The 284044-nt window shown below is 32.3% G+C and overlaps 28 protein-coding genes across 69 annotated transcripts in view; 14 read left to right on the top strand and 14 right to left on the bottom strand.

Moving 5' to 3' along the window:
- Positions 1 to 5267, top strand: part of LOC133701503 (phosphoinositide phosphatase SAC2-like) — a 9780-nt gene extending 4513 nt beyond the window's left edge. For all 6 annotated transcript variants that reach the window (XM_062125440.1, XM_062125437.1, XM_062125438.1 and 3 more), the window contains 11 exons: positions 1 to 97; positions 175 to 272; positions 477 to 610; positions 695 to 820; positions 1261 to 1612; positions 2374 to 2495; positions 2653 to 2763; positions 3421 to 3597; positions 4012 to 4188; positions 4271 to 4361; positions 4854 to 5267. The exon at positions 1 to 97 is cut by the window's left edge and continues 91 nt beyond it. In XM_062125440.1, the coding sequence (XP_061981424.1) occupies positions 1 to 97; positions 175 to 272; positions 477 to 610; positions 695 to 820; positions 1261 to 1612; positions 2374 to 2495; positions 2653 to 2763; positions 3421 to 3597; positions 4012 to 4188; positions 4271 to 4361; positions 4854 to 4949 (1581 nt within the window). In that variant the 3' untranslated portion in view covers positions 4950 to 5267. The remainder of the gene's footprint in view (positions 98 to 174; positions 273 to 476; positions 611 to 694; positions 821 to 1260; positions 1613 to 2373; positions 2496 to 2652; positions 2764 to 3420; positions 3598 to 4011; positions 4189 to 4270; positions 4362 to 4853) is intronic.
- Positions 5268 to 5695: 428 nt separating this feature from the next.
- Positions 5696 to 8022, bottom strand: LOC133701505 (small ribosomal subunit protein uS2y-like). Its single transcript, XM_062125442.1, has 5 exons — positions 7763 to 8022; positions 6978 to 7240; positions 6675 to 6872; positions 6154 to 6355; positions 5696 to 6054 (listed from the first exon to the last, which is right to left on the bottom strand). The coding sequence occupies exons 1-5, from the start codon at positions 7917 to 7919 to the stop codon at positions 5912 to 5914; spliced, it is 963 nt and encodes a 320-aa protein (XP_061981426.1). The 5' UTR covers positions 7920 to 8022; the 3' UTR covers positions 5696 to 5911.
- Positions 8023 to 14307: 6285 nt separating this feature from the next.
- LOC133702367 (17.4 kDa class III heat shock protein) lies at positions 14308 to 15238 on the bottom strand. The gene is made up of 2 exons (XM_062126704.1): positions 14850 to 15238; positions 14308 to 14772 (listed from the first exon to the last, which is right to left on the bottom strand). The coding sequence occupies exons 1-2, from the start codon at positions 15060 to 15062 to the stop codon at positions 14515 to 14517; spliced, it is 471 nt and encodes a 156-aa protein (XP_061982688.1). The 5' UTR covers positions 15063 to 15238; the 3' UTR covers positions 14308 to 14514.
- Positions 15239 to 25653: 10415 nt separating this feature from the next.
- LOC133702329 (auxin-responsive protein SAUR78-like) lies at positions 25654 to 26427 on the top strand. The gene has a single exon (XM_062126653.1). It carries the CDS (start codon positions 25794 to 25796, stop codon positions 26175 to 26177), a length of 384 nt encoding a protein of 127 aa, XP_061982637.1. The 5' UTR covers positions 25654 to 25793; the 3' UTR covers positions 26178 to 26427.
- Positions 26428 to 30689: 4262 nt separating this feature from the next.
- On the bottom strand, positions 30690 to 31294 carry LOC133700466 (auxin-responsive protein SAUR71-like). The gene has a single exon (XM_062124004.1). It carries the CDS (start codon positions 31239 to 31241, stop codon positions 30921 to 30923), a length of 321 nt encoding a protein of 106 aa, XP_061979988.1. The 5' UTR covers positions 31242 to 31294; the 3' UTR covers positions 30690 to 30920.
- Positions 31295 to 36550: 5256 nt separating this feature from the next.
- LOC133700692 (uncharacterized) lies at positions 36551 to 37319 on the top strand. The gene has a single exon (XM_062124315.1). The coding sequence runs from the start codon at positions 36649 to 36651 to the stop codon at positions 37087 to 37089; it is 441 nt and encodes a 146-aa protein (XP_061980299.1). The 5' UTR covers positions 36551 to 36648; the 3' UTR covers positions 37090 to 37319.
- A 17151-nt stretch (positions 37320 to 54470) lies between these two features.
- Positions 54471 to 58286, top strand: LOC133700645 (uncharacterized). 3 transcript variants are annotated; one of them, XM_062124232.1, is made up of 6 exons: positions 54471 to 54981; positions 55391 to 55484; positions 55616 to 55683; positions 56012 to 56080; positions 57102 to 57341; positions 57745 to 58286. In XM_062124232.1, exons 1-6 carry the CDS (start codon positions 54868 to 54870, stop codon positions 57895 to 57897), a joined length of 738 nt encoding a protein of 245 aa, XP_061980216.1. In that variant the 5' UTR covers positions 54471 to 54867; the 3' UTR covers positions 57898 to 58286. The 3 variants fall into 3 exon arrangements, with proteins under 3 accessions (XP_061980216.1, XP_061980218.1, XP_061980217.1); XM_062124234.1 differs by having other exon boundaries at positions 57741 to 58286; XM_062124233.1 differs by having other exon boundaries at positions 54475 to 54981; positions 56024 to 56080.
- A 5719-nt stretch (positions 58287 to 64005) lies between these two features.
- Positions 64006 to 66195, top strand: LOC133701329 (dormancy-associated protein homolog 4). 3 transcript variants are annotated; one of them, XM_062125205.1, is made up of 3 exons: positions 64019 to 64699; positions 65542 to 65631; positions 65742 to 65881. In XM_062125205.1, exons 1-3 carry the CDS (start codon positions 64426 to 64428, stop codon positions 65744 to 65746), a joined length of 369 nt encoding a protein of 122 aa, XP_061981189.1. In that variant the 5' UTR covers positions 64019 to 64425; the 3' UTR covers positions 65747 to 65881. The 3 variants fall into 3 exon arrangements, with proteins under 3 accessions (XP_061981187.1, XP_061981189.1, XP_061981188.1); XM_062125204.1 differs by having other exon boundaries at positions 64021 to 64699; positions 65542 to 65650; positions 65742 to 66195; XM_062125203.1 differs by having other exon boundaries at positions 64006 to 64699; positions 65542 to 66195.
- Positions 66196 to 82314: 16119 nt separating this feature from the next.
- Positions 82315 to 95823, top strand: LOC133700514 (COP1-interacting protein 7-like). 13 transcript variants are annotated; one of them, XM_062124076.1, is made up of 12 exons: positions 82316 to 82709; positions 83319 to 83430; positions 83515 to 83718; positions 83805 to 83904; positions 83979 to 84024; positions 86926 to 86968; positions 87648 to 87800; positions 89913 to 92088; positions 92207 to 93047; positions 93156 to 93635; positions 94407 to 94490; positions 94638 to 95400. In XM_062124076.1, exons 2-12 carry the CDS (start codon positions 83372 to 83374, stop codon positions 94715 to 94717), a joined length of 4266 nt encoding a protein of 1421 aa, XP_061980060.1. In that variant the 5' UTR covers positions 82316 to 82709; positions 83319 to 83371; the 3' UTR covers positions 94718 to 95400. The 13 variants fall into 13 exon arrangements, with proteins under 13 accessions (XP_061980057.1, XP_061980062.1, XP_061980060.1 ...); XM_062124073.1 differs by having other exon boundaries at positions 82315 to 82709; positions 92207 to 93614; XM_062124079.1 differs by lacking the exon at positions 94638 to 95400 and adding an exon at positions 95454 to 95823 and having other exon boundaries at positions 83536 to 83718; positions 92207 to 93635.
- Positions 95824 to 106450: 10627 nt separating this feature from the next.
- Positions 106451 to 109937, top strand: LOC133700934 (uncharacterized). Of its 2 annotated transcripts, none has more exons than XM_062124668.1 (5): positions 106451 to 106600; positions 107037 to 107988; positions 108389 to 108625; positions 108902 to 108993; positions 109089 to 109937. In XM_062124668.1, the coding sequence occupies exons 2-5, from the start codon at positions 107344 to 107346 to the stop codon at positions 109714 to 109716; spliced, it is 1602 nt and encodes a 533-aa protein (XP_061980652.1). In that variant the 5' UTR covers positions 106451 to 106600; positions 107037 to 107343; the 3' UTR covers positions 109717 to 109937. The 2 variants fall into 2 exon arrangements, with proteins under 2 accessions (XP_061980652.1, XP_061980651.1); XM_062124667.1 differs by having other exon boundaries at positions 106463 to 106600; positions 107276 to 107988.
- A 1182-nt stretch (positions 109938 to 111119) lies between these two features.
- On the bottom strand, positions 111120 to 113968 carry LOC133700381 (uncharacterized). Its single transcript, XM_062123890.1, has 4 exons — positions 113624 to 113968; positions 112529 to 113236; positions 111821 to 112165; positions 111120 to 111644 (listed from the first exon to the last, which is right to left on the bottom strand). The coding sequence occupies exons 1-4, from the start codon at positions 113768 to 113770 to the stop codon at positions 111369 to 111371; spliced, it is 1476 nt and encodes a 491-aa protein (XP_061979874.1). The 5' UTR covers positions 113771 to 113968; the 3' UTR covers positions 111120 to 111368.
- A 4675-nt stretch (positions 113969 to 118643) lies between these two features.
- On the bottom strand, positions 118644 to 120250 carry LOC133701248 (protein MLN51 homolog). The gene is made up of 2 exons (XM_062125095.1): positions 119865 to 120250; positions 118644 to 119474 (listed from the first exon to the last, which is right to left on the bottom strand). The coding sequence occupies exons 1-2, from the start codon at positions 120051 to 120053 to the stop codon at positions 118815 to 118817; spliced, it is 849 nt and encodes a 282-aa protein (XP_061981079.1). The 5' UTR covers positions 120054 to 120250; the 3' UTR covers positions 118644 to 118814.
- A 5694-nt stretch (positions 120251 to 125944) lies between these two features.
- On the top strand, positions 125945 to 130074 carry LOC133702388 (25.3 kDa vesicle transport protein SEC22-1). 3 transcript variants are annotated; one of them, XM_062126725.1, is made up of 6 exons: positions 125945 to 126051; positions 126662 to 126888; positions 127592 to 127752; positions 127882 to 128028; positions 128796 to 128872; positions 129578 to 130074. In XM_062126725.1, the coding sequence occupies exons 2-6, from the start codon at positions 126701 to 126703 to the stop codon at positions 129659 to 129661; spliced, it is 657 nt and encodes a 218-aa protein (XP_061982709.1). In that variant the 5' UTR covers positions 125945 to 126051; positions 126662 to 126700; the 3' UTR covers positions 129662 to 130074. The 3 variants fall into 3 exon arrangements, with proteins under 3 accessions (XP_061982709.1, XP_061982708.1, XP_061982710.1); XM_062126724.1 differs by having other exon boundaries at positions 125961 to 126166; XM_062126726.1 differs by having other exon boundaries at positions 125969 to 126012.
- A 1068-nt stretch (positions 130075 to 131142) lies between these two features.
- On the bottom strand, positions 131143 to 133623 carry LOC133701932 (3-oxoacyl-[acyl-carrier-protein] synthase II, chloroplastic-like). The gene is made up of 8 exons (XM_062126131.1): positions 133362 to 133623; positions 133027 to 133235; positions 132841 to 132942; positions 132607 to 132681; positions 132317 to 132372; positions 131775 to 131860; positions 131348 to 131502; positions 131143 to 131274 (listed from the first exon to the last, which is right to left on the bottom strand). Exons 1-8 carry the CDS (start codon positions 133621 to 133623, stop codon positions 131143 to 131145), a joined length of 1077 nt encoding a protein of 358 aa, XP_061982115.1.
- Positions 133624 to 133969: 346 nt separating this feature from the next.
- On the top strand, positions 133970 to 137248 carry LOC133701023 (zinc finger CCCH domain-containing protein 62-like). The gene is made up of 9 exons (XM_062124774.1): positions 133970 to 134331; positions 134424 to 134533; positions 134675 to 134789; positions 134873 to 134934; positions 135196 to 135247; positions 135374 to 135485; positions 135989 to 136087; positions 136194 to 136321; positions 136449 to 137248. Exons 1-9 carry the CDS (start codon positions 134153 to 134155, stop codon positions 137053 to 137055), a joined length of 1464 nt encoding a protein of 487 aa, XP_061980758.1. The 5' UTR covers positions 133970 to 134152; the 3' UTR covers positions 137056 to 137248.
- An 838-nt stretch (positions 137249 to 138086) lies between these two features.
- On the top strand, positions 138087 to 140153 carry LOC133701202 (peroxisomal (S)-2-hydroxyacid oxidase GLO4-like). 3 transcript variants are annotated; one of them, XM_062125038.1, is made up of 6 exons: positions 138087 to 138401; positions 138573 to 138635; positions 138822 to 138987; positions 139098 to 139272; positions 139361 to 139465; positions 139840 to 140153. In XM_062125038.1, exons 3-6 carry the CDS (start codon positions 138926 to 138928, stop codon positions 140017 to 140019), a joined length of 522 nt encoding a protein of 173 aa, XP_061981022.1. In that variant the 5' UTR covers positions 138087 to 138401; positions 138573 to 138635; positions 138822 to 138925; the 3' UTR covers positions 140020 to 140153. The 3 variants fall into 3 exon arrangements, with proteins under 3 accessions (XP_061981022.1, XP_061981021.1, XP_061981020.1); XM_062125037.1 differs by having other exon boundaries at positions 138089 to 138401; positions 138918 to 138987; XM_062125036.1 differs by having other exon boundaries at positions 138100 to 138401; positions 138918 to 138987; positions 139172 to 139272.
- A 9736-nt stretch (positions 140154 to 149889) lies between these two features.
- On the top strand, positions 149890 to 165792 carry LOC133702093 (peroxisomal (S)-2-hydroxyacid oxidase GLO4-like). Of its 2 annotated transcripts, none has more exons than XM_062126297.1 (12): positions 149890 to 150028; positions 160488 to 160635; positions 160709 to 160833; positions 160916 to 160962; positions 161044 to 161121; positions 161376 to 161500; positions 161765 to 161822; positions 161994 to 162056; positions 162338 to 162407; positions 162600 to 162700; positions 162789 to 162893; positions 165322 to 165792. In XM_062126297.1, exons 2-12 carry the CDS (start codon positions 160493 to 160495, stop codon positions 165499 to 165501), a joined length of 1095 nt encoding a protein of 364 aa, XP_061982281.1. In that variant the 5' UTR covers positions 149890 to 150028; positions 160488 to 160492; the 3' UTR covers positions 165502 to 165792. The 2 variants fall into 2 exon arrangements, with proteins under 2 accessions (XP_061982281.1, XP_061982280.1); XM_062126296.1 differs by lacking the exon at positions 149890 to 150028 and adding an exon at positions 159907 to 160012.
- On the top strand, positions 149902 to 153498 carry LOC133702091 (peroxisomal (S)-2-hydroxyacid oxidase GLO4-like). Of its 3 annotated transcripts, XM_062126293.1 has the most exons (12): positions 149902 to 150028; positions 150433 to 150580; positions 150654 to 150778; positions 150860 to 150906; positions 150988 to 151065; positions 151329 to 151453; positions 151692 to 151749; positions 151872 to 151934; positions 152217 to 152286; positions 152472 to 152572; positions 152661 to 152765; positions 153140 to 153498. In XM_062126293.1, the coding sequence occupies exons 2-12, from the start codon at positions 150438 to 150440 to the stop codon at positions 153317 to 153319; spliced, it is 1095 nt and encodes a 364-aa protein (XP_061982277.1). In that variant the 5' UTR covers positions 149902 to 150028; positions 150433 to 150437; the 3' UTR covers positions 153320 to 153498. The 3 variants fall into 3 exon arrangements, with proteins under 3 accessions (XP_061982277.1, XP_061982278.1, XP_061982279.1); XM_062126294.1 differs by lacking the exons at positions 150433 to 150580; positions 150654 to 150778 and having other exon boundaries at positions 149936 to 150028; positions 150842 to 150906; XM_062126295.1 differs by lacking the exons at positions 149902 to 150028; positions 150433 to 150580 and having other exon boundaries at positions 150740 to 150762.
- A 10364-nt stretch (positions 165793 to 176156) lies between the features above and the next one.
- On the bottom strand, positions 176157 to 184479 carry LOC133702413 (protein PHYTOCHROME-DEPENDENT LATE-FLOWERING-like). Of its 2 annotated transcripts, XM_062126763.1 has the most exons (12): positions 183690 to 184479; positions 182808 to 182865; positions 182640 to 182704; positions 182434 to 182517; positions 181899 to 181979; positions 181515 to 181676; positions 181334 to 181432; positions 179873 to 181248; positions 179104 to 179330; positions 178876 to 179024; positions 178286 to 178324; positions 176157 to 178193 (listed from the first exon to the last, which is right to left on the bottom strand). In XM_062126763.1, exons 1-12 carry the CDS (start codon positions 183840 to 183842, stop codon positions 176631 to 176633), a joined length of 4056 nt encoding a protein of 1351 aa, XP_061982747.1. In that variant the 5' UTR covers positions 183843 to 184479; the 3' UTR covers positions 176157 to 176630. The 2 variants fall into 2 exon arrangements, with proteins under 2 accessions (XP_061982747.1, XP_061982748.1); XM_062126764.1 differs by lacking the exon at positions 183690 to 184479 and having other exon boundaries at positions 181899 to 181989; positions 182808 to 182880.
- Positions 184480 to 185387: 908 nt separating this feature from the next.
- LOC133701676 (oligouridylate-binding protein 1B-like) lies at positions 185388 to 190788 on the bottom strand. Its single transcript, XM_062125693.1, has 12 exons — positions 190457 to 190788; positions 189034 to 189095; positions 188572 to 188674; positions 188332 to 188408; positions 188169 to 188230; positions 187996 to 188083; positions 187729 to 187804; positions 187622 to 187652; positions 186888 to 187007; positions 186514 to 186599; positions 186142 to 186318; positions 185388 to 186008 (listed from the first exon to the last, which is right to left on the bottom strand). Exons 1-12 carry the CDS (start codon positions 190556 to 190558, stop codon positions 185727 to 185729), a joined length of 1266 nt encoding a protein of 421 aa, XP_061981677.1. The 5' UTR covers positions 190559 to 190788; the 3' UTR covers positions 185388 to 185726.
- Positions 190789 to 197472: 6684 nt separating this feature from the next.
- Positions 197473 to 199148, bottom strand: LOC133701269 (protein TIFY 10b-like). Its single transcript, XM_062125131.1, has 5 exons — positions 198812 to 199148; positions 198466 to 198664; positions 198108 to 198367; positions 197934 to 197991; positions 197473 to 197795 (listed from the first exon to the last, which is right to left on the bottom strand). Exons 1-5 carry the CDS (start codon positions 198957 to 198959, stop codon positions 197657 to 197659), a joined length of 804 nt encoding a protein of 267 aa, XP_061981115.1. The 5' UTR covers positions 198960 to 199148; the 3' UTR covers positions 197473 to 197656.
- Positions 199149 to 216568: 17420 nt separating this feature from the next.
- Positions 216569 to 218648, top strand: LOC133701603 (pollen receptor-like kinase 3). Its single transcript, XM_062125576.1, has 2 exons — positions 216569 to 217913; positions 218014 to 218648. The coding sequence occupies exons 1-2, from the start codon at positions 216569 to 216571 to the stop codon at positions 218646 to 218648; spliced, it is 1980 nt and encodes a 659-aa protein (XP_061981560.1).
- Positions 218649 to 226349: 7701 nt separating this feature from the next.
- Positions 226350 to 229238, top strand: LOC133701810 (exocyst complex component EXO70A1-like). The gene has a single exon (XM_062125915.1). The coding sequence runs from the start codon at positions 226980 to 226982 to the stop codon at positions 228867 to 228869; it is 1890 nt and encodes a 629-aa protein (XP_061981899.1). The 5' UTR covers positions 226350 to 226979; the 3' UTR covers positions 228870 to 229238.
- Positions 229239 to 231843: 2605 nt separating this feature from the next.
- LOC133701904 (uncharacterized) lies at positions 231844 to 236642 on the bottom strand. Of its 4 annotated transcripts, none has more exons than XM_062126081.1 (6): positions 236241 to 236642; positions 234770 to 235688; positions 234280 to 234375; positions 233648 to 233784; positions 232810 to 233011; positions 231844 to 232187 (listed from the first exon to the last, which is right to left on the bottom strand). In XM_062126081.1, exons 1-5 carry the CDS (start codon positions 236450 to 236452, stop codon positions 232837 to 232839), a joined length of 1539 nt encoding a protein of 512 aa, XP_061982065.1. In that variant the 5' UTR covers positions 236453 to 236642; the 3' UTR covers positions 231844 to 232187; positions 232810 to 232836. The 4 variants fall into 4 exon arrangements, with proteins under 4 accessions (XP_061982065.1, XP_061982064.1, XP_061982066.1 ...); XM_062126080.1 differs by having other exon boundaries at positions 231844 to 232168; XM_062126082.1 differs by having other exon boundaries at positions 231844 to 232089.
- A 1639-nt stretch (positions 236643 to 238281) lies between these two features.
- Positions 238282 to 241670, bottom strand: LOC133702287 (sm-like protein LSM1B). The gene is made up of 5 exons (XM_062126601.1): positions 240963 to 241670; positions 239702 to 239770; positions 239496 to 239611; positions 239339 to 239401; positions 238282 to 238521 (listed from the first exon to the last, which is right to left on the bottom strand). The coding sequence occupies exons 1-5, from the start codon at positions 241021 to 241023 to the stop codon at positions 238444 to 238446; spliced, it is 387 nt and encodes a 128-aa protein (XP_061982585.1). The 5' UTR covers positions 241024 to 241670; the 3' UTR covers positions 238282 to 238443.
- A 5569-nt stretch (positions 241671 to 247239) lies between these two features.
- Positions 247240 to 249973, bottom strand: LOC133702407 (protein DEEPER ROOTING 1). Its single transcript, XM_062126752.1, has 6 exons — positions 249668 to 249973; positions 249434 to 249512; positions 248385 to 248911; positions 248011 to 248179; positions 247840 to 247892; positions 247240 to 247624 (listed from the first exon to the last, which is right to left on the bottom strand). Exons 1-5 carry the CDS (start codon positions 249671 to 249673, stop codon positions 247873 to 247875), a joined length of 801 nt encoding a protein of 266 aa, XP_061982736.1. The 5' UTR covers positions 249674 to 249973; the 3' UTR covers positions 247240 to 247624; positions 247840 to 247872.
- Positions 249974 to 259592: 9619 nt separating this feature from the next.
- On the bottom strand, positions 259593 to 264569 carry LOC133701375 (probable nucleoside diphosphate kinase 5). 6 transcript variants are annotated; one of them, XM_062125274.1, is made up of 7 exons: positions 264422 to 264569; positions 264212 to 264302; positions 263590 to 263805; positions 263125 to 263232; positions 262886 to 262995; positions 262270 to 262307; positions 259593 to 259944 (listed from the first exon to the last, which is right to left on the bottom strand). In XM_062125274.1, exons 2-6 carry the CDS (start codon positions 264271 to 264273, stop codon positions 262276 to 262278), a joined length of 528 nt encoding a protein of 175 aa, XP_061981258.1. In that variant the 5' UTR covers positions 264274 to 264302; positions 264422 to 264569; the 3' UTR covers positions 259593 to 259944; positions 262270 to 262275. The 6 variants fall into 6 exon arrangements, with proteins under 6 accessions (XP_061981258.1, XP_061981259.1, XP_061981257.1 ...); XM_062125275.1 differs by lacking the exon at positions 259593 to 259944 and adding an exon at positions 260042 to 260272; XM_062125273.1 differs by lacking the exon at positions 259593 to 259944 and adding an exon at positions 260280 to 260468.
- A 471-nt stretch (positions 264570 to 265040) lies between these two features.
- LOC133701374 (uncharacterized) lies at positions 265041 to 271619 on the bottom strand. Of its 4 annotated transcripts, none has more exons than XM_062125268.1 (13): positions 271019 to 271614; positions 270108 to 270260; positions 269791 to 270003; positions 269616 to 269705; positions 269349 to 269465; positions 268629 to 268898; positions 268122 to 268278; positions 267443 to 267520; positions 267209 to 267309; positions 266874 to 267047; positions 266139 to 266213; positions 265863 to 265970; positions 265041 to 265529 (listed from the first exon to the last, which is right to left on the bottom strand). In XM_062125268.1, the coding sequence occupies exons 1-13, from the start codon at positions 271424 to 271426 to the stop codon at positions 265197 to 265199; spliced, it is 2277 nt and encodes a 758-aa protein (XP_061981252.1). In that variant the 5' UTR covers positions 271427 to 271614; the 3' UTR covers positions 265041 to 265196. The 4 variants fall into 4 exon arrangements, 3 of the variants coding, with proteins under 3 accessions (XP_061981252.1, XP_061981253.1, XP_061981254.1); XM_062125269.1 differs by having other exon boundaries at positions 266874 to 267044; positions 271019 to 271612; XR_009843559.1 differs by having other exon boundaries at positions 265499 to 265529; positions 265863 to 266059; positions 271019 to 271619.
- Positions 271620 to 284044: the final 12425 nt, after the last annotated feature.

The raw sequence follows: 284044 nt of genomic DNA, 5'->3' as shown, positions 1-284044 counted from the left end.
CCAGTGCAAATAAGTTCTGTTGTTCAGAATCGGGGTTCAATCCCGCTTTTCTGGTCTCAAGAAACTTCACGATTGAATATCAAACCTGACATTATGTGTATGACTTCGATACTGTGAACCGTGTTATTCTGAGTGGTAACTTTCACAAGTTATTTATTTATTATTATTTTGCAGTGTCAAGGAAGGACCAAAATTTTGAGGCAACAAAACTTCATTTTGAAAATCTTGTGAAGAGATATGGAAGTCCGATAATTATTTTGAATTTAATAAAGGTAGGTTGCTGCGACTACCAAGAGACTGATTGCTCCAGATGCCTGTGCTCATGTGATCTTTTAAGTTTTAAGCTTCTTGTGTATGAAAATGGATTCATGATGTGGTTTTTTTATTATTATTGCTGTCATTAGTTTTCAGCATTTTTTTTTGGGATTGAGGCGTGGCTGTTGTCTGTTTCTAACAATAATGTTGATGATTGGCAGTCGCGTGAAAAGAAGCCTCGGGAAACCATACTTCGTGCTGAGTTTGCAAATGCCATCAGATTTATCAATAAAAGTTTACCCGAGGAGAATCGCCTAAAGTTTCTGCACTGGGATTTGCATAAACACTCTAGAAAGTACTTTGCTAGCCCACCCCATACTTTTCTCTCGCATTAATTTTGTGATGACTGAAGTTAATAGCATTTGTTTGCTTTCAACAGGGCTACAAATGTCTTGGCACTTCTAGGAAGAGTTGCAAGCTATGCATTGAATCTAACTGGGATCTTTTATTGTCAAGTCATGCCAAGTTCAAGTTCCAAGGGATTGTTAAATGGGTCCTGCTTTGAGTAAGTTAATGAAAAGGCTTCCAACTCTTTTTACATGGTATTTTTCTTTTGTCTTATCCACTCAGGGAAATGTTTGCTCTGAGAATCCGTTGTCTTGCTAGATTTCACGCAATAATCACACAATTGCTATCTGGGCCCCTTTAAATTTATAGTAAATTCAAACTGAAGTGGATTTTTTGCTTTGTAGAATTTCAAATGATTTGAGGAAATATATTGATTCAAAACTCAAAACTTGCATATGCGCAGCTTGTGTAATGTGTCCTTTTGCATACATTGTAATCAATAAAAAAAAGGTGGGAAAAACAGAAAATGCAATATTATGGATAATGATAGTTTTCTAGAAACTAACAATTTTAGGGTACACTGCCATGATTTTTTCCTTTGTTTCTGTCTAATTCTTGTAAGTGACTTACAATGCTGGCGATGCAAATTTGGTGCAGGGAACGTGATGGTGACTATTCTCTTGAAAATCCTTCTAGTGACAATGTCAGCAAGTTGGATTCAGAAATTGCCAAAGCTGAATGTGATGCAAATCAAAATCAGAGTATCAACGTTCCAATGTTCCAAAGTGGTGTTTTAAGGACCAATTGCATAGACTGTTTAGATCGCACAAATGTAGCACAATATGCCTATGGATTGGTGGCTCTAGGGCATCAGCTGCATGCACTAGGATATATGGAATCCCCAAGTATTGATCTAGATAATCCTTTAGCTGAAGATTTAATGAGGATTTATGAGACGATGGGTGACACACTTGCACTGCAGTATGGTGGGTCCGCTGCTCACAACAAGGTAATCCTTGTGGGTTTGGGGAGGCCTACAGTTTAATGATTAAATATGATTGAACATAATTTTGTGGATCAAATACATTTTCGGGCACAGTTAGCTGTTTTCCTTGGAATTTTTTTTAGTTGAAAAGGTAAAAAAAATAAAAATCAAGGATTTTCTCACTTAAGTTTATGTAGTTCATATGGGCGTGATTATTTTTCTTTGGTCACCTTGAAAACTGCAGTAGGTGGGTCTGCTGCTCAATGAGCTGACTTGATTTGTAGGATTTTGGAAATCAGAAAGAAACATTTGCAAGCTTGTTGATGCTTTTAATCTTGGATGCATGTGTTTTAGGATGGTGCGGATAATGCAAAACATTATACCAAACTTGTATTGTAGTTTTGTTCAATCTTCCAGTGTGTGTAAACTAAACTATTTGAGCAAGTTGGCTCTGTCATGTTTGTGTTTTATTAAGAAATTAAATTTTGCATGTCATCGCCTCTTTGATTGTGATGCCAAGGAACTAAGTTGATCACGTTGGGTATCCTTGCCTGCATGGGAAGAAAGTAAGGATTCTCAGGAGTTAAAAGAGCAATGGATGTACTTATTGTTGAAATTGTTAGTTCATTACTTAAAAAGCAAACCCTTGTTTCTGAAATACTCATATTCATTCCATTTGTCCACTTGTTTTTGAAAATTCTACTTTTGGAACTCTGCATAAAACTATCTATTTTAAGTTTAGCACTGCCAATGCATCACTGTGTTGCAATGATGATGTTAAATAGATATTTTCTGAGAGAAGAGGTCAGTGGAAAGCAGCAACTCAGTCCCAGGAATTCTTTAGAACTCTACAACGTTATTACAGCAATGCCTACATGGATGCTGAGAAACAAGATGCTATTAATGTGTAAGTATAAGAGGTTCTGCGCTTCAATGCCATCATTACTTTTCTCTGGAAAGAACTTCCCAGATCAGGGATTTTAAAATGTATGTTTTGATGGTAGGTTCATTGCAGGGGATAGATTATGCATTTGATGTGATATTTGCCTTAACTTTTTGGTCAGGTTCTTGGGTCATTTCCAGCCACAGCAGGGAAAGCCAGCACTGTGGGAATTGGATTCGGACCAGCATTGCGATGTTGGAAGGCGTGGTCCTGATTTAGTTGAGAATGCTAGGTAATATGCCCTCATAACACGCCATATCTCAATAATTTTTGTATGCTTACCTCATTCCCTCAGTGCCATAACTTGTTTAGGTAACCACTTTGTTTGGGTATGGCTGGTGGTAACATTATATTGTTCTAAGGGTATGAAAATAGGTAATTGGTGACAATGCAAAAACATGTACCAGAGCTAAAAAAGGGTCAATGTGGGACTATGATTCTCAATGACTGGAAGGAGAATTGTGGTTATAATTTCAGTTTCTGCTTTTGACAAGTTTTACACTTCATATCTAGGGACTTTTTTTGAATAAGAACTATCTTGGGACCTTTTTGTGGATAGGAAAACTGTGTATCGCAGTAAGTTATGTTGGTCAAGGACCTCGCTTTAAAAAAAATGCATGTTTCTGTTATCATTGTTGTATTGCAAATAAATCATTAGCTTTAACACATCCAGCAAATGCAATTCTTCTGTAATTATTCAAATGATGCATACAACTTGGATATTGGAAGCGCTTTTCTCAAATTAATTATGTGTTTAAACATGCTTGCGTGTGAGCATAAGTTAATGTGAGATTTACTTTGACCATATAATGTTTAGAACATACAATATGATGAAACTAGAGTTTCATTTGTAAGGAAACCTTTATGCTAATATTTTTGTCATCTGTAGGTCATTCATTAAAAGGTCACTGTCAGATGGCAATCTTCGGTGTGAAAATGAGTCACCTGTAGCTGCCAATATTGGATACAGTAAGCCTATGTCTGAAAAGGAGGGAGGAGTTAATAATGGTCTTTCAGATTCAAATCCAGAGATATCAACTTGTGAAAGTGACATATCATATTCCAGGTCTGCTTAAATTGTTCAATGCTTGTCACAGCTTGTTACGTTTTATCTCCCTATTTGGTAAGCCCATGGTTTATCCGATTTGTATTCACTCCTCATAGAGGTGCATAGTTAATGACTAATTGAAATGCCAAATAGATTCTCTTTTCAGCAGGTTATATTTCTTTAGCCATTAGGAGATAAGTTGTCATTCCTCTGCAATTGTAGCCATTATGTTAAGGCTTGGGAATGGATAAGTGAGGTTTATTTATAAATGCTGTGGCTAAAATCTGGCTGTTATCGTCCCTCAATTTCAGCATGTAATTCAATTGGAAATGGAAATGGAAATGCTTGGATGCATTCCTTAACCCTTTTATATCATGCGGTTGTTGCATTTGATGTGCTCACGTGGCTGATTAATGTTGGGGGTCTTTTTAGGTACACTCCCTCAATGCCTTGCAGGAAGCTTTTCAAAGATGTGGAGGAATACCAATGTTTTGAAAGTAATCATATTTGTTATGACGAACATGGGGACGCTTGCAGCTGCTCAAATTTCCTTGATATGGACAGGCTTTCTACATCTGGGAATTCATGTGAAGAAGATCTGTGTGATAGGTAGTTTTTATACTTCCAATTAAGTGCTTCAGCTCAGGAACCGAAGGCAAGTAGTACTCGACAATTATTTTAATGGCTGCAGGTCTAGTGCTGGCCTATCATCTGAGAATCTTGGGAACGATGTGAAAATAGAAACAACCATATCTGCTGGTGAGTCTGGATCTAGCTTGAAGGTTAGTATTTTTTTTTTCTTCTGGTGTTTGCATTTGCAGTTTGTTTAAAGAGTACAAGTTTCTGGTGTATGACCCTCTATAGCAACTATGTTATTTATCAACTTTTTACTCAATTGACATCATGTGTTAGTAAATTGGTTAAAACTACTTGATCATCTCTCATATGTTTAAGCATCAATTTCACTTTTTGTTTATGCCTGTTCTATCTCTCTAAGGGAGAATCTAACACATGGTAGAATGATTATGGCTGGCTCAAGTTGGCATCCAATTTTATGCATTTCTTTCCAGTCTGACACTGCGTTAACTATGGTCAGCTATGTGCTCAAGTTTATATTGTTATGCTATGTGCTCAAGTTTCTCGCATTATTCAGCCGACATTTATCAGCTTTCTGTTATTTGTATTTGAGTAATGTTTTGCTGTTTGATCGTTCATCACTTGCATTCCTGATTTGCGTTGGTCAGAATGTTAATCTGATACTTCCTTTGGTTCAGGGAAGAAGTCAAACTGGATCTTCTGATGACCTCGCTGGTGGATTCCCAGACCGCTTTGTCCAGTGGGTAATGAGTGAGGAGATGCTGTTCCATTGAAGTTCACCTCCAATTTTTCAATACATAATTCATTAGCCATAAATCTGTTTAATCCCATCCGAAGGATGCGGATTTCCTGTCTGAAAATAAATAGCCAGAGATCAACCTAAAGATACAATGCCGCCATTTTGTTCGATTGTAAGCCTTCATGAACGAGAATGAGTAAACACAAGGGTAAATAGCATAGCTAAATTCATTTGGAGCTCTCGAGGCCTCCATTACCCTTAGGATATTAAAGATTATTTTTGAAACCCTGTATATATTTACATACATCTTGCCAAAAGAAAGAGCAGTTGCAACTGTTGGATTCATATGTTACATCTCACATGTTCATCCGATACTCGTGCCCTCCGCTAAAACAAAGGCTTTGAAATTTGATCTTGATTCATATTAAATTTAAAAAATGAAATAATAAAGTCAATTATTTTCATTTCTATAAATAATTAAATCTTTGTTAAATTAACCATGGAGCCGTTGTCACAAGCCAAGTTAAATAAGGCTGCTTTATATAATTGGGATGACGCTTGCACTGGTAGGAAGCATCATCCCCAAATCTTCATGCTCGCCTGTTCATCACAACCCCAGATTAAACATCTCGGAGCCACCATGTATGGGGGAACAGTAACGTCTACAGTACAAAAAAGAGATTTCTGTCGTAAGCAAACCCCGAATCATTTGAATCAGGCCGGATAAAATACAGTGCCACATGGAATATTACACCTTAAACAGAAGCTTAAAAAACGACGTAACAAAACACAGCATTACTATTAAATACCAAAATCGGTGTAAATCTTATATAAAAAAAAAGTTAACCGTCTAGAACTGCACCGAGCCCAAAAATGTAAAAAAAGAAAAACAGTCCGTTCCCCACAAAACTAACTCATGATTCTCCACTGAGTGCAAAACATGGTAATTGTAAACAAGAATGATGGTAGTTGTAAACATGAGCATTCTTGCTGAATTTAAACGTCCCAGCCAGTAGCAGCAGCAGCAGGAGGAGGTACACCAAGTTCAGCACCTGGGAGCTGTTCAGCAGCAGGAGCTGGAGCTGGAGCCGGAGCTGGAGCCGGAGCCGGAGCTGCACCCCATTCACCAGAAAGAACACCTAAATTTTGAATAAAAAGGTGGGATGAATCCAAAGACAGAAGTTTCACTGCAGAAAACAAATGCAAAGATTATAGGAGTCTCAACAAATTGTGGTTACCTTGTTCTGGGAAGAAATTGGCGGCAGGAATGGGTTGTTGGGCAACATCAGTAGTCCATTGACTATCAGCTATAGTGCTACCCCATTCACCTGCAGAAATCCCATAATCAGGAGGAGGGAGAGCATAATCAGCAGCTGGTAGTGCATCCTCCTCTTCCTGTTGCTTGGCTTCTTCAGGTTCCCTATAAAAGAACAAGTCCACCTGTCCAGAAAAATGCCAAAGGAAGCGTTTCATAACCAATCCATGTAACGTATTCAAGCACAGTTACCGTGAATGTACAAAACAATCCCAAGCAGTAAAATATGACATTAAAATACTGATGAAGGAAACAGACGCATAATGAATGTTTGCATCTGCTGCAGGCTAAACTAAAACATTGGGATTTTGCTATAGTAAGATAGAGTGCAGGGCATCAATTCATTCTACTTGCAATTTAAAAAGCAAATGGATAAAAACAGAAAGCTCAGAGAAGAGGGGCGGGGCTAGAGACTGTAAAACAATTTTGCAATAAACATGTTACCATAATATCCCATTTGTGCCCTTGCGGAATAGTTCCACGCATCTGCAGAACCATTCTTGCCAACAGCCAAAACAGGCATCCGATGCTGTGCTTGCCTTTGTTATTAGCAGGAATGCCAATATCCACAAAGTTCATGGGAGAGTCAGTGTCACAGAAAGCAATGGTTGGAATGTTTCCAAGAGCTGCTTCCTTGATAGGCTGTATGATATGATTGATGATGATTAAAATTTGACGACAGAAAAAAGAGCGCAAAAAGACCAACAGGCATGATAAGCTTAATGCTATTCACAAGTTTGGGTTCACCTGGTGATCAGTCCTTGGATCAGTGAGGATCAAGAGACGAGGTTCACTGAATGAAGTCTGCATCTGGTTAGTGAAGGTACCAGGGGTATGCCTTCCAGCAATTGCATGAGCACCTGTGTACTGGGCAAACTTGAGGACAGCTCTTTGACCATAGGGCCTTGCAGATTGAACAATCATATCCTGGGGGTTCTCAATTGCAACAATAACTCTGGCAGCCAGTAAAAGCTTTTCCCATGTTTTTCCAAGGTTGATAATATAAATTCCTGAGCAATAAACACAAATCAATAAGACAGACAAGTTAGAACTAAAACCATTTGCCCATCAAAGCAATGAACAGCCACAATAAGCATACTGTACAAATATTCAGAAAAATAAAGTCAAATTGACAAATAAAACAAACAAATTTAAAATTATAACTCCCTTGCATCTCAAACAGATAACACGTTGAATCTTAATCGAAAGCCTCATTTTCATAAGATTATTCGAAGCCTTAATAACAAATGACATAAAACATACAAATTACATCTACTCTGTTCCACCAATGATCTCAACATAGACAATTCATCCAAAAAAAGATCTCCAAACCATTTCAAGTTCATGAACACAAAAGAAAAGTAAAACACACAACACGTAACAGAAATCATGCTCAAAGACTCAACCTTTAATAGATCAGCAACAGCAACAGACCACAAAACAAAAAACGTAGTACTTATTTCCTAAAAGTATAACGATCAACACATCTAAAACAGATGGGTATGTACAAAGAAAGAGTACAGCTAATATACCATCATTGCGGCGCTTGAAAACATAACGTTCCATTTGGAAGTCACAATTTTTGGTGCCAAGATGAACCTCAGCAGCCAACATCATCTGAATGTCTAGCTCTTTCTGCGACAGTGCCCTTGTTGGTGCAGCCGCAGCTGCTCCGGTTGCTGTCGCCATGATTTACTGCTTGAGTGTGTGTGAGAGGCACAGAGGGAGAAGGAGGGGTTAGGGGCTAGGGTTTTTTGGTTTTAAGAGAGTGAGTGAGCGATAAGAGAGCTTCTGTTGCCACCTCAAGGGTTTTTTAAGGCCCAGACAAATACATTATGGGCCTGTGCCTACTCAAACCACACGTCGTCGTATCATGAGCGGTCTTTTGCTTTTTTGATAATCGAAATCTTCTTGATTTTAAAAATATTAAAATTTTGAATGATTTAATTGTTTGGTTTTTAATGGATTTATTAGTATACCGCTAGATAGTATTAGTGCTGCGCTTTGAGGGGCATTATTTTTTTTAATGCAAAAAAAAAATTAGATATGATTAAATTTTTTTAATAAAAAAAATTAAATTATATGAAGATGAACTAATATGATATAATTGATATGGTATGTTGAAAAGCAGATTTAGATAACCAATTAAAATATAGTTTGATCAAAAAGCAAAATTGAAACAATTATTTTTTAAATTAAAATGACAGCATATTAGATCTATTCAAATCAACTCGTGTTAGCCTACCAAATCAGTTATCTAGGTCATAATATCCTGATAACCCTATAAAAAAATTTAAAAAATATTAAACTTAATTCTCAATCAATCCAATGTTTAAGGATGAAATTGAAAAAAAATCAATTAAAAAAATGATCTGAGTGTCCGGGTTAACCTATCAAACCTCGGTTATAAGACCAAGATATCTAAATTAAAACGTAAATTGAAACAAATTATAAATTTTAATTCTCAATCAATCAAATGTTGAAGGATGAAATTAAAAAAAAAAGATGCAAAAAATAACTGGAGTTAACCAACTAAATTCGTAACCGCGATCTAAGACCAGGATAACATCATATAATGTAAACCGAAACAAATTAAGAATCATAATCCCCAATCAACCCAATATTTAAGGATGAAATTAAAAAAATAAACTAAAAAAAAGAGGAGTCAATCAAAATTGACCCTCGATCCAAGTTATAAGATCATGATAACCTCATAAAAAGAAAATAAAAAATAATTATGAAGTTCAATTCTCAATCAACCTAAAGTTGAAGGTTTAAATTAAAAAAATCACAAAAAATAACATAAGTCAACTCGGATTAACCTACTAAGCTCGAGCTAGAAGACTGAGATGATTCCATAGAAAGCAAATTTAAAAAATATAAAGTTCAATCACAATAAATTCAATGTTGAATGATGAAATTGAAACAAAATATTCAATTAAAAAAAAACAAAAAACCTAAGTCGACCTTGCTAACTCGCATAATTTACAACTCAAGTCATAAGACTATGATAACCTTATAAAAAGCACATAAAACAATTATGAAGCTCAATGCTCAATCAACCCAATGTTAAGAGATAAAATTGAGAACAAAATTAATTAATAAAAAGGACAAAGAAAAAATAGCATAAGTCAACACCGCTAACCTGCAAAAATCTTGACTCAAGTCACGAGACTAAGACAACTCCATATAGAGCAAATTGAAATAAATTATGAAGTCTAATACCTAGTAAACTCAAAGATGGATGATGAAATTGAAAAAAATAATACTAAATTTGATTTTTTTTAAAAAAAAGGTTATTGAAAAATTGAAGGACCAAAGTGAAAACTAACTTGGCATTTCATTGTTCATTATTGTAGTTAAATGCCAATTCCTTTTAGTATATGATAAATAGTCTTATATAAAGCAAATCAAGACAAATTATGAAACTCAATTATTAATTAAAATTTAAAAAAATCAATTAAAAATGACACAAAAAACCATCTGAGTCAATCAACCAAACTGATGATCTAAGTCATGAAACCGAGATAACCTTATAGAAAACAAACTGAAATAAAGTATGAAGCCTACTCCCTAATCAATCCATTATTGAATGATAATTTGTTTTTTATTAAATCAACTAAATTGAATAAAAAAAAACTCAAATCAACTTGCTTAATCCACAACCCGGTTCATAAGACTTTGATAACCCTGTAGAAAGAAAAATAAAAAAAATATTATGAAGCTCAATTCATAATAAACTCAATGTTGAAGATTTAAATTGAAAATAAAATAAATAAATAAATAATAACCTAAGCCAACCCAGGTTAATCTACCAAATCTAGGTTAGGAGACCGGGATAAATCCAGAAAAAGAAAATAAAAAAAATTATAAATTTCATTTCCAATAGGATAAAATTGAAAAAAAAATATTTAATAATAATAAAAAAAAACAAGTCAACCTGATTAACTTGCAAAACTTACGATCTAGGTCATGAAAAAGTAATAACCCCATAGAAAAAAATCAAAAAATAATTAGGAAATTCAATTCTCAATCAACTCAATATTGAAGGATGAAATTGAGAACAAAATTAATTAAAAAATAACCGGGGTCAACATGGTTACCCCACAAAACTCACAACTCGGGTTATGAGATTAGGATAATTACATGCAAAGCAAATCAAAACAAATTATGAAGTTCAATACCCAATAAATCCAGTTTGAGGATGATAATTTTTTAATAAAAAATACTAAGTTTAATTTTTTTAAAAAAAAAAAGTCTTAAAAGATCTTGAGAACCAAAGCGATAAGGACCTTAGCATTTCATTATTCATTATTATAATGAAAATGTCAATGCCTTTTAGTATATGTTAATAACCCTATACAAATTAAAAAAAAATATGAAACTCAATTCTTAATCAACTCAATATTGAATGATGAAATTTTTTTAAAAAAAAGACATTAAAAACCACCATTGTCAACCGACCAAACTCATGACCTGATTTATGATACTGAGATAATCTCATAGAATACAAACCGAGACAAGTTATGAAGCATACTTTTCAATCAACTCAATATTGAATGATGAAATTATAAAACATTCAACTAAAAAAATGATTAAAAAAAAACTAAGTCAACTAGCTTAACTCGTGATCTAGCAATAAGGCTATGATATCCTCATAAAAATAAATAAAAAATATCATTAAGCTCAATTATCAACCAACCAATTAAAGATTTAAATTGAAAATAAATCAAATAAAAAAAGGATAAAAAATTAACTCAGGACTTATATGCCAAACCTGGGTTTGGAGACCAAGATAACTTTATAGAAAGCAAATAAAATAAAAATTATAAAGTCCAATTCATAATCAACCTAGTGTTGAATGAATAAATTAAAAAAAAATCAATAAAAAAGCACAAAAAACCTGAATCAACCTGCCTAGCCTACAAAACTAGTGACTCGGGTTATGCGACTATGATAACAACATATAAAAGAAATAAAACAAAATTATAAAGCCTAATTTTCAATTAATCCAATATTGAAGGATGAAGTTGAGAATAAAATTAAGTCAAAAAAATAACAAAAAAAACAACTCCGATAAACATGGCTAGTACGTAAAACTTAGACCTTGGTCATGAGACCAGAATAATTGCAATGAAAGAAAGTTAAAACAAATTATAAAATTCAATACCCAGTGAATCCAATATTGGTGGATGAAGTTAAAAAAAGACTTGTAATATTTATTGCTCATTGCCAAGTGATCTTCCTAAAAAACCTTTTTTCTTTTCTCTCGAAATCTTTTTAGATCTACAATACAATACCGTATTTTCCCAAAGGATGACAAGATGTCTACTGGCTAATTGTCACCCTCAACATCTCTTAAGCCTTTAAATATTAGATTACGCATTAAAGGCTTGGGGAGGGAGGAATTGATGAGTTAAGTTTTTCTTATAAATAAAAATCTTCTTAAATCAAATAGGTTTGACAAACATGCCAGACTCAAGGTACTTGAATTTGACAGTCAGTCAAGTTTAAGATGATGTATGTCTGACAAATATGCTAGACCCAATATATAGAGACTTGATAGTGAAATATGTCAGACCCAAGACAGTTTGTCAAGTTCAAGAGAATGTGAGTCTGGCTAATCCGCCAGATGTAAGACACTTGGACGTGACACTCAACCATTGTCCAAGGTAACATGGGTCTTGCTAATATACCAGACTTAAGGCACTTGGACGTGGCTGTTTGCTAAGTCCAAGGTAACGTGAGTCTTGCCAACATGTCAAATTCAAGGCATTTGGACATGACAGTCTGCCAAGTCCAATGTAACGTGGGTCTAACAAACATGTCAGATCCAAGGTATTTGGACTTCGTAGTTCACCAAGTCCAAGTTAACGTGAATTTGACAAACATGTTAGACCCAAAGAACTTAGACACTACCAAATTCTAAAGATTTATGTTTGATCCTAAACAATCTTCTATAATATAAGTGTTAAAGATATAATAAGCCGTCATGCCTCTCCATATAGAATTATTTCCTTATACTTATAGGTTTATATAAAATCTCTTAAGTGACCTACCATATCTACTATCTCATTAATGATATGTAATAGATATTTGCATCTCATTAATATCATTGAAACCAGAGGACTTTCCAGACCTTTCTTTTTATGAAAATGACAAGGTTCAGATAGTACAAATACCTCATGAACCGTCTAGGTAAATGGTTTACAACTTCTTATCTCTTAAAACAAAAAATACTTAGATTTCAAAGTATCAACAAAATTAAAACTCAAGAACAAACATCTTTGTTCCTTGAATTTAAATCTCTTTTAAGTTATTCAATACCTTTTCCATAAAGATGTTAACTTTATTATCGGAGGGTCTTTGAGTCCCATAATTATGATTATTTTTACAGGTACTCAAAACTTATATTGTAAGCCTAGAGTGTTTTAGATTAAAAAGAAGAAGTAAAAGTACGTGAACATATTAATTAACTACTATTTTAAATATTAAATAATCTTTTATGTATATATCTTGAATTTTGATGCATGCAAATATTAAGATGTTGGTAGTTTCATAGAGGTCTAAACTAATGCTAATAAAGTTCATGCCTTCTCTATGCTTATTGGGGATAATATTGTTGCAAATTCAAGGTCGTTTAATGTATTTTTAGATATTTTATTGAAAATTTTATATTGTTTTTGTGTTTTTTATTTTATTTCTTTCCTTAAAAACATAATATAAAAATTATTTTACTTTTAAAAACAAAATTTATTGAGAGATTGATCTTACATTTTTATATATAATGTTAAGACTTTCCTGTCCTTGAAACAAAAAAAAAAAACTTGCAACCAAATATTAATAAAAGAAAAATTGCTAGCACAAGCTAATGAGTGGACAATACTTAAACCCTTTAGACAACATATGCAACATCACTTTATGTTTAAACACTACCTTTTGAGGTGATAGTAAAAGCAACTTATAATGTTTTTTGTAGTAATGTCGCGCAATTAAGCTTCAAAGATTTTTCTTGTCCAAAAAAATATGTTGTATCATTTTTTTTCCAATTAATATCTTAATTTTTTATTGATATTTTTTTTAATTATTTTTTTAATATCGTCTTTCATCATTTAATTTTATTTATTTAGCTATATTTTTATTTTATTTATTTTTCTAATTAAATTTTATTAAATTATTTTATATCAATAAAATAATTTATAATTTTATGTTTTTTTAAGAGTTTTTTTTATTAAATTTTATATCTTAATATTTTATTTTAAATTATTTTTATATTATATTTAATCCACTTTTTTATTGCTATTTTTTTATAATTTATAATTTTAGTTCATTATTTTTTAAAATTTACCTTCACTATAATTCTTTTATGTTGTTTTTTAAGATTTTTTTAATTTAATTTTATAACTTTTCTTATTGTTATCCCAAACCTATCTAGATAGGAAAGAACACAAGTACATTTCAAAGTAATTTGGTTTTGAATTAAGGTCTCATTTGTTTAATAAAAAGTGATTTCTTGTAAAAAAAAATTTAAATTTTTTTATATTTGTTTATTATTAAAACAATTGATCAATTAAAAATACTTTTCAGTCAAAGAAAAATTTGATTTGATTTTTAGAAAATTATTTTTCTTTTATTTTAGATAAAAACACTTTTCACAAGTTGTAAAAAATTAAAAATATTAAATTATTTACTAATTATATCAAATTAATCTGCAAACTTTTAATTGCTATATATATTTTATTTTCAATATTTGTTTGTTAATTTCATCTCTTAAAATTGAATTTTTATATTAACTTTAACTATCATTTTCAATAAAATTGTTATTTTTTTATTTAATATTTATTATTTTAATTATTACTTATTTTATTTGAAATAATTTATAAAATAATAATTATTATGATTTAATTTTTTTATCATTCAATTTTATTTATTTATTTATTTTGTTTGAAATAATTTATAAAATTATATTTTTTTCAATTATATTTTCTTTTAATTTTTCAATTTAATTTTTATCATTTTAATAAATTTATATTATTTTCCAGTTTATTTTTTATAAAATAAACAAACACTAAAAATATTATTTAATTTATGATTCATTAAACTATCAAAATAAATTTATTTTCCAAACAAAAATTACTTTCCATAAAGCCTAAGAAACTATACTATTTCCTGGCATCTTCCTCATTTACAAAATCATCTGCTTCATCAATTCAACAACACAAGCGGAGCAGAGCCCTTAGTGCTCGTTAACCAAACTCATCATATTTCAGTCTCCTTAATTCTTTCAGGAGATGGTAACTTCAACTGTCTTAGGTTTGGGTGGTGGAGGATGCTTCCCAACAACCACGGTTAAAACCCCATTTTCGCATTTAGCAGTGATGGCAGACACATTGGCATTTTCAGGCAACCGGAACTTCCTAATCAGCTTCTGAGGTGCCTTCCTTTCAAGCCTGATGTACTTGCAGCCTTCCTCATCACCATCTTCGCGTTTCCTCTTCCCTCCGCTTTTGATCACCAGAGTATTCTCATCTTCAACAGTAACCTGTAATTAATAAAATTGATCAGCAACCAAAATTTCAATTTAAAAACAAGGCAAATCAGAATATTGATTAAACGTACCTGGATATCAGACTTGGACAAGCCAGGGACATCCATGTAGAAAACATAATCTTTGGGAGCATCCAAAATGTCGACGGGAATACTATTGCTCCTGATTTGATTGGTTGTATGATCACTCGACCGCGGATGAAACATCAACTTCTCTAAGTTTTCAGGGAAGCTAAACAAATGGTTCACTGCATCAAACACATCTGAATCTACTACTCGGTTCATCTTCCCAGCAAATTCTTCTTGCTTTGTAGTAAGCTAGTTTGTTTGCTGGGAAAGTTGGGCAATAAAAAGAGAGAATGACTGACAGCAGGTTACGAGATGGCTTGACTTGACTGTTTGGTTGCTGAGAAAATAGTGGGATAAACATCATATTTAAAAGGAGAGGGGAAAGTTCGAGATCGAAAAGTGAAGAGCCTGGAAAAATCCCAAGTTGTTTCGAAAGATCATTGGTTCCCACGTGGACCTTCAGGGATAGTGTGGAATGTTCTTGTCCACGAATAGCATTGACCTGGCAGCATTTGAGGGAGCCACGACTGTATGTCATAGGAATGTATTGTTGTGTGAGCATCATTATATTTGGTTAAATTTATTATTTCAAAGTTCTTGCAAATTATTACTCAAAATTCCTTAATGTGTATAATGAACTACATGATTTTGCAATTAATATTTTTTAGATAAATTATATATAATTAAATGTTTTAAAACATATTAACAAAAGCTAATTGGAAAGATATTTTTATAGTAGCTTGTAAGTAAAATCATTGTTTACTATAACAATAATTTTATGGTTTTGTTTCTCCATTCAAAAAAATTAACATCAACAATTAGGGGTATTTTAGTTTTTTTAGAAGATTCATTAGTTATTATCAAATTAATTAGAGGTAAAGAATTTTTTTTTACTTGCACATTGAAAAGACTGAAACACCCTTGAAATAAAAATAAATAAAACTAGAGTCATTAGACACTTTTGTATTTTCACAATGATTTTTACATAATTATTATGTCAGATGAGGGAAACTTTGGTATTTCACTAGGTGTAGAAAATAATTAAAAAAATATATGGTGAAATGACCAAAATATCATTGAAAGTCAAAAAATATTAACTAGCATCAAGAAGAATTTTCATCTTTTTGTCAGGTTTTTTTTGGTTATTACATTGAGTTTTTTTTTGTTATTAAAATAAGGGACAATTGATTTTCTAAACAAAGAAAGTGATAAAAAAAAAGTTAGTGACATGTGTGGTAAACGTTCGTTCTTTCATATGGCATCTAAAAGTACCATTCCACTATATTGTTAGAAGTGCCTCCATGTTCTCTATCTATTGGTGCAACACATGTCACCAATGATGGTTCGGTTTGTTACCAATTAACCTTTTTTTTTCTCTTTTTTTTTCTCCCCTGAAAATTACAGCTTGGACATTTTGGTTGTTGGTATTTCAACTTCAGTCTTTATTCTTTTTATTTCTAATCTTTAGTTTTGACTATTTTATAGAAGTTTTATTTGTTTTCAATTTTATCATTCAATCTTAATTTACCAAATATTATATTCTCCAATTTGGTTCTCATTCTTTTAGTTTCTATTTTTTTTCCTTTGCCTTTTTATAAAAAAATTATTTTTTTCCACTTTGGTCCTCATTGTTTTGATTTCTAATTTTTTTTTCTTAGCCCTTTGTAAAAGTTATTATTCTTTTTAATTTCACTCTATGATCAAAACATTGTTTTTAGTTTTTACGCCAATTTTGATCCCTATTCTTTTTATTTTTATTGGTCCTTTTACTAAATGAATTTTTCTTTTCAATTGCAACCTTCGATCAAATATATAATTTATTTTTTTTTTCAATTTTGATTCTCATTATCAGGGTTACATATTTTTCATGTTAACTTGGGTTGACCATGATCGATTTTTATGTCTTTTTTTACCTCGTTTTGTTCTTCCGTGTTTAATGGAATGAAAATTGAGATACATTGTTTGTTCTATTTTGAAAAAAAATATTCCCTCCAGGTTATTCTAATCACTTTTCTTTTTAAATTTGATCTATTTACCATCATTTATTTTTTATCTAATTACAATAAAATCAACTTATTCGACTAAGTTGAGTCTATGACTCAATTCACACATTTTTTTTTCTTTTTTAAAACATATTTGCAGCAACTAAATATCATTTTTTACACAAAATAAATTGTTTAGTCTCGTCGTGAAGTGTGAGTATCAAGGCTAGTACTATGCTATACTATATTGAAAGCAAAAAATGTATAGTAAAACAACTAAAATACCATTAGAAGCAAAACATTTAAAGATGATGTCAATGGATAATTTAGTATTTTCACAATGATTTTTTGTTATTATTAATTCAACTAAGGGGAAATCTAATATTTGACAAAACATAAAATATAAATAAAAAAAAAATACACAATGAAACAACCGAACTATTCTTATAAGTAAAAAAATTTTAACTAGTGTTAAGGGGTTTTTTTTTTTTATCTTTTTCACAATGGTGTTTTTTTTTTTTGTTATTATTAGGTCAACTTAAAGGCAGTTTGATATTTGACAAAATAAAAGAAAATAAAAAAATAGTTAAGACGCGTGTGGCACACTCTCCAATGCGTGAGATTCGCCTGTACCCTTCGGATGAAAGGTGGGTGCCTCTAGGGTCCAAAAATACCCTTTCTTTGTGTTGTTAAAAGCGTCGCCACATTCTTTTCCTGGTGGTGAAACACTTATAGGCGGTGGTAGTTTAGTTTGTTGTTAGTAGACCTATTTTTCTCTCTTTTTTTCTCTTCCCTCCGCCCGAAAATTATAGTTTGATCCTCTTTGTTGTTGGTATTTCAATTATTTTTTATTTTTATTATTGGCTATTTTGTAGAAATTTTATTTGTTTTCAATTTCATCATCCAATCCCAATTTTCTAAATATTTGTTTTTCCAATTTGATCCTTATTATTTTGATTGTTTTTTTTTGTCTTTTGTTAAATTGATATTTCTTTTTGATTTTACACTTCAATCAAAAATTAGTTTTTATTTTTTTATTTCAATTTTGATCCTCATTATTTTGATTGTGTTTCTGGTCCTTTTGTTCACTTATTTTTTTTCAATTTCACTCTTTAATAAAAAAAAATTATTTTGTGTTTCAGTTTTGATCTCCATTCTATTAATTATCATTTTATGTTTTGGATCCTTTTGTCTAATTGATATTCTTTTCCAGGTTAATCTTTCAATATTTAATTAATTGAGAATTGGACTTCCTAGTTTTTCAACTTCAAGTCACGAGTTTGAAAACTTAACACGAGTTGAAATCATTTTATTTCTTACTTATTTTCTTTTTAGCTTTGTAATTTTTTATGTTGTGTTTTCTACTGGATTATCCCGATTTCATAACTTAGATTGCGAGTTTAGCGAGCTAACCTGAGCTAGCTCACCCTTTATTCCTCTAAATTACAGGTTTCTCATGTTAACTCGAAATAGCTTGAGCCAATTTCTTTTATTGTTTTTTTATATCCAATTTCATTCTTTTGTATCTAATGAGATGAGAATTGAGCTATATTATTTGTCCTCTTTTACAAAAGTTTCTTTCCCCAGGTTATCCTTTAAAGTTAAAATTCTTATAGCTTTGGTCCAGGGGACTTTATGTCTTTTGAATTTAGTATTTTTGTTTGTTTGTTATAATGTGGTTGTTAAAAGGACTGTTCAGTAATTGACTTTGTATATATATATATATATATATATATATATATATATATATATATAAAGATGGCTTGAGCAACACACTCTAGTGTGTGAAATGTCCCCGCGCCTTTTGAGCAGCACATGGGATGTCATTTCAGTGGTCATACGAGAGCTTCAAGAGTAGTGTTAGATTCATCTTGGCTTCCCTTTCATCCAGGTGCAATGTGCATTACAAACGAACAACCGATTTGGCGTATGCGACCCTTTTTTTCCTTCCCCTCTCTCCTCCTTGTTCTCTACACTGACCTTATAAAAAATAAAAGCATCCCTTCACTTTGTTGTTTCTTAACATTTGATCCATGTTCTTTTGATTACTATTTGTTTGGTTAAGATGATTCATGAGCTTGGGTTTTTTTTTCCTTTCATATTTGGTCCCCACCATTTTAATTGATATTTTTTTATTTGATATGATTTTTAAAAGTTTCTTTTAAATTTTTTTTATCATTTTAAATTTTTTTTTCGACCAATTTGATCCTTGTTATTTTAATTGATATTTCTTTTTCTTGGTGATTTTTTTAGATTGATCTTGTTTTTTAATTTCATACTCCAATATTTAGTTTGCTGGAAATTAAGCTTCTTAATTTAGCTCTAATCTAGGATTTCACAGGCTACAAGTTTGAAAAATTAACTTAAGTTTAGAAAATTCCTTCAGGCTTACTTGTTTTTTCCTTCCTTCTTTTTTTTAAGCTCATTTTAGTTTTATCTCTTAACATTTATTTAATTCAATACTGGACTTTATTATATTTTTTCTTTTCAAAATATTTTTCACTAATTTTGATAATGATCTAAGTTTTCTCAGATCTTTTTATTTATTGTTTGCTATTCAATTTACCTTTTTTCTAAGATTATATTCTTAGATTAATTAATTTTTTTAAAAAATACATTTTTAGAATGAAATCTAGCAATTCTTAGAATTATCGGCTATCAGAATCTTGTTGGCAAAAAATACACGTTGTTTGATACCTATGTTATTTTTAAGAGGCTCGTCTTGAAACCTCATCAAGCCCAACGCTTAAGCCAGACCCACCTCTTATCTTGACTCATTGTTTTTTTTTTGTGTGCGCGTGTGTATATATATGTATAGGCTTAAAAGAATTTGAAAAATTCAGTCTTTAAAAATAAATAATTATGATCAGGATATAAATTTTAAATATATGAAAAATATAAAAATCATACATAGACATTGTTTCTATACATCAAATATTTTGTTATTATCAATTTAAAATGTAATGAGTGTTATGTCGAATATATTTTTGCTCACTGATAATTATAAAAAATCTGAATAAATAATATTAAGGTGATTGGCAATATACATCCATGTCGTTGCTTCATAGAAAAGTCTTGCAAAATTAAAATATTTAGTTTTGAGTTTATTTTGTGTCCATTGAATATCACGTATAAAATATTTCATTTTTTAGGAATAAAATTACATTAAACATCTAATTTTATGTTTGTACGTTTTTAGTTATCCACTTAATTTATTAAACTAATGATCCATAATCTATATATGTATTGGTTTATTGATTTTTTTTTAATTTTATCCATGCTAAATAATTTTTTTTAATTAACATGGATGTCCGGACCAACTTGTGTATACTTTGACTAATTTCATGAACTCTGAAATTAACAATCATACCAAATGATTTTAATTAATCATAAACAAGTAAAAATACTAGATCACTTTTCATCCCAAATGTTGATGGAATAGTATTAAAACTTTACTTCTTGACAACATCCATGCATATTAAGTTCCTTGAGCTTACAAAAACCTCTATTTCAATAAACTCTATGTTTCAAAAACATACTTCAAGATAATAAATTAAATAACTGATTTTCTTAAACAAACACAACATCTCACACGCAAATAAAGCTTTCATATCGAAGTTTGGGCATGTTTAGAACATGTTTGGGATGGTAAAAAAAATATTTTTTTAAAAAATATTTTTAATATCTATATATAAAAACAATGATTGAAATTAAATGTGATTAGGTGCAGAATGGACCCCTGCTAGGAATGCTGCGACCTATTCAATTATCGGGCTACAACACACAAGTCAAATTGTTTAGGCTTGAGTCTTGTTTGGGCCTGCCTAATTATGTTCCTTCTACTTGACTGGTCCTCCTCCTGTCTGGCAAGGTGTCTTCTTGCTTTCGCCCTATGATCCTTTTTTCTTCTTTCTTTTCCTTCTTCTTCCCAAGAAAATGAAGGGAAAACGCATTTTATCTCCAGCAATCCATCTCTACAGTATACATGAATGCCCTCTTCAAACCCATGATAATCTTACAAAACGGATTTGACCTCATGATTCCCCACAGGCACAGCACAGTATCGATGTTCCTCAGTCTATGCAACAGTACTGGGATCATGGAGCAACTACGTGTTCCTCAGTACGTGCAACACTGGAATCATGGAGCATGCATGTGTTTGATACCATGTCTGCTTTAAAGGTCTCAAACGGCATATATATATGCTCTTCGTTCTTTGTTCTTTTATACGAGTGTACTCATGATGATCTTGTTAAGCATGATCTGACAGTGATATTTAGCTGCTGAAGATGATGATAATCCCGAGCCTCTACAATGATCGCACATGCTTCTTCTAAGGCACATGATCCTTACGCCCCCAAATGTTGTTTAAATCCCATAAATCCTGCATGAGATAGTACTGTAGGGTTAACCGTGACCGATCGAGCATTAATTAAATCTATTACTGTGCATTGCCCTTTCAACAGCAATTTTTGTTTATATATTATAAATGTAGTTCGCAAAGTATAAAAACTGTGTATTTGATAGCTTTCCTTATGAAACATGATTCAAATCTTAATAATTGCAATTCTATGGTACAATTATGATAGAGGAGAGCTACGCACCCCATGTGTAGTTCAAGATATATTAGGTCTCCCAGTAGTACATCTTAGATTATCTAAGGGGGCAAATCTAGGACTGCTCGAAAGCTATGTAGCTACTTGGAAATAGCATTAGGGTTCACACACGTCACAATTTGATTGGGTTAGCAGTCTCACCACAAGAATAGGCTTTAGAGGTGCTATTGCCCCTCCAGTAGTTGTAATGAGTTTTTAACTAATGTAGCTCTACAGTAATCATGATCTTATTGGACCACACAAAGATATTCATTTGAAGCTTCATTTCATCCGTTTCTTTTTATTTTTCTGGTTTTTTGGTTTTAAAAACGATTTTAAAAATTTTAATTTTTAATATTTTTATATTATTTTAATGTACTAATATAAAAAAAATATTATTTTAATATATTTTTAAATAAAAAAATATTTTAAAAAATAACCACAGCTAATGGTAACTTTTGTTAGAATTTCACCCTTTGCAATGATAAGTTACTTTTAAGTAAAATCTTCAATAAAAAACTAAGAAATGTGATATAATGAAGACAAAGATTGAGACAAGAACTTCATTAATTGGTTCTAATTAAGTACCGAATAATTATTCAGTTTCATTTTTAATTCTCTGATTTCCACCAACAAGCATGTAAAGCCAATCCAAAGAGCTCCGTTCGGTAGCAAAAGGCCAACAAAACGTGTCGGTGTGGAGACAAAGCAAAAGGCCAAGAAGATGCCTGAAACTTGCTCGGTGGCTTGCTACCCTTGAAAAAGAAACGGTTGGTGCTGCCGACGGAGTCGGTGGCTGCTTACCAACAAACAGCTCTCTTGCTGCCGCGAACGATACAAACATGACAAATTAAAACAAAGAACCAACACCCCACCACTGATTTTTTGCAGTTTAATTAATAGCACTCACCAGACAAAAGGAGCAATGATTATATGCATCCAAAGTATGTCAATTTCACACTCGACAAAATCATGGAAATATAAAAATAAGACTTCTTCTTCCTTTTCTTTTGTTGTGTTGAGCACGGGACATCTGGGCTGAGCCAGCAAATTAAGGGTAAAAATAAAAATATGGTACAAATTAAATCAATAAATTCTCAATTAAATCCATAAAACGAAAATACATATCAATAAGTCATTTAATTATTATACATTCCTTAACTTGAGTCCTTTCATTTATAATGTTTTTCCCTCATTCATTTCTTGAAAAGAGCTTATATTTTCTATAAAACAGTTATGAGAGTTTCAGATTGAAGGAGTCAATTGATAAATATAGATTGACAAAATTAATTTCTTTACGATGAAATTATGAATCTTGTAACATGGAAAAAAAACGAGATTAATAAATAGTTGTGTGTCTGCTATAATAATTCTTTGGTTGTTCCTACCTTTTTTATTTCTTTATTAGATTGCAAATATTATAAAATATGATACGAGTTGTTTTTTAAAATATTTTTATTTTTAAAATGTTTTTTTATTTTTTAAAATTTATTTTTGATAGTAATGTATAAAAACAATTTAAAAATCATAAAAAAATTAATTTTAAAAAATAAAAATTATTTTTTAAATACAAAAACAACAAAGTCGGTAATTGATGGTACGTGCGATTGTCTTCGTATGATTGAGAATTAGGCAGGAGCCTACTGTGTTATCCATATCCAAAAATGAATGAACTAGTCAATTTTTTTTGATATCGTCACTGATTTTATTTTTGGAGAAAGCTTGGTTGAATATTAAAATCTTCATTTTAAAAAGATTGACAATTAACATTATTATTAACAATAAATTAAAACATTTTGGGAAAAGTACAATAACAATAAATAGTAATTACTCTACATGTTTTGGTGTGGCTCTAAAAAAATCATGTCTTTTGTTTTTTTTTTTAATTAAATATTTTAAATTTTAAATTTAATTTTTATTAGGTTATCTCACTTTTATGATATAGATCGCTATTTAATCCGGTTAGCTAAAGTTTTTTTCTTTCTTATTTAACTTTTTTTTCTTCAATTTCATCTTTTAATATGGGGTTAATTGGAAATTAGACTTTATAATTTGTTTTATTTGCTTTCTATTAGGTTAATACGGTTTCATGACCCAAGAATAATGCTCAACAGGTTAACTTGAGTTGCGTCGAGTTGTTTTTATGTTTTTTTAATTGATTTTTTTTAATTTTATCATTCAATATTAGGTCCATTGAAAATTGAACTTCATAATTTATTTTGATTTATTTTCTATGGGGATATTTTGATCTCATGATCAGAGTCGCAGATTTTGGTATTTTAACCCCAATTAAATCTTGCCATGTTAATTTTTTTAATTTTCTTTCTAAGAAGTTATCTTGATCTCATGCCCTTTAACATTGGATTTGCTTTTTATTCGATTGTTTTTGTTTCATGACCCGGGTTGTGAGTTTGGTAAGTTAATTTAGTTGATTTAATTTTTTTAATTGATTTTTTTTTCAATTTCATCATTTAATACCGTGTTTGATTAAGAATTAGGCTTCATAATTTATTTTGACTTGATTTTTATGAGTTTATCTCGGTTTCATGACCCGAGAATAGTGCTTAACGAGTTACCCCATATTGAATTGACTTAATTTTTATGTCATTTTTTAATTATTGTTTTTTATAAATTTCATCATTCAACATCAGATCCGACATGATTGATTGAAAATTGAGCTTTATTTTTTTTTCATTTGCTCTTTATGGGGGTTATCTTAGTCTCATTACAGAGTTATGAACATGACAAGTTAATCCAGGTTAAATCATATTTTTTTTTATTTTCTTTCTATGAAGTTTTTTGTTTTGTTTCATGACTCATGTCATAAGTTTGAGGAATTGATTTGGGTTGTTTTTTTATTTTTTTTAATTAATTTTTTTAGTCTCATCTTTTAATATTGGACTGATCGGGAATTGAACTTCGTAATTTGTTTTAATTTCTTTCTATGTGGTTATCTCGATCTTATAACCCGAGTCACGAGTTTGAAATGTTAACTCAGTTCACTTATTTAATTGATTTTTTTTTCAATTTCATCCTTCAACATTGGATTGATTGGAAATTAGGTTTTATAATTAGTTTTTATTTGTTTTCTATGAGGTTATCATAATCTCATAACCTGAGTTATGAATTTGACATGTTGACATGAGTTGATCCAAGTCAATCCAATACATGGTTATCTTAATATTAAAAAAAAATTATGATCTTAAAATTTTTTTTGAGTCAAACTTTTTTTTTACGAGTTATCTGGGTTATTTTTGAACTTGCAAAGGAACCCCCACGGGATTTAAATTTTTTTTCAAAAAAAAAAATTAGCAATATCTGAAAAAAAAATTATTTTAAAAAAATATTTAACCCAATGCACAACATAGTGTAGGTCAATTAGAGTATTTTCTATTTCTTCTGAGGTGCTAATTAAGTATACCTCTGTTTATGTTTTTAAATAAAAACCATAAAAATGGAGACAAAACGATAAAGGAAACTATCATATTATCATACAAATCTGGTTAGTTTGGTGTTCTAATCTAAGTAATTACAGGCCAGATCTCTTCTTATAGTCCACTAATGATTTCTGATTCCCACCCTCATAGAAGAAGAAGATTATCCACCAAACTCACATTTGCAGAACCCATCAGAGTAGTTGGAATTGAACCAGAAAAGTAGTTCCCACATAATATATAATAGCCTCTCCAACGAGGACGAGTTGCTCCTAGGAACAACCCACTTTCAAAGCATACTGGGTTGGTATCATTCTTGTAAACTTGTCAATATTCTCTTGAGAAAAAGCTGAAAACTACGATTTCGAACAGATATAGAACACGAATAAATTCACTAATTTTCCTTTACTCGAAACAGAGCAGATGAAGTAAATTCCAGTCAGTACAGAATTGATAATCTTGATTGAAATTGAGAACGTGGTTAAGAAACAATCTAATTCATCTACTCAAAAAATTTCAAAGAAAAGAGAAGAAGCATGCACTAAGAGTATTTTATATATATATATATATATATATATATATATATATATATATATATATATATAATGTGATCGAAAAGGAAAGGAAAACAAAGATAATTTCTCAACCAAAAGCACCCACCAAAGGCCAAAACAAAGCAGCAAGTGGTTTTGCAACTTACAAATATTTCTCTTTCTTAGCTGGTATGTATCAAACAGTGGGCCATGCACGTCTATGCCCGCTCCTCTTCTCCCTCCTCCAGCCCACTTCTCTTATATAGGAGGAACCTTCCCTTCTCTTTCTCCTCGCCAATTCCTCCTTTTTTTTAAAAAAAAAAACACCCTGCATTTTTTCTCTCCAAAATTCTCTGCCTTTCTATTTCTTCACACACGAAGAAAAGCAAAGACACAAATATAAATGGCAAAGACTTCCAAGTTGACAAAGCTCAAGTCTGCCATAAAGAGGTTGCCATCTTTCACCAAGATAGTCCGCACAAATAGCTCCATTGCTGCTGCTGACAACGATCACATCGATGGCAAGATTTCAAAGGAACTTCATGCCGTTTATGTTGGAAAGTCAAGGAGGAGATATCTTTTAAGCTCCGATGTCATTTGTCATCCTCTTTTTCAAGGGCTAATAGACAGGTCAGGCGCTGGTTTTGGTGATGATGAGGATAATCAAGCAGTTGTTGTTGCTTGTGAGGTTGTCTTGTTTGAGCACTTGCTGTGGATGATTGAGAGTGGTGGCTCTGATCAGTTGGGGTCCATGGAGGAGCTTGCTGAATTCTATTACACTTGCTGATGGTGATGGTAAAAGTTTTCTGTAGCTAGTAAATGATATTAGAGGCAGGCAAACGAAAATAATGAAGTACTGTACTAGTTTAACTTCATTGCGAGGATTAACCAATTTGTTTAATGCTGAATTATGTTGTTAAACAAGTTGATTAGCTAGGGTTTTTTATTTTTTTCCTATTATAAGTAACTTGTTAGGATTGTTTACTTATTATCATTATGTTCAATCAAAATTGTCTTGTATATGCACATTTTCCTAATTGCATCTGTTGATGAGCTGTGTGTGTGTGTGTGTGTGTGTGTGTGTAGAAAGGTCTTAATTAGGTCATGAATTCAAGTGCTCATCTCCTTGTGCTTCGATAAGGCCCGAATCAAATCCCTCTCTAATACTTTTATTTTTATGATTGAATGCATCATAATATCATTGTTTAAAAATGTGATTGAAATTATATTTTTTTAAAATTTATTTTTTTATATTTTTAAATTATTTTGATGTATATATTAATATCAAAAATAATTTTTAAAAAATAAAAAAATATTATTTTAATATATTTCTGATAAAAACCACTTTAAACCACAACAAATACTATACTATCAAATACACTCATACAAATTAAAATTAATATTAAAGACATGACTTAAATTAAACATTTTCTTTAATTAAGAAACTAAATGAGTTCTTAAGAAATGATTTTTTTCTTTGAAAAACACACAAATATCATAGAAAAACATGAGTGAAAAAGAAACAATAACCAAAACATTTGTCATCCGATGACATCTCAGTGATATGATTATGTAAAATTAAAAAAAAATCTCCATCTAATTTTATGTTTATTAAAAATCTTAATTGGTTTTAAGAGATTGAGTAGAGGGTTGATTATACTAAAGACAAGAAAAAAATCACCTTAAAATATCTTATCTAAAATAAATTGTATTATTATTTAATTTTAATGATATAAATACATATTCTACATATATACTAATATTTTAATTTTAATGATATAAATACATATTCTACATACATACTAATATTTTACCTAAACTAAATATATGTATGTTTATTAGAGGTAAAATTTCCTGGGATGGTGATTTAGGATTTTGGCTTAACAACAAAACATACTCTCCTCACCTTTTGGATCATGGATCATGGGAGCAAGATTCAAAATAATAATTAAAAAAGACTCAAGTTATAATTTTTTTAATTATCTCGCTATAAATTAATATTTTACCAAGAATAACTACCATAAATAACCACAAATATTTCAACCAATTAATATAAAAAAACATAAACAAACACAAAAGAAAATCATGAATACATAAGAATTCATTCAAAACAACATCAACATAAACATACAATATTTGCCATGTGAAATTTAACAAAAAAACAAAATCAAAAACATTATTTGAACAATAAATAGATCATATATGGGATTAAAATTGAACTTTATAGGTCATCAGAGTCGGTTAGAATGGGAAGAAAATTGCTGGAAAAAAAATTAAAACAACCCCGACTCGTTGTCACGTGCACACTAACATTGTACTTTCGACACATGGTTCCATGCACCATCACCCCAAGGAGGCAAGTAAACCATGCAGCCATCTCCCTTGTTTTTTTTTTCCTCTTGTTATTTCACTTTCTAAAATCTTTTTTTTCTTTTTTATTATCATTAAAATAAAAATTAAATTGGATCTAAAAACTAATTTTGAAAAACACATAACAAAATTAAGGATAAGAAACGGGTTGTGAAAACATTGTATAGTTTTTTTAAAATAAATAGAACTGCTAAATAATTTAATTAAGATCTATGCAGGTTGAGAGCTAAAATGGTTACAATAAAATAAGAAAATAATTGAGGTTAGTTATCTTTTAATATATTTAATATTATTAAATATGTAATTAAATGTTTGGAATTTTGGATGGATGGATTTGGAATTTTTAAGTTATAATTGAAAATATATTTTTTTTTGTATAAATAACTTAAGATAGAATTAATTTAAGTTAAAAGTATATAAAGTTTTTCAAAGTGGACGGGTTTCTTTCCAATGCTTGTACAGAAAAACAAGAACAAATTAATGAATGTTCTTAGTCACATCTGTGATTCCCCGGTGAAAGGTTATAATAATTATTCAAAATATTTTAAAAAATAATTGCTATTATATTTTACATGCAGGTGGACGAAATGTACTAAAATGTGAATAAGTTTGTTGAGTGTATGGCGAGCTTCATCAAGAGTTAATAAAGAAGGTTATAATATAAATTAATGAAATGATTGGGTATATAGTTAGAGATATACTTCTTGTAGCATTCACTAGCAGCTTGATTATTATTAATATACTATGATGAAAAAATATATTACCTTACCATGTTGATTAAATGTATGTTCAAAGCTTATTTGAGAATGTAATAATGGTTATTTTTTAAAGTGATTTTTATATTAATATATTAAAAAATTAAAAAGAAATTTAAATTTTTTTTTAAATTTTTGAAAAATTTGATTTTAAACATGTTCCTGTTTGTGTCTATATATATATATATTAACTTGTATATCCTTTAATTACTTTTTTTTTATGTTGGAGATGTATCTCACTAGATAAAGCACTATATCAATAATTAATTTTGAAAAATCTTGAAATAAAATTAAAAAAACATGAGAAATAAATGAAAATTTTGAAAAAGCCGGGCTATTGCAAAAGTTGTATTACCGACATAGAAACTCATTTTGTTTCATTTGTCATTGTGTTGTGCACGTGTTTTTGTTTCTTTTTTCTCTTTTTTTCTGGATTTTATAATATGTTTTCTATTTTTTTCATCTATTTTTTCTAAATTATTTTTTCATTTCTGTAGGTTTTTCATATTGTTTTTTATGTTTTGAGAAGTATTCTCATCATTATATGTGAAAAAGAAATTACTACAAAGTGCGTTTCTATACTTTTAATTAATTGATTTTTTTAACTGAGAAGCATATGAGATAATATCATCAAAATATATAAAGTTCATTATAAAATTATACTCATTAAAACAATTAGATTTTACTGTATGAATTTGTTTCAAGTGGGAGTGGTAAGGAATCCAGCTTCCCTTTATTTTAATCAAGTTTTCTTTCGGATATCTACCACTTATTTTAAGAAAAAACATCCAACATAAATCTTAAGTTGTGATTCAAGTTTTTTATTTATTTTTTAAAAATTATTAATTTGAGTTTTATAAATTTTAAAGTTATTAAATTTTATATAATTATTAACTTTAAAATTTTAAAAAATTAATTAAAATTCAGACAAGCTAACCCACAGTTACCAGCGGTGTTAGGAAAAGATAACAAATTGTCAAACACCTTCGCTGGCAATAAAAAGACAGTGGCTTAATTTGGGTAAAGTTTAATATTAAACAAGCTAAAAAAATAATTCAAAAGAAAAAACATTAAAAAACGATGTCATTTTGTCTCCTTCATTGCAAACAAAATAAAGTAGGTTGAATTGCTGATTCAAGTTAAATTTATTTTTAATATTACTGTATTAAAATGATTTAAAATTAAAAAAATGATTAATTTAATTTTCTTAAAAACTACAAAATGACAAACACTGAAACTTTGAAATTGTGCACGATTTCCAATAAATGACCTGAATATTATTGGATCCATTTTTACTGTGTAGTCGCAAAAAAGGTGAAAAAGACGCCTTGTATGCATGAAAGCGGAAAGACAAAGCTTAGGAGACAGGGGCTGATGTTGTCTCATGTCCAGCTGGTAAGAAGAGGATGATGTAAATTAATAAGGGGCTCGAACCACCAGGAGGAGCTGGCGGTCGATAATCAGTGTGCTCAATAGCATGTTTACCGCTGGCCTAGCCCACAGGGTTCACCTTTTGCCACCTAGTTCGCAACAAAACTCGGGACAGAGTTGTGTGAATTGTCATGCCTCTTGGATTGTAATGTATCTCTGTGCACAATTTTTATGTTCATGAACTTGTTGCTCTTCGAAATGACAGCTAGTGGTCTGCCAGCTGCAATCTTTGGTAAGCTGTCAAGGACTAGTGTTGATTGTTCATACTTGTTTGATGTTTTTGCGTGTGATATTGGTTTTATTTTTTATTTGAAAATATATTCAAATAATTTTTTTTAATTTTTAAAATTTATTTTATATATATATATATATATATATATATATATTATGACTTCCCTTTTGGGCTAATAGATTGATCAAAATTATAAACACCTAGCCCTTCTGCTTACAAAGAAAATAAACTATTCATAAATTATGCATTGGTAATTAAAAAGGAACAACAACACCATTCTTTTTTGTTTTTTTAAAGACCCACAAATTATCCTCACCGAATTCAGGGCCAAGATTTTGCTCTTTGCTAGCCAGTATCTAGTCATCCAGGATATATAGTGATTAGCACCAAATTACCTAACTCTGCTGTATTAGGTAGGCAAATGATCGTCAAATCACCTAAAAACCTAAACCTGGGGACGACAGCAAGTTACCAATTCTTGTCCAGCTCCTTGCTCAAAATTGCTCTCATGTGACGGTTAATTCTATCAATATAACCAAAAGTCAAAATAAAAGCAAGACCAAAAATCCTACAATGATAATGCTTGAAAATTAGTAAATGCATACATGAACACAGAAGGAATCTATGTACACAATCTCAGAGCAGTTCTTCCCTAGCTGAAGAAGCCATCGAGGCATTTACAGCCCATAATAACACCATTCATCTATCCCCAACGAACAGAATAGTTGCCGGCGGCGATATATTAGACGGATTTAACCGGAACAGCCTTTCCCTTAGCCCTAGTGATCATCCACTCCTCGAAATCCCTTGCTTCATATGCAATCCTCAGAATTCCTTCATTATGGAAACCATATTCTTCAGCTGATCTATACAGAAGCTGCAAGAACTCTGCCTCGCCAAATGCTTTTGTATGAACAATGAATCGCCTGGTATCATTGTTAAACCCTACGCAAATGGGAACATAACCTTTAGGTGGCAATGGAGTAGTGGTACCTCCTAGTCTCTTGACCCCTCGAGCTCCGATTAATTTGCTCAGCTTCTTCGCTATCACTCCCACTCCCATTGCCAAATGTTGATTAGTTTCCAATTCTTGTAATTAGATATAAAGACATGCATTCTTATGTTAAGTATACTTGCCGAATGTTGATTAATTAGTGATATTTTCGCCATCGAAGTGAAAGAGACAACATTAATAATTCATTTATAAAAGCTACATGCCGTGGCCACAAAGTTGCCGCCATGAATCAATTATTTTTGAACCTCCAACCACTTATTTATAGCACTATTTTATGATGAAACTTTGTACTCGTCCCGATCAAAGCTACTAGAGATTATCGACCAATGAGATGATAAAAATTGAGAGAACTTTTAGCTAGCTAGATTTGGATGTTCAGGCGACATGGTTTGGTTTATGCTTGTTCATACGGAGACTAGTACTCATTTCGTGGTTCAAAATGTAAGCTAGTAATCAAAACTAAGGCTGGCTGGGGTGTACAAATTACGTACTCATCTTGTACAACCAAATGGAAGAAAGGGTCCATGGCAATTTTTTATTTGTGTGGATGTCTATGATGTCTCACCTTCTTTTGTTTCTTTCTACAACAAAAAATCATTTTTAAATAAATTAAAATAATAATAGTCATGAAGTACCAAAAGGGTAAAAAGCCCATAGATACGATGCAGCCTTGGAATACAGGGTACTAAATCCTGCCCCAAAGCTCAAATCCACCACTAGAAGGAGATAAGCTCAGATCCACCACCAGAAGGAGATCTTTGAAGAACTGTTTGGGAGATCTTGAAGAACTGTTTGATATTATTTTCATTTTTTATTTTGCATTCTTATCTTTTGTTTTTATTTTCAATTAAAAAAACTATTTGGTTAGGTATTTTTTATTTTAGTTTTCAAAAATGCATTTAGTCTAAATTAGATATTCAGAATTAGTGGGATTGATGTTTATGTTATTCAAAGTTACAAAATGTGGTCTTATTCTTTGTTCAGACTCGATGTAATCCTCAATCACACTGGTCTTGATCTGGGACACCTTGAACCTAGCCTTTGCTCAACTCAAGCATCCTGCACTTAACCTTGAGTGCATTGTTAAGGCATATGCCCTGTAGCTAGGAGTGTTTTAAAAAACCATCAAATCGATTAAACAATAAAAATTTAAAAACGATGAACTGAAAAAACAAAAAAAAATGATCAAGCCAATTTAAAAATCATAAAACTAACTCAATCCAGTTTGGTTTTGGTTTTAGAAATTGAAACTGGGTAATCAAACCGGATCCAATGTAAATTGTAAACCCACTTAAAAAGTATATAAATAGAAAACTAATTGACCTAATTTTACTAACCCTAAAAATTCCCCCTTTTCCCGTTGAAAATAATTGCCAAATGTTTATCTCTCTTATTCCATCTCTCTCCTTCATTATCTCCCTTGTTAAAACTTGAGAGGTTGTTACAAATAACCTCATCTCCCCTGCTTTGGTTTTTTTTTTTACTATGTTGCCTCTATTTGTTGGTTATTGGCCTTGGTTAAAGCTTCTTCTTTTTTTTTTTTAATTCAAATGTGTTGTTTTCTTCTCAACTTTTCTAGATTATTCAAATTCTCATTTTGTGTTTCTTAACTGTTTAGAAAATGAAAGGCCTTTAATGCATGCCTACCGTTCTGTTTTGGCAGGTTTGTTCTTGTTGTAATTAAGTTGGGATCGTCATTTATTTTGATCACCAAAACCCCTTGAGTCCGTGATTGCAAATTTCAATGAAAATTTGCTATTATGACTTTATGTTTTCACTTCTTTTTTTTGTTGGTCGTTGTTTCTTAATGTGATGCTCACTTTTTTTTTTTTTTGAAAATACAGAACATCTAGACAAGTAACTAACATCTTGTTTAGTAATACAGTAAAAAATGACTAAGAGATTAGATTTTCCAGTTACAAAAAAAAAAACCGAGCCATACTAGTTCTCAATATCTTTAATATTAATCAAATATTTGATTAATGAATCTATAGTATAAATAAAGTCTCTGGGACAAAATTTTTTTGCAAAAAAAATTATAAAGTTATTATAATTATGAGATTTATATCAAAACATTATTCTTAAATGTACTTGGTCAATGCTCTATTTTGAATAAATATTAATTAGAATTGTTAAGACTGATACATATTATGTTATTTCCTTTATGAAATGAAACAATTGTTCTTATAAGTTGAGTTATGAGGGATACCTAGAACTAATATGTAGGTGCTTGTCAAATGATAAATACATTGAACTGATTAGCATGAAAATTTCATATGGAGACATCACATATGTTTATGGAAAAGCTCATGTGATAATTGTGTAAATGATCTTTACACTTGAGATCATTAAGTTATCTTATATAGAGAGTGGTATACTTTGATTATTACTGCACGTTGTCATAAACAAGGGTAACAAACAAGCATATATTGGGTATAATATAAACTATTTGAAGATATTTGAGTAATTAAGAGAGGATCCATCACCCTAAGTAAATTAGGCAAAACACTTTATCTATTCTTAAATAATATTGATTTTAAATCCTTACTTAAGGTGGAATGGGATTTGAAAAAAGTCTCAAATCTTTTTCAAAAAATCAATCACTATGATGTTAAGAATAAACATGATTTGAAAGAGTAAACACATTTCATGTTATAATGTCTAAATTGAAATATTTTTTTATGAAAGGACAATAATTACATTGAGAAACTGGTCATTAAAAGATTAAGTCAAACCACCTATAACTTTTCTAATATTTTAGGGACCATGACATGTTGCTAGAAATTGTACTTGATCTTCAAATATAAATCAATCAAATATTGAATTGATAATATATTAATTTGTTTAATTTATTTAATCATATTTTAAATATGATTGTGATTTATATTTGGGTCAACTTATTAAGGAATCTAATGGGTCACATGCCTAAGAATCATTGGTTAGAAATAAAAATGAGATGGTTAATCAAGTGTAACTTAATTGTAAATAAATTTTAGAAATTAAAGAGTAGAATGTAATTTATAAAAGGAATTGTGTAATTTATAAAAGGAATTACAATTATACACCTAAAACAAATCAAGTAAAGGACTTGATTGAATAAACTTATACTTGAAATAATATATGTGATATTATTCATGGGAAAATTGATATTTTATCATTTACAAAGTTTTCAGGTTTTCTTATAAATAAAATGTCATGCTTTTTATTTTCAGTAAAAACAAGTAGTGCACAATAAAATATAGAACACCTAAAAAACATAAAACAAAAGAGCTAGAACTCAAAGACATAACAATCCATCTCTCTTAAAAGGGTTTAAATTTTTTTTTCACTTGTAGTTCATATAGATTAACGTTAGTGATGAACCACTTGGACGACTTGTGGTTTGTGATAACCTAATCTTGAAGCAATTATTCAAAGTTGAAAAGAACATATGATCTTTAGGTAATCTTTATCTAAACACTAAACAACTCTACACACATCTAACATGATTCTTGGGACTCTCAGAAAAATTTTAAATTTGTTATTTTCACTGCATATATGTATTTTGAGAAACCTAACATGCACTGGACCTAACTCCATCCCTTGTCCTAGACACATTGAACCTCATATTTGTCCAATTCCAAACTTCCCGGTTGAAACTCTAGGGACCCATACTAGTCCTGGCTCAACCCCAAAGCCCCAAATTCAATCCCAGCCTAACTCCAAACACCTGTATCCAATCCTAGCTTAGCCTTGATCACTCGAACTCAGTTTCATCTATATCATGACCTAACTTTAAATTAGACACCAACAATGTAAAAAACTAGTTTTGAGAATTTTTTAAACCATTTTTTAGGTTGTTTGGTATTGTTTATGTTTTTAAAAAATAAAAAAATATGAAAACTTGTTTTTTTTTTTTCAATAAATAAGAAATTTTAAAAACAAAAAAAGAACTATTTTTAAAAATTATTTTTTACATTGTTAATTTATGATTTAGGATTTAGGTCATGATCGGGTAAAGACGAAGTTCAAGCTGTCCAAGGTTCAGTTTGCGATCATACTAGAAGGCATTAAAAAGTTGAGGGATGGAATCCTAGTTGCTTGGAGGTTAGGCTAAAACAAATCTCAAGCTCTGATATGTCAGGCTTAAATTTGGTTTAAAACATTTGAGGATTTGGTAAGGACTAGTCTTGGGCATGAGGATATAGGTCAGGACCAGGTTTGACCTTCGGGTGCTTGAGATTTAGGGCCAAGTTCAAGAAAACAAGGGTCAGATAAAAATGGGATTCAGGGGGCTAGAGGATTGGGTCAGAACTGGATCCATGATGCTCAAAGATTTATAAGAGTTTCCATAAATCTCTTATAAATTTTTTTAAAAGTTGGATTAGGTGTTTCGATATGAGATGTTGACAACAATTATGAGATTTTTTTAAAAAAATATAAAGGGATTTTTGGTATCATTTTTATTTCTTATTTTTGTTTTTAAAAAAACTTAAAATAAGATATGCACACTTGTTTATTTTTGTTCTCTGAAACAACAAAAACTAGCAGCAAGTTTTCAAACTTTTGAAAATCGAGGGATAATTTGGTATTATTTTTGCTTTTTGTTTGTATTTTATATATTTTTCATTTAAAAAAACAAAAAACTTGTTTGGTTAAGAAGTTATTTTATTTTATTTTTCAATTAATGGAACCAATGCTTATGTTAAAATAATTAAAATCTCATGTCATAAGGTCTAGTTAAATTATTTTTATATGACGTAAAAGAAAAAAAGATAAGAAAACAATCTATTAGTATGATAACATAAAAGTTTAATTATGTATTATCAGAACCCTTATTTTTTTTTAATCAAGACATTTGAATTAATAAAATTATAAAATCAAATAATACAGTATTATTTTTTTAAGAATAAAAAATTAAGAGTAATTAAGAATTTAAATTTAACATGCATCAAGAAAATATAATATATCATATTCTTTTAAAATTTGCATTACCCTTTATTTATTTTATTTTTTGTAAAAGATTAAAAACTGATACAAGTTGGAAAACAAATTATATACAATCCGGATCAAGCATTTTTCATGGTTATGATATATGTTGCAATTACTATTTAAACATAATGAAAACAATAATAATAATAAAAAAAAAACCTATTAGACAAATGATATTACAATAATATATCCAAATAACCAAAGGTGTACAAATGTGAAGTATAAAACTGCATAATGTCAAATGTTAGGGACATAATTGAATTTTACATTATAATTGGGGGACGTGTTTTCTATAGTCCTCCCTTGTGTATCTATTTTGATTTTCTTAACAAACTTTACCAGTGCCGCGCACCACCCCACGGTTTCTTAGCAGTTTTCCGGTTATACAGAGAAATAAATACACGTCCTTATCTTTCCATTCTCATCAATCTTCACGTATCAATATAGCTTCTTGGAGAGTCACCACAGCCGCCGTTAACTATAAATGGCAAGGCCAGTGATCAATGAATGCGACTCTCCAACTTCTCTGAAAGCCAAGCTAAAATCCTCCTTTTGTTGCTTCCCCAACATGGAGATGATCAACCAGCGTGAGATGCTTCATCAAGATCATGACCAAGAAGGGAGCAACCGCATGAAGCTTCAGCCGCAGACACCAAGATCACCCTATGCTTGGCTGAAATCGACAGCCCATGATTTGGAATTTAAGTATAATTATCGTTGTTTTATTGGAAAGAGAGGAAAGAACAGAAAACGATACTGTTCGGAGGAATTTAGGTATGATCCTGAAAGTTATTCTCTTAACTTTGAGGATGACGTTCACAAAGAAGATGAGTTGCCACTCAAGTCTAGATTGCCTGCCACTCCGGAGAGATTGGTGGCGCCGCCGCCTCCGGTAAGGAGGACAGAGCTTCAGATGCGGAGCTGATATTTTAGGATTAAGAATGTTTGTTGGAAGTTTATTTGTTGTGATTCTAGTCTCCATTCTTGAATCCTTAATTTTTATTTTCTATGTACAGGGCTATAGATCCTCATTTTGAGAAGCAAAAATTGGAAAAAAAAAAAGGAAGAAGAATTAAGATGTGATTTAATTGTTATATATATTATTTACTGGATGAATTAGATTAAATTAATTGCAGTTATACAAGGTGTTTAGTTTTTGTAATGTTGAATGATTCCCATCGATTGCATTGCACTAGCATGTTGATTAGGGCGTATATATTGGGGATTAGCAATTTAAGATTCTTGACAAGTTTAACTTGGGAGTGCAAGAAATTTTACTCCAAGATTAGACATTGCCTTTTGAAGGAGCTTGACCTACCTGGGAAAAAGAAACCCAAATCTTGAATTTAGTCAAGCAAGTCTTGTGGAATACTGTCCAATCATTTTAGTCATTCCATGGTGAAACCAGTTTTGCATCATCTTATTTTATTGCATTAGCAGACCACAGAGTTAGCATTGTTTGACACATTCAACTTGGTTTTGTAAGAATTTTTGCTGAAAGATTTGACATCTGATCAATCTGATGTGTGAAGGAGCATTACCACCTCCATGAAAGAAGCTTGATTTGTGAAACGAGTCCAAATGGGTTCTTGAATCTCTTTTCAATTAGGCAAAAAAGAAAACTCAAGTGTTATGATCAGTCAAAATGCCCTCATGGTCTCATGGCTTCATAGATGTTTTGAAACTATTGATTGGTGCTTTTGTGGGGACTGGTACTATACTGGGGATATGAACTAAAAATCAAATAGACAAAAGAAAGAAGACAGAAATTAGGACAAGGAAGGAACCGGGTGCGATTCTATTTCTTAGGAAGATCCATGTTAAACTATGTAAATCAATTCTCAGTCCATACGGAAGGACAAAAATTGGGTAAACAAAGAATAAAGAAAAAGTTTCAGTAATCAACGTTAACATAATAAATCCTATAACTTAGGAAATAAAAAGCAAGTCAATTTAGGTTAATCCATCAAATTTATTACCCAGATCATGAGATCAAAATAATCTAATAGAAAAAAAAACACAAAAAATCATAAAGCTGGAAAGAAAGTAAGTAAAAAAAAAAACAATATCGATCCGTATTAGCTTTTTAAATCTATGATACAAAACATTAGACCGAAAATACACTATCTGAAAAAATCATGAAGCTCAATTCATAACTAATTAAATATTAAAGGATTAATTTGAAAAAGAGTATCAATTACATATATGGATCTAAAATAAATAAAAAAAATTAAAAGAATATGGATCGAAATTGAAATACAAAATAAATTTTATTTTTGATTGAGTGGTGAAATTGAAAGCAGAAATTAATTGAACAAAAGGACCAAAAAATCAATAAAAAGAATGAGGATAAAAAGTATAAAAGAAAAGAAAAACAAATTATTGATTGAAGGTGAAATTGAAAAAAAAAATCAATCCAACAAGAGATCCAAAAAAATATTCCAAAGAATGAGAACCAAATTGGAAACAATAATATATAGTAAATTAGGATGGAATGATGAAATTAAAAAAAATATAAAACTTCCACAAAAAAAAGTCAAGAACAAAAATTAAAAATCAAAATAATAAGGATTGAAGTTGAAATATCAACAAAAAAAAAGTAAATTGTGATTTCCCATGGACGAGAGAGAAAAAAAACCTACCGATGATAGACTAAACTGTTGCCACCAACAAATTATGCGCCACCATAGAAAGGATGCGGCGTCGTTTCTAACGACATGATGAAAACACTTCTTTTTTTTTTATGTTAGGAGGTGCTACACGTGTCGCCTTAAAGGTGTGGGCACCTCCCATGCATCGGAGAGTCCACCACACACAACTATACCTTTTTGTTTTGTTATATATATATATATATATGGTTCAAATACCAACTCTTCTTAAGATGACTTAATAATAATAAAAAAAAAACTATTGTCAAAAGACAAAAAAAAAACTAATTGATTCCAGTTTTAAAATTATTGCTTTTAAGAGCATTTTAGTTTTTTTGCTATGTTTTTTTATTCTATTTTTATATTTGGTCAAATGCCAAATTCCCCTAATCTAACCTGGTAATAACAAAAAAATCATTGTGAAATATTGAAAATACAAAATGACCCTTGATGCTAGTTTTAATCTTTTTGCTTCCCATAGTATTTTGGTCGTTTCACTATACAATTGAAATAGAAAACTATTTATTTGGCCCTGGTCAATTTGAAATGACTAATGCGTCTTATGAAAAGATTTTAATACCCCCATATCTATTGTTATTTATTTATTTTTGTGAGGGGCAAAACCAAGAAAACAATGTTCTAGTAAACAATGTTTTCACTCACATGCTATAGTATTGTTCATACCCAATTTAACTTTTACTAGATAGGTGGTATAATGCGCTATACTGTAGACTGACCTAATTGTTTTTCCTAACGTAAAAGAAGTTACAAGGGTGATGCAAACATTCTGAAAAAACAAAAGAAAAATCTTAGACTCGGTTGATTGACTCAATTGAGTTTAATAAGCTTGATTAATTACATTATATGAATAAAAAATACAACGACAGTAAATAAAGAGAGAAAAAAACTGACAACAAAAATAGGATAAAAAAACTAACCTAAGCCCATTCAGGTTAGGACACAAACATAAGACTTGGATATGACACCGAGATAACCTTTTTAGAAGCAAATTAAAATAAAATCATGAAATTCAATTACCAAACAATACAATGCCATGATAATGGGTATAAGATTGGGGTAACCCAATATAAGAGAAAAAAAAAAGCATAAAGATTAATTCTCAATCAACTAAATTTTTAAGGATGAAATTAAAATAAAAAAATTATTTTTTTGAAAAATCAAATGTTAAATGATCTTATCTAGTAATGAAAAAAAAAATAAGAATGTGATAACCTTATAGAAAATAAAATGAAAAATAATTTGAAGTTTAATTCCTAACAAATAAAATATTGAAAAGAAAAATATAAAAAAAAACAAAAAAAAACCTAACTCGAGTTCACTCAAGTCATCATGCAAAATATGTGATCCGGTTGTAATATTAGAATAATCCTGTAAAAAACAAACTAAATAAAACAAAATTTAATATTAAATGATAAGATAATCTGGATCATTTTAAAATCACTGAGAAATTCAATACAAAGAAAAGAAAAAAATAGACCTCAACCTTATATTAAATAAATATTAAAAAGTAAATTTAAAAAAATATAAAATTAAAAGGAAAAACAAAAAAACCAAGTAAACCTTTACAACCCATGAAATCATTAATAGGTTTGGGCTTAAACGAGAAACTCAATTGAGATCACGGACGAGGGAAATGGACCAAAAGGTATCGGCCTCTACCTGTTATTGCATTACATGTTACCTTACGATTTTCGTGAAAGTGATGGACTCTGAGGCTTGCCAGCTCATCTGCAGGGCTTATTCATCTGCTTATTACTTTGGAATTTATTTAATATTGCAACAGAGGGTGAAAATCTACAAACGCAATGCCTGTTTTCTTTTGAGTTTGAAAAGAATTTTTTAATTTTTTTTAATTAATATATTTTTTAATATTTTTAGATATTTTAATACACTCTTAAACAGCGCAAATGTTGTTTGACCCACTTCTAAATACTTAAATCAATTACTGACAAAGAAATTTAGATTCAGAATTCCCAGCCCTTCGCAACATCACATACAAGGTTCATCCTCTTCTAGAGCTGGGATTCATGTGTCAAATGTTTTTTAACAAGTGTACCCCTTCATTGTCTTCATTCCTGATGGACCCAAAACTCTTTTCGCATTTCCGTTGATTTTCATGTCCAGTGATGGTTCTTATCTGACAGCTATAAGGGAATCACTTCATCTTCCAAATTAGCTTTGGCGGGCTATTGTTGATGTAATTTATATTGATGCAACTAGCGAGGATGTCATAAATAGAAACATCTATGTTTCTCTGTCGAACTTCGCATTTTTTTGGTTCAGATTTTGGTCCATCCTTTCCTTTCCTTTTTCTTTTTTTCTTTTAATTGCTAGGATAATCAAGTGGGAAGTTTTTTTAGTTGTTTGATGTACCAGTTTGCCTGTAGGGGCAGAGTTAATTAGGATTATATATGTGCAGGTCACCAATCACAAATAGACTAAAGCTCTTTAACTTAGGATCGCCTCCCTTCATTCTTAATGTTGTTTACTGCTGTTTCTTCTCTTGAGAAAGATCATACTCTGTGTGAGATTTAAATCTCTTGTTAACTCTACGTCAAAGGAGATCGCTGCTTTCAGATTTCTTCCCACTGTGATCATTTCATTGCCTTACACATCACATATTTGATTTATAACTACAGATCAGTTCAGAGTTACTCTATTAGATCATGAGGCTTCTTTTTATGATAACTTGGTTTTTCTTGTGGTTGGCTATCTTATGCAGTTGAATTTATTTTTTTTTGTTATTGGCCGTATAGTACACATACTAAATGAGAACTGATACTTTCTGTTATTGTAGTTTCCTTTTGTTGTGATAAGCACTTTTTTGAGTAACAGAGGTGTCTTTCCCCCCCCTTAATGAACACTCAATTGTAGTTCTCTAACATCTGGACTGTCGTAATGCTTCAAATTAAGAATGGAATAAATTAACTTGTGTGGTATCTTCATCTGCATCCTTCCCAATATCCTTTTGTTCTCTTAAGATCACATTAGACACTTGTACAACATATATACCTTGTCTGTTTAATCATTTGCAGTTTGATGGCTTCATTGATCTAGACGCATATGATACAATTGCAACTTTTTATGATGGAGTTACCATTCTTGTGCTCAAAGAAATTATCGGGTGGTGGCCTAGCGTCTAGTGATCTCTCTGATTATGTCAAATAGATTAATTAATTCTCTTGGACATGATGGAATCCCATCAGAAGAATATTGTAAACTTGCTCAATTTGCTTTATCTCGGTTTCTCTACTTGTAAATCAAGAACTCAGTGCTACTATTATGCTATCTATACACACAAGAGCATGTTGCTTGTGCACATGTAGAGGTTCATGCGGAGTAAATACTTCAGCATTCTGGTTTGCACTTTATTTTCGTGATATTTTCAGATACCTATCGCTCGATATTTGCCAACATGGAGAGGAAACGCTATAGATCATGCACAGATGGAAACGAATCAATCTCGTATTCTGGGCTTGTCTTTGTCTGTCAATGCAGAAGGTGGGATGCATGGTGCTTGAACTGGACCAGGTGATTTCAAAGTTGAACTGGATTGGATAAAAGCCTTTAGGACACATTGACTTGTTGTCAACAGTTTGAGAATTTTGGAAAATGGCTGTTTCAAAGCATATTATTTTGTTTTGGTCTAAAAATAGTAACATTTTTCCATTTTTTTTTAAATGTTACTATTTTGTCAACAATGCAGTTCCTCCCTGTTTATGCTGCATGCATGCCAAATTAACAATGGAATTTAGCCTCGTCAATTTTCTTGTTTCGATGATCAATCATCTGCTGCATGACAAAGAGTCTAGCTAGGGCACCAGCCGATAGAGCTGTGGTAATACAACGACAGTTTTCTGTGGGCCTGTGAAAAGTCCAACCCTTTTATCATTCCATGCGCAAACTATTCTTCCCGTTAAATCACTCCATTTACGAATTAAAGGAGTGATGGGCGTGTTATCATAATTCATATCTTGTTTGGCTATCTAGTTATTTTGTCATCTTCGTAAACATCGTCTGATGCCAATATTCACGTTGCTAGATAATTATGACGTGAAAGATATGAGGACATATCAGCAAGTGACAGATTCAACAAGCCTTTGGCCCCATCATTATGCACCATTTACAGCATGTTATGTTTGTTATGATTGCAAAGGCCTAGTAACAGTCTCCCTCCTCTCTTTTACAACGAGGGTTCCTGTTCTTGGTGTTAATTGGGGTGTAAGCTCTTTGATGCTTACTAGTTGCTTTTGCCGTTCAAGATCATGTTTACCTAGTAAAGATTGCTTGTATGATCATGTATCTGTTTTTATTTGGTGCGCATCAACCACATAAATAATGCAAATAGCATCTGGGATTGTACAAGTCCAATGCAGAGCTAAGATTTTCACCAAAGAGACAGCCATGGCCGGAAGCAAGTTAAAGGCTTGGGTAGGCTGTAGCCCAAGTCAAGATGTTATCAATATTTTTAAATTTATTTTATTTTAAAAAAATTATAATTCTTGATTGAATTATTAAAAATTCTGAAAAAATTTACGTAAAACCTTCTAATATAATGTTTTAACTGAGTTAAAATTTTAGAATTTTTGGAGAAATTCAAAAATTTGATGAAAAATCACAATTTGATCAATTTTATGTTATCGGACGTAATTTTCAATCCGACCATCAGATTGAGCTGAAATTTTATGAGGGATCTTAAAATATATTGAATAAAATCTTTTTAAAATTTTAGGATGAATGGAGCTTGGCAGTGCTAACAAAAAAAAATCATCAAACAAAAGCAAAACGACTCATTAAGAGTAAAATAGTTATTTGTCATTAAAAAATAAAACAAATCAACTCTTCCTTCTTTTTATATGTTGCAGACTAGGCAGAAGCAGAATAGAAAAAGAAAGAAAAGAAAAGACGAGAGAGAAAGAAAGAAAAGTAAGGGAAAAACATTAAAAAAAATCCTATGAAAAAAATAAAAAAAGTGAGAGAATAACCTTGTAAACTTACAAAGTCTTACTTATAAAATACTAATCTAAGGAAGAATTAAGTAAAGGAATGAGGAATTGAGAGAGGAAAAAAATTTAATTACTTTGTTTTTCAGTTGACATAAGATTGTTATTTTATCACGGATGAGGGGTTGTTACAATATCAATTCAGATTCAATTATAGATAAATTATATTTCACAAAATATCGAATGATGTAACTTTAATAGTGTGTTTATTTTTATTTTCATTTCAATTTTATATACTTTAAAATTTATTTTTTAATATTTTAAATAATATATTTGAATTAAAATTTTATTGTTAATTTTAAAAATTCATTAATAATTAATTTTAAAAAAAATTATATATTTATTTAATACCTCAGGGTAGGAAAAATTGGTGGCTCTCGTTCTTAGAGACAACAATACTGACTTAGATTCGAATCGAGTGAGGAATAATCATTGGCAACTAAATTCGAATAGAGAGAGGAATAATCATTGGCGTGGTTGAAAATTATGACTTTCGGGCACTGTAAAGACTGTCTAGAATTGTAATATAAGATGTTTTCAAAATAATTTTTTATTTAAAAATATATTAAAATAAAATTTTTTTATACCAACACGTTATAAAATCATGAAAAAAATAATAAAAATAGTATCAATTTAATATTTTTAAACTCAAATGCACTCTTAAAAAGCATCTAAATAAAAAAATAAAAGTTCCTCCGAAGACCCCAGAAAGACTGTTGATTCTTGATGTATGCTTATGAAATATGATGCATGATTTATGAGATTTTTGTTAGAAGGGCTGGGAGTACTTTTCAAAACTGTGCAGTTAACCAATCAAAAGCTTCCTTTATCAACCTTCTCTTTGTTTACAACCACAAATATTGGACAGTGAAGCCATCAAATATTGCCAGTTGCCATTAGCTATGGATATCACCCGTGCCCTCCTCCCTCCTCCATTATTTTTCTACCTTCCTTGCTATATACGAGTCAAAATCTTGTTACAAAATGTGTTCTGCAGGACCCCAGCTATAGCTGGATGATTGGACCCTATCAGCATATTTCACTCGACCGTACAAAGTTGATTGGAATCCACACACCAGATAATATTGTCATGCAAATGTCCTTTCACCTACAATGGAGCAAAGCTAGATTTTTGTTTCGTTTTCTTAAAGAATATTGAAACACAGCTGGTGAGTGTTCTACTTTGCTCTCGTGCTGTTGCTCCTTTTGCTTACTAAAAATTGGAAATGTGGAGCGCAAGTTGGGCCCTTTTGTGGCCTCTGGGGCGTTTCAAGAAATGGAAAAACAATAAATTGAATGCAAGATTATTAAAGAAAGGCAACGAACCTTGAATAACGAACAAAAAACAAGCATCAAATTGCCTCCAGCACTTTACTACTTGTAGCAGCAAGTTGCAAGATTGTGCTCCATGAATTTACCAGCAGCAGTAGCACTAATAAGAAGAGGCGATCCAGTCAACATGGATGAATGGGCAGTCCATAAAATATGCCAAAAAAAAACACCTCCTCGCAGCTCTCGTGAAGATCGATGAAAAAGTTGAGAAAAAGAAGAAGCTGGTGTCTGGTGACGTTATATTGCTTTCGTTGCTTGATGGACCCTCTAGCTAGCTAGTTGCTACCTGCATGTTCACAGGGTGAGTGAAGGTGGGCCACGGAGAATGAATCTGGACCCACAACTTTTTAGTTCGGGAAATTGATGGCTGACGTGGACAAATAGTTTCCAAACACGGTTTTTTATTTTATTTTTTCTTAAAAAATAATATATTTTCTTCTTTTTCTCTCACTCCAAGCTTGATGTGCACAGGTTGCAAATGCCGACCAAGACCAAATAACACCAACAGTGCTCTTTCTAGAGTTCCATCCATGTTCTGTTCGCTCAAAGTCAAGTGGTTTGTTGATGGCTTTGGCTTTCTACGATGCCTCCGTCCTTATCTGCATTTATTTCTCCTTTTCTTTTTCAACTTTTATTCGATTATTTCCATCGGAAAAAAGAAGAAGGTTAAGGGTTTACGTCAGAGTGCGGTCCAATAGTTTTGCTTTAGATTAAATATTTATTATTTTAAAATTATTTTAATATATTAATGTGAAAAATAAATTTTAAAAAATAAAAAATATATATTATTTTAATATATTTTGAAGCGAAAATCACTTTTAAACCTTATCTCTATTCATTCTCAAACAGGTTCTAAATATAATTTTAAAATGTTTTTTTCTAGAAAATATATCAAAATAATATATTTTTAGAATTTATTTTTCATATTAATACATCAAAATGATCTAAAAATATTAAAAATAAATAATTTAAAACAATTTTTATTTATGAAACTACTGTCTAAATGGGCTCTAAACTTGCATGGTTTGCCTGTGAATTGCAACAGCTTATGGGATGCCCTTTGCTATTGCTGTGATCTCTTATCTTCTAGATTTTTTCTTGACTTATAATTAAGGAATAAAAATATATTTTAAAAAAATGGAGCGAAATTAAAGATTTTTTCCTGAAAACAAAAAATCAGAATACATTAATGATACAAAAGAGGCGAACAGTGCTTAATGTGTGTGTGTGTTTTTCATATTTGCTATGGAGTCCAATCCTCCACGGCAAAAATTGCAATACTGCTTTTGCTTTTTATGTTTTTAGTAGTGGACTCTAGCACTAAAAACAAACCAAGCAGCAAAAACAACCATACACGAATGACTTTGAGAAATTTGGACGTCTGCATAGGGTGGACTAGTAACAGGAAGCCATCGAACAGCCCCATGTCTTTTGCTGGCCATCTTTCTTTCTTTCCCTTCCTTTTAAAGTGATGTCTCAGTTTCGTTAGAGTTTTGCTCTGTGTGTGTGTGTGTGTGTAGGCCTCCTAGTCGCCTTGGGCAAGAAAACGTCCTCGGCAGGGTGGAGCTAAAATCATTTTGTAGGGGGCCAAATCTTAATGCATCAAGACCTTTTTTTTTTTTAATGTATCATGTAAAGAAGACTGTATGGTTTAGTTTTGTTCAAATAACTTACTATAAATATAAAATGATATTTGCTCTGTGTAAGAGGCTAAGAGCGACACCATATTGAATTAAAACTATGAAATTAATTTCATTTTTATAATGCTTTCACCACTTTAATTTTGTTGGTCTCGTATAAGAAATATTAACTAAAACGAAGCATTATTTATGTTTGGTAAATTTCTCAAAATAAAGTAAAAATAATAATAATATAAAAAGATTCTTACATATTTATTTTAATTGTGTTCGTCGTTCTTTCATGAAATTGAAATCATTGATTATCAAGACTATTGTGAATCTTTTAGCGATTTCTTTTTCTATATAAACAAACAAATAATCTACAAGAAAATTATCTTTTATCTGATTGCAAAATCTTATTTTTATAATTTTCATTGCTGAGAAAACTCGTTCAGTAGTTATTGTTGAAAGAAGAAAATAAAAAAAGTCAAAATAAGTCGAATCAATCTGTCAATTAGTGGATAAATTATTGATTTTCTAGTTTATACCAATCTTTGGCGTAAATCAACAATTGATGATAGATTCTTTAACTCTAGAAGATTGGGTATGTCATAATGCTGCAACTGAAATCTCAAGTGAATTTTCTATTGGTCAGAAAAATTTTCAAGATAGAACTTATCAACAAACCTACATATATCTTCAACACTAAATAATTTATAGGTATTTTTAGAATCCAAAGTTGCGCTCAACATAAAAAGCTCGATTGTCTGCTCACTAGATATATTATTTAGCTCTTGTAGTTGTTGATCAATGATAACCGTAAATTTATCAACCTGATAGTGATGCTTAATTGTTATTAAATTTTTATTATGGCAAGATCGTCTCATATTAGAAGAACAAGCATCCATATTAGAAGAACATGAAATACTTTTCTAGTTGCAGCAATAAGAGCCAATGGTAATTGATGGGCTAAGTAATGCACGTAATATGCATAAAGGCAATCTTTAATGAATAAAGCTTGCAAACCATTCCACTCTCCACACATATTACTAGAAATGTGATACCTTTGACCTCTAATATTTCGAATATCAAGATTATGGTGAGATAAAATAGAAAAAATATTTTCCTTAAGAGTTAAAGCAACTTTGTCTTTGACATGCACTATATCTAAAAAAATATGTTCTCGTATAAATCCATTTCTATCAACAAATCTAATAACAAGGGTCATTTATTGTCTTTTGGATTCATCTCGAGCTTCATCAATAATTTCAAATAAAGTGTCATGTCACCAATCTCACAACAAATTGAAGACTGTGTATTTCTAAGAAAGACATTCAAAATTTCTTTTTGAATTCAATGTGATGTGTATTTAGGATCTTGTGGAGTATTACTCAAAACAAGAACACCTACTTGTTTATTGTATGATGCTAAAAGTTTCACTATTTAAAGAAAATTACCCTTTTTTATTATTATTATGATCATTCATCTTGTCCTCTAAAAATACATGCATGAAATGCATCAAGATTGTGCATATATAAACAACATTTTTTTTAACAACTTATGCAACACATCATGAATTAGGGACATTTTTTTTAACATCTTGTCATCTTGTATTTTCTGACCCAAATAAGGGGAGAGATATATGTAAAAAAAACAAGTCCAATTACACCTATTCCTAATCCTAAATGGAATGTAGAGAAAGGGGGATCTATACGTAAACATAGTCTTTATTTAAATACACTCGAATGACCTTGTCTCATAATGAGAATGTATATGAGCCTATTTTGGTCTAGTCCGGTATGAAATGAACTTATAATCATGGAATCGACTCGATTATAGATTATAAGTTCATAACCCTAGCCTATTTCTATTTTGGGCAGAACAGATCTACTAATTCTTTGATTCCAGCTAGCAAAAGGGATCTTGAACTAAGAAATAAATTCTAGAAGCTAAAAAAGGATATCTTGAGCAATTTTAATAATCGGGCTCATTGATATTCCCGATATAGCAAATGCTATCACATATATAATCATACTCAATTCGATGGAATTGTTTGATTTTAAAAGGGATCCTCTATAATTTCTCCTGTAAGGGGTTATTTCTTGGCAAATTTCTTTTAATTGAGAAAAAATAAAATTTCAACAAAGAGTTTCTATAGAAGAATAAGGACAATTTGGTAAGTAAAACTCAAGGGCAAGCTAAGATTTGGAGTTCCCTCCTGTCGGGTTGGACCCCAGTCTTTCCCTTCATTTATCTCCTTCGCTCTTGTTGGGTTCTCTCTTTCTTTCTTTACTTAGTTATAAATGCCACCTTTGTTCATTTTATTCTTGCTTTCCTTTTATTGTTTCAAAATGAATACAAATTACAATCACATCAATTGTAACTGTAAATCTCCAGGCATTTAATTTTTTTTAATTTTTTTCAATGTAGATCCAACAGATCCCTCCAATAAGCTTCTGTGATAGGATTTCTTAGCATCATATACTCAAACCTCATGCATCTGATCCACATCAGAGCAATCAAAATACTGAGATTTGTTCATCTGGCCTACTCAGCTTAAAGCCAATAATCTAGTATAGCTCCAGAAAAACCTCTCAACACCAATATCACATAATCATCAACCAAAAAAAAAAAGTGTTGTTACTCATTTTTTTGAGCTATACGTGCTAATGGAGATGGTGTGTATCCTCTTGAAATTGAAGGCAGGAGTCTAGTTCAAGGTATTGAAGGCAGGAGTCTAGTTCAAGGTTGTTAGGAGATTGACAAAAACAAAGGAGAAGGAAATGTTTTTTGGACCATGTTTCAGCTGGCATCTGCTCTCCTCATCCTTCCCCTTTGATGTCGAAATTGTCGGGATTCTTAGGCTAATTAGGAGTCTTTAAAATGCTAAATTCGTTCATTTGTTATCTGGTCTCTAAGGTTGGATAAATCCCTCAGAAGTTGCATTAAAAAAAACTGGTTCTGCTGTTGTCACAATTTTTTGTTCCAACTTAGGCTTTGATTCTGATCTGGTTTCGTGCAATATCCGACCATCCCGGCTATATTCTATTACTCATGACATGTTAAAGAATTTACCTACACCTTTATTGGATCCTAAGGCTCACTATTCTTATGGCAGACTCTCAGTTAAAGTAGGATGTTTGGCATCGTCAATTTCCTGAATTAGATTAGGAGATCCTTTTTGACCAACCAGGTTGCAGCCAGTTTCTGTACTTCAAAATGAATTTATCTCATTCTTAATCTTTCATGAAAGTTGTAGTCCTATACACGTAGATGAATTTTGGTTTTTGAATCGCTTGATTTCGATATCAGAAGCTCAAGATATCCCCGTTTGAATATCTCAACATGAAAATAGCAGGATTCTGACATGAATTTTGCACTAAAGGCTCTGCTTCCATCATGATTGTGCTGGTCTTTATTCTTAGGTTATACTCTCAGTCATATCGGGATGTTTGGCATTTGTTGGTTTTTGAATCAGATCAGAAGACCCCTTTTTACCAACCAGAGTGCTGTCAGATTCTATTCTTCGAAACGATTTTATCTCACCATGAATCCTTCATGAAAGTTGTAGTCCTACACGTGTAGATGAATTTTGATTTTTGAATCGCTTGATTTCGATATCAAAAACTCAAAATATTCATGTTTGAATATCTAATCAAGAAGTGAAAATTCTGCCGCAAGAAGGATTTTGCCCCCCAAGTTTGCAGGACTGAATTGAGAAAACTAAAATAAAGGAGTTAATTGCAGATAAAAATTAAAAGAAACCTGGCTGGGTTTTGGAAGAAATAGAAAAACAGGGATAAGATTAGAAAATGGCAGAAAGGCTGCCACGATGAGTTACATTTCTGCTACCTTTCTAAACGACATCGTCTCTGTCTTTTTACATTAATTCACTTTTTTAGCTAGATGGTGCCGTATGAGAACAACCCCATCCTGAAAATATAATTAGCATGGTACTGTACCCTATCTGCATTCCCTTCCCTCATCTGTAACATTTTGCTGCTGTTTTTTTGAAATCCTTTATCCTTGCATCCTACAACTTGGTACACAGGACAACCCCCCTTTTCACACCAAATGTGCAACTGCAATGCAAGAGCTCCAGTCCAAGGGGAATGTTTTTGCGCCTCCTCTGTGCCAGCTATGGAAAAGGACACGGAGAGGAGCCTCACACCATCTAAGGGCTGAGATTTTATCCCTAATAGAGACGACTGGGATGGGGGGCATGAAAGAGGTCTCCAGTTTTTTGCTTGGCTATATAAGCAAGCTGTTAGGTATATGTGAAAAAAGAAAAAAAAAAGAGGAGAGGAGGCGGAGAGAAAGGTAAAGAACAGAAAGAGCTAGCATAGAAAAAAAAAACAAAGAGAACGAGAGGGAAAATCATCTCCAGTCTATCCTACATTGTCAAAAAGAGTTCACCAAACCTACAGGTTTTCTAGAAACTCTTAACGGCAAAAAGAGAAAGGCTTTCTTTAGTTTTCCAAGGCAAAAAAGCAAAAGTTTTCACCCCTGTCTGCATCTCATCTTCTACATTCGAACCAGTAGCATCCACAGGTATGGTTTCTAGTTTTTTTCTTCTTTGCTATATTTAAGCTTGGCATCTTTTGTGTGGTTCTTTTTTTTCCAAAACCTGTTTCTTGCTTCTACTCTTGATGTTCAGTTTTTTGTTTAAACAAAAGGTTTGTGCTTGCCCACTGTTACTTCCATGATTTTTAGTTTGGATCATTTATTTACGTTAAAGCTGTGTTTTTTTAAACAAAGCTTTTGGCTAGTGAAGAAAGTATATAACGTGAGGGAAGTTTTGAGAGGAGAAAGTAAAAAGGGCATGAGGGAAGTTTCCTTTTCAGGAGGGCTTGTTTTTCTTTAGACTCTCAGATAACGTTCTCTGTTTTTAAAACAAGATAGCTGGCCATTGGTTTCTAATACATAGGATAAAAGTATGCCCCTCAAGTTTCTTTCCTTTCACGAGCAGGACAGTGTTCAAAATTAAGAATAACAGAGGATGGGTCGTGGGGACACCAACACTAGCGTAGGATTTTGAGTTTAAAATATTACTTTCAGAACTTTAGCCCTCACGTGACAAGTTTATTCTTATGATGGTTTAATAACCTTAACTGTGATGCTTGTGTTTAATTGTTGCGATTAACCGTTGTTTTGAGTTCAATCAGGACTTTGGTCCCTCCATGTGACGAACTTATTCTTCTGATGTTTTGCTAGCTTCAATTGTGATGTTTGCATTTAATAGTTGTGATAAATAGTGTTTTTAATCAAAATATAAAAAATATTTTTGTGTGTTACATACGACCAATACCCTAATATATTTTGAATTTCTTCGTTTTTTTTTTAAAAACAAATATTCGAGGTTTCAAAAAATGTGTTTTAGCATGGACTTCTTAAACACAAAAAAATATTATTTTCTTGCATCTTGGATTTTACAACATGTTTGTAAATTCCAAAGGGTGTTGGCCAATATTCCAAAAATATAAAAATCTTATTTTTAAGAATTCGTTTTTATTCACTATTAATGTTTGGATAAAGAAATCCCAAAGAGGTAAATATCCAAAATGTTATTAGGAATAATTTGTTATTATTATTTAGTAATGTTTGGATAAAGAAATCCCAAATGGATTAATATCCAAAATATTATTAGGAATAATTTGTTATTATTTATTACAAATGTTTGGATAAAGAAACCCCAAAGGGGTTAATATTCAAAATATTATTGGGAATAATTCGTCATTGTTCACTATTAATATTTGGATAAATAAACCCCAAGTGGTAAATATCAAAAATATTTTTCTAGGAATAACAAGTCATTATCCCTTAATAATATAAGGACAGATAAATCTATGAAAGATAATTGTCCAAAATATTGTTAATAAGAATACAAATTGTCTATTTTTAACATAAAAGCATATTTATGCCTAAAATTTTATTTCGAATAATTTAATTGCACATTCTTGAAAGAAGTCTCAATTATAATTCGGGACATTTCAAATTTTGATTCAACAGTTTATGAGTCATGAAAATATGAAATACTAAGGCAAAAATGGGCTTCTAAAGCACCTTGAATTTCCTTAGATTTCTAACTTGTTTTTTTTTTGTTTCTTTTCCTTGCGATTTACGAGTCGCGAACACTTGAAATACTAAGGGAAAAATGAGCTCTTAAGCACATTGAATGTCCTTAGATTTCTACCTTGGCTGTCTCTAAATTTAAAAATTCTAAATTTATTTCAAATCAAACATAGACTTCAAGAGACCTAGACCGTTTTTCTTTGGCACTTTATAGACATATCTAAAGGTATGATCCATATTGGCCAAGGGTTCTTTCTCTTAAACTTTGAACCCAAGTTCGTACATCATAGCAGACTTATCCTAGGGAACTGATGGGATTAGAGAACATCAACCCCATAGCAATTATAGGCAAACCAAACACCAAGCAGCTTACCTTAGGTAAGGCGTACTAGGGGTGTTAAAACTTTCCATTTACGCAATCAGTCCCTTACCTTAGAATCTCTGAAAGACCAGTTAGGTTTTCTAGTAACCATAATACTAAATGACGACTCCTTTTTTCACAAAACAAAGACCCCAACATCAATTCCAGCTCCGATAAGGGTCGCCGCAACATCGCGCTCTCATTAAGATACGACACAAATAATCTTCTGTCATATCTTGAAGTTTGAACAATAGATAAATCTTAAACTAAACCTATTTGTATACCTTATTTTTAAAGCAAATAAAAAATATTTTTATTTTTATTTTTGTCTCCATAGAGATGCCAAACTATATCCGTTGTCAATTTTATAAAAAACACTAACATGTTATATTTCTTTTATTGGTCAGCGCTTGTCTATAAAATAAAAGGGAAGAAAAAAGGGTCGGGAGGGCCTTCGTGGATTATTTTTCTCTCACTTAATGTTTTTTAAATGTGTTTAAAATAAATTTTTAAATATTCTTAATATGTAAATCAATCAGAAAAAAATCAGAAAATATATTAAATATGATATTTTAAAAAAATTTGAAAGTATTTAGACTACAAAAAATAAAATTACTTGGGCAGTGTTTGGGAACGCGGCTGCGGCTGCGTTCCCAAAAAATTTGAAATTTTTTTTTTGCTAAAATTTAATATGGTTTGTACGTTTTGGATTGTTTTGATGTGCTGATGTCAAAAATAATTTTTAAAAAATGAAAAAACATCATTGACATGCATTTTGGCACGAAAAGTTATTTAAAAAGCACCTGCAACCACACTGTCAAACACACTCTTAAGAGGTAGAGTAAGACACCGCTTATATGTGTGGTTTAATTATACTTTTTAGTTTTAAATTAATTTTTTTATTTTTAAATTATTTTAATATAATAATATCAAAAATATTTTTAAAAATATTATTTTAATATATTTTAAAAAAACAACTTAAAAAAATACAAAATACAAGATCGAAAGTCTTAAGATAACAGTTGAGTTTGGTGGGACCATTTGTAAGAAATGTGCCGTCAAAAGGGACCAATCACAGTAAGAGCAGAAGCTTCTGGACAAACAAATATCTACCACTCTTATTGAATCTGCACCGTCGATCTGCCCAAACCTTATCTCACACCACAGCACATTATACATCAATTCTTTCTTAAACACATTAGACACATTTAACTTTATTATATTAAAAAAGAAAGGCCCAAGTGGTAATTAACTATATAAATAGCTGGTTTCTGGAGGGTTCTTCCTTGAACCTTAGCAGGGAAAGGACTTGGGAGAGGGTGGGGGATGCTTCTATTTTTTATTTTTTTATTTTCTGCTTTCCAAATTCGATCGATCCTTGCCTTCACGGAAATCAATGCTAAGGTTCCGTGTTTTTGTTCATACACAATTATAACTTAGGCATATACCTAAGATTTTTCGGCCTCTTTCTTTCTTTTTTCTTCTTTGAGATACAGCCTTTTGGTTTTGTTTGGTTTCGTCAATTTGTCGACAAGAAAGAATCGTGGGGTGGTCTCGGTTTTAGGTTGGTGGTGCTTGTGTGTGGTTTTAAGGTTGTTCTGTTTGTGGGATTCTTAAGCGTTTTGTTTTTGTTGCGTTTTCTCAACAATGGCAAACGGAGGAGAAGAGAAATGGAAAAGCAATGACTTATATCAAGTCTTGGGGTTGAATAAGGAATGCACTGATACAGAGCTCAGGAGTGCTTATAAGAAACTTGCACTGGTTAGACCTTAACCACAAACCTCTTCTCTTTTAATGGATCTTCTACATAACTGCAAAACAAGCTGATCATGATCAATCTTTTTATTTTTTTGTTCTGTTATTGGGTTATCAGGACAATGGAATCAATTCCTGGCTGGGTTCTTGCCATGCAGGAATCTGACCATTCCGTTTTTGGTTTCTCATATTTAAACAAATGGGTCACCAAGTTTTAATCTTTCTGGTGTGAAACAAACAAATTCAAAGTTATTCTAGACTCTTGCCTTTTATTTTCAAAAGGGACCGATTACTTATCTTCTCCAGGAGATAGTTGGTTCAGCAATTTTTACTTCTTTCCTGGAGCTGGTTTTTCTAGGAGAGTAGAAATATTTTCCAGGAAAATAAGAAAAAGGTGTGTTTTTGTTTGGGACAGAGATGGCATCCAGATCGATGTTCAGCTTCAGGAAATTCTAAGTTCGTTGAAGAAGCCAAAAAGAAGTTTCAGGCAATTCAACAGGCCTACTCTGGTAATTTACTCACACCATTTATCTATATTTTTTAAAAAAAAGTTGGTCGTCAAATTGCCAAATTGCAATTATAAGAAAAGGAAGGGAATCTTTTTTTTTATATATAATGATATATATCCTTTGTGTAACAGTTCTTTCTGACACCAACAAGAGGTTTCTTTACGACGTAGGTGTTTATGACAGTGATGACGACGAAAATGTATGCTTCCTTTTTGGATTTCTTTTTATGATTCTCTCCTGTTCATATATATACATATGTGTTTATTTTAATTTAATTCTTGTGTAATCTATTCATTGAGAAAACATGTTAAGCATGGTCTCTCCACTGGTATATTTTAATGCTGGCGGGCCCTCCCACCCAATTTGGGTTCCATGGAAAAACCAAAAAAAATCTCTTACAGCTTTTGACGAATTTTATATTGCTTTGCTGATAATTGCAAGTTGCTAGTTTGAGCATGTGGTGAAATATCTCTTAGAGATTTATTGTTTATTTCTCTTGTTTGGATTCAAATATGATGTTGAATTAGGGTTGTGTGCAGGGAATGGGTGATTTTCTGAATGAAATGGCTGTCATGATGAGCCACACGAAGCCTAGTGTATGTCTCCTTTTGTTCCATCCTTCTTAATTCCTTTCTTTTTCATGTTTGACAATTCAAATGTGCCCGTCAAAAGGTCAAGAGTCCAATTAGTACGAAAATGCTGAATATATTTCAAACAATCGCAGCGTTGCCCACTTGTTTATTTGGTGCATGTGGATCCTAATCGTAATTGACGTCTTCTCTGTTTTATATAGTTTTAGTAAAATTGATTTAAGTTATTTTTAAATTGTCTTTTTAGCTAAAAAACTATCATAATATTAAGTTAAAATCTTACTTCTATCAAAAGTTTAAAGCTTAAACCTTTGACTTGTTCTACATCCAAAAACTTGCTTTGAATCATATCCCATGAATAACGTTATTGGCCCCATCAATGACCGTTCAGTTCAAAGGGCTGAGACCTGAAGGAAGGTGCTGGCTAATGAGCCTGATGAACAAATTCGGTAGACCCAGAGCAAAATAGGCGAGATTATTCCTGCCTGTGGGCTACATGTGTCCTAGCATCATAGTAAATGTGATGTTAATTCTTGTGTGGTAAGATGTAACTGGCTTTGCAGAATTACTGCAGTTGTTTGGTGTACGTTTGGATGATTTGTGTGCTTCATTTTCTGTTAAATACTATCGAATACGATGCAGTTTTGTCCTAGTCACAGACATTATAATTTGATTTTTTAATTAGTACTCTTGATCTTTTATGTTAGGCAAGTTTTCTAGCTTTTTGAAAAAAAGTTGAAAGTTTGTTCTAAATCCAAACCTGCAGTCTGATATCTAGAAAATGAGACATTTAAAGATAACTAGGATTGAATAAATTTGCATTTTGCTTTTATGCAAGAATGCTTTCAATTTGAGTTAATCAGCGGAAATGGCCTTTGTGAAGGTTTTCACAATTGGTTGCGCTGAAAACCTTGATGACAGCGACTCTAGGCGTTAAAGTTTTGACTTAGTTTTTTGATGAAATGACCGTAATTATATATATATATATATATATATATTGATAGCCAGTTGTAATGTGAATTATCAGGAAAACGTGGAGGAGAGCCTAGAGGAACTGCAAGAATTATTTGACGAGATGTTCCAAGAGGATCTGCATTCGTTTGGGATTGACAGTCAGGCTGCTCCTTCATGTCCTCCTTCTTATGTATCCTACAGCGAAAGTTCCAACTCAAATAACAAACGTGTTTCTGCTGATATGAACTTGGGGAAGACTAAAGTGGATGATTCTTCTAGCTTCAAGTCTCACTTTGAGAAATTCTGTATAGGGGTAAGTAGTCTACGATCTCTTGTATACAATGTTTAAGTGATTGCCATCTCTATTATATATTGTTTTGCTGTCCAGTTATAACCAGGCTGTGAGATAGTGGACTTAGGGGAAGCCTCTATCAAATCCAGTATAACAATCATATCCCAAAAACATCCTTGAAAACAAGGCTTAATTAATTTTGACAGGGTTGATGATATAAGCAGAAATCCCACTATTTGGTAGCTTGGAGAATTCAAGATATTTAAATTGAATTAGTATTACAATGGCCCCCAGTTAACTTGGTGTTTGTGGCAAGATTCCGAGATGTTAATCTTTAAACCTTATCGATATGCCATTTACATAAATTTTATTGTCTTTGATCTCCTTGTTGATGCGTTACTTCTGTTTGGTGTTATGAAGACAGGTGGAACAGCAGCAACCTTTCAAGAAGGTGAAGGAGGGAGTAAGAGGAGGAATTCAAGGAGGAGCCAGCGGCAGACGAAGGCAAGACAAGAAACAAAGAGTTTCTTCGGGTTATGATGTCTCCTCCCATGGCTACGGTATATCTGCTTCATGAATCATGCTGCAGTCAAATGGTTGATGCTCTCCAACCTTCAAGATTCTGGTCAACTCACGCCTGTTGACTTGGCTGTCTCAGAGATGAAGGTGCATTTACCAGACAAATCGAACTAATTGGGAAAGATTTATTCACCTCGAAGGGTTTAGTAGAAGCAAACGACATCATTGTCGCTGGCGATTAAACCAAACACGAATTAATTAGTTTGGTTTTTGGAGAATGGCAACGGTCATAATGAAACTGTCTGTGATCATGTTGTCTTGCTATAGGCTTGGTGGCAATGTGCCTCTGTTTTCAGTTGTTTTCAGTTTTATTGCTCCTCCTTCATTTTGATGTGTCCATACCTTTGATTACCAAGTAATTAAATTCTTATGTTGGTCCTAACACAATGAATGGCATGATCATACTTGGCTGGAGATTGGAATGGTGCACACAAGGATTGCTTGAATAGGCACCACGGGAGGGAACACGATGAAATTCTCTGTGCACGCTCGATATTTGTAAAGAAACGCTGGATCCACTGATGAGGATGCTATAATGGCAAAATTTCTGTTCAATGGGACGTCCATTTTTGGACACGATGGCCCTACAACAGTGGGGTATAGGACCCTACTATCCTGTGTTTCCAAGCACGATGGACGAGAGCATTATAGAGTGATTACGAGAGCATTTACAGTGATTGGCCCACCAGTCCCAATAAAATCCTGATTAACCCTTTTGCTTTGATGAAGGCAACAAACACTGGGCCTCGACTTCCGAGCAAGTTGCTGAAGGTTGATTGGATCATGCGGTGGCCAAAAACTGGTCGTCCTTTTTCCACAGTTTCACACTCCAGGACCAACTTGGGCTCTACTTGCATGAATTTTTCCCGTGGTTATCGCAAATTATAATATGGAATATGCAAGCTAGCAGGTATTGTCGTTAGCATTTTTGGTGTCCGAGTTATTGAGCTTCAAAGCACTGCTGCAAAATTGATGAGATTGAAATGAAGTATGAAACAGGGGTTTGCATTTAGGGAAGTTTGTTGGCTATAAAGTATTAAATTTTAAAAAAGTGAATTATTTTTTAATATTTGATAGTGTAATAAAAAATAAGTTGGAAAATACTTTCTAGTGTTTGGTTATGTCATGAAAAATAAGCTGTAAAATAAATTATTAATGTTTTATTTCTTTCAAATTTATTAAAATAATGAGGAATAAATTTTACAAATTAAAAAGTTGAATGAGAATGAAATTGAAAAAAATATATAATTTCATAAATTATCTCAAATAAAATAAATAATAATCAAAATAATAGAGATCAAATCTAAAAAATAAAAAAATTGAAAGATGAAGAAATTAAAATAATAATAATTAACATTTCATAAATTATTTCAAATAAAATAAGTAACAATCAAAAGAATGAGGACCAAATTTAATAGATAAAAATATTTCAATTAAAAAATAATAAGGGAAAAACAAATAATAATTATAAAAATAAGGATCAAAATTAATATAAAAATTAAATTCTAAGGGATGAAATTGAAAAAATATATTCAAAACAATATAATATATAGCAATCAAAAGTTTGAGGACTAAATTTGATATAATCAATAAATAATATGACATTTCTAAATTTTTCACAACTTCCGAAAAGTGTTTTTCGCCAAAAATAAAAAAAAAACAATTTTCTGAAAACCAAATTAATTTTTTCTTTGACCGAAAAATGTTTTTCATTGATCAATTTTTCTAATAAAAAACAAACACAACCTAGATACTGTAAAACTTACTCGCAAGGAGGCGGGGATAATACCTGAGGACTGAGGAGTAAAACTAAGACCAAATGCTAAATGAATTTCGGGAACAAATTTCTCGAATTGGCAAAGCCAAGATTAGTTGATTTATTAAGATGAGATTAGTTATGGAATTTAATTCGGTTGGAAATTTTTTTTAATTAAATAAATTATGAATAAATAAAAAAGTAATCTCAAATAATCATTGGTTTGGTTTTTTTATATTTAATTCATCATTTATGGTAGCTAATTAAAGGTTAATTAATAATGATGAGAATTAATTCTTAGCCTTTAATTTTCAAAATTTACTATAAAAATGGAGAAGAAGAAAGAGTTTCAAACCTGAATTTTTTTAAATTTTAAACACTCTTCTTCACCCCATTTATAGTGTTTTTCTTCTTCTTTTTATGCTTTGATTTTCCTCCTAAATCTAAAGCTTAAGTTTATTTTTATTTTAGAGATATTTGAGTTACATAATCTTTGATTCAAATACCCTATTTAGAAGTGCATCTAAATCAAGGTGGTGGTGTTGGAATCTTGGGAGGCATATTGCAAATATCTTAGTTTCACAAGTGTAGAGCAATAAAGCCTTAAAGATAAATGATTTATTCTTTACAACAAAAAATTCATTATTTTAAAGTACTTTAACAAGTAAATATCATTCTTGTTTTAATTTAAACATGGTTAATTTTATTATTAGTATATATTATAGGTTTTTTGATTTTATATCAATTACATATTCGAATATATGCTTAGCATGCATGCTAGTATTTTATTATTATTTTATGTTGAAAACATATTTTTCATTAGTTATGCTTTTGCATGCTTATAAATTTAAACTTGTATAAACTCTAGGTTTTTCTTGAAAACTTTCTTATGTTAAACATGCTTTGTTATGATAAACTAAACATCATTGCTAATTAGTTTAATACATACACGAGATTTGGTTTTACTAATTCACATTTAATGGCTTCAATATTAAGGGAAGTCTGTCCCTATTTTTCTTGAAATGGTAAAATAACTCCTAATCTTGAGATTTATATAAACAAACTAATCAACTATTTTTTTTTAAATGGGTGACTTTTATATTTGAAAATGTATTATTTGAAACTATACACAAGCTTTATTTACTTTACATTTGAGTCAATAAAATTTGAAAGGAGAGAGAAAGTCATTATAAATGAGGGAGGAGAGAAAAATGGCCGATAATAAAAAAAAGATTGATTTTGGTGCTGATAGGTTCCTTTTAACAAAAGAAGTCTCTGAGGTGTTTTTGAAATTTCATATCATTAAAAAAATAAATTAGGCCCAAGGAAGAATTTTCTTATTAGGTTAGATTTTATGTTTTCTAAACCAATTTAGGGGTGTTCTTCTAGGCGATATTTTAAAAAATATATATATTAAGATGACAACATGTTAGATCAACTTGTTAAATCCAAAAAATAGGTCATAAGACTGTGATACTTCATAAAAAATAAATTAAAACAAATTATGAATCCCAATTTCCATTCAATTTAATAATGGAGGATGAAATTTTAAAAAATATTAATTAAAAAAACATAAAAAAAATTGTCTTGAGTAAACTTAGGTTAACCTCTCAAATATGTAAACTAAGTCATGACACCATGATAATCTCATAGAAAGCAAATTAAAATAAATTATGAAGTCTAATTCTCAATCAATCCAATAATGTAGGATGAAATTGAAAAAAAATAATTGAAAAAAATAACAAAACAATTACCCAAGTCAACCGAGTTAACTCATCAAACTTATAACTTGGGTCATAAACCCGAAATAACCTTATAAAATCTAAAATAAATTATGAAGTGCAATTCTTAACTAATTCAATGTTGAAGTATGAAACTAGAAAAAAAAAATTAAATTAAAGAAAATTCAAGTTAAACATGTTAACCCACCAAACACGTGAACCAGGTCATGATATTGGAATAATAATATATGATGAAATTGAAGAAAAAAAACTAAATTAAAAAAAAATCAAAGGAAAGAAAGAAAAGAAACAAATCACTATTCTAGTAAATAATAATTTGTGAGGAGGGGATATTGAATTTCCCTTCTGAATTAGTGTTTATTATAATTATAATATGCAACTAAAGAATTAAATAATTCTCATAATAGCTATAAAATATTTTGATATCATAAGCAGTAAATTAACCATCGACTAAGTTTGATTATATATTCACACATTTTTTATGAAAACAATGAAATCTATCAGTTTCCAAACACACTCTAAAAATGAAGTCTTGAAAACTTTAGGATTGGGTTACGCTTTCTATAACTGCATTTTGGGCTGAAATATATGAGTTTGAATATAGGCTTTACCTTTAAACTTAGTTGTTTCTAGAAAACAAGTTCTATGTTAAAATATAAGACTCTTCGATGTTTAAATTAGTAAATGTAGGAGAAGAAAATAATGCATAAAGAAAAACAAAGAAGTGTGTTTGTTGAATGAACGTGTGTGAAGCCTTTAAATGAGCTTGAATTGAATTGTTTGAATACAATGATCATAGATATTTATAAATCTTGATCATGTTAATTTATCTTATGAAGAGTGATATTGTAGATATTTTGTGATAGATGAAGTTACATATGTCTTGTGATGAGTAAAGTTGTGAGTGATTCGTAGTAAGTAGAGCAATGATGAATAATGATGGAAAATGATGGAAAGCAACTTGTGATAAGTGGAGAAAATAAATACCTTTAGTTGAGAGATTGATGTTTGTCGTTGATTTATGATAATCATAATGCATTAATGGAGATGTTGGTAATTTAGCTCTATATAAAAAATTTGTGTGCATAGATATACTTGTGGCACCGCTCTAATTTCTCAAGAAATGAAAAAAATACATTGAAGAGTGTCTGGCCATTCAAGGCTGAAATGTCTTACTGTTTTGGGCTCACCTGGATGACCATCACGTCTAGTGGTTGGGCTTGGCCTAAATGGCAACGACGTCTACGTGTCCAAACAACTAGGAATATTAAAAAAAAAAACAATTTGTGCACTATCATGATCAAACCACAAAAGCTTAAATATGTGTTCCCGATAAAAGGCATTTCCTTTCCTTTTCTTTTTCTTCTTGTTTTTTTTTTCTGTTCTTGAACTGCAGGCTGAAATCTTGTAAAAATGAGTGATATATATATATATATATATATTAATATTTTTTTGGGTAACTATGAGTATTTAGATCAGTTTACGCGCACCTTGATTAATGCCTCAAGACCCTAAAATTAACAACCATGTAAGCCTCTAGTGATCTTAAAGTTTGCAACACTCGAACTAGTGACCTCCAGTGAGCAAACTCAAGGTCTGACCAGTTGAGCTACATCTTTCAGGGTTATCATTTTACTACTTTTTTTTTTTATTAAAATGAGTGTCCAGACCAGTTTGCAGCACTTTGACTAATCCCACGTGCCTTGAAGTTAACAATCATGTAAGCCTCTAGTGACCCTAAAAAAACTCAAACTCGTAATCATTGAAGAACAAATCCAAAAACTTACTAGTTAAGCAACCCCTTAGAATTTATCATTTTACTACTTTGGTCACAAGAGTGGGTGACATGGAGGAAATGTAGCAAGGTCCAGTATTAACCCCCTCTTGTAACTTCGTCCCCCGAGAAAAAGAGGGAAAAAAGAAAGAAGTCAATCCATGGCATTAAGACAAATGACATTCCAGAAGCAGAAACAAACTATTAAATTAAATGTATTAATTAATCTTTCACTATCATTACCTAATAACCAAATTGAAAAATCTGTTAGAAACAGCGATCAAGTGTAAGGCCAGAGTCTCTTGTACAAGCCCATGACCTGGTAAGAGCATTTCTTGATCATGCGAAGCTGGAGGGGACCGTAACGACTTTTATGTGTCAATGTCGTCATCCAATAGAAGACTTTAAGCCAACTATGAGAGCACACGTCTCTTGTTCGAAGCTTCGTTGAGTTCAACAACACTTTCAAGTTTCAACATCCAGCTCTGGTAGATCTAGATTTACCCACATCCTTATCCAGTTGACGTGTAAGGATGGACACATGCATGTCTAGCCCATTACTTCACCTTGTCATCGATTCTAGGAAGATTCTCTACCGATTTGTTTTTATATTTTTAAAATATTTAAAATAATAATAATAATAATTTTTTATATTTAGATAAATATAAAAAATATTTTAATATATTTTTAAATTAAAAATATTTTAAAAAATAATTATTATCATACAAACGCTAGTAGATGTTTTCGGTATAGACTCTTTTTTATCTCAACCTATTCGTGCTCATCATAGTATACTTCCTCCATTTTTTTTCTTTGGCTATAAAAAAAATTCAATTTACTTTCCTGTTTTAGTTGTTATGCATAGATGATTCTATATTTATCAGGCTTATGAATGGCTAGCTAGGTATGGCAATTAGATGATCTAAAATATTTACCAAATAAATTTGATGGCTGCTAACAAAGCCATATTAGCCGTTGCATCAGTATAACCATCAATATCCACCCCCTATCCTCTCTCTGATCTTTTCTCTCAACTTTCCTCTATAAAGAACCCTAAACCACCATTTCTTCACGGAAAAAAAAAATTAAACTTTCCTCTTATCTTCTCCCTGCGTTTCGCTCCCCTTTCCCTCTCTTAGTAACAGTCGTACGTTTTCAGGTCTAACAGAACGAAAAAGCCAAGAAGAAAATTGTTTTGATTTTAGGCCTCTCTCGGTTGTTACACAAGAGAAAGTCTGATTTTTGTCATATATAATGGGATTTCTCCATAAGCTATGGGACGAAACGCTTGCTGGCCCCATGCCGGACAGTGGGCTTGGCAAACTTCGAAAGTATGATTCATTCTCTGTACGATCATCACCTCCTGTTGATGCCGCTGCAGCTAATAGCATTGAGGGCATGAACATAACTCGGAGCATTACTATTGTTAGGACAAACAGTTCCAAATATTTGAGGAACATTTCTGTTGATCCTTGTTCATCTCCTGTGTCGCCTGCTACCCCTAGCTCTCCTACGACACCTCTGACACGTAAGCTTACTATTTTGTGTGGTTTTGCATGAGTGAAATTAACATTTAGGATATGTCAACAATAAATTATTGTGAATGATTGTTTTTCTTTTCCTTTTGCTCTCTTTGTTTATCTCTACTGTGGTACTTTCTACTGTGATGTTCTCAAATTCGGTTGCTGAGATGAGGTTAGAAAAGAAATCAAAATTGGAACCTGAAGTTGGTTTCATTTCAAATAAATCTTGAAATTAAGAATTTATAGAATTAATTATGGATATATCAAACAATCATATCAATTTAAAAATTTAAGTTGTTATGTAAGGTCTCAAAATATAATTTATATTATTTTCTAACACACCCCTTTAAGTAAAAAAATTTTGAATTTGAAACTTGCACCGATTTATATTATTTTATGTTTAATTTTTATCAAATAAATAAAAGATGATGAGATTCAAACTTATAATCACTTAGTTATCAAAACTTTAATATATCAAAAAACTATTTTAATTTAAAAATTTAAACAGTTAGATAAAATTTTAACACATGATTTAACAGAATAATAGGAGGGAGCTAAGAAATAGTAGGGAAAGAAAAGAAAAAAGAGATATCCATAGTCATGAATTTAATAGTAATAAATATAGTGGAAGGGCACGGAATTTCAACTTTTCATCAATTTCTTTCATGTTTGTTTCATCACAACCATGCATGAATTATTCCAGAGAAGACCAAGACTTGAAATCTTTACACTAGTTGGTGTATTGCGTGTAGGATTTCAAGTTTCTTCTTTCCTTCTTTCAGTTTAAAGCTTTAGTTGGCGTTTATGTATGTTAATGTCGACCTTCGGTTATGATGCATGCATGCAGCTGGGATCACAGGGACACCACGCGGGGATTTCAGGAGACTAAAGGCGAGAAAATCGTCAGATGAAGCATTAGAAAGCGGCGAGCCTAGAAGTCTGACTATTTATGATTGGTTCTCTCTCTGTTTTATTTTTGCTGTAATCACATTTATTTTCCTTGTTTATGGACGGTCCCTCATGCTTCTCAATATGTTTGTTTTGCAGGATAGTGATAAATGCTTTGGATCGTTGAGAGAGGAAGTGACCGTTTTTCTCGAGGTCAATCGGCACCATATTAAGCCTTTGTGCGTAAAGAAACCTTCATGGTATATATGTGTGTGTGTGTGTGTGTGTGTATAACCCAATCTGGAAAGAAAATAATTACTGTAAATAAGAAGGTTCTCAATAATCACAGAAGGAACCACCACTGCTTCGATCTTGGAGTTTCCTGGAGAGGATGGAGTCCGAAAACAGGATATCTGATGATTTAAGACCTGGTTTCACCACAACCTTGCTCATGTCAGAATGTTCATTAGTTTTCCCTTTTCTTCCATGGTTTTGTATTCTGGTTTTGTCCTTTGTATATTTGAATTCTGTATATTGGCCTCTGATACAAAACCGAAACTTATTGAAGCACTGACAAATAATGTCAGAAAATATGTGCCGTTTCATTCCTTAACTCAAACTGTATGTGGTGTGATGTTTTTTATTTCCACTATATTATTGTATTAATTTGAGAAAACTGTGATTATTGAGCCCCACGCTTTACTTCATTCACCTTACATTATTATAAAAAAAACAAAAAAAAACTGTGGTCATATCATTAAGGTGTTTAAAACTGTGGTCATATTATTAAAACTTTAAGGTGTTTAAAAAATTTAATTTTTTTTGTTTTAAATTTTTTTTTATGTTTTTATATCATTTTGAATTATAAATAAATTTTAAAAATAAAAAAAAATATTATTTTAATATATTTTTTAAATAAAATATATTTTAAAAAATAACCACTTACAGTATCTAAATATTATTTTATTTAAAGAAGTTCTCCATATGTTGTTATTTGTTATTAGCTTAATTATTCTCTTTATCTCTTTTTTTTTTTTTTTGCTTTAAATAGATAATATATAAGAACTAAGCGACTTCCCCGATTAAAACCTTTTGATTTTATTAATTTCTTATTACATAAAAACAAAATGCTTCGGGTTGCAATGATTTTCCTATGATTTCTTCATGTATCCACATAATCTCTAACAATCCATACTTGTGTAATTGACAGTATCCTCAAGAGATAAATGGTAGTGATGCTAGGAATTTTTAAATTTTGGTTAATATTGATTATGTATTTTATGTTTTATAAACATTGATTGATTGTATGGTTTAGAGAAAATATTTAGCTTCGAAAGTAATATAAAATTATTCATTTCAATTATTAATTAATTAATTAAGCTTTTAAATTGATATAGGTTTTTGTCACAATATCAAAGCCTTAGGATTTATTTGTTTGTTAGAAATATGTTTTTTTACAAAGTGAGTTTCATGGAAAGTGAATTCCAGAAAAATAAATTATTTTCTGATATTTGATAGTGTCATGTAAAATAAGTTATAAAATATTTTCTATTATTTGGTTATGTCATGGAAAATGAGTTGAAAAATAACTTTTTAATTTTTTTTTCAAGTTTATTAAAAGAATGAGAACCAAATCTTATAAAAAAAATTGGAGGATAAAATTGAAAAAATTCTAATTTCATAAATTATTTCAAATAAAACAAATAACAATAAAAAAAAATAAAGACCAAATCTAATAGATAAAAAAAGTTGGAAGAAGATGAAATTAAAAAAAATACAATTTTATAAATTATTTCAAATAAAATAATAGTAATCAAAAGAATAAGATCCAAATCTGATAGATAAAAAAAATTTTAATTAAAAAAAAATAAGCGAGAAAACTAAATAACAATTAAAAGAATGAGACCAAAAGTTGATATAAAAATCAAATTCTAAGAAATAAAATTGAAAGAAAAAGAATTCAAAACAAAATATAAAAGTATTAAAAAGATTAAGAATCAAATTTTATATAATCAACAAATAACTATGCATTTCTGATTTTTTTCACAACTTTTAAAAGGTGTTTTCCACCTAAAATAAAAAGAAAACACTTTTTTAAAAATAAAGCCAAATTTTTATTTGACTAAAAAGTATTTCTCGTTAATAAAGTTTTCTAATAGTAAACAAATATAAAAAAGTTTGAACAAATGATTTCCAATAAACCATTTACTATGAAACGAACGAGGTCTTAATGAGTAGCCAATTAAAAGTTAGAATTCCATCATTCTTATTTTTTTTATTAAATTAATAAAAATTAAATACAAGATAACGATGATTTTGTGCAAGTTTCAAATTAAAAAAACTTTCACTTAAAAACATCTCTTAAAAAATAATATAAAACTATTTAGTAAACCTCTTCTACTAACTTTAATTTTATTTTTTAATAAGATGAGTAATCCTGCTAACATATACATATTTGTAGATAATAACTTTGAGATCCAAGAAAATAATTTCATTGATAGTGTAATTAGCAGAAATTATTTGATATTCCATCGAATTAATTATGTTAGTATGGTTTTCATTTGGAGTCGGCCACTTTAATTTCATAGAAAATTCATGGAAGTTTTAATGGAAAATTATTATAATTATTTGATAAATGAGGAATAAACAAAATTAATATTTAGGTTATGTTCTGTTAGTGTCTCGTGATAAAAAAAAATAAATATAAAAATAATAAAAACATGTTTAATTAGATAGACAAAAATAAAAACATAAAATAAATCTTTTTATAACAGCTTTGAAATAATTATTTTATACTTTCAAAAAAAAAATATATCCTCTTTATATCCATTATTTTCTTCAATTGCATTTCTATCTCGAGATAAAACTAAAGCAATATCAGGATGGTCATTGATTTTGCGAGATATTGTTCAGATCCTTCATTTTTCTAAGGATTAAGGGTAGAGGGACTACAATTCAAGAATGAAAAAACATTGAAATCCAGAAAGAAGAATATCACAAGTCAGCCATGAAAAAAAAAAAGAAAAAAGAGAAGAATATTGAAGGAAAGAAAAATGGATTGCAGGGGCCCCATTGGGCCTCCTTATGAAACTCATGTCACCTTATGAAAAAGAAAAGGTTGCGAGGGTTCCAAAGGCATCAAACATGACATCGATTGGAGCATGAAGGATCGCTCACACGCCACCCAAGGCTGCGATCCTTCCTCACACCCAGGTACATGATACCCATGCACCAAGTAATTTTTTTTTCCTTTAAATTTAGTCCTTCAATTTTTAAAACCTCTTTGATTCAATCTCAGAATTTTTTAATTGACTTTTTTGATTTCATCCTTTAATATGGATTTATTAAAAATTATATTTCATAATTTGTTTCATTTTGATTTCTATAAAGTTAACACGGTGTCAAAAAAATATTCCGACATTGGGTTAATGCTCAATTTTGTGATCGTTTATATTTTTAACATGTAGTTAGATAGAAAAAAAATAGTTTAAGAAAAAACCAAATTATTAAACTTTGTGGAGTCCATAACTCGGTTTGCCAGTTTGGCAAGTTAACGCAAGTTGCCTCGGTTTGTGGATATTGTAGGGTAACTCTTTTTTCTTGAACTCGGTTTTGTGATCGTCTATTTTTTTTATCAAGTAATTAAGAAAATGGTTTTAGAAAAAACCATATTATTCAACTTTATGGAATACATTAATCAGTTCGCAAGTTTAGCAAATTGACTTGTCTGTGGATTTGGATGGTTTAACTTTTCTTTTCTTTCTTTTTTTCTAGTTTTTTTTCAATATTATCCTTCAACATTGGGTTGATTGAGAGCTTTACTTCATAATATTTCTGTTAGCTTTCTAAAGGGTTATCACGATCTTTGACAAACATTCTAATATTGGGTTGATACTCGATTTTGTGATTATTTATTTTTGTGATTATATAGTAAAATAAAGAATAGTTTTAGGAAAAAACCAAGTTATTGATAACAGAGGAGTCTATGATCTAGTTTGCGGGTTTACCAACCAAACCTTATGTGCCTTTGTCTTTTTCTTTTTTTGTCCTTTCTTTTTTTAATCTGTTTTTTTTTCGAGCTCATTGAAAAATATGCCTCATAATTTATTTTGGACTGCTTTCTATATAGTTATCATGGTTTCAAACAAAATTCTAGCATTGGGTTGGTGCTTAATTTTGGAAGCATTTATTTTTTATCATATAATTAAATAAAAAATAGTTAAAAAAAAGCTATGGAACCAGTAGAGTCCATGAGCTAGGTTGTTAAGTGACCGATGTCAATTTTATCGTCCCAATATTTTAAAAAATAAGTTTGCATCTTGAAAAAAAATTTAAAAGTTAAATCATATTTTTATGAATCGTCTGAATTATCTTTAAACTTATAAAGTCAATTAATTCATGTCAAAATAATTCCAACATGATTTAATTTAAAACTTAAACTAGTAAAAAAATTAGATTGAAAACTGTTTGGTCGGATATACTTACACCATCAAAAAATTCCCACGACTTTAACCTTTGTTTTTTACATTTAAAAAAAATTGATTCGCCAGTGACGATTTGTCAGTAAATAGACTAGTCAAGAATACACATGAGGTTTTCGTCGTCTTTCTCTTTAGAGTTTATGTCTAAAAGTCATTTGCAAGGATCCAAAATGGTGAATAAAGAGCAATGCCACTTGTTAGCGACAATTTCCAATTATGAGAAAATTAACGCAGCAAGAACTAAAAGGCCAACCCGTCTCGAGTAAATTACATTTACAGCAGAAATATATATATATATATATATATATATATATATATATATATATATATATATATATAATTGGTTAGAGGAAGAGAGCATATTATGATTGTTAGATGCACATCAAGAAAAATGGTCTGCTTGAGCTCCCATAATAAGTGTGTGGCCGGTGCAAGTGCAAACTGTTCCATTGACCATAAACATCAAATTTTGCAGGAATGGATGCACATCAAGAAAAATGTCAAGAACATAAGCTCCATGATGGTCCTACCATGTGAAGTAAGCGAGAAATGTGTTCTTGGCATGCATGAGGGCGTACTTCCTTTTTTTGTTGTCAAAAAAAGAGTTTTGTGGTCATAGAATTCCGGTCATTTTACCATCAACTACCGGTGGGTGCAAAGAATCGAATGGTTGAGATCCACTTGGAAATTCCATGCCTCCTCATCGTGATTTAGATGGGAAGGACTTTCTTGCCTGGATGTCTCTCCCTCCAATTCATCATAATTAATTTCAAAACGAACATAGTATTTCAGGAATAGGAAAAACAAAACATGGAGTTGTTGTTGTTGTTATTTTCTTCTTGGAACAAAATAGGGTAAATTTATAAATTAATTGGTGTTACAATATTTTTTTTATCATGATTATTGTTTCCTTGTATATTATCTTATTTTTCAACATATTCTTCTATTAAATTTTTCCATTTGAATTGATGAAATTTTATTTTTTTTATTCAAGACGTGACATCGTGTCACATTTGAAAGTAAAAATAATTATCCACACATTGTTAACGTATTTTCTAAGAGAGAGAAAAAAAATAATTGTGCGGGGATTGACCCTATATGACCCGATCTTGTAAAAAAATTAGTTTAACTAAAAATAATTTAAGATGATATTTTTTTGTAAATATTAAAAAGATAACATATTGGATTGATTCGGATCAACCTGAGTTAACTTGTTAAGTTCATGTTTTAGGTCATGAGACTGTGATAATCCTATAGAAGCATATATAAAAAAATAAAGTCAAAATCTTAATCAACTCATAGTTGAAAGATGAAATTGAAAATAAAATTAAAAAAAAATAAAATTAACACAAGTCAACTCGGTTTAATTTGTCAAGTCTGGATTATGAAATATATAAAAAAATCAAAACAAATCATAGAAAAAAAATAAATTCTCAATCAATCTAATATTGAAGGATACAATTGAAAAAAAATCAATTAAAAAAATGAGTCAATCGAACTAACCTACGATCCAGGTCATGAGACCATGATAATCCTATAAAAAGCAAGTTAAAAAACAATTATGAATCTCAATTTCCAATCAATCCAACGTTGAAGGATAAAATTAAAAAATAATCAATTAAAAATAGAAAAAAACGACTTGAGTTAACCTTCCAAACTCGTGTCATAAAATTGAGATAATTTCATTAAAAAATTAAAATAAATTATAAAACTAAATTCCAATTAACCAAATTTTGAAGGATGAAATTGAAAAAATATTTAATTAAAAAAAAATAAAAAAACCCAAGTCAACTGGATAAACTTATAAAACCCTTGACCCGGGTCATAAGAATCAGATAATCCATAGAAAATAAATTGAAATAAATAATGAAGTTCAATATCTAGTAAATCTAATGTTGAAAGATTAAATTAAAATTAAAATTAATTGAAAAAAAATATTATTCTAATAAAATGAATAGTAATATGTGAGGAGGAAAATAGTCAATTCCCTTACTTTATGTTAATAAATTGTAAAATTACCCAAAGAAATATTTTTTTTCTTTCAAAAATTGAACTTATATTCTTGTATAGCTCAATAGCATTTTTGGAATGAAAAAAAGTAGTTAGATGAAAAACTTGACAAAACGACATATTGAAGAATCAAATATTGTATAAAAACATAATGACACGTTAAAAACTTATCTAATCAAATCATAAATGGATTGGTTGGGTCATTTACTCCAATAAAATGATGACTTGAGAAAGTATAATAATAGAGTTTATTTATTGGGATAATGATATTTGAAGTGCTTGTATTTTTTTTTCTTCTCATCTAAGTAGTTGTATTTATAAAATTTGATCAATCAAGAATTATTTTAGTTTTCATTATAAACATATTGATGTGAGCCCATATATCATAAATTAAAAGAAATAATTGGCTTTATGAAGTACCTATATTTCATGATTTTCTCTATTTGAGTGCGTTATTAAATTGTTTTTCTATTATAGCACTTGTATTTATAAAAACATTATCAATCAAGTGCTTCCATTAGCTTTATTACACATCAACCAATGCAACGGTTATATTCATGGCAAGTGGACTATATGTCGAAACATAGAAATAATCATGATTCTACCTTTTTTAGCATTTTTATTTCCTCATTAAGAAATTTAAAAAGAAAAAGAAAATAACTTAGGATGAAAAACTACTAAAACTAATTAATAAGATGGGTTTATTTTATCTTACTAATCAATTAGGGTTTAATTTTAGATAAAGACGAAAGCTTTAAAAACCTATGGATAGCATAAATATAAACTAACCTAATCAATCAATTAAAGAATTAGTTTTCTTAGCCTTATTTTGTTTTTTTTTTATTTCAAATTCTTCATAAAAGATTAGAAATATGGTCTAACTATATAGGTGGTTCGCTCTATGTCACGGGTCAAGTTAAATTTTTACTAATGTAAAACAAATATATTCAGGCTATGATAACTCAAGACAAATTAGGTTAATTTGACTAATACTCGACCTAGAAGAACTTTGTAGAAAAAAAATAAAAAAATCACAAAGTTCAAGGTCCAAAAACCTAATGTCAAAGGATAAAACTGGAAAAAAATTATTTTTTTTTAAAAATAAAGTCAAAGAAAAAACCCCAAATAAACACGAGCTAACCTGACTAACCCACAACCAATGATATAAGATCAGGTTAAAAAACTTAGATTAAAAACTAGACTTAGAAAAAAAGACATAAGTTAAATACAAAAACACTAAAAAAAATTGAGTTAACTCAGGTTACCTTGACTAACTCGCACTCAAAATAACTCAACAAAAAGAAAAAAAAAGGAGGAAATTACAAAGCTTGAGGGTAAATAATTTAATGTCAAATGATGAAACTGAAAAAAAATCAATTTCATTAAAAAAGGTTGAGAAAAAAATCAAAGTAAACTTGAGTTAACTCGACTAACTCACCACCCATGATATGAGATCAAAATAAACTCATAAAAAAAGACAAGTGAAAAAAATAACGAAACTCAAGGTCTAATAATCAAATGTCGAATGATGAAATTGAAAATAAAATAATAAAAGAAAAAAAAACTAAGCTTAAATCGGGCTAATATGCTAAACCAATTATCTGGGTCATGAGACCGTGATTACTTGGTAAAAAGAAGATATAAAGAAATAAGATGTAAGATTTCCAATCATAAAAAAAATTAAAAAACAAAACAAATAGCTATTAAAACAATAATGACCAAATCTGGTATAATAAATAAATAATTAGGACTAAATAAAATAAATAAATCAAGAAAAAGATAAGAAAATAGGAATCAAAAGAATGAGGATCAAAATTAGATAAAAAATAAATGAAATAAAATTTTGATGGACAAAATTAAAAAAAAATCAAGAAAATGGTAAAAAAAAAAATTCAAGATTGAAATAAGAAATTAAAAGAATGAGGACTGAAACTATAAAAGGAATATGAACAAAATCAGAAATTAAAAGAATGAAGATTAAAATAAAAATTAAATCATACGAAAAGGTGTAATTGAAGGACTAAATTGCAAAATAAAAAAATATATATAAAAAATAAGAACAAAATAATAAATTAAAATAATGAGGACTGAAATTGAAAAACAAAAAACAAAGAGAATAAATGTATACTTTATTTGTCAGGAAAGAGAAAAGAAGGGCTAAAAAAACAAACGACTGTTGGTGACAATCTGACCACCATAAGCCGACACACATCTTTCTCATGTGGAAGAGGGTATGGTTGCGCATCTAGGGAGACAACAAAAGACAAGATTTGGTCATCGAGTGGTGTCACAAGCGCCGCATGAATGGTGTGTACGCCACCCACTTGCTGACGCATGATCAACATGTACCAATAATTTTTTGATTTAAATATTCAAAAGTAAACATGAAATTACTAAAACATCCTTATTACCCTATTAATTACACAAAATACTCGTGTGAAAGTATAAAAATACTCTCAAATGCAAAGTTTATTTTTTTGTCTAATTCAAGGTCAATTTCATACTTGTACATGGACAATGAAAAAACTGGAAAGACCATTGTCTGGTAGCCTAACAATTTTTTGTTCCTTGGAGCAAAGATGTATTTTTATTGTTAAGAAATTTATAAAAAATCAAGAAAGCAATAGTTTTAAATTTTGTTGACTTTGGGGTAAAATAATAATTTTGTTGTTTAATAAAAAAAATATATATATATATATATATATATATATATATATATATATATATCCTCAAATAATTTTTTAATAATCAATGGAACAATGAAAAAGATAAAAAAAAAAAACCCCAGCCTCAAAGCCTAGTTTCTTCCCATTAAAAAATAAATAAGTAATTTCACTAATAAATTGTATCAATTGTTACAGTGAAAAGACCATGTAATTTAGAGAGTTGTTAAAAAAACCTCAGCCTCAAGGCTTAATTTTTTCCCACTAAAAAATAAATAAATAATTTCAGTAGTAAATTGTATCAATTGTTACCGTGAAAAAGACCACGTATTTAAGAGAGTTGTTAAATATAAGACTACCAGTCTTTAAATATCATTATATCTAGTTTACTATTTACGTATTTCTCGACATAGAAATAATTAGAAAAATGGAAATGATAAAATAATAAAAGAATTCACATGGATTTCTTTTCTATATGATAAATTTCAATGGGATATTATGATAAGAATTATTGGTACGACAAAGACTCAATTTTCAAGTGTGCCGACTAAAATGGGTATAACAGGTGTCCATTGATTTTGGAGGTTATTTTTTTAAATGCTTTTTATACTAAAATGTATTAAAATAATATTTTTTTTTATTTTTAAGATTAGCACATCAAAACAATTCAAAACACACAAAAAAATTTAATTTTTAACAAAAAAATTTAATTTTTTTAGAAACACAGATATAATCGTATTTCCAAATGCTCACTAAGGATGTGTTTGAGATGGTGAAATGATAAAAGTTTTTTTAAAAATATTTTTTTATTTAAAATAATATATTTTTTTATTTTTTAAAATTTATTTTTTATGTAATATATTAAAATAATTAAAAATTATTAAAAAATTAATTTAAAACAAAAACAATTAAGATTTTTAAAAAAACACTGCTGCCAATCACCCTTAACGGATTATGGTGAAATTCATAACAACGATTTTTTAAAAGAGAAAAAAAAAGCTCAAAACTTGAATTGCACGGCATACCTGCATTTCACTTTCAAACTTTCTTTTTTAAAAGAACCGTTAAGTAATTGACCTCACCTTGATTGTGCGTTGAGAGTGCTAAAATGACCACTATACCCTTCTTTCATCACGATAAAGCTGGAAGTTGATGAACCAAGATGAAAGGAAGAAAGAAGAATAAAGAGGCATGGAGTTTAAGGTTTTAGTTTCACCTAAAAACGGTTCTTTACTCCTTTTTTTAATTGAAACTTTTAATCAAAGATTACGGAATAGGATAAAAGTCTAGGCACTTATAGTACCATAATTAACAAAATAGGAATCATAGTTCATCCTAAATATTATTTTTATAAAGTTAATATAATTGATGTTGTTTTAGCAACAAAAAAAAAGGTGCATGGAGTTTTTTTTAATATAAAATAGAAAGCAAATAAAAAAAATCACGGATACAAAAAAAAAACAGAGAGAAGTTCCAAATATATAGATGATGGCTTAAAAAAAGCCATAAAATCATCGAACTTTTTTTTTTGAAAAATATACAATTAGACTTATATGTATTTGAAAGCATCACACCTTTACATTCATATGTATTTGAAAAAAATCATATAGTATATACATTGATATTAAAACTCAAAACACCTTTAATAGAGTTTTATATTTACTATGATATTACTTGAATCAACAATATGATATGACTTAGACTTCCTCAATCAACTAATGAGGGCATTATATATGATTTTATTTTAATATAAGTGAGAAGACTTTTTTAAAAACTAATTATATAATTCAAAATTTATCACTTTATGTGAGAGAATTGATGGGAAAGTATTTTGAAAATATTTGTGTTTTTTGTACAATGTTTCATGTAGCATACGTAGCAATTTATATTAATGTAATTATAACTTATTTTCCTACTTTTATGTTTGAATAATTTAAACTTTTAGAGCTATACAATTTCAGTTGCTTATGGTCGTATCTTCTTATTATTATCCTTCTGATTTACTACTACAACCTTGACACTCATGTGGCTTGTATATTTTTTAATAATTAAGGATCTTTATTTTTCTGATCTTCAACCTTTATTTCCGCTATAATTACTTGATTTTTTACATACTTACTCAATCTAGAAGGTAGATCATGAACATTTTAATTGTTTTGTGCTAGTTTGAATTTTATTGGTGGTAATGGTTTGGTAAAAGTATCGGCCAATTGATCTTTATTGGAAATGTATTGAACCATCAATTATTTATTGAAAACTTGATCTCTAACAAAGTCAAATCAAAATCGATTTTGATTTATTATGTTTTTGCATGAAACACAAGATTGGAGGTAAGGTAATTGCTTCAATAATGGTACACTATAGGATTAAAGCTTGTTTTAGAGAAAAACCAAACTCAGATAAAACTGATTTGATCCATGTAATTTTGTTAGTTGTGTTTGTTTTGAGCTACCATAGAGTACTATTGCAACTTCACAAGATAAGTTGGATATCATATGTCTGCAATAACTATTCATTGATCATCGATCATCCCTATCATCTGCCCAATTTGAGTCAGAATATGTTTGTAATATGAAATCCATAGCTTTAGTGATAAGTAAACCTGTAGAAACTAAATGTTTAAGATAACACAATATTTGTTTGACTACAAACCAGTAGGAATTAAGAGGCCCATACATGAATTTTCTAACTTTATGTATAGCAAATGCTAAATCAGGCATTGTAAATGCAAGATATTATATATTATCGACAATACTTTGATAAAGACTTGTGTCCTTAAAAGGTTTCCCATCTATAGAATTAAGGTGACAATTAAGATGACAATGCTCAAGGTAGTGGATACCGAATACAACCATCACTTAGTTGTCGAGGTTTATAAATGTTATTCTTTGATATTATTGTCACAAAGTGAAAGTTTGTTACTTGGCTTAGAGAGACATGTATCAACTGTGAAGTAGATAATGTGTTAACAGGTTAGACTGGAATAATAGTAGGTTGAAGAGCATATAATTTTTTTAAAAATACAATATCTGTTTACTTAGGTAGAAATACAACCAATGTTTTTTTTTTCAAAAGAAAATTAAAGTTGTCTCGACTTAGCCAACTAAGCAATGCCATCAATAACTTTAACTTTCACATTTGGTTAAAGGCTTCATGTTGTTAACCAAAAAAAAATTCAAATGAAAGCTAATAAAAAATAAAATTAAGTTTTAAGTTCAATAACCTGACTTCATAAGCAAAACTAACACAACATGTTTAATTTGACTAATTAATTATTTAAAGAAAAACTCCAAATTAAACTAATATTTTAATCTATGTCTAGTTTTTAGGCAAAGATTTTTTTTAATGAGACAAAGTATTCTTGCATACTGCAACATGAATTAACCATGAAAAAAAAAAGGAAATTAAAACCACAATGCTGATGGGAATTAAGAGAAAAAAATAAAAACAGACAAAATTAAAAAGCAAACAGTTAGTGGGAAATGCCATTGTTCGTGTGCCGGGAAAAAAAAAAGCTAAAAAGAGAGACAAAGAGTAGAGTATAAGAAAGTAAAAGTTGAAAAAACAAACTAAAACTTCTAATGATCATTAAAAAAAAGAAATTATAGACCACAAAACAACTAAGTAAACAATGCAAAGCTATTAAGAAAGTTTCCAACCAAAAGCAATATACACAAAACAATAAAGAAAGATAACTCACCTACAAACCCAAACTATAAAAAGAAGTAGCTATCCAAAGAATGAGAAACTTAGTAGGGCGCGACAAAGCTATATGAAAAAAGAGGCACAATACAAATCATGGTCAAAATACAATGAACGAAAAACAAAGAACACATACCTAGAAATAAAAACTATAAGGGTAACATAAGGAGCCCAAGCCAGGATAAAACATTAGGAAAGAAAATAGCACTGCGTGAAAATAACTTGAAAACAAACCCCCTCGTAAAAAAAGCATTACATACCCCCCAAAATGATGTGAAAAATTAAATAAAAACAAGGAGCATGTTGAATAAGAAAAAGGAGAAAAAAAACACCACAAAGGGCATCATAAAATGACAATAGAAGTACATAATCCTCCATTATTAATCTAGGAAAAAGAGTTGCAAAGAAAAAAGACAGGAAAAAAGCCAAATCCGGTTATATTAAGATAAAAATAAAAGTTAAGTAAGAGATGCAAATGAACTAGGCAGGTTGTTAGTCTTAAAAACAAAAGGTGACAATCCCAACAAAAAACTATATCCCCTTTCCAATCTTGAAGAAAGAACTAATATAAGTGTAAGGGATATGCATTAAATGCCTAATGATGGTGATGCTTCTAACAACGAAGCAAAAGATCGGAAAAAAGCTTCGCAAACCTCAGCAAAAGCAACAAGCTAAAAACAATAAAAGCCAATGGCATATGTAGAACACCCAAAGCTGAGAGGACCTAAAGAAAGCAAAGAAAAAAAATGAAACTTCAAGAGAATAACAATTGAAAAAGATGACAAAAGAGGTAAGAACACGTAAAAAAAAAACACTAACTGAAGGTATAACAATAGATAGCTTAAGAGCAAGGAAAACCCGTGAAAATAACATAAAGAGAAAAACAAAAAAGAAACCTCATAACTCAAACCCGTAAAAAAACATGTTACAAAGGCCCTAAAAAACTAATATGTGACCACGCAAGAAACCAAAGATAGAAAATACTGAAAACACCTCTTGAAAAGGCCCATAACATGCATGATGAAGTGACAAACAAAGTAAGAAAAAAAGACTTTTTCCAAACCAAACAAAATTAAAAAGAAAAGGAAAAAAAGATTTATGGTCACACTAAAACAAGAACAAATCCTGATGTAGAATCATAAGAAATGTCAAAAGTGCAACTCTTTATCTTAAACAAAGTAGATGTTATTCCCCAAATAAATGACAACAGTTCTTCCAATGCTAGAGAGAGACCTAAGATGATGGTAAACAAGTGTTCATAATGATGTTACTGTCATATTCATTTAATGAATAATGATTTTCCATCTACAAAAGAACTCGAGTCATAAACAAAAAGTAGCTTTTCCCATGCCTCAATAAACTGCAAGAAACAACTGAAGAAAGACCACAAAGGCTAGTCAAGCCAGCCCCTGCACATGACAGAAACAACATCAGAAAAGCTAAGCCAATCTCCATCAAGGTCAGGAAACAACAATGGTTAATTGACCCAACAAAAGGTGTAAATCACTATAACATAAAAAAGGCATATCTTATGATAAAAAAACAAACTAAACAACACCAAATGATAAAGAATTGAAGTCCTAAAGGAAAAAAAATAAAATCTAAAATTCAATAAAACACAATCTAGACATACAAATTAAAGAAAATCGATGAAGGAGCTTATGAAAGAACAAACTCAGCCATGTCCCATGATGAAGAACAAAATCATGCAACACCCTATGATGAAGAAAACAAGTCCTAATGCTTAATTAACCCACCTAGCCATGCAACGTAGAAGAAATCCTGTGTTGAAAAGAAAGAATGCTTAAGGGATTGTTCAATTCCACAGTCGCATGAAAACCTAATCATATCCCATAATGAGAAACCAAAGAAAGTTAACCAAGTGACATTCCACTTAAAACCCAAATTATGCCAATCAAGCCACATTCCATAATCATAAAATGAAAGCCAACACTGAAGCAACCCACCTAGATGTGCAAAGTATAAGAAATATTGTGCCAACCCAGCCACACCCTACAATTAAAACCTAAATCAAGCTATACTAAAGCCTAAATCAAGCCAATCATGCAACATCCCATGATGATAAAACAAAACCTAAGGCTGTAACAACCGACCCAGCCATGTGAAATTGAAGAAATCTTGCGCCTAAAAGAAAGAACACTTAAAGGGACTATTCCAATCTATAATCGCATAAGTAGGGTTTTTGTTACATGTTCTAGCTTTTCTTTACTAGTTATGTGACCCATACTCCGCCGCAGGTTAGATATTTTTGTTTCCTATAAAAAATTATATATGCAGGTTTTTTCAAAAGCATTTCTATAGTTTAAAAAATCTAAGTTCAAATAATTTTTTTATGTATACATATAATCAAATAAATCAAGAACTATGTGTATGAATAATTAAATAAAAAACTCATTAACGAAACATAAAAATAAAACTTGAAAAATCAAGAGACAGACGTAGATTAAGATATTTAATCTCGAAAGATAGGATATTCACCCAATTGTGTTTGCTAAATTTGTTTATTAAAATAATTTTTTTATTTAAACAAACAATAATAAAAATAGAGATACAAATTAAATTGATCAAATAAAATAAAAGGAGAAAAAATCATGTAAGGCTGCACATATTAAAAATATTATATGAAAATAAATTTTTTTATTTTCAAAAATAAAATTCATCCATACAAAAGATAAAAAAATTAATTATAGATGAATAAGAAAAACTCTTCAAATCTTATTGTATAACTAAAAAAATAATTATCATTTAAAATAGGCTCTCCAAACAATATATAAAAGAAAAGGGGTACTAATTTAAATATAAATTAAAAAAATTTAGAGAAATGCCATAAAAAAGAATCATTAAATTTAAAAAGAATTATAAAAAATAATTTAGAAAAAAAAAGCAAAGGCCAGGCGCTACTGGGACTGGCAAGCCAAGCTAGTTTGCTTGACCCATTTTGTTATGATCCACGAGCGGGCCTGCCCTGCAAGGCTCGTGTGATCAGGACTTTATTTCTTTTTGTGTTGCAACTATAGTGGTTGTAAAATTAGAGTTTTTTTTTACCAAAAAGCTTGTTTTTCAACCCACTTTTTACCCAAAAAACCTATAAAACATCGTAGGAACCATGAACTTATTTATAGCCTCTAAAAATATAAAAAACCACCCCAAAACCCGAATCAATCCAAATTCAAAATTCAACCCGAACTTAGATATGTTTTTTCACGAACTTCAAAGGTAAAAAACACATAATATGAACTCCCCTCATCAAATGGAACAATTTGACATAAATATCGTTCGTTTTGGTGGCCTAAATCTGTGTTAATGATCTTTTTTCTCTAATTGTTAGAATTCAAAAACTTTTCTCTTTTTTCTCTTAACCAGGGACTAAAAAATAATAAAAATAAATTTTTTACCAAAATTAAATTGAAAAATATTGAGGTATTGAAATTATATAATTTGTATGATTTTTAAAGTTTAAGGATCAAAGTATATCTTTTGCGAGACTTATGGCATGCTATCCATGCTTAATGCTTTTTTCATTTTGGTCTCTCTTATTTCAATTCTACCTTTCTATAAAAAATCAAAATCAATTAATTTTTAATTAGTACTAATCATTGAAAAAAAAATGAAAAATCAAATTAAAAAAATATAAAATTTTATATATTTCATCCCATGAAAGGAAGAGTAATGGATACACAATGAAAAATCTATACCTAGAGTAATTCTTTAATAATAAGTATTAAGAACCCTTTTCGTGGACAGTATAGTAATTAAACTTCCACTTCTCTCAAGTCTATTTCTGTAAATTCAAACACTGACACAGTGAGTCTTCGTCTTTCAAAATACTTGTAGTTAAAATGTTCTTTCCAACTAACAAACAAAAAGTCTATGTCTGAAAACATAACAAAGGACACACACATAGACTAGCACTAGCTCTCTCTCTCTCTCTTCCTGTACAGACTACAGAGAGAGTGTGTACAGAGAGAAAGCAAGCAGAGCCAAAAGAAAAGATTGGCATTTGAGAAATGAGGAAGGCAAGAACCTCTTGTCATTGTTAGGGTTTTCTTAGAACTGAAAAATATTGAACATATATGTATATGTATATGTATATGTATATATAAATGAAAGAAGCCCAGAAACCCTGAAAAAACTAATATCTTTAAAGAAAATAACACAAATAAAAAAGAGTTAGCATCCAAATGCAGGTACCCAATTTGAAATATAGGATCCGATTTACCCATTTAAGATCTCACTGATTAGTCTTTCAGGTATGGTTTGACCCACATTTCTCTTAATCTTCCTTCTCTCTCTCTCTCTCTCTGTTTTTTTTTTTTTTTTTTTTTGGGGGGGGGGGAGGTTTAAAAGGTTGGATTCGTTACATGCAAAGTTGGTACATTTTTGTGTTAGATGAGTATTTATGTTAATGAGTTTTGTTTTGTTTGGCATTTGAATTTGGTTAAGTTTTGGGTGAGGCATTTGGGGTTGGGTTTTTATAGAATCAGATCTGGGTTTTGTTTGATTGTTCTATGTGAAGTGATGGTTTCTGTTTTTGAGTTATGGCTAATTGTAGGTTGGTTTTTCGTGGTTCATTTTTTGGCTTAGCAATTAATAATTTTAAGTTTTAACCACTGGATAGTTACTTTATGTTTTGTTCCATTTGGATTTGCAATGTGGATATCAAATTACCGGTTTCCTTGTTTGATATGGATATGTGGAGTTTTAACTTGGTTCTTAATCAGCTTGAACTGTCAAAATTGGCAATCCATTTATTGGTTTTGTTTTTACTTTTAGAATTTGCGTTGTGTGTTGGCGTATTTTTTTGGACTGAAGTTCTGCTTTTGCTGAGACTTTATTAATCAAGACTTGACAACATTCAGTTAAATGAGGAAGTTGGAGCATAGAGAACTATTTTAAATATATTGGCGAGAAAATGAAATCCAATGCACTTCTCGACAATGCTGTATTTGAACTGTCACAAAATCTGACGAGGTGAGTTTATTGATCCATAAAGTTTTATGTGCTAGTTGTGTGTGTGCGCGTGCGTGCGTGTGTGTATTTATTTTGATACATTAGTTCATTTTTCCTTATTGTCAGATGTGATCTGTTTGTTTCGAGCAATGGCAACACAGAGAAGCTAGCGTCCGGGTCAGTAAAGCCATTTATATCTCATTTGAAGTTTTCAGAAGAACAAGCTTCACAGGCAGTTCAGTCAATTAAACTAGAGTTTGACGGATGTAGAAATGCTGAGACTTGGTTCACGAAAGGAACACTTGAGAGGTTGCATACAGTGTCAACTGAACAATTTTTTGCTGTAGAAAGAATGTTGGTTCATCTTTTGACATGATAGTACTTCTTGTTTTCAGGTTTGTGCATTTTGTCAGTGCACCTGAGGTTTTAGAGATGGTCAATACATTTGATGCAGAGATGTCTCAGTTAGAAGCAGCACGGAAAATATATTCTCAGGTAATGATTGCCATTTTATCAAGTAGAGAATATTTATAATGATTATTGGGAAAGCAGTTCTCATTGACTTGTAGGATCCTTTGACTCAGGGTTCTAGAGATCAACTTTCGGGTGCTTTAGGTGTGTATGTTTCTCTCTCATTTTTGCAATTTCTTATGAATACAACACTGCTAAAAAGATAGTATCTTCCATCAAAATACAACTTGCTAGTTAACTGATTTTATTTTCCATCAACATGGGGAACTATAAATTATACCTAGAATCCTAGTTCGCACACATTCTTATTAACCTCTTAGTTCATGAATTTTGAATTGTTGTTTCATGAACTAATTCTCTTGAAAAGAAAACGCATTCTCATTACTGTTTTTTAAGATAAAATAAGAATTTTATTGTGAATAAATTGAATTAGAGGATAAACCAGGAGACAAATGTATCCTCATGTTAACAAAGTGTGGGCGGAACAAAAATCAGAACAGTAGAGCACTCCAATGCCGCTGAATATCAACCAGGAAAGTACCTTTAAAAGCATCCAGCATTGCACCACAAAGATGTATGAAATCAATTCTGTTGAAAACAGTTGGTTTGATGAGAAATGGTCCTTGAAAATTTTCACATTATTCCCCATCAAAATACTTCAAATGCCCTCTCTCAGAACATATCTCCATAAAATCAATCTCCATGAAATCTTGTAGTTCTTGTTGCTTCCAAAGATCACAAGGGAACCAGCGGCGAGTATACCACCATATTGGAATCATGAAGGCTCAACCCCAAAAGCAGATAAACACCACGGATCCCACTCTGGTGGGAAACTAAATAATAGATGGCTTTGTTTCCCTTGTTTGGCGGCACACATATAAATTTAAGATCAGAGTTGATATTGTCTAATGGAAATTAAACATTTATAGCATACAATCAAATTACTGGTCAGAGGCAACTCAAATAAGATTCTTTAATGAAGTGCTTATTTATCAGTAGGAAACCAATACCAGCTACAGTCAAAATAATTTAGTATGATAATAACATAGTTATGCACATCTTCCTCGGTCTCTTCCTCCAGTTACCCTTATTATTAATCAGAATCAGCAGTGACTCTGTCACTTTTGGTCCATTGATGTTGTGTCAATTACCTCTATATGTTGTTAGATGTATTGTGCATTGATGTCTAAAGTCCTGGTAATTAACACATGCTTACATGCGAAAAACATGTTTCCAGGAACTCCATTTACAAGCAGTCATGAAAAGATTTGTTTAGATCTTGATTCCTTAAGATTTTCCTTAAGCTCTACCATTATTATTATTGGAATATGACACCTGACATGCCATAAATTATGCAAAAGTGGAAATAACCGGAAATGATAACATGACCAACTGGAAGTTCAGAAATTGTTCATGAGGCGAGTGCCTTCCACTTAGAATTCTTTCACAAAGATCTAGTTTTTATTGTAGTAATTAAGGCTATGACACACTATAGACAGTCATATCAACATGTTATGCTTTCTATTGCAAATCAAGCTTCATCTCATGCTTTTCCGTTTGACAATTGTAATATCATCTGCTACCACTCTTTCAGGGACTTTCTTGACTAATGGCCTTGAATTGACACAAGGAATAAGGATGACTGATATTAATCTTGATCAGTCATTCTGATATGTATTGCTGGTGTATAATGGAATTAGCTAAGTATTTTTCAGGTACAATTTGAAATAGATACTGAGCAGTGCTAGTTGTGTGCTAATTTCATTTACAAAGCCATGCAAAGGCTTGATAGAGTTGTATTACAGTCAATGTCAAAGAACATAACTTCTACTTGTTGATTGAGCATTTAGATGTTAGTGGAGTAGCATAGTAGAGAACAAGTTGGCAGTTAGAAGATGTTACAGATTCTGTAAAGGTTGAATTTGCTCAAGATAGTAGCCTAAAAGCAAAAGCTGCTTTCTCAAATGGGATGAAATGCAGTTTCATCTCCTATTGGGATTAGCAGGTGATACCCTATTTATTGATGATAACTTTGAATAATATTGCTGAGTGATTGCATGCTCAGTGAGTTCACGAAGTATGAGAACTTTTCTCATGATAAATTAAGGTTCAAGATTGCTTTCATTTAATAGATGAAAAGGCTGTAGTCAAGCAATAGAGGGTAATAGTGGAATGCCTTGTGGAATCTGAAGAGATGGAAACATAAGGTTTCAATTAGAAGTGCCAAGGTTCCTGGATCTGTTTCCTGGAGGATATTACACTGAAGGGGTTGGTTGTAGGATAGGGATGGTTCTGTCTTGGCCTTTGAACATTCACTGGATTGATTCTAGACTTAATTAATGTGGGTTTGAGCATGGTCTAAGAACATTGTGGTTCTTGGTATATTAATTGCCAGTGAATATTGAAATATGTATGCTGGTTACCTAAATGATGGATCTGCTGTGTCATCTCCTGCTTAAGTCAAGAAGAAGTTTGGCCAACAATTTAAAGAAGTTAACTTGGCATATATATCCTGCATTGGTTCAAAAGGTTGGAGTTAATGACAAATATTTAAATTGGCAAGTTCACAACAAGCACACAATTGAACCTTTTGGAGCAAGCACTTCATTGGTGGCCTTATTTGAAACACAATCAGTGTGTAGAAAATCATCATGTGGATTGTTCTTTCTGCTCTTAATATTTTTTAGTTTCTTCAACAGAACTAAAGTTGTAAAAAATGTCAAAAGGTACAGATGGGGAAAGTGTTGTATCACCAAGTTGTTAGGTGATGTGAGAAAGAACTGATTTCTTGAGGACAAGCTTTGTGAAAATGTTGATTATGCTGGTTTTAATTACTACTGTGCTAACTGCATGGTATTGCAGCTATATTTGACATGTGGTGAAAAAAAATTCTGAAACTATCTGTTCTTCGTCTCTGAAGATTTTGAACTTCTCCTTTATTAATGAACATATGAAATTTCATACAATATTCTAAATTAGATTAATTTTCTTACTTAACCTCGATGTTGAGTAACATATTTATTGTTCTTATGCAATGTTCTCCAGGTGGGGATGGAACAGGAACCACAGCAGGAGCTGATGCAACAAAGTAAAGACCTTTGGTTTGATATTCTATGTATTATTATTATTATATATATATATATATTTTTTTTTTGATCATGTTTGATTAATACTCAAGTGGTTTTCAAACTTTGTGCCTGTTCAAGCTGTTAATTTCATCTTCTGTTCAAAATTTTGAATTTAGAGTCTGCAGAGTTTTATGTGATTTCCAGTCATTTACTGCTCTAAGGGGACATAATTGAAGAGGGATCTCTACTATGATTGTACCATCCTAATTATTGTGAGGAATGAGACATTGAACATGCAATATCATAATTGAATTACATTGGACATGCAATATCCTAGTAATGTTCTAGGTTACTTTAGGAAAAAGACCTGCAGTCCTCTGCCTTGCCACTCAGCCATGTTGTCAAGGCCATATAAAATAGCAAAAAATCTCAGGATCCTATAACTATGATGTCTTGCTGCCTAAGGCATGAGCATGAGCATGAGCATAAGCTAGAACATCTTCAGCTGCCTATTGAAGCAGCAGTTGCAATGCAATGTTGTTAAAAAGGTTAACCTGTGCATGGTAACATTAAAGTTTTTAAAAAATTGGACATGCATTCGCTGCAAGTTACAACCAGATATTGCACTTAAATGGGTGCTTGCATGCTTAATCTCTATAAATATTGCTTTTTAATTTTGTTTATTGTTGTATTATGCAGGAAGGAGCTTTTAAGAGCGATTGATGTGAGGCTAGCTGCTGTTAGGGAGGATTTAGCCACAGCCTATGCTCGTGCATCAGCTACTGGATTCAACCTTGACACTGTTCGAGACCTCCAGCACTTTGCAGATCGCTTTGGTGCTCGTCGCTTGAAGTAAGCAGTCTCGGAACTCCATTATGCATAGTAGCTCTGTTCACTTCCTCTCCCTCTGCTTTTGTTTGTCTGTTTTGTGTGCCTTCTAACCCTGTTTTTGTGATTGCTTAGTGCTGCTGCTGCTTTTTTTTTGGGAAGGTGTGTGTGGAATAATTGATTCTTCAGTTTGGTTAGGAGGCAAACTATGAGGGATTAAGAATGAATAGGAAGAGGAAAATCTGACAAAACTGGAGAATGCAATTTCAATTTAGGCTTAACAGGAAGTTTTTTTTTTTGTATTATGGCTTGTCTATGGGACTAGTTTAAGTTTGGAATGGGGCAGCCTACAAGCCAGTTCTCAGCATGGACTAGAAGATGATAACATGGAAGCACTGTTTCAAGCTTTCTACCAATTTTGAACACTTCTCGCTCAACCTGGGTTCTATATAAAGATTCTTAAGCTTTTGATCTTCTATTCCTTTTCCAACCCAGTTCTACATGCTGTGTGAATCTCATGAAATGCACTATTTACTGTGGTGCGACGCCAGAATCTTTCAAATTTTTTTAAACCAAAAAGGCATATTGAGGTTCTGAACCAAGAGTTTAAATTAATAGTCATCTTTCTATAGTTGTGTTGATAGGTGATTCAAAATCTCAAAAATGGTTCTTTATCCTTGATCACTTTTTAGGGCATCGGCAGTGCCTATATCAAATTTTTTTTTTTATAAAAAAAAGAAATCTCGAAATCATAATGTCAATTAGTTGTGCACTAGAACCATGTTCTGCTTTGAATGAAATTTATTGCTGTGAGATCTTGAAATTGAAAGATGTCATTTCTATGTGGTTCTTAGTTGCTCTTGTTGAGGCTCCTCTGCCTAAGAAACTGATTTGACTTAACAAAGCTGTTTTAGCTGTAGCAATGCTGATACAGTGCAGCTAGGGTCCACTCCACAATTATGCCTGAAGTATTGCAATATTGTGCATCATCTGTGCTTAGCTATTTAGAAAATGAAGCATCACCATGGACATTAAGAACATGTAAGGTTTAATTTAAAATTTAGAAGCATTGGCAAGACAAAGAAGAGGGATCTATTGTCTGGTGATTAAGATTTTGACTGGGAAAATAGGGAAGCTTCAGGCAATTCCATGCTGTGTCTAGATACAGTTGATGCTGCATTATAGTTTTTATTGATGTATGACAGTCATTGCATGCAAGTGATCATATATTGGTGAAAGAAAAGGAGCGACAAATTTCTGGATGGTTGCAAATGCTAGTGTTTCTCTTCCTTATCACTTCACTGATGTAACATGGTTCATCACTGAGTGGATTGATGTATTGCCTGCATGATGTCTTATTCAAGTAGGTCTTCTGATGATTCATTGGGATTATGAAGGTGTATAGTTGCATGATTTTTTCTCTTAAGCTCAAATTGTGAGTTTTACAAATTTATTTATTGAGTGCATACCAGAATTGGGGAGTATTTTTCTCCATAGGCATTAGAATTCCTTGGGACTGACTTCAGATTATTTTCTAATCTTAGTGCTTTGTGTTGGAACATTGGGATTCCTTCAAGTGGACCACATAGGTTACTGGCTTGAAGTATCAAGGACACTTGAGGAAATAGATTGTTCATGATTGTGTTAAGTGTTGTCCTTGGTGAACCTTAGGGCCGGTCATTATGAATAATTTCTATTGGGAAAATGTTTAAAATGTTTCAACTTGAGATATCCACATGCTTCCGAAATTTGGTCTTGGAACATACATTTGTTTTTTATGCCCTGCTGGTCCCATCATTTAGGACAAAGCAGGTGGCCTTCTACAGCAAAATTAGCTAGGAAAATATTTTAAACTTCTCAGCATTTGGGATCTTATTATCAAGACAGAGCAAGTTGACATCAGATCTCAATTAATTTATTATGCATTAAAAAAGGACAAATGTTCCAACCTTCTTAACCTTACCTGTCACAACATGGCAGGTTTAGCTGTTGCAGGGTTGTTTTCTGTTTTAAAAGTTCCCTCTTCCTTGTACTTCCCACCTTTTCTCTTTAGTCTTAGTCACATTTTCCCCACAAACTTCAGTTAAATTTTTACTGTTATGACAATTTAACTGAGTTCATAAATATTTTGTGCAGTGAGGCTTGTACCAAATTTATGCTACTGTGCCTGAGAAGACCAGACCTGATCAATCCATGGAAACCAAGTGTGAAGGATCAAGTGGTCCGATCCTCGTGGGGATCTGACATGTCAATTGATGACCCCACTGAAGATGAAAGTGGGTCCTACATGAACAGGCCCCACCAAAACCCATTCCAAAATAAACACCAACAGCAGCAAGCTGGAAAAGAAATACAACAGCTAGATAAGACACAAACCCAACACCCTGATCAATCCAAGCTCACCACTTGTCAACAGCCCGATTCCTCTCTGGCTGCACAGCAACAAACTTTTCAAAACGAGAAAAAGGAAGAAGAAAATAAGAAAAAGGAGGCTGTGAATGAGTCATCAACAAGTCAACCAAGCCAGCCTTCTAGGAGACTCAGTGTTCAGGACAGAATCAACCTATTTGAGAATAAGCAGAAGGAGAGCTCAGGTGAAAAACCTGTAGCTGTGGGGAAATCTGCAGAGCTGAGGAGACTATCATCTGACGTGTCGTCAGCATCTGCAATTGAAAAGGCTGTATGGAAGAGATGGAGTGGTGCAAGTGATATGAGCATTGACTTGGGCAATGATAAGAAGGACGATGGCAATATAGACAGCCCCTTGTGTACACCCTCTTCATCCTTTGTATCTGGAACCAAAAGTAATGTGTTTCCTCTCTCATCAGACGATGATAAGGACCAGAAGGGGTTTAATGATACAGCAAGTGCAGCAAATCTAGTAAAGTTGGAAACTAGGAGTGTTTCTAGGTTGAAAGATCAGGGTGAGTTGCAAACTCATGGTGGTGGGCTTCTGGGGAAGGATGAGGAGGTGAATTTGAAGGGGAATTTGAAAGATCAAGTAGTGTCTCTGTCCCAGTTAAGGTCATCTGCAGGTAGAGGAGAGGAGACTGGGGTGGGTGATCAGGTGGTTAGGGAGGATAAGTTGATGGGTACTTCGGACAGGGAAGAGAAGACTGGTGGAGTTGAAGCTCAACTGAGTTTTCAGGAGAAGTCGTTTCCAAATACGGTGAAGACTGTTGCAGATAAAAACCAGGCTAGTCTGCGGACCCAGATTGGAAATTTTGCAGGCAGGGTTGGGGATGTGAAATTTGGGAACAGAATTGATGACATTGAAGTAAGGGATCCTCCACTATGTCAGTCAAGGGCTAGGATTTCTCAGACACATACTCTATCTCTTTCAGGACAGTTTGAAGGTGGTTCTGGAGTAAAGGGTAAGGAATTGCCAACTAAAGTGACTGACTTTGATCTGTCAGCTTCTCAGATAGAGTGGAAATTGTGTAAGGGTGAAGTTGATCATGCAAGGAAGGAGAATACTGAACAGATAAAAGAGGAAGATCTTGAAGTTTCAAGAATGAAGGTTCACAAACAACCTTCTTCTGGTACAGAACAATTTAAGAAGCTTCAGGGTAGGAGGGATGGGAGTAGGGATGAGAGTGGGTCTATTCATGGAATTAACAAGCTGAGTTTTCCTGGTAATAAGTTTTCTAAGAGTCAAGAGAGCGTTGTAACTCTGCAAGTACCATCAGCAGGTCAGGCTCAGAGGGTACGGCAGTCCAAGGGGAATCAAGAGCTGAATGATGAGCTGAAGATGAAGGCAAATGAGCTTGAAAAGCTATTTGCTGAACACAAACTTCGGGTTCCTGGTGATCAATCCAGTTCTGTTCGGAGAAGCAAGCCTGCTGAGGTGCAAGCTGAACAGGCAGAAAGTTTGCAGTACCGAAAACCAGTGGCAGTAGAGATATCTCTTGTTGAGTTTCAGGAAAAGAAGACTGTGCTTGAACCAGCTGGGAGTTCTAGTGATCTTGTAAAGTTTATCACTCCACCAAGGAAGATAGTAGATCATCAGGACCATGGCAGTTCTCCCAGGCAGAGTTTCTCTGAGCGTAGTTTTTCAGACAATTCTAGAGGAAAATTCTATGAGAGGTACATGCAGAAAAGAGATGCAAAACTGAGGGAGGAGTCGGGTACAAAAAGAGTGGAGAAGGAAGCCAAGTTGAAGGCTATGCAGGAAAGCCTTGAACAGAGTAGAGCTGAGATGAAGGCAAGATTTTCTAGCTCTGTGGACAGACAAAATTCATTGTCTAGTACTCGCCGACGTGCAGAAAAGCTCAGATCATTCAATTTTCATTCAAGTGGGAAGAGAGAACAGGTATTCCATCTTTCAACTGTCTATGGAAAATAAATGCTGAAGCTCATGAGTTTCAGCATTTGATTTTTTTGTTAGATTTTGTAATTTTTTTTCTCTTTCCCTTATTGGAATTTCATAGCGTCCTTGTAAGATTCTCTTTAAACCACAGCCAGTAGAGTCCATTCAGAGTGAGGCGGATGGGGATCTTTCTGAATTTCCAGAACAGAATTATTATGGAGAAGACAGGTCATTCAGTGAGGTATCTGATGGGGACATTGCTTCTAGAAGATCTCAAAACAAGCTCTTCCTAAACAGATATTTGTCTTCTCCCAGCCCTCACGCCACATTAGCACCAGTTCCACGGTCAGTGTCCAAAATTTCCAATCCAAGTTCTGGGAGGCGTAGAGTGCAATCAGAAAATCCTCTTGTACAATCTGTTCCGAACTTCTCTGATTTCAGAAAGGAGAATACAAAACCCTTTTCTGGAGTTAGCAAAGCAGCAAATCGCTCACAGGTGAGAACCTATGCCTGCAGCAAGAGTTCCAGTGAAGAGATACCTCTTGTCAAGGAAGAAAAGAATCGGCGGTCTCAGTCCTTGCGGAAAAGCTCTGCTGATCCTATTGAGTTTAATGATTTTCCCCCATTGAACTCAGATGGTGTTGTGTTAGCACCATTGAAATTTGATCAGCCTGAGCTGATGCCATATGACAAATTCTCAAAGAATGTGGACACAAAGCCTTTCCTCAGGCAGTGTAATGGAATAGGTCCTGGTTCTGGAGCCACTGTTGCTACACTGAAAGCTATGGTGGCACCTGAGTCTTTGAAAAATGAAGAATTTGAAGAATCACCCTTTGAGGCAGAAGAATCAGTCAATGAGGCAAAGGAAGGAGAAGACGAGGAGCTTGAAACAACAGAGGTTGAAGATTGTGCTAATATGGACAATGGCAAACCAAGACTAAGCCAGGATTCGGACAAGATAGGTATGTCTGGATCTGAGAATGGTGATTCTCTGAGATCTATTTCTCAAATTGATCCTTCTTCAGTTTTTGAATTGGCTGCATCCGTGCCTTCAACATTCCATGCTTTAGGGTCTCTACAGGACTCACCTGGGGAAAGCCCTGTGTCATGGAACTCGCACATGCATCATCCATTTTCATATCCACATGAGACCTCAGATATCGATGCTTATGTGGACTCTCCAATTGGGAGTCCTGCATCGTGGAATTCTCACTCCCTGATCCAAAGAGAGACGGATGCAGCTCGAACGAGGAAGAAGTGGGGAAGTGCTCAGAAACCTATTCTTGTTGCCAATTCATTCAATAATCAGTCTCGTAAGGATGTAACAAAAGGGTTCAAACGGTTGTTAAAGTTTGGAAGGAAAAGTCGTGGGGCAGAGAGTTTGGTTGACTGGATTTCTGCTACAACTTCTGAAGGAGATGATGATACAGAAGATGGGCGAGATCCTGCTGATCGGTCATCAGAAGATTTGAGGAAATCAAGAATGGGATTCTCACAGGGTCATCCTTCAGATGATGGCTTATACGAAAGTGAGTTGTTCAATGAGCAGGGTAAGATATAATTGCTTTTCCTGATTGGTTAATTAATCTTTTTGCTTAGAATATCAATCTATTATGTACCTGCTTAATGCTCATATGATAAATTAAACATAGTATGTGTTTGCAACTACTTCTTTTAAATGAAAATTTCTCTTGATAGAAAGGTTGTCAAATTTACTTCAGTGTTCTAGTGACCATAGCTTTATGGATTGGCAATAATGGCTGGCTTGCTCCCTTAACTGTTGGATTCATGAGGTGATTTATAGTCAGATCTGAATCTCGAATCTATTTGAATGTCAAGGAATTGCAGCAGCTAAATGTTGCTTGTAGTTTAGAGTAACCTCTACTTTTGATATTCTCCCTGCACTGTTTTTTCAAGAGTTTCAATGACTGTCACGACCTCTATCATCGCCTGGAGTGTTTTGCATAAAAAAGTACTGCCTGATCTTTGATGCATGGATTGCCAATTTTTTCTGTGCTTATATGTTGAAAATTTGCACATGGCCTGTGTGAATTTTTTATTTAGACATGTGCCAGAAGTAGTTAAACTGACATGATTTGGACATACTTATCTATTAAGGGAGCATGGTTCTGCTCTAGATCTTTTCATCTGAAACTCGTATATTTATGAATAAATTGTCCTTTATGCAACACCTTCAGATGAGCAGAGATTTGGCAGGTGTTTTTAAAAAGTGCACGGATTACTCCAAACAGCAGAACTTTTCCTTTTGGTTTTCTTGATTGGGTTATGATAGTTGTCTTGACCCTTCTCATTTCATGCAGTTCAAACTTTAAATAGCTCCATACCAGCACCTCCAGCAAACTTAAAATTGAGGGATGATCTTATGTCCGGAAGCTCAATTAAAGGTAAATTTTTTCTTCTTGTTAATATTCTACGCACTCAATTCTTAAATTTCTTCACAACAAATTGATTGACATGTTAGGCTGTTGGAATATTCTGTTAAGTCATATTTAGGGGAGGCATCCGCGCTCCATGTTTTCTTGTTGATGTAGGATTCAGGAACATGAAACTTCCACTCTTGGTAATGCTTTATTCAAAATCTTCATACAGAATTGAGTGCGAGCCCTTTTGAAGGTGTTTTGAGTGGTAGGTTTGTTTATATGAGCATGGTCTCTAGGTCCAGTACATGTATGCTCATGTTAAAGCCTGCATGTGATCCATGACCTGTGCTCTGCCTAGAAATCAACAAAAGAGTCGTAGTTTGTGTGAGTGTGTATGTTTGTAATGTTGTGCCAAAAAAATAAGAATCATTTACAAGTGTCTCAGATTGTATGCATGATTAGTGTCATGCATTGCATGGCATGGCTAGTTTCCATTAAGTTTGAGTCTGTCTAAGTGGCACATGAGTGGTTCAAGTCCTCCACAGACCCATTGTTAACGTGTGTTCAAGACAGTTTATGTTCAATCTAGCTACCTGACAGAAAACAAGAAATAAAGAACACTTGATTGGTTCGACTCTTGCCAGGTGCAAACAATTCCATGGGGCCATCAGACTTGGGTAAAGCCCATGAATTAATCGTGGTGCACTTGCAGGAAACTCCTTGCCAAGGGCCTGGGCATCCCCAGGATTAGTCAGGCCTTGGCCTGGATACCTGGTGCTAATTCAAAAAAAAAAGAAAACAGAACACTTGATTGTTCATGATGGAATATTTACAATGTGTTTTCAGTATATTTTTCGTCCAGTGACTAACAACCTTTTAAGTAAAGAGTCGCCTACACAAGGCACGGAGGAATGAAGGAAAGCCTTAAAGTTTCTGTTTGAGATTTGATTATTTATGATGATTTGCTTACAACCTTAAATTTTACAGCACCACGGTCATTCTTCTCACTGACATCGTTCAGAAGCAAGGGTAGTGACTCAAAGCTTAGATAATCACTTCAAGAGAAAAGCTTGGAGCTACTCTTGGAATCATCATTCAAGTGACAGTGTAAAGGGATTATATATAGAATATGAACGCTTCTTGAATATGTTATATATTGTATTGAACAAAAATTGCCTATTGGCATTCTTGGGATTTTGGTAGTCTAGGAGCATATTTTTCTTCTTCCTCGTTCTCCAGCCTTGTGTGATGTATATATGAGAAATAGAACTCTTGCTAGAATCCTAGTTTTTGACGCCTCAAGGAGAGATGTGATTATGCAGAGCAATAGCTTGTATACAATGACTACATTATTTTACCTTTCTTCTCCACTTCATTCATTTCATGCGTTTTGTTTTTAGTTGCAAATGTCTGTACTTGTTAAAGAAGTCAATACTGTTATGGACACCAGGCTGCTTTTGCACACGTTGGTGTCATCAAGGAAAGCTGTGTTCCATTGATGCTGGCCCTTAGGCTCATAGGAAGGTAGTGGATATTCTTCAAGACAGACTGCAGAAACCAACTCAGTTTTATGTCTCGTCTCTGCCAGGATGATAGGCTAAAGGATTTGCATCCCTCTTAATATTGTCAACTCAAAATAGATTGGTCGAAGTTATATTAAATCCAAATACAGTAACACAGTACTATGTATTTATGTGAACAGCAAAACAATTGCTCATTAAATTTTCTCACTGGGGATATCTGCGCGACACTTTGTGGCATATTCAATGGCCAGCTTTACTGACCTTAGATGCTGTCCGCCTGTCATCCTTTTGGTGAGGAGCCATCCATTTGTTGCATTAGCCGCAGTTCTTCTCATGTGCCTACTCTGCTTTCACGTATTTGATATAGCTTATGCCATCAGTTCGAGCAAGAAAACTTGGTCAAATTAAACTTTAAAATTAATCTTAGCCTACTCAAAACTGCAAGGCGGCAAAGAGAACTCGGAAACTAATATGCTATTATTAATTTATTACTGCTAGCAGGCAATATAGTGGACCAGAGAGGACTAGAAAACAACAAAACTGAGGACATGGATCCATTTTTTTATGACTTTGATTGATTCCATTAAGTATTTTGATTATAGTAGCCCAAAAAAAAAAAAAAAAAAGCCAGCATGATCAAAGTTTATTTACTCAACCAGCTCGTTATAATCAACCAGCCTAAACACAAAGTTTGTGTAAGAACCTTGTTTTCTTCAATGGCCTGTTTGCCTCTCTTCTCCGAATTCTAACCTTCTTTCTCTAACACTTTGCTCACATTTCGAATGCCATCACTTTGCTCACTATCATTCTGGCCACTCACGAAACTATCATCAGCGTGCGCAACGCGTTCACCCCAGCAATCCTGTTAATTCACATCACAGTGTGATTCACGTTCATTTACACAATTCGGCTTTACACGACTCCAAATAGGCTCTGCCAAACTCCTCCCCCCACTCCTTTTGCCATGGTTATTGATACGTCATGGCAAGGTGAGCTTTCTCGGCAGTTTCAGCTCTCAGGGTGGAAGGATACCCGCAGCTTGGGAGCAGCTCTTAGGCTATGGGCAGCTAGCACACCATCAAACAGTCATATTTTTAAAAGATCAGCAAATGAATACTTTCACGTACACATGGTGGGTTTAGAAGCTTTACAAATCCATATTTTGATCAATCTAGCTATAGTGCTGTACCTGCTGCTAGGCTTGAGCTACAAAGCTACGTTGTTGCTTCCAGTAAATCCCATCATGGTGTTCAGGGGCTATTAAGGGAGGAGTGTTAGGAAATTGCCATTATTGTGGCAAATGCCCCACCCACCACTATGTTTAGTGAAATACTTAATGGTAGCTCCATTCATGCCACAATTGGTGGCATGTTTTAAGGCATTATTGGCCCCTCTATGTTGATCATGAAATGCCTATAAAAGAGCAATGAGAGAGTGAGGGATAATGTGAGAGAGTGAAGAGAAGAGAAGAAGAGAGAAAAGAGGAGCTGTTGCCATGGGCAGCAGCCCTGCTGCCATATACAGCAGAGTGTGTGAGCTGGGAGTTGAGTGATCCTCCTCCTCCATGTATTTATTGTATCATTTCTCTATCTCTAAATAAAATGAACCTCTCCCGTGGATGTAGGCGATTTGCCGAACCATGTAAAATATTGTCTCAGTGTGCTTACCCTCCGATAAGCAACTATTAGAACACCACTGGTCCGCGCATGGGGAGCTGGAATCCCCAACAATTGGTATCAGAGCATTTGGTTTAAAGTGGTGTTTGATTTTTGCTAAAAAATAAAAGTTGTCAAAATTGTGTTTTGACCATACCACTGTGTAGAGGAGGAAGAAACGAAGCCACTGGTGAAAACGGCGTCAAATTCGGACATCGGACATGGCCGCACGCGCCATCACGCTCCGGCAGGGCATCTGCCCACGCGCGCAAACGCGCCCCACGTGTCTTCTTCGCCCGGATGGGCTGACCCGACCCGAATACCAGTTGACCTGACCCATGTGGCTGACCCAGATAAGGATGATGTCAGTATGACGTAATTATGACGTCATCAGCCGCGAGCCGAGCCGAGCCGAGCCGAGCCGAACCGCGAGCCGAGGGTAAGATTCTGTGCAGCGGAGTCTACGTGCAACCGGATATGAGATTAAATCTGGGTCGTTCATCAGGCCAGAATTATTTTGATCAAAAGTTAGCCGTCTGAAATGCGATTTGAACGATTTTAGACTTGTTTCCAGCTAATTTGATCGTTCCGGATGCAATGGTACGGTTCGATCATTGAGATTTGAGACCGGAAGTGGTGGTGGTGAATTAACAAAAGAGAATGCCCGATTAGGAGGCATCCGATGGTCTTCATGGTGGTCAATAAAGATGAAGAAGAACATGTCACATATGTTTGCCCAATTACATGTGCTGAACTGCTAAGTGGAGAAATTTTTAGTTGCCTTGAAAGAAGGCAAAATTGGGAAACTCTGGACACCCGATCAAGTGGACAATTTGAGGTGAAGAGTGGAAATTGACGAAGACCAATCTTGACGAATCTAAGAAGTGGTAATCTCGCCAGATGTTGAGAAATCATGTATTAGACCAGTATATTCCAGATCACTTGTAAAGGAAAGCCGCAACAAAGCTAGCAAATGGTTGTATATACAGAAAGATAGTACGATGGATAGATATAGCCTAAGAAGTTCTGTCCAGGAGATTGGGTTTTAAGCGGGACCGTTGTGACCCCTCCAATCTTTCCTAGGAACTTGCTTAGTGGAAGGATTATCCATACGGTACTATTTTCGTATATATAGCAGTTTGTAATGAAACGGTTGAAGACTAGCAGGATGACGGCACAAGGAAACAGTTGGGTTCCGTATGATCAAGGATCTGATGAAGTGGTGATTTCTCTAAAGAAGTTAGATTCGGTGACTGTGATTTCTCGAGGGAAGAATTGATGAAGACCCTGATAATGGAAGAGGAATACAGTAAGGGGATAAAGATTGGCACCCTATTTTGACTTGGACAGGTGTTGTGACAGGATGAGCTGCTGTCAAACATAAGCAAGGAATAGGGAGAAATCTGAAAAACAGAAATTGCACGAGGGCACACGGAGATTGTGCAGGAGTACCCGTAGGATCCATCGAGGTACTGTAATGAGACAACAGGTGCAAGGAGAAGAAGTGTTCCCAGATGAAGCTCAGAGCAAAGACTGTTAAAGTTTGTACAACAGGAAGTCTCTTATGCTCTTGATGAAGACAACAGGCGAAGACCTTTCCAATGCATGTAAGAATGGAAAAAGAGCTGTTGTAAAAGCACCTAATTGAGGAGGTGCAAACGCCTGTGATAAAAGGCGACCGCCTATGATGAAAGGCGAAGACACCAAAGAAAGTTGGTGTAGGTGGAGCTATCAAGCAGAAAGGCATAGCAGCTCCAAACATAGAAATCGAGGTGGAGGATTGCGAGGAGTATACCACAACTTTCTCTTTCTATGTAGTTAGTGGCAGTAATCTCTCTCATAGTGCACATGGCGGTAGAGAATTGTTTAGAGCCACTTTGAAGCATCCCAGCTAAAGGAGGATACGACCGTCTATGAAAGGCAAAGACACCTTAGAGAGAAGGTGTGAGGGCTATGATAGGAGCCCCAGTTCAGACCGTCTTATGACAACAGGCGAAGACACCTTAGAGAAGGTTTGAAGGCCATGATAGGAGCCCCAATTCAGACCGCCGCATGACGACGAGCGGAGACACCTAAGGAGAAGATATGTGGGCCATGATATGAGCCCAGTTCAGAACAACCCCAGAGCCAATGTGATGGCTGGATATGAGTGGACATGTGTATAGCCAATGAAGTGGCTATGATGAGTATGGAGACAAATGCAAGATTGACTTTCGTGGATATTGCCCCCATGCTAAAGATCAATGAGCTAGAAGACATTTGCTTTGGACAATAAGTGGATCACTTGTGGAGCATTAAGATGTGGCTGCTATGAAGGAGCAGAGGGCATGCGCAGGTTCCGGGAACGAGTTGACTCTTGTCAAGGTGGTGAGCTTGGTAATGACATTGTAATACCCAGAGTATGAAAACAAATATGGATCAACCTTTAATGGGCTGCCCCCATGGTTAAAGGTGGAGAGCTACCTGGACTCTTACAACTAAGAGCGAGAGACTCACGAAGAAGTAAGGCGTGGTTCCTAAGGTGGAATAGAGGGCAGACGCAACTCCTGGATGAGTAGACTCTTGAAAGAGTGGTGAGCTTGTGATCACATTGAAATACTGAATGACTGTCGCACTTGGGAATATTCGTTTGAGGGGGTGTTGTAAGCCTTGGTGTAAGGCTTGAAAAATCATTTCGGACCGAGCATGGTTGATACGCTCGAAGGGGAATGTTGTGTTGAAGACGCTCTCAGAATGGAAGCTTGGAAGAGCTGCAGAATGCAAGCTTGTGCTGAAGAAGTAAAAGGACAATTGCCCACATAAATGGCAAAGGAGGTGATTGTTAGGAAATTGCCATTATTGTGGCAAATGCCCCACCCACCACTATGCTTAGTGGAATACTTAGTGGTAGCTCCATTCATGCCACAATTGGTGGCATGCTTTAAGGCATTATTGGCCCCTCCATGTTGACCATGAAATGCCTATAAAAGAGGTAGCTCCATTCATGCCACAATTGGTGGCATGCTTTAAGGCATTATTGGCCCCTCCATGTTGACCATGAAATGCCTATAAAAGAGGAAATTATTTAAGAGCAATGAGAGAGTGAGGGATAACGTGAGAGATTGAAGAGAAGAGAAGAATAGAGAAAAGAGGAGCTGTTGCCATGGGCAGCAGCCCTGCTGCCATATACAGCAGAGTGTGTGAGCTGGGAGTTGAGTGATCTTGCTCCTCCATGTATTTATTGTATCCTTTCTCTATCTCTAAATAAAATGAACCTCTCCCGTGGATGTAGGCGATTTGCCGAACCACGTAAAATATTGTCTCAGTGTGCTTACCCTCCGATGAGCAACTATTAGAACACCACTGGTCCGCGCATGGGGAGCCGGAATCCCCAACAAGGAGCTCGTGGAAATGCCAGTCCTTTAGCTAATCATGATGAGCTTAGTGTGATTGCTTATGACAGCGAGAATGTTGAGGAACAGAAAGAGGTATTGCAAACTAATTTTTGAGTACCGGCGGGAAGATGACTGACGTGTAGTACAGGTTGAGATTTATCATAAGGTGTTTTTGACTTTTTATCTGAGCCGTGATGAATTAAATGGTTTTGAAAAGGGGTTTTTCGGGTAGCTCTTTTCAGGTTTAGAGAAAAAAGACAAATAACATTGATAGACAACATATTGTTTAGGTTTAATTTAAGTTTTTAAATTTTTCATTTAATTTCAGCACTTAATCTTTTAATTTATTTAATTGGGTTCTTAATTGAATTTTGATTTTCAGAATAAATTCAATTTCATTCCTGCAAGTTTTAAAATGACCCCTTGATTTTAATTTATTTTTTAACTTGGTCTTTAGTTTTGAATATTTTTCAATTTCATCCCTAATTGACCTTCAAACTTTTAATTTCTTCAATTTCACATTGTTTTTAATTGAATTAGGCCCTCAGATTCACATGCCTATTGCAAAAAGGTCTTTAGTTTTGAATTTCTTTAATTTAATCCTTAATCGACCACCAAACTTTGATTTTTTTGTAATTTTATTCATATTTCACCCGATTGAGTTTGTAAAAGTTAAATTTGATCCTCTAAAATTTCAATCTTCTTAATTAAGCTCAAATTAGGCTTGCAAACTTAATTTGTTTTACCAATTAAACCCATAATAAAATTAATTTGACCCATTAAAAATATAATTAAATTCTTACACTTAATTAATTCTTTTAATTTGACCCAAATTAATTCTTAAACTTAACTAAACCTTTAGTTGGGCCTATGATTAAATAAAATTGGCATATTAAAAGTCTAATTAAGTCTTTAGACTTATTTTTTATTTAATAATCATTTAATTTAACTCTGAATCTTCATTGTCTTTGAATCTTGAGTACAATTAGGTTTTCAATTTTGTCTAAAATCTCAGTTTGATTTCTCCATGTGCTTAAAACCCATCTCAACCTTTTTTTTTTGCCAAGTTACAAGTCCTTTTTAATTTTTGCTTTTTTTGTTGTTGTTTTTTTAATTTTTTAATTTTTTATATATTTTGAAAGAAAAAGGCAAATTTGGGGAAAATCCAAAATTGGATTGTGACAATATCTAATGGAATATTTCATCTTATACTCATTAATTGTTCTACATTTTCACTAACATACTTGTTTTCTTATATAAGATTTTCTATTTGTCTAAAAGTTTAGTTTTATAATACTTGTTTTCTTATATAAGATTTTCTATTTGTCGAAAAGTTGTATAATTTTATTTCATATCATTCCAATCAATGATAGAAGATTTACCTCTTCCCTCCAAATAACCCATAACACTTTTTCAATAAAGTTAGATCCATGTCATGGCACCTCTAAGTTTCATCTTAACAAATCTAACTTTTTTATTTCATACAAGTTGACCTAATTAAAGAAATGATCCATGTCATGAATCCACCTATTGAAAATCCAAGGTTCATGACAATTATAAAAAATAAAGGCCTTTTTAAGTTACTTCTCATGACTCACTCATCAGGGTTATCATGATTGAGATAACCCATGTTGTAGTTATAGTGGTGGTGTCTATAGTAAACATATCTACAATGATTATTATTATTACATGTTTTACCAGTCTTAGGGTGCTTAGGAAATCTCTAGGGGTTCAACCCTCTTAGATATGTTGGTCATCAAGGCTTGCATGAGCCATAATTGATCTTGAATGGCTCTAAAGGTATTGTTAATGGTTATGTCCATGGTAGATTTAGACTCAAGATTGGACACTAAATGATTATTACACAAATATATGTAATATTAGCTTAGAGATATAATTGATATCACAAAAAATTTTGCAAGTAAAAACACTATACATAAATAAAGTTATTTCTATGTGTAGATTAACTAAGACTAGAACACATCAAGAAAATTATATGTATGCAATGCTATATCTTTAAGTTTAAATGGTTAATTAGATAAAAGTTATAACTTTTCACAAGTTTAGATAAGCTTTACAATTAATAAAGAGGACTAGATGCCAAATATAAATGATAAAATTGGTTGATAAATAAAAAGATTGAGTGATTTACCAACCAAGATACTGAACGAGGTTATTATATCACTTGTATTATTGGTATAGTAGTGTTGATATGTTATTGTGCCAGCAAACTTTTCTTTTGTTGTTGTCATTTTTTTTTATACTTTTTTTACTATTTATTTTAAACCATAGCTCTTGAAATTAAAAACTATTGTAGTTATCACCAATAACCTGCATAGACTTTACAACATGGACTCGAACTAACAAAGTATTTACTTGTTTTAGATAAACCGTTTAGTTAAAATTAGTTAAATATAATGCCATGAACATCACTTGTTTGCTGTTGCTACGAGGAACCACTTATGGTGGTTAGATTGTTCAGTAATGATGGAGGTGGTTTCTTGTGCTGAATGTCTTAATGAAGAAGGTTATTGGATTGTGATTGGTTATGGCTAAAACTGGTTTTCCGGCTGTGGGTGGTGGGTTTCTCAAATTCAGTGTGAAAAGGGGCTGTAGTGGATGAGCTATATGTAGGTGCTGTGGTTGGTGGTTATGTGGCTTTCTCTAGTATTTGGTAGGGATGAATCCGAGTTAAGTGATGAGAAGGGAAGAGGGATCTTGTCCTGCTGATAATTATCGGTTGTGTGGATGGGTGGCTCGATCAGTGTTTGATTATAAACGATGTTTGTATCTTCGTCATGGTTGAAGATTGTCTAATTTCTTGATGAGTTGCTTAGTCTTTTTCCTTTTTCTATTGTTTATCTTCATTAAAGATTGTTAGATTTTAAGAATTTATTTTTTAGTCTCATTTTGCTTTCTTGATAGCATAGGAATTTGGGATTATTGTGGAAATATTGAAAGGGGTTGGAATTTTGGAAGAAATTGCTACCACTTCTTTAAGGGTTTATATATATATATATATAGAACAACTAAAATCTGAAGCTCTAATACTAAAACTTATTAGGGATGAGAAAAGCTCTTGGAAAATAGAGGAAAATTATAGGAAGAAAACAAAATAAAGCAACTTTGTTTAATCAATCAAAATTCTCTATGATATTAAAAAACAATTATATATATATATATAGTAAAAACCCAATAAAAACTAACAATTAAACTTATAGTCCACTAAATAAAATTTTCTAAAAAAATTATATAAATTAAGTCTAAAAATAAACCCAAATAAAAATTCAATAGAATGAGTTTGAAAGTGTTCAATCTTTCAATCAAAGAATGATGAGTTGGGTTATTCTTTATACCTCACATACATGTAATCTGTGGCATATGTTTGGTGTCCCTACCAGATTGAGTTTGAAGGCATTATCTTTGCCTATCCATTAACTCTCCTCTTTTTCTCAATCTAGTTATTTCATTTGCAGACTTTTGTATTGGTTGGTTATAGTGGATGTGGGAGGTCAATAATCACTTTCATGTTTTTTAGATTTACTAATGTAATTTTCTGTTGATGTATATACTTATAATCATTAGCATGATCAATTTTCTTGACAGCTCATGGACGGAAATTATCTGTTGAAAAAACTCTCATCAATGATTTGTGGTCTGTCGACATCGGTGAATCTGTCAGTAATAATTTTACCGATGGATTATTAATAGAGAAGCGCATAAAAAAAATTACTCACTTTATTCTGTTAATATTTCCATCAATAAATATAATATATCACCAATAAAAAAAACTAGTATATGATGGCTTTAGTTGGGGGTAGTAGATCAGGAAAATCAACTGTTTTATGACTGATACAAAGGTTTTATGATCCAAATCAAGGGAAGGTGATAATGGGAGGAGTGGGTTTAAGGGAGTTTTATATGAAGTGGTTAAGAAGTCAAACAGCTTTGGTTGGTCAAGAGCCTGCATTGTTTGCTGGTAGTTTAAGAGAAATATTGCATTTGAAAATCCAAATGCTTCATGGGCTATGATTGAAGAGGCTGTAAGTGAGACTTACATTCACAAGTTCATCAGTAGTCTCCCTCAAGGCTATCAAACTCAGGTCTAGTCTAAAACTTTTAAAGTTGCAAGGATCAACAACTATTATATATAGTGGCCCACAGGCTTTCTACCATTAGAGAAGCTAATATGATTGCTGTAGTGAAAGACGGTGGAGTGGTGGGGTATGGCAGTCATGATGCACTCTTGAATTCCCGTCTTAATGGTGTGTATGCTAGCATGGTTCGTGCAGAAACTGAAAGTAATGCATTTGCATGAGCTAGTCATTAACGCAAATGGACCCATAAATGCTTGCCTCTAGCTCGAACCCTCTTTTCCATCAGGGATCTTGGCGGCTAATAACTAAGAAAATATGTTTTTTTCCGGTTGACTTGGATTCAAGTCTGAAACTAGCATCCAAAAAACTAAAAGATGATGATATCTTACTGTAGTGTTATTGTAGCATCCAAAAAAGTTTAAGTGACTTCTTGCAAACATGTAACAGTCGAGGCATGTATGGATTCATCCCAGAACTTCATCTTTCTGAAAAATAATCCCTAGATGTAAAGGGAGAAGATAAAAGCGGGGAGAGACGAGGGAGAAGATGGAAAGGATAGGAGAAAGATATCTTCGACAATAAAAGATTGATTAACATATATGCATGTATATTATATAGAGATTACATCATTATCTTTATCAACAAATCATCTGTAAAGGTGTACTGACAATCTTTAGTGGCATCGCGATATATGAATGCTTAAATGATTATTTCTTTCAAATTATAAAATTATTTATTAGTACTCTACGTTGTTAAATAATTTATTATATATCATACTTCACTTGCAAATTTTAGACAAGTGTTGAGATTGGAATCCCACAGTTTCTCAGAATTGTTTTTTTCTAGCCACACGAGGTTTTGAGGCAAACCCAACTCCTAGACTTTTGGGCCTTCGTCAAGTAAATCAAATCATAAAAAAGAATTCTTACACTGGAAGTAATAATTGAGGATTCAGTGGACTGGAAATGATGGAAAAAATAGAGTAAAATTTACTTAATCATCACATCTGACAGCACTCGTATGTTTATCGAAAGAGAGAGTGGTTTTGGTCAAAAATAGAGTGATTTATGGCATGCAAGGATAGAACATCAAGATATTCCCACCTTCCTTAAAAACTCCATACCCTCTAATCTCAAAAGGGAAATGCTACCACATTTCAGACAAACAACCTATGGACCAAAATACCCACTAAATACATCAACAATGCTTACAGCACAGTGCTCTCATATGAGGTTACAAATTGTCATTTCATATCAAAATTGGGGCACTAACTTCTCATCAGTTATGAACACGTCACTTGGCTTCCAAGCCAAGAGAGATTGATAGTTACTTGTCTTGCATGCAAAGCTATGGAGGTTTTGAGGTTTGCCAATGGTTTCTACTATCTAAACAAATTGGTTTCCTTGGATTGGAGGCGTCTTGTGATCATTTCTATATGCAAAAAACCTCCATCTCTTTAAAGTAGAACCCACTTGATCATCTCAGGTATTATCCTTTTGTTTCTATCAATCTTGTGTGAAATGATATATTTACCTCTGGATATGCTTCAGATTGGTTTGGATTCATTGATGTCATCTATGATTTAGCTCCTTTTTTCTAATTTTTTTCCAGAAACTTTTGTTCCATGTCAAAGTTACTCACAAGCCATACTTTTGGATTCATTTTGCTATTATCTATTAGAAATTTGAAGAAACTTCTGTAGCTCATTCCAGTAAATTCATTTTTATGGAGTCTAAATGGTTCAAGGATGTTCATGTTGTAGTATTGCATAAGATATAATTGTTTAGAGATTAATAGCTACATATATACTGCTAGGAGTTGAAAAATATTGCAAACAAAAAGGGTTGAATTAGCCTACGGGTTTAGGCTAGTGAAAAGATTTCAGCCTGTGATGCACGCTGACTATAGGCGCATGTCACAGGTTTGAATTAAATGCTAGCCGAAGAAACCTGAGTTTACCTGGTGTAAAGGCATCAGGGCATGGGCTTATTCACATCTCCGTAGGTTACCTGAAACTGAAAAGGCTTACAGATCAACAAAAAAAGGGAGAACGGATCGATAGATTCTTAAAACCATATATGGTACCTGAAAATTATGCCGTAGTTCTTCAGCATAATTAGTAGTACTTGATCTGACACCAAAATTTGGCGCATTATTCAGCTTTGCAAATTTGGATGAAGAAAAGTAATTGGTAGAGGTCCATAGTCTGAAATAGAGAAGGAAAAGGTATGGCATCTCTTACACCAGGAGTGCTGCTTAAGCTTCTTCGGAGTATAAACTCGAATGTACGGGTTCGAGGAGAATATCGATCTGTTCTCCTGCAAGTTATCAGCATCGTTCCAGCCCTGTCAGGCTCAGAACTATGGCCTAATCAAGGCTTCTTCATAAAAGTATCCGATTCCTCACATTCTACCTATGTCTCATTGTCGAAGGAAGACAATGAGCTAATTTTGAATAACAAGTTACAACTTGGGCAGTTTTTCTATGTTGATAGAGTGGAAGCTGGGACCCCAGTTCCGACTTTAAGTGGTGTTAGGCCAGTGGCAGGGAGAAATCCTTTCATTGGGAATCCGAAAGATCTGATGCAAATGTTGGTTCCATCTGAGGGTCCAGTGCCAGTTAATGACGGAGTTAATAGTTCAAAACCGAGGGAGTTATCAGAAGTGAAAGGGGAGAATGCAAGGCAGAAAATTGTTATCAAAGAGGAAAAGGCTGGAGTTGCATCTAGGTATATGCAGGGTGTTTTGACAGGAAGTCTTAAAGTTGGTGAAGTGGATTCAAGTGGAATTAGGAAGAGCAATGAGAGTGATAATAGTGGACCAGGTAAGAAGGTTGGATTAATGAATGGCAAGCAGCAAGAAAATAAAGGTCAGGTACGATTTTCCATTTTGGTTCTGCAGAGACATAAATAACTTGTTCTAATAGTTGCTTTTCTTTAAATTCTGCCTCTTTTTTCCTTTACTGGTTTAGGCTCCAAGTAAATTACAGGCGGAAAGACTATAATATGGAAATTATAAAAATGCACTAGTAGCACATGATGTTCTTCCAATGAACTGTCTGTGATGCATCAATTTCCTTGTCCAGCATAAAAAAATGGTAGAGAAATTACTTTATGAACATTTCCAAGATATCCAGTGTCCTATTTTGATTGATACAACTAAGAAACTAAGGTTCCTTAATCCTCACAATGACATGTTTCGTTTGGTGCATGCACTCTGCTGCATGGAATGTACAGTGTACATTATGTAACAGTTATTGGTGTAAGCATTGCAGGCACGCCCAGCCACTCCTTACCAAAATCAACCTGATGCGCTTTCATCAAAGCCAGAGGTCGCCGTATCCAGCAACAAAGAATTTCCAGCGTCTTCCAAGAGAACTTCTGCAAAACGGTTATCAAATAAACAAAACGATACAAACTTCAATTCTTTGTCAAGTAATAACAATAAAATCCCTTTTCCTGAAGCAACAGCATGGATCTCTTTGCCTTCAAACCTCATGAAGCCTGGAAAGGTAAGTTTTTCCTGTTTTCCTCACTTTCACCCTTTTTTTACGTTGAGGAAGCTTTAGGATGGTAGGTCTCGAGAAAAAAATTTCATTCTTGTGCGTTATGCTAACCACATGGAAGATTTTTTATCTTATTGATCCAAATAAATGACATTGCCTTCAAGAACGAGTCTTTAACCCACAAAATGAAGCACCAGATATACAAGAAAACTATGAAAACTCTTTCATCAATCTCAGCATCATAATGCAGCTCTCTTTTCTCATTGTTTATTGTGTTCTAAGGGAATGCTTCGAAGGAGATATTTAGCTACCTTGGTTGCAGCTGAGGCTCAAAAGGAGGCATCCACTGCTGCATCTCTAATCAAGTGCCTCAAGTAAGTACATAAATAACAGGCCAAAATATAGTTTGATTCAAGACAATATAAGCCGTTTCTCTATATCCCTCTAACTTTCATCCTTTCTCTTTCAGTATGTTTGCTGAGCTCTGCGCCTCTGCCTCATCAGAGAACCCCCACCTCACTCTCACCAAGTTCTTTACACTCCAACAACTCATCGACCAACCAAATGTAACAGCTCCATTGAAGGATAAGTCGCTTCAGTCATTTACTCACTTTTCTTCTCCAGAGACCCAAAAAACAAGCAAAAAGACTAGTCTAAGTAAGGCCAAAGCTACATTGAAGTCTCCAAAGCCTTCAATGGAGTTAAGTGCAACTGAGAAGCAGGAGTGGGCTAAAGGAGACGGTAAACAAGAGATCAAAGAACTCCAACAGACTCTTTTGAATGAAACAAGGGCTTGGTTTTTGAGATTCTTGGAGGGAGCATTGGATGCTGGGTTTCATGTTGCAGCCCAGGAGAAGAAAGGTAAGGACTTCGCCACACAACGAATGGAACCGGAGAACAACCATATTGCTGTTGCATTGTCACAGCTTAAGCATGCTAATGAGTGGTTAGATATACTAAGAAGCAAATTGAGCTCTGAAGACAATAATGAATTAGTTGAGACTGTTGATCGGTTGAAGCAAAAGATTTATGCTTGTCTGCTTGCTCATGTGGATTCAGCTGCATCAGCTCTAGAGAATCGATCTAATCGTGGTTGATTCAGAAAACAAAGGGGGGGGATTGTTGGATTTAGAATTTTACATCTCCTCTCTTGTAAACAAAATAACTTATATATCTAGGTAATGTTGATTATCAAGCAAAGATCATTTGTGCCAAACCATGTTATATGAATTTGACCTGATGTATTTATTATGCAAGTTATACATGATGTGATAATCTTTATACATAATAAGACCGATGAAGGTAAACTTTGATATGAGACTGAAATATACTAAAGCTTTCTTGATTGATTCTCTACCTCTATTGACAAAGATACGCTGCAATGACGAGGCAAGAAACACGTAATGCAGGTGATGTTGATAGTCAAGTAAGTTCCCCGAAAATTAGTTAGGATTTTTACCTTTATGACAGAGCTAAATCCTGCTCTACTTTCTGAACCCTTTTAGTCATAAGAGGGAGGGTCCAAGCTGGAGAGATAGAGCACATGCAAAACTATCATACTTTCAAGCTGATAGATTTAGCATGTGCCCTGCTTCTCCAGCATGGCTCACCCTCTCCAGCTCTCCCGATGTTCCGATTCCAAGAGGTCAACTTTCTGATCAAACACGGCTAAATGCTTCACAATTAGGATGATATGAACTAGCAGATTGGGATTAATAAACTCTGGAAGCAAGGTTTGTAAATGGGAACATTGTAAATAATGGGTTATACATGATAGAAATTACATGGGATTATATACATGGTAAATTGCAATTTGAGTGGCCATCATGGAAGCTGTTGGAAGCAAAAAAGCTTACTTAGATCCAACAAATTAATGAGCTTGACAATATGTTGGTGAGAAGGTAGTTGATCCTGTGGCTTTCCTTGTTACATAAGCATTTATATTTAAGCAAATCTCAAAGGCATTCTTAACCAAACAATCGAGCGACTGTTGGAAGTTTGGCTGCCAAAAGGGGTAGCCCATTTGAAGTGGCGAATCACAAGAGCACTAGCCATGTCAGGAAATATGAAGGTCTACCAGATGTCAACTGAAAGTGGCCTTCCCCATGGCATGGCAGCCCACCCACCATCGCCTAGTAGGAGATCTAATTAATCTATAAGAGAACCCTCTTGCCTGAAAGGCTTCGAAGGATAATCATCCTAGCAAGTTCATCCTCCTTGCGTGCATGCTTCTGTGTGCGAGTTCGCGTCCCTATCTTATTTTTAAAAAGGGCAACCTATTATTGGATGTTACTGTCACGTTTTTAAGAATTTGGGTTAATGGAGACCATATCAATCTACCCATCATTTTCTTGTATGGATTATTTTTCATAGCAGGATAAAAATTTAAGTGCTTTCTCAGAACAAATCATCAGTATTTTAAAGGAGCACCTGGTTCTGCATAATAATCCCAAAAATTCACAAAATAAGCTGAAAAACCGTGGCCTCGTAAGAGATCAGATAAAACTAAACAAAAACCAATAGTGTATTAAATTTTAAATAACATTGTAGTTAAGAGCTTACAAACAGCCCAACTAATCTCCACACGTATGGGATGCTTTCGTATGCCCTAGTCAGCAGATTAAAAAAAGTAGTTTTTTAGATTGTATCCACGAGTATTAATGGCTTCGCAACAAAACTAAGCGGGGGGACACAACAGAACTGTCATGTGTACAATCACTAGAAACAACTCATAGTATATTTATGGTCTTCAATACTCACGGAAAGTGAGATTTAGACGACCTGGACGGAGATTTGTTTCATCAAGCAGGGCCGCCGGGGCAGTCTTTGGTTGAACAGAACTTACACCATGAAAAATATGTCGAGACATCCCGCCAAAGATCAGTACATCCCCGGATTCCAACTTAACCTTTCCTGCCTTCTCAACATCCCTCTGATCACCATATAGGAATTCTCCTATATCTCCTATGGAAAAGGAAACCACAGGTAATCCTGTGCGCAGACTCTCTGGACTTTCATCTTTATCCTGCATGGAGAAAAAGTATTCTAAGCGTACTAAGAGGCGGTCAGGAAAAGCCGAAGGGATCTTTATGAAACCTCATAAAATGCAAAATCATTTTTTTAATACAGAACAATGCACAAGGCAACATAAAAGGTGTACGAGAAAACTGCAACTAGTATAAGAAAGTTGACACTGCAAACCTGATGAAGACCAAGCCGCCCACTTTCTGAGTAAAAGTTTACGACACAGATGTTAGGTGACAATGATGGTAGAATGTCTTCAGCAGCTGTAGATTTACAATTTATTTCTATAAGAGCATGGGAATCTTTGATTGCTCTCTCAACCAGCGGATGGAAGTCACTAGGAAAAATGGGTGCCTTAGCACCATCAACTGGCCGATGTTCTAAATACTTACCTGTATCAGGGTCCCAACTTCTACCAAGGGACATCATTTTCAAATGCATTCTTCCACCATCACGGTAAACTGGTTGGTAGAAACCTCCAGGACCCAGACCAATATCTCGGCATAGCTTTATTATTTTTATCTAGTAACAAGTCAAAGCAAACAATAAATTAATACCTGTTAAATCATAAGGTAAATAATAAATCAATGAAAATGGAAGTTCACAGACTGCACCGTTAATTTCTCTCAGACTCATAATACAAGTCATCAATAGACTAGTTGTTAAGACACCAGAAGCCATTTTTTTAGTAAGGTTTATTAATTACCAATTGTCTTACTATATTTCATAGTCCTGTAGATTTAGGTCGAGCTCACTGTATGAAATATGAACTCAATAACATTCTGCATCAATGAATGAAAGCCAAGAGTAGCACATGTAACTTTTAAAGAGGCAAAGACGAATTAACTCGATAAGGGAAAAGAATGAGCATAAAGCAAGCAGCACCTGATCATGCAGGGATAAGTAATTCTTTAGTAAAACCATCCCAGATCTTAGTATCTGTCCATTCACCCCATCTGCAGCTCGCCTGACATCATTCCTCTTTTCTCTATTCTTCACAAGCAAAGAAGGTTTTAGCTTAAGAATAGTTCCAGTCTTGGGCAGGCAAATATCAAAAGGCTCAACCACTGCCTGTTGCTCTGAATACCCTGAATCCCCAGCAGATACCACAATATTGGGATCCTTTTCTTGTGAAAGCTGGTCATTAGCACCAGCTTGAAATGACAGGTGAGACTCATTCTGATTTTGCAATGGGACAGTACTATTCAATTTGAGAGAGAAATCAGGGTGCATTGCACCATCCTTCGCTCCCTTTTCCAAGGGAGCGCTAACAATATCAGACTTCATATCCCCAGAACCTGAAATAGCTGGCATCAATGCAGAATCGCCCTTGTTAACTGAATTTGAAGCCACAGAACAATCTGACTGATTTGACCCAATACTGCTGCAACTGGGAGCACTTGGGTCGTGCAGGATCCTTCCCGTACTGGACATGCTATCTTCTAATAACTTATTTTCTAATGGTTCCTTCTGGCAAAAATTGTTACCCGCACTGTTGGGATTACTTGGAAACCACCCTAGTGAATTCGGCTGCGAGTTTCTTCCTCTGTTGCTAAAAGGTTTCTCATCAGAAGAAGACTCATCTGCTCCAACCTACGCCGTTTCCAAATTACATGACATTAGCAAACTTTCCCATCAATGCTAACCTCCGCATACCCATTTATTAATAAAATAAACAAAATATGCAATAACTATCAGGATTAATTATCAAAAAATAAAAGGAAAGAAATAAACCCACCAAAATGGGTCCTAAAAAAACAATTAAATAATATGCATGCAAAAAAATAGATAAAATAAGTTTAAATTAATTTAAAATGATGTATCCATGATGATTATCACAATCAATTTACACCAAACAAGAAATATATTGCTATGATATAAAAAGCCCACGAATCACAAAACTTGAAGATTCCAACATCCATCAATCAATAAAAGAAGAACACCAGGAATGAAATAAAAGAAGAGGGACGATGAAGTTACAGAGTAGGTACTGTGGAAAGAAGGATCCGAAGATCTCCCCTTGGGAACCCAATGCTCGCCTCCTCCGGGACTGCGCCATTGACCTCGACCTCGACCTAGATCTCGTCCTCGTCCTCGACCGCGACCTCGACCAGGATCACGATTCATGGTTGGATTAAGTTTGGCGGGAAATAAATCGAGCTTCTTTATGATAATAAATCAGTGATTGGAGGGATCGATGTCGTAATTTGCAGAGACCGTTAGCTTACTTACAAAGCAGGTGACAGGAATATATAAATAAATAGATAGAAAAAGAAAGGGAAGGAAGTCAAAGAGTATGCAGTTATGAGTCTTTCTTTCGGTACACTGTTTTTAAGGTTTTATTGATGATGAAATCACGACGCTTTACTTTCATAGCAGTTTTTCTTTCGGTTGAAAAGTAATTTTATAAAATTTAATTTTTTATATTTTTAAATAATTTTAATATATAAATATTAAAAATAAAAAAAATATTATTTCAATAAATTTTCAACTTATTAGGTTGAAATAATGTATTAAATTTACGAATGATAATTGAATAGGACAACAAGAGAATACCTTTCTTCTTCTTGTTTTTATTTATTATTGGAGAAAATTACACTTAACCTTATAATTTGATTATTTTTTATTTTAAAAAATTATAATTTATATCTTAAATTATATTCATGCAATAAAACTTAACATTCTAAAAAAACTTAATAAAAAATATCTAAGATTATTTTTTATATGATAGTTTAATAATTATATTAAATATTACAACTTTATCATAAAAAAAACCATCAAATTCAATATTCTCTCCTCCCTTTTTTAAATCTTGAACCCAACTCCAAAATTATTTTATGAAAATTCAACCCAATATCTCAAAAAAAAAATACCCATTAGATTCCCACAATAACTCGCAATGGAGCCTCAAAGCAACTGCCACGCTTTCTTCTCAATCTTAAACACCTTTGTGTCAACAACCTTGATTCATCGAATTTAAGATACCACGACCCTGCACTATCTGCTAGATAGTCCAAGTTCCAAGCTTGGAAATTGATGGTTAAAGCCACTAAACATTGAGTAAAAACTCATTAAGCCCGTGTAAATATTGGGAAACTTATTCCCATTCAACCCATAATTTGATAGAATATTAGAGTTCTCGTTTCTAAAATTTAATGTTGAATGACCAAAATTAGGAACAAACTTTGATCCAATTCTGCCAACAGAGGGCCAAATCCCACTTGCCGTAGACATTGTTTGGGAACACAGTGCAAATCACGTTCTTTAAAAATTTATTTATTTTTATTAAAAATTATTTTTTTTGTGCGTTTTGGATCGTTTTGCACTGATCTCAAAAATAATTTTAAAAAAATAAAAAAATTATTTTGATACATTTCGACATGAAAAGCACTTTGAAAAGCAATCACAATCACACTCCCAAACAAACTTTTTCTTCTTGAATTATTGGTGTTTAAAAGTGTGATATCAATTGCTTTTCAAAGTGTATTTTTTCTTAGAAATGTATTAAAATAAAAAAAATTTATTTAAATTTTTTTTTGACATCGGCACATCAAAAAGATCTGAAAACACAAAAACGTTAATTTGAAGTAAAGAAAGAAATAAACAATTTTTAATTTTTTTAAAAAAACTTTGAAACACAAAAATAAATGGCTATTAATATTTATCATGGTCCAAATAGTTCTATCTTTGGACCCAATAACACCGGGTCGTAACCCTACCATTCTTTCATGCAATCTCAGTTGCAATGATAATCCCTTTACCAGTTGCAATGATAATCGATAGATATGCTTGTTGCAACAACCACTAAATTATTTCTCCATCAAATTTATGCCCTAGTTCTCTCGTTAGTTGAAAAATCCTAGCCGCATAAAGAGTTGACATCTTTATCCCCCTTCTTCTGCCATCTATTTTTTTGTTCTTGTCTTTGCTTGAGAACTCTACAGTACTAATTGCTTCTTGTTATCAACTTTATTTACAAAAAAAAAATCTCTGTCAAATTTGTTTGCCTCTCATTCGTGAGGATGGTTGGAGATGTGAAGGCTTTTTAATGGTGGTAGATCGATGAGAGATTAGAGAATGGGAAAGAGAGAGAATAGAGTGAGGGTAGTTTGGTCTTTTCATTAATTTTAAGAAATTGTATGATATAAATTGTGATTTTTTAAAACATGGAGGTAAAGTGAAAACAAAATCAGATGTTATGAGCAATTTTATTTGATATTGAATAATAAATAGTATTTAATTAATGGATATTCAAAATTGATGATAATATATGAAAATGAGTATAAATATACAAGAAATTCTATTTATAAATACCTAGTATTGGCTATGCATAGACCTTGATAGTATATAGCTATATATATAGTTATATAAAACAAAACTTAATGAAAATAAAGAAGTAGACATGTAAAAGACAAGGCTCGTCTCAAAGGTTATTCTCAATAACATAGGTTAGATTTTATAAAGGTATTTGCACTTATGGCATAGTTGGATTCGATCTGTCTAATAATAGCACTTGCAGCTAAAAATCAATAAACAATTTACCAACTGGACGTGAAATTAACATTTATGCAAGAGGAGTTAAATGAAGAAGTGTTTGTTGAGCAGTGTCATAAGAACACCCTACCTATGCTATACTTCTGAATATATATATCATAAAATAAATTATATAAAATTCATAATGTTTCATAAACTTTCAAAATATTTCATCATCAGAATAAAACAAAACAAGAGTTCATAATACTTATTATATGAAATAAAATCCAAACGTTAAATAAAACAGTGTAATAGCGGAGCATCTAAGACATTAAATAAAAAAAACTTAAAGAAAAGCCTTGTGGAGCAAGCAAAATATACCGACCAAAACTAAAAAAGTTGGAACACTCAACAAAGTCCATATGCTAACAAAAACTAAGAACCTAAATTAATTTTAAAAATGAGGGGTGAGTTCAATCAACTCAGTGAGAGAATAACATTTAACACACATCTTAGATATTAATAGTTTGTAAGTTGATATATCTTAATATAAATATACATAATAAGCATATTAACATAAGGTAGTGGAATACATGTCAAATATCAGATGACACTCGAAAGTGACCACTGTGAGAGGACCAATCACCATAGGTCGGCATCTCTCTCACTAGCTAGGTATACAAAATACTATGTGCATATAGACTAATAACTCTCTGTTAGCAAAGAGTTAATGACAAGTATATCGATATCAAGACATAATAGATATTCACATAATTATCAAAGCAATGTCAAATAAAATTTAGTTCAACAGAATACAGGTGCAAGTTCAAGAATGGATGAGTGCTCGAAAAATAAAGCAACATATATAAATATTCAAGAAATTAACTAGTTGTACTCATCATATAATCAACATACATATATTATTTATATTACATGCATATTAAAGATTATTCCACTCATTCAGAAAATGAAAGCAAAAAAACAAACGAATGCAGAACCGGAGGTTGCTGAAGATCATTAGGAGGAATTTCAGCAAAATCTATAACAGATACAGAAAACACTAAAAAACAACTCAAAGCAAAGTATCATAAAAAAGATTAAAAACTCTAAACTTAGAGACCAAAACATAAATATAAGGTCGAACTGTTTCACCCGATTGATCCTAAACATAACCCAAATTGATTAAACATAACAAACCTGATAAAACTCTATTGTTGGGTCAACTAGTCGACCATAATAACCAATTGGTTGGTCAATTTAGACTATGATTGACCGACAATAAATAACCAACCGATTGGTTGATTTAAAATAATTGGTTGATTGACAACAAATAATTAACCAATCGGCCGGGTCAACAAACTAGTCGACTAGTTGATCAAGATTTATAGAATCTCGATCTGCTAGTCTTCCAAACTGTAGATTACACAAAAACACAATATGATCTTCAATAACCCATGATTCCAATCATTCAACAACCCATGATTCCAATCATCAAATCAGATCATTTTATGCAAACTAACACTCTAATGCTTCAATTAAATTCCTTAAATAATCCAATCATCAATTCAAAGCAAAATTCTAAACACTTTTTAAGTCTTTTCATAATCAAAATAATAAAAGGGGGAATCACTTATTTATTTCTTTAACCTTTTTTTACTTAAAACTTAAGCTAAAACCGAAATCCTTGGTATATATAGGAGAAAGTTACAATGGAGAGAAGAAAAGATGAAAAAAGAAAAAAATTAACAATTCCTTAGTAACCTTTCTTTAAATACTTAGGTTAGTTAGGTCGGGTTTTGGGCTAAACTTTTAGCTAGATTTGTTGGGCCAAAACATGAATCTTACAAGTAGCCTCAAGTTTATGTGCATAAGATTAAGGAACATTATGTTAATAGGCTTAAAAAGTCTTTATATGAATTTAAACAAGCTCCACGAGCTTGGTATAGTCGTATAGACGTTTATTTCATGAAGAAAGGCTTTGAAAAGTATCTTTATAAACATACCTTATTCATAAAGACAATAAATGAAGGTAAAATTCTAATTGTAAGCTTGTATGTTGATGATCTCATTTTTACTAGAAAATGATGAATCTATATTTGCTAAATTTAAGAGTTAAATGATGTTTGAGTTTGATATGACTGATATTGGAAAGATAAGATATTTCTTGGTATAAAAATTACATAAAGATTTTATGGGATATTCATTAGCAAAAAAAAATATACTTTGAATGTCTTGGAGAGATTTAGAATGAGTAAAAGCAATTCGGTTTTTAATCCCATTGTCTCAAGTTGCAAACTATTAAGAGATGAAGATAGAGTTAAAGTGGACAATACTTTGTACAAACAGGTTGTAAGAAGTCTCATGTACTTGATTACTACTCGACCATATTTAATATTTATGGTAAGTTTTATTAGTAGATACATGAGTAGCCCTACTAAGCTTCATATTCAGGCAGCAAAAAGAATCTTAAAATACCTAAAAAAAACAATTAATTTTTGGGGTGTTTTACAAAAAAAAAAAAAAAAAAAAAGAGGGAAGAGCAACTTATTGGTTTACACGAACAATGATTATACAGGAGACGAAAATAACAAAAAAAATTTCAGGTTATGTTTTCTTATTAAATCCAGGGCCAGTATCATGATCATTAAAGAAGCAGCTGATTGTAACTATATACCTACCACGGAGGCAAACTTCATTGTTACAGCCTCTTATGCATTGTCAGGTGAGACTCATTCTGATTTTGCAATGGGACAGTACTATTCAGTTTGAGAGAGAAATCAAGGTGCACTGCACCATCCTGTGCTCCCTTCTCCAAGGGAGCGCTAACAATATCAGACTTCATATCCCTAGAACCTGAAATAGCTGGCATCAATGCAGAGTCGCCCTTGTTAACTGAATTTGAAGCCACAGAACAATCTAACTGATTTGACCCAATACTGCTGCAACTGGGAGCACTTGGGTCGTGCAGGATCCTTCCCGTACTGGACATGCTATCTTCTAATGACTTATTTTCTAATGGTTCCCTCTGGCAAAAAATGTTACCCGCACTGTTTGGATAACTTGGAAACCACCCTCGTGAATTCGGCTGCGAGTTTCTTCCTCTGTTGCTAAAAGGTTTCTTATCAGAAGAAGGCCAAAAAATGTTACCCGCACTGTTGGGATAACTTGGAAACCACCCTCGTGAATTCGGCTGCGAGTTTCTTCCTCTGTTGCTAAAAGGTTGCTCATCAGAAGAAGGCCAAAAAATGTTACCCGCACTGTTGGGATAACTTGGAAACCACCCTCGTGAATTCGGCTGCGAGTTTCTTCCTCTGTTGCTAAAAGGTTTCTCGTCGGAAGAAGACTCATCTGCTCCAACCTACGCCGTTTCAAAATTACATGCCATTAGCAAACTTTCCCATCAATGCTAACCTCCTCATACCCATTTATTAATAAAATAAACAAAATATGCAATAACTATCAGGATTAATTATCAAAAAAAAAAAAGAGGAAAGAAATAAACCCACCAAAATGGGTCCTAAAAATCAAATTAAATAATATGCATGCAAAAAAATAGATAAAATAAGTATAAATTAATTTAAAATGATGTATCCATGATGATTATCACAATTAATTTACACCAAGCAAGAAATATATTGCTATGATATAAAAAGCCCACGAATCACAAAACTTGAAGATTCCAACATCCATCAATCAATAAAAGAAGAACACCAGGAATGAAATAAAAGAAGAGGGACGATGAAGTTACAGAGTAGGTACTGTGGAAAGAAGGATCCGAAGATCTCCCCTTGGGAACCCAATGCTCGCCTCCTACAGGACTGGGCCATTGACCTCGACCTCGATCTCGTTCTCGACCTCGACCTAGATCTCGTCCTCGTCCTCGTCCTCGACCTCGACCTCGACCTCGACCTCGACCTCGACCAGGATCACGATTCATGGTTGGATTAAGTTTGGCGGGAAATAAATCGAGCTTCTTTGTGATAATAAATCAGTGATTGGAGGGATCGATGTTGTAATTTGCAGAGACCGTTAGCTTACTTACAAAGCAGGTGACAGGAATATATAAATAGATAGATAGAAAAAGAAAGGGAAGGAAGTCAAAGAGTCTGCAGTTATGAGTCTTTCTTTCGGTACACTGTTTTTAAGGTTTTATCGATGATGACATCACTACGAATACTTCTGTCTTATCGATTTCTACGCTTTACTTTCATAGCAGTTTTTCTTTCGGTTGAAAAGTAATTTTATACAATTTAATTTCTTTTTAATTTATTTTTATATATATTTTTAAATCATTTTAATATATAACTATGAAAAATAAAAAAATATTAATTCGATAAATTTCAAAATAAAACATGCTGTTGAAATAATGTGTTAAATTTACAAATGATAATTGGATAGCAGAATAAGAGAATACCTTTCTTCTTCTTATTTTTATTTATTATTGGAGAAAATTACACTTTATTATTTGATTATTTTATTTTTTTATTTTAAAAAATTATAATTGACATCTTCAATTTTATTCATGCAATAAAACTTAACATTCTAAAAAAAATAATAAAAAATATCTCACATTATTTTTTATATCATAGTTAAAGAATCCTTATACTAAATATTACAACTTTATCATTAAAAAAATACCCATCACATTCAAAATTTTCTCCTCCCTTTTCTAAATCTTTAACCCAGCTCCAAAATTATTTTATGAAAATTCAACCAATTGAATTCAACCCAATATTCCAAAACAAAATAAATACAAATACCCATTAGATTCCTACACTCATTCATAATGGAGCCTCAAAGCAACTGTCACGCTTTCTTTTCAATCTTAAACACATATCTCTCAACAACCTTGATTTATCAGATTTAAGATAAACACCTCTCTCTTAACAACCTTGATTCATCAGATTTAAGACACCACGGCCCTGCATTATCTGCTAGATAGTCCAAGTTCCAAGCTTGGAAATTGATGGTTAGAGCCACTAAACATGGAGTAAAAACTCATTAAGCCCACGTAAATATTGAAAAACTTATTCCCATTGAACCCATAGTTTGATAGAATATTAGAGTTCTCATTTCCAAAATTTAATGTTGACTGACCAAAATTAGGAACAAATTTTGATCCAATTCTGCTAACAGAGAGCTAAATCTCACTTGCCACTTTAGATCTTCTTGAATTATGGGCATTTAAAAATGTAATAACAGTTGCTTTTTAAAGTGTATTTTTTTTTTCAGAAATGCATTAAAATAATTTTTTGTTTAAAAAATTATTTTTGATATCAGCACATCAAAAAGATCTGAAAACACAAAAAATATTAATTTGAAGTAGAAAAAGAAATAAACAATTTTTAATTTAAAAAAAACATTTTGAAATACAAAAATAAACGAGCTCTTAATATTCATCATCGTCCAGATAGTTCTATCTTTGGACCTAATAACATCGGTTCTTAACCCTACCATTCTTTAATGCAATCCCAGTACCATAGGGCAGGAATAATCCTTTTACCAATTGTAATAATAATCGATAGTTATGCTTGTTGCAACAACCATTAAATTATTTCTTTATCAGATTTATGCCCTTGTTCTCTCAATAGTTGAAAAATCCTAGCCGTACAAAGAGCTGACATCCTTATCCCTCTTCTTCTGCCATCCCTTTTTTTGTTCTTGTCTTTGTTTGAGAACTCTATAGTACTAATTGCTTCTTGTTATCATCTTTATTTACAATAAAAAAAATCTCTATCAAATTTGTTTGCTTCTCATTGGTGAGGATGGTCGGAGATGTGGAGGCTTTTTAATGGTGGTAGATCAATGAGAGATTAGAGAATGGGCAAGAGAGAGAATAAGAGTGAGGGTAGTTTGGTATTTTCATTAATTTTAAGAAAATGTGTTGACCTATGATATAAATTGTGATTTTTTTAAATCATGGAGGTAAAGTGAAAAAAAAGAAGCAAATGTTATGAGCAATTTTATTTGATATTGAATAATAAATAGTATTTAATTAATGGATATTCAAAATTGATGATAGTATATGAAAATGAGTATAAATATACAAGAAATTCCATTCATAAATACCTAGTATTGGCTCATTCATAGACCTTCATAGTATATAGCTATATATATAGTTATACAAAACAAAACTTAATGAAAATAAAGAAGTAGACAAGTAAAAGACAAGGCTCGTCGCAAAAGGCTATTCTCAATAACTTAGGTTAAATTTTACAAAGGTATTTGCACTTATGGCATAGTTGGGTTCGATCCGTCTAATAATAGCACTTACAACTGAAAAACAATAGACAATTTACCAACTAGATGTGAAATTAGCATTTCTGCAAGAGGAGTTAAATGAAGAAGTGTTTGTTGAGCAGTGTCATAAGAACACCCTACCTACGCTATACTTCTGAATATACATATCATAAAATAAATTATATAAAATCCACAATGTTTCGTGAACTTTCAAAATATTTCATCATCAAAATAAAACAAAACAAGAGTTCATAATACTTATTACATTAAATAAAATCCAAACGTTAAATAAAACAGTGTAATAGCGAAGTATCTAAGACATCAAATTAAAAAAACTTAAAGAAAAGCCTCGCGGAACAAGCAAAATATATACCGACCAAAACTGGAAAAGTTGGAACACTCAACAAAGTCCATATGCATGTAGTCATCATATAACAACATACATATATTATTTATATTACATGCATGTTAAAGATTATCTCACTCACTTGCAAAATGAAAGCAAAAAAAACAAACGAATACAGAACCGGAGGTTGCTGAAGATTGTTAGGAGGAATATCAGCAGAACCTATAATAGATACAGAAAGCACTAAAAAACAACTTAAAGCAAAGTATCATAAAAAGATTAAAAACTCTAAAATTAGAGACCAAAACATAAATATAAGGTCGAACTGTTTCACCCTATTGATCCTAAACATAACCCAAACTGATCGAACATAACAAACCCGATAAAACTCTATTGTTGGGTCAACTGGTCGACCATAATGACCAATCGGTTGGTCGGTTTAGACTATGATTGACCGATAATAAATAACCAACTGGTTGGTTGATTTAAAATAATTGGTTGATTGACAGCAAACAATTAACCAGTCGACCCGTTCAACCAACTAGTCGACTAGTTGATCGGGTTTTATAGAATCTCGATCTACTAGTCTTCCAAACTGCAGATTACACAAAAACACAATATGATCTTCAACAACCCATGATTCCAATCATTCAACAACCCATGATTTCAATCATTAAATCAGATTATTTTATGCCAACTAACACCCTAAAGCTTCAATTAATTTCCTTAAATAATCCAATCATCAATTCAAAGCAAAATCCTAAACACTTCTTAAGTCTTTTCATAATCAATTTTCTAATAAAAAATAATAAAAGAGGGAATCACTTATTTATTTCTTTAACCTTTTTTGACTTAAAACTTGAGTTAAAACTGAAATTCGTGGTATATATAGGAGAGAGTTATAGTGGATAGAAGAAAAGATAAAAAAAGAAAAAAACAATTCCCTAGTAACCTTTCTTTAAATACTTAGGTTAGTTAGGTCGGGTTTTGGGCTAAACTTTTAGCTGGGTTTGTTGGGCCAAAACATGGGTCTTACAAGTAGCCTCAAGTTTACGTGTATAAGGTTAAGGAACAATAGGTTAATAGGCTTAAAAAGTCTTTATACGAATTTAAGCAAGCTCCATGAGCTTGGTATAGTCGTATAAACGCTTATTTCATGAAGGACGACTTTGAAAAATGTTTTTATAAACACACATTGTTCATAAAGACAGTAAATGAAGGTAAAATTCTAATTGTAAGTCTGTATGTTGACGATCTTATTTTTAATAAAAAATGATGAATCTATGTTTGCTAAATTTAAGAGTTGAATGATGTTTGAGTTTGACATGACTGATATTGAAAAAATGAGATATTTTCTTGGTATAAAAATTACGCAAAGATCTTATGGGATATTCATTAGCCAAAGAAAATATGCTTTAGAGGTCCTGGAGAGATTTGGAATGAGTAAAAGCAATTCAGTTCTTAATCCCATTGTCTTGAGTTGCAAACTGTTAAAAGATGAAGACAGAGTCAAAGTGGACAACACTTTGTACAAACAAGTTGTAGGAAGTCCCATGTACTTGATTATTACTCGACCATACTTGATGTTTATGGTAAGTCTTATTAGCAGGTATATGAGTAGTTCTACTGAGCTTCTAGGCATCAAAGAGAGTCCTAAGATATCTAAAAGGAACAATCAATTTTGGGATGTTTTACGAAAAGAGAGGAAATAGAGACTTATTAGTTTACATAAATAATGATTATACAGGAGACCAAGATAAAAAAAAAAAACATTTCGGGTTATGTTTTCTTATTAAGTTCAGGGGCAATATCATGATCATTAAAGAAGCAGCTGATTGTAACTATGTCCACCGCAGAGGCAGATTTCATTGTTACAACCTCTTATGCATGTCAGGTAATATGGTTGAAAAGGATTCTGAACATACTTAGTAAAAAGCAAAATATACCTACAATTGCTCATTATGATAATAACTTAGCCATTAAACTTGCGAAGAATCCCGTAATGTTTGGATGCAACAAGCATTTAAGCGTTCATTTTCATTTTTTTTTGTGAGCTTACAAAGGCAGGAACCGTGGATACGAGGCATTGCAACAATCAAAACCAGTTGTTGCAGATGTGATGACAAAACCCTCAAGTTATTCACGAAGAAGGATTAAGTCATGGGAGTTGCCTATACCATACAAAGCTCAACCAGAGCCAATACCTTTTCTTAAGATTTTCTTCTTGCACAATTACCTGACATTAAGAGAGGGAATGCCATTTTATCTTCATCACATATTATTTTATTTTATTTATAAAAATAAATATTCTATCATATTTATTCATTTGGTTTCATAAATATAATATATGAAAAACATAAAAATACTAAAAGAGTGAATGATATTCCCAAATTTAGGAAAATGAATATGATAGTTTGGAAAAAAAAACATTATATCAATTTTATCCCTCGAGGCAAACACAAGTTTTCCTTAGGGTGGTGAGGCAAAAACTTTTGACGTAGGGCAAAGAAAAAATCTCTTCTCATTAAAAAATATTTAACTGATATATAAATATAAGATAAAATCATATGGAGACATTAAAAAATCTAATCTAATTAATTATGAATGTATAAATAAATCTTAATTATGATGTTTGATGGGTTGTTTAAAACTACTCCGAAAAATAACTTAGTGCATATATATAAGGTAATGTATTGGAATATATATCTCCTATATTTATTTTTTATTTTGAAAGTATATATATTTATTTTAAAAATCTATTTATTTTATATATTTTTTTTTAATAAGAAACCTTTTAAATTGAATTCTATTAAAAGATTTTAATAAAATCTAATGTTTGGAAAAAAAATTCAGTGTTAAGAATTGAATTTAAAATATAATTGAATCTTTAAAAATAATATAAAAGTAAATTTATATGGTCAAAATCTCTAATTTACTACACCAAAAAAATATATTCATGTTAAAATTAGATGTTTTAAAATATCTATTTAATCATTATTTTTTGAAAGATTTTTAAAGTAAATGTGATAGTGATAGTATAAAAAAAAATAAATTCAATTTTATCTTTTTTAAATAAATAAGTTGAATTTCAATTAAATATTATGATTAAATTCAATTATAAAAAAATTAATTCCAAACAAAAAATGTGTGTGTGTGTTTTTCATGTTGATACAGTAACCAAAATCAAATTGGAGAATAAAACATAAGCCCAATAACATTAGAGTGGGTCAAGTCTAAAAGTATAAAGAGCTTATCTTATTTACTTTGTGTTTTGAAATTACTTGCAGACAGACAGGCAGCATACAAATAGATAGGAATTGCAGCTTACCTTAAGATCTCCGTTATTTTGGTGTGCGGTTTTTTTTCCTTTCAATTTTATTACACATAGATTTTTACTACCATCGTATCTCTTCTTCCTCAAATCCCTTAGTCCAAAACCAAATATTCACTCGCTATATAATCAGGTAATTCTTTTTTTTTTTTTTGCATGTTTAGTTGATTATTGAATGATGGTTTTTTTTATTGGTTCTATAATCTTGTGATTGCATTGTTTAATGGGGTCTTAATTGGATTTTTTGTTTGATTCGTGACGATGGATCGCAGGGATCTTGTTTACTTTATGTTGATGAATTATAAAAGAAAGATTGGAGGTTTTGTTTCTGTTATGATTTCTTTTCTAATAATGGCTTATCAATTGTTTGTATTTTGTTAATCCGTAGACAATTACAGAAACTGAATGATGGGTTTTGTTTTTTGTTTAACATATTGTAGTGGGTACGATTCCATTCTTAGATTTCTGATAAATTACATCCTGATCCTTTGATGCCAAATTTAGCTTGAGGAATGTTTTTTTTTTTCGATTTTGTTAATTAAACATTGGTTTTGTAGACTGAATTTTGAACAAATTTGCTGCTTTGGCCTCTCATGGATTTGGGTTTTCTATTCTTAACGTAATGCAGTTACTTTGCATATCTGAGGAAGTAAAAAGGTAAGTAAAGATGGTGAAGCTGACAATGATTGCTCGTGTTACGGATGGTCTTCCGCTAGCAGAGGGACTGGATGATGGTCGTGATGTGAAAGATGCTGAAATGTACAAACAGCAGGTCAAGGCACTTTTCAAGAACCTTGCATCTGGCCACAATGATGCTTCGAGGATGTCAATTGAAACTGGCCCTTATATTTTCCAGTATCCTGCTTTTTTTTTTTTTTTCTGGATCTGATCATTTCATAACCTTTGGAAGTTTGTTCTTGATAGCCTGACACTCATGTACACTGCTCCTTAAACATTTAGTTAGACTTGCTTAGCATGTCTACACTTGTCTTTAACATTTCTATTTTTAGATTATCTCCCTCCAACACTTTAAAGATCCTGCACCTACTGCAGATTCAGAATCAAGCAAACCCTTATTAGTTATTCTCATAAGTTTTATATGTTGCTGGATATTTGTTAACAGTTTAATGGCACTGCAGAGAACTCATAGAAAAATTTGTTTTTCTTACTGATTATACATCCGCGTAAGTGTATTTTTCTGGTTGTGAAAGCAGCTGCACCTGCATAACTGTATCCGTTTTCCTGTTTGTTGGTGGTTTTCATTGAACTTTATGGGGTCATTTGGCCCATCTGTTTTAATTAAAGTGAAAATTAACTTTAATACATGCGATGAGCTTGCTTGTGCATTTTATTTATGTTTCCCTAATTACCTAATTTATGCTCATTTGATGCTACTTGGTAATATCAATTCACATTGTCAATTCCTCTTTTTGAATTTCAAACTGTGACATTTATTTATTTATTGTATTTTGTAAAATTCATTCCATAATTTCTGTTGTCTTATTATTCTCTCTTAAAGTCAACCATACTAGATGTTTTCCTTCACTTGAGATTGTAGTTATATTATTGAAGGACGTATTTGTTACCTCACTATGTGCGACCGTTCTTATCCTAAGAAGCTTGCCTTTCAATACCTAGAAGACCTTAAGAATGAATTTGAGCGTGTCAATGGGCCTCAAATTGAAACTGCTGCTAGACCATATGCCTTCATTAAATTTGGTAGGTTTTTTTTAATTTATTTTATCCTGAATGAATTAGAATTGTTCTTATAGATACTTGATGTTCTCTTACATTCTCTTTGGAACTTCTTCTAGGCTTGATTTTGTTTTTCCTGTTTATGTTCTTAAGATACTTTTATACAGAAAACAAAAAAATTGTACCAGGACACCCGCACCCAACGGAATATTGCTAAGTTGAATGATGAGCTGTATGAAGTCCACCAAATAATGACTCGCAATGTGCAGGAAGTTCTGGGTGTTGGTGAAAAGCTGGACCGTAAGATATCCAATTTTAGTTCTCACAAATACTTATGTTCTCTATCATGTTTATTTTCTTTTATTGCAAGAGTTTACAAAGAATGATCGATTGATTTTTTTGATGATTATGGTGCAAGTTAAACGTGATCTATGTCTGTACTTGAAATATAGGTTTTAATATATGTTTAGATGTTGTAGTATTGATTAGATTAAGTGATTGTTATTTAAGTATGATCAACTCGGATATGCTAACAAGTCATTGTTGCTTTTAGCAAGCATGAGTTATATATGCTAGGATAAATGTATGCTTTTTCCTTGGTCAATGAAGTTGGTCTTTTGATTATTATGAAGCTGACAAGCACTAGTAACTTATTGATTTAGGGCAGTCCCCGTCACCTATTCTCCTTGTTCATGTATCTCCTCATAGAAATGGTACACTAACCATATTTTCCAGGGCTGCCATTATTCTGCAAGTATATAACACCAAATTTATGAACTCCCATGGGGAATCATATTCATCCCTTTCAAAGAGGTGTTTTTTTTTTCCTACTAATAAATTAAGCTGAACTAAATCATGTATCTTGCATATTACTTGATTTTGGTCAAATTACCCATGTTCCTTGTTTTTTGCATGCAAGTGACATACTACACATCTATTTTTTGCTTCATCATTTGTTTTTAATCACTCCTTTCTTCTTCTTGGATAAAAGATGCTGCATTCTTACCTTTCTTCTCCCTCTACATATGTTCACAAAATTCTCTCTTGCATATCTGGTGACAATGCAGAGGTCAGTCAAATGTCAAGCCGGTTAACATCAGAATCCCGTGTATATGCTGACAAGGCAAGAGATTTGAATCGACAGGTTAGTGCCATTTGATAGTTAACATACAGTTTTAATCCAACCGACACTTTAGCAACTTGCTCTCTATTTATATGCTTTTTATCCAATGTGCTCTTTCCCTGCTGGCTTTGTTCCTGTGGAGGTTTTTAGGGCTAAGTCTTGTTGAAGGCCTCTGGACATGAGATCTATGTGGTATATTATTGTTAAACAAAGAATCATTCTTATGTCCTTTCAGAGGAATATCTATTGTGCATTCAAGTGTTTTATACTTGTTTCGCTAGACTAGCCCCCTTGATATTTTTCATTTGCCATTACCCATGGTAAACTACAGGATTGTGACTGAAAAGAAAAAAGAAGAATAAGTTGATGTGCCTCACATGCTTAAAATTTAATTGGGTGCTCCACAATTGCTATGAGACTATGAACTGTGCTTACCACTGCTTGTAGTTTCCTTTTTTAAGATATACTTTTTTTTGGCAAATTCTCTCAGAGAGAATATGGATTTCAGGATTGTTTCCTGCTGGCTTTAACCATAGTTCTAGCTGGAATTTTAAAATTTTCTCCATGCTTGTTTTAAGATATTTTTCTTTATTTATATATATGTTTTATGATAGATGTTGGCATTGGCTATTGCTAAAGTTCTTGACAAATGCTGAAACCATAAGCCTGTGTAGTAAATACACTTGGAAATTTACTTATGATCTGCTCTACACTATTTGAGTGCAGGCCTTAATTCGAAAGTGGGCCCCTGTCGCCATTGTGCTAGGAGTTGTCTTCCTCCTCTTTTGGATTAAAACAAAGCTCTGGTGATCCAATGGCCTTTTGTGGTTTCTGAGAAATGTTGCATGTTTTCCTGGGTTTCTCTTGCATTGTAGTTGTTCACCTGTGTTCGTGATATAAGTTCAAACTTCAGATTGGAGACTGGACACACATGAAGGCTTCATCATGTTTCAAAGTGGACTCCAGTTTTGGTTCATGGCAGGCATTAGTTAACACATGAAGGCTTCATCATGTTTCAAAGTGGACTCTAGTTTTTGTTCATGGCAGGCATTAGTTAAAAGGACTGGTTCTTTATGTACGTCCAAACTACATATGGAAATGTGAAAGAGAAACCCCTGATGTTACAGTTAGGCAAGGATCAAATATATATTGGTACAGTATGAGGATTTTCCGAATTCTCAACACTCTATATAGGCCTTATATAAATATCTATAATTCATCAATGTCCAATAATGCTCTAGATTACGTTGATATACAGCCTGCAATTCATAATTCACCTTCGTGATTCATGTGTGCACCCCTCTCGTTTATTTACCACAAAATTTTTGGTAAAGCATTATAACCATACAGTTTGCTGGAAGTTTTCAGGTGCCATATGCCATGATACGCCGTAGTCCACTTGGTGAATTTGGCTAATATTTTTGACAGCTTGGACAGCGCTTGGTGATTCTATGGCTTGTTGATGATTGAGTATCTGAGTAAACTTTAAATTTCCGTGTGCTGCAGCCCATGATACAAAGAGGTAAATCTGTGAGATTCACTTGCAGCCCATGACTTTCTCCGGGGAAAGAATGTGACATTTCTTGTAGTTGCCCTGTTAATTTATATAAACCCTGGTTTCTGTTCGTCTAATCCTTTTGCACCGATTAGTGGCGCCACGCAATAGCCTCCAGCCATAGGGATATGATTAAAAGGAATCTTCGGGCAGATGGGATTGGCACCAAGAAACCAACTCTCTCTATTTCTGGATCACAGAACAGAGTATTTATTTGAGGAGTGGAAAAGAAATTGAAGTAAAGGATGAATTGCGTGAATGCTAACGATGGAAAGTAGGCTAACCTTGCCGTTGTTTGGCCTGTGAGTAGGGGAACCGGGAATAGTGAACGAAAGATGAAATAAATAAGAGCCATGAAGTAGATGTAGCATGAGAGAGAGTCCATTCGACTTGTGCTTCTCAATCTGTCCAGCTTGCCAGAACTGAAAAGTCTGAAATTCCAAGGGATTTTCTTTTGCGGCTATGATACGTAATCTATTCCATCCCTCCCTTTCTTGTCATCTTCCCTTCTCCTTTTTACCCTGGCAAATTCTTCAATGCCTTGGTTGGAACACAAAGTCATTCCGTATCTGCAGTTTATTTTTACGTTTTAAAAATATTTTTGGAAAACTTGATTTTTTTTACTTCTAATTAAAATTTTTAAATGTTTTTAAATCTTTTTGAAAAAAAAAAATAAGAGAAAAGGAAATAGTTCAGAATCAACGATAAAACATGAAACTCCCTTTTCATGTAAAGTTTATTCGTGACTGACATCACCTATATGCGTGGAAGAAGTAGAGCTGCTTACCTTAATTGTTGCCGGAGCTTCTACAGCACCTGCAGCTCCTTGCAGGTTACCAATCATGGATTTGGTAGAGTTCACTCTTAACTGATAATTTGGAGTAAAACTAATCATGTTGAAGATGGATTATGAAGATTTAATACAAAATGAATTATTTTACCTCAGGATTTTTGCCGAAACAACGAACTAGAGCTTGATATTCAGCTAGATCGCCAGTTGGCGTAGATGTTGCATGAGCGCTTATGTAATTTACATCTTCTCTATCTACACCAGATCGATCTAAGGCCTGTTCTATGCAGAGAGAAATACCCTTTCCTGATTTCAGAAATAAAAATAGGAGCATTAATTCATATCCTCATATAGGTAACTGGAACTTTGCCTCTGAGGTGCTTGAATATCTTCTCTCCATCAGAATGAAAGAAACACACACTTACAGTTCATCCCCTCAAAACTTTTTGCTATTCGAATTTTAGAAGAGAACATGGAGAACAAAGGAGAAGGAACATAATTATTATTATTATTTTTATTTTAATGTTTTCGTAAAATGTCAAATTAGTATTTTGTTTTTCAATAGACTTGTTTCTCACCATCAGGATGAGGTTCGGTTATGCGATAAGCATCACAAGTGCAGCTTCCACCAAGGAACTCCGCATAGATATTTTGCTCCTCTTTTCTGTCATACGAAAATGGAATTTAAATGGAGAAAACCTTATACGAGAGCACGTGCGTTCAGAAAGCGCTTTTAAAAAAATTTAAAAATTCTTTTTCTTTAAATTAATATGTTTTTGATATTTTCAAATCATTTTCATGTACTGATCTCAAAAATAATTTTTAAAAAATCAAAAAATATTATTGACATACTTTTCTGAGTGAAAAATACTTTGAAAAACAACCACAACCATACTCCCAAACAAGTTACATGTAAAAGGGAAAATCCAAACAGACTGCATAAGGGGTGATCTGCTGCAAGTGTTCCTTAGCATGCCCCAGTTCTTCTAGCAGCAAAACACCAGCTCCTTATACCAGAACAAGTCCATCGCGACCCCGCTCAAATACAGAACTCGCAACTTGGCTTAAGACTCTGACTGAGAACAAATGAACCTTTTGACTGAAAATGCAGTTTACACACATGTTTACCAAATTTGGAATAATGGGTGCTTCGGAGCCGCCACAAAGCTTCAAGTCCTGCAAATATTCCAAGATGAGGATGACTGTCGGAGAAAAATAATGACTAAATATTTTTTTACATAACCATGAGCACTTCTACCAAGAAATTATGTTTAATAAAGAAAGATTAGATGCATTCCTGAAACAAGAGTGGATCTAGCAGCAGCATTGTAAATACTATCTCAATGGCACAAGTGAGAGGCTAACAGTTTCACCTCTGATGATATGATTTGCAGAATTAAGTATACAAACGTTGCTAAATGAACAAGAGGAGGATGCCGAGTAGTTAGGGCCCATCCATCCCTGAAACTGGCCAAAGGTAAATTTCTGGAATGTTGCAACAGCAATTAATTTTACACTAGGGCACTAGTTCATCCGACTGTTTTTAAGCTAACCAAATCCATGCATTTTACTCTCTGGTTGCTGTTTTGAACCTTCTAAGAGTCTTGAATTTATAAGATGATGCAACTTCACTTACCTTCAGACCTCCAAATGAAGCATATAAAGCATAAACTTATCTGCCCTCTTCGAAAGCTTCGGCGAGACCCATCCATATGGTGAGAAAGACTTGATTTTTCCAGCAATTTTCTGTTACAACTAATACTGAGACTGGGAGTAATAAAGTTGATGTAACCATTTATTGCAATAGTTTTTGAGCCAAAGAAAACATACAGTTAGAAATTCTGCACAGTCAAAGCACTCAATTCTACTTATCCCGCTAACACCGTCGGGAAGATTGGTGTAGAATACATCTAAATCATGACCAATTGAGGTTACAGCACCCATTCCAGTAACAACAACACGCCGTTGCTCTTTAGTAGGCCTTCTTCTCTTCATGATCAGATCGCTTTCAGTGTGAACAGCCATAGCAATAATGAATCCTAAAAGCATGGCAGAATCAATACTTTCTAAGAAATTTTATTAACCTCTACAGGCTTTCAATTTTAACCGAAGCACTAGATTCATTGGTGCTGCTTTTTATCAAATAAGTGAGAAGACATGGTCGCCCAAGATGGCTGGAGACAAAGACAACCTCTTTACACTGTGGAACTCCTCAGAGGGCTCAAAAGATTGGAAAGAACTCATTGATATTTGGATGCCAGAACCATAGAACGATGAAACTGAGTTACATGAACGCTTGTCAGCACCACCAATATCGATGCTGCATTTGGACACCAGCTTCCCTGGTCTGTTCCTTTTGCTCATTGTTTTTGGATATTCAGACATAGGAAACCTTAGAGGCTGATCTTTCTCACAAGCCAGAGACATATAAAGACGCGGGAAGAAACCAATTACATAAAGGAGAGGTCATTGAAGTAGCAGCCACATTGATAAAGCAAAGAGTTGACACAGAAAGAAGCCAAACAAGAGCGACGAATGTAGACGCTTGCCGTTTCTAATATATTGTTAAGAAAGTTGCTATGCCATATGTTTTTTAAAATAGTATTTGTTTTTTTTTTTAATATATTAAAATATAATATTTTAAAATCAACAGTTCAAAACTTTAGAAAACATTAAAAAAAATATTAATTTAATATTTTTTAAATCAAAAACATTTTTAAAATACATCCAAAAATAAAAGTAGAGTGCAAGTTCTCTCAATTCTCAAATATATTCTCGATAGCTTGACATTGTAATTTAAAAATCCTTATATCAACCCTAATTCCCGCTTAGCAGCAGCGGAAACATTATTTTTGAAAAATATCATTATTTTTGTTTCCATCAACGCTTCCCTTATATAAACCCTTTTGATTTTAAAGAACAAAAACCCAAATCAGAGCAGTCAGCGCACTTAACAATGGTAACCTATAAACAAAAAAAACCCCAAGATGAACAACAACAAGAAGAAGTTTATGGTACTGAAAGTGGAGGGTCCGACCCTGATTATGATTCTGATACTGATCCAAGCTACAGCATTATTGAAGAGACTCGAAGCAATCTCTCAAGATTGTCTATCAAGAAGAAATCAAAGTCACGGTTAGTGTAATTAAATCTCGAAAATCCTGAACTGTTTGCTGTTAAGAAAATAACATTGCAATGTAGTTGTCTGGTTGAATATTTTGGTGTAGCGTTGCAAAGGATCTGGACCTGAGCTTTGATAAAGACCCGGGAGAAAAAGAGACGAAATTGGCAGAAGTAGATGAGAAAAGTTATGAGGAAGTTCAAAAGATCATACAAGGTTAGTAATACAGTGTCTCATATACACGCAAGTAAACACTAGTTTTATATTAGAGCATGGAGGGCAAGATAGTGATAACTTACATGGGCTTAGATTCTTTGAGATTGGATTTTGATTTCTTGCTTTGTGTCGTGATGGAAGCTGGGAAGTTAGAGGGGCTCAAAGTGGAACAATGTAAGGTCTATTTGAGGAAGAACAAATTGAGACTGACCGGCAAAAAGGACACACTCATCCAGCGCATAAAGGAGCATCAAGAGTAATTTTGCATCTTCTTTGAAGCTACTGATTTTTTTTTTTCTTTTTGCCTGTCGTTTTGATTTTTTGTTTATCTTGATGTAGGATTTTGAGTGGCGGAGGGGAGAAAAAGTACCCCATATCTAGCTTTGTTTTGGACTGTAAAGGTAAACCACATTAACTTATTATTGATTGATTGATTTTAATGCTTGAATGCATAACCAGCCTATAAGACAAGAATAAGGGATAGCTTTTAGTAGAATGGGTGATGGATGCTCTATCGATCAATTTCCATGATGCATAAAACCATTCATAAATGATTTTGGTCATTTTGTTCTTTCATGTGTCATCAGCTTGCACTGTTCTAGCTTAGTTTTCTTCAATTTCCTTCAAGTTTATACCTGAGACATGTTATTGCTTTTATGCAGGGGATGCATGCAGAGGTGACATTGTCATGTTTGACCAGAATGTTTACGATAAGTATGTCTTTGGAATAATATCTTTGATCTACAAGACGATGCAAAGGATACATATGTTGCGATTAGTCTAGTGAAATTTCTCTAATCCTGTATTGTTTTTGCTTGATTTATATCTGTTTCTGATCAGGTATAATATAGCATCACGAAGTGCCATGGGTCCTCCTATCGGAACAAGGATGGTTGCAGGTAAAATTGTGCAGGAAAGCTATGGTGCTGCCAAGCAACAGCATACATTTACAGTGAGTTAAAAGCCACATGTGATTTGGTTTATCGGATTAAATGTAAGACGATGGACATACGCATGCCAAACTCTGAATCTTGCACTAATATGTCTTGACAATGCGTTCAACCTTTTTGTAAGTTATTGAAGAGCCAAAATTAGAGAAGAAATTGAAGTTATTTTAACCTGTATTTTTTCTGTCTTATCTGTACCTTTATAATTTTTAGAAGATGAATACTTGTATGTTGATTTTCTTGTGCAATGGAGGAGTAAGTCTTCTGTGAAGTAGAATTTTGATAAAACTCCATTTCAGTTTCTAGAATTGTTCTGTTTATTGAAGGAAGTGAGTGGCTAGCGCCGTAGATTGAAGTGGCAATTGTGAGTCTGTTTTTACTGTACATTCGATGCATCACCTTTGAATTGCACATCCAATTTCAATAAAATATAACTCTGGTTATCTAACAAAGTGAGAGGATCAATATCAGATAGCAAATAAAATGGTTTTGATATTTATGTGACCAGATAGAAGTCCTTTGGAGCAAAGGGGAGAATCCACTCCCTCCACTTCATCCCCTCCTAATAAAGGGTCGGAACCTGTATCGAATGAAGACCTTAAGACAGGTTTATGCTGTGTAGATATGATTTTTCTTAAGACAAGTAATGTTCATTTATTTGAAAAGAAAAAAAAAATCTCCCCTCAAAGGCAAATTGATTTTTATCATTGCAGAGATGGGAAGATGAAGGAGAAAGGCGTAAGATTCTTCTCGAAAAGCACTTAAGAGGTTCTCTCGCCAGGTCTAACAGAGAAACCAGGATCCAGGAGAAGGAAGGGAGGAAAATGCTCAGGGTGGAAAGGTACTTTGATTTATTGTCATGTTGGAATATTGTTGAAAATGATAGGCAAGCCAGTGAATCAAAAGTTAACTGTTATCTGGTAGACTTGTTCAGCTATGTTAACATGCTAGAGTTTTCTGTACTTTAGGGCCTTGAAAAAGGAAGAGACAAACAAGAGTAGCTCTCAGTTAAATCCCCGCACAAGTTTAAACAATGGGTTGTCAAGGATGGATCAGAGACAACCCTTGAAATGTGCTGACCGCAATCGTCCAATGGGATCACCACACAGACAAGGCTGCGAACAACCTAAACTTCATGCAAACCGAGGGGAAAATGATTACCGTGGCCAAGTTCCGGGAAACTCAGTCGAGTACAGTGACATCCAGGATGATTTTTGTTCAAGGTCTCCCAACTTCTGTAGAAAGCCACTGGCAAGCATTCATAACTCTAGTCCAATTAGATCACCACATAGACAAGGCGGCGACCAACAGATACAGCTATGCAGATACTTTGCTCAAGGAAGATGTCATTACGGTCACAATTGCAAATTTGTGCATGAATCAAGGGAGGGACAGCTATGCAGATACTTTGCTCAAGGAAGATGTCATTACGGTCACAGTTGCAAATTTGTGCATGAATCAAGGGAGGGACGCGAGCAGAGGAGAGAGGAGAGAGGTGGTGGGCCTTGTAGCCCAAGGAGAGAGGAGTGGCCTCCCAACCCAAGAAGGCTGGAACGAAGACCATACTTGTTCTGAAACTTTCCACTACTCTGTAAGGGTTCAATATTTTGATATTTTCCACTTCTGTGGCTCAATAGATCGAGCTTTGTCAAGATGTTTTCTCTCATAAGGACAGGTTTCTGTGGAACTTTGTTTATTTTGAATAGTGGGTTCGGTTGATATATATAGCTCTCGAGAATTCATCAATGATATGCTCAAATTTTCTTCATGGTACAATAGTTGGATCAAATTCTTACATTTATAAATACAAGTCTATTCTTCATGGAACATGGGCTTACATTTATAAATTCAAGAATGACCTTAAAGTTTGATGATTTTAGAATTTCAACAATAAAATCAAATATTTTTTTTTATAGCCATCTTTGAACTACCTAGTGCATCGACTAAGACTAGTTTTTTAAAAGGAAAGGAGACAACCCTGCTGTTTCCGCCTGGCTGTCTCAGCCCCTCCTTTTGGGCTAGACCTCGTCAAAACCAAACAAACATGGCAGGGCAGAAGAGTCTATGGCGTACGAGGGAAGGAGAAATGAATAAAAACATGGTAAGGAGAGAAAAAATAAAGAAAAAGAAAGAAAGAAAGAAATGATGGGATGCCTAGGATACGGAGCTCCAATTAACATACGGAAGTCTTTATCAAAACGAATTCGTCGACACCAAGGACGCTATGGTGGCTTGTCCACATGCTGGCATGTGTATTATATGCGCAAACAATTTCATGTCAATCACCTGTAATTTTCAGCTTACCTGTAAAGCAAAACAATTATTTTTCATGATTACTCCCACTGCAACTTCATAATACACACGGTAATTTTACATAATTGAGATGTATAAATACTTCGGTTAGCATAGATATTTCGGATCATGACACAGTCTCGGAAGCCAAAATCTAATATATGAAGTTTCTCATCATATTCTTTTCAAAAGATTTTAAAAGCGAAGCTTTCATATTGGTGTATTCGGGTAGATTAACAAAGAAGGCTATTCCTTATGACTTCTGCAACCCAATCCGCAGCTCCATTAGCCCTCCTCTTAGCTTTACATCCCTTGAATTGCTGCGAGGAATAAGTAGATATCATTTCTTCCTCTCTCATTCTGTAAAAACATTATAGGGATTTAAGAGCTATTACAGCTTGTTTTAAATGTTCTAAACCACTTCATTTGGTGGTGGAATGTGACGTTAATTTAGTTTAATGTTGATTGTAACTACTATTCTATCTTAGTTTCCACACAAAACAAAAATGCATGTATTTAAAGATAAATGCATTTGCATCCCAAAATGAATTCATCTGTCGTGCTTCTGCAGACTGATTGTGCCCCAGCTGAAGAATTTGGAAGGTCTAATGTCAACTGAAGTTGTCTCTGTAAGTAAATTATTGAAATGGGCATCAAGCTTGTGTTCATTTAAAGGAATCTTTCATATGAAACCCAAGCATTGATTCACATAGCTTTTAATTTTTGGCCTTTCGATGTGGAGTGGTTGTTTCCGTTTTTGTCTTCTTCCTTTTAAGACTCCCAGATCTGAACTCTTGCAGGATAAGGGTTCGAACTTGGAAGCTTACGCCAACGAAACCATGGACCCTTCTTTGTGTTGGAGGGTAAAAACCAGTAAACTCCTATTTAATTACCTTGCGATTTATTTATCATACCCTTATTTTCAGGCTGTTCTTTACACCTGCATGAGATGCCCACTCAATAGAAGAGTTGAGTACAGAGCCAGTTGTCATAACCAATTCTGAAAGCAATGCGGTTTAGTTGGCTGACTCATGGACTTTATTTTGCAGCCTTATTGATTATAACCCTGGCTAAGCAGCATTCATACATAACATAAACCATTACAAAAATTCCAATATTTAACCAGTGCTTCGTTACACCGGCAGGATATAGCATGGCTGAAATCCACTACAAACTTGCCTATTCTGATCAAGGGAATACTCACTCGAGAGGATGGTAAGATCAAAGTCTTATCTGATGATGTTTGTATCACTCCGTTTTCTATCTTTCTTCTGGGTCTTGAACAAAACATTTGAACACTCTTGTACTCTCTTTGAAATTATCAGTCATTTCTCAGCCAACATAATGGTATCTGGAATATGTAAGCTAGATCCTTTACACACTGGAGGTTATTTTGCAGCCATTAAGGCCATGGAAGTAGGTGCTGCTGGGATTATCGTCTCCAATCATGGAGCTCGTCAGCTTGATTATACTCCAGCCACAATCTCAGTTCTGGAAGAGGTAGAATCATTTCACCGAATGCAGACAGTCTAAATTATACTCCTTGTCTAGACAATTCAATTGACACGGAAATGTACTTTTTTTGCAGGTGGTTCAAGCTGTAGGAAGGAGAGTTCCTGTTCTCCTTGATGGAGGAGTACGGCGAGGAACAGATGTTTTCAAGGCGCTGGCCCTTGGTGCACAAGCAGTTCTTGTAAGTTAAAACAAATAAATATGATCTTCCACTAATTATGTCTTTGACAATTGATGAGCAGTGCTGCCTAAATCTCATAGCCATGTTTATTCCAAATAAATGCCTTTCAACGAGCTGCAATCTGTTCTATACGAACATATAACAAAAGAAGTAACCTGGTGCTCTGCCCCTTCTAGTTCAATATTTTCCTTCAATTTATTTACTCATCCAACATTGCAACCTTAAGCAAAGTATTAAGTGCTCATATTTGAAGTGAACGAGGATTGGTCATTGCAGAACTAAACAGCTACTGATCTTCTATTATTGGCTGCAAAATGATAAATGTCTTTGCTACTGCTTCGGACCGCAATTGATACATGTATATATCAATGCAGGTTGGGAGGCCAGTTATTTATGGGCTAGCAGCAAAGGGAGAAGCAGGGGTGAGAAAGGTGATGCAAATGCTGAAGGACGAGCTTGAGCTCACCATGGCCCTCGCAGGCTGCCCTGGTGTGGAAGACATTAGCAGGAGCCATGTAAGGACTGACCGCGACAGGCTCCAATCAATGCTCTAAAATTGTCTTAAAATAACAAGCAATTATGTATGGGTGATTCCCATCTTTCTCAGGAACTGGATGGATTTTTGTAATCCTTATTTCTAACTAAGATATTTATCAAATAACATGAATTAGTACTCTTAATTACTAAACTTGTACATCTCTAAAAACAAAATAAAGTAGAGTCAGCATCATCTCAATTTAAATCCTTGAACAATCTCAGGTTTTTTCTAACCAAATACTGGTCGAGTTGTACCTGTTATGTCGATACCATACTGTTCCATATTCATATTGTTGCATGGGCATCTGTGAGATTTTCCAAGTTAATATAATAAATACGTAATTTCCATACATGGCACTATAATATTAAGACCATTACTTTTATGTAAAATGACATTGATAATGCTTGATTTATTTATTTTGGTTTTTTTTGTATTAAAATTGTTAAATAATATTTATTTAGTTTTATTTATTAAGAGTAGAATAGTATTGTCACGACATGAAACCCAGATCCATGACCGACACATAAGCAAGGTTCCCCTCCAAGGTTCCATACCTATGCAAACCCAAACTTACATACAAATTTCTCCTAACTCAATCAGGGTTCAACGCAGCATTTATAACAAAATTAACTTCATAATATAATTGAATTGTTTGAATACAGGAGTTCATATAATTTCATAGTTTTGGAGTACTAACTAGACAAAAAGGAAGGTACAAATTACAACCAAAAGAGCAGGTTCTGAAGGTCCAACAAAAGGGACCTGCTATTAAGCTATAAGTCTGAAAAGGATAAATAATGAGATGGTGAGCTCAACAACTCAGTGAGTAGATAACATTCAATATACACACACGAGGTAATACAACAATGAGAAATATATATACAAGTATGGCTCTAGGTTCTTATAGGAAGGTTTCTCAAATAGGTCATAACAAGAATATTAAAAGGTAAAGCTCGTCAGAAAATCAAAATGCAATGAGCATGAGGCTCCATACTGTGGGATGATCAGTCCACACAGGTTGGTGACTCACCCGACCAACTAGGGTTCAGATACGATGTGCACAAAGACTAACACTACCCTATTAGCATGGGTATTCTGACTGACATACTATAGGTTCATAATCATAATCAAACAGACATATTCAAATCTCAAGGCTCAACTCATGACATCAATCAAATGAGGAGTTATCAATTCAGAAGTCAATTCAAAATATATACTGGTTCATATCAAGAATTCAGATTCAACAATTGATCATGCTTTATTATAACAAGGAATATAATCAACATATATATTATCAAGAAGCATGATCCAATTCATATTAACAAATCAAATATTTATAATATTTCTCATGCATATCAAAAATTATCCACTCACCTGACTCGAAAGCAAACAGAAGTCAAAAGCAGATATCGAAGGAAATCCTAATGGTGTCCCGCCGATAGAATATCAGGATTATTTGAATACAAATGAGACATATTCAAGAATAACTCAAAATAACATATAACTTATTTAATATACTTATCTAAGAGTATATTCCATAACCCTATATGTTTTTGAACTAAATTAGTTATTTTCCCAAAAACCCAAAATTAACGGTTTTCTCAAAATCTAATCCATAATAAAATAAATAATAAAATTGGTAATAATTAACTAAATAACCCTCAATTATTCAACAAACCAATCTACAAAAGATAATATTACAGCTAGGGACCAATCTGTAATTTATCATATTTTTAAGGGTCAAATTGTAACTTTGTCAAATTGGAGCACCAAACTAAAATTGTCATAAATCCATGACTATACTGAAATTATGACCATAATTAATCCTCATTTCTGTCCAGAATATCTCATTATGCTCCAGGGACCATTCTGGAAGTTTACCAAATTTTTAGGGTCAAATGGTAATTTTTATCAAATTGAAGGACTAAATTGAAAGTGTTAAAATTTCATAACTATACAGGAATTCTGCCCATAATTCATCTTTTGTTCTGTTCAAAATCTCGGAATAGGCTCCAGGGACCAATCTGCAAATTTTCCAAAGTTTGGGGACTAAACTGTAATTTTCACAAATTGAGGGACCAAACCGAAATTTTGTCATCTTCAACCTCCAACCCAGAATTTCAACAGAAAACCTACTGTTCTTTCCAAATTTCTAACACAAATTCACCATTCAACAAAATCACAACTCAAAATCATCATCTTTCAATTCAATCTCTCAAAATCAACTAAATAATCAAATACCCACAACAATTAACCCTATAACATTCAAATTAACTCATCAATCAAATCCAAAAAATAAATTTTCAAAACCCTAACATTCATTAAAACTAAAATTAAATTTAAAGAAAACATACTATACACATTAAAGCATAATCTTACCCTTTTTACTTATTTCCTCCAACTCCTTTCCATTTCCCTTCTAATTTCCCTCTTTTCTCTTCTTCTTCTTCTTCCTCCCTTTCTCTCCTGCCGGTTTGCTCTCTTAATTTTAGATCTCTCTCTCTCTCTCTCTCTCTCTCTCTCTTTTACTTCCTATTTATATTTATCAAGTTTTGTTGAATTACCACTATACCCCTTATTCATTTATTCCAACTTTTAAGCCTTCAAAGGCTTTATTGCATTTTCCAACTCATTAATTCAAAACGTTACAAGTTTTTTCAGTTTAACCTATATATAATTAATTTGTATTTAGGTTAACTCTAAACATTCATAATAAACAGATTATTGAGAATCCTAGCCTCTTTTTATGTTTGATCTTAGTTATTTTAACATTGTATCAGAGCTAGTTTTATGGAACGAGGCTTAATTTTAAACACAGATTTCGTGGATCCAACTACTTGTTTGAGATTTTTGGTATCCACAGGAGCTTTAGAAAATTTGAAAACTTGTGATATTTTTTATTGTAGTGGATGTAAACTGGCAAATTTTCTGCTTTACCTTTTAATCTAAGTATTTATGTTTCTTCTTCACCATTGACTTGATTCATTCTAATGTATGGGTACCTTCTCCTGTTGCCACAAAAGGAGGGTATCGATATTATTTATCTTTTATTGATGATCATACTCGTTATTGTTGGGTTTATTTAATGAAACATTGTACTGAATTCTTTGAGATATATGCAGCTTTTCAAGCTCTTATCAAAACTCAACATTCTGCTGTGATCAAATGCTTTAAGTGTGATTTGGGTGGGGAATACACCTCTAATAAAATTTTTCAATTGCTCGCCTTAGATAGAACCATCTACCAAACTTCATGTATATATACTCTTGAGCAAAATGATGCCGAAAGAAAACATAACCACATTGTCGAAACTGCTTGTTCTCTCTTATTGTCTACTTTTGTTCCTAATGAGTTTTAGGAAGAAGCTGCCTTACTGCTGTAAGTTTGATTAATACAATTTCATCTTCTCATAATTTGGGTATATCTTCTTTTTAAAAGTTATATAGGTATATTCCTGATTATTCTTCATTTAGAGTTTTTGGTTGTACTTGTTTTGTTCTTCGTCCTCAAGTATTATTGTTTTCAATTTGATTCTTATTTTTTTTAATTTATTTCTCTGGCTCTTTTGTTAAAGTTTTGTCGTTTTCAAATTCATCTTTAAATAAAAATTTATGTTATTTTTTTTTCAATTTAACCCTCATTCTATTGATTTATTTTTCCTTTTGTTAAAGTTTTTTATTTTCAATTTAAAACTTTAATGTTAGTTTTTTTAATGCCCTTTAGTTTTTTTTTTAGTTTTTTTTATTCTCAACCTTATTCTTTTGATTATAATTTTTTATGTTATAGATTTTTCCCCACTTTTATCCTTCGACAATTGATTTGTTGGGGATGGAGCTTTGTGGTTTTTTCATTTGTCGTGCATCCGATCTAATGACATGGGTCATGATTTTTAAGAGTTGATATACTTAGGGATTCATTTTTATTCTCGTTTTCTTTTACGATTTCATTATTCTGCAATATGTTTTAAACAAATATTAGTTTTGTGGTTATCTTTAATTTTCTTTCTATCATTTTATCCTGGTCTCATGGTCTAAACAACAAGATTTACAAGCCCTCTTTTTAATAGAGTTTTTTTAAAAAAAAAATTAATGTTTTGTTTTGTGTTTAATTTTTGAATGCTTTTTTTAATACATATAAGATTTATTTTATAAAAAAATATTTATTTTGAAATAATATTTATAATATGTCCAGTCTTGCATTATATTTTTTTTTATTTTACTCACTGAGTTTTATGTGTTTTTATTTTTATTATCTTTTAATGATTTTAATAAACAGATTTGGTTGGAACAAACAAGAAATATCTTATTTTGCAAGATTAAATATGTTACTCTACATTTATCTCTCATTTTTTCTTGTTACTCTTTTAATTATTGTTAACAAATTTTTTTTGTTTATTTCCATTGATGATTATCGATTTATTTCATTAGATACTTTGATAAACTTTTCGATTTATACTCTTAATTTTTTATGTAAAAAAGTGTATTGAAATAACCCATCTAACCAAGTTTTGTTCTTAAAAAAATGTTACCGCCAACAGTAAAACACAAGTCATATATATATATATATTTGTTGGTGTGCTTTGATGGTACCTAGTTAGATACTTTACTTCTCAACCATTTCGAAAATTACCATGGAGAATCCCTAGATGTAACAATTCTCCTGAGCAAAAGATTGTCTCTTGTCTTCTTCAAAATTTTCCCGGTAAATGCTTATTTATTGTTTATTATGACTTCAATAAATGGTGTTCAATATTGCAGGAAATTCCTCCTTAGGACTAACAAATTTGAGTAAATGACTTAATATCCTCTTCATGAGGCTCTTTTCTATTAAATAAGAGTTGTTGTACAATTTATTTTGGTAAGAAAATAAAAATAGCTAATACACCAACTGCTGATATTCTAATATAGGTAAGGATATATATACAACTTAATACGCTAATTATGGTAGAATAAATCTCATAATTGCAGCCATAATTTCTATGATTCTGGTCCATCATGTCTACCACTGATATCCCCTCTCAAATTGATGTTGGATGATCAAGAAGCATCGATTTGTCAACAAGAAAGCTATGCCGATGCTTGGAGAGAGCCTTAGTGAACACATCGGCAGTCTAGAGAGTAGTGGAGATATGTGGGAGAGAGATAACACGAGCATTATATGCTTCAAGAATAGAATGACAATCCATTTCAATGTGCTTAGTACGCTCATGAAATACTGGGTTAGCAGCAATCTGAATGACACTAGTATTATCTGCATGAAGTGGAGTAGGCTCAACTTGAGGAAATCCAAGCTCACCTAAGAGTCCCCAAAGCCAAATAATTTCAAAACAAGTAGAGGACATAGCACGATATTCAGACTCAATGGAGGACTTAGACACTCGATCTTGCTTCTTACTTTTCCAAGAAACAAGAGAGTTACCAAGAAACATGCACCACCCAATAATTGAATGTCAAGTGTCAAAACAACCAGCTAATCAACATCACTATATGCAACCAACCAAATAGGAGAATCCACAGGGAAGAAAAGTCCTCGAGCAGAAGTGCCATGTAAGTAGTGAACAATGCGACGAACAACAACCATATGAAGGTGTGTAGGTGCTTGCATAAATTGGCTAACTTGTTGAACAATAAAAGAAATATAAAACCGAGTGATAGTGAGATAGTTTAGACTCCCTACCAGTTACCTATATAAAGAGGGATTAGATAGAAAATCACCCTCATCACGACAATATTTAACATTCACTTTCAAGGCAATATCAACTGAACGACCTTCTTGAAGACCAACTAAAGCAATTAACTCTTGGATGTATTTATGCTGATTTAGAAAAATACCAGTAGTAGTAAAATGCACCTCAAGGCCTAAAAAATACCGTAGGGGACCTAAGTCCTTCATATGAAAAGTAGATTGAAGACGTTCTTGAAGCTGAAGAATTAATGCATTGTCAGTCCCTGTAATAACGATCATCAACATACATCAAGAGCAAGACGATTCCTTTAGTAGTCTTGCAAAGGAACAAAGAGGAATCATACTGACTCTGGACAAAGGAGAAGCCAAGAAGCGTGAAGCGGAACTTATTAAACCAAGCACGTGGGGCTTGTTTCAAACCATAAAGAGATCATTTTAACTTGTAAACATCAGCAGATGTTGTAGAAAGAACCCTGGTAATGGAGTCATATATCTCTTCTTGAAGATCTCCATGCAAAAAAGCATTCTTAACATCCATCTGTCGTAATGACCAGCCCTTAGAAGCATCAATGGCTATAATAAGTCGCACAGTTGTCATCTTTGCCACAGGTGCAAAGGTTTCCTCATAATTTATACCATACTCTTGACGGTTACCAAGTGCCACCAACCTTGTTTTATATCTGTCAAGTGAACCATCGGACCGCAACTTAATGGAATATACTCATTTACAACCAATAGGCTTGACACTAGTAGGACATGGAACAATATCCCAAGTATGATTCTCCTCATGAGCCTGGAGTTTTTCTTGCATAGCTTTTTTCCAACATGCATGTTTAGTTGCCTGAGAATAAGAGGTAGGAACTGTAGTATCATTTAAAATAGCAGAGTAACTATACCGATCAGGAGGACAACAAATACAGGAAGATTGTCGAAGAGCAACTAAGGTAGGATTTGGATCAGTGTTGGGAAGGATTTATGATGTCGGGGGCTATCTTCGTGAATAAACAAAACCGGGTTGATACCGCAGAACTGGTGGTGAGATATCATCAAAGGTAGGAAGTATAACACCATTGGAACAAGATACATGTTGCTGAAAATAGTACTCATGTTCAAAGAAAATCACATTTCTGGACATACTCAAACAATTAGTAACAACATCATAACATAAAAAACCTTTTTGACCAGCGTTATAACCCATAAAAGCACACCTTACTGACTGAGCTGTAAGCTTGTGACGCTCATGAGAAGGCAAGTGAACAAAGCAAACACAACCAAATGTATGTAAATTGTGGTAGTCAGGATGCATATCCCAATTATTATCCACCATTTGTCCAACAAAAATTAAATTAGTAGACAGCTTAGGAGAAACAAATACATAAGGAAAAGAAGGTTTAATATCATCAATAGCTATAATCAGGAGATTACTGCCATTAGCAATCTAAATATTTTGTGTGCCACTATACTCCCGGAGATTACATAAGAAATCAGATGAGCCAGTCATATGATTGATGCTCCAAAAGCAACAATCCAAGAAGAAGAGACAATATTACCTTGACCTTGAAGTCCAAGCATGGAGAATACAGTGATAATCATTTGCTGTACCATTTCTGGAGTGACAGTGGTCGTGGAAGTAGAGCCAGCAATCTGATGGTTTACAACAGCAGCTTGAAAAGCTTGCGCTCTCTGATTTCTGGACGTGTAAGGCATTCTTAATAATGTGTCTATTCCGTTTACAGTAACTGCAAAATTTCTTGCCACAATTACGGGCAATATGCCCATACTCCTTACAGCTATAACACTGTATAGTTCCTTTGTTTCGATTCTTTCCTTGAGCAGCATAAGCAACATTGACGACCTCAGATGTCTCTTTGGATTCACCTATTACAAATTGTGTAGCCATTCTTTGTTCTTCACGCAATAATTCACCTAGACATATATCCAAAGAAGGAACTGGATCTCTATTCAACAATCCAGCCCGGGCGCAATCTCAAATTCTGGTCTTAGTTTCATCAAAAACTAATCTCGCTTAATAACTTCATGAAGTGCTTGAAGACTAGGTAAGGCCTCTTTAAACACCTTAGAATAGATAATACCAGAATATTCGCTCCATAGATTAACAAGACCTGAATAATATTGCTCAATTGAGAGATTAGCTTGACTGAAATTATTGATGTCGAATTCAAGTTGAAAACGTCTTGCAGTATTATCTTGATGATATATACGCTTTAGGTAATCCCACATCTCTCTAGCTGTACCAAAGGAACGTAAATTGTTCACCATATGACCTTCAATAGATGCTAAAATCCAAGAAATAATTCGAGCATCCTTTGTCTCCCATTGAGTAAATTCTGCATCATTTGCAGGAGCAGGAGAAGTCCCATCAATATGCCTTCAAAGCTCTGTCCCTTTCAAAAACATCCTGAACTGAAATTCCCATGTCATATAATTCTTACCTGTAAATTTGATACTCAAAGTTTTTGTACACATTCTTAAAAAATCAAAACTAGAAATTTTAAAGCAAGACTGTCAACCAAAAGTAAAATGAAGTTGTTCATTAAAAAATCAACACAATAAAAGATAGATTAGAAGCTTACAAAACCTTGCTCTGATACCATAACAAATTTAAGTAAATGATTGAATATCCTATTCATAAGGCTCCTTTCTATTAAATAAAGTCATGTTTGTTTCCCGAAAAGTAGTTTCAATGAAACCACTTTCCAAACTTTCCTGTGTTTGTTTGCCATTAGAAAAGGTGGTCAACCAAAAACACTTTCCGGTCAACGGAAAACACTTTCCAGTTAAAGAAAAATTTTACTTGGTTTCAAGGAAAATGTTTTCTCTTTTGGCTGTGTTTGTTTTCCGGAAAGTGGTTTCTGGGAAACTATTTTCCAAACTTTCAGGTGTTTGTTTGCCATTAAGAAAGTTAGTCAACGAAAAACACTTTCCAGTCAAAGAAAAATTTGGCTTGGTTTTCAGGAAAGTGTTTTCCTGAAAAATTTGGGCAGAAAACACTTTCCGGAAGTTGTGAAAATTTATAAATGTCATTATTTGCTAATTATATCAAATTTGATCCTTAAACTTTTGATTGTTATATATATTTTGTTTTGAATATTTATTTTTTAATTTCATCTCTTTAAATTTAATTTTTTTATTAACTTTGGTCCTTATTTTTATAATTGCTATTTGCTTTTTCCTTATTATTTTTTTATTGAAATTTTTTATCTATCAAATTTGGTCCTCATTCTTACTTATTTTATTTGAAATAATTTATAAAATGTTAATTATTATTATTATTATTATTATTATTATTATTATTTTCATCTTTCAATTATTTTATTTTTTAATTTATTGTATATGAGATAATTTATGAAATTATATTTTTTTTTAATTTCATTCTCATTCAAATTTTTATTTGTAATATTTATTCATCATTATTTGAATAAACTTGAAAAAAATAAAATATTAATAAGTTATTTTCTAGCTCATTTTTCATAACATAACCAAACACTAGAAAGTGTTTTTTAACTTATTTTTCATTACACTACCAAATATCGGAAAATACTTTCCCGAAATTTATTTTCCCTGAAATTTATTTTCTAAAAAGAAACTATTTTTCAGCAAACAAACGAGGCCTAAGAGCTGCTGTACAATCTATTTTGGTAAAATCTATTTTGGTAAGAAAATAAAAAGAGCTAATACACCAACTGCTAATATTTTAATATAGGGAAGAATATATATACAACTTAATATGCTAATTATGGTAGAATAAATCTCATAATTGCAGCAGCCATATATATACAACTTAATCTCATAATTGCAGCAGCCATAAGGACTATTTTAGAGGATAGATGGAAAGTGACCCTGTTAACATGGATGAGTTTTAGAAATTGGCTACGCAAGTCCTTCCAAAAATGTATTATGAGTTCCAAAAATGTACAACTCGAAATACATATATATATTTTTAAAAAAAGAATATAGTTGCTGCACCTAATATTATTTTTTACATGAAAAAAAGAAAGTTTACAAAGCATGGGCACCGTTCCAGTATCACTCGTGTAATACCATAATGAATAGAAATGACAAACCAGGTGCTGGCAGACAAAGACACGATGAGAGAAGACAAAAAATGACAAACTATTTGCTGGCAGCCAATGACATGATGCCACCTTCAGTCTCTATTTGCTGCCTAACATTTCATTTATGTACGTCCCATCTCTAATTCACACTCTGTTTCTCTTTTTCTTTTCTTTTTTTAATCTTTTTTCACTCTTCTTGATACCTCGATTGGCAATTCCTGTTTCAATCCTTCTCTTTTTCCCTGGAGCTTTCTACTACCGTAGGTATGTTTTTCTTATAGTTTTCTTTGTTTTTTTAGGTGGGGCATCAGCCCAACCTGTTCTTCTTGCAGTTAAGCTTCTTGATTATCCTGTGATCTTGAATGGAAACAATTTGTCATTTTCGTGTCGGTCTCGCATGGCTCAATGTTTCAAATAGTATTTGTAATTTTGCATAGTACAACGTTGTAACTACATAAGCTAAATTTACAGTTTATGTATACCCTGTGTTAGGAAAAATATAATTGCTTTGAGATAGTTCCACTCGATCTTTCACATCTAAACTCATTTACATGGTTGGGGAGTCATTTGGGTTGTGCATATAGAGGGATTAGTTAATGATGATATACACAATGAATTCAAAGGTGAAAGGAAAAGCTAGAACATTTGACTGTTATCCAAGTTTCCAGGTTAAATGGCAGATGAAATAGTTAATGTGAACGAGTTCCAAGAATTGGCTAGGCAAGCCCTTCCAAAAATGTACTATGACTTCTATGCTGGAGGAGCAGAGGATGAGCACACATTAAAGAAGAATGTGCAAGAATTTCAGAGAATCATGTAATGCCTTGAAACTATTTCCTGATGCGTGTATAGTAGAGGTCATGAAATTTAACCTACCGCTTTTACTCAGATTGCTGCCTAGAGTTCTTGTGGATGTGAGCAAAATAGCTTTGTCTACTAATATATTGGGCTACACTATCTCGGCGCCGATTATGATAGCCCCAACTTCTATGCATAAGTTAGCACATCCTGAAGGTCTTATCCTCTGACTGAAGAGTTATTAGTTTGTACATTCATTCTTCATCCTGCTTTTACCAGCTTTTCCGTCTATCCCAGGAGAGCTTGCCACTGCCAGAGCAGCAGCTGCATGTAACACTATAATGGTACAAATGAGGAGCATTCAGCCTTGATATTTTTTCCATTTTGCTTTACACGCTTGGATAATGGGATTTATTTCTTTCCAGACTTTATCCTTCGGAGCTTCCTGCAGCGTGGAGGAGGTTGCTGCCAGCTGCGATGCCGTTCGATTCTTTCAATTATATGTAATTAGACCTCCATATGCTCCTTTTTTTTAGTAGTCTCTCTTTTAATTTTAAAAGTGACAAAAGTATTCTCTCAACTCTCTTTTGTAATGCAACAGAAACAACTTTTAGCAGGATTCTTTCACATTTTCTATGACACTTATAAGTGCCATTAGAAAGGGTTTATTTCAATTTCTTCAACTGAGGCAACTCTGCTGTGGTGCTAACATGAATAGGAATATGTGAACTAAACTGTAAGCATGTACTCTTCTGCATGTGATTAGGTATACAAAAGACGAGATATAGCTGTTAACCTTGTGCAGAGAGCTGAAAAGAGTGGATTTAAGGCTATCGTCCTAACAGCTGACGCTCCAAGACTTGGTCGAAGGGAGGCAGACGTAAAGAATAAGTAGATATCATTTTTTCCTCTCTCATTCTGTATAAACATTATAGGGATTTAAGAGCTATTACAGCTTGTTTTAAATGTTCTAAACCACTTCATTTGGTGGTGGAATGTGACATTAATTTAGTTTAATGTTGATTGTAACCGCTATTCTGTCTTAGTTTCCACACAAAACAAAAATGCATGTATTCAAAGATATATGCATTTGCATCCCAAAATGAATTCATCTCTCGTACTTCTGCAGAATGATTGTGCCCCAGCTGAAGAATTTGGAAGGTCTAATGTCAACTGAAGTTGTCTCTGTGAGTAAATTATTGAAATGGGCATCAAGCTTGTGTTCATTTAAAGGAATCTTTCATATGAAACCCAAGCATTGATGCACCTAGCTTTTAATTTTTGGACTTACAGATGTGAACTCTTGCAGGTTAAGGGTTCGAACTTCGAAGCTTACGCCAATGAAACTATTGATTCTTCTTTGTGTTGGAGGGTAAAAACCAGTAAACTCCTATTTAATTACCTTGCGATTTATTTATCATACCCTTATTTTCAGGCTGTTCTTTACACCTGCATGAGATGCCCACTCAATAGAAGAGTTGAGTACAGAGCCAGTTGTCATAACCAATTCTGAAAGCAATGCGGTTTAGTTGGCTGACTCATGGACTTTATTTTGCAGCCTTATTGATTATAACCCTGGCTAAGCAGCATTCATACATAACATAAACCATTACAAAAATTCCTATATTTAACCAGTGCTTCGTTACACCGGCAGGATATAGCATGGCTGAAATCCACAACAAACTTGCCTATTCTGATCAAGGGAATACTCACTCGAGAGGATGGTAAGATCAAAGTCTTATCTGATGATGTTTGTATCACTCCGTTTTCTATCTTTCTTCTGGGTCTTGAACAAAACATTTGAACACTCTTATACTCTCTTCGAAATTATCAGTCATTGCTCAGCCAATCATAACGGAATCTGGAATATGTAAGCTAGGTCTCTTACACACTGGAGGTTATTTTGCAGCCATTAAGGCCATGGAAGTAGGTGCTGCTGGGATTATCGTCTCCAATCATGGAGCTCGTCAGCTTGATTATACTCCAGCCACAATCTCAGTTCTGGAAGAGGTAGAATCATTTCACCGAATGCAGACAGTCTAAATTATACTCCTTGTCTAGACAATTCAATTGACACGGAAATGTACTTTTTTTGCAGGTGGTTCAAGCTGTAGGAAGGAGAGTTCCTGTTCTCCTTGATGGAGGAGTACGGCGAGGAACAGATGTTTTCAAGGCGCTGGCCCTTGGTGCACAAGCAGTTCTTGTAAGTTAAAACAAATAAATATGATCTTCCACTAATTATGTCTTTGACAATTGATGAGCAGTGCTGCCTAAATCTCATAGCCATGTTTATTCCAAATAAATGCCTTTCAACGAGCTGCAATCTGTTCTATACGAACATATAACAAAAGAAGTAACCTGGTGCTCTGCCCCTTCTAGTTCAATATTTTCCTTCAATTTATTTACTCATCCAACATTGCAACCTTAAGCAAAGTATTAAGTGCTCATATTTGAAGTGAACGAGGATTGGTCATTGCAGAACTAAACAGCTACTGATCTTCTATTATTGGCTGCAAAATGATAAATGTCTTTGCTACTGCTTCGGACCGCAATTGATACATGTATATATCAATGCAGGTTGGGAGGCCAGTTATTTATGGGCTAGCAGCAAAGGGAGAAGCAGGGGTGAGAAAGGTGATGCACATGCTGAAGGACGAGCTTGAGCTCACCATGGCCCTCGCAGGCTGCCCTAGTGTGAAAGACATTAGCAGGAGCCATGTAAGGACTGACCGCGACAGGCTCCAATCAATGCTCTAAAATCCATGTAAGGACTGACCGCGACAGGCTCCAAACAATGCTCTAAAATTGTCTTAAAATCACAAGCAATATGTATGGGTGATTCCCATCTTTCTCAGGAACTTGATGGATTTTTGTAATCCTTATTTCTAACTAAGATATTTATCAAATAACATGAATTAGTACTCTTAATTACTGAACTTGTACATCTCTAAGAACAAAATAAAGTAGAGTCAGCATCATCTCAATTTAAATCCTTGATCAATCTCAGGTTTTTTCTAACCAAATACTGGTCGAGTTGTACCTGTCTTGTCGATACCATAGTGTTCCATATTCATATTGTTGCATGGGCATCTCTGATATTTTCCAAGTTAATATAATAAATACCTAATTTCCATACATAACACTCTATATAGTAAGACCATTACTTTTATGTGAAATGACAAAAATAATGCTTGATTTATTTATTTTGGTTTTTTTTTGTATTAAAACTCATTATTTTTAGATCTTTATCATTTTTTTTATGTTGTTGTACTATTGTATTTTTTAAGCCAATAATTGATGATGTTACGTTATATGCCATACAAACCAATCAGGACACGCTATTTTACACACAAGAGGACAACTTGTCATCACTTCAAACTTTTTTTTTATAACCGTGTGTATCCAGATCAGTTTACGTGTATCTCGACTAATCTTATGAGACCCTAAAGTTAACGACTAAGTAAGCTTCTAGTAGTCCTGAGATTTGTGGCACTCGAACTAGTGATTTCTAGAGAGCAAACTCAAGACCTGACCAATTGAGCTACACCTCTCCGGCTTGTCATCACTTCAAACTTCGTATGTCATAAACTAGCACTTGTAGCTTTGAGCACTATGATCCTATTTACAAATTCAATGTTGTACATTGGTTATTTTACAATTACACTTACACTCTTACGTTTCTGGGTTTTTTTATTCTTTTTTGGTTGCTGATAAAGTTCAAAAATTCAATATGTTCAAGAATAGTGTTTGAATATTTGGATAGTGGATGATCACATGTTTATGTCAATATTCTATTCCTATGAACCTGAAAAGCAGAGGATTGGTGGTTAAAGTCTTAGTTCCTACAAAACAATATTCTTTTATGAGATTTTGAAACTTTCCAATTATTAAGTCAGTAACTTTATATAATAAATGAATAAATAAGTATGAAACTCTAAAAACAAGAATGTATATCCTTTGTTTTATGTGTGATAAATTTTTTTAGAATATATGATAAGAAAATAAAGTTTCTAAATTCATATTATCTATGTGGTTCGGTGGGCATTTATAGCATTTGTATTATGAAACTTGTTGTTTTTGTTTAAGAGGCCAAAAGTCTTTTTCTTTTGAATATCTTAGTAAATAAGAAATGTCTTACATCAGCATTAATATTGATGAAAATATCTTCTTACACATCATTAATGTTGATGAGAATGATATTTTTCACATTATTAGTGTTAATTGACTAATAGTAGAGCTATACAAGACTTTTATACTTTATTTCATACACGACATTAATGTTAATTAGAATAATCTTTTCGTAGCATAAATGTTGATCCAAATATAACCAGCTCTTTTAGAACTTTTATACACCTAGAGATGTAGGGAAATGACTACCCTAAGCTCTTAGTATCCCGAGTTAAGGGTCTTAAGGATTGTCTTGCGACCCAACATGAGGCTCATAAAGACCATCAACTATATGTTTAGATCTGAAATGATTCGAAACTCAATGATGTTGGGCTTGATATCTTTCCAGACCCAAATATGCTTACGCTTAGCATATAGTTAAGTTCAAGAAAGTTAGGTATAGCATCTTACCAGTCTCACAGACGCTTGGGCTCAACATAAAGCCAAGCCCAAGAAGGTTAGGTCTGGCATCTTGTCAAACACACAAGTGTTTGGTCTTAACACGTAGTCGAGCTCAAGAGAGTTGAGTCTGACATCTTACTAAAACCATAAGCATTTGGGTTTAGCACGTAGTTGAGCTTAGAGGTGTTGGGTCTAGCATCTTCCTAGACTCACAACTGCTTGGGTTCACCGCATTACAAGTCTAAGAGAGTTGAGTTTGGTATATTGCTAGACCCACAAGCATTTAGACTCAACACGTAGCTCAGTTCAAGGGTGTTAGGTCTGATATTTTGCTAGACCCACATACGTTTGAGTTTAGCACGTGGCTGAGTCCAAGGATGTTGTGTCCTCACCCTACCTTTGACCCTTATATTAATGGTCTTTCAAGCAAGTGAGTTGTGTATAAAATATATTTATCCATTAGTTGTTGTTGTCACATTATAGTTATACTTTTGGCAATGGCCAACTTGCTTTCTTTTTTATCTTTTGTTGACTTGGGAAATTTTAATACACATACATACACTAACAAAAATATAAAACACGTTGTTATTTTACTGGGCCTTTCAATGTAAATATAGAGATATTACATTGTAGATTATAATAGTATAATATCGATTTTGTCCTCTAAAGAGAATTTTGGTTGATGCGGTTCTGAGTGTAATTTTGTCTTTTCCAAATTTACAAATTTGTCATTAAAGGATTGCTAAGGGTTACTAACATCTTTTAATTTTTTTTTAAAAAAAAAGTATAACTACTTATTTTCCCCTAAGCTAAAAAAAAATTGAACTGCTCGCAAAGGGTATTTATGTCTTTTCATTTTTTTTCAAGATTATGAAAAGACCTTTCTGCCCTTACAATAAAAAAAATAAGGAAAGAGTCCAAGGGTATTTTCATCTTTTCATGTGGGTTTCTTGGTTAAATGTAGGGATAACGAGGGGTGTTTTGGATATTTTTGCTCTGATTAATTGATTTTTAAATCAAAGAGCACATGACACGTGATGCTCAAACATTAGCGCGTGGGGTATGTCAGCATCCTATGGACGACACATACGGTGTATCTTCGTGGCCAAATATGTTGTTCCATTGTGTCATCGAAAACGGCGCCTTAGCCTTTTCCTTATGGTGTAAAGCGTGGTGGTACTTCGTGGATGATTTATCGTCAGTGGTTGTTTCTTTGTTTTTCTTCCTGCTTCTCTCTTTCTCCTAGCAAAAGTGCGCATCAAACCTATTTTCGTTTTGTTGCTTGATTTTAGTTATTATGTTTTTTATTGTTTATTTTAGTCCTTGGCCCTTTTGAAAAAGTTTTTGATGTTTTAAATTTCATCCTTGGATTACAATTTGTCAAGTATTATTGTTTTCGATTTGGTCCTTATTCTTTTGATTTTTGATTTATTTCCATGGTTCTTTTGTTAAAGTTTTGTTGTTTTCAATTTCATCCTTAAATCAAAGTTTATGTATTTTGTTTTTTTTTTCAATCTAACCCTCATTCTATTGATTTATTTTTCCTTTTGTTAAAAATTTTTCTTTTCAATTTAGCACTCTAATGTTTGTTTTTATTATTATTTCTCATTTTTTTTTAATTTTATTCTCAACCTCATTCCTTTAATTACAATTTTTTGTGTTATAAATTTTTCTCCACTTTCATCATTCGGCATTTAATTTGTTGGGGATTAAGCTTTGTGATTTTTTTCAATTATCATGCATCTGATTTAATGACACAAGTCATGAGTTTTAAGAGTTGATACAGTTAGGGATTCCTTTTTTTTCATTTTCTTTTACGATTTCATTATTCAACATTAATTTTTAAACAAATATTGGTTTTGTGGTTATCTTCAATTTTTTTCTATCAGATTATCTCGGTCTCATGACTTAGACAACAAGATTTTCAAGACTTTTTTTAATAAATTTTTTTTATAAAAAAAATAATGCTTTGTTTTGTGTTTAATTTTTGAATGCCTTTTTTTATACATATACGATTTATTTTATAAAAAACATTATTTTAAAAAATTATTTATAATATGTCCAGCTTTGCATAATATTTGTTTTTCTTTTATTTTATTCACTTAGTTTTATATGTGTTTCTATTTCTATTTCTATTTCTATTATCTTTTAATGATTTTAATACACAAATTTGGTTGGAACAAACGAGAAATGCTTCATTTTACAAGATTAAATATATTACTCTACATTCATCTTTTACTCTTTTAATTATTGTTAAAAAATATATTTATTTACATTGATGATTATTGATTTATTTCATTAGATGCTTTGATAAGCTTTTCAATATATATTCTGAACTTTTTTATGTAAAAAAAATATCAAAATAACTTGTCTAACCAGGTTTTGTTCTTAAAAAAATGTTACGGCCCGCAGTAAAACACGGTTCATATATATACATACAAGGGCGAAAGCAAAGGGGACAAGCAGGGGCCAGGGGCCAGGGGCCCGAGCCCCCCCCTCAAGACTTTTTTTTTTCTTTATTATAGTGATTTTACTTTTGATTTCTAATTTACTCTCTTATTACAGTGACTTTACATTTGATTTTCAATTTACTTCTATATTATAGTAACTTTACTTTTGATTTCCAATTTACTCTTTGACATACGTAGAAATAAAAAAAATATAAAGATATTACTTTATGAAATAAAAAACAGAACCACATAGCCATCAATTTACCCTAAGATAAATCTCACAGCCGATCAAACAGAGAAATAAAAACACAAATTGCAAGCAAAAATTTTCTATAAAAAAATTGAAGCAAAGCCATCAATTAATTTATCTTTCATCAAACAAAACAAGGTAATTTAAATTTAAAATCTATTTTTGTTTTGTTTTTATATGTTTGTTAATAATTTGATGAGGTTTTTTTTATAATTCTACCATTTTTGCTCCTTTTTTTCTCAGATCTACTAGTTCTACCAATTGTTTTTTGAATTCTTGTTATAGTGATTTTTTTTCTAATTAATTAGATATATTTTATTGGTTTGTTTTGATTATGTTTGGATTTTTTTTATGTTTTATTTTTAGCAGAGCCATCAAAATTATCAATTTTTTCTTACGATATATGTTTTGATTTTAGGTTGAACCATGAATAAAATAATAAAAATTGATTCTTTTTTAAAATAAAAAGAAAAAATATTGATAACTCACAGCCTTGTGAACCAACTCTAATGTGAAATGTTGAAGTTATGGTTAAGCAGCCTCAATGTGCTTCAATTTACAAAGAATCTATGTTGATTAGTGAGCAACCTCTTACTAGAATCAACATTGCTCATTTAATTAGAGATCCAAGTAATCATTCTCAAATTTGAGAATACCCGGTTAATCAATAAGATAAAATTCGAAAGACATACATTAATCTGAGGACATATCAACTTTTGATATCTGAATTTTTATCTGCCAACTGGTAAAAAACATCCTCATTGATTTCAGTCTTATTGGTTCAAAAGTTATCTGTGGTTTGAATATTCAGATAAAGAAATATTATATTTTATTATATTAATTTTGGCTCCCTCTAGCAAATAATCCTAGCTCCATCACTATATATATATATATATATATATATATATATATATATATATATATATATATATATATATATATATATATATAAAACAATTTAGAAAATTAATATGGAGATCTCCTCTTGTCTTCTTCAAAATCTTTCTAGTAAATGCTTATTTATTGTTTATCGCAACTTCAATAAATGGTGTTCAATATTGCAGGAAATTCCTCCTAGGACTATTTTAAAGGATAGATGGAAGGCGACCCGGTGAACGTGAATGAGTTTCAGAAATTGTCTACGCAAGTCCTTCCACAAATATATTTATGAGTTTCAATAAATCTTTTTGGCCTTTTGCTAAATTATTTTTCTTTACAATTTTACCCTAGAAAGCATATATAAAATTTATTCTATTTTTTTAATTTTTAATTTTTTGTATAATTAATTTTTTTTTAATTTCATCATTTAATATTTAATTTATTACAATGAAACTTCATAATTTTTTAAAATAAAATATTTCAAGTCTAATAACATGAGTCACAAATTTAAAAATTAATACAACTTTAACTTTTTTTTTATAGAAAAAACATGTTTTATAATTCTTTTTTTATACAGTGTTATTTTGATCTTATGATTTGAACAACTAATTTTGTAGGATTTAACTGTTGACTTTAACTGATTACTAAGTTTATATGTTTTTTATAATAATTAGGGTTAATCAAAGCTATTTTTTTTAATTTTTTTAATCTCATATTACCTTTCTGTGTTTAATGAGCTGTGAATTAGTTATATTGTTTGATTTATTAAAAAAATTCAAGTTTAATCTGATTGTTATTATTTTTTTTAATTTGACCAATCTATTATTTTTTAATGTAATTAAAATAAAATCAATTTATTTTATAAACTCAACTTATTCAATTCATTCGTGTATAACTCGAAATACATATATATATATATATATATATATATACACACACACACACACACACGCGCACACACACACACTTGCTGCACCTAATATTATTTTTTACATGAAAAAAAGAAAGTTTACAAAGCATGGGCACCGTTCCAGTATCAGTCGTGTAATACCATAATGAATAGAAATGACAAACCAGGTGCTGGCAGACAAAGACACGATGAGAGAAGACAAAAAATGACAAACCATTTGCAGGCAGCCAATGACATGAGGCCAACTTCAGTCTCTATTTGCTGCCTAACATTTCATTTATGTACGTGTACGTCCCATCTCTAATTCACACTCTGTTTCTCTTCTTTTTTTCACTCTTCTTGATATCTGTTTCAATCCTTCTCTTTTTCCCTGGAGCTTTCTACTACCGTGGGTATGTTTTTCTTGCAGTTTTCTTTGTCTTTTTGGGAATCAGCACAACCTGTTTTTCTTGCAGTTAAGCTTCTTGATTATCCTGTGATGTTGAATGAAAACAATTTGTTATTTTCGTGTCAGTCTCGCATGTTTTAGCGTTTCAAATAGTACAATGTTGTAACTACAAGTGCTAAATTTACAGTTTATACCCCGTGTAAATTGAGGTTCACTCGAACTTGCAAGTATATATACCTTCTGCTTTACACAACCTATCTAATTCGGAGGCTAGTTTAGGGTTTGCTGTGGCAAAAATAATGTGCATTGATTGTCGATTACAAGACATAAAAAATTTCGACGCACAAAATTAGAGCAGTACCTTTCATTGCAAATTTTGATAATTAATGTGTTCCCTAGTCTTTTTATGATTTTTACTGGAGCTTAGGCTTCTAAAAGTGCTGTAAAGCAAGACATTTGACTGTAATCCAAGTTTCCAGGTTCAATGGCTGATGAAATAGTTAATGTGAATGAGTTCGAAGTATTGGCTAGGCAAGCCCTTCCAAAAATGTACTATGACTTCTATGCTGGAGGAGCAGAGGACGAGCACACATTAAAGAAGAATGTGCAAGAATTTCAGAGAATCATGTAATGCCTCGAAACTATTTCCTGATACGTGTATAGTAGAGGGCATGAAATTTAACCTACCGCTTTTACTCAGATTGCTGCCTAGAGTTCTTGTGGATGTGAGCAACATAGCTTTGTCTACTAATATATTGGGCTACACTATCTCGGCGCCGATTATGATAGCCCCAACTTCTATGCATAAGCTAGCACATCCTGAAGGTCTTAACCTCTGACTGAAGAGTTACTAGTTTGTACATTCATTCTTCATCCTGCTCTAACCAGCTTTTCCGACTATCCCCAGGAGAGCTTGCCACTGCCAGAGCAGCAGCTGCATGTAATACTATAATGGTACATTTGAGGATCATTCGGCCTTGATATTCTTTCCATTTTGCTTTACATTCATGGATAATGGGATTTATTTCTTTCCAGACCTTATCCTTCTCAGCTTCCTGCAGCGTGGAGGAGGTTGCTGCCAGCTGCGATGCTGTTCGATTCTTTCAATTATATGTAATTAGACCTCCATAAGCTCCCTTTTTTAATATATTAGTGTCTTTTAAAAAAAAAACAAAAAAGTGACAAAAGTCTTCTCTCAACTCTCTTTCGTAGTGCAACAGAAACAACTTTTAGCAGGATTCTTTCACATTTTCTATGACACTTATAAGTTCCATTAGAATTCAATTGAGGCAACTCTGCTGTGTTACCAACATGCATATGAATTTGGGAACTAAACTGTAAGCATTCACACTTCTGCATGTGATTAGGTATGCAAAAGACGAGATATAGCAGTTAACCTTGTGCAGAGAGCTGAAAAGAGTGGATATAAGGCTATCGTCCTAACAGCTGATCGTCCAAGACGTGGTCGAAAGGAGGCAGACATAAAGAATAAGTAGATATCATTACTTCTTCTCTCATTATATTGCACATTATAGGGATTTAAGAGTTATTAAAGCTTGTTTCGAACCACTTCTTAAAGAAAACAAAACAAAAAACAAAAACCTGTTCTAAACCACTTCATTTGTTGGTGGAATGTGACTTAAATGTTGATTCTAACCACTATTCTGTCTTAGTTTCCACACAAAACAAAAATGCATGTATTTAAAGATACATGCATTTGCATCCCAAAATGAAATCATCTGCCATACTTCTGCAGGATGATTTTGCCCCAGATGAAGAATTTGGAAGGTCTACTGTCAATTGAAGTGTTCTCTGTGAGTGAATTATTGAAATGGGCATTATGCTTGTGTTCATTTAGAAGAATTAATCTTTCATATAAAACTCCAGCATTGATTCACATAGCTTGTAATTTTTGGCCTTTCGATGTGAAGCGGTTGTATCCAAATTTTTTTCCTCGACTTACAGATATATATGAACTCTTGCAGGATAAAGGTTCGAACATAAAACCTAACACCAATGAAATCTTCGATCCTTCTTTGTGTTGGAAGGTAAAAACCACAAAACTCCTATTTAATTACCTTTCGATTTATTTATCATACCCTTAATTTCAGGCTGTACTTTTCACTTGCATGAGATGCCCACTCAATAGAAGAGTTGAGTATAGAGCCATTTGTCGTAACCAATTCTGAAAGCAATGCGGTTTAGTTGGCCGATTCATGGACTTTATTATGCAGCCTTCTTGATTATAATCCTGGCTAAGCAGCATTCATGCATAACAGAAACCATTACAAAAATTCCTATATTTAACCATTGCTTCCTTACACCGCAGGATATAGCATGGCTAAAATCCATTACAAACTTGCCTATTCTGATCAAGGGAATACTCACTCGCGAGGATGGTAATATCAAAGTCTCATCTGATGATGTTTGCGTCACTCCGTTTTCTATCTTTCTTCTTGGTCTTGAACAAAACACTTGAACACATAACACTCTTATACTCTCTTCGAAATTATCAGTCATTGCTCAGCCAATCATAACGGAATCTGGAATATGTAAGCTAGGTCTCTTACACACTGGAGATTATTTTGCAGCCATTAAGGCCATGGAAGTAGGTGCTGCTGGGATTATCGTCTCCAATCATGGAGCTCGTCAGCTTGATTATACTCCAGCCACAATCTCAGTTCTGGAAGAGGTAGACTCATTTTAAAGAATGCAGACAGTCTAAATTATACTCCTTATTCAGACAATTCAATTGACATGAAAATGTACTTTTTTTATAGGTGGTTCAAGCTGTAGGAAGGAGAGTTCCTGTTCTCCTTGATGGAGGAGTACGGCGAGGAACAGATGTTTTCAAGGCGCTGTCCCTTGGTGCACAAGCAGTTCTTGTAAGTTAAAACAAATAAATATGATCTTCCACTAATTATCTCTTGGAAAATTCATAAACAATGATCGATGAAAATGATTTTTTTAAAAAAATGTATTAAAATAATGATTTTATTTTTTATTTTTTAAAATTTATTTTGATATTAATACATTAAAATAATTAAAAAACATTAAAAAATAAATTAAAAATAGCAAAAAGATAGTTCAACCGCAATGTTAAACATATCATTTTGATACAAATATCTGTAAAGGTGGTTTTGTTTGATTACTAAAATATAATGATCTATATTAATAATACGGCATTTATTGTTATGCATTTATTTTCATGTGCAGTTCTATAATAATGATATGTGCATTGATTTCCATGTATGCATTAATTTCGTGTATAATTGATGTCTGTTAACACATAATTAAATGTCATGTGATATATATTTGTAAAGTTGTTCATATTATTGAGATAATAGATTATTGAAACTAGTGTAATTAATAACATTAATGCATCGATTACTCGGTAATTCCAGTAGTGTAATTTATTTATTTTTATAACAATGTTTAATGTGGGATTGTAAATTTTTTGAATTCTTACAACGTATTTTATTTTAAGTATATGATCCTTACATAATTTATTATGATAATAATAATTACACATTAAGATCTTAGATGATGATTATAAACATAATTGAAGAAGAATTAGAACAAGAAATATGGAAAAACATATAAGTTCCGTCAAGATAAATCGAGAACACGAAGTGTGTGGATTTATAAAGTCAATTTATGGTCTAAAACAATCTTCAAAACAATGATATATTCAGTTTAATAATGTTATTGATGCCTAATTACATAAGTTGAAGGATCTAATACATGTTTGTGTTTACGACTACTTAAAAATAAAAAATGAGAAGTATGTCAGATAGATAAAAAATTAGCTTTCTCACATAGATAATTGTCTTTATTATATTTGTGATGAATAAAGATGAGAAGATTTTGAGCTTGTAATCTGAGTAATAAGAAAGCACTCAAGCTTAATATATGAAGTTTCTCCTCAATAGAAAATATAGAGAGAGGTAATTGGAATATGTGTTATAGCTTTGATCTTAAGTAATTATTTAAAATTATTATTATATCTGTTTTATCGCCAGATGTGGGTTCTAATGAATAAAAAATGAATGAGTAAAAAAGTGAAGTAAAAGTTAGATATTAGTTATATATGAAATATCATCTATATGGTTTTATGTATAAAAATATATACTTCGAAAGATGATATCATACCATGTGTAATATGAAAAATAAAAGTAATACAGATCTGAGATTTTAATTTAATATTGTATAAGACCTTAAAGATTATAAATAACATTTACTTGTGCTCTCATGACTCTCGTCTGTTTCTCAAAACTTAGATTTGATGTTTACTATTTTAGTATGTTGCCAAAAGATTATGAATGATTCGATCTACATGAACATTACTAGAAAGATAAATGATCTAGGGTATTGTATATTATATCTACTTCATGTCCCATTATTAGATAAGCTATATATTCCTAACAGATTTATAACAACTAAGCTCTTAAAGTATATCTGATCGGATGATATATTTGTTAAGTGTGAGTTTTGTAAAATTAATGAGAGAGTTGATCCCATCATATGTAAGTGGGAGATGAGGCAAAAAAAAAAAAAGATTTGGGTCACCCGCTATACATTAACCTAATCTATATTAATATTATTTATATTAATAAAGTAATATAAAGAAAAAGAATGAAGAGCTAGTTACATCTCTCACGATAATTGTAAGGGTTATAACTCTTCACTCTTATTAAAAAAAAAAAAAAGAATATGTCTATCAAACAAACAAGTAAGAAACAAGTAAGAAAAAACATATTAAAAAGAAAAGAACGTTGAACATAATAGAGAAGAGACTCTAAAAAGAAAAAAAAAATCTTCCCCGTTTCTCATAAGAATTGTGTCCACAAATAGGTATGATAAAAAAAAAAAAACATCATGATATTTTATTATTTAATTTAATATGATTATGCTTGGAGTAATGATACAAGTTTTTAAAAATAAAATACAATAAAAGGATTATTTTTTATTATTTAATGTGATTATATTTAAACTAGTGGTATAAGTTATATGATACATGGTTCATCTTTGTTTTCTCCCTCTTCATTATCTTTTTTCCAACAGTACTATAAAACACATAACAAAAGAAGTAATCTGGTGCTCTGCCCCTTCTAGTTCAATATTTTCCTTCAATTTATTTACTCATCCAACATTGCAACCTTAAGCAAAGTATTAAGTGCTCATATTTGAAGTGAACGAGGATTGGTCATTGCAGAACTAAACAGCTACTGATCTTCTATTATTGGCTGCAAAATGATAAATGTCTTTGCTACTGCTTCGGACCGCAATTGATACATGTATATATCAATGCAGGTTGGGAGGCCAGTTATTTATGGGCTAGCAGCAAAGGGAGAAGCAGGGGTGAGAAAGGTGATGCAAATGCTGAAGGACGAGCTTGAGCTCACCATGGCCCTCGCAGGCTGCCCTAGTGTGAAAGACATTAGCAGGAGCCATGTAAGGACTGACCGCGACAGGCTCCAATCAATGCTCTAAAATTGTCTTAGAATCACTAGCTAATTAATGTCCTAGATGTATGGGTGACTCCCATCTTTCTCAGGAACTGGAGATGGATTACTCTAATCCTTAAATATGTATCAAATCAAATGAATTAGTACTCTTAAACAAGGGGTACTACTGATTTGTCGGAACTTCAGATCAGAAACATGGGTGCCCATTTGCCCGTAAAAACACCAAGTTTTAGGCTCAGATGTGCTGGAAACTAGGCCGTCCTAATAAATCTTTCCAGTATATGCTTATATATTGTGACTTCCTAATTGTGACAAATTACTTGCTTGGGAACTCCATTTCTAGCGTCAGTATTATTTGAGGCTGTTTATTGATAAATCCAAGGGATTTTTCAAATTAATTTGCCATAGAGCGTTTAAGAAATTGTGTGCAATATTGCAGGAAATTCCTCCTAGTTATTATTAATTGATGTTAATCCTATCTATCTTTGACTATTTTAAAAGATTCCCAGTCTATTTATTTTTTCATTTAAAAATATTTAATTGTATTTTAAAATTATGTTTGGTTTGAAAAACTATCATGGTAATATAATTTTTAATATATTTTTATAATTTTGATATATTGGTATTAAAAATAATTTTAAATAAAAAATATTTTTTTAAATAAACCTTCCAACACCAAACCAATTACCAACGTGAATGTGAAAGAGTTTTAGGAATTGGCTAGGCGAGTCCTTCCAAAAATGAATTATGACTTTTATGCTGGAGGAGCTGAGGACTAGCATGGTTTGAAGGATGACGTGGAAGCATTTCGCAGGATCACGTTATGCATGGAGCCCACAAATGGCTGGAGGCAACAAACTGCTGTCTATGACATTATTGATTTCTTTCTATCCCTTCCCAGGTTTCGGCCATGAATTCTTGAAGATGGGAGAATAATTGACAAGTCAATATTGGGGTACAGAATCTCAGCACCAATAATGATTGTTCCTACTGCTATGCATATGTTGCTGGTGATTTTTTTAAATAACATGAGAATATTTGAGGATAAATTAAAAGTGATGTGTATTTATTTTTAGAATTAAGGTTTTATTAGAATTTAATTTCTAATATACGCTCTTTAAGATAAAAAATTAGCGTGATTTAAATAAGTTATGGGTGAATGAAAAATTAATTTTAAATAATTTTTAGTTGGTATGTTTTAATAAAACTCAAAACACTCTAAAGAATTTTATTGCATATTAAAAAAAAAACAAAAAACTTTCCTAGTGTTTATAAAATAGATAGTTGAAAAGTTAAAATTAGGCTTAAAGAGCATCTAAGTTTTCAAAGGAGAGAGGTCCTATACAAAATAGACTTTGAACTTAAACTCACATACAGTTTTGGACCTGTTGTGAAATAATATTTTTTGTTACAAGAAATTATTTTTTTTACCTTCTAAAATTTAGACTTGGATCTGATTTATGATAAAATATTTCTTCCAGCCTATGGTTTGTCCAGTCCAGCTTATGAATTTTAATAGTTTCTTCAAAAGCATTTTTAGCAAATCTAAAAAGTTTTTTTTAGTTGAAAAAATTCAAATTTATAGCCACTACGTTTAGATTTAATTTTGTTTTATGGTGACTAATCAAAGGTTGAATGATGAGAATTAATTCTTTAACCTTTTAGCTTCCAAAATTCACTATAAAAAAAAAAGAGTGGATGAAGAGTTTAAGATATTTTTTTTTCTTTAGACATAATTTTTAGTTGTTTTCTTCTCTTTTTTCATGCATTGATTTCCCCCAAAAAAATCTAGAGCTTAGATTCTTTTTATTAAAAGATAATTGAGTTCTTTTACTTTATTGACCTTAGTTTAAAAGTGAATCTCAACCAAGGTAGCGATGTTAAAACTTTGAAAAGCATATTGCAAATATTCTAACTGTATGAATGAGGAACATTAAAGCTTTAAGGATACAAGATTCATTATTGATTACAATAAAAGATTTATTACTTTAGAGTGCTTCGACAAGTAAGTACATTTTTTTGTTTTAATTTAACAATAGATATTTTTTATTATTAACATGCATGCCTGAACTTTGAATTAATATCAATTGTAAGTTTTGATACATGCACATGTTAGAATTCTATTATTATATTTGTGTTGAAAATATATTTATCATAGTTATAAACTTTGAATTTAAATATGTTAGTGCACCCTGAAGGTTTGAGACATCCTAAAACAATTGTGATTTCTGTAACTCAGCAATTTTTACTAAACGTTTTGATTATGTGTTTTCCAGGTGAGGTCACCAGAACCAGAGTTGCAGTTGTATTTAACTTGATTATGGTACTTGAATAACAAATTGATATTCATTTGCTTGCTTTGTGGGTGTAAATACTAAGCTATTTTTCACTGTAGATTTTATCTTGTATGTCTACTTGCATGGTAGAAGAGGTTGCTTCCAGCTGCAATGTTGTTCGGTTCTTTCAATTTTATACTCCTCCCCTTCAACAGTTCTTTCATTTTTCTTCGATGATTCCTTTATCATCTTCCAACATATTATCTATTTTTATGCAACATGTATACAAGAATCAAGATATATCAGCTTTTTCTAGCATAGAGACCCGAAAGAATAGGATATAAGGTTATTGTCCTAACTATGGATGCTCCCAGACTTGGTCGAAGAGAAGCTAACATTAAAAAACAAGTGAAGATATCTATCTTTTTTATTTACACTCATTTTTCTTTCAGAATCTATGTCCTCTACTGTATATAGCTGGGAACAGCTGCTTGAAAGAAAAAAGGATGTTTTTGTCTACATATTGATTCAAGTGGCCTTCTCTCATACATCTCAATGTAAGTAATTTGACTTCTACATAATGGTTGCACCTCAGTTAAAGAATTTTGAAGGTCTTATTGTCAGAAATTTATTTTAAATAAGTAAATTATAGATGAATGAAAAATTAATCTAAAAAAAATCTTGGTTTTTCCACTCAAAGAACAATTTCTTTTCTAGATTTAATTGTTGATTTATGGTTGCTAACAATGGTTAATAATGATGGGAGTTAATTCTTATTAATTCTTCAATCTTTTAGCTTCTCAAATTCACTATAAAAAGAGGGGTGAAGAAAGAATTTCTAACTTGAATTTTTTAGATCTTACACACTCGTCATCACCTTATTTTTAGTGTTTTCCTTTTTATTTCTTCTTTTTTTTTCTTTGATTTTTCTCTCAAATCTAGAACTTAGGTTCATTTTGTTGAGAGATATTTGAAAGTTATGAACCAAAAAGTAAACAAAGTTTCAGATGGTTAGATTTAAACCTTTTTTAACCCTAGCCTCTTGACTTAGCTCATTTAACTCATTTTGGACCAACTTCATTTTACGCCTTGGAATAGACCCAATGGACATTCTTAATGGATCCTTTGATATCATGACTAGGATCGAATCATCCTCTCTCTCATCAAAAGGATTTAACCTTGAATCATGGCCTATATCAAATAAAAAAAGATTAAAAAAAAAAACTATAAATATAGCACTAACATTATACTCACCTTGTAGATTCACTTTGTAGGCATTAACTCCTTTAAAGAATCTGAATGAACCATCTCCTCTAAGCATCAATTTGTATTTCCTATGTCTATGAAATCTCACTTTACACAAATGCATCCAAACCCAATCTCCTGGTTCAAAGACAACCCTTTTTCATCCTTTGTTTGCTGGAAATGCATACTTCTCATTCTTTTTCTCAACATGTTGGCGTACCTTCTTAAGCAATGCTTTCATCATTTGTGTTTTTCTATTGCCATCAAATCTAATCTTTTCATCAATAAGTAAAAAAAAAAAAATCAAATCTAGTAGAGTGAAACCACAAACTAATTTAAATGGTGAATAATTTTTCTAATTTGATAGATTAACACATAATAATTTCTTTTGTAGTATATTAAACAAAAATCATAAATGCTTAAAATGTTCACCTAAATTCTTATTATGAATATCAACAATGTAATCAACAACAAAGTTGTCTATAAATATAAGCAATTTATGATTCATCAATCTCATTAAATTATTATGTGCAATAGTAAAACTAACAACATAAATAACTATTCAAACCATCCAAATTTAGTCTTAAAGTTCTTTTTCCCTTCATCCCCTTCTTTCATCTGAAATTAATGATAAACAATTTTTAAATCAATCTTACTAAATATACAAGATTCATACAACTCATTAAGAATATAATCAAATCTAGAGATAGGATGTCTATACTATATCATACTATTGTTTATTTCACCCTTTATCAATGGTAAACCATTATAGATCTCATCAGGAAATACATAGCAAAATCTAGACATTAACTTCAATCATTTATCAGAAAGTCTTACCAAGCTTTAATCGTTTTTAAATTTTAACCCAAGTTAAAAAAAAATCTCTAACAGGTTTGAAAAGTTTCAACTTAATCCAACGGTCGAATTAAAAATTATACTTGTTGAAATAAAGTTGCATAATAGAACAAATTAAGCTCAAATTTGAATTTGACTATCCTATATCATCCTCAAAACTTGTAAAAAAAAGGATATAACAACACTATGAATAAAAGAATTGAGATTGTTAGTGTTAAAATATGTCTCTTTATACATAAATAAAATCATAAGTATGTCAAAAAAATTAGCATTCTTGATTTCGCTCTATTTTATATAGAAACTCAAGTGTTTACCTATATTTTCTACACTCTCTTCTTTTCTCATCCTTATATTTTTCTCTCCACTCTCGACTTCATTTGACTATTTTTCTTCATTAGTCGGATCTAATTCTTTTCTCTCTTCTTTTATTCTTTTCTTAATGCTCACTTTATTTTCACTCTTTAAATTCTCAACCTCACATAATTTATTTGTCTCATTTGTTTTGCTTTCTCTTTTCAGCTTTAATAGGTCTTGTTTAAGCCTTCAAAGTTCTTTTTTACCAATTTTTACCTCCAACAATATTGTATGAAAATAGTAGTTGATAATAATTTCAGATATGCATGCTTTACTAACCACTTTTATACATATTTTTGCATAATAACCATGGCCTCACATTGTTTCATTACCATTTCAGCTTCACTTTTCTTTTTCAATTTCAATTGGTCTTCATAAACTTGTCTATGTGACAATGATGCAAGTGTGTATGTCTTTCTATCCTTCTTAAATGAATTTATATTTTTAAAGTTATCATGTTTAGCCTTCCTATCAAATTGTTAAGGTCTCCCTAATAAGATGTGACTTGCATGCATTGAAACTACATCACATAGAACCTTGCCTCATGCTTCCCAATCAACAACGGAGCCAAGACTTGCTTAGTCACTTTTACCTCACCATAATCATTCAATAATTTCAACCTATAAGGTTTATTTTGCTTAATCATACACAAGTTCAATTTACTAACAAGGATAGTACTAGCTACATTAGCACAACTTTCACTATATATAATCAAACTACACATTTTGTTCGGTATATGGCAATGTATATGGAAGATGTTCTCTTTCTGGCTAAAAGTTTTATCCTGACCAAAACTAATATTTTTTCAGCTTTGGTTTTGCCCAAATCGATCTCTAATACCCACGTATACAAAGACATAATCATCATTATCTTTGTAAATCTCGGGACAAATTGAAAATAATCAAAATTATGGTATAATAAGATAAAATAAGAAAAAGAAAAGAAAAGAAAATGAGGTAAAAATATAAAAGAAAAAAGGTTTACGGTCGAAAAATGTAATTTTTTCCAATAGCAAAACTAGTCTAGCCATTTTAAGAAACATCTAAACCAATTTAATGAATTGGTGAGACCTTTTCTAAAAACAGTTAGATCATTTTGGCTATTTTTTTTAGAATTGACGGGGGCAGCTAAAGGAGAGAAGATAGCCTTTTCATTTGTTATTCCTTCCTTTCATTTTAAAGGGCTAAAAAGTGATTGTTAGGAGTGAAAAGAGAGGATTTTGAGAGAGAGAAACACTTTCGCATTAAAAATCAAAGAGGAAAGATTGAATGAGAGAGAGGAAGTGAAGAAAGCAAGGGCAAAGAGAGAAGTTTTGGGGAAGTCTTTCTGGGTCGACTTTCAAATTTCATTTGACAACTGGGTAAAGAGTTCAAAACTTTTTTGTATCAATTTGAACAAGATTTTAGTTATTTTAAGCTAAATTGACAAAGGAATTAAATTAGGATTCTTAAGATGAAATTTGAGGAAATTAAGATATCTTGGAAATTAAGTTTCTAAGACCTTTATAGGTTATTGAGGGAGTGAAATCATGAAAGAAAAATGAAGAAAAATGATAAATAGGAAGTCTATGGAGGTCGTCCATATAGAGAATTAAATAGGAAGTTATGTATTCATAATATTGTCCTTTAATTGTGCAATAAATGTGTGTGTGATTATGTGAATAATGATTTTGATTGAGTTGAAGTAATGAAATGATAAAATATTGAGTAATTAAATAGTTAGGCCTAAAAGAGTGACATTGCAAATTTTTCGAGAATTGTAAATTTCATGGAATTATGTAAAGTTGATAAGAGTTAAAAGAATCGTAAAATTGTTTGTAATTAAGTTGATTTTTTTTGTGTAGTAAATGATTTGAAAATTTGGATGAAAAACCTGAATAGAACTATAATGAATTTTAAGATGAATAAGGAGTATGTTGTTATGTGATGATAATTAATGGAAAAACCTGTCGATGTAGGATAAACTATTAGGGTGATTCAACTTATTAGTGGAGCTGCTCATACTCAGGCTGCAGGTAGGTACTCAGTACCATGTAGAAACTCTTCTTTAAGAGCTTCATTACTTTTATTGTGTAAATTAGTTGATTTATAAAAGCATGAAAGAGATTGTTTGGGAAATAAGTGAGTAAATAAAATGAGAAAATTATATGATTATAAGAGTAGATTAAAGTATCGTTTAGATGAAAATTATTAATGTTCTAATAATCTAGAACTTGAGACTTAAATAGTGTTATTAATTTTTATTACATTTTTGGAGATTTACAAGTTTGTGAAGAGATGATAGTTGTTATTTTGGTAGATTTAGAAAACATGGATTCAAATAATGTATAATCTATCTTTTTAGGTTGTAATTATAGATATTTTATTTTGTTATGTAATTAGTTTTCTGAAATTTGTAAAATGAAAGTTGTAAATGTATATTATACATGATACTGCATTTTGTGTAGAGACAATGTAACTAGTTTATTTTATATACCATTAATATAGACTTTATTATATTATAATCATCATGTGTTATATTAATAATTATTGATAATGTGATATTAATAGTTCTTAATGATATTGTGAATTGATGAGATATAAGGGAAGGAATGATAAATAATGAGATTGAGATCCAGGATGATTAGATCAGAAATAGAGGATGTGTTTTGCATGAACACTTGGTTTAGAAGTGTCATTGATTTTTCTTGATTATACACTAGGTCATCTAAAATACAAAGAAAACTCTAGTGAGATTTTGGTAGAAATAATGTTAAATTGTTGTGATACCAAAAAGATAGAAATTGATCAAGTCTTAAAAGTAAGGTCTTGGTATAAACCCGTCAACCATATTGTTGATCAATTAAAAAAATGTATTTTTTATGTATTTATTATAGAGGATTTGTACCAAAAAGGTAGGGATGTTACAATCTACATTTGTGTTTTCATCCAAAAAATCAACAAATTTAGTTTTAACATTTTGTACAGCCTTTCAAATAGTGTTTCCTCCCCGATCAGCCCTTATTCTCAATCCATTTGTCCTGCGATTTTTTGTATTGCTAAATCCATCTCATCTTTCAGATCCTTCGTCACCCTAGTCAGAAGCTCATGTTGTTGGACGAAAGCTTGCATCTAAAAGGTGTTATCCACTTTTGGTGTTGTGAACTCGTGATTTTCAGACATCTTTGAATCTACAAAAATTTATTACAAGAAAGAAAAATATATCCTCACAACTCTTGTGTTTCACACAATTCAAGTCTTTTCACCTAGTTGTTCTCACTATGCCTTTTACCTTCCGGATCACCTTCTTGTGATTCTTTCAGAACTGAAAATCAATGAACCAAAGTCAATGGTTATCACGATGCAGTCCAAATATATATAAAATGACTCAAGAATTAATAAGATACTAAAAAAAAACAAAATGAAACTACGATTATGATTTCGCAAGCAGCAAAGCAAATTCGCACAAAATATGGACAATACGAAGACTCGAAATAAAAAAAAAAAGTAATTAATGAAAACACTTATTTGACTCTTAAATAACCCAAATATAACATAAATAAAGTATATATGTTGAAACAAATGGTAGTAAACATGTTTTTATAACTTGACGCAAATTTGACACGTTATGCAATTTTAAGCCCCAAAATTGAATCTCATACCAAACAATATTAGAGCAACCTCAAATTTGGTATGTAGTTCCCTTGTACCCAATAAATAACATATCTCATTTTATAGATCATTCTCTTATGCCTAGGTATCGAGAACCCGTATACGATCAGTTTGCGGCATAATTTAACTCATAATCGAAACCCCAATCAAAAGATATAAAAAGATCTAAAATTTTATATATAGTGTGATTTCACCTCAAATAACCAATATATAAATTTTAAAGTGCTTTTAAGATGGTTTGATTTGGTTTCTCTGTTGTTTGTGTTTTCCCGACAGAATTGAAACGAGCTTGAATAACATTTATTCTTCCTTTTTCTTTTACTTTTTTGTTACTGATATGTTTAGAGATAGTAATAAAATGAAACAACAATTTTTTTCATACTAAGACACCAAAAACACAAAGAGAATAAGAAGACAAAAAGCACAACTAAACTTATAGATTACAAAGAAAATGAAATTTTCAAAAAGATATGACCTGATTTGGGAGCCTAACTCTGATACCAAACTAATACGGAATATCAGTATTTTAGTTGTGAAGTTTGAAGAAAATTTTGAAAATTTAGATTTCTAATTTGAAGTTTGAAGAAAATTTTGCAACTTGACCCAACAAGAACCTTTCCTTGAAGAACTAAAGTTATATTTAATTGATCACCCTCACCCTACACCTAAATTGAGACACGAACAAGTATAAATCACAACAAAGTTAATCAATCCTTTAAAGAGTTTGCAAGTTCAATCCATAAACTGTGTATCACCCTCATCCTACACCTATATCAAGACACGAACAGCAAGTATAAATCACAACAAAATTGATCAATCCTTCGAAGAGTTTGCAAGTTCAATCAACAAACTATGAATGATAGTTGCTACCATAAATGTCTCCTTATTTGACATGGAATCATTGTAAAATAAGCAGGTCAAAGACTGTCACATAAGTTTTCAATAGCATTAATGACTTTTGTAGCGAATGGAATCCATAACTTTCAAGAAAACAAGGTATTTTATGTTTTCATTCTTTGTTGGCGGATTCTAGGTCCAATTTTAAACTTGTTTTTCTCTCTCTTCTAGATGAATTAGCAAGGCTACCATATATTGTTAGAAAAGTACATATGACTCGAAAAGTAGGCCAAAGGCTACCATATATTGTCTAGTTTCCAACCCAATATGAACCGCATTCAAAATTCTTTTGTAGCTTCAGATATGACTCCAAAACTAGACAAAGATCTAAACTGATAGATTTGAATATTTTTAATCCAAACCTCTTGACTTAGCTCATTAAAAAAAAATTACCTACTTTATTTTAGGTTTTAAAATAGATCTGATAGACACTTTAATAGATTATTTGATATCGTATATTCAGTATCACATCATTATATTTAAAACAAAGTCTATAACCATGCTTATCTTTTATCCGAGTTGGTGTCAAACTTTGGAGTTGGTAGAGCAATGGATGGTGTGAATATGGTGTTTGTTGGCCTTGTATGGTAGGGATGGTGAACAAATTTGCCTCCTGCAATCTATGCCAATGCATAAGCCTAATGTAATGATTGTGGATTAAGCATGCGAATTGCAATGTAGATTTTCTTTTGTAATCCTTCAAAAAAACAATTGTTCGGTGTCCATCAAGCAAACCTCTAACTCTGATAAAAATCAATTTGAACTAGGATTTGTAAGAGTCGACATTTCAGCCTAAAGAATTTGAGTCAAAGCTTTCATTAGGATACCTCTAGTTTCTAAAACCATGGATTTTGAAATTGCCTTCCTCAATTGATTACAAACCCTTCCATGGTCTTCCAAGCAACATCAGGAGCTCTAGGGTTTTGAAATTGCCTTCCTCAATTGTTGCCGATCATGTTGACGTGTCATGTCCAATCCCTCTTCCTATTCGTTCACACCATACAGCTGATGGAGATCATGGGCTATTACAGAAATCCCTCTCGTCAAAGAATGGCTTCCGCCCAGAGGGAGAAGCTCTCTTCTACGGTTCAACCTTAGCATGAGCTGTATGCGTTGCATTCCAGCAACCAAGTAATAAAACTATTCCATGTTCTACTTATCAATTAGGAATTTTCTTGTTTAAAATTGAAATCATATTTTCCAACCTTCATGGCTTTAAACAAGCTGTATTTTTTATTTTATTTTTGATAAAAAAAAAAAACTTTAAATAATAAATCATTTATAATATCTTTTTGCTGGCTGAGTTCACACATTCCTAGTTATATCATGTAAAATTACATTATTAACAATAATATATAAAATGTAATTTTTTAAATATACGAGAGTGCAGACTAAAACAAACCTTGAGAAATTTGAAGTAATTTTCCCTTGCTATTATCTTCTGTCACAGAATATATAGCTTTGGATTTTACGACTGATCAGGCTAGACTATGCCCCATTTTTTTACCCCCTATGTCCGCAAAATCCTATACCATGGAAATTTTACGCCGGCGAGGTTCCTTTATGCATACTTATTACATGGTTCGTTGTTGCAAAATTGCAAATCAACAACTTGGTTGCATATAAAATATGCCACAAGAACACAAATAGCAAATCAGCTGACACTTAGCAGCTCGAGTGTTAGATTACTAAAGTAACTACACATGATGAGAATTTTCTCCTTCCAGCTTGCTCCAATGCTATGGAATTCAGTCCATTTATCTGACTTCAATATCAGCTTTCTATTTCTGCACAGAAATACCGAGAGTTCTCATGCTCTAAATGGGAGGAAATAGAGCCATAACTCAAGAAGCAAGACCAAAAAATGTTGAACTTGATTATGCATTGCTATCAGGGTTGCTTTTGTTCACAGTTTGGAGCTCCATTGAAGAATTTGTGATGCTTCCAACAGAACCAAGGGTTTGAGAGCTCAACTGTGGACTAGCGGGGCAAGCCTCCGGATTACCAGCACTGAGGGCATGGATTGCTCCTGAACTCAACTGTGGGCTCATTGGGGTTCGTTGGCTCATTTGCTGTGGGCTGGGCTGTTGCTGGGGTTGCTGTTTTTGGGTTTGATGGTTCAGTTGTGGAATTCCCATGGTTGACGGTGACCCTATTGAAACAACAGACTGTAGCGATGAAGAAGTTGAAGTTGTTTCTTGCTGCAGCTGCTGCTGCTGCTGCTGCAGTAGCAGCTGTTGATGTTGATGTTGATGTTGCTGCTGCTGCTGCTGAAATTGCTGCTGCTTCTGAAACTGTTGTTGCTGCTGCTGCTGCTGCTGTAGCTGCTGCTGCTGCTGCTGATGTAATTCCAGTTGCTGCTGCTGGTTCATGTAGGGATTCATCCCAGTCATCAATTTTGGTGGACCCATAGGGCCCATTGGACTTCGTTGCATTAGATTCATGTTGGCTTGACCCAGCATGGAAAAACCAGCAGAGCCCGAGTGCATCTGTCTGGCTCCCGACATCCCCGCTATACCAGACTGAGGGCCCCCTATCATGCTTGCTCGGCTCATTCTTTGTTTTATCATCAGAGCAGCTGCATGCTGACTTATTGCGTTGATATTTGCAGTCTGACCCAGATTCATCGGAGTCTGGCCAGCATTACTCATGCCAGTTATAGGAGCCATAGGTCCAGAGATTCCTGGTCCCATTCCCCTTGCACCTCCAATGCCCGCAGCATTGCTTAGACCTCCTACACCAACCATGTTATTCACCATGTTTCCCATACCCATAGCTCTTCCAGGTCCCATCATCATTTTCCTCTGCTGCATCTGTGGCTGCTGCTGCTGCTGCTGTTGTTGTGGCTGCAGCAGCTGTGACTGCTGCTGCTGCTGCTGCTGCTGCTGCTGCTGTGACTGCTGCTGCTGCTGCTGCCGTTGATGCTGCTGTTGTAACAGCTGGAGCTGAAGGGAAGACTTGTTTACCAAGTGACCACCCAACTGCATGTTTGAATTCGGTCCAATTGCACGTAAATGAGAGAGTGAATTTGATGGAAGCACCATTTGTGACCTCTGAAATTGTGAATTTTGTTGATGCATTAAAGCATGTTGATTTTGCTGCTGCTGCTGCTGCTGCTGCAGAAGAGAGTGCTGTGGGTCTGGCTGTTGTGGTCTTGCAGGCACTGAAACTCCAGACACAAGACTCTGAGGATTTCCAGGAGGTAGCATCCTTGTATTCGCTAGTAGATTGTGGGAAGAATTAATGGATGCATTACCGCCAAGAGTTGGCTTTAGATCATTGCATGGCTGAACTGGAACCGCTTCATTGTATTGCTTCACCTCAATTGGTGAATTATTAGGAGGGCCTCCAGAAACATTTGGTTGATTACTTGAAGCAATATTAGTGCAGATAGGTCTCGATTGAATATGATCTTCCACAATATATCCTTCACGCATCATCTGGTAAAGCCAATTGCATTACTAAAATTCAATTGCATAGAGAAGAGATAATCTGAGTTTCTGAGCAAGAAATCATGTCCTTCAAAACGTACCAGTGAAAACAATTGTGTTGCAAGCAAATCCGCAAAATGCTGTAACATATATCAATCAGATATGTAAATCAGACAAATAATCATGCTTGTCAGAATAAGCAAATATTGATGTGACAAGCAAAATTGTACAATACTATGAAAACTGAAGAATTTTCAGCCCACGCATCAACTATTAACTCAAACTGCCCCAGCAAATCTTTCTGATTGATGAAGCCATGCTCACAAGGATGGTCAAATGAAGTCCAATACTTATTACTAAAGTTTGTGAGAAAGGGCAAACTCAAGAATATAAGGAAATCCAGAGAGTAGCAACAATGATACTCAATGAAGCAGCAGCAAATGAAAGGGTCAAAAAGAATCCTAGCTTAATTAACAGTGGATGAGGTACAAATAAGTATGGCAAATGGCAATGCAACTGAAGATACTTATATGAGAATATAAAAGCTGAAATATCCATAATCCATAACCCAGTGTTTACTGGATGTGAAAATTAGGAAGATGCAGTGTCCACTCAAATTATAAGCAAGACCTTATTAGAATAGACCTCCATTATATCCAAATCCAACAAATGAAATTTGTACACCACTTACAGTATTGGGCAACGTAGGAAGATAATCTTCTGCAGATAGAACATCAAACTCATCTGCTTCTCCATAATGCATCACCACAGTACCATCATTTGGCTTTTCTGACATGATCATTCTATTCCGTACCCTTTGAACATAAGAAACAACATTCCCTGCAGAAGCAACACAAAAGGGATACATAAATATTGTCAAAGGCAATAGACTATATTTTTCATCAATAACACAACAAACCTTGAAGTGCTCGTTCTGTCATTATGAAATCCATAAATCTTGTCTTGCAGATATTCATATTTCCACCTACAAGAGACTTCGATAACTGCCTTGCATTAGTATCATCTTTGAACTCCTCATTACTGGTTGAATTGGAGAGATGACCAGACAGATTTTGAAGTGAATAGGTCTTTGGTTTCCTGATAGGGTAATCATCAACTTTATTCTTTTTGCAGTTGAGTTGATGCCTGGAACAGAAGCAATTGGAAAATGAATAACAAGAAAAAGATATAACAATGTCATTGGACTTCTAAGAGAAACACAAATCAAGATGTTCTCACCCAAATAGATATCAAGCTGACAGAATGGGAAAACGTTTTGCTTTTTGATACCGTTAAATTGCATAAAAAATGAGGGTGCTGCCCCCCGGCTCACTCTTCCCACCCCCAACATAACAATAAAGAGAAATGTAGTGTGCGTGCGTGTGCACATGCGCGCGCACGTGTGTGTATGTGTGTGTGTGTGTGAGAGAGAGAGAGAGAGAGAGAGGTTAAAAAATAAGAACTATGAAATGATGGATCAAATATGGATTTTCCTAGCATGAAGTAGAATTGATTGATGCTTAGTAAAAGGAAAGAAAATCTGATTAACCAAGACTCTGTGGAATGACATTTAAGCTTTAAACAGTCTGAAGGTAGGATTACAGTAACTAAGAATCAAATCTATATATTAAAGGAAAGAGTGACACATAAAACAATAATGGAATGGTAAATTAGTAAACCTTTTATACCTCATAGTCACCATCTCAATCTTTGCAAATCTTTCAAGCATGCTTTGATCAGCCATAGGTGGGGTCCCAATTGAAGGACTATTTGCATTTAACAGAATGCTTGTATTGCTGACACTTGCAGGAGACCCCACACTGCTCATTACCAGGGTTTTAGGAAGGGAATTCAATCTCCGTTTTGCAGCAACTTGAACCTGGTGCTGCCTTTGCAAGGAATCATTAGCACTGGAAGTCAAAGATGGGGTTCCACCAACAGCAGTAACCACTGACTTCTCCTTTTGTGATGACCCAAGTGTAGCAGTTGCTGCAGCTGCTCCAAAATGGGGTCCAGCTGAACCACTAGACAGTTCCCCGGATTTTGATGATAGAGGTGATTGAGCTAAACCCCCAGTAGATAACCGAGGACTTTGTGCTGGTTTCCTTTTCTGGGGCTGTTCCTCCTTCCTACAATCTTGGCTGAGATTGTTCCATCCAGCCTGAGGGAAATTAGATCTCATGACAGGTTGTTGTAATCTTTGCTGTAACCATGGTTGTTGTGTTTCCAAATGGCCTGTTTCTGTTTCCATCATCTGCATATCATTTTTACCCTGACTAAGCACTGAACCATCCAGTTTTTCAGTCTCGAACTGTTCTTCCTTGAGACCAAGTCTCATACCTGGATGTCCTGCAGAAAATGAATTTGCTGCAGCATTTTGATGTACAACCCCTTCTAACATCTGGTGTGGGTACTTCTGAATGCCTGCATTGGCATACTGAATTCCTCTTGTCATTGCTTGCTGCTGTAGTAGTGAATTCTTCCGGTTCATTTCTGATTCATGGAGGCCATCCATATGCAGACCCCTTTGCTGCTGTTGAATTACATCAGGACCTGCTGGTGTAAGCCTTGGTCTCTTACTAAAACTAGATAAAGGTGACATTTGTGCATCTTGGTTCTCCCTTTTCCCAAGAAGAGCGGCAGAATTCATGGTGCAGTGAGCAACCATCTTGTCCTGCCCGAAGGCGGCAGCTCCGGAAATGGAAATGTTGGCAGGAGACCCTGACCCTTGATCCTGCATACTTCTTGGGGAAATCCTCATTTGATATCTCTGTTGTTGGGATACCATAGGTAGTGCTGGAACATTGCCATCTGGAGCAAAGCTTCTTGCACTTAAGGCTAACATGCTGCTAGGGCCAAGGTTTTGAGTTGTCCGATTCTCCTGGACATGCTGTGGCATCACATTGCCTGAAATGATTCCTGAATCTCCAAGCCTACTGTTAGAGCTTTCAGGCACTCGGTTGATGCAAGTATTCGTTCCATGGATTCTGTTCTTAGATGTGACAGTAACTTCAGGTGTCTGCCTTAATCTGTTTCTGCGAAAATTTCTCAGATCTAAATTGAGCTGCAAATGACATTCAGCAGGATTGAGAAATATATAACTAATTCCTTCAGCCATAGAACATTATTTAACTCTCTAAATATAGCACCTTGGTCGAAATTGAATTATTACAGAGCCTGTCCAATTTGGGAGTAGGATCTAGACAAAGCTGTGGTTGCAATGCTTTCAAAATCCGAGATTCTACTTCCTGCAGCAAAAAGTGAAAGAAAAAATGCGGTTCAATTGATTTTCTAAATTTATTTTCTGATGAATGAGTTCAACACACTTACCATCAAATCACCATATGTCCAAGAATTATCAGAGATCAATGGGATATCCTTCACTACATTCTCCAATGACATCCTAAGGCATACTTTATTTACAATAGGGAGCCCATCCATAAATGGAACGCTAGACCCCTGCTTGGAAGCGCATTTCCGATAATCACGCACCTGGAAGAGTTTAGAGATTAGCAAACTCTGAAACCTCCAAATGCATGAGCTTCAATAACTTCTTGCTCTCCACACAAGCGCATGCACACTCACATGAAATGCTCAAATGAATTTAAGTGATTACTCAAAGCATTCATAATCATTATTCCAGTTTATAAATATAAAAAGCACCAAGCATAACATCAATTAGTAAAGATAAGTGACTATATTTGAATTACTCACCTCGCATACAAGTGTTCCATTTACATATTTACATGGAATATCATCCAGAATATCTCCAGGCAACCGGCCAGACTCAATTGCCTCAAAATACATGCACACATAAACGGCAGTAAAGTCAGTTTCAGAAAGTTTACAGTGAAGTTGAAATCCAAAGAGCAATTACAAAGCAGGCAACATGATTTGTTAGGTAAATAGGAAAACTGCCTCATCAATGGATTTTAGAAACTTAAAGGTAGTTATGATGACGAAGAAGTTCCCTGAGCTGACCATGTAATCTGAATAGTCTGTGTAGAATTAATCAAGCTGAGCAGTAAATGAATCTACATAATGCATCTTACTTGCAACAAATAGGTTAATTAAAAGAGCAATGGATAAGTTCCAAAACATGTCATATAATATATGCATTACTGCATCAAAATGTCTGATCTAGGTGCTCCGTGCATAAAATTTTCAATTTGAAAATAAAACAGCCTTTTAGAACTTATCAAAATAAAATCCCTCACAGATGAGAAGAAAAGTATAAGTTGATATTTACTGAAAAGAGCGTTTCAGAAGTCTTATCATATGGATGCAACAACTTCTGACCATCTTGAAGTGGAGCCTGATGAGCAGCCTCTATCTGAAAACACATGAACTACTTGGACTTACACTTTAACATAAAGATGGTATGGAAATAGATTTTTTTTCCTTGAAGTCACTTTCTTAAAATTATTGAGCAGAATTAACACTTTTCAGACTAACCTCTGAGGGTTTTCCTATAGAATATCCATCTGGATAGAGATTCAATGTGAATGAAACTTCATGTCCTGGAAGAACAAGAGACAACCAAAAGAACTCAGAATGTAAACTTCATAGAATATACTTGAACAATTGAATCAATCCAACATGCAGATATGCTAAGTGCTTTACCAGAGAAGGATAAACTTGAGACAGCTAATGCATCCTCAGCATCCTCAACGATGCCAGCCTACTCCACAGAACACTATAGATTATGGTATAGAAAAAACAGAGCAAGGGATAAAATATAACATCCATACCACCCCTTAATTCACACCCAGTAATTTAAGAGCTTTCAATCAACAAGGCAGCTTCACCATTGCTATAAATTGAAAAGTGAGAAAGATAATTAAGGAAGCAAAAAACGATCAACCCATCTAATCTAATAACACTGATATTCACAGAAAACAAATTGTTTTAACTTTCCATTACCATCTCTTACTGTCTGTTTGGAACCAAATCACATGTTAAATTGAAGAGGAAAAAAAAAAAGAATGGTGTCATGCACTACATATCATTTAGCAACATAACTTTCTTTTAAGCCCATCGGGAATTACCAGAAATTGAGGTTTATCACATCAACAGCCACTTCAATTCATTAGATTACAATACATATATTGTTGAAAAGTTTCTCAGAGTGCTAGGCATGTAAGAAGCTCGATAAAAGACAGAGGACAGTATCAAGGGTCAATGCTTTACTTCCTATGACATCATACTGAAAAGATCTGATAAGCAAATAATTATCCACCTTCCCTACAAACGGAAAAAATCCAAACAATGATAACCAAAACAAAGCATATAATTAATCTTCAAATCAGTTGCAATGAGAATGCCATAAAACAAAAGAAATTAAGATTTTAGAATCTGAAAAATTACCCTCCTGAAAAGTAACCAGTTTCTTTTATTTAACTAAGCAAAATTGAGATTTGAATGGCAATTTTGAACTTTTTATTTTAATTCTCACTCGATGTTTTGCTCCTCGATCGAGAAGAGTAATCAAGTTGCCAAAATTACCTCGCCCTTTCTCGTAGATGATTCGTTCTTTGAGCCAATCACCGAGCTCTCTTTGGAATTTTCTGAGACCTCATCAAGAACAGTATCTGATTGAACAAAAGGTTTTGAGCGGAACCTGGTACCAGTTTTTGAGACCTTAAAAGAGAACACCATCTAGAATTTTAACTCTTCTTAGTGTTAAGATCATGAGAAGAGTGAAGGAAAATCTGGGAAAGTATTTTAGATTTTTCAAGAGAAACCCGTTCTGAATTCCTAGAGAATTCAAATTCTTTTATGGCGATGTTTGGATTAAAAGAAAGTCAAGAAAAAACACGGAAGGAGTGAGGAAAGGAAGAGACTTTGAATGCAAGTTAAAGTCTTTTGAGAGCTGAAAAAAAATATCCAAGTTGAGTTCTTTGAGATTTTAAGTGCATAATTTAAATACCCGGATTTTGTTTTCTTCCCTCACTTTGTGGGAAAACTGAGGTTTTAAGGTGGTGTTTGGATGCTGAGAGAGAAAGTGAAGGAAAATGTAAGAAGGTGGTGTTACTCCTGAGAGGTTTTCTCCAGAAAATCGAGAAGGTGTTGTTTGGATGCTGAGAAAGTGAGGGATTTTAAGAAAGCAAATAAGGTTGCAAGAGAGAGGGGGGGCGGGGGGGCGGGTTCTTACTGCTACTGATCAGAGCAATTCTTGTAAGAAAGAAGCTAAATAGAGAGAGTTTGGGCTGGAAACAAGAAATGATATGCTGATCCGGATTTATGGTTCTGTTCGGCAGCGGAGCCAACCAAGCATTAAGCTTTTTAAGGATTACAGTAATGCTGGCAACGGTAGGTAATCTTAGTTCCAAGGCCCGGTTTGGTTCGTAAGCTCATATGGTAACCTGCTGATTTAAAACCTGATCCCGATCAGGATTAAAAAAAAACTCCGCATCGATCTTGTTTCTAGTTGGGTTTACTCAGAATTACACCATTGGACTTAAATTTACTGAGTTCTAATAAATCCTTTCCATTATTTATTTAAAATCAATTATTTAAAGAGTGTCTAGTTGTTCTCACCTTTTAATTTCTGGGGATGAAAGTTGACGAACTAGAGAGTTTGTTCCTTGCAAAGAAAACTAGGGTTAAACCTCTCTGGAAGAGGACGGTGAGGTGAATTCAACTTGGCATGGACTCAGGCTAATAACTGAGTCCAAGTATCCAGAGGATCTGTTCCAAGATGGATTCAACTTGGCATGGGCATAATCAAGCACTGATCCCAAATACAAAGAGGACTAGGAACCAAATACAAAGAGGACTAGGAACGTTTAATCCTTATTAATATTATAATAAAAATATATTCCTTTTACTTTATAGACAGGGTTTAGAAATTCTATTCTTAAAAGACAAATAATTCACCTCGTCTGAATGATATAAATATTATTTAGACTGTTCTAAGAGGTTTAAAATTTTTATTTTCAGAAAAATAATAGCAATCAGTTTTGTTCTTAAAATTTAATTATCTTTAGTGTATTTATAAATTGTTTCCTCTTAAGAGTGAGGCTCAATGCTTTACTGGATTTAAGACGGATGACGTGATTTTCAAGAAGCATATTTGCCGTGATTAGCACACTGGTTTTCATATTGGATAAGGAGACAGGCCTCCTAGAAGGCACAAGCTTTAACACGAGTAACCATGGAGGCACAGGCGTGGAAAAGAAAAGCTTGTATCAAACACACTCATTCCAGACCTGAAAATCCACATACCTCGAAACAAATCTTTAAAAAATCTCATACAACAGACAAGGGCCAAGATACTCAAACGGTTTAAAGCATACTGCTGTCATCTTAAATAGGCAACTCCCTCTGATAACCAAGATCCCTCATCCCTACATGGTAGAAAAGGAAAAACATACATGTATATATCCACACAAATGGCAAACATATGATGATATAAATAAGCGGGTTGGTAACCACCTCAGCCGGATAAAGAGAAAACAGAAGGCTTCCTAATTGCTTAGAACTGAAATAACACCGGCAAAGGCAGGAAATAAAGGTGCCATGTGGCGTCAGCTTTTATTGTTACTGATAGTACATGAGTTGCTGGGCAGCAGCAACATTCTGGAAACCACCATCATATATTGCCTGGCTTGCTCCGGCACCCATTCCCATAGCTGCTTGTTTTAGAGGAAGCTGCCCATGAGGAGGCATAAAGGCATGGACACCACCCATCTTGCTCAATGTTAGCTGCCTCTCATATGCCAAGATATCTGTAGCTGAGATCCCAGGCAAAGGGGCAGCAGCAGGTGGGGGTAGTGGATTTGAGCTTGTCCCTGGCGGGGTGGGCTTGCTACCCCATGAGCACTACAAAAAGGGGCAAAAGTATTTAAAAGTCTATTTCCAAGGGAAAAAAAGAGTGTGTTATCGTTCAATCATTATAGCACCAACACACTCATTTTACCTAGATAGTAAATGAGAATAACACAATCAAACATACCTTTATTTGTTTACCACAAAGAAGTGATTGGGCATTTCCCATCTGAATAGCTACAGCTGCCTCGGCATGAGTACTGAACCTCACAAACCCAAAACCTTTGTCTCTCTGGACTCGGACCTCCTCAATAACTCCAGCACCAAGAACATGGAAATGGCGGTGGAGAACAGGCTGAGTTACCTGGCAAATGATTGAACATAAGAAGTTTTTTAAATTAAAAAAACACATCAGATTTTTCTAAGATTTTCCAAATTCTACAATTCTTCTATAATAGATACAGCAAAGAGCATTTTGAAAAAGAAAAACAAATGGAGATGCATGCCCAAACAATGTACAAATTGCAAGAACATGCTGATAGGAAGAAAAGTTTCTTGCCTCTGGAGAAAGATTGCCCACATAAACAGTGGTATACTGAGGATTGTTTTCGGGAGCCTCATTATTTGGTGCCTCCATGCCATCCTCTGCACAAGAAAAGTAAGAATAATTTACCATCTTAGTTGTTTCGCACAACCAAAGGAGAGTAACAAAACATAGAGCAACCTGTGAACAACCATGAAAATGAGACAACAAATCAAAAGGGATTATTTCTGTTACAAAAGCATGAGATGTTGAAACAATCCACAAGCTTATGCCAATTCACCACATTCTATGAGAAAATAATGGTGATCCACACCCATCTTTGGAGATAAAGCATTGTATTATATACATCTACTGCTGATTTTCAACATTTAAAAACTTGCACAACTGACCTGATGTGCCATTTGTTAGTTCCACCACACTTTTTGAATCAGAACTTTGTTTGTCTTCATTGGAACCAGCACCTTTAGATGCCCAGTTGCAACGAATCTGTCTACTGCCGAGCCACTTTCCTGCAAGCCAGGTGACCTTAAGCAAGCATATCTAACAGAATTGTAATGATTTAGGTTGACAAACTTCCCCGCTTCAGAAAATCAATCACATATCACTAGATTGTACAACCTAATGATGTGTAACTAACTAATTAACTTTTGCTTCTGCTGACAGCTATGTTAAAAACCTCCAGGAATCATAAGTGTATTGATTCATGCAGGCACCAAATGATTACCAAATTCTCCTTCCTAGGACCTCAAATTTAGTGGGACAATATCAGTAATGACCATTTCAGAGAAGGAAAACTAGTACAAATTCCAGCACTGCATCCCAAAATGATAAACTTTCCCAGCAACCCCTGCATTCATAACAAGTGAGCATACAAAGAGGTGTATATAACACAGCTCCTTTCCATTTTCAGTCATTCACAATTTGATTTAGTAGAAATGCAAATTAAGAATGATGGGAGTGCAAGTAACACATTCTTATTCCACTTCTAAATTTGATTAACTAGAATAAATTTCATTCTAAATTTTTTCCATTATTTGTTGAAACAGTTCTCCTAATACACCTTACTTAGGAAACAATCACCTCAAAACCATTAAACAATTCTTCCAAGGACCATCATCCATACCTGTTAGGTCATTTATCGCACTCTGGGCATCCTGAGAGGAAAACAATGTCAGAATCATGATAAATAAAAAATTACAGAAAAAGATGTGCACTAAATGAATACAATACCTGTTGATTTCGGAAGGAAACAAACCCAAACCCTCTTGAACGTCCAGTCTTCTGATCCCACATAACCCTTGCATCTCTGAAACCAGAACAAGGTTAGTTACAGTGATCAGCTTTGTAACACCAACGAAATGAGATGATAAACCATAAAGCAAGCATTTTCCAACTTTTTAACTTTATGTTTTCAACAACTTAAGACATGAAAACACTGAAATCAACAAAGGTGGACACAGGCAGAGAGCAAGAGAGAGGGAAGGAGGAGAAACTTACGAACAACTGGGATAAACAGAAAAGCAGGCATACAATGTTGCATCAGTAACCTCAGGACTAAGATCTCCAACAAAAATGTTGAAGTGACCTGCACAATGAAATGATGTCCACGTTTATACATGCCAATAAATCTAAAATAAGCATAAAATTTAGAACATAAAAAAAGAAGCAACCTGATGTGTCTTCCCTCTGACCACTAGCATATGCCCAGTTAACTTTGATAGGCTGACCAAATCTGCAACGAGTGCAGTAATAAGATGCTGAAACAATTTAAGCTAGAGCGTGGAGGATCAGTACAATTGTAAAATAATTCACCGTCAAAAGTGAGCTACTCACAGATGCCTTCCATTAAGAGATAATATAGCAAGCGCAGCTGCTCGGCGATCAAAGTAGTGAATAAATCCATAGGATGACTGCAAAAGTGGAGACAATGGAGATGTCAAAAATAGCAGACAAGCTGTCAAACTAAGTGAAATAGTAAAAAATAGAAACACACAACAATTAGATCCTTTCCATACAATATCTCAGAAACATACAATATCTCAGACTTAATTTACACTGCTGAATTTTTTTTACCTTTTCTTTTCTGATAAGCTTGCATCCTTCAACAGGACCAGTACTCGCAAAAACCTCTTGGAGGAGGGGTTCAGTTACCTGAGTGTGGATGTTTCCCACGTACCTGCATTTTTTTCAAAAGTAAAGGAACTAGAAGTTTTAAAAAAAGAAGAAAAAAGGAAAATAAATAAACATATAAGTAACCTTCCTCAATTAGAAAAAAAAAAAATATAGCAGATAATTGGTCATCAGATTATTAACGCAATTTAAGTTAAAATTGAAGAAAAGCATAAATAAATAAGTACTACTTTTAAAAAATTATTGATTTTTTTTATAAAAAAAAAAGAAAGAAATTCAGTCAAGGAAGATACTATCAGTAAGAAAGTAGAAGCGGTGGGCAGTTGCAAGCGCAAACATGTAAAAAGATAAAAGAAAAGAAAAGAAACATAAATAAAAAGGAAAAATGTCTAGACAAATACTCACACACTGCGGCAAGTACTTGGATCAAAACCAGGAGGCAGATTTCCACTTGGAATTGGCTCAATCTGCAAAATAAAAATGAGAAAACAGAAGGAAAAAGGAGGGAAATGGAATTTAATAAGAAAAATGCCTCCCTCTCAATCTCTACCCGGATCTAAAACATTTCAATCTAGAACAGCACACAGCTTTCAGAAGCATGGACAAACTATAAATGGGACGATAAAATAGTTCTTAAAGTAGGCCTAAAGGATTGCCTGGATGACTAATGCTGACACAAACAAGACACTGCACAACAAAAAGATGCTTTAGTTACACTTTCACATTCTAATTATTGTTAGCCTTTTATCTTCTTAAATATAATGGTCATGTTAAGAGAACAAACTATATAAAGATGAGTTTTCTTAATTCCTAATCTCAATACTTTTTGAATTCTCGGTAGAAAACCAATCCCCAGATGGAAGCTTTGGTTTGAAAACCCATCACTCCTCCCCGTGCCAACCTTTACTAGCTTCCTATAACAAAAAGTATAGAAATGGAAATTTTGTCTGGTTTTCCTTCAATTAAAGCAAGAACCATCAGTTGATGTGGTTTTGTGATGATAATGGTCAAGAAGTAAACAACTGAAATCAAGGCTAAGTTAAAATTTTCTAAAGAAAATGGACCCAAATTTTGCTGCTTTTCAGTGGAAACGACGCGTATCCCTCTGCTATTCAAGAACACCAAAAGCCCACAGCGTGAACAGTTTGCAGCATTCCCAGGATAACAAATAAACAGGGCCTAATAAACCCCACTGTGAAACTTAACATAAAGGACATTTGATAATTCACTCCCCCACGAGTAGAGCACGTGCATAAACACAGAGAAGCCCATAGAAGAAGACAGTAATTTGGAAATGACCAGAAAAAATGCCTAGATACACAAAACTTAGCTGTCAAGTTGATGAAAACACACCAACTAAAAATGAGTGAAGAAGACCCATAATCAAGTTGGTGTTCTTTTGATAAGATAGATAAGGCACAACACAACCCCCCAAGATTTTTCTTTGGTTTCTAACTTTAACCTTCCAAGCTGTAGAAGCATAAAAGTTATGAAAAGAACAAAAAGATATTATCAAATTCATTAAATGTCCTCAGAAAACAACACATCACACACAAATTAATTAACTTCTCATTTATTTCCAACAAAACCCAGAAGAACCAAAAAAAAATAAAAAGCAAACAAGCAAGCTTGTAGTCACAATAGGAAATTGAAAACCCTGAAATTTAAAAAAAAAAAGCCATAAAATTTCGAGAAAAAAGGGAAACCCAAAATCCTCCTGCTTGAGCTCCCAAAACCTAACCCTAAATAGCTCTAGAAATGCGATAACCATAGTTGCAATCGGCTCAATCAGAACCAATAAGGAAAAGCATAAGAAAATTGGTAGTACCTGAGGAGGAGCGAGGAGACCAGGATGGTAAATTGACTGCTGTTGGAGAAGAGCTTGTTGCATCAGTGCCTGTTGTTGCTGTTTAAGCCTCTGCTGTTGCATTTTTAGAAAGAAAGAGAAAAATAGAGGGCCTTGTTGTTTGTTTCTCGAGAAGAAAAAGAAATTCGGTGGGTGTTGCTTTTCTCTCGGTATTGTTGTGGTTTTAGGGTTCGAAAAGAAGAAGGAAAGGGAGAGGCCTCGATCGATCGATCAATTGGGAAAGGAGAAAAAGAAAAAAAAAAAGAAAAAAAAAGAAAAGAAAGAGAAAATGAGGGAGGGAGGAAAACGAGTGGCTCTAGAGAGAATATTTATACTTCAATTTTTTTTTAATTATTTTAGGGGCGATTGATAAAATTACGAGGTTTGAAAAATGAGTTGTTAGGACTGGCTGTAGATAAATGACAGGTGTTATGACGGTGATCATTGATTGGGTTATTTAGACTTTAGAGAGACCTCAAGGTCGGGGGAGGGGAGGGGAGAGGGTGTGATTCGGTCCGGCTCACGGTCTATTGCTTAAATAATATAATTATAAAATGATCTACAAATGATTCGGTCCAAGTCTTGGATTTAGATACAATAGATTAATCTAAGTTAATTTAATTTTTTTTCTCTAAATAATGTTATTAAAAAACATGTTTTTTAAACCGAAAGACATGACTTATTATTAATAATAATATTCTAGTATGCAGAAACTCATTTTATATCTGTAGTCAGAATAAATATTAAATTGTTAAAATTATATCTTAAAATCATTTGAAAAAAACTTTTACATTATGAAAGCATGGGAACAATGACATTATATTTGGCAAAGAGAACTTATCATCTTACAAGAAATGATTAGGGATTGATAATTAAAGCCTGCCTTGTATAACTGTGTCGAGACTAGAATAAATACTACTAATATATGTATGTATATTTGCTTGAGTTTGGGAGTGTTTTTATTTTAAGCTTCATTTTAATGTGTTTTGATGGTCAAAACTTTTGAATCAATATTTTTTTTATAAAATTAAAATGTGTGTACTTTTCTCTTCTTTTTTTTTTAAGGAAAGTTCACTTATTAGATTTATTTGCAAAATATTTTATAGATATATATATATATATATATTCTAGTTTTTCTTAGTAAAATATTTTATAGAAACTTGATTACTTTACAATCAATTTATACAATTTGTTCATTTAGTGATAATCATCATGGTTTGGGTTAACAACCACATTTTCTTTATATATTTTTTTAATTTTTAAGTATTTTTTGTGATTTTTTATCTAATATATGAAAAAATTTGCAATGGGAAAATTAGTTGCAAAATGGTTCACCATGTTAGATTAACAACCATTTACTTTAATTAAAAATTTCTTGTAATTTTCAGTTTGCAAACATTTGGAGGTTGTTTATATTGTTCTAGAATTAAAGCAACATAAACAACTAAGAGGGACGTGAATAAGGTATGCAAGGTAAAATTATAAATTAAAAAATTTTCACCTAATAACATGCAATTCTAAACACTCAACCAAATACAAAAGCAATAAGCAATTTAAAGAGTAAGAGTTTAGAGAGATTATACCAAGATTTATAAAGGTTCGGCAAACCACATACTTCTCTTCTTGAACTTCCATTCAAGAGTTTTATCATCACACACCAGTCTTCTTAGTGGGTGAGACTAAACTGTTACATGATCTTTTTGCGAATACAAGATCAAACTCAATCCTTTTACAAGCTTAGGATCAAATTGTTATCCATAATCTTTTTACGAGTTAAAGATTAGAAAATCTTTCACCAATACTTGTTGAAGGACAAGTATGAAACCACTCATAATTTTATCTCTATAAGATTTTTTCAAGTGTTTTAAGTGTCGCTTACAATTTTCACAATATACTCTCTTAGGAGAGTTGATTGGAATAACAATTAAGCTCTTTAGAAGGATTTTACTAATTCACATCTAACCTTGTTTTTTTGGATGATTATAAGTGAAAAAAGAGTATTATAGGTTGTTTTTTAGAGGGAGTATACTTAGATTTTTGCCTTGAAAATTCCACACTTGTTTTGGACAAGTAAAAGACTATTTATAGGCTTAGAAAAGAAACTAGTTATTAGACACAATTTTCTCCTCATTGACAGAATCGATCAAATTGTTTTAGAATCAATCAAACCATTTTAAAAATCAATTAGACCATATTGAAGAACCTCAAGAAATTCTGGAAATTTTCCAGAAACAAACTAGCTATTTTAAGAAAATGTTATGCCGGTTTGTGAAACAGTTTAACTGTTTTGGTTACTGTCTTGCCATTTCCAAAACAGTGAGATCATTTTAGCTACTATCTGGATTTTGTCTCATTTTTTTTTTGGTCTTTTTTTTTCTTTTCTTTGTTTCTTTTGGGTTTGCTTAGGTTGTGTGGGTATTATAAGGTGTCCTAAACAAGTTTAATGCTTTTTAACAAAATCTTATAACAAATTCTTGATCAGCGAAGTCGATATCGTAATTTATACAAGATTTTTATTCTTGACCTTTACAAATCATTTCCTTGCTTTATTGATGATTTCTTAGATGTTGTGTATCTATATTTATCATTACAAAGGTGTGTGTACCCTCCCAACCCCCCCTACACACACACACACATGGCATATTAACATATCTTTATTTAAATCATTTAAGCATGTAATACATTATGATATTAATAATGTGATATGCATATATCAAAACTATATCAAAATAATGTTTTATTATATCCAATGTTTATGTTATCATTAAAACATATAAATAAATCATTATCGTAGTCATAAGGTTAATAGTTTCAATAATGCAAAACATTTTTTTATTTGTATTCACATTATAAATTAAGTTGGGGTGAACATTGTCTAAAAGTTTTTGTTCACTAATCTTGTTTGTGTTTGAGTTGAGCACAATTTAGCGTCTCTTTGCAAAGTTGCCACTTTTATTGTGGTTATAGTTATTTGTTATGATTGTTATAATCATAATTATTAAACTCAATCTAGGAATAAACCTAGGAAAATGATCAGGTCACGAGCAACCCGGGTTAACCCTGAAAATTGAAAACTCAACCACAATACATATCATCAAATTAGAGGCTTAAAAAAAATTCATAAATAATTATATATGCTATTTAATGAAAAGCTACACAATGCCATTCAACCAATAATTAAAAATCTAATCACTGAACAACACAAAAATCTAAAAATTACCCATAAAACCATAACTAAAACAAGATTGCACCTAGATCTTATAATTCTAAATCAAAACCCAGAAACACCAAAAACAAATCCAAACTTTCTTAAACATACCTAGATGAAATTATGTCCACATTAAAGTTTAGCCCATAATCAATCCCCATTATTAGTAACCACTTCAAACAAATCAAACATGAAGTTTACCCTCCAGACAACTTGTCATTTAATCCTCTTGCACCACCACTTATATCTTAATTATCCACAATCATATTATTTTCATCGTTCCCCGATCCCATCTCACCAAACCTAAAATAACAAACCCTTCAATATCTCATCTTTCTCTATATAAATTAATTTTCTTTTCTTTTCTTTTTTTCTTTTCAAAATTACCCCACCAAAAATCACATAAAAAACCCAATCACAAAGCCTATTATGACTACAACATTAGTGTTTAAACCCCTACCCAGTGGATAATGTACTTTCAGAGACATTAATGTCATGGTTAATCTAGCAATTAGTTCCCATGATGGGATAAAAGGGAAATGTTGAGGTAGGACTTCCAATCGTTAATGAATTAATCAAACTAAAAGGTGTTAATAAGGTTGAGGCCATCTATTATAAGGAAAAAAGAAAATAAATTAAAAGGTATATTGGGAACTCAAGTATGGTGGCTACATGTTTTGAGAAGTCGAAATTTTTATCTCTGAATCCAAATGGTGTTGTTTATCATAAAAAGTTTATGAAAACAATAGTCGGGTCTCATCTGAGTTTCATTGAGTTACCTGGATTTTGTGTCACCTAGATTTCGGGTCAATCTAATAGGTTGTTTGGGTTTGACCGGGTCAATTGCAACTCTAGTTTTGTACTTTGTAAAACCCAGCTAAGGTCCCACGTCAACCCATAGAGCTAGATTTTACAATAATGTTTATAATTGTAAAAGAGTATTTGTTAATATATAATGTTTACAATGCTTTTATGTTATGTGAGATTTAAAAGTTCATAATTTGTGACTTTTGGTTTTCAATTACAAAAACCTAAAACATGTGGCAAAAACACTATACACATATCTTGATTTATTATGGATTGTAATATTAAATTAATGAATTTGCTAGTGACAAAAAAAATCAATTGAACAAACTTTAGGGAATAAAATGGTGTTTTACGGTTCAATCTGTCATTTTATGTTTGTTAAGAGGCAGCTCAGTTTGTTTTCATTTATTTTACACTATTGAATTACTTGAATACTCTTAAAAGTAAAAAAAACACTTGACTATGGCTTACGGGCATTTTTTGTTTTAATTTTTCAAGCACAATGTAATGACCTAATTGTTCCTAGAATCAAAATTCTCAAGGCATGTCTACACGAGATTTTGTGTAATTTCATAAAGGGTTTTTTGCAGTCATTATTTGGTTTTAAGAAAAATGTGATAATTTGATTAAAAAAAATGAAAATAGTTGTTGATGCGTGCTCGCGTTAGTGCATTAGTCGCTCTGTTGCCTTTGGGCGATATGTGCGACTAACTCCGGTAGTGAAAAACTTTCTTTAGTCGTGCCATTAGATTCCCTGTGGTGTTCTTTTCCTTACGATACAACGTATGTTGGTTATTTCTCGATTAATTGTTGCCAACAATATTTTTCTTTTTCCTTTTCTCACTCCTCCTTTGAAATTTGTGATAGTCATTTAAAATTTTATAGTAGTCCTTTTAACTTCACATATTTGAGTATTATTCTTCATTCTTTTTATTTGTATTTCTTATCATTTACTCTTTGGTAGGTTTTCAATTTTTTTCACTTTCATCATTCAATCTAAATTTATTATTTTTTGTTTCTTTAATTTTGGCCCAAATTTTTTTTATTTCTTAATTCTTTTCGTGCCCCTTCTATAAACTTTCAATTGTTTTTAATTTTAACCTTTGATAAAAAAAATTATTATTTTTAAAATTTATTTTTCATTCTTTTGTTAGTTTTTTCTTTTAATTATTTTGTGAATTTAATTCTTCTATTCAATTTAACTTTTCAGTCCAAGATTATCCATCCTCTTTTTTTTTTCAAATTTGATCCTCATTCTTTTAATTGCTATTTTTCTTTTGGATTATTTTGTATAATTATTTTTTTTCAATTTTATCCTTTAACATTTGATTTTTTAAAAAATAAACTTCATGATTTTTCCAGGTTTGGTGCTTTTGATTAAATAGCTCGGGTCACGAGGTTTATAAATTAAAACGTGTTGACATCTTTTTTTTTACTTGTTTTTTTTTTCGATCTCATTACTTGACATTGATTTTTTTACAAAATAGGCTTCATAGTTTTTTTTTATTGTTTTTCTATCAGTTTATCTCAATTTCATAACCTGACCCGTGGGTTTGGTGAGTTAATCTCGTGGGCTCGCACCTATTTTTTTGGCTTTGAATTACTGTTTCTTCTTTTGGATCCTTTATGTGGATGGTTTTTTGAAAGAAAAAAAAAATTCATCCTTCAATATTTGGTTTGTTTAAAATTGGACATTGTGGTTTTCTCATATTTAGTGCTTCCAATCAAATGACTAGGATCACAAGTTTTATAAGCTAACGATGGTTTTTTAAAAAACATTATTGAGTTTTGTGATTTTTTTTATTTTTCTTTCCATCATGTTACCCAATCTCATAACTTGACCTGAGGGTTTGACTGATTGACCCAGGTGGGCTCGAGCCTTCTTTTGACTTATAATTGCATTTTTTTTTTATCCTTTTGTATGATTGATTTTTTTTAATATTATACTTCAACATTTGATTAGTTGAAAATTGGATTTCAAGATTTTTCAAATTTGGTTCTTTTGGTCAAATGATTCGGGTTATAGACTTAACAAGTTAACACGAGTTGACATCGTTTTTTCTTTGCTTGTATTTTTGTTTGGAATTGAGCTTCTTGATTGAGATAAGATTTGAGATTTTATGGGTTATAATTTTAGAAGATTAAATTAGGGTTGCCTTTTTATGTTATTAAATTAACTTTAAACTCAATCGAATCAATGACCCAAGTCTCAAATTTTTTTTTTACTTCTTTAGAAATTAACTTTGTTTTTTTTATTTGAAAAATTTAGCCTAGGCCGTGGTGTTGCGTCGGCCATCGATATAAGTTTACTCAAGTGAATTTTTGATCATTTTTTTTAATGTTTTGACCTTCAATATTTAGTTCACTATATTTGGGTTTTTTAATTTTTTTTCGATGTGAGTTCCATGGTTTTATCATGATCTCACACCCTATATCACATGTTTTACAACTTAACTATTGTTAACCCAGGTTGATCCAATATTTTTCTATCTCAATATTTTTTTAAAAAAAATATATCATTCAATATGTTACAATTTAAATATTTTAAAAGTATTTTGGCTATTTTTTTATTTTTAAAAAATTATTTTTGACATCAGTATATCAAAATGATTTGAAAACATCAAATACATATTAATTTAAAGCAAAATTAAAAAAATTAAAATTTTTTTAAAAAGCATTTTTAAAATGCAATTTCAAATAGATTTGGAGGTGCTTTAACTCCCATCATATTTTGGTTTTTCTTTTTTCTTTTTCTCTCTTTTGAACAGCATATGAATTATTGTAGCCATCTCGTGACTGCAGACACAAGGCAACCCATGAAGCATCAAATACCAGCAAGACTTTTCTACTTTATATTCTTCTTAATCTCGTGAGACTGATAAGAATAAATAAACAATTCTTTCTTCTTTCTTTTTTATGACCATGTTCCCCTCCAAAATCAAGGCACAGAATCAATGGAATATATAAACAAAGAAGGATAAAATTAACATGAAAATCTTCAGCAGTGGATTCACGATATATATACACACAGGGGATTTATTGAAAAATTTATGTGTGTGTGGGAACAACAACATTGTAAGTAAACTTAGTAATGATTTTAATTAAATTGAACTAATCATGCCACGTTAACGGAATGGTGAGCTAAGTAATCTCTAGCTAGCTAGTAGCTACAATTTAAGCTCGAGCTGTTTCGATGATTGGCCTTCGTCTAGGGCAAAAAACGGGTTGCTGTCTTCTTCAGATCTGGGAGGCCCAGGATGATCCGGAGTTGGGTTGTTTATCTGATACGGAGCTCTTGCTGCAACCCTGAAAAATATCCCAAGAAGATTTAAGATAACTAGTTGATTATTTAAACAAGAACAGTATTTAGACTTGGAGCAGTAAAAGACTACCCAGAATTTTCAATTTTTTTGGCATAAAAGTAAACCTTGAGCATATTAGTACCTGTCTTTCCTCTTGGAAAAGAACCGATGAAGTGAAGCTCTTCTAGCATGGGGCACATCTGTAAGAAAAAGGAAAAAAGGGAAAGAAATGGTTATTACAAGGATACTACTTCACTGATTAAAGCTTAAAAATCATTAACAACTCGAACAAGTAGATTATGAAACAATTGTTTACCTGAAGCATTAGCTTGAGATTGTAATTGCAGTCTTTCTTGGCCTTTATTGGAATCAAGCGCAGCAACAGAATTGGTGGAGCTGACTTTTCTTATTGCAGGAGCAGAGCTGGGACACCCATCTGTGCTAATAGAGCTTCCCTTGGCAGCCAAAGCCATGATCTCCTTGGCCATATCGGCCGGAAAGTCATTAAAAACACTCACTTTCCCAGCGTAAAATATAGTCATTTGGGCGGTTTCAGGATCCATTGGAGACGATTTCCTAGTGTCATAAAAACACAAACAACTTTAGAAGTTGAATAATAATATTTGGAGCCAAAGTTTTCTTTCTGCCTCTATATGAATGTTCATTGTTGGTACCTCAAGTGATCAGCCTTGTTAATAGCGTCATCAGTAGAATTTGGAGGACCGGAACCCACAAACTGAGGAAAGAAATCCATGAATTTCATCATGTTTGCAGATGCCATAGCGTTTTGCCTTGAAGTGATCTGATCAGAAGAGATTTCCATGTTGTTGAGTAGATTCAATGTTGTTGCCGGTGAACTAGGTGTCTCAAGGCCTAAAAACGATATTAAACAGATAGAAGATAAGAAACATGTACAGAAGTCTGTATAATTAAGCATGCATCGGAGAAAGATAAAAGGAGACTCTCTCGGATCCGCATCTGAAAAGAAAACCAGGAAACAAATTTAATTTTTAAGTGTACCTTTAATTTCTGCCTTTCCATTTATTCCAAGGCTAATGTCTCCAAAACTCCCTCTCTCCTTCAAGTACTGGCTCAAAAGATTGCATTTTTGGGCAAAGTTTGATATCTGGTCCTGAGGCCTGCCAGATTTCTGTGCCATATTCGCCATGGATGAAAAGCTGTCACAACTAAATCCTCCCAGATGAAATCGAACGAAGACTCTTGGGATTTGGTTAAAGGGAAATGCTTGCTTGTGTCTGTTGTTACTGGTGGGGAGTAGACTCGGGCATGAAGAACACAGGGAGGGTGTTAGGTTCACGAGCACGTTCTTTGAACCTGTCTGACTGCCATGAGCTAGTTCTTATTATCCTTGAATTTTCTTATGTCCCTTTCTTAATTATTCATTTATTTTTCAAGCACGTTTTTTAGCTTGAGAAAAAGAAAAGTAGAGGATGAGAACGAGTCAATAAAGTAGAAGCGGAGAGCGCTCTCCCTGGATCGCCGGTATCTTTTACAAGAGTTTACAATGATATTTTTTTTCCTTAGTTTAATAATTTTGGGTGACAGCGCATACCGTGCATGATATGAATACTGTTTGTATGCTTAGAATAGTATATGAAATATAATGTTAAATACTTTGATGGCGTTAAACTATTTCAAATAATAATTTCTCCTATTTTAAAAATTATTTTCTAGTGATTTAAATTTTAAATTCGACACAATAATGAAATTTGATATTATTGGATTTTTATGCTTAGGCCCGTTTATTTGTTGAAAAGTATTTTTTTAAAAGTGAATTCCAGAAAAATGAATTTCAGGAAAGTGAATTATTTTCTGATGTTTGGTAATGTAATAAAAAATAAGTTAAAAAATAATTTCCAGTATTTGGTTATGTCATGGAAAATGAGTTGGAAAATAAATTTTTAATGTTTTATTTTTTTCAAGTTTATTAAAATAACGAGGAACAAATCTTACAAATTAAAAAGTTGAATAAGAATGAAATTGAAAAAAATATATAATTTTATAAATTATCTCAATAAAATAAATAATAATCAAAATAATAAAGATCAAATCTAACAAATAAAAAAATTGAAAGATAAAGAAATTAAAGTAATAATAATTACCATTTCATAAATTATTTCAAATAAAATAAGCAACAATCAAAAGAATGAGGATCAAATTTGATAGATAAAAAATTTCAATTAAAAAATAATAAGGGAAAAGCAAACAACAATTATAAAAATAAGGACCAAAGTTAATATAAAAATTAAATTATAATGGATGAAATTAAAAAAAAATCAAAACAAAATATATATATATATATATATATATAGCAATTAAAAGTTTGAGGATCAAATTTGATATAATCAGCAAATAAATGACATTTCTAAATTTTTCATAACTTCCGGAAAGTATTTTCCGTCCAAAATAAAAAGAAAACACTTTCCTGAAAACCAAGCCAAATTTTCTTTTGATTGAAAAGTGTTTTCCATTGACCACCTTTTCTATCGACAAACAAATATAGAAAAGTTTGTAAAATAATTTTCAGAAATCACTTTCCATCAAACAAATACACCCTTAATTCATCTCTTTACTAGTAAAAATACTTTATTAGGTCTCTCTACTATATAATGTCACATTTTGTTCTTGTATGATATATTTTTATTTAGTTTATATCAACATTATTAGAACTGCATGATTAACTTATGAATTTGTGACATATGAAAAAAAATTTTGGTAAAAAAAAATTAGTCCATTTATTATTAAAAAAGAGAGAGAGAAGAGCCTGGTAATTATTAGTCCAAAATTATAATACATATTAATTTAACAACTATAAATTACAATATTTATATCTATATTAAAAGGTGTCATTATATAACTTTATTGTTCGGCTCTGGTGTGAGAAGAGCGTGGTAATTAAATCATTTTATAACAATTTTAATTTCATCATTTTCAATCCACGTATAGTTTATACATATACTTTATCTTTAAGACAGATTTAATATCTCGTAAATCAAACATATTGTTGTCATTAGCCCCTCCTAATAAACTAGTCTAATAAATTATTCCAGTCATTTGAACATGGATACTACTAGCTCCTTTTATACATATAGTCAAATAAATTATCCTAGTCATATGAACACAGATGTTGCTAGCTCCTTTCAGTCGGCTAGTCTAATAAATTATACTGGTCATTTAAACACAGATGCCCTTCGCTCTTTTTGGTCAGCTAGTCTAATAAATCATCTCGGCCATGTGAACATAGGTATCATTATCTCTTTTCATTTAGCTAGCCTAATAAATTATCCTAATCATCTAAACATAAATATCATTAGCTCCTTTTGGTCAACTGATCTAATTTCATCCTTTTTAATGTTCATATCACAAAAAATAAATAAACAACATATATTTTAAGAAAATTACAATTATACAATTCTAGAAATCTCTTATAAATAGTGAAAGTGAAGGACACACAACTAGTGCATGTACTCATGTTGTAGTCTCTTGTTGCTGGATAAATCTTGTGGCCTCTTTTGCATCAACAGGCATCCAATCATCAAACATCTATATAAAGCATACATTTCAAGCTCAATTTTCCTTCTCTTTTAAATACAAATTTGTCAACATGAGATTTCTACCCTTTTTAAATTTGTTTCTTCATTTTACATGTTAAACGTATATAATTCAGAACAAATGTCGAATCAATTAAAATAGATCCCTCTAAGGTTCTCACTTTAGCTAACCATTAAATCATCCATACCTCTTGTTTTTTTTTTTCATTTCATAATCATATTTATACTAGCATTCATAATTCCATCTCAATTCATCTCTCTACAATTCATCTTACATTCACCAAATTCAATTCAAAGTTCATTGCAAATTTAACCATAATTATGTAGAATAATTAAATCTATTTTAAATCATCATAAGTCCATCAACACATACTAAACACACTTAAATGCATAAACAATTGCCTTGGTTCCCACCAATTCCTGATTTTTTCTAATATGATTAGCCCTTCACGTCTTTTCTTTTTAATCCATTAATCCCAACTTCTATCTCAAACTCATCATCAACACTCATTTCACATCTCCACAAATTCATACACAAACATAAATATTTTTTTCTCATCAATTATTCACAGTTTCATAATTCAAAATATATTAAGCATTTAATCATAACTAGATAAGTTAATTAAATCAATTCTAATTCATCATTAATATATTAACACATATTAAATACATATAATTTAATAAGAATTTATTAGGTTCCCACCATTAATCATTTTCCTTTAAAGTGGCGGGCCCTACCCTTCACAGAACACTAAAATCTTTTCTTCAATTTCTTCAATTTTCATGCAATTTTCATTTATACATATTCATCAAATACTCATGCAACGCAATTAAACATAATTTTTACAACATTGCACCTAAAAAATTCATCCCTATTTTTCTCTTAGGCCGAAACCACTTCCTAAAAAGAGGACATGGTTTTCTTTTTACTTGTTATAATTGACACTTTATCCACTCTTTTTTTCATGCAAAAAAACACCATACTAGAAAATTTTCATGTCAATTAAACCAAATAAATTCAAACCTCCAACCCATGTTTTGGTTGAATCCTTGCTCATAGTGGAGATTCATTTTTTTTCTTTTCAATTTTATTTTAAACACATCACCCAACCATTTTTCATTCACAACAACATATTCCAATAATAAAACAACCAATTTAAATAACCCAGCATGCTTAACTCAACATTCCATAATCCAATCATAACTTATCAAGCTTTGAAACACAATAAAACTTAAATTAATCATTAAATAATGATTCTTACCTTTTAAAGCCAATAAATCAAAGAGAAATTTAGAAATAAAACTTGGCTTTCTCCCTCCACTTTCCACTTTTCCTCTTAACTTCCAAAACCATAACTTTCAAACTTTGAAAACCCTTCAATCCTTAGAGTCCTTAAAGTTCTTTAAATTCTTCTTAAAACTCTTTATAATACTCTAATCTAACTCTTTTAATGTTTTTCTCTTGAGAATCTGGTAAAGAAAATCAAAACTTTATACCTCTCTCTTGGAATGAAACCATCAATGTTGAGCTGTGTGTGTGTGTTTTTTTTTCTTATTTATAATTTTTCCCTTATGTTTTGTCTATGTATTTTTCTTTTAAGTATGTATCTCATCCCTATTCAATTTTAAAAATCAGCATACATACAAGTTTTATCCCATAAAACCTCATTCCTAATTATTCACCGTATCTAATTAGTGTTTTTTTTCACTCTTATTTTTTAGATCATTTTGTATAATTAATTTTTTTATTGATTTTATTTTTCGACATTTGATTTGTTAAAGATTTAGCTTCATACAATCTTATCTCTCAACATTTGTTTTTTAAATTCGTTTTGTTTTTCAATGTATTATGCTAATTCATTTATAATTTTTTTTTTTGTGTTTTATACAAATGAAGTCGATTTTTTAAAATAAAAATATTTATTTTTAAATAATATTGCTGATGTGATTGGCCTTGCATAATAATTTTTTTTTGCATGAGTTTATTTATTAGTTTTATTTATGTTTATCTTTTAAGTCATAAGTTTTTTAGGTTATAGATTTATTTTTTTATTTAAATAAATAAATTCAGTAAACACAATCAAATGAATGCTTCATTTTGTGTGGTTGATTATCTTAATTAACATCTCTCAAATTTATAAATTTTTGTTTTGATTACTGTTAACAATTTTTTATGTTTATTTACATAAATAATTATGAATTTATTTAATGAGATATTTGCATAGACTTTTTAATTTATATTTTGAAATTTTTTATGTTAAAAAATACATTAAAACAGCCTAGTATTTTTTGAAAAAAATTAATACCCAGCTTAAATAGCTGTTGATATCTAAATAATGTGTGTTTATGTGTGATTTACAAGGGTTTGCATATGATATCATACAAAATTATCATGATTTTATTAAAGGATGGATCCCTTCCTTAAAAATAAATAAATAAATAAATAATCATTTATCATCTATTTAGCGGTTACGGGCACTCGATGATTGTCCTTTTCAGTTAGGTCACGTGAAGATTCTTTTAATGTACCGACGAGGACCGACACGCACATGTAGGACCCACGTCACCCTAAAATTTAATTAAAAGCGAAACGACTGCTTATTATTCACGTTTCTTCTCTTCCATAAATATTGGCTTGGGGCCTCCGTTTTTTGTTTTTTTGTTTTTTTTTTCCAGCTTTTGTAATCTCGAGCACGTGATAAACATTAGCTCAATTTCTTTTTGTTTCCGGGTTAATTACGTCATTTCACTAGCATGTGTCAGCAGTCAGAACCTTTCTGGGAACACGACATGTTGCTAGGCTCTATAGCTGTTTAATAATGTTTTTTAGTTTGTGGTAGATGCTAACGTGCGCTAGTGAATGCGATGCGCTTGCCCGCACCGTCTCTTATGCGGCAACTGTCATTATTTGTGTCCCTTTGGTATTGGCTGGCGACCTGGCGTTCTTGTTGTAAATGAGATTTTGAAGCCGTTAAAATCACTCATTTTAATCATGCTCCAATTTCAAGAGTAAAACCTTCAATTTTCTAGTTATAAAATACAAATCCTTATATTTTCTCAAATTAAAATTAAAATATTCTCAGAATTAAAATTAGAATTTCTTTCATTTTAAATTATACATATATATTCTCATACAAAGGAGGAGAGTAATACTCTTCTATGTAGTTGAGATGTATAACTTAACTAGTAATTACATGTAAAGATGAAAATTTAACTTGAATTTAATATAGATATGAATCTAAATAAATGAATGTTTTTTGAATAATTACATTATTTAATTAGTAATAGATATTATATGAATATTATCAAACTTGATTTCAAATCCAATCCAAACTCAATCTTGTATTTGTATTACTCTTAAATTTTATGCTTAATAATAAATAATATTTAGATAATATATACTTGAAACTTAATGGATAGGTGATGCGTGAGCTTCTTTTTTTAAATATATATATATATATATATATATATATATATATATATATATATATTGTTTTATTTAATGTTATTTTTTTCTATTTTTATTTTTCTATGTTGTATCACTATGCTTTTATAGTTTTTTTCATTTGAAAAAAATATTTTTTCTAATTTATTTTTTCTATTTAGTATTATTAGGGTTTTATTATTTATTTTTTATATAAAAGGTTATAATAATCATTTGAAAAATGAGATTTTAATGAATAAAAATGGAATATTTTGGATGTTCTTATTCTTGATTTTTGATGTTTTTGTCTTATAAAAAGCTTTGTTATCATTAATTTCAATTTATATCAATAAAATATAAATATTTAAATTTTTTATTTGATAAATATCAATATAGATATAATAGAAAGCAATAGTCCCACGTTGATCCCTACACCCATTCAATTAGAATGTGTTTGAGAGTATGATAACAATTGTTTTTAATGTATTTTTTATTTTAAAATATATTAAAATATTTTTAAAATTATTTTTTACATTAATACATCAAAATAATATGAAAATATTAAAAAAATATTTTCAAAACTTAATATCAAACACATCGCCAATAAAAAAAAGTCAAAGGTTGATTGAAAATTACAGTAGAACAACATTAATTGCACCTTTGCCCACACGTTTTTGATATTGACTTGTAAAAATCAAATAATCAATGGTTCAACTGTCAAGCAATAATATATGATTTCATAATGTGTACTTTTTTTTTTGTTTTATTTAGAGAATGCTTGGAATTATAATAATAATTGCATTTCAATGTTTTTTTTAATATATTAAAATAATATTTATTTTTTATTTTTTAAATTTTAAATTTTATTTTTTTACATCAATACATTAAAATGATCTAAAAATATCAAAATAAATTATTTTAAAACAAGAAACATAGACTATCAAATTTCATATAAACTATTTCATAAATATTCAAATTTATTTATTTATAAATAATTTCATAAAGTATGTTAAAGGTTAGAAAAAACACCATAAAATTAATGAATAATACACATGTGAAGCGCCTATCAAAAAAAAGTTTCCTTCCTAGAAAAGTAATTATAAAAGGAGTTAGCATAATTGTAGTGCCTTTAAATTACAAACTATAAAGTGCTTAAGTTTTATTTTTTTTTTTAGTAACAATTTATCTTATCATTAATTATTAATTTAATTAATTAATTCATTGTGTTGGTTATTAATGCTATAATACAATTACAAATCATTAAGTAGATTCACTCATTTCACTTGCGGAAAGTTATTTAGGTTATTAGAAAATTGTTTAGGAAAAAAGGTATAGAAAATGTATTTTTTTTGGTCGAAAATGAAAATTATTTTGCTAAAAATAAATGTTTTTTTTTAAGCTACAAAATACCCAAAAATTATTTTTAAAATCCTTTATTAGAGCTTACAATGGGTAGCTCATAACCATCACCTGCATCCAAATTGTATTAGGTCAAGTTAGTGGCGGAATTATGAGGGCTGGTAGGGGTAGGGTCATGGAAGGAAAAAAATCTCCAACCCCTTTCCTTCAATAAATTAAGTTTTAAATTTTAAAAACAATTTTCTTTTTTAATTTTAGTTATTTCTAAATATTTTTCTTTAATTTGACCATTTCAAACACTAAAGTTTCTAGATTGGTCCCTTGGTCAAGTTTTATAGGTTGCGTGGTCTTTTTAACATGTAGGTATTTTAAAAGTATTTTTAAAAAGGTTTAAATTTGTTTTGCTTAAAATTCATATTTTTTAATATTTTTAAATCATTTTAATGTACTAATATCAAAAATAATTTTTAAAAAATAAAAAAAGTTATTTTAATATATTTCTGAATGAAAAATATTTTAAAAAATAACTGTAACTATATTTCCAAACAGATTAAAAGCTACTAGCTAATAAATTAATTCAAAAAATCTAACATACCTTACCAGTAATTTTATTTATTTATTTTAATTAATTTGGCTGGGTGACCAGGTCAAGAAAGAAAAACAAAACTTAATTACAAAGCTACCCAGTGGACATTTCTCGCTGTGCCTGTTGACGATGACAGGGATCGTCAAGGGACACCTTATTTAAAAGAAATTAAAAGGGGTCCTGACTCATTGTTTCTGTCTATTAGGATATTCACATTATAATTTTGCTTATAAAAACATAACACAATTGGTATTGGGGATGCCTTTTTGACTTCTTTTTTTAGGTGCACATTAAAATGACCACGATGTTATTAAATTAGAATTGTCGTTGTCGTGTATGAAGGTTTTTTTTTTTAAATTTAATTTTTTATAATCATCAAGTTTGGTGGGGGCAATTTAGCATGTATAAAATATTATTTAATTTAAAAAATTATTTGTTCATGAACTTTACGCGAACATGCATGGATAAACCTGTTCTTTATAGATGGCACATATGACATCAGCGACGGTCAAATTTTAGTTTCTACGCGATCACATGCCCGCGCTATAAAACAAATGCACTTGATAGTATTATAATTGTGAACTAGCGCTAGATAAGTAATAGAAATTAAAGGTATGATGGAGCAAATATTTCATAACGGAAAAAAAGTTGTGTTGACGATTCAAAACTTAGAGACTGAACAAAATAATTTATAATAATTTACAGTGTTTTGTGATGAAAGATACAGTGCTTTCGCCACATGATTTAACTTTTCAGTTAATAAAAAGAAAAAAAATTACAAAGCTAAATTCTCTACCAACTTAATATTAAAAAAAAACCAACAAAGATAATTTTGGAAGGAAAAAAACCCATGAGAAAAAACGTTGTAGCAATTGACAATGTTTTGTAAGGAAAACTATAACACTTTTCCCAATAAAATAAAATAAAAAACATTTAGAGAAATATTGTAATAATCCACAGTATTTTGTGAGAAAACCTACAATGCTTTCCTCATATGATTTAGTTTTATTGTAATTATAATTCTCAACCAATTCAATATTAAAAAAAAATCGACAAAGATAATTTTGAAAAAAATCATAAAAAAATCACATGGGAAAACACTGCAATAATTCACAGTGTTTTAAAGAAGAAAAATTACAAAGTTAAATTCTTAATCAGCTCAATATTAAAAAAAAAATCGATAGAGATAATTTTATTAAAAAAAAATAACAAAACAAACACCAAAAAAAGAAAAAAAAAATCATGTTGGAAACACTGTAGCTATTCATAATGTTTTGTGATGAAAGCTACAGTGCTTCCCCATATGATTTAGCCTTATTTGTAATAACTTGTAATTGTAATTCACAAACAACTCAATATTAAAAAAATAAAATTAAAAAGGATAATTTTAAAAAAATTATAAAAAAAAACCATATGGAAAAAAACATTGTAGCAATGGACAATAATTTTCAAAAAAAGTTATAGTGTTTTCCTCACATATTGTAACTGTAATTTTTAACAAGCTCAATATTAAAAAATAAAATAAAATAAAGATAATTTTGGAGGAAAAAAAAAATCATGCGGAGAAACACTGTAGCAATCAACAATGTTTTAAATAAAAAAAATTACAAAACCAAATTCTCAATCAGCTCAATATTAAAAAAAAATTGACAAATATAATTTTGAAAAATAAAGAAATAAAATAGAAAAACTAAGTGGAAAAACATCGCAGCAATCCACAGTATTTTAAAAAAAAAACATTACAAAGCAAAAATTTTAACCAGGTCAATATTTAAAAGGTAAAATCAACAAAAATAATTTTGAAAAAAAAATAAAAGAAAAAAAATAAAAAATAAGAAAGTTGAAAAAAAATAATTTTGCAAAAACAAAAACGAAACAAAAGAAAAAAGGGAAAATTAGCAAAAATTAAATTAAATAAAATAAAATAAAATAAAAAATCGGGAGAAGAATCACTGTGGATTACTGTTGTAATCCACAGTGAAATGTGTGTGGGGGAACAGTGATTCCCCCACACCATTTAGAATATTGTATAATTTTGGAGGAAAAAAAACCATGTGGAGAAACATTGTAGCAATCAACAATGTTTTAAAGAAAAAAATTACAAAACCAAATTCTCAATATTAAAAAAAAATCGACAAATATAATTTTGAAAAATAAAGAAATAAAATAAAAAAACTAAGTGGAAAAACATCGCAGCAATCCACAGTATTTTTTTTTAAAAAATTACAAAGCAAAAATTTTAACCAAGTCAATATTTAAAAGGTAAAATCAACAAAAAAAATTTTAAAAAAAATAAATGAAAAAATAAGAAAAAATAAGAAAGTTGAAAAAAAATAATTTTGCAAAAAAAGAGAAAAAAAACGAAAAAAAGAGAGGGAAAATTAGCAAAAAAAAAAAAACCGAGAGGAGAATCACTGTGGATTACTGTTGTAATCCACAGTGAAATGTGTGTGGGGAATCACTGAACAGTGATTCCCCTACACCATTTAGAGTATTGTATAATGAAGGTGTTTTAATGATCATGGAGTCGCTACATTCCCGAGCGGTATTTATGGCAAAAAAAATCAGGTTTCGCATAGGTGATTGTTTTTTTTTTCTTATTTTATCTCTCCTCCTCAGTTTTAGAGCCTTCCCCTGCACGTTTTCAAAGCAACGCTTTAATATTTTTTTATTCAAATTTGATCTTTAATTTTTTTTTTACTATTTTATTTTAAATAACCTATAGAATTGATGTTTTCTTTCAATTTAATCATCCTTTAGCTTTTTCACCTTTCAGATTTGGCCCCGATCTTTCGATTGTTAATTTTTAATTATTTTTTAATTAAATTATCTTTTCAACTGCATCTCTCAATATTTTATATTATTTTCTTAATTGATTTTTTTTTAATTTCATCCCTCAATATTTTAGTTCATTTTATTTTATATCACATTTTATCCTTATTCTTTTGATTGTATTTATTTTATTTTGAATCCCTTTTTATTAGAATTTTCTTTTTTGATTTCATTTTTTGATATTTTGTTGATCATGATTTTGTTAACTTTTCATATCATCAATTTGAAAGGTTTGACTAGGTTGACTTAGAAATATTTTTAAGGTCATTTTTTATAATTGATTTTTTTTATTCCATCTTTTTATAGGATTATCTTGATTTTCTATATCAGATAACGGGTCTCACATGTTAACCTAGCTTGACCCGGCCCAACATCTTTTTTATTTGTTGTTGTTGTGCCTAATTGTATTTTTTTATCACATCATCAAATTAATTAATCAGGTCTAACCTGATTTTTAAATTTCTCTTATTTATCTAAAATGTTATCATCATTTAAAATCCTTTCTTTAACACATAAAAAAAATAAAATTGATGCCGCTCACGGTAGCGGGACACCAAACTAGTTCATACCTTTAATTATACCTATAATTATATATGATCGCAAATGGCTTATTTAGAATTTTCTCCTTTAGGCTTCTGGGCGGCAACAGTCCCAAAAGTCCTCGTTAGGATTTCAACGACCTCAAACTTTCCCTTGAACAAAAAAGTACACACACTCTCAAGTCCCCATTGTTGATTTTCCAGCAAAAGACTTGGCTTCAATGGCCTCATCAAAATCAAATGACAGGTCAAAGTTGGCTTCATCGGAGATGGCTCCAAAGCCACCAGAGTTTGGAGAGTTTTTTGGTTAAACCTTTAGAACAGTCCCCAAAAGATCTTGACTTCACGCATAAAGCTTGCTCCGTTTTTGTTCTTTATTTCGAAAAATATTTTAGGAAAACTACAACTCAATGATGACAATAATCTCCTTGTCATTTCTAGTGATAGCTATGTCATCAAAATTTAATGACAAGTTTAACCTTCGAGTTTCAAGTTTAAATTTGAAATTATTTTCTAAATTAGACAAGTTGAAGTAAAATTTACTAATAAAAAAATAAAGGTTTTCTCCTCGGATCCACACCATCCTATTTCCATATGATCCTTAGAAGCCATTTATTCCTACTGGTTCTTTCAACTTAGAGGAGGGTAAAGTAAGTCCCAAATGTGGCTAATCTTGTTGGACTCTATTTACTCTACCATTGCACTAATTTATTATTATTATTATTTTGATAATCGTTTATTTTCGGGCTAACTTATATGTATCTTAACTAATTCCCTGAGACTTTGAAGTTAACGACTATATAAATTTTTAGTGATCATGAGGTTTGTAACACTCAAATTGATGATTTTTGGAGAGTAAAGTCAGAGTCTAATCAATTAAGCTACACCCCTCATGGTTATACTAATTCATTACTTTTTTTTTATTAATATTGGTGTTCGGGTCAGCTTGCGCTCACCTCGACTAATCTTATAAGCCCTAAAATTAACAATCATGTAAGTCTTTAGTAATCCTGAGATTTATAAAATTAAAACCAATAATTTTTAAAAATTAAATTAAAATTTAATGAGTTAAGCTAAACTGCATGAGCACACTAATTCATTACTTTTTTTATTATTATTATCGTGGGTGTCCGGGCCAGCTTGCGCGCACCTCGACTAATCCCACGGGCCCTGAAGTTAACGACCATGTAAGCCTCCAGTGACCATCATATGAGCAGCCATAGGGTTTGAACCTGAGACCTAAGAAAGAGCAAACCCCTTAATCCCAAGCTCTTACCACTAGACCACCACCTAGATGGTTACACTAATTCATTACTTCTCTGTAAGAGAAGAAGAGAGAGAGCCTCTCAAAGGCTCCTCGTCATCTACAACTACGATAAAAAATTGAAACCCCAGGATCTCAAATGACTTGCGCATGGGTCCCTTCCAAGCCATAACTGTTACAACGTGGAAGGCAGTGATTTGTGGTTAATATTGCAAGCACCAAACAGCAGAGCATTCCCATAATAGGAAATGGACAAATTAGCTTGCACTATCATCTTTCAACTAGCTATGTCTAGCTAGCATGGCCTGATTCCTTCGGAATATAACCATATTTAAGCGCTATTGATTTGCTGAAAAGTAATTTTGTTTTAAAAAATAAATTCTAGTAAAAATAAATTTTAAAAAAGTATTTTTTGATATTTGATAGTGTAATAAAAAATAAATTAAAAAATAATTTTCAGTATTTAGTTATGTCATAGAAAATAAACTGAAAAATAACTTATTAATATTTTATTTTTCTCAAGTTTATTAAAATAATAAGAAACAAATCTTACAAATTAAAAAGTTGAATGAGAATGAAATTGAAAAAAAATATAATTTCATAAATTATCTCAAATAAAATAAATAATAATCAAAATAATAGAGATCAAATCTAAAAAATTAAAAAAAATAAAAGGTGAAGAAATTAAAATAATAATAATTAACATTTCATAAATTATTTCAAATAAAATAAGTAACAATTAAAAGAATGATGACCAAATTTGATAGATAAAAAATTTCAATACAAAAATGATAAGGAAAAAGCAAATAACAATTATAAAAATAAGGATCAAAATTAATATAAAAATTAAATTTTAAGAGATGAAATTGAAAAATAAATATTCAAAAAAAATTATATGTAGCAATCAAAAGTTTGAGGATCAAATTTGATATAATCAGCAAATAATGATATTTCTAAATTTTTCACAACTTCCAGAAAGTGTTTTCCGCCCAAATGTTCCAGGAAAACACTTTCCTGAAAACCAAGCCAAATTTTTCTTTGACTGGAAAATGTTTTTCGTTGACCAACTTTTCTAATGGCACAAACAGATGAAAGTTTGGAAAGTGGTTTCCCGAAAATCACTTTTCAAAAAACAAACACAGCCAAAAGGAAAAACACTTTCCTGGAAACCAAACCAAATTTTTCTTTGACTGGAAAGTGTTTTTCGTTGACCAACTTTTTAATGACAAACAAACACAGGAAAGTTTGGAAAGTGGTTTCTCAAAAATTGAATTCCAGAAAACAAACATGGTCTTAATTATAAATTTCTAAGAATCATTAGCTATATGATAATTCCTTTTTATTTCTTCACACAATTCCTCAAATTGCTAAAGTATTATGCTTGTTTTATCAGTTAAAAAAAAAAAGAAAAATAGTAATTCTCATGTCTATAATTATAGACCTCATGCATGTATTTTCTAAAGCAATCAAATACTTCATACTTGTGAGAGATCAAATAGACATGACATGACCAACACATGCAATTCTTTAAATTATCTAGATATTTCGATCAATTCTAATTAAGAACCTCAATTTTTTTTTGTCTCTTTAATCCTTAACTTCATTTATAATTATATAGCATCTAAAGAATTTAATGCTTTAAACATGTTGTAAATAATTTAAGGAATTGCAAGATTAAAATGTTATTTATAAGAGTTTTAAGAAAATAAAAATTACTATACCTTGCCTTTTATATTCATTTGGGTTACATCTGTTTGAAATGAAGCAGTCATAGAGAAATATTCGCTCTAATTGCCTTTCTAATTATTTTTCCAGTTTTATTTTTAATAAAACAGTATTAACATGGATTAAAATGTTATATTTAATCATAAACATTGTGAGAAAAAAAAGGGAAAGTATTTTTAAAAAATCATCCAAAAATAACCATAAGCATAACAATTTATCTCAAGTCTCTTCTCTATGAAAATATGAAAGCTTTAACTTTTCCTTCTCGTGGAGGTCTAAGAGTTCTTGGGTATAGCTCCAAGACTTCCCTAATGAGCCATGCTTTTTTTCTTTTTTTAACCTTTGGCCATGCATGCTCCTCTTCCGGCCAGTATTAATGGGCAACTTCCAACTCTCTATGGTGCTAAGCATCATTGTTCTTAAGGTCAAGGTCTCGAGAACCCTTTTTCATCCAGCATAGAGCTAAACGAGATATTGTCAATATCATATTTATAATCATATAATTAACGTCTTATCAACGATGATTTGTTTAGAGGTTATCAATAACTTTCATTCACACAACAATGCGCGTTAACACGTCCAAGAACACGCATGAAAACCATCACACCCCCCCGCACGCGACGCTGGAGTTTCTTCCGATCAATTCAAGCCTACCAAGTCAAGCCCGCCGCATGCCACGCTTCTATAATTGACAACATTACATGGTTATAGTGCATCAACGTGCACACCATAGCGCCATTCCATCCTCGCTATCAGCTAGTGATACAAAGGCAACAGTGCCTCTATGTATATGCACGACGGATTATATTGGATTATATTTTTTCAGTGTTAAAAAATAATATAAATTATATTTAATAATTTAAAATTTTTAATAATATAATATTAAAATTTTTTTGATCAAATAATAACAAATTTAAATTTTACTATTTCTATTCTATTTGATAGAAATTAAATATAAGATATGTAGTATGGGCCTATATAGTTAAGAGAACTTTCCCTTAAGAAGATATATTAAAAAATAATATAAATTATATTTTGAGATTTCATTTAATAGTTTAAATTTTTAGATTAAAAAAATTATTTGATATGATATTAAAACTTTATTAACTAAGTGATCATGCATTCAAATCTCATTACTTTTATTTTACTTGATAGAAATTAAACATAAGATATATAATATGGATCCATGTAAATTTCACGTTTAGAAAACTTTTGTTTAAAAAAATATTTTAGAGAATAATATAAATTATATATTAAAATAACATCTAATAATTTAATTTTATCCATGAATGAATTTTATGATCCATATATTGTAATTAATTATTGTACGCATATCATAATTAATCACATAGTAATCAAGAAAAATTATAACTTTCTCTATGAAACTCCAATAGAGTCAAGTTTTATATCGTTGAAAAGCTAATGAAATGTACTTTCTTGAAATATATATAAAATTTATCAGATGAGAAAACACTTTCAAATAATTATATGATCAAAAATTCAAGATTATCCTAAAAATAGAGTTTGAACCAATTTTTTCACACAAAAACACATAAAAAAAACATTCTAAAATGTTCATATATACGAATACAAAAACAATCTAAACATGCTTTGATTATACTGTAGATCGAATTACAAAGAGAACTTGACATACCTTTCAAACTCTTAGTAGAAAATGACCAAGAACTTCACAAGATTGTTTCACTTATCAAAGAATCATTAATTAGTGGTTGTTTAGATTGCTCAAATCAAACCAACTTATCACCCTTCAAGAATCTTAATCAATGAAATGAAATCATCTAGATGGTTGTCTAGTGGTAAGAGTTTGGGATCAAGAGGTTTGCTTCCTCTGTAATCTCATGTTCAAGCCATGTGGTTGTTCATATGATGACTACTGGAGGCTTATATGGTCGTTAACTTCAAGGCCTGTGGAATTAGTCAAGGTACATGCAAGCTGACCTGGACACCCATGTTAAACTAAAAAAAAAATCTTAATCAAGGATTTTTATTATTTAAAAATATCAAAATTAAAAAATATATAATAATAATCGTATTTTTCTAGTATTAGTATATGAGATCCTAAGCACCGATTTTTTATCAGTTTTGTTTAACAATATAGTAATTATTTTTTTAGTTTAATGTATTTCAGCCCTTCTATAACCTACGTTTTATTCAAGTAATGATAAATATCAAGAAAATATGTAACAAAAAGTCCAAAAAATATACTTGTATAGTTAAATTAGGGGGGCCTATAAGTAGGTCCTATTCTAAGATTATGATACAAGTTTTCATGTATGTTCTTTGACTCTTTTTTTTTATCATATCTTTTTTTAATGTTTAGCATCCCTAATTTTGTACTGTGAGCATGAGAAAACATTCAACTAAATAATGATTAATTTTGACGGTTTAAATATTATAAAAGCTCAAGAGTGATTGTGTCTGCGGTTTAATTTATTTTTAAAGTATTTTTTATTTAAAAAATATTAATTTAATATATTTTTTTATGATTTTTATGATTTTTATTATGCTAATATCATTAATAAATCTAAAAAAACTTATTTTAATATATTTTTAATTAAAAAATATTTTAAACCAGAGACACATTAAATCAACCAGATAACCATATATAAATTAATTGTCTATGTTGATTTTTTTTATTTGAATTCTTAATACTTTTTTAAAAAATTATCTATCAGTAGACATTCATCCAATAAGTTGAACGTTCAATCACTACAAGAATACATTAAAAAAAAAATTCACAATCAAACCAGAGTTAAGTCAAGATTCAACTGAAATGAAATGATCGATATATATATGATTATTAAATTAAGACCAAATTAGCAGTAGCGTATATAATACTTATTTTAATAACTTCAAATTAAATAAATTCAATTCAGAAGTTTTCTCTCTCACTCTCTCTTTTTAATGAAAAAAATATTATTTTTAATTATTTAGTAGGTGGTTCAGTAGTAATAATTTGAGACAAAAAAATTTGTTTTTCCTGTGATTTTAGATTCGAGCCATGTGATTGCTAATATAATGACCACTGAAGGCTTAAATGGTCATTAATTTTAGAACCCATGTTAGTTGAGGTATACGCAAGCTGACTAGGACATCCACGTTAATAAAAAAAATATTATTTTTTTATTTTGTTTTTCTTTTAAAAAACCCTTAACCAAATAATAGTTTAATCATATCGAATTCATACAAATTATTGCATTGGCTTGGTTTTATAATCCAGTTTAAGAGAGCTCTCCTTTAGTAAATAAAGAAAAAAACAACCCTAACGGTTATAACTGTTTTTCCATGCTTCTCCCTCGCAATTCTAAGGCTCACAAAAGAAACATAACATGAAGAAGAAGAAGAAATGAAGGCAAGTAACCGAAAAACATGCAAAATCGACAAATCCCCACACACACACAAAAAAACACAGAAAATTGCACTGCGAAAACTTGTCAATCTCTTTTGCCTAAGTAATGGCCTTGGATTGGCATTTCCATCCTTTTCTTTTTCTCTTCATCATTTTTACCCTCCAATTTTCATTGTCATCTTCAGTATCTGAATCTGAATCTTTGATCAGGCTTAAAAAATCATTTACCAATGCTGGTGCTATTAGTTCTTGGCTGTCAGGCTCTGTCCCTTGCAATAAACGAACTCATTGGCGTGGAGTTGTTTGTTTCAATGGAATTGTCACGGGTCTTCAGCTCGAAAACATGGGCCTGTCAGGAACCATTGATGTTGATGCATTGGCTAATATGCAGGGACTCAGAAGCTTAAGCTTTGCTTATAATTATTTTACAGGTACAATTCCTGCACTCAATCGTTTAGGCTATTTAAAGGCTATATACTTGAGAGGGAACCAGTTTTCTGGTGAGATTCCCTCAGATTTCTTCTTGAAAATGAAGTCGCTGAAGAAGGTTTGGATTTCGGATAACAACTTTTCTGGAGGAATTCCATCATCATTGGCCGAGTTGTCTCGGCTTAGCGAATTACATCTCGAGAACAATCAATTTAGTGGGACTATTCCATCTATCGATCAACCAACCTTGATTTCATTTAATGTATCAAACAATAAGCTGGATGGGGAAATCCCACCTAATTTAGCAAGATTCAATTCTAGTTCCTTTAGAGGAAATGATGGTCTATGCGGAGAAAAAATCGGTAAAGGGTGTGAATTGCAAGGATCATCAGAACCACCTACCGATGTTGGGGTAGATGCCAATATGATGGTTAGCGAAGGCAGCGATAATAAAAGAAACAGCGTTACGAAGACAGTCGCAGGGTTAGTAACTCTGGCTGTGTTGCTTGTTTCAATAATAGCCGTGGTTATCTTTAGAATGTGGCGAAGGGACAAGGATTTTGATGCGATTGAAAGTAGAAGTAGTGGTAATGCAGCAGCACTTGAGGTGCAAGTTTCGTTGTCGAATAGACCGAAGGAAATGGAAGTTGCCAAAAAGATGGGATCAGGCCATAAAAGATCTAATAATGGCAGGGGTGTTGTAGGTGAATTAGTTATTGTGAACAATGAAAAGAGCGTATTTGGGCTACCAGATTTGATGAAAGCTTCAGCAGAAGTGCTTGGAAATGGAGTATTGGGGTCTTCTTATAAAACGCAGATGGCTAACGGAGTTGTGGTGGTGGTCAAGAGAATGAGAGAAATGAATACGTTGTCCAAAAGTCAATTTAATGCAGAAATCAGAAAGCTTGGAAGACTGCATCATCCTAATATTTTGACACCATTGGCTTTTCATTATCGACCGGATGAGAAGCTGTTGATCTATGATTTCGTGCCCAAAGGCAGTCTGCTTTATTTGTTGCACGGTATGGCATCATTTTATCGCGTGTTTTCTTTTACAATGGTTAATCTCGTGTTTAGTTTTTCTCAACATTCATGTATCTTCTTAACATTACGTTTCTTCAGGTGATCGAGGACCATCACATGCTGAACTCAGCTGGTCTGTTCGTCTCAAGATTGTTCAAGGAATTGCAAAAGGTTTGGGCTATCTTCATACAGAACTTGCTCCCTCTAACTTGCCTCATGGCAATCTCAAATCAAGCAATGTCTTTCTCAGCAATGATAACGAGCCATTACTTTCAGAATTTGGATTAAGTCCCCTGATTAGCCCTCCAATGTTGGCTCAAGCATTGTTTAGTTATGAAGCCCCAGAAGCAGCGGAATTTGGCGTATCACCAAAGTGCGACGTGTACTGTCTAGGAATAATCATTCTTGAAATCCTTTCAGGAAAAATTCCTTCTCAATATCTCAACAATGCCAGGGGAGGGACTGATGTAGTCCATTGGGTGGAATCTGCAATTTCCGATGGGAGAGAAACTGATTTTCTTGATCCTGAAATTGCAAGCTCAAAAAACTCACTTTGTCAGATGAAGCAGCTCCTAGGCATTGGAGCTGGTTGTGTCAAAAGAAATCCTGAGCAACGGTTAGACATCACACAAGCTATTCAACTGATACAGGAGATAAAATTGGAAGATGGAGACAATGCGGGCAGGACAACGCAGGTTTTACCATCACTTCGTGATGGATATGCAGATGCATAAGAGACCAGTGTGTCTGATACTCAAGGAGACATGGATCAGGTAGCTCTAAGGATGGAACTAGAAACCTGAGTCGTGATCGTTTTTCTTTCCCGGCTTCTAATTAGATACTCCTAAGCAGACACATCAAATTCTGCTAAACGGAACTCTACTCAAGAAGAGAAATCAGGTCCAATTCAAATTAGAACAGTAAATTTCAGCAGCATCTGCAATGGAAATGGGACAACATTCTCGGAAGTTTTGGAACCAGAAGGAAATGTGAACGGGAAGAGACAACGCAAATGCACTAGACTCGTAACTTAATCACAAAATGTGTTGGAACTTTTTCTTATTTTATTTTTTGGCCAAAGAGTTTTCCTTTGATCTTTCTGACTTGCTCTTAGATATTTGCGACCATGCTGTCCATTTTTCGTGTAGTGTTTTTTGACTTCAAGAACTTGATCGGACAGCCCTTTCTGCTGCTGGACAGTCCCTGTCTCAAGAGGACTACCCTATCCACTAAGCTTTAGGCCTTCGCCCAGCAAGAAACCATGTACCGAATCTCAATTCAGTGCAAATTGTCATAGAACTAATGTGATGGCACACACCACAATGCATTATCATGACCCTCAAAGAGGTCTAGTCTTTTCTCCGATAACTGCCACCGATTGTAAGTATTGTGAATGTCTTGCCAGCAAGTCACAAGATACTCACAAATAATACAAGTATATGTGCCCGTTTGTTTATGCTGTAGCTTCCGCTTTAAAATAAACCACACAAATTAAATATTTGGTTATAATAAAACACATTTTACTATTAATATAGGATTCATGCAAACCACAAGTTTGTGTAAAGCAGCTAAGAGTTGTTCTCTACAAACTGTTATTATTATTTTTTTTATAAAAATACTTAATTTGTTAAAAGTCAAACCTGGGGTCAAAAAAATAAAATAGTAGGAGATCATAACACCACGTGGTTGACAATAAAAAAAGTTACACGGCATGTTTTTTACCCTTTGAAATAAAGTTAAAATTTTTATAAAATAAATTTAATCTCTAGAAATATCATAAAAATAAAAATAAAATATTAATTTTTTTAAAAAAAACTATCTAGCCTTTTTTTTCAATACCTTTGAAAAAATAAAATAAAGATAATATAAAAAATAAAATGAATTGAATTTTATATTTTTTAAACATGTTAATTCAACTTATTTATGAATTGAATTTAAATCAAACACTATAATTGAATTTCAAAACTAACTAAATGCATTGAAACGAATCCGACTTATTTTAAAAAATTTTAAATTTTAAATTTATTTTTAATTGTGTTTTATTTAAAAAATTAGAAGGAGATCGCTTGATGACATAGCATTTGTAGAATTTAATTGTAATCTCAATTTTGTTCCAGATGATATTTTACCTGATGTTTTTGCGCACTTACAAAACCAATGGAACAATAAAAAATATTTCATATAAGTATTATTTATTTCATTACGTACTAACAATAGTTAAATCTACAATATTTAAATTAAAAACCATCAATATTAATATATATATATATATTAATTTTTTTATAATCTCAATTTGAAAAGCATTTTTTTAACCAAACACAGTAAACTACTTTTTGTTTAACTTCAATTTCAATAACAGTTTTAACCAAACATATATTTTTTCAAACCAACCTCAACTAAAAATACTTTTTATAAAATAACTTTTTTTAAACCACAACCACAACAACTACCACGATACCAAACACACTCTATATAATAATACACAACCATCATCATATGCATTCTCATACTTTCTCATTTTTATTGTTATAATTTCCTTCCCTCCTACAATTTACTCAATTAAGCATAAGGGGATCTTATTTTTGGAGGAGAGCATGGAATTGACCAAGCCCATACACCTTAGCTTAAAATATATCCATGAAAAGACCAAATTTAATATGAAGTTTTTATGATTTTATCAATGGTGTTATTTGTGGAAAACTGAGTCAAAGCTAGCGCGTTCCAGTTTCATACCTCACCTAAAAGTTTTTTCCATGGCTGGCCATTTAGACATGTCAGGTCGTAAGGGCGTAACTGATCTTCTTGTCACCGGTTATTAATTTGCTCAAAATCACCCGATCATGTGAAAACATTCAATGATATTGTTCCAGTTAGACAACAGTATCTTCTCACTCTTTCACTACTACCTCAATGAAAAACTTAATATATAGCTACATTTAAAAACCTGGATCAACCCGCATTTGTAAATAATTTAATTATTTTTTTGTTAAAAATTAATTTTTTATATATATTTTAGATCATTTTGATACGCTGATCTTAAAAAAAATTTTAAAAAAATAAAAATAATTCATTTTAATACATTTCAGCATAAAAAATATTTTAAAAAGTAATTACAACTACACTTCTAAACCGTTCATTTGCACTGCCCAACAAATCTTGCTTCTTTCTCCACGAAAACAGGCATGACATCAAAAATTGTTATGCCCTTAAAAAAAAAGAAGGATAGAAAAACTAAATCATTTCTGGCGAACTGTCTTTTGTATTCTTGATGGGAGAATGAAAACGTGAGGGCCGTCATGAGCCTGCTGGGGCTTAAAATTGGCCCAAATGATCGAGCAGGATAGGTGCTGGTGCTCTCACACTGCATTGATAAATATTTAATAAAAAGCCTACGATCTATCTTATGCACATCTTCTTGCTAATAAATTGAGTCTCGACTGCACATTTTTCTAATCTCTTTTTCATTTTGTTCCTTGCGATAATGGTAGAAGCAAGCCTTTTCACCTCAATTAAGCTCAAATGAGTGACCGAATCAGCTCCTTCTTAAATCAAGGTGAAATCATCACCACCACAAAAAAACAGAGAGATCAGTGATTCACCGAAGGGCCTGTTTGTTTCTCCGTTTTAAAAGCGTTTTTAATAAAATTTAAATTTTTTTTATTTTTTTATTAACTTCAAATTAATATGTTTTTAGTGTTTTCAAATCATTTTAATGTGTTGATATCAAAAATGATTTTTAAAAAATAAAAAAACATTATTGATATGTATTTTAGCACGAAAAGCTATTTAAAAAATAACCACAATCATATTGCCAAACAAACCCGAAGACCAAGACACAAAAAATAGTACGGGTTGTAACATTGTAATCATGCTTTTTCTCTTCTCAAGAAATCCAACGAAGCTTGTTTTCTAGGGTGATCCTGTTTTTTCTAAGAGATTCCTTAGACATTAGTAAATTGACTGGGAGCAAGTTTGTCTCCACACATTTCTTATATATATATAGCTTTCACCAAGGGTTTTTTTTTTTTTTTTTTTTTTTATGAACACTGAATCCATGAAATTGTGCTTAAAGTTAAAAAAAAAAAATTGACGTGCAGGGGAATTTTTGTATTTTTATTTCATTTTTTTTTTGTTATAATTGATTTGAAAGAGGGATAATTAAATTTTTTAATAAATATAAAATATTATTTAAATAAAAAGAGAGGTGCGTAGAAGATCCTGTAATATTCTAGCGACGCGTGCGGTGGATTTGGGTGGCTAGATGGTGGCTTGCAAGGTGGCGACAAAATCTTCTCGGTAACCCTCTATCCTTAGGCAGCACATATGGCTTCATCATCTTTGGTTTCACATCAGTGGGTTTTTTTTTTTCTTTTTATCTCCTTCTTGACAGCTCTTTAGACAGCTCTTTAGTTAGTTTTTTTTTCCATTAAGATTTGGTTAATGTTATTTTTATTAGTATTTGTTTTATTTAAAATAATTTAGAAAATTAGATTTTTTTTTATTTTATCATCCTTCAATTTTTTTCATCCATCAAATTTAATCCTCGTTCTTTTGATTTCTATATTTTTGTAGATTTTTTAGATTTATATTTTTTTCTCGATTTCATCTTTCAATATTAAATTTATTAGAAATAGAGTTCTTTAGTTGAGCCAAAATCTAGGATTTCACATTTTGTGAGTTTAGAAAATTAACTCAGGTTTAAGATAATTAACTCAGGTTTAAGATATTTGTCGGGGTTTACTTGATTGTTTTTTATTTCCAAAGCAATGTCAAATGATCATATTACCTTTAAAAACAAAAAAAATAATAATTTAACTGGCATCTAAGAGCACTTTCATTTCTTTATCCTGGTTTTTTTTTACCAAGGGATAATTTAGTATTTTAATAAATATAAAATATTTTTTAAAAACAAAAATGGATGATGTGTCTTTCCACGTGAGGCAGCGCCTCCTTCCAAGGGTTTTTTTTTTCACTTATTATTTTTTGATTTCACCCTTTAACATTATTTATTTTGAAAAATGAGCTTTATCATTTTCTTTGGTTTCATTTCAATCAGGTTATCACAATCTTAAGATCTTGACAACTGGTTTGGTTGATTAACTCGAATATTTTTTTAAGCTTTTTTATATTTATTTTCGATTTCATCGTTTAAATTTGGATTCTTTTTTATATTAAGCTTTGTTGTTTTTGTTGTTTTACTTTCTATTAAATTATCTTGTTCACATGATTTGATGTGCGAGGTTTGATAGCCTTACTCGGGTTTGCAATTGTTTAATTGTTTTGAGTTTTTTTTTACTGATTTTATTTTTTATTTCAACTTTTTATATTTGGATTGTTGGATATTGATTATCATTGGTTTTTTCCAGTTTACTTTTTATGAGTTTAGGTTAGCCTTATAACAAGGGTTGTGAATTTCACATATTAGCTAGCTGAGTTTAATTCAAAACATTTTATTTTGTTATTTTTTTTTTATCTTTTTTATCTTTAACATCTTGTCATTCTTTTCCTTGTGGTTAACACTTTTCTTTTAATACTCTATTTATTTATTGTCATAGGTTTTTCTATTATTGAATTAACTTGGATTTTTTTCTTTTTTTTAAACACACTAACAATATTTAAACATTGTTTTTATATATTAAAAAAAAATTAATCTGGTTCACAGGGAAACGAGTACCGTCTATCTAGTCAGATACCACATCCATTCGTATAAAAGCCAAAACTTTGTTAATCAAGGCCTAATTCGTCCTGCATTACAAGATTTCTTTTGAGAATCCCATTGAGACTCCCAAGTTACAACTCATAGACAGAAATTAAAAAAAAAAAAAAACATGTTAGTCAACCCTTCTGTACCTCACATATAGAGCTCTCTACAGCTGGAGAAATTAGCAGCATGAAGATATAAAAAATGATTCAAATTCATAGGATTCTAACCTGGCACACAACAATAGCTTCTGCACTGACAGTGGCACACGAAATTTCGTAGCTTTCCATGCCACAACATCAGCCACGAGCCACACACCGAACCAGGACAGCATTATCCATCACACAGGCATCTTATGGGGCGATCGATGCAATAAGCTCCTGGAATTGGCTGGCCAGCAATATCATACATATTTATAATTAGCATACCGAAGATCTTGAGTTCCTCTTTTTATAAGTGAGCCTGCAGGGCTGCAGCAGCGCCACTCGTGCAACTTCCGTTTAAAACTATTATCTTCTGATCTAGATCCCTAATTATTTATTGGCAAGTCATGCACACAAGATTGCTTAATCAGAAAATCATGAGAACAGAATGTGCTCCTGCTGCTGGTTTTGTTAGGAGGCCTGCACTCTTTTTATACAATATAATGCAAGCCATAAGTGTACGTGCGTGCATGAATGTCGGGTTTAATTACTTCATTAATTCTGCATCCTTTAGTTTCATAGTTTTTTTCCCTTTTTGGAGATGGATTGTTTGGTTTTTAGTTCTTAGAGAGTGAGGTGCAGGCAGCACATGAAGCCCTTGTTTCTCTCCAAAACCAGCTGTGCTCTCAATTTCGGTGTCTGTCTTTTAAACTGTAGTGTGATTAGGCAATCAAGGACCCATGCCATATACAGCTCTCAATCAAATGGTTGACGAGGAGAAATTCGCCACCTTCTGAGCTTTTATGAGGTGGAGATCTCGACATTTGCACCCAAAAAAAACTGGTGAATAATCTTGTCCGCGGAGTCCACATGTGCAAACATGTGCCTAGACTTCCTATATTATAATTGCGGTGAATCACTGTATTCACATCCATAATATATTATTTATTTAAATATTTTATTTTTATTTTTTTAATTTAATTATTCAATAACTTAATTTCAGTTTTTTTTCATTTTATCTTTTAATATTATATTGTTGTACTTTATCATTTTTTTATTGGGTTATATACTGGTTTCATAGATTTAGTTTTTTTTTTCAACATTCAATATTAAATCATTTGAAATTGATGCTTCATAATTTGTTTTATTAGTTTTTTAAGAATTTTATCATGATTTAATGATTCAGGTTATGAGTTTAATAAATTAATTCAAGTTGACTCAAGTTGGATTTTTGTTGTTGCCTTTTCTAATTGATTTTTTTTCGATTTCATCCTCTCTAATATTGGATTAGTTGAAAATTGAGCTTTATATTTTTTTTCAATTTGCTTTCTAAGAGATTTTTTCGATCTCATAACTAGGTTCATAGGCTTAGCATCCTTCTAGGGCCAAATTGAAGGCAAATTGATTCTATTTTGTTGAGAAATAATAGAGTTGAAAGATAGGGACCGATATAAAAAATATAGAGAAAATAGGTAGCCATTTTAGAATTGACAAAAAAAATTTACTTTAATCCTCTTAGTTTGAAACATACCCATTTTTCATCATTTGAATTTTATCAAAGTTCATTTTTTATCTAAAATTTCATTTCTCTTATTTTTTTATCCCTAGTTTGAGATAGGAGAGAGAAATTCATCAAATTTTGGTGGTAAAGAGAAAATACTGATTGAGAGTCATTTTCTCTATCAAAATAGTTGATCTTGATGTCTATAAATTCTATTTGATGATAAGAGTTATACTATGGTGTTCTTTTACCTTGAAATTGCCTAAAAAGTCAAATATGAGCTCTAGAAGCTTTTGAGTTTAGGGTTGATTTATTGTTTGTGGACCTTTTTTGGGTTATTTGAAAGCATAAATGCATTTATTTGGGTTTTTGAGGTGTTTTTAGTTCAAAAAATAATTGAAAATAGTTTTTTAGGTGCAAAACACCCTTGCCCCGGCTCTTTGTTGATTGCTAATTATCGAAATCTAGATAGAGTAGATGATGGATCGTCTATTTTTTTTTTAAAAAAAATTGAGTTTTCTTAAAAGAACATGATATTGTATTGTTTAATATTATAATAATGGTTATTTTTAAAGTAGTTTTTGCTTAGAAATGTATCAAAATAATATATTTTTTATTTTTAAAATTAACACATCAAAACAATTAAAAAACATACAAAAAAATAATCTGAAATAAAAGAAAAATAAAAAAATTTTAAAACCATGGTTAAACAGAAAAGGCAAACACTACTTGGATAAAGTTGAAAAACAATGATTTTCTTCTTCTTCTTCTTCTCAGGAATCATCATTGAAAAAAGTTGTCAACAGGAAGAATCACTCCCCCGCACAAATCATTAGAAACTGTTATAAAACAACCCTAGCAATAGTGCGGTCAAAATTGTATCAAGAGAAGGGGGAAAAAAAAAAGTTTCAAACCATAAGCGTCATGGTATGGTATGGTATGGTATGGTATGGTATGGCATGTTGTCTCATATCCATAAAGACTTGCCTTCAATATTTCCTAATGTCAAGCATGAAATCCTATTATAATTAAAAGTAAAAAGAAAAAAGAAAAAGAAAAGGAAAAGGAAAAATCTCCAATAGTACCGAAACCAGCTCGGCAAGGTAGCCGGTATATTCTATAACAGATTCCGGCAAGTGTGAAAAAACAAGTCAAGCTTCCAAAAAATGAAGTCTACCTGCTGGATTTTCTGTGTTCGAAATCGACACTCAATCAAACGTTTCACGTTCAGACAAAAATCCCCAACAGTAGCTGCCTTACGAGACCACACCAAAAGTATACTCCTCCTCCAAGGCTCCGACTACTATACTCCTCCCATCACTTTCACTAATATCCCCAAGATCCAAATTCCTCTTTAATTTCACTCCCAAATATTTCATATTTCTCCTCCCTCCTTGTCCCACCACCATCCACCACCGTCCCCTCCTCCTCCACACACACACCAAAAAAAACCAAAATAAAAACACCCCTTTATCCAGATTCCAAAAATATTTCCGTCTTTAGCTCCATCCAATTCCTCCATCTTTCTTAACTCTATACTTGCCAAGATGTTAGGGGAAAGGAAGTAGTTTTGTGTTAAATCCAACAACACTTAACCTAAAAAAGAGCAAAACATCTCTTTTGAAGTTGTGATATTAATATAAAATAAACATATCCTTTTCAAGATTAAGATTCTGCTTCTTTTTACCTAGCAACCAGAATCTGAATCCTCCACTCAGTCATGGAACCACCAGAAAATTACAGCACGGATACTTCTTTTGCAGTACCTTTTGAAGATGCCCAGAAGATAATTCTAAGGTGGGACTCGACAGCATCTGAAGAAGCAAGAGAAAGAATGATCTTTGATGGAGATCGTCAAGAAGTGGATCTATACTTACAAGCTGTTGATGAAATCCAAAAGTCTATGTCATCAACTTCAATTTCATCTGACCATCATGATCAAGATAATAATGATAACAAGGTCACCTCTGCTATACAGATCGCCATGGCTAGACTTGAAGATGAGTTCCGCAATATCCTTATTAACCATACAAGCCCTGTTGAACTGGACTCTCTTATCATTTCTGATCGTGCTTCTTTGAACCATTATACTAGTTCGGGAAGAAGCATCAATGAATTTGATCAGGAGGAAGTTCGTCGTGGTGGTGGTGATCATGATGATGGTTTGGATCCTATACAGCGTGCAGATTCGACTAATAGTAGTGCCAGTTATCGATCTACGAGTAGTATTCGTGAGATCGATCTGATTCCTCTAGAAGCTGTAGCAGACCTTCAGTCCATTGCGAAACGGATGATCTCTGCTGGGTACTTTAGGGAGTGTATCCAGGTCTATGGGAGTGTGAGAAAATCAGCTGTGGATGCGAGTTTTCGGAGACTTGGGATTGAGAAATTGAGTATTGGGGATATTCAGAGACTGGAATGGGAGACTTTGGAGACCAAGATCAGGAGGTGGATTCGTGCGGCCAAGGTTTGTGTTAGGATATTGTTTGCTAGTGAGAAGCAACTTTGTGAGGAGATTTTTTATGGGATTGGTACTGCCATTGACGATGCTTGTTTTATGGAGACTGTCAAGGGTCCAGCTATTCAATTGTTTAATTTTGCTGAGGCAATTAGTATTAGCAGGAGATCTCCTGAGAAAATGTTCAAGATTTTGGACTTACATGATGCTTTGATGGGCTTGTCGCCTGATATTGATGTTGTTTTTGAATCAAAATCTGCTGATTCCGTTCGAGTTCAGGCTGCTGAGATTCTGTCAAGATTGGCTGAGGCTGCCAGGGGGATTTTATCTGAGTTTGAGAGTGCTGTTTTGCGTGAGCCCTCCACGGTTGCGGTGCCTGGAGGGACAATTCATCCATTGACAAGGTATGTGATGAATTATATCAGTTTGATTTCGGATTATAAGCAGACCTTGATTGAGCTTATTATGTCAAAACCATCGACTGGCTCGAGATATTCGGGTGATCCAACTACCCCTGATATGGAATTTGCTGAACTAGAGGGGAAAACCCCGTTAGCCCTTCATTTGATTTGGATAATTGTGATTTTGCAATTCAATTTGGAGGGCAAGTCCAAGCACTACAAGGATGCATCATTGGCCCATCTGTTTATGATGAACAATGTTCACTATATTGTTCAAAAGGTCAAAGGCTCGCCAGAATTGCGAGAAATGATTGGAGACGATTACTTGAGAAAGCTGACTGGGAAATTTAGGCAGGCAGCTACTAGTTACCAGAGAGCAACTTGGGTAAGTGTTTTGTATTGCTTGAGGGATGAGGGTTTACATGCAAGTGGGAGTTTCTCTTCTGGTGTCTCAAAGAGTGCTTTGAGAGAGAGATTTAAGACCTTCAATGCTATGTTTGAGGAGGTTCACAGGACTCAAGCAACATGGTTGATTCCAGATTCTCAACTTAGGGAGGAGCTTCGAATTTCTATATCTGAGAAGTTGATCCCAGCTTATAGGTCATTTCTTGGACGGTTCAGGAGTCATATAGAGAGTGGAAAGCATCCAGAAAATTATATCAAGTATTCAGTGGAGGATTTAGAGAATGCGGTCTTGGATTTCTTCGAGGGTTATCCTGTATCTCAGCACCTGAGGAGGAGATCCCAGTGAAGGAATGGATGAGTTTTGCCGACTTAGAAACTAGGACACATTCTTTGAATTTTTTGTGAAGTGTTTGGGTGATGTTATGCTGGTTAATAAGGGGCTGCCCTGTGCTCTGCAGTTGTTTTATGCATCATCAGTTAATTTGCCGTGGATCAGAACAAGTAGAGTTCTTTGGGAAGATAAGGCGCAGCTCTCTTTAACAGCCAGGTCTCTCAACCTGAATGCTTCCACACTGTAAGCATGTTGTTTGTTTTGGTTTACCACATTCTAGGTTTTTTCTTTTTCTTTTTTCATTTGTTCATATGGGAATTGTTGTATGTGTGATTTCTCGCTACTATTTATTATAAGAAGCAGTTTTCTTTTCTAGCACCAAAATTCTCCTGGAGCAAATATATTTGTGGCCTGAGTTAAATGCATTTGGAAAATGGAACTGGACAAGCTTTGATGATGTTGAAAAGGTGATAAATTTAAGGTTGGTTTAAATATATTTGGGTTAGATTAGAAGCAGATATTTTTCCATTGATCCAAGGAAATATGAATATTCGTTATTGGAAATGACAACTCAAACCTTAAACAAAGAACTGAAATCACTAAACCTGCATTTATTGAAGATGAATCTGCGTAAGTTTTCTTTCCTAATTGCATTTAAAAATATTCAGAAATGACGCTTAACCATGGTGCTTGTGACCATCTTTCAACAAGTCTGTTGCATTAGAACTTTTACAATTAGATAGTGCAGCTAGTACTTGCTCACTGCAACCAGTTTTGTGTCACTTGATGATTATCCCTTTGATTAGTTTCTGTTTACCATTGATCTCAATAAAGTTGATACAAATAAGTTTCAAGGTTTAGATCTGTCACTGACAGAAATTCCTGCAAGATATGGCAAACGCTGAGTCCTTTTTATGCCATCTTTTTTCCTGAACAACCTAATCTCCAGCTGGCTTTAAGGTAGCTTTGACAATTTGTTGATTCAAATTCCGGCTTGGTGGGGCATGCCATGAATTCCTGCTAGATATAGCTGTAACTGAAGCCTTTTTCTACCAAAAACTTTTCTTCTTTTCTTTCTCAAAACTGCTAATTGATTGATAGAATTCTCTCCACCTGGGGGTTTGGACCTAAATGCCCTCTTTAGAAGGAGTGTTATTCTTGCCAGCTGATCCAGAGATTTATTGATTCAGTTTGAGCTTAGGATTTGATATGTTTTTCTATTTCTCTCGAAACCAGGCTAGTAGTTTAGTCTATGCTTGGTTTGCTTGAATTTGTTGACCCAAGTGCAGATATATACTGTGTTTTTTTAATTTTAGATAGCTGGTTTCAAATTGAAGCTCGTAGCAGCATGCAAATGAGGTATAACACCCAGACTAGACTATATCCATCCGGAAAGAGGTTTGGCTAGCTGATGTTTGAATGGTTTCCATGAGTTTTGTCATCTGTGCAAAGAAGGAAACTTGTCACCCTTCAATCTGGGACAAATCCTGTCATCAGCATAGATTGATGGCTGGTTGTTTGATATTGAAATGAAATGGAAATTGAATTCTCCTAATTGTCTTTGCCTCCAACAAATCATCAAAATTGTGCATGGGCTGGAGACAAGCAGGAAAAAAAGATAGGGAACAGGTCTTACACAGTTGTTTGTGTGAATCTAAACCCAAACTGGCAGGGGTTTTGCCTTTGTTTAGTTCCCGTGTCCTCTAGGGTAGTGGACTACAGGCCGACTCTTTCTTAAGCTGGCAGAAATAGTCGAGACATCTTACCATCTGGGGCATCCCTTGATTGAGTGCTGCAAATTTGTGTCTTAGATACATGAACAGCAAACAGATCATGCCTTGAATTGAAGTGGTAGAAACTGGGTTCGAATCGCAAGGACAGCATTGTTTTTGGTGTAAAATAGAATTAAACGAGGAGAAAAGATAAAACTAGTTTGGAACTGAAATTTCGTCGGAGGTGCAAGTGTAAGTTGGAATAGGTTTTTGAGGTCTGGAAATGCTGTTTTGGGAGCATTTCTTGGTGTTCCATTAATTGATGGCATTCAAAAGAGATTGGGAAGTTAGTTTTTGTTATTCTCTCTTGTACAGATGAGGAATTCATCTCCTCTCTCAAAAATAATGGATTTAATTGTATCCCACGAAAGTAAATATCCCGAAAATGTTCAAATCAAGCCAATCACAACAAGGATATATGAGATAGCCCTGTGCTAGGCATTGGAAAGACCCTCTCTTCCCCATCATGTTACTCTTGCTGAAGCATTTGAACAACGCTTTTGAAGTTACAAGCAGAAGGGGAGAATCAAGTGCTAGAATTTAAGAGATCTGTCCTATCTATTTTCTATATTTTATGTAGTAATCTGCATGTCTTAAAATCTTCCGGCTGTATTTGTTGTTTAGCTCGAATTTAAAATTAGATTATACAAAAGTTATATTAATATTACACAATTAACTTAAAAAGTTTAAAAATAACTCGGATAACTGTAAAAACCGTTATTGACTTAAAAAATTCAAAATATCTTTTTTATATATATTAAAATAATACATATTGGATCGATCAAGGTTTCGCAACTTAATATATTAAATTCATGATCTGATTAATGGACACTATTAGGTTTAAAAACTTTGTTTTTTTAAAAAACTATTTTTTATTTGATTATACGATAACAAAAATAAACACTTTTAAAATCAAATACAAATATAGTAAAAATCAAATGTTTATGTTTGTATTGTGATAATTTCGTAAAAAACAAACTAAAATTATTTATAAAGACATTAAAAATTAAGCAAATGTAAAAGAATAAAATTAAAAAAAAAATACTGCAAGTTTTTTAAATGTGCAACGTGACTTTCGCTTTTTTTTTTAATGTATGAAAAGTGAACATATGATCTATTTTTTATGCCAAGTGTACAATTTTTTATTTTCTATTTTATACACAAATTTAAAAATCGATATCAAATTGGCAAAAAAATAAAATAAAACACTATAAAAATATACAAAATGTGGTTAAATATTTTTATAGGTACGAGATCTGATAATATATCAATTCAAATACACATAATTATAAATTTATAATGACTACGATAACACAGACAAAATGATAATAATATCATCAAAATACTAAACAATTTACTATATACTAATAATCCAAGCATGCGAAGAGTTACAAAGCAGCAAGCATGCAGGCCAACGGTCATCTTCTATTTTATCCAAATTTGCTTCAGCCAAATCCCCTGCTCTGCAAAATCCTTTAGATGCTTACTACCATAGAAAGTTGTCTGTCAAATCCAAGCATTCGTGGGGACCCAAAATAAATTCTGAAAGGAGAATTTGTCACTGTAAAGGGCCATTTGAACTTGTGTTTAGAACCGTATTTCTAAAAAAATTAAAATGTTTTTTTTAAAATTATTTTTTATATGTTTTTAAATTATTTTTAATGTATTGATATTAAAAATAATTTTAAAAAAAATAAAAAAAATTATTTTAATATATTTGTAAATGAAAAATAATTTAAAAAACAATCGGTTAAACACCTTATCTGTATTTTTATTCATAACCCCCCCCCCCCCCCCCCCCCAACACACACACACCCCCCAACACACACACACACACACAATCTTCCTTCCAAGTAAAAACCAGAAGCACTCATGGCATTTTTTCTTATAGTTATCATTTCCCGTATGCGAAAACATGGCTGGAGAAGCACAAACCATAAAGGCATAAAAAACCTAACTAATAATGCACATTCAATGATTACTGTAACAAGGACACAGAAAATTTATCTAAAAAAGTACTCAGAAATACCACGAACAAGAATGATAAACAAGAATTGAAGAAAGAAAAGGTCATCCATTGCAACCCCAAAGTGGACTTTTTCTCTGTATAAGTTTGCTCCTGCAGTAATTCTCGATGCAGATTTAGGGTGGTCATTGCAACAATAACAGATGATAACACCAACCTTAGAACATAAGAATTGAGACTTGGATTATTCTGTCTTATCTTCTTCCAAATCACCATTAGATGCTCCATTGCTGGTGTGCACTGGTATGGGTTCTGGCGAACTTCTAACATCCTTAGAAGGTATTGTGGATGGTTTAATTAGTGTTAAAGTGCCATCATCCCTGTCAAACTCATCGCTTGCATCATCTGAGTAAGCGTATCTGTCAAGAAAGCAAGAAGGTTACAAAAATATGGCAAAGTCAATGTCCTGACCTCAGACGATGATAATCCAAGCTGTGGCAGTGTTCCATAATAAGAGCACAAGTTTTCTTTAAAAAACAATGATATTCATTCCATATAGCACAAAATGCACCCATGTTTATATGGAAATCACCATTTATTACAGCAAGACAGGAATGCTTAATAACTGAAAGACAGCAGAAGATGAATACAAGTGCACAGCATGTTGGGCAGGTATGGTTGTCAGTTCCATAACTCTTTACACGAATATAATGGTATGAGAATATTACATCTAAGGGTTTTTTTAATGCCATTATGAAGTTATAAAGTGCATATTTTTAATACCAATCCAAGCAAACTGTAATTCTATCATTAATTTTCCTGTTGTCCTAAAAACGCTGACAGTTAATGAAGTTGACTGAAAACACTTCTCATACCCAGAGGTAGCTGGAGTGTATCTTATTCAATACACCGGTTTCATACATGGGCTAAGCACCAAGCTTTCATAGGCAATTACTGGGGCCTATTAAGAATTAACATCTTTTGGAGGTTGAAAGAGATTTAACAATGACATTATGGAATAAAAAGGTGAAGGTCTTGCAAATGAACTGTCTTACCGCATTGAGTTCTGGGAGGGAGCCCAAAGAGCACAGATGATGCATAGAAGAGAAAAGGAAAGGAGTTGCCAGAAAGCCGGGATGACCCATGCATTCTGCCACTGCTCATTGTAAACATCTTTTGACTTGAAATACAACTGCAAGTAGACAACTTTAAACTTTAGTAACAATGAAATTCCATGAATGAAGTTAGATCTGCGAAACATTGCACAAACAGTTCTTCCTTATCCTCAATTTTGATAAAAACTGCAAAGTTATACTCGTACAATACAGTTAATTTCAAATTGTCTTGTCTTATTCACAATCTAAGCCGTCTCATCCTAGATGGCTTACAAAATCATGGAAGTCAGCAACAAATATAGTTTTACATTTCAAAAACATTGCTGACACACACACACAAAGAAAGAAAGAAAATGAATTTTCTTTTCGTTCCCTTCCAAATTATGGAGTGCTAGAAGCACTTATTTAGCTTACAGCAAAACGTTGCAAGTAGTGAGAGAAAGTTCCATGGATTCTTTATGCTTTTACAATAAGTTTCTGTAGAATCATTCTCCAGTGACAAGGAGAATAAAACAACATGTTGGCATTAAGCCTCATCTTCTTTACTTATATAGTCAGAGATTAACGTATACCTCATAGCATATCCAACCCACTGACACAATAACAGCTACTACCAGAGCATTAGTGAATTTCCGGTATATATCCAGCTTGACCATCATCCTCCTAGCCTGAGACATCAGATGAGGAAGAAAACGTTACTACTCAAGTTCACTTCAACTGTATTTGAACACATACACATGTAGTATCAAAAACTTTGATGTTTAAATGCATGTTATGTGTATGATGATCCAGATGCTCTGCTTCTGAATAGATTTTATAGATTATCAAATCATCTGATACAGAGGTTATCAAAAGTAGTTCACATCAACATGAGAAATACTTAGTTAACACCATATTTAGTCCATATGTTTAAAGAATGAAATGCTATGTTGTCCAACATCTAATAATAGCTTAATAGTCATGGGTAAATTAGTAATCCATCTAATCCAGTATCCACTACATGCTAAGAAAAAAAGAGCATTGCTGTAAAATAAACATCACTCAGAATGGCAAACCAGGTACCTGAAGCTTACTTAAAGTGGCAGAAAGTGACTTAAATATCCAAATAATGATGAAAGCATCCAAGAATGCCACGGGAAGAACCAAAAAAAGTTTGGCCTTGCCAGAAAGGTCACTAACAGCACCAACATTTTCTACTAATTCAAGCACTTCAGATGCCACAAAAAAGGTCACTCCAACCAATAGCACCTTCGATGTAAGACCACCTAAGGTAGGTCTCACAACACCATAGCCCATTGAAACCATCAAGATGACAAGGCGTGCAACTGAACGTTTAATAGTACCAAAAGTAACTGCCCATACAGTGATACCAGTTGGCCTAATTCCAGTCTCATTGAATTCAGCATAGTCAAAATACCAGGAAGCCATCTCGAACATGCCTAGTGTTATCACCAATGTTATGCAGTTTTGCAATGGAAAAACTTCTTTCCAGAATCTTGCATACTGAGAGAACCAGAATAATCCAAGTATAACAAAAGCAAGGGACATGAACCCGTAAAATTTCATAAGTGGTGCCATTCTACCAGGTAAATAACCACTGGGATTTTTCCATATAGTATTCCCCTCTACAACTACCTCTTTAAGATTAGGATCACAATGCATGAAATACAAATTATACATCCCAGTTCTGGAAATCTGTATTGATTTTGATGGCAATGTTGCAACTAGCTCGTCTGCATTGAATGCAACACCAAAGACCTGAGGCCAGCCAGGATTTTTAGTTGATGGGCGATGAATGATTTCTCCTTCTGAACACACACCCAACTTTGCAAGATCAGCTGTGCAGCAGACAGCTCTTTGACCACCATAGGCAGAACCCCCAATTGACTCTCTATCTTCTACCTCAAAAACAATAGCTTGTACCAACCCCGAACTAAAGTTGGAAAATTCCTGGGTTCTCCGGAATGTAATCTTTTCAAAACTGGTGACAAATGACCACATAAAATTAGTCATCGGGAATAAATGTAACTGAAATATAAAGCATGATGCTGTGTTTTAGACAACATAACAACCCAAATTATACATTTCATGCTGTATGATAGTGAGTTGAATTTCTTAACATACAAATACAAGGTCCTGAACAGTCCCAAATTGAACCAAGTACCAGAGGCCCAGGTTAGAAATTTGAACTACTGAGCTCAAAAGCATCAAATCCATGTTATTCCTATGCTTGCATGATTCAATCCCACATTAAATCAATTAGTTATTATCAAGAGCACTATCTACTCCAATTCTGAAACTTGAATCACAATGGAATACCATTATTAGATTATTGAAACCAAAAATATAATTGGCGTGACCCATAACTTGTTCTTCTCAGCAAACCCCAATTTTTGTTCTCATTTCTACATCGCATGTGTAAAGCATAACTATTTATACCCAAAGATGCAAGAGATCTGATCATAATTACACTAACACACACATAGAGATGTAAGGTAACTATACAAATTGTTGAGAAATAAATTGGAATTACCGTATATAAGAGTCCCCATTAGCAGGAAGGACACTCTTCTCATTGACATTTTCAGAGGCAGAAGAGTAGATCCCTTCACTGCCGCCGTGAACCACAAAGGCATTCCCTTTGCCCACAAATCTCTCCCCTTTATACTCGTGAACTGAACCTTCAACTATCAAGCTCGTAAACAACCACACACAAAACAATATAGATTCATAGACCCTAAACATCCTTACAGAGAAAGATAGAAAATGGGTTTGCGTGCGTGTTTCTTGGGTCTTTCTGGATCTGCAAGTTGAGATCTTGCTGCTGAGTAGCTAAAACAAGAGACACAACATGTCAAAGCAGTAAAAATGAAGTGTGGAATTTAACAGTGATGGATCAGCTGCTAGATTTGAGTATTAAATTTTGGGTTTGGGGAAGTGATACTATATCTTACACGTAGCAGCTACTATATAACGGAGCCATTGGATGCTTGAACTTTTGGGTTTTGGATTATGTGTGTGGTTGTGATTTTGTTCTGTACCGTGTGTTCTGTGTATATGATTGTATGGAAAAGAAACAAAGCTGTCGGTTTCTGGTTTTATATACTGTCTTTTTCTCGAGGAAAATGATTAAAAGTGATTGTAATATTTTTCAGACTAATGATTTGAGGCAGCATATGTTTCCTAACATGGATTGTGTGTGTACACTGACAGATACCGTTCATTCATGTTTTAAGAAATATGGGTTTTTTTTTATAAAAAAAATGTTGAATATAGTTAAATTTATCGGATTTTATATTTATTTTTTAGAGATTATTAATTCGAGTTTTATAAATTTTAAAGTCACTTGAAATTCACATAGTTATCAATTGCAGGGCTCATGGGATTAATTGAGGCATGTGTAAACTGACCCTGACACCCATTATTATACTAATTTTATTTATATATAATATTAACACATGAAAATTATAAAAAAAAATGATAAGTTAATATTAGTAAAACACACGGGTATTTAAAAACACAAATTGTTGCATTTCCAAGCACTAAAGCATGTAAAAGAATGAGTTTTTTTAGCACAGTGAAAAATATTGGTAAAAACCACAATCCAAAAAATATTTTGAAAAATAGATGGTTAGAATATATGTTTTATGTTTTAAAAATTATGAATTTATTTTAAATTTAATAAATTAATATGTGAATTTTCCTTGTGTTTAATTTTTTAATTGTGATGTTTGTTGGAGATGAATTGTTTTTTTATTGTTGTTGAATTGAGTCTTTGTAGAAAGGAGTTAAGAGTTGCAGGTAAGACTTGTGACTCGCTGAACTGTACTTCCTTCCAAAATATTTTATAAACAGTAACATTTTACCATTTGTACTGTGCTAACGTTAAGAAACACTCATAAAAGAATCTGAACGCCACCCAAGCTTTAAGTTGAGGGATTTTTTCTTGAAAAAATGTTGCAAGCAAAGCTGATACTAGTACCCCACTTTCGGATCTAACTAGGTCAGCTAAAAAGGCAGCAGATCATTTTCTTCTCTTACCTTTTTCTGTTTCCATACAAAAAAGTTGCATGTTCCTTGATTTCTTGCGGTTCCTTTGAACTTCACTACATTGAGTTCTTTAGCGAGAAGACATCAGGTTGGAATGAAGCAGGTTTCTCCCTCCCCGCCCCTGCAAGTGGAATTTGAGGCTTCTAAATCGAATTTTATCATACGGCTACGATTTTGGGCTATCAGTTCTAATTTGCACTTCAAATTTTGGAAGGCTATAGAATAATAATTAAGAAAAAAAATATTAAGCCTGCCTTGAAACACCTTATTCCCAGATATAATCCTGCAAGACTCTGGTCACATTCCCCCCAAATTTCCTGAGCTGCGCGAAATAGGGAATTGTAAATAGGGAAATGCCTCCTGCTAAGGTAATGAAAAAGGTGAGAAACTACGACTTCAAATATGCATTTCAGAGGTGTTATTTCAATTTTCTGGATGAAGGATCATTACAACTGAAAAACTGCAGGAACAACTTGGTTGTCAATGGAATCGGTGCACAACATCCGGTGATCCAAACTTGAACATGAATGAAATCCAGAAAGCAAGCATTGATTAAATTTGTCACGTACATTCTTTGCAAAATGTTACAGAAACTTCGACAAAATAACATCCACCCTAATCATATCACCTACTCCACTGCCCGCTAAAATATGTGCGGATCACATAGCCTGGATGTAAGAAATGAACTAATCCAAATCAAGGAACTCCATTCTTTTCCTCATTGTACCTTTGAGATCTGTAGCCTCCCTTTCTGCTTTCTGTGCCTGCAAAAAATTACAAAGCAACAAAATTAACACAGTAGATAATACAGATCACAAGTAAGCCAGCATCTTTGACCTCTATAGGAGATGAGAACATTAAGAGAAATTTTATGAGAGCGAAGTTCTGACATCTCTTTGTTGTTAGTTCAGCAACTGTGCCAGGTTCTTTTATGCAAAAACAGTGGTTACCTTTGGGTGTACCTGCTTCGGTGCTTACATCATAATTTTACCCTCACACACATCACGATTATATTTAGAAGGAAAATAAGGGATGTTATTTGTTAAGATGGAATAAAGTTCTAACACCTGAATAAATTAGGTTCAATAGGCAGGGTGTAGTACTAACTGGAGAATGATCAGCAAAGCTAAAAGTTAAGTGTTTAATTCAAGAGGAAAAAAATCACCAAATACAATTCATGTCTCATCACTCAGGAACTTGACCAATATAATGTAGGCAGAAAAAAAGTCTGTCAGAAAGTTCAGTTAATGATTAGAGAAAAACATCAATGAGCCATTTAATAACAAAATGCTTATTCTTAGCATATTTAACATCAGAACCACAAGTGAGAACGCAGTTGTGCACATACAAAGCTATGTTCCTATTGTCCCCTTCAGGGAATTGCTGTGTCCAAAAACCTTGCCCATAATGTCAAAAGTCATACCACAAAGCCGGCTTCCAGACCTATCAAGTTTATGATTAACAATTTTTTTGTAGACTCTATGCTAGAAAAAAATTGGTTGGATGAATTTGGGCCTCAAGTGATCTATCAGTCTTTGGAGTTAACTTTATCAACAAAATACCAAATTGAGGAACACTTACCCTTTTAATTTCTGCTTCTGAAACACGAGTCATATGTGGTGGAAGTTCCTCCCTCTCCAAATCCTGAGAGAGCAAAATGCAAATTGTAGAAGAGTACCATACAGTATGCTACCATATAATATATTCACAGCAACCAAAGAAACCAATCAAATTGTACCAGCTCCCCAATTAAGACAACATTCTCGCCACGAATTACATAGAGACCCAAGTGGATGTCGCAATAAAGGTCGCCAACAATAGCTCTTTCACATGCACCTTCAAGAACAGCATTGGCTGCACACAGTAAATTTTTATATTTTCAGACATCAGAGAAAAAATATAATAGCAAGTAAAACTAGGAACAATGAGAAGCAGAAAATTTACCAAATTGGTCAAAAGAACGAAGTATTCCCATGAGCTTTCGGCCATCTCGTAGAAGCACAAGAAGCTTCTCTGAAGCATGAACAAAAGAACGAGACCCCAATCAAATATGAACAAAGAAAAGGTACTCAAAAGTCCAGAACACATATATTAATCCATTTTGTATCTGAATTTCATGCAGAATTTTGGTGCGCAAAATTCTAGTGTTATACTGTCTCAATTTCATTCATACATCAAACATGACTACTAGAATGAAATAGAATTGGAAATCATCAAGACAACTCTACAGAAGAATATGTGGATGACGTAGGACCATGAACCCATTTTAGTTCATTGGTATACATCTTGTGCATAACTTATAACCCATTATTTTAATACATTCTTTCAAGTCAATTTCAATTGAATGAATACACACACACACACACACACATATATATCCCAAAGTTGGGTTTGACAAACTGCAACATTTTGGATTACAAAGCCTGAAACAAGCATGAATGTACTTGGGTTCAGCAATATATATCAGGAAAGTTCAACAACGGCCAAAGCAAATAAACAATGCTCCCAACTTTTATTCAGAACAAAAGGCTGTTAGACCATTCATCGACAGTTCATTCCAGAATCTTGAGCAAGGAGGAAACGGATGCACAAGAGGAAATGGAAGCAAAAACTTTAGGAAACGCTACTAAACAGTACCACTGGCCAAAACATTAAGGCCATGCTGAGATATGTCCACCGATTTCAATTGGAAGAAAAAAGGCCCTAATCATTTTCCATAACAGCATGTTAAAGAGTACAAATCCATGAAATAAATTAGCTCTTGCGATACCAAAAGCATCCTCACCAAAAAAAAAAAAAGAACCAAGCTGCACTGAAGAAACAAAATCACATTATGAGCAATAATCAAGATTAATGAACACGCTGTTTTACAACTCTGCTCAACTGAACAAAAACTATATGCCAATTGAAGTATTAAACGCATAAAGTTCAATACGGAGTCAAAACAACCACAAAATAGCACAATCTTGCTAAGATAAACAATATGATTTGACGAAATCCAAACAATTCCAATAACAAAATACGATAACTGGTAGAACCCATCAACACAAACATATGCAAGCAACTACTTTTTCCAATTTTTTGGCATGAATACAAAAAAAGGTCTTATTTTTAGGCAATTCTTGTAAAGTTTACCTTAAACGCAGAAACAATCCAAAGAACACTGCAAAAGGGAGAGGAAGAGACGGAAAGAGAAAGAGCTTACTATCAAGATAGCTAGCAAGAGAAGTAGAGAGGTAGATATCTTCCGGGCCTGCCCAAGACATCGTTTGATAATGGTTTCAAGGTAATTACTCTAAGTTGTAAACTTTTCGGTGCTCCAAAAATAACCGAAAAATTCTCCAAGTAGCAAACCACAAAATATGGCATTGGCTGCCTCCAGATTCCTCCTTTTTACCCTTAGCCACACACAGACGCAACAGCAACAGCAACAGCAACAACAACAACAGCTCTCTCTCTCTCTCGCTCTCTCCAATCCAAAACAAAAGGGATTAGAGTCAACCCACCAAAAAAAAGAAAAACCCTAACACCAAGAACTCCCCCCTTAATTTTTTCAAGAATTCAGATTCCAAAATCCAACTGTATTATTCATGAAAGATAAGAAAAAAGAAAACCCTTCAATTGAATACTGTGGTACGGATCCAAGAAAAAACCTGAAGAAGAAGTAAGTGGTGGGTTTGTAAAAGATAGGCACTCAGATCCAGTCGCACCGGGAGAGATTAGGAGAGAAAGAGGAAAAGGAAATTAAATGTGGGAAATTGTTTTTATTGAAGGAGATGTTGATGTTTTTATTTTACTGACTTAGGGTTTGGTGGTGCTTTTTTTTATTTTCATGATGGAAGTGGGAGTTGAAGATATGAGAGAGAAGGTGCTCTTTTTTCTGTTCTTTTGCTTCTTGCTCTCCCATAGGGTGTAGGTTGGCTCTCTTTATTGATTGACAATATCTTTTTTCTTTTTTCTCAAGATAATCATACATCTTTATTTTACCAATAAATAAATTATGGAGAAAAATATATTTTCATAATTAGTGCTAAAAATAATAAATATTATTATTATTATTATTATGAGATGAAGATCGAGATTCAATTGTAGTAATATATTAATCCAATAGCCCTTGTGTGCCTAACCAATGTATCCTTTTTCAAAGACTCTTGTGAATACGACGGGGCACAGCTTCTCTATTTTTTACTATAAAAAATATATTAAGGCATTGCAATTGTGTTTTTTTATATAAAAAAAATCAACAACTTGTGTTATAGCCCTGATTCCAACTGGTATAGTAGGTTCATTTTATTTTAATTAAATAACTAAAAACAATAATATATATATATATATATATATATATATTAAAAAATGATCAATACAACTTGAAAATCAATATTTAAATGATAAAAAAATAAATTAAAAAAAAATATTGACCAACATTAACTTTATAAATGTATGACTTATGTTATAAGATAGGAAACACTAAATATGAAAAACTAGTGGAACTCTATCCCAACAAATAAAAAATTGAAGAAGGATTCAAAATAAAAAATAACAAGTGAAAGAGTAAGTATAAAAATCGAAATAAAAAATAAATTAGAGAGAAATAATAATTTTTTTATTGAAGGGTTTAATAGGAAAGAAAAATAAATTTAATAAAATAAAAGGAATAAAAAGAATTGGGACCAAATTAAAAAAAATCATAAATTTAGATTGAGGGGTGAAATTTAAAACCAATAAAAATTACTTAAAAAAGTTTAAAAAATCAGAAATGAAAAGAATGAGTATTAAAATAAAAAATAAAAACAATACATAAAAATTAGGATTCAAGAATAAAATTTTAAAAAAATTATAAAGAGCCAATGACAAAAAAAAAAAAGCACCAAATCCTAAAAATATAAATATTTAAGAGTTGTAATTAACCAAACAGGCATGCTAGCGTGGCATTCATAGATCAAGTGTCATGTCAACGAAGTTGTTCAAATGCGAGGAAGGAGTCATGGCAAGTACCTTTTAGATTTAAATTTAGCACTTTTATCTCCACGATCTCTAGTCGAGGAGAAATATATATTATTTATTTTTGTATTTTAAAAATATTTTTGAAAAATATTAAAAAATATTTTTTTTCTTCAAATTATTTTTTTTAATATTTTCATATTTTTTTGATGAGCTAAATTAAAAAAAAATTTCTAAAAAATATATTATTTTAATATTTTTTAAGTAAAAAATAACTTTAACCATACTCTTAAACAACCTTATAATATCACTTAAAAGAGTGTTTTTTATTTATTTTTTCATTGTATTTTTTATGCTAAAATACATGTCAATGATATTTTTTTATTTTTTAAAAATTATTTTTAATATCAGCACATTAAAATAATTCAAAAACACTAAAAACATATTGATTTGAAGTAAATAAAAAAATTTCAAAGTTTTTCAAAAATCTTTTTGAAATGCAAAAACAAACAGGTCAAAAACAACTCAAAGATATTTCTTTTATATCAAGCCAAACTTTATATTTACCGTGTTCAATTTTCTTTCTCCATATTTATTTATGTTATTGATAATTTTACTTGATTGCCTAACCCTACATGTCATAACTGACATGATAATTGGGGCCTTTGAAAATTAAAGAAGAAATTAAAAAAATATAATCACTACCTAGTAATTAAAATAAAAATTAAGTATCCTAAAATAAACATTGGTTTTAGATATTCAATAGATATTCAAGTAAATAGTTAGTTATGTTTAAAGGAAAATAGATATGACTCTTATTGCATCATTTCAAACAGAAGACTACCTTAACCATGCAGTGACAGAGGCAGGGGGGCTAGCAGGGACCCCGGCCCCTGCAAAGAAAATTTTTCCAGCCCCTCCCTTGGCCCTCATTTAATACATATTTCAATAAAACAAACCTTTTTAAAATGATTCTTTTAATTTGGCCCTCCTCAATTTTTTTTTCTTGCTCCACCCATGTAACTATGTGTTTTCTTTTAAATTTATTATACATGTGCCATTAATTGTCTAAATTATTTGCTTACCTTATTTGCAATTTATTTCTAGTTATTTGCAAAAAAAATTCAACGACAGTCTCTATAAATATAAGACTTATCGAATCGGCTATTCAAAAAACGAATTTTTACAAAAACATGCATACGTAAAAATAAAATAAAAAAACAGTTTTATGAAATAGACCTAGTGCTATTGCAAAGCCACTAAAAATAAAATAAAAATACATGAGTGAAAAGTTGCTAGTTTTAAAAAATGATTACTTTTCAAACACATGAATATGTAAAAACATGAGAGCACAATTTTATGAAATAAGTCTAATGCTTTTGAGAAGCTAGTGAAAATAAAATAAAATAAACACATATGAAAATGCAAAAAAGCAACGATACAATTTTATGAAATCAATATAACGTTATTGTAAAGCTAGTAAAAATAAAATAAATACATGAGTGAAAGTTATCAATTTTAAAAATGAATTTTTTTCATCCTCAAACATTCATAAAAATGAAAAGGTGCAATTCTATAAAATGATTTCAAAGTTAATAAAATTAAAATAGAAAATGAGTGAAAAGTGTCATGCATGCAAAACCCTAGTGTAAATAAATAAATAAAAAACCTACTCCACTTAGTCTCCTTTTTTTTCTTGCCTCTAATTTCTCTCTCTAATTTCTTTTTATTCCCTTTTATTTTTATTTTTATTTACCTATCTCATTACACACAAAAAACAAATTCAAAAGGTAACAAAAATGGATTGAAATTCATTGAAAACATATTTTTTATAGAAAACTTTTATTTTTGAAAATACATGGAAAAATCAGGGTAAAAATTGGGTATGATAAAAAAACTTCTAGTTAACCACTAATTCGAGTTTCATAAGTTTTATTTTTTATCAATTCATTCTCTAAATGAAATACTCATACTTATTTTATGTTATTATTTAAACAAATAATTCCATCCATAATCTTTACATTAAATGTTGAATTGGCCTGACCTTTTTTTCTCTAATGTTAGATTAAATTATCTTGTGATGTCTATCCATATTAAATTACTTTTAACATTATTTAATTTTGATAAAATTAAATTAAATTTTATATAAGTATGACCGATTAACTATGATTTGTTATGATAAAAATCATATGCATTATTATTTTTCATACAATTATAATAAAGAAACTTTTTAAATAGTCCTTGAGTTTATATCAATTCAGCAAATTAACTTCTATGTTAAAAATTTAGTCATTATTTACCCTATATTTGTGCAAGTTCATCAATCTAGCCTAATTGGACTAAATAATGAACAAACTTTTAATTGTCCCAAAAGATGTTGAAATGAATAGTCATGTGGCACTTTTATACCCTTGGATTTAAAGAGGCATATTAGGAGAAAACGAAATCATAAAAAAAAAATGTTTTGCAAAACACTTACAACTATATCACCAAACATGTCGTACGTTAGAAGACTAGATTATAGTGTTATAAGAAAGATTCAATTGTTATTTATTTAGGGTTTTTTTTTGCCTTAATTTATGGTTAGAGCGATACAATTATTATTATTATTATTAACATATATTAATAGCTTGGTATAGAGATCGACAATGAAAAATATTTTTTTTTATTTTTAGCAGGTTTTTTTTTTAAAATAATTTATTTTTTTAATTTCATCTTCTAACATTAAATTTGTTAGATATATGACTTCACAGTTTATTTTAATTTGTTTTATATGGAGTTATCCCTGTCTCATGACCCTTGTTATGAGATATGCAGGTTAGCCTTGTTGATTTGAATTATTATTTTTGTTTATTTTTAATTAATTTTTTTTATTTCATCCTCTAATATTATGTTTACTAAGTATAGAGCTTCATAATTTGTTTTTATTTGCTTTGTATAGAGTTATCATAATCTCATAATCCGGGTTGTGAGTTTTACGGGTTAGTTGTGTTCATTTTTCTGTCTATTTTTTAATTATTATTTTTCAATTTCATCCTTCAATATTGAATTGATTGAGATCAAACTTTATAATTTTCTTTGATTTACTTTCTATAGAGTTATCCTGATCTTTTGACCCGGGTTTGGAGAGTTAACCCGGGTTGACCCGAGTTATTTTTTTGTCTTTTTTTATTTATTTTTTTCAATTTAATCCTTCAAAATTAGGTTGATTAGGAATTAGGATTTATAATTTTTTTTATTTACTTTTTATGGCATTATCACGATATTATGACCTAGGTCACGGTTTATACAGGTTGACTCGGGTTTTTTTGTCCTTTTTTAGTTGAATTTTTGTTTTAATTTGATCTTTCAATATTATGTTGTTTGGAAATTAGGCTTCACACTTTTTTTTTATTTTTTTTTATGAGGTTATCCTAGTTCATGATCTTGGTCATGAGTTTGATCGGTTGACTCGAGTGGTTTTTTGTGTTTTTTTTTTAATTAATTTTTTTAATGTCACCCTTCAATATTGAGTTGATTGCGAATTAATTTTCATAACTTTTTTTTATTTGCTTTCTATGGGGTTATTCCGGTCTTATAACCCATGTTTGACATGTTAACCCGAGTAACTCGGCTCAATGTTTTAGTTAAATTTTGTTTTAAATTCTGTCATTCAATATTGGGTTGATTGAGAATTAAGTTTAATAATAACTTTTTATTTATTTTCTATATGGTTATTAGGGTCTCAAGATCTAGGTAGTGGATTTGACAGGTTAACCTGAGTTTATCCAAGTCGATCTAATATGTTGTCATTTTAATATTTTAAAAAAGATGTTATCTTAATTTTTTAAAGTCAAACTATATTTTTATTGATAGTTTATGTTATTTTTGAATATATCAAGTCAATCAGATCATATTAGGTCAATCTCTATATAATTTAATTTTTTTTATTATTAAAAAATACATTAATAATACCGACGTTAATTTTTTTTCAAACTGCAATGTATCACGATAAATAATTAAGTAAAGAGCTAAAAGGTTTTATGCAAGATTTAAATACTGGTCTTTTGGTTATTTTTAAAAATATTTTACACCACATTACCGAACACTCATTCAATCTAATTGTATACTTTGATCAAGATATTATTTTATTCAATAATTAAACTAAAGATCATTTTCATTAAAAAAATATGATTAAAAAATAAAAATAAATAGTTTATTTTATGAGATCTAAAGTAGGTTTCACCTTGAAATCATGATACAATATCTTGTATAATATTCTCAGAATTTTTTCTTGTCATATTTTCTTTATATTTAACATTGTGTTTCGCGAATCTAGGATATATAAATTCTTACTAGTATCATTATGTCTTTTAATGGAAAATAAATATAATTTAAATGACATAAAAATAAAGCATATAAAAATGTGTAAACCGCTGCTAAGCTTCTCTGTATGTATCGCCATATAAGAATTTCCATTTTTCTTTCACCCACCAAGGCAAATCGAAACAGAATAATCGATCCCCGATCGACTGAAAGAAACAGGGTTCTTTTCAAAGACCTTGAAAACAGGGTTCTGTCAGTTTTATATTATTAACGTCAAGATTATATGTATATTACAAAGAGAAAACATAGCTAAGAGAAAAGGGCGTGGTGAAAGAGGACTGAAAAATGTAGGGAATGTCTAGCTCTATGTATCCTGTTAACATGTGTTGCCCTGAATTCACAGATTCAAACATGGAAAAAAGAAGAAGAAAAAAAGGGCCGGGGAAGAACCGTAAACTAGATGATAGCTAGTGACATTCTTGATCAAAAAATGCTCTCCTTGTCCTCATGAATCCACCCTCGATGTAGCTGTGACATTATTGATGGCTTTTATGGTCTTGAAATTTCATCTCTTTAGTCCATAATTCCAAGTATCTCACCAGCTTCAATCCACATTTGAATCTGGAATTTGAGTCATTTAGCATCCATGTCAGAGATCAAATTGCCTTGATAATGTGAGTATGCACAGGCATAAAACTTTACATGTCTATATTAATTTGTTTTTGGACAACAGTTATAATATTTAGCCAATTTTGATATTTGAAGTTCTGGTTTGGTGAAAGTTCTGCAGTGCTAGTATTGAACAAAGCTGAGAAAAAGGATCTTCTTGTACATACCTTGCAATACGAATCCTTTAATGGCATGAAGATTTAAATCTCTAGCACAATATCTGCATTGAAATTGAAAAACATGATCAGCACGTTGATATTAGAACTGGATCTTCATCATATATCTCATATACAAGGTTTTACATGTCTTGACACCCATGAAAAAAAAAAAAAACTTACATTCTGAATCTGTCTTGACCCATTTAGATCCATTACTGGTCTTGTCCCGTTTTTCATCATCTTCCTTGTGCTTCTTCGGAGTACTTCTGTCCTCAATATATTTCTTCATTGATGATGCCCGGGAAGTACTCTGTGGGTTAATCTTCTTGTGAAGCAATGTTCTCAAAAGCTGTTTGCAAGCATAACAACAACCTTCAGCAGTCTTATAAATATGGACTCTTGAATCGTACTCTTCTACTGGTACCCTAAACTAGTCGAAGAAACTATAGTGAAATAGTCTTGGCATGGAGAAATGTTTTTGTCATGAGAAAATGCATACCGACTGATGGAAATGCATGTAAATGAATAAAGTAAGCCTGAGTTCGTGAGTATACCTTCTCCATTCTTGATTCATGAAGAGTGTCTCTCAAACTTGGCTGTGGAGCAAACCCACTTGTACAAACAAATATCTTCTTGAGAAGGAAAGAGATCGATCTCTTCCCAATAGCTTTCTTCTTATTATTGTTTTCACAGATGTCTTTGCATCTGCCAAGTATGACACTGATTGTCCTCTCAATATCATCCTCATGGTTATCCACATCGCTAATCACTGTATTACTGATTCTTCTATCGACCTCCAAGCTTGACGGGCAATTAAGAAATCTATCCAATGGAAGGTTTGCAATTTCCTTTTCCTTATCCTGAGAAGATGGCTTTCTTGTTAAAAGCTCTGTCAACTCCTTTTGCAATTTCCCGATTTCCTCAGGTGTGAAATCTTGTAAATCATCGGACGGAGACGGGTCCTCTTCAACATCTTGGATTTCATTATTGTCTCGAAGCTCGTTGTTACCGAAGGTTCCAATTGCAAGTAGGCCATGAGGCCAATCGCTAAATTCCTCTCGGGACTCTTGCTTCACATGCTCTGTCCAATAGACAAAAGAAAATAATTGAGCGATAAATTTAAGATGCAAACATCTGCTGAGAAGGTAAAACGAGTAAGAAAGTAAGATTTGCAAATATAGAAGGGGTGAATCTGCAATTCGGACAAAGTGTTCAATATTTATCAATTCCATCCTCACTCTTTATTTTTTCCCTTCCGAATCCACACTTGTTGATTTGTCTAATAAGCAATTGCGCTTATCAGTAGCATACTAGCTTGCATTTCAACTGGGATTTTTTTTTTTTATATATATATATATATAAATTAGTATTTCATGTCTCCTGGTGTGGATACATCGGCTAACATTCCTTTGCTAAAACTTAATTTTAGAGAAATTGTTAAATTTACAAAACTAATTTATGCATGGACTGAATTAACGACGTTCCTCAAAATCAACCGAAATGCTGAAGCAAAGATATAAGATGGGTTTGAAGAAGGATCAGAGAGGAAGACTTCTCGAGCAAGAACACTTCCATTAGATAGAAGAGTTGGAAGAACGCTTACGAGTAGCTGAAAGCACTGTGTTTGGTTTTCTGCAGTTCCCTTGTTTGCCATTAATCTTATTCTGCATCCAGCTGAACAGCTGCCAACAGCCAAAGAGAACCTCTCATCAAAACACCATTTATATATAAATATACGTGGGAGTGTGTGTAATATAGTTGACGAATCCGAATCATGGATTTGAAACGAGGAGGCCTCTAGCTCCATGATATATCTCTTCACTAGCAAACAACTTACCTTCATTGGGATCGAGCCTCTTTTCAGCGCAAAATATTAACGCAAAGGTGGTGTGGTGGGGAGTTGAGACTTGGAGAATGGTGTGTGTGAGAAACTGAAGCTTCCGAAAGCTAAACCTTAAACTAACTCGATGAGAAATCAACTTTAAGAGAATCAAAGCACAGGTGGGAGTTTGATGGATTTCATGACCGAGCCTTGAGCAGATTGTTCTTGGTTCAAGTTCCCAGAATCAACTTTTTTTTGCCACTCTAGCTATGTCCCCCAGCTCTCAATTTCCACCATTATATATATTCGTCGTCGTTTTCTTCTCTGGTAGCAATCAGTACATCACCTTCTCTCTTATAATCCAACTAATATACCCCCTGCCCTACCCTACAAGCACATGAAAGACATTCTCCTTTTTTATTTCTTTGATTCTAGTACTAAACCCTTTTTTAAAAAAATATATGGCACATGTGGGAGGACGTTCTCCATGGAAGAACCTCCGAGCTTTGCTTCGTGGCATGATTTATGTCCACTTGAATATTAGCATGCAAATCTAAGGAATAATTTAATGGAGATACTGTGTTGAAATGATAATCTCCAAACACCTTTTCAAATGATAATCCAACGATGAAAGGATTGACACGAAGGGGAGTTTAATTAATGGAGATTCTGTATTGAAAGGTACGCTTCAGTTCCTTTTCATCATGCTAACTAGACTTTACTGGGCTGATTGGTACTGTCCAGTGCTTTTTAATAGTTTTAATGGAAGTTATTTTAATACATAATTCAAATAAAATATATACAAAAACAAATATGATCGCATTCCAGAACAGACAGGATTCATCAGGTTATCCGTCTGCTATTAGTTTGAAAGCAATTAGTATATACATAATAATGTATTGGTAGATGTGCTCTTCCTCTCTTTGTATTTCTAGAACTTGTACGGATCATTGGTCACCATTTGTTTTGCAGGACTAGACGTCCCCTTGGTATTTGCTTCAAAATTTGTGAAATAAATGGGTGCTACTAGGCATTTATTATTTCAATGATACTCTTCTTATTTGTATTCTAGATCGTTACACGCGCTACGTCGTGAATTAAATAAATTTTTTAAAATATTAAAAATATTCAAGTATTATTTATGTGTTTTTTATTAAAATTTATTTTATTACTATATAAGAATTAGTCTGATATAACCTTATAAAAATTTAATTTGACTCGAAAAAAATCAAGACGACATCATTTTTTTAAATATTAAACGATAATATGTTATATCAACTCGGATCAAATCAAGTTAACTTATCAAATCTGTTACCCTTGTCATGAAAAACATTGTCATAAATCGAAGCAAATTATGAAGTTCAATTCTCAATCAACTCAATGTTGAAGGATGCAATTAAAAAAAAATCAATTAAAAAAACACACAAAAAACCACATGAGTCAACTAAACAAACCAAAAAAAATTATGAAGTCTAATTCAACATTCTCATATCTAGGAATAAGCAACAATCTCATGTTAGCTGATAAACAGAGTGACTAAATTATACATGTGTGTGTGTGTGTGTGTCTATATATATATATATATATATATATATATATATATATATATATATATATATATATATTCATGGTATTTGCATTAAAGTCTACTGAAATTTCAACGGAGTATCCCCTATACCGGGAGGTCCCAGGTTATCGACTTATGGCATGTTTCCATTTCTAATATAACGCATCTCCAACTCAATTCAGCCCAATTATCCTGGGTCTCAATCCCACAAACATCACCATTCATATCAACCACAATGTTAATGATATACATTGTACAACAATTATCATTATGGATGGTTAAAGATATAAACATGCTTAATGGAACATAGTTATACAAACTACCAAATTAAATTCATCTATTCAAGTTTAAACATCAATTATACAAATTGAGTTAAATAAAAGTTGCAATATTACCAAATACAAGGGTATACTTCCTAGAACCTAAATTACAAAAAAAAAATGAACCTAAGCTAGAATCTACTCCTGTCGTGCACGCGATGGTCCTGAAAATAAAATACATATTATTGAAATATGAATATCACATTAATATAGCAATACAAATATCTGGCAATTTAAAAAGGCAACATACATTCATATTTTAATCACTTCTCCCTTTTGGTTCTTATTGGAGACCTTTTCTCCTACAACTATTAAAAACCATTTCCTTTTCTATTATCAACCTCCATTGAAGATCTCATAAAACCACCCATGATTATTTCTGCTTAACACATTACCGATATCAATTTCACTGTTATCATCATCATCATCCTGTAGGAGTCGATGCAAGGTGATCCCTTTACCCGGGATCCTAACATGCATTAAATGTATGCTAGTCAATACATCTCGATCCCCTTACCCGGAATCCTAACATACACTAAATGTATGCTAGCCAATACATGGTGATCCCCTTACCCGGGATCCTAACATACACTAAATGTATGCTAGTCAATACATCTCGATCCCCTTACCCGGGATCCTAACATACACTAAATGTATGCTAGTCAATACATCTCGATCCCCTTACCCAAGATCCTAACATACATTAAATGTATGCTACTCAATACATGGTGATCCCCTTACTCGGGATCCTAACATACACTAAATGTATGGTCAATACATCTCGATCCCCTTACCCGGGATCCTAACATACACTAAATGTATGCTAATCAATACATGGTGATCCCCTTACCCGGGATCCTAACATACACTAAATGTATGGTCAATACATCTCGATCCCCTTACCCAGGATCCTAACATACACTAAATGTATGCTAGTCAATATATGATGCTCCCCTTACCCGGGATCCTAACATACACTAAATGTATACTAGTTCACGCCCCATATCACATTTCTCATATTTTCTTTATCAACTACAATTTCATCACTTGGCAATTCACAGAACAACCATTCACCTTGAATACACATACATTAAGAATACTATCTAAATATCGGTATCATTACGCAAACTTTTCTCATTTCTCGTAATATCCAACATTCGATAATTCACATCTCACATCAATAACTTACTAAATTATAGAATTAAAAAGATGCGGATCATCTACCTGAAATAGAAGCTCTACTCGTGCTCCCCTACTGCTGTTGCACCACGCCTGTGGTCCCTTCTGAAATTCACAGGTTTATCTCATAAATTTTTTCCCATTCAAGGATATGTTTTATTATAACCATATCAACAACCAATAAGTCTTTCTTTCAGTCATTTCTTAATATTTTACGTGTTTCTCATTTCACCCATTAATATTGTCATTCTTTGTCTAACCATAGTTATCATTCCTTATATATATATAAACCGTTTCTGTTTAAATCCTGAACTGTCACTATTTAGACATTGAACTGTTACTGTCTCGTTTTTGAACAGTTACTGTCTCGTTTTTGAACAGTTACTGTCTAGATATTGAACTGTTACTGTCTCATTTTTGAACTGTTACTGTCCAACTGTTACTGTTTAGACATTGAACTGTTACTGTCTCATTTTTGAATTGTTACTGTCTGACCTCTCCTCAAATTTTTAACTATATCTGGAGTTATAGAACTCCGATTTAAGCGAGATTAGTCTTGTTAGAAAGCTAAGACATGAGGCTACAAGTTCTATCATTAAGAAGAACCTAGTTCTGCCTTTAAGATAGTCAAAATTGCTCATAAATAAAATAAGACTTACTACTCTACAGGGTCTGTCATGACCCAGTCTTGGTTGATAACCCATAACTGGGGTTCTACAGCTCTAAATTAAGTAAGACCAATTTCCTTAGTTAGTTAACATTCAAAGCTACAATTTCTATGAGGAACCTGGTTCTAATTCCCTCATCCTTCTATCGAAATCTTATTGAAAGTCAGGAGATGAGTCTGTCCAGATTTGTCACCCCCTTCCCTTCACACATAACTTTCACAAACTATATTTTCTAGGTAACTTATCATGGTTTCACATCCCCAATCACATACCACACATGAATTAAATTAATTTTAACAACAAATAATTTCCCCCCAATTCAAGTTTAAGAACCCTAATCTATAATTCACATCAAGACATCAATTCATTATCAAATTTGAAATGACTTATAAGATCATGTTTAAAACACTTTACCTGGTACGAATTAAGGTTTTGATCTTCAACCAGTTGAAGATTTTCAACTCTCTCCTTTCTTATCTAATGACAGCTAGCCCTCTATCTTCTCTTCTTGTTCAATTTCCTTGTTAATCCCTTACCCACAAGTGTTTACTCCATCTATAAACCCTTAATATTGGATGGGTTCTTGAAATTTTCGTGCTTCTCTCTTGATTTTGCAAGAATGAATACAAAAACTCCCTCTTTTCTTTCCTTACGATTTCTGTAGACTTTTGGTGAGAATAGAAGTATTTATGCTCTATAATTTTTCTTATTTGCATTTAGGCCCCTGCATTTCTCTTTTTTTTCTTCTTATAATTAAGTTACACATCTTTTCATTTCTTACAATTTCACCCCACAACTTTTAGTTTAGTTTATTTTCTTTAATTTAATCCAACTCTCAACATTTTTGGGTTGATTTATATTGTCTCGAAATATTTCACCCATAAATTTATATCCAAAAATTTCTAAATTCTCGTTTTTATTGAACCATATGCATGAATTTCTTCACTTTTATTTTTCATGTAGTTAGTTTGCAATCGAAACAACCTTTATTTTTCCCTGGGGTTTACAAATTCTCAATCAACCTGATATTGAAAGATAAAATTGAAAACAAATCAATTAGAAAAAGACAAAAAACCTCGAGTTAACGGGCCTAACCCGCAATCCAAGTCAGAAGACTGTGATAACCATATAGAAAATAAAAAAACAAAAATTAAAAATCCCAATTATCAATCAACCTAATGTTGAAGAATTAAATTGAAAAAATAAAATAAAGAAAAGGACAAAAAAAATAACATAAGTCAACCTAGGTTAACCTATCAAACTCTGGTTAGGAGACTGAGATAACTCTAAAGAAAATAAATAAAAAAATTATAAATTTTATTTCTCAATCAACTCAATGTTAAAAGATAAAATTAAAAAAAAAGTATTCAATTTAAAAAACCGAGTTGATTTGTCTAACCCACAAAACTCGCGACCAAGGTCATGAGCATGTGATAACCCCTTAAAAAGAAAATCAAAAAAATAATTATGAAGTTTTATTCCCAATAAACCCAATGTTGAAGAATGAAGCTGAGAAAAAAAAAGCAATTAAAAAATGACAAAGAAAATAACTCAAGTCAATATAACTAACCCGTAAAACTCGCGATCCAAGTTATGAGATCGGAATAATTTCATAAAAAGTAAATGAAGATAAATTATGAAGTTTAATACCAATTAAATCAAATATTAGAGGATGAAATTAAATAAAAAAGGTTTGCAACTAAAAAAAAATCATTGAAACTTTTGAGGACCAAATTTAAAAAGATTGGCATTTTATTCTTCATTGTTACAATTAAAAAGCCAAGCCATTTTAATGTATATTAACTAGATTATTGTCTGCGTTACACTGCGGGTTGAATTAATTTTTTTTAATATAAAAAAATATTCAGATGTTGTTAATATGTTTTTTAACAGAAAAAAATAAACTACATGAGGATTGACATGGTGTGAGTTGGTCGGCTTTGCAGGTCCAAAGACAACCCGAACGACCGATAAAAATATTATTTGACTAAAAAATAATATTTTTTAAAATATTAAAATGACAACATATTAGATCAGCTCGGATCAACTTGGATTAATTTGTTAAATCTGCTACCCAGGTTATGAGACTCTAATAACCTTATACAAAGCAAATAAAAAAAATATTAAACTCAATTCTCAATCAACACAATGTTAAAGGATGTAAATGAAAATAAAATTCAACTAAAATAATGATCTGAGTCAACCTATGTTAACTTATCAAACTTGGATCATGAGATCAAGATAATCCCATAGAAAGCAAATCGAAACAAATACAAAGCTCAATTTGCAATCAACCCATTGATGAAGGATGAAATAAAAAAAAATCAATTAAGAAAAGGATACAAAAAAACACTCGAGTCAACCAACCAAACTCGTAACTTAGGTTGTGAGACTATGATAACCTCATAGAACGCAAACCAAAACAAATTATGAAACTTAATTCTCAATCAACCCAATATTGAATGATGAAATTAAAAAAAAATAAAAAAAAAAGAAAGAAAAAAAAAACCTCAAGTTAATTGGCCTAACCCTTGACTCAAATCATAAGACCATGATAAACTTATAGAAAGAAAATCAGAATTTTTTTTTTATAAAACTCAATTCCAAATCAATCCAATATTGAAGGCTTACATTGAATTTTTTTAAAAAAAAAGACAAAAAAATTATCAAGTCAACTCTAGTTAACCTGTCAAACTCGGACAAAAGAGCAGGACAACTCCATAAATAACAAATAAAAAAATTATAAATTTCAATTCTCAATTAAATCAATGTTGAAGGATGAAATTTTTTTAAAAATTTAATTAAAAAATGACAACTAAAAACCTAAGTCAACCAAGCTAACTCACAAAACTCGCAACCTAGATTATAAGATCATGACAACTACTTAGAAATCAAATAAAAATAATAATTATGAATCTCAATTCTCAACCAATTCAATGTTGATGGATGAAGTTGAGGGAAAAAATTTAAAAAAATGACCCGAGTCAACACGACTAATCCGCAAAAATCGCAATGCGAGACATGAGACCAAAAAACTCTATAAAAAACAAATCAAAACAAATTATAAAATTCAATAACCAACAAACTCAATGTCGAAGAAGGATAAAATGAAAAAAAAATATAAAATATAAAAAAAATCCTCACAAATGTGAAGATCAAAGTAAAAAAGGTTTTCGCTTCACACTTATCATTGCTACAGGGAAAAGCCAATCACTTCTAGTATATAAAATGTTAGAGTAAAATAGGAAAAAACCAGAATAATTAATAATTAGCATAAGACCAAGTAGCTTAATCCAACCATTTTGTGACATAATTTGTGCACCATCAATCAACTATATGCTGGTCTCTTTTATTTTCAAGGGAGCAGCTACTTCAACAAAATATAGCAAGATTCTGTAAGAGACAAATGAACTGAGCTATCAAGAACCGAGAGCATGGACACCATGGACGCAAAATTACATTAAGAAGGTGATGAAAGGAAGAAGAAAAAAAAAAACACTAGCAGCCTCACGGTAATGGCCCCCCTCGCCGACCAAATCGACACCTGAATCTCACCTGCCCCCACTTGTCAAGCACCAAAAATCCCATTTAGATTATGGGCGGCATGCTCTACAGCGTATTTAAAAATATAATAATATTTTTTAAAAAATTATTTTTTATTTAAAAATATATTCAAAAATATTATTTTTTTAATTTTTAAAAATTATTTTTATACCAGTAAAATTAAAATAATATAAAAATAACAAAAATAATATTAATTTAAATCAAATAAAAAATAAAAAATAATATTAATTTAAATCAAATAAAAAATATATTTTGTTGCTGTGTATTTAATAATATAGTTATAATTATTTTTTTATTTTTTAAAAAATATTTTTAATATCAACGCATCAAAATAATCTAAAAATATTAAAAAAATAAAAATTTTAAATTTTTAAAATTTTCAAAAACAAAAATAAACAGCACCGAAACCTTGTCTATTGATCTAAACAGATGAATTTAGAGGATCGTCTCCTGACGTATCGCTGATAGGACACCACCTCTCACGTGATTGGTCCACTGAAGTGTGTACTTGCAGCTTCGGACTAGACTAGGTTACTTTCTTAAGAACTAAAATGAAAGAAAGCAAGAAAAAAAGTTAAAAAGTGGACTCCATCGAAAAATATCATTTGAACGAGAGAGTCGATGCTCATCACTTTGGCAGTGTTTCTGACACGTTGGAACCATATATCTTAAAATTTTGAAAAAAAAGATTATTTAATAATTATTTTTTTATTTAAAAATTATTTTAAGATACTGATATTAAAAATAATTTTTTAAAAAAAATATTATTTTAATATATTTTTTAAAAAAATTATTTTAAACTACAACCGTTATCACGTTTCCAAACACTTAACCAATTAGACAAATAAGCAATTTCCCATACTATTAAACCCACTTCTGATCAAAACAGCTCATTTATTAATTTATATTTATCTAAAAACATTTAATAAATATTTTTATAACATCAAAACATCAATTTATTAACTTAGAAAACCCAAAAAATAATCAAAAAATACAAAATCAAACGAGTACAAAGATTTATTTTTCTAGATAATATTGAGGTTTAAAATAACCACTATTAAACTTTTCTTATCAAATAAAACTTATTAACACCAAAATTAATCTTTTTAGTAGCTAGATTAGATGAAAACTAATAATCTTCTCTTTCTTCATATGAATCCAATGATTTTCTTTTTCTTCTCTCAAATTTAAAAATTGAAAAATTGAAAAAATAAACTTTTAGATAAAATTTGAATTCACAAAAATTTTAAAGGAAAAAGAAAGAGAGTAGAAGGACTAAAAGAATCTTTTCCCTCAAATTTTAGATTGGACAAGATATTTCTTTTTATTTTATTCTTTAGCCCTCTTTTTGTTAATTTTTTAATCCTTAACAAATTTTGATTGATAAATTGTAATTATTCCATTGAAGATTGTGATTGAAAAAAAATACAATTGACGACCGAAATAAAAAATAGTTGGTAGAGCTACAATGAAAGACCTACCTGTTTTAGTGTATTTAGTTATAATTATGACAATGGGAGAAGTACGAAATACATTTTTGATCTTTTATGGACCAATACGTGGCCTCGTTGATCTTTCATTTGAAAGAATCCATTTCCAATTAAAAAAATGCGAACTAGCACCACTTATCAAGTTAATCTAATACCTGATTAGATTTAATGAAAAAATTGTTTTTTTATTAAAACTATATTTTAAATTTTTTTAAAGAGAAAATTAGATAAATGATCTAATCCAAGATTTTGATCTTGAACTAGCACTACTTATCACGTTAATTTAATACTTGACTAGGTTTAATGAAAAAATAGTTTTTTTTATTAAAATTATAATTTAAATTTTTTTAAAAAGAAAATTAGATAAATTATCTATTACACGGCTTTGATCTTGAGACCTTCACATCATGTCTTATAACCATAACAAAAACTAGCTATTGATCAATAATTAAAAATACGATTAGGAAAATAAATAATAATAAACTACAACTTAGTCCATGTAGTTTATCAAATAATGAATTAATATTTAATATGCATTTGGTTGTACTTTGTTTCAAGAAAACACTTTCTTTATCTCATCAATCTCTCCATATTATCTATTTTTTATATATTTCTAAAAAAAAACATGAAATAAATTGGAAAATAACATGTAAAAGACACAAATATGTTAAATTATAAATAGATTTTAAAACATGGGGATCAAATATATTTATGAAACCACAAGGACTAACTAATTAGTTTTGATAAACTAAAGGGACCAAGTTATAATTAACTCAAATAAAAGAAACGTGAAATATATGGGAAACATTGGAAGAAACCATCACTAGATCTTTTCACTCTAAATTTCAAAGCTGACTTCCTTTCTGGCTCACTTTCTTTCCTCCATGGCACATGTTTCAAATCACACGATATTATGATCATCAGCATCTTAACCAAAACCCTTATTCTACTCAAGGAGGGTAATAGTGGGATAGAACGAGCCTAAAATAAAAACAGAAAGAATTAATTTGCTATTATACACTAAAAGTATGGTTTAAAGTGGGTTTCACCTAATTGGTTGACACAAATTGTGCTTGTTTTTACGATCGGAAAATACTTTTGTAAAAATTTAAATTTTTTATTTCAAATTAACTTTTTTTATATACTAATATCAAAAATAATTTTTATTTAAATAATATTATTTAAATAATTTAATAAAAAACACTTTAAAATACATAACAGCTACATTTGATTCTACACGGCCTTGATGGCCAAGGAAAGTTTGTGCGTGGTACAAGTGGTTTTCATGTATGTGGTTGGTGGGAGTTCACGTCGATCATGCTGGGTCCAAGCAAAGTTCAAGAACAAAATGAACTATGTGTTCGAGTTCTTCGGCTTATATAAAATAGAAGTTAAAAACAGCAACTCCAAAGTCAATTTGATACGTTCTTGATGGTCAAGAAATCCTGCAGAATGGAAGTTCATTTATCCCGTACAAATCGCCATCCTGCTCGTCACTGCAACGCTTTAAGCCCAAAGATTTTGATATACCATTAAAGCTTGCCATCGACTCCTCGAGATGCAAGTAATGAAGAAAGCAAAATGAAAAGGTAAGCCAAGGATCGCAGGAACCAAGATAGCATAAAGAAATGAAAGCCATGTGAGCTACCGCGTCTACTAGATGTCTAGGGTTTAGCAACCAAACTGCATCCTGAATGGGTTACTAATTCTGGAAGGTTAACACTCTTCGGCTAACATAAACTAAGACCTTGTATGATGTGGAACCTCAATCATCCACGAAAGTGCATGGTGGCCATCATTGAGTTTGACTAGCTCGCCCTTCATTGGATCTTCTGCTAATTAATAAACAAAAGTGTCTTGCATTAAGACTAAGCAAATGTTTCGTTGTGCTCCCATGGCAACCTCATCATGAATCAAAATATATTATCCTATAATCATGATGGTAAAACTCTGCAGACTCTTTCTCTCAAAGAAGATGAGTGCACCCTTCATTCCTGGCCGCTAAATAGGACCTTGTTGGTACTACCACTACATTACACAACAATCACATATCATCTTCATGTAGCTATAACCCTAGCTGCAGGTTTAAACCTAGCATGGGTACAATGCAATAACAAGAAACAATGAGATTTGCACGGTCTACTAAGACGGCAAAGCAGTGACAGGTATACACTAGTGTGAGTTTTGAACTATGAAGCGTCACATCATGAAACTTTTTCTGACAAGGAAAAGAGATAGAAAGGAAGTAATCGAGTAAAAAATAGTTATGAACATTCAACTTTATCAACCTGCATTCTTGAAATAATTCACATGCCATCCAAAGAATATGATCAGTAACACATTGAAGTTGAAACTTTGTACTGTAGCATGATACATACAATATCTGTACTAACTACGAAGCTTGTAGAAGCCAATAAACAAACAGAAAGTAAAATAAACCAAGAAATCGTTCTCCTACAGTTATTATCTTTCATTCCTGTACAGCCTCCAATTTTAATTTAATAAAACCGACACTCTTTGCAAGTTGCCAAGTACTGATTTGAATGTATGCTAGATCAAGGTATCAACAGCTCAATGATAAATTTGTTCCAAATTATTTCATTATAATCCTACAGGTGTGACAAATTGGCTTGGTGATTCTTGCGACAAATAGTTGCTGAGGATCATTTGACTAGTTGGAAGAAATCTAAGTCCATGGTTATATATGTATCTCCATTTGTGCTGCATTTCTTCATGTATCTAGCTATCAATTAGTACACACAGAAAATGTATGCTGATGGTTATTGCAATTTGCAGCTTTCTATGCTGTTGCCAAAAACAAAAAAACAGTAGCTCACTTGCAATCCCAATGGCTGACAGAATTGACTCTTTATCCACTGACTATTCAAATTATGTTCTAAACATGATCCTGATAGTAAATTTTAATTATCTTGGTTATTGACCATCATCCTCCATAAAAATGAAATGCCATTCCCTTATGTTCAACTCAACTCTTCAAAAAGTTCTTTGCACCATCCTTTTGATCACAACCAACGAAGTAATTCTTTGGAGTCCTCTAGATTCATGAGAACTGTTTTTAATTGAATATGAAGTTACAGACAACCCATCTCATCCTTTTCTATTGATATCTGCTCTGCCAAAACTTATAAGCTATTAGCCTAAGAAGAGTAGTGTCTTGATTACTAGTTTGAGAGAGGATGGAATAACCATCTTGTACAAGTGTCTGGCATTACAAGCTTAAATGAACTATCTGTTACTAAAGCTCACACTTCCAGCAAGGCCCAGCACTTCCAGCAATCAGTTAATCTTCTTATTACAAGATTCATATTGGCCTAAAGCTGAAAGATAACACAAGCCCTATCACCTATATAGAGAATCACCCACTGTTATAATGTTTTCAGTAGCTAAAATCAGGTTTCCATTGCTATAATGCAAATGCAACAGGCATATCTTTTCAGTGCAGGCCTCCTATGTTCTACCTCAGCCCATCCAACGCTGTTATCAAGGAAAGCAACAACGATTTCTCTCAAAGAGAAAGCAGGAAAGGACTTGGGAGAAAACAAAATATTTGGTGTTCCCCTTGTATATCTATGAAATGGCAACTAATTATAGCACTTCCATTCAATTACTTTAAGATTACTCAAAATAAAAGGACAACAAAAACAGGGGAAAAACAGGACATTCAATGAAACTTTAAATTTGAAAGTCTATTTTAACAGCAGATGGCTAACCACCATAAAACTTTAGCCATTGCAGCTGCTGTAGCATGTGTGGGTTCAAGAGAGTACAGAGACTTGAAAAAACATGTAATTTGTCTTTGAGTGCTTACCAGCTGCTAGAGCTCATCATGTGTTGTATTTGTTTCACCTGCCAAAAATAAATACAACCACCGAATTATTACTTGAAAAAATGATAACTTTTTTATATTTTATGGCATTAGCTAAAGCAACCAAAACCATGATTATTATTGTTTTTGCTTTGAAAATGATCGTACTCTTATATTGGTGTCATTGCATAGCTAGAAAAAATAGTTATTCACCAATAGTAAACAAGGTTACATCGAGATTTATTTCATGGCACTAATATTCAAACTTCATGAAAACAGTCATGAACTCACAGGGCAATAGTTCTCATTTGTAAAATCTATCTTATAGCATATAACAGGAGATTACTAGGAAAAAAAATTACAATTAATGAAGAAGAACCAAACGTATCATAATGATGTGTTGTAACTATGGGCTCAGAAGATGGTATATGTTATGTGCATATAATTTCATTAAATTAGGTTAAAATGGCAAAAAACAATATTGTGCCCCAAAGTTAAGAGATGAACAGGGAGAGAAGTGATCTTAGGCTCTCAATATATAAAAAATCCAGAGAAAAAAAAATAAAAAATAAAAAAAGTGAACACCATTACATATGATAAAAAACAATATATATATAACCTGAAGTTACATCTTCAAAGAAAAATGAGATTTCCCTTTGAGCTGATAGGAGAGAGTCTGAACCATGAACACAGTTCTTTTCTGAATCCTGCCCGCACATTGCTCTGATACTGAAAAAACAAAAGAGTCCTGTTGTGAAGCTATGGAGGAGAAAGTCTAATGACAGTGACTTGAGAACCTAACCTTACAAAGCAATGAACGGGAGGGGTTTGAGAAACAGAAGCTTATACGTAAATAACCTGTTAGGATGAGTAATCTTAGCTTTGCATGCATCAGTTGGTCCAATCAAAGTGCGCCAATCAGCAATTGCATTTTCCTTCTCCAAGACCATGACCAAAACTGGACCACTATCAAAAGCTATGAGTCAACATATAACGAAGCAAAAGAATGAGAGCAGATTTCTCCTTCATTCAAACAATAACCAACAGCACGATGAATGTCAACTTGGTATGCAGAATCACAGCCCATTAATACAATGAAATATAACTATTCAAAGTGCAAGGTTCAAGGTTTCAATACATTGCCTAAATGCCTGAAATACACAAACAAAGGCCACAATCTTCTTTGTCTTAGGCATCTGAAATATTCTCAGGAAAATCCAATTCAGAACTTTGCAACTACAGCAATAGAGTTCAGGAAGCTCACCATAAATTGGTCAACTGAATTGCCCCCAAATAACAATAATAAAAATGAAGTAAAGATACCTTGTCATGTATTTGATAAGACTTGGAAAGAAGCTTCTTGAAGAGTGTTCAGCGTAAAAGCTTGAAGCACTGTCTTGGTCAAGTTGAGCGGTAATTTCCCTCAAGATGCTAAACCCATAATCCATAATAACCTCCTTTATCCTTTCAGTGTAATTACCTAGCAATCCATCTGGCTTGATCATAGCTAACGTCTTTTCCTTTTCTTCACTCCCACTGCTTGAAAATAGCCCACATTTCATGAAGCATTCAAGATAACAAAACTAGTAAGCTAAATAAAAACTATATTGTATGATAGCACCAACAAGGACAAGCAAGATTAAACCAATCCGGTCCTCACCAAGGCTCTAACTCTATTACAAAAATTTTAATCGTGAAAAAAAAAATTCCAATATTTTTAAGTTTCACCCTAAAATGCAAACCTTGGCAAGATTAGGTTCATCGATTAAAATAAATATTTCACTAATTGAACAGCTCTAATTACAAAATATAGTAACACAGAACAAAAAGGAAAGAAATGTTTCTCGTACATTTTTACGGTTAGGTTCATAAATAGTTGATACAAGCAAGAACCGTGTTAATCAACTAAAAAGAGGGGGAAACCCTGATTTTTAGTAATTGTTACCTGATAGGAAAAGAGGCAGAGAGCACAAGGAAGAGGACGGAGAAGAAAAGGCGAGGAATCATTTGAAATGATTTGCTATTACTACTTGAAACTGCAAAATGTAAAAATTTATATAAATAATCACAAGCAATTAATACAATAAAAGTAATCTTGCTTATTTATTATTCATTAACTGTGCATGGATTTTATTTTCTCGGGAAACAAACATACCTGGAATTAGGAAGGAGAAAGGCGGGAAAGAAGAAGAGATTTTTTAGAGGAAAGATTTTGGTCTCCTATCTTTTTGCGGACTGTCTAATTTTACACACCAATCTGTCACTTACGCCCCTCTGTTTTTCGTTTCAAAAGGAGCTTTTAAAAATATTTAATTTTTTTTATTTTAAATTATTTTTTTTAATATTTCAAATTTGATATTAAAAATAAAAAAATATATTATTTTAATATATTTCCCAAAAACAAAACATTTTGAAAAGTAAATAATCACTTAACTTTTTCATATAAAAGATTTTTTTAACAAAATAAATAATTTTATTTTAAATGAAATATAATTAATAATTGGTATTTATAAATAAATTATTCTAATATAATTATTCTAAATTTTGATTTTAATTTTTTTTAATAATAGTTATAATTTTAATGTTTTTTTTTTTTTGAGAAATCATTGTACGCTCCCACCAAATCGACAAATTTTCCAATTTTTCATTAAAACATTGAAAATAGAAAAGAAAGATGATTTTCTACTACTTCACACAATCTTAATTTTTTTTCAATTTGTCTTCACCTTGTCCTTAATATACTATGGATGCAAATCTAAATTGTTTAGAGAAAGTTTTACAAATCTGACATGAATATTATGTAAAATGATTGGGCTTGAGTTACAGATTTTCTTCTTATCATTTTTTTCTAATGGAATAATAAAACAGATGTCTATACAAACATTGCAATTCTTGAATCCCTGTGCGTCTGGCGACCAGCCACAGCATATTTATCCGCATTCGCAAAGCTCGATACAGCAGTTTATGCACTCAACGCAAGCAAGGGCGGCGCAGATCTGGGAGAGGACAATAGCGCATTGATTATTCATATATGAACAGGTTTGGATGAAGCACATGCAACAACAGCGATCCACCACCCTGCCACAGCAGTTGGAAGCAGCCTTGACCAGCATCTCGGTTGCTTCAGATGACTTTGTCTCCTCTGTTCCTGGAGGAATGTTCTCAGCTGTCGCGGTCAAGTTGCCGAAGCCAACGCATAGATTCCCCAACATGATTGTCTTCTGCAAGTCCATTTTCTTGAGAGGGTTGATTTTGTTGAATACCTGTTTTCATTAGATATAAAGGGAATTAAACAGATGAGCTTACGGCCTTGCAAATAATCTTCCAAGTAAAATCTGAGGTTAAATTAATGGTTTTAAGAAGAAAAATCATATGCAAGCTTTCCATGTGAGGGCAGTTGAAAATCATCGACTCATGCAAGGCCAAAGTCAGGGTGCTGCTTGATCAGAAAAGCTGGATGATAGATGTCACATCTGTAATTCAAATGGCGATGCTTTTCTGCTTGTCGTGTATAAGGAACTTAGGAAAAAGAATATAGAGGAATTCTTCCAATAATTTAAGAAGCTTGAATATTTAGGAGTCAGGCAAGTGCATACATCCTGTATCAGAATTGTTTCTGGCGCTTTCTCATCTTTAAGAGTCTGATGCAAAACCATGAGGGTGTATTCAGATGGAAACCCAGTTTGTATGCTCATTTTTGCAACCTACAGCGAAGAAGAAGATCGAGCGAATTAGGTTTGCATGAAGAAACAATAATTACACACATCACCACAACCACGCAATCCATGCCGACCTACAATGAAGAAGATCAAACGAATTAGCTTCGCATAATTTATAGAAGAATCAGAATCTAAGCAAATTCAATAGCAAACCTTTTGTTCCAGCTCTTTACTTCCTGACAACCATGCATTAGCAGTGAGTAAATCAATTTGTCTCCTTCCAACTACCTGCAGAGTTAGTAAAGAATAGTTAGAGAAGAACGCACCAGAAACAACTTTCTAATTGTGCAAATTTCTTTATAGTGGTTTTCTCTAGTGAGCTAATACGAGCAAATTGCTGAGTTGTGAGGGATGGATGCAATCTCATGCTTGAGAACTGAAAACAATTACTTTCTATGAACACCCAAACAGCTAAAGTAGATAACAAAAGAAATGAAGTAATCTGATTTGAGCATTACAATAGCAATTGACAAGTGTAAGTGTACAGGAAAGCAAACAAGGCAATTGATTTTGTATCATAATTCAACACTGGGGTGAAGCCAGATCCCTTAAGGAACGCTGTTCACGGAGAAAACTTCATGCATAATGTAAAGATCATTGTGACACAAGAATGTAAGCGTTCCACCTCCAGGGCATCCCAATAGAAGACAGAACTTTAAGATTCTCCTGTTAAGTATTCAATACGTCATCTTTATCCCGAAAGCCGGGGATTCAGAAAAAGGCATTATAAGAGAAGCCACAAAGTGCAGTCCTTTAGGTAAAGACTGATTCACGATTATAATCATTCTTGGACAAAATGATTTCTATCTATGATAATCTATCTTGCAACTACTTTCTGATGTTAAGTTTATATTTATTAGATAATGTTGTGTCCTGAAGAAACATTACTCTATCAAATGGCAGATCCTTTGTCTTTTGTGCTTTCAAGTCTATTGTGAACTTTCTCATATCTGCCAAGGTGCCACTTATTTTGACAAGGTCTGGAAAGTTTCCACTATATCTGCCCGATACAATCAATGGGCTTCCACGTGAGAGGTCTGGGATACAAAACGGAAGCAACTGCTAGGAGCTCGGAGAAGACAACATGTCAGAAACAGCCAGAAAAATTGAACAAGACAAGAGAATCAAAAGCTCCTCTGTTAAAACATAATTATGCCAAGAGAGTATGAAATAATCAAGGCAGGATTGACATAAAACAGTATTCCATATCTTGAATTGAGCACCTCAAGCGAGTCCAGATGTTCCAAAGCATCAACAGTTATATCGGCTAGAATGATTGATGATGCAGTTGTGAATAATTTCTGCATTCGAAAATCAACCGAATCTGGCCAAATAAAACAGCAATAGAGAAATTGACTGTTTAAGAATCTTTTCCTGCTTGGCTTTATAGGGTATTGGGACACAAGGCGTACTGCACCATCAATTACCTTCCAAAAAGCAATTGGAATACAACTAACCTGCATCATAAGCAGTATCAAAGTGACCCCTCCCAATCTGTGCTAGCATTCGCAGGAAATGGTGGTTACAATATGTACCTGAAAAGGTTTTTCCATGCTATAAGGTTCTTTAACAAATAATATAAAAGGTAAGAAGTGGGGTGAGGATGTAGTATATAATTTAGTTTAACATTTTAATATTTGTTAACAGCAATGAGAAGATATATGATAACGGCAAAGATAATGTTACTTGGGACACAAGCCTAATGTCCCCTCATTAACATAATCGGCAGGCAAGGATCATGAAAAATTCCCACTATAAAGAAATTATTAGGGAGGCAGACCAGTTTTCTCTTCGGGTAGAATTACTCAACTCTAGTAATTGATAGAGCAGTTCATTTAAGCTCGTCCAACACAAAGCTGGTAAGCTTGAGCATCAGGTATGGTTGAGGTCCATTAAGCTCATTATATGTTGAAATCTCGAATATTCAATTTGATAACAAGACAGATTGAAAAGTATTGTGAGCTGAATTGTGACTTTCAAAACACATTTCCTGTGCGCAAATGTGAGTTCAGTCATCAATTCAGACATGAAGTGTGTGCGTGTGTGTGTAGGCAACACCCCAAATGACAGAGCTAAGTGATCAAGACAACAGGTTTCGAATAGATAAAGAAAAGGCTGAAACACCAAATATCTCACCTATACCAAATGTACTTATGCGAAGAGAAATTGATCCCCCGCTTGTGAGATAAACTTTGACAAAATTACAAATATCTCTTTCATCTTGAACAGCTCCATCAGTGATGAGGAATATGACAGGAATCGAATTGGTAGTTTCAGCCAACAGCTTTATAGCCTAAAACAAAGCACATTACAAAATAAAATCAATAAGATTCTTGTCACAAGTATCTTGTTAGAGATGTGAACGTGGAAAATGAAGCATCTAAAATATTTTCCAAGTAAATTAAAAAAGAAGAAGAAGAAGAAGAAGCAAATAGGATGGGGATGGAAGGACTCTAGGTAGTGATTTTCATGTTAAACAGCACCAGGCTACTTATAAAGATGGAGGCCCGCAGAGTATAAGCTATAGTTAGCTGCTTTATTTTCACATACTAGTTGAGAACTGGATTTAAAAGACATTAAAACAATATGCCAAACGCAATATCAAGATGTTTGAAAGGACACACAGTGAAACATTAGAAATACCTGTTTGAGGGGCACTAAAATGTTGGTGCCACCATATGCAGTTAATTTATCATTAAGCCACCGGGTAGCTTCTATTATTGCTTCTTCGGTTGCGTGCTCCATTACTGATGAAAATAGGTGGGTCTCCATATTGAAAGCGATAATGTTGAAAGAATCTTCTGGGTTGAGCTTCTGAAGAGATGACAATAGTCCATTCTTTGCACTCTCAAAAGGACCCCCTTTCATGCTTCCACTAATATCAATTATAAATATCACTTCCTTCCTGAAAGCCTGCCAGATTCACACAGAAGAAGAAATAACTGTTTTAGTAAATTTGAAGCCTTGGTTCAGACTTCTGACTCAAGAATGATGGGTCCTTTTGAGTTCCCACAGCAGATCAGATCAAAAGCAAAATGAAACTACAACTGAGGAAGGCAAGTATTCCTCTAACAAGAACATTTTCGATTTCATTAGCACTGTTTTGTGCCTCGATCAGTTTAGTTTTAGTTTAATTTGCTCTCTTCATATTTGTGTTTGATGGCCACATTCTCCGCCACTTTAGTGCAGCCGCCATTCCAGTGGTGAGAAAAGTTCTATCCTCCATAATTTGAGCCCAAAAATTAGCAGCATGACTGATTCTTTGTTTTTTAAGAATAGATTATCCACAATGACCACTTATCTTTTGCTGGAATGAAATACGTTAGAAACAAATAATCATGCAGCAGATCAATGGTAATGAACCTTCATGCTCTGATTGCTTCCAGGAAAAAGATAGAAGCAAAACATCTGTCTGTCATCAATATCTCGTAATAATGGGGACTGCAAAAGCACACCACCAAATAAATCCTTTGAGTAGACCTGTGAACACAGCAGTCAATGACAATAAGTGCTCTTATGGCTCCCTGCATATTTCGTATATTATGACCCATTAAATTGATGGCGGTACTATAGAGATAAATATATCTGGGGAGAAAAACAGCAAAGGGTGCGGTGCAAGCAAGGTCTTACATTGTAGGAAAAACTGAAGTCAGCACTTGACCAAGTCAGCACTTCAGCGTCATATAAGAAACCCATTTTACCAACTTCACGCCTTAGCTCCTGTCAAACCATAATCATCACCTCAATTCCTTTGTCGAGCTAACAAAAGTTGATTGAAACATTATGGCAAACAAGAATCGCATACCTTTAGAGCATGACTTGTACTCTTGCATAAAATTTCTTTACCGACACCAGAGCTCACATTTAACAGTATCTTTTCCCTCTTAGAAATCTTCTTGCCAACGGGATTGACAAATGCTGGAAAACTAAATGGTACATTGAGACTGAATTGACCCTCATGATAAAGTAATTTTTGTGACCAAATCACTTTGATTGAGACTGTTGCCCCTCCTTCAACCTGAACAGCAAATTCTTTTTCAGAAAAAATATCTGAGAAACGAGCAATCTGAAACAATTCGCAATCCATAACCGCAAAGAACATCAAATGCACCAAGGAATCACCTGTGGGATTTTAAAAGTATATACGCTGCCTCTCATTAAACGTCCATTCCCTCCTTTGCTTACTTTTTCTTTGTAACTTGCATCTTCTGCTTCGATCAACTGGCTATGACAAGATCTCCCAGGAACATCAACCTCGACACCTAGAAGTGAACCCTGTTAGCCACATCATGTTTTGCTTGAGAACTTAAAAAAGAAGTTAATTTAAACATTTAGGAAAAGCAAGTAAAAATAGAATTCCACATGTTCTAAAGACGCAAATTAAGCAAAAACATTTGCTGCTGAAGGAAACAATACTACAAACAAAAAAAATAAAAAGAGTTGAATTTCCCGTTGTGCAATCAGCAACGGTACCAGCAACAAGTCGTGTTTTCATGTAGAACCGGCGCGCGTGTATTTTCAAACTGCTCACTTATTTAGATACATAGTAGATTGGTAAAATACAGGACATGTACGAGATACGTTAGGTGTTATGTTATTTCCAACTATACATATGTTGGAAGTGTATTTTTCTTGTTTTTTTTAAAAATTTATTTTATATTCAAAAATAATAAAAAAATGTTCAAATATAATTACCGTAATGATGACAAACACCGCCTAAGATTATCAAACACTTATCAAAATTCAAAATCATCTATACTTTTTTATTAGACTTTTGTTATTATCAAATCACTTCTTTCTAACCTCAATCATTTATTGAAAACCCACCATAACCAACCCCTTGTTGGATTTGAACCCAAACAGATCCTTACGACCATCAAAATCTTAGTAAAAGCAAATGAACTTGAGGCAAGTTGGCAACTAACACCATTCCAGCTTTTGTTTCTTCTTAGTAATTTATTTTTTAAAAAAAAACAAAGAAAAAGGAAAAAGAAATCAAGTGATCATAAACAAAGGAGCAACATATGCTGTACCTGCTCGCCCATGGGAACAGCAATGCGGACATCACACTTGCTATTGCCTTTAATACAATGCACGCGCCACGCGCCGCTAAAACAAACGTTTGCGTGATCAAAACAGCAATCAATCTCCATAGACACCACTCCACCCATGTGCAACGGTATCAAGGCCGGTGGCTCACACCGCCCGTGAACGTACGGCTGGTAACTCGGTACGTCCGGATTTTCTACCAGCTCCGGCTCCGATACCACAGCATAAGCCATCACCGCTGTCGGAAAGTAACTCTCTGCCACATCTGACGACTTTGCTGACACCGACCGCGTCATCGCTGCCGTTGCCGCCGGAGTCATTTCCTTTCCGTAGTATATTCTCTTGGAAAGACTCAATCCATACTCCACACATGTTGCAAACTCTCTCGCCATGACGCCGCAAGATTTATTGGGCGAAGAAGTTCGTCAGAGCTGTCAGTTATGTTATGTGGAGGTGAGGTTTCTTTTTGAAATGCAGTTGGTGAATGAGAGGGAAGCTGGAAGGAGCTGGAGGACGAAGGTGTGGGGAAATCAATATTTTAACAGTGATGGACCAGTGATCGTTTGACACGTGTGGTTTGGTGGTGTGGTTCTTGTTGACTTTTATGTTGTAAATAATCACCATCTAAGTTTCTCGTATAAATAAAGAAAGTTTTCACCTGGCGAGTCCTTGTTAGCTTATAAAGAAAACCTAACATACTTACCGGAACACAAGATCCCAACCCAAAAACAGAAGTCCCCTACTTGTCGTCTACTCATTCTTTAGAAATGAATTTGACTTTTTTTCATACAAAAATTAGATAAAAATCTCGGATGAGAATTTCTGAATTTTTTAAGATTCAATGGGGAAGTTACTTGAGTAAATAGGGATTCATGAGAAAACTAATCGGGATTATTTTTTTAAGGAAAATAATGGTTTGTGCATATTTTGAATTATAATTTCATACTTAAGAAAAATACAATCAAGCTCATGAACCAATGACAAAAAACAACTAGTTATTATATGATATAGATTAATATTCTTGCTCTGTCACAAGTTGGGTTAATTTTTTTAAATATAAAAAAATAAAAATGTTTTACAGTCTTATTAAATTTGGTTAAACTAGTAATTTTCAAATCTTATAACTTAACTTTTTGTATAACTAGAATTTTCAATTAAATCATACGTGCTAGCTTGAGTTAAATCAATTGATTTTATAAGTTCAAATACATCTTTAATGATTGGTAAAAACATGATTTAACTTAAAAAAAAAACCTTTAAGATGACAATTATTTTAAAAAAAAAATTCAGACAATAATAGATTTTATGGATCTAAGTCCACCAACGACCTATTTCATGGACTATATTGACTTTTAAAAAAATTATAAACTATTTTTTACTTATATGATAAAAATATATGTTCGCAAAACTAACGTCCTAAAAATAGATATTTATTGAGACAGTGATAACCCTACAGAAAACAAATAAAAATAAATCATGTAGTATATTTCTCAACCAATTTAATATTGAATGAGAAAATAAAAAAAATAAATGACAAAAAACAAAAAAAAACATATATGTTCGGTGGATAAACTTATCAAACTTGTGAACGAAGTAACCCGGGCTAGTACGTCAAACCTGTGAATCTGGTTATTAACTCCAGCGGGATTATAATTTATTTATTTTAAAAAACTATATTTTAATTAATTATATAATAACAAAAATAGACAATCGCTAATTCGAACACCAACCCAATACTGAAATGTTGAAAATAATAATTAAAAAAGGAGCAAGAAGTTAAACTTGTCAGACTTGTGAACCAGGTCAACCAGCAAAACCTATGAACATGTCCATATATTTTATAAATTTTAATAACATGGCTTTTACAATTATTATTATTTTTACTATATGAGGAAAAAAAATTGACAAAACAAATTCAAGTTTAATTTTTAAAAAAAGTACAATTCACTAAACTCATAAATTGGAGCAACATGAGTTACCCTAATAAACCTGTAAGCTATATTAACCCTATAAAAAGAAAAAAGAAAAATAAGACTAACATTATTATCATCGTGATTATTATTATCATCATTATCATCGTTGTTGTTGTTGTTGTTGTTAATACTATTGTTGTTCTTCTTATTATCATTCTTACTATCAATTATCATCGCTATTATCACCATTACTATAAATATTATTATAATTACAATTACAATTACAATAATAATAATTACTATCATGGCTACTACTATTATTATCACTATTGTTATTATTCATAGTATTGATATTATTATTATTATTATTACTACTGTCATCATTACTATTACCGATATCATAACCACCACAACCATCATAAAAAACTATCATCATCATCATCATCATCATTATTACTATCGTCGTCGTCGTCGTCATTATTATTACCATTATCATCACCACCATTATTATCTTAGTAAACTACTATTATCACAATTATTATTGTTGTTGTTGTTGTTATCCTATTAATACTACCATGTGATATTATTATTACTATTACCATTACTATCATAATTATTACTATTATTATCATAATTATTACTATGATTGCAACTATTATTGTCATAAAAACCTACTGTTATTACTGCAATTATTATCACTATTAACAATATTGTTAGTACTATTAATGATTTTATTATTATCACCAACATCACAATTATTACTGTTATAATAAATTACTATTACTACTATTAACATTACAACTACTATAATTACCATCATCCTCGTCATTATGATGATGATGATGATCACTATTACTATCACAAATATTACTGTTATTAATATTATTATCACAATTAACACCATCATAACCATTATTATTATAATAATAAACTATTATTGTTACCATTATTATTACAATTGTTATAATTATTATTAGTAGTATTAGAAATATTTTTATTATCATTATCATTGTTACTACTACTATTATTGTTGTTATCGTCGTCGTCACTATTAGTATCACTACTATTATTATTGAAATAACAAAAGCTATAAATTTAATTTGAATGATAAAATAAAAAACAATTCTAACAATAAGACAAAGAAAATAAATAAAAGGTTACCAACGGTGATCCAAGCGAGTCACACTCACGAGTTCAAATTAACTTCAAGTTGATTAGTTAAAAATTAATATGCGTGTGTGTATATATTGATTTTAATATTTTACATTGTTAAAAAATGATTTCATGTAAAAGAAAAAATTGCGTTGTTCATATATAATTTTTTATTTAAAAAACCTGTAAATAAAAACTATAGATAATTTCTAAAACACGTTTTTCAAACTCATTACAAATTAAATAAAAACTAGTTAAGTTTTTATTTCTTAACTCCGAAATATTATTGTTTTTCTTTTGAACAAACTTTAAATGTTTCAACATATAATCTAATCATAGTTTAACTAGCTATTTATAAGACTGGCCATGGTCCAAAATCATTCTCCCTTGATTAAATTGTTTCCATAAATAATCCTTAATTTCCATACTTGCTATTTTAGTCCCTATATGCGCGATTGCGATACAAATAGCTCCACGTAAAAGAAAAGAAAGCAGAGAGGGAGAGGGAAAGAACGTGGAAGGAAATGCCTCATTTTGACACAACACTTGTTGTCTGCAGTTGCACGCGTACGCGGGGGCGCGTCAATCTCATAAGGTTAATTGGCAGGGCAAGTGTTTGGGAACTGTCATCGATTTTAGGGTGGTCCAAGGTCTCCTCGCAATAAATTCAATGAACACTTGGTCTTACACACTTACCCTCGTCTCCACCACTGGTTAATTATCCTGTGAAAGGGCCACCTCAACAGTCTGGGAACGCCGACTAATTGTATTTTTTTTTATTTTTTTTACTTTAAGTTAATTTTTTTAGTATTTTTAGATGGTTTTATATGCTAATTCTTAAAATAAAATTTTAAAAATAAAAACATATATTATTTTAATATATTTTTAAATAAAAAACACTTTTAAACACAAAAAATCTTGAGTTGGATACATTTTTTGAACGACATTGACACGTTCACGACTTGTTGTTCTCAATTGTTTTTTTTTTTTTTTTACACAAACACATTCATGATGCGGTGGTCAATTTTTGTTCTTTCCTTGAGGCTTGAACCGACCCCCAAATTTTGACTAATGCATATTCCCCTATGAAAAAAATGTGCTCGATTTGTGGGGGCACCGTATCGATCGTAATCAAGTCATGATAAGATAGCATCCCTTGTTCACGGCTACCAAAGCTTTCCAAGAGGCACGAAAGGCATTTAGATTAACCCTAACTTGTTCTAAGCATAGCACAATAATTAAGTAAATTATATCCTAGGTTTAAGCTTCATTGATCCCTCGCTTGTAGCGGTGTTAATCTGCTATTTTCTCTCATAAACCAAGAAAAAGGTATATTATTATACACACTATGTCGTGAGAATGAAGAAAGTATGACTATAAATAAATAAATTAATTTTTTTATATTTTCAGATTGTTTTTATATGTTAATAATAAAAATAAATTTTAAAAATTAAAAAATATTATTTTAAAATGAAACACTTTAAACAATTAACTACCTCAGTATTTCAAAACATAACTTTCATGATTTGATTTTTGACATTCACTGATAGCAGCACTACGAGGAAAGTAGTCGAGAAAGGAATCTAATGTCCTAGAAAACAAACAATGCTTGGGCTAAGCTTAGGTTGTCATTTAGTCACACATTTATTATTCATTTTTCACCCGCCCACTGAAATGACACCTGTGCACTGACGAGGTGAACAGGTTTTTAATTGAGGTGGTTGAGCGATGGGCTGCCTGCTCGAGTGGCTGAGCCACACATTTAGCGCTGATTGCGGGTGGGAGCTTGGTTGGTTCGCTGGAAAATTGAAACTTGGATTTGTTAACCATAGCTATCTTCTTCTTCTTCTTTTCATACATACTTTTCGTTAATTTTACATGTACACAGTGGTGAAGTTCAAGCCATTTTATAGGGGCGGCAAACTAAATGTTATTTTTTAAAAAAAAAAAAGCAATGTGAAAATTAAAATTAAAAAAAAAAGATAGGAAAATATTGTGTTTGAAGACATGGTATTCTATGGATTTGAACAATATTTTTCATTTTGATCTTTTACTTTTTTTTAGTTTGATCTTGATGTATTTCATATTGTTTTCTTTTAAGTTATTAAAAAAGAATGCAGTTTAATTATTTGCAAAAACTTCAAAATAAGAGGATCAAAATTGAAAATGAAATAAAATAACATACCATTTTTCCAAATAAAATTTCTTTTTATTTTTACCTAGATCATCAATTTTATTTTTTAATTTTATTCTTTTTACATTGTATTGACTGATGATTAAATTTAATGGTTTGTTTTGTATTATTTTCTGTTAGGTTAACGGGGTCTGGAAAAAAAATTCCTAGCATTGGGTTGGTTCTTGACTTTGCAAAAATGAATTTGGTTTTATTGTTTGCAAAAAATAAAAAATAAGGGATCATAGTTAAAAGTTAGGTAAAATAACAATCTTTTTTTCTTAAGAAAAATGTGGTGTCAATACTTTTTTGGAAATTTTGCCTTAGAGTTTTCTCAATTTCATTTTTGATCCATTTAGTTTGGTAATTATATAATTTACTTTAAAATTTTGTTTTATTCAAATTTTAGTTTTTAAATTTGAGAGAAAGAAAGAGAGTTGTTAAAAAGACGAGAGAGAAAAATATTGGCTAATCAGGTTTTGTTGATCAAAATAATAAAATCTAATATCAAAGTATTTTTTTAATGAGATGAGTGTTATTGAAGTGTTTTTAAATTTTTATATTGCTAAAAAAAATATATCGGATTGAGAGAGATTTTTCAATTTGCTTTTTATTTTTTTAATCTATTTAGATTATTTATATTTTTTTTTGAGTTTGGGAGTTGGTTTATTGAAATTATAAGAGTGTTTTGAGGGTTTTTTTTAATCTGAAAATAGGTTAAGATTTGGTTTTGGAGGGCAAAAAAAACCCATATTATTTTTTTATGGTGATTGAAAACCAGACATGTAATTAACGGATCATCTGCTTCTTTTTCATAGACAAATGGGAGAACAATGCATCATCAACTCAATTTGTAAAATAAAAAAAAGGTCGAGGTGCACGGAAGAGAGTAGGTGTATTTTGAATGGCCAAGGTGCATTGGCGTCCAGATTCGTATGTATGGCTTGTCTGTTCTTTTTTAAGTTTTTTTTTAAAACTTTAATTTAATTATTTGAAAAGTAATTACTTTAAAATATATTAAATATATTATTTTATCAAATTCTTAGATTAACTAGGAATATATATTAGATATTTTTTTTATTAGATACCATTCAATTTTTACTTTTTTTCCAAAAGATGTAGGAATCTTTTTATGATATTAGAAGCATTTTTTTTGTACTCATCATAATATTTTTTTAAAATAATTTTATTTGTTTGCATTACCTTGATTGTTTTTTTGTTATATAATTAAATAAAAAGTATTTTAAAAAAATAAAATTATTTAACTTAATAAGATTCATGATACAATGCTCAGTTTTAATAGATTAACTTGAATCAATTTAATATATTATTATCTTAATATTAAAAAAAAATACAACTTGAAAGAAATTAAAGTATCCCCTACAATATATGATCGGTTATATTTATTTGCGCTTGTTTCTCAACTTCATGATTTACCTTTTAATTGGCATTAAGATTATTTTTTTATCATTTATTAGCATATGTTATCTTCAATTTATCTTATTAAATAAATACATTAGATTTTAAACACATTATTAAAAACATTTTTAATACTAGAAAATACCTAAACAATGTCTAGATATATATTTTTTGTGTTTTAAAAAATTAATCTCCAATCTGGTAACTACTGAATTAGAACATCATGTGTTTAGGTACTTTTGAGTAAGTAACAAAAAGTTTTTATGCTGCAAACATAAATTATCATCCATATTTCGCCTCAAGTATCAAATAAAAATATCAAGAAATGTAAAAATAGGGTGGCCCTGATTATTGACCTAGAGTCATGAATCAATTACATGGCTAATGAGAAAATATTTCGTGAAATTTTAAGGGTATAATTTAACTAATTAGATTTTAAATTTGTGTTCAAAACATACGTGGGTTCAACTCTAAGTCTAGAATCCAATTTTGTTTCTTTATTTTTATTTATTCCTTTTTTTTTAATAATCTTCTCTATTGGATTTTATACACAAACACACAATAAAATATATGATATTTTTTTGTCTGTTTTTTCTTGAGTTTTATTTTACATGGATTTTTATTTAAAAGCAATAATGTTTTTTCTTGCAATCCTTTGCATTGTATTTTTGTACTATTAAATTATTAAATGAATATGGTAGAAAGTTAGTTAGTTAAAATAAAATGATTTTTTATATATATAGTTATATCAATTAAAAAAGATATTAGGACAAGTAAAAAAAAATATTGTTCTATATATATATATATATAATGACTGAAATTAAAAATATATATATTAAAAACCATACCCTAAATGTTACACTGGGACTACAATAATTAAGGGTAAATTAAACACTTTCTATATCTTATTATGTTTTGTCCTTTAATACCAAATTTATGTATTGTCAATTACATTAAATAGAAATCAGTCTTGTCCCTGACATCCAATTTCATATGTACGAGTTTGAAAAATAAAAAAAATGGTATTCCATGTCGTCCTAGCCAGTAATATTCGGAGCTGTATAAAAGGATTGCTTAGCTATCACCTATTTTAAGCACCTAATTTTTGACAAACTAGGATCATTGCTACCGTTGTCATTGAATAATGATAATTACAAGGGTATATCTAGTTTGCTTTTTAGAAATTATTGGTTCGAGTCTCATAAATTTTAGGGTCATTAAAAATTTATATGGTCATTAACTTCAGGATTCATAGAATTAATTAAGGTATACGTAAACTGATTCGAACACCTATGTTAATAAAAAAAAAAAAATTCAAATGATTATTTTCTAAACAAGCATACGCATCAAATTCAAATGCCACTCTGGTGAAGTAAAAAGACAAAAAAACTTCAAATTAAATTGGTCTTTCAGCCATTGATTGATGAAATGACAAGATGATTGGACTTGATCATTGCTTCGTGATATGATATAATATGATATGATGACTAAACTTGGTAGTTACACGCTCTCTTGCAGAAAACAAGTTTTTTTTTTATTAAAATCAAGGAACATATGATGCGGAAGTTAATGAATATATAATGGGAATAAGAGGTGTAGACATAGAAGAAATATTGACGAGAAAAATAAACGTCACACTAATAAATTATGCGTAAACATAGAAGAGTGCAATGTCATACTAACTTTTTAGGTTATAGTAACTATGCGTTACACTATGTGTTAGTCGCTGGGTTTCTTGGAAATCTGAGTGGTAATGGGTAGCAATGACTTGGAGTGAGTTTGTCGGTCAGCCCAAACAAATATCTCTATAGTTTTTTTTTTGTAAAAAATTGGTATCATCACCACTAACATATTATTAATAATTAATAGGTATGGAGCATTATATACTTGCAACCTCTACACCTCTATGATAAGAAAATGGAAGGGCAAATGAAACAGTTCACAAACCGTTTTTCACCTCAACCTCTAAAATAGAAAAACATGTATTTTACAAATAAAAGCTAATTGCTTCGTGCATGAGTGTGTTTGCCCTTGCGATGCTTTATTGGAGTTTTTGTAACTAGTGGTCTGTTTCCCATCACTACATTTTTTTCAGTGCGCGGTACCCTGTGAAGAAGGTGCTCCTGGGATGGGAAGAACAAAATTGGCGAAGCATTCTCTTGCTTTCCCTATCTCTAGCTTAAAGGCTACCCTCTCTTAGGTGGATTTTGGTTCATCTTACTACGAGGATCCCTTGTTTTGCAGCCAAACATAAGGGGAAAAAAAAGCATCAAAATCATTCCTTTGTAAAGGTTATAGCTATGATGCTTACCTTACTATTTTTTTTTTTATAACCCGAGATGTCCAGGTCAAATTGCGCGCACCACAACTAAATTTTAGATCCACTGAATATCTTGCAAGCTCATGAACATGTAAGACACCGTAGGGATAACAGATATACATAGAAAGAATCGAAACTAGATACAAAAAAAGAAAACAGATCCCTTTCCCTGCCAAGCCACAACCTCAAATGCTGCTTACCTTACTATTACAGAAAGGGGAAATGGCTTCGTTTAGCTAGTTTACAGGTTTGGAAAATCATTTTCCCTAACTTATACTAGTGAGGGGTCCTATGGTTACTATGCCATTGTGTTTTCATGTCTTTTGCTTTTAATAGTTAATAGTTGTGGGGAAATATTAGATTATTATTATCTTAACTTCATTTTTGTATCTCGTTTATTTTTATATTTTAAATGTGTTTTTTTAAAAAATTAAAATATTTTTATTTTTTTTACTTTAATTTTTTGTCTATATTTTCATATCATTTTAATGTGATAATGTCAAAAATAATTTTTTAAAAAATATTATTTTAAAATATTTTTAAGAAAAAACAATTCAAAAGATAATTGCTATCACCCTTTTAATATCTTTGTGATTAATTGCTGCCAAATCCACATTCTAATAATGATGGTGTAAAGTTATTATTATATTGTATTGATTTTAAAATTAAAATTAAAATTATAAACATACTAGGTTAAGTAATACTAAAATTATGATTACAATGAGATTAATTATTAGAAAAAATCCAGTATAATAAATAACAAAAATTTTTTAATGAACTAAACACCAAACCAGCTTTGGCCAAATTTGCTTTAAATTGGCTAAAAAAAATCCCAACCAGTCATGCTTGAATCTCATACTTTAGACTCGTCATTAAAATCAGAAGGTCTTAAGCTTTTCTAATATTAGACAAGTCAAGCTCGACTCGAGCACTTCGAAGCTCAGCTTGGATCGCCTCGCATGCGCTTCACATTTGTTAGCCACTGTTTTGTCTCGAATTATAGATGTTTGATTTGTGAAAAAAATCATATAAAAAAAAACTGTTATCATGTATAATATTTTAAAGGAAAAAACTATAAAGCTATATTTTCAATCAGTTCAATATTAAAAAAATAAAATCAACAAAAATAATTATAAAAAAAAAAAAAAAGAAGATGACAATTTTGGAAGGAAAAAAAGTAAAAAGCAAATAATAAAAAATGAAAAAAAAACATATGGGGAAAGTTAAAGCTAAATTTTCAACCAGCTTAATATTAAAATTATTTAAGAAAACACTGTAGCAATCTATAGTATTTTGTGAGGAAATATACAATTATAATTCTCAACCAGCTCAATATTAAAAAAATCAACAAAGATAATTTTAACAAATATAAAAAAAATGAAAGGAAAAAAAACATGCAGGGAAACACTATAATAATCTATAATGTTTCATGAGAAAATCTACAGTTGTAATTTTTAACCAGCTTAATATTAAAAGCAATAAAAACGACAAAGACAATTTAAAACAAAACATTAAAAAATCATATGGGAAAACATTGTAGTTGTCGCACGTCGGAAAATCCGCGCGGCGTCCCTTCCTGGTCCTGGCGATTTTCTCTCTGTTATTGGGATTGATTTTGTTGGGAGTCGCCACCTAGTATTTAATTGAGGGTTACTAGGAAACCCAGATGTACTGGTCTTGTCAGAGATTCGCGGGTAAAGGACTGGTTGTTACTAGGAAACCCCTAACGCACCCTACTTGAGGTAAGCTGCTTCGTGGCTGTGATGTGTTAAAGAAGTTTTAAAAATTGTCTTTTCATCGGAATTTAAAAATACAACTTCCGTACAAGTTTGTACTTCTACACCATGATCCAATCAAAATATTAAATCCTTCTTTATTCTTTTGTCATCTCATTATAAAAAGATCCCTGAAATAAAAACAAACATGCATTTTTCATGTTTTTTTTTGTTTTTTTTTTTGTTTTTTTTTATTTTTTATAATTCAATAACATAAATAAAAAAATACAAGCACAAACACATTTTTTTATTATATTTTTATTTTCTTTTGTTTTCTTTTTTTCTTTTATTTTCTTTTTTCTTTTTCTCCGTTTTTTTTACATCCACAATACAAATTATAATATTCAAAAATAAATAAAAATTACATCAAATAATTCAAACTTTACAAAAGTGTCCTCAAAACTCCAGGAACTGCAAAGGAAGTGCTTCAGAAACTGCAGAAATTCATGGCGGCGCGTCTTCCCACGCGCCACCGTCACTGGCGATGCGTGGGTTCACGTGCTGCCACTGGCAACGCCAGAAACGGGCGGATCTGCCCTATCTTCTCCTTCTCTTCCCTTCCCTGCCGAAAGTGAGGTACACCACTCCCTGCAAAACACAAAAAAACGCAAGCAACGGTCTGTTTTGCTTCACTGCAGATCCAGTTTCTTCTTCTTCAAGTGGCCGGTCGCTGGACCATGGAGCTGCTGGTCTATGGGCGCTGGTTAAAGGAGACGGCGAGGTGGCTTGCTGCCGTGTGACCTTGTAGAGCCGGCGTTGATGGAGATCGGTCTGTCTGTTGACCCGGAGGGAAGTGGGGGGTCGGTTGAGAGAGACCCGGCTGTGGGTTGCTGCTGCTGCCACCGCTGGGGGGAGGAGCTGGAGACAGCACCGCTGTGATGAGGAGACACTGCTGCTGTTGTGGTGCTTGCTGGAGCTGGATCGAAGTGGGAGGAGCTGCTACAGGTGTGGGTTTCTCCAGGTGTGGCCGGCGGCTGTTGATGGAGGCGACGAGGTGGCTAGCTATGTAGCAGCTGTGGCTTGGAGAGAGTCCGGCTGGAAGAAAAGGGAAGGGATGATGGCGCCGGTTTGAGGGAAAAATGGAAGGGGAGAGGCCTTGGTCGGGTGTGTGTGTTGGTCTGCGAGGGGAGAAGGAAGATTGTGTCGGTTTTGGGAGAGAACTAGCTGCAAGTTGAAAGGAGGAAGAAAATTTTCCACCGGGGGGGTCGGCGGCTCTAGAGAAAAAGATGGTTTTAGGGTTAGGTTTTTTGTATTTTTTTTCTGATTTTATCAAAGTTACCCCCCTTGTTCTGAGTTGTAGGCTACTATTTATAGGCAGAGTATTTTTTCGGGCCTCAAAATTGGTCCCTTAATTTTTGTGTTTAGCCCTTAATTTCAATCAATTCATTTGGTAAAAATTAAATTGGGTCTCTTAAAATTCTGATCTTTTCAATTAAGTTCAAATTAAGCTCCCAAACTTAATTTTTCACTAATTAAGCTCCCAAATTAATTTGACCCGCTTAAAGTATAATTAAGTCCTTGCACTTAATTAAATCCTTCAATTGGACCTAAATTAATTCTTAAACATAATTAAAATTTAATTTGGCCCATGATTAAATCAAATTGGCCCATTAAAAATTTAATTATGTCATTCGACTTAATTTTTATGCAAATTCGTCCAATAATCATTTAATCTGACTTTTGAATTTGCATTTTTCTATTTTTGGGCATAATAGGGTACAATTAGGCCTTGAAATTCCTCCGAAAATTGCAGATTGATTTTTGCCTATTTTTGCAGTCTTTCTTGATCAGCTTTCTCCACATTGTCAGCCTTTATTTTATTTTTTGATTTTTTATTTTGAAAAAAAGTGAATTTTGAGGAATAACCCAGAATTGGGTTATGACAGTTGCCCCCCTCTTTACAAGGCTTACGGTAGAAAGTCTCGTAAGAGACTTTAGATAGTAAGCGTTGTAAAGAATAAAAAAGGATGAGAGATGATTGACTCATCTTGTTGAGGAATGATGAATCCTTTTGAGGGCTAGAAAGCGCACTAAAAAAATGAGGCAAGGTTAGAAAACAAACTACCTAAGATGGTTGATGGCTCGAAGGCGCACTCAAAAAGAGGCAGAGTTGGAAAACGCACTACCTGTAAGGGCTCTAAGGCGCACTAAAAAAGAGGCAGGGTTGGAAAACACACTACCTAAGGTGGTCGGTGGCTTGAAGGCGCACTAAAAAGGGGGTAGAGTTGGAAAATGCACTACCTAAGATGGTTGATGGC

The sequence above is a fragment of the Populus nigra genome, chromosome 8, assembly GCF_951802175.1.
Source record: "Populus nigra chromosome 8, ddPopNigr1.1, whole genome shotgun sequence".
NCBI lineage: Eukaryota > Viridiplantae > Streptophyta > Magnoliopsida > Malpighiales > Salicaceae > Populus > Populus nigra.
Note: the sequence above shows the minus strand (reverse complement) of the source record. Positions and strands in the feature narration are given on the sequence as shown.

What these genes read in the sequence shown, in the direction of transcription:
- LOC133701375 (XM_062125274.1), bottom strand. Translation starts at nt 264,273, where the DNA reads ATGATTCCTCGCCTTTTCTTCTCCGTCCTCTTCCTTGTGCTCTCTGCC. An exon ending in CTTATCAAATACATGACAAG is followed by an intron (nt 263,233 to 263,589) that starts GTATCTTTACTT and finishes AGCTTTTGATAG; the next exon opens with TGGTCCAGTTTTGGTCATGG. An exon ending in CTTTGAAGATGTAACTTCAG is followed by an intron (nt 262,308 to 262,885) that starts GTTATATATATA and finishes TATTTTTGGCAG; the next exon opens with GTGAAACAAATACAACACAT.
- LOC133700692 (XM_062124315.1), top strand. Translation starts at nt 36,649, where the DNA reads ATGGCAAGGCCAGTGATCAATGAATGCGACTCTCCAACTTCTCTGAAA.
- LOC133702407 (XM_062126752.1), bottom strand. An exon ending in ATGAATCAAGAATGGAGAAG is followed by an intron (nt 248,180 to 248,384) that starts GTATACTCACGA and finishes GCTTGCAAACAG; the next exon opens with CTTTTGAGAACATTGCTTCA. An exon ending in GGTCAAGACAGATTCAGAAT is followed by an intron (nt 247,893 to 248,010) that starts GTAAGTTTTTTT and finishes ATTTCAATGCAG; the next exon opens with ATATTGTGCTAGAGATTTAA.
- LOC133700934 (XM_062124668.1), top strand. Translation starts at nt 107,344, where the DNA reads ATGGCATCTCTTACACCAGGAGTGCTGCTTAAGCTTCTTCGGAGTATA. An exon ending in AGCAAGAAAATAAAGGTCAG is followed by an intron (nt 107,989 to 108,388) that starts GTACGATTTTCC and finishes TAAGCATTGCAG; the next exon opens with GCACGCCCAGCCACTCCTTA. An exon ending in ACCTCATGAAGCCTGGAAAG is followed by an intron (nt 108,626 to 108,901) that starts GTAAGTTTTTCC and finishes TTGTGTTCTAAG; the next exon opens with GGAATGCTTCGAAGGAGATA.
- LOC133701676 (XM_062125693.1), bottom strand. Translation starts at nt 190,558, where the DNA reads ATGCAACAGCAGAGGCTTAAACAGCAACAACAGGCACTGATGCAACAA. An exon ending in TCTCTTAATGGAAGGCATCT is followed by an intron (nt 188,231 to 188,331) that starts GTGAGTAGCTCA and finishes CACTCGTTGCAG; the next exon opens with ATTTGGTCAGCCTATCAAAG. An exon ending in TCAGAGGGAAGACACATCAG is followed by an intron (nt 188,084 to 188,168) that starts GTTGCTTCTTTT and finishes TTCATTGTGCAG; the next exon opens with GTCACTTCAACATTTTTGTT.
- LOC133701505 (XM_062125442.1), bottom strand. Translation starts at nt 7,919, where the DNA reads ATGGCGACAGCAACCGGAGCAGCTGCGGCTGCACCAACAAGGGCACTG. An exon ending in TTTCAAGCGCCGCAATGATG is followed by an intron (nt 7,241 to 7,762) that starts GTATATTAGCTG and finishes TTTATTGCTCAG; the next exon opens with GAATTTATATTATCAACCTT. An exon ending in GGCACAAATGGGATATTATG is followed by an intron (nt 6,356 to 6,674) that starts GTAACATGTTTA and finishes TTTTCTGGACAG; the next exon opens with GTGGACTTGTTCTTTTATAG.
- LOC133701202 (XM_062125036.1), top strand. Translation starts at nt 138,381, where the DNA reads ATGTCAACTGAAGTTGTCTCT. An exon ending in AATACTCACTCGAGAGGATG is followed by an intron (nt 138,988 to 139,171) that starts GTAAGATCAAAG and finishes GTTATTTTGCAG; the next exon opens with CCATTAAGGCCATGGAAGTA. An exon ending in TTGGTGCACAAGCAGTTCTT is followed by an intron (nt 139,466 to 139,839) that starts GTAAGTTAAAAC and finishes ATATCAATGCAG; the next exon opens with GTTGGGAGGCCAGTTATTTA.
- LOC133702091 (XM_062126293.1), top strand. Translation starts at nt 150,438, where the DNA reads ATGGCAGATGAAATAGTTAATGTGAACGAGTTCCAAGAATTGGCTAGG. An exon ending in CAAGAATTTCAGAGAATCAT is followed by an intron (nt 150,581 to 150,653) that starts GTAATGCCTTGA and finishes GCTTTTACTCAG; the next exon opens with ATTGCTGCCTAGAGTTCTTG. An exon ending in TGTCAACTGAAGTTGTCTCT is followed by an intron (nt 151,750 to 151,871) that starts GTGAGTAAATTA and finishes GAACTCTTGCAG; the next exon opens with GTTAAGGGTTCGAACTTCGA.
- LOC133701603 (XM_062125576.1), top strand. Translation starts at nt 216,569, where the DNA reads ATGGCCTTGGATTGGCATTTCCATCCTTTTCTTTTTCTCTTCATCATT. An exon ending in TCTGCTTTATTTGTTGCACG is followed by an intron (nt 217,914 to 218,013) that starts GTATGGCATCAT and finishes ACGTTTCTTCAG; the next exon opens with GTGATCGAGGACCATCACAT.
- LOC133702413 (XM_062126763.1), bottom strand. Translation starts at nt 183,842, where the DNA reads ATGGTGTTCTCTTTTAAGGTCTCAAAAACTGGTACCAGGTTCCGCTCA. An exon ending in CTATAGGAAAACCCTCAGAG is followed by an intron (nt 182,518 to 182,639) that starts GTTAGTCTGAAA and finishes ATGTGTTTTCAG; the next exon opens with ATAGAGGCTGCTCATCAGGC. An exon ending in GGACATATGGTGATTTGATG is followed by an intron (nt 181,433 to 181,514) that starts GTAAGTGTGTTG and finishes TTTTTGCTGCAG; the next exon opens with GAAGTAGAATCTCGGATTTT.
- LOC133701904 (XM_062126081.1), bottom strand. Translation starts at nt 236,452, where the DNA reads ATGTTTAGGGTCTATGAATCTATATTGTTTTGTGTGTGGTTGTTTACG. An exon ending in CCACTTTAAGTAAGCTTCAG is followed by an intron (nt 234,376 to 234,769) that starts GTACCTGGTTTG and finishes CTGATGTCTCAG; the next exon opens with GCTAGGAGGATGATGGTCAA. An exon ending in TGGGTTGGATATGCTATGAG is followed by an intron (nt 233,785 to 234,279) that starts GTATACGTTAAT and finishes GTCTACTTGCAG; the next exon opens with TTGTATTTCAAGTCAAAAGA.
- LOC133700381 (XM_062123890.1), bottom strand. Translation starts at nt 113,770, where the DNA reads ATGAATCGTGATCCTGGTCGAGGTCGCGGTCGAGGACGAGGACGAGAT. An exon ending in CTTTCCACAGTACCTACTCT is followed by an intron (nt 113,237 to 113,623) that starts GTAACTTCATCG and finishes GAAACGGCGTAG; the next exon opens with GTTGGAGCAGATGAGTCTTC. An exon ending in GGCGGCTTGGTCTTCATCAG is followed by an intron (nt 111,645 to 111,820) that starts GTTTGCAGTGTC and finishes TTCTCCATGCAG; the next exon opens with GATAAAGATGAAAGTCCAGA.
- LOC133701269 (XM_062125131.1), bottom strand. Translation starts at nt 198,959, where the DNA reads ATGGCGAATATGGCACAGAAATCTGGCAGGCCTCAGGACCAGATATCA. An exon ending in TGGAAAGGCAGAAATTAAAG is followed by an intron (nt 198,665 to 198,811) that starts GTACACTTAAAA and finishes TATCGTTTTTAG; the next exon opens with GCCTTGAGACACCTAGTTCA. An exon ending in ATCTCAAGCTAATGCTTCAG is followed by an intron (nt 197,992 to 198,107) that starts GTAAACAATTGT and finishes TTTTTCTTACAG; the next exon opens with ATGTGCCCCATGCTAGAAGA.
- LOC133702388 (XM_062126725.1), top strand. Translation starts at nt 126,701, where the DNA reads ATGGTGAAGCTGACAATGATTGCTCGTGTTACGGATGGTCTTCCGCTA. An exon ending in ATATGCCTTCATTAAATTTG is followed by an intron (nt 127,753 to 127,881) that starts GTAGGTTTTTTT and finishes TATGTTCTTAAG; the next exon opens with ATACTTTTATACAGAAAACA. An exon ending in CAAGAGATTTGAATCGACAG is followed by an intron (nt 128,873 to 129,577) that starts GTTAGTGCCATT and finishes ATTTGAGTGCAG; the next exon opens with GCCTTAATTCGAAAGTGGGC.
- LOC133700514 (XM_062124066.1), top strand. Translation starts at nt 83,372, where the DNA reads ATGAAATCCAATGCACTTCTCGACAATGCTGTATTTGAACTGTCACAA. An exon ending in TCAACTTTCGGGTGCTTTAG is followed by an intron (nt 84,025 to 86,925) that starts GTGTGTATGTTT and finishes AATGTTCTCCAG; the next exon opens with GTGGGGATGGAACAGGAACC. An exon ending in GCAGGAGCTGATGCAACAAA is followed by an intron (nt 86,969 to 87,647) that starts GTAAAGACCTTT and finishes TGTATTATGCAG; the next exon opens with GAAGGAGCTTTTAAGAGCGA.
- LOC133701932 (XM_062126131.1), bottom strand. Translation starts at nt 133,623, where the DNA reads ATGTCTCTGGCTTGTGAGAAAGATCAGCCTCTAAGGTTTCCTATGTCT. An exon ending in CCTCTTGTTCATTTAGCAAC is followed by an intron (nt 132,373 to 132,606) that starts GTTTGTATACTT and finishes GAATATTTGCAG; the next exon opens with GACTTGAAGCTTTGTGGCGG. An exon ending in ATTCCAAATTTGGTAAACAT is followed by an intron (nt 131,861 to 132,316) that starts GTGTGTAAACTG and finishes TTCGTATGACAG; the next exon opens with AAAAGAGGAGCAAAATATCT.
- LOC133701023 (XM_062124774.1), top strand. Translation starts at nt 134,153, where the DNA reads ATGGTAACCTATAAACAAAAAAAACCCCAAGATGAACAACAACAAGAA. An exon ending in AGTTCAAAAGATCATACAAG is followed by an intron (nt 134,534 to 134,674) that starts GTTAGTAATACA and finishes TCGTGATGGAAG; the next exon opens with CTGGGAAGTTAGAGGGGCTC. An exon ending in CTTTGTTTTGGACTGTAAAG is followed by an intron (nt 134,935 to 135,195) that starts GTAAACCACATT and finishes GCTTTTATGCAG; the next exon opens with GGGATGCATGCAGAGGTGAC.
- LOC133700645 (XM_062124232.1), top strand. Translation starts at nt 54,868, where the DNA reads ATGGCAAACGGAGGAGAAGAGAAATGGAAAAGCAATGACTTATATCAA. An exon ending in CTTATAAGAAACTTGCACTG is followed by an intron (nt 54,982 to 55,390) that starts GTTAGACCTTAA and finishes TGTTTGGGACAG; the next exon opens with AGATGGCATCCAGATCGATG. An exon ending in AATTCAACAGGCCTACTCTG is followed by an intron (nt 55,485 to 55,615) that starts GTAATTTACTCA and finishes TTTGTGTAACAG; the next exon opens with TTCTTTCTGACACCAACAAG.
- LOC133702287 (XM_062126601.1), bottom strand. Translation starts at nt 241,023, where the DNA reads ATGTCTTGGGCAGGCCCGGAAGATATCTACCTCTCTACTTCTCTTGCT. An exon ending in TCTTGCTAGCTATCTTGATA is followed by an intron (nt 239,771 to 240,962) that starts GTAAGCTCTTTC and finishes TTCATGCTTCAG; the next exon opens with AGAAGCTTCTTGTGCTTCTA. An exon ending in CAGAAGCAGAAATTAAAAGG is followed by an intron (nt 238,522 to 239,338) that starts GTAAGTGTTCCT and finishes AATTTTTTGCAG; the next exon opens with GCACAGAAAGCAGAAAGGGA.
- LOC133702367 (XM_062126704.1), bottom strand. Translation starts at nt 15,062, where the DNA reads ATGAACCGAGTAGTAGATTCAGATGTGTTTGATGCAGTGAACCATTTG. An exon ending in TGTCCAAGTCTGATATCCAG is followed by an intron (nt 14,773 to 14,849) that starts GTACGTTTAATC and finishes TATTAATTACAG; the next exon opens with GTTACTGTTGAAGATGAGAA.
- LOC133701248 (XM_062125095.1), bottom strand. Translation starts at nt 120,053, where the DNA reads ATGAATCGTGATCCTGGTCGAGGTCGAGGTCGAGGTCGAGGTCGAGGT. An exon ending in CTTTCCACAGTACCTACTCT is followed by an intron (nt 119,475 to 119,864) that starts GTAACTTCATCG and finishes GAAACGGCGTAG; the next exon opens with GTTGGAGCAGATGAGTCTTC.
- LOC133700466 (XM_062124004.1), bottom strand. Translation starts at nt 31,241, where the DNA reads ATGGGAGTGGGAGTGATAGCGAAGAAGCTGAGCAAATTAATCGGAGCT.
- LOC133701810 (XM_062125915.1), top strand. Translation starts at nt 226,980, where the DNA reads ATGGAACCACCAGAAAATTACAGCACGGATACTTCTTTTGCAGTACCT.
- LOC133702093 (XM_062126297.1), top strand. Translation starts at nt 160,493, where the DNA reads ATGGCTGATGAAATAGTTAATGTGAATGAGTTCGAAGTATTGGCTAGG. An exon ending in TAAGCTAGCACATCCTGAAG is followed by an intron (nt 160,834 to 160,915) that starts GTCTTAACCTCT and finishes GACTATCCCCAG; the next exon opens with GAGAGCTTGCCACTGCCAGA. An exon ending in CAATCTCAGTTCTGGAAGAG is followed by an intron (nt 162,701 to 162,788) that starts GTAGACTCATTT and finishes CTTTTTTTATAG; the next exon opens with GTGGTTCAAGCTGTAGGAAG.
- LOC133702329 (XM_062126653.1), top strand. Translation starts at nt 25,794, where the DNA reads ATGGCAAAGACTTCCAAGTTGACAAAGCTCAAGTCTGCCATAAAGAGG.
- LOC133701374 (XM_062125268.1), bottom strand. Translation starts at nt 271,426, where the DNA reads ATGGCGAGAGAGTTTGCAACATGTGTGGAGTATGGATTGAGTCTTTCC. An exon ending in TGATACTGCTTATGATGCAG is followed by an intron (nt 267,310 to 267,442) that starts GTTAGTTGTATT and finishes TTATTTGGCCAG; the next exon opens with ATTCGGTTGATTTTCGAATG. An exon ending in AAACAATTCTGATACAGGAT is followed by an intron (nt 265,530 to 265,862) that starts GTATGCACTTGC and finishes TAATGAAAACAG; the next exon opens with GTATTCAACAAAATCAACCC.
- LOC133701329 (XM_062125203.1), top strand. Translation starts at nt 64,426, where the DNA reads ATGGGATTTCTCCATAAGCTATGGGACGAAACGCTTGCTGGCCCCATG. An exon ending in TCCTACGACACCTCTGACAC is followed by an intron (nt 64,700 to 65,541) that starts GTAAGCTTACTA and finishes GCATGCATGCAG; the next exon opens with CTGGGATCACAGGGACACCA.